Raw genomic sequence first — 221,210 nt, 5'->3', positions numbered from 1 at the left:
TGTTCACGATGGACTCATCTCCACCGTACATATATATATATATATTGAATTATTATTATTAATCAATGAATTTTCTTTTTCCTTTTCTTTTTCTTTAATTTTTTAATTTTTCCAAATTTTTCATTGGTTTGGGGAGTTACATTATTCTCGTGAGGTCCACGAACATGGGAGGAACACAATCATTGGCGGATCACGGGAGGCGACGCTGCTCCCTCGAAAAATCTAGTGTGCACCATGGCCACCCCACACCACCAGATGAATGAATGAATCATTCGAGTCGATGGCCGAGTAATATTCCGAGGAAGATGCCGAGGAGCCACCGCCAAGCATCGTCATCAGAACTACCGGCTAGCAATTTAAGTATTTCGAATTGCCAATTATAAAGAGGGAAATGATAATTTCTTTTTTGGGGAAAAAGTCATTAAAAAAAAATTCAAATTATGTTCGATGTGGTACATTTACCCAGAACTTTTTAAACCTCAAACTTGTACTTATGTGACGTATATGTGACATAGGTACAAGTTCAGAATGTACCTATGTGACGCATTTACTATCCGTCGAGATTCCATTAGATGATCTCCTAACCAAAGTCGTTTTATGTCAATACAATTTGTAGATTTTCAATTGTTCTCATTGACGGTTGATGCCGTAGAAAACAGTTTAGGGTAAATACGTCACGGTGAGCACGGATTTTTGGTGGGTTTTTGCCCTTTTTTTAATATTTAATTAATGTTTTCTCGGGTCAATTTTATGTCCTGCGGTGTGGCTTAACGTTGAAAAAGTTAAAAAATAAAATAATATATATCGAGGGCCTGTCCGGTGTATTTGGCGCTGGCGGCCATGTGGGTCCCATCTGGCCTTTTCAATTTGGCGGCCGTGATTGGTTTTCCGTGTATAAATTTATATTTTTCTCCCCACTTCAAAAGTTTCCTTTTCTTATCCTCCCAAAAAAAACAAAAAAATGTTTCCTTTTCTTTTTCCTTTTTTCTTTTTTTTTTCAGATGGATGCACAAATCTGACCGTTGGAAGTCCACTCTTTGATTGGAGGGCCAATTTCAACGCAAGCAACGCCTACTTTTGTAGCTTTTCTACGTATTTTCCGGTTGGCTTCGGAGGAAATGTTCGAGGCACAAGTTATCCGGAGGTTTCAGTCAAATTTGTGGTACAAACTTGTGATGTTGTAAAAGACAATGCCGACTCTTTTACTGTGGAACTCCCGTGCTTGATGGTTCGATTATTGGGGTATGATTAGATTTCAAGAATGCGATTATAGCTATCCAAGAGGCCTTGAGCATTGTTCTTTCACTTAATTATTGGGGTATGATTAGATTCGACTTCTTAAAAAGTTTATCAACCGCCACATGACGTGGTGCTAATTGCTCCAACGGTCGGACAATATGAACAATATGCTAACCTTTTGATAGCGACCAAATGGGTCGAAGAGGGAGTGAAATCGTCCTCGATTGTCCTTTTCCAAAACATCAATCTTTTGCCCTGTTCAGCAAGGTGTCTCTGAAGGCCAAGAGCCATATATTCTTCAGTCATTTATCATTCATTGGACCGTCCACTAGTTGACGTCCTGGATCGTATCCACCACCATTTGCCATGCATGATCCATCTTAACCAATTCAATTCCAAGTGCTCTTTTCTTAAAGTGGACCACTTATTGTTTATATTCTAGAGGTAGGCCTTTAAGTCTAGCCCAATTTGTTGCTCGGACCCGATACAGAGATAAGCTCGAGGTCAAATCAACTCTCGAAGCTTGCTTGAGCTCTATCGAGTATTGAAATGACCGGTCGAGTTCGATTTGAATAGCAGAGTTGAATATTAGAGCTCGACTTGAACACAACCAATTAATGAAACCCGAGCTTGACTCGAATATAATTAATTAGTTAGACCCAAGCTCAAGCTTGATCTTAATGAACTCTACTGATGTGAATATATATGTACATTTTTGGGATTTTTGTTGCCATTTCTATAACTATTTGATGTTACTGGAAAAATAATAGAAACTTGACTAGGTTCACGGGGCTATTGAACCGAGTAGTCATAAATTCGAGCTCGATTTGCCGAGAGAACTTGAATAGCTAGAGCTCCAGCTCGACTTGAAATTGGACAAGCTGCTTATCTCAAGATATATCGAATCTAGCTAGCTTGACTCAATTTCATCCCTACTCGATCCTCCTTAAATAAATTAGGCACAATGTCATCAAGCTGGCTCGAAATCTAAATAGCTTTGCCTAACCTCGCCTAATCCCGTTAGGCCACGTGGCTCGGGCAGGCTCGTAGCCGCCAGGGCCACGATCATGCCTTGCTTATTTCTCAGACGAAAACTTTTAAAGAGCTATTCGTGTTTCGGAAACATGAATATATCCACTCGAAACATGCTCATTATTTTTAAAAATATATTCTATTTTCATTTTTCAAAATACGTTGATATCTGTCTTTACTAATTTTACCAATCTTGGCTAGTGCCGTCGAGGCACTTGTTAACGAGAGCCTTTTCCGATTACGATAAATGCATATTTAAAAATTATAAATTTGGGCCTTTATTTTTGCATAGTCTAAAGTGGCTTCGAGTGGGCCGCTCCCTCCGGATAGAAAGCCCAAAACCGAGAGATCAGCGCAGAAGGCTCCACGAGGAGCTGCAACGTGGCAGCACGATAGACACAACCCCGATCTGTCCACGTGGAAGGCGCCAAGTTATCGCCTGCTCCCCTGCCCATTCGACACCGACAATATTCTCCAATCGGATCCGTCCGTTTCCCGAGAATCCTCATCGTGCGGTCCTCCGAACAACGGATGTATCCATCGTCCGTGCCCATTCACACACCACATCACGCCTATCCCCCCGAACTGGGATGGCGTTTCGACCAAAAAAAAAAAAAAAAATTCTGGGAAGGCTTGCGAAAAGGTCAGCAATGGCTTCCGCTTCGGCTTCTGGTACTTTGTCGCTGCCGAAGTACATATACGCGAAGACCCATCTTCCGTTGCTTCCCAATTCGAAGTTCGTCGTGTCGCCTTTTCAATCCTTGAGGAAAGCGAGAACGGGGCAGCTCTCTGTTCGCGCCATGGGGTCCTCTGCTTCTTCCCAGAGGCCTGACAACCTTCAAGGTCGGTCCTTTTTTCTCCAGTTTTCCCCGTGAATCCTCCCTTTCTTTCCGGGGTGCCTTCTTTCTTTTTAGTTTTGCAATGGACCCTTTTGTTTTTCCCCACCCGAGAATGCCTCCTCTTTGGATTTTGCTGGGAAAGCCCTGAATTTTGGGATGATGTCGTTGTGGCAGATGAAGTTGGCCCAGTCTCCGTGAGTGATGAAGAGTGGAAGAGACGCCTGACTCCGGAGCAGTACTACGTTGCCCGGCAAAAGGGCACCGAGAGGGCCTTTACTGGGTACGATCGGTTCTTGGGAATGTTGCTTGTTTCTCTTGTGTGTTTCAAGACTATGTATGATTCTTTAAATCCATAGAATCTCCCTGTCTGTCAGGTTTCCCCAGTCCATTTTCTGGTTCGTGGTGCATAGAAATTAGGTGGGTTTTGGGATAAGGCTGTGCTTGTTTTCTTGAGTAGAATACAAGTTTGAGCAATTACCGCGTTTCCAAATTATTTTCTTGCCTGCCGGACACAGAAACTTTGGTTAGAGGGCAAGATAAGAAAGTTTTGCAAGTGCCTTTCTCGGGTTGAGAAATAATAATTTACTGGGAATTTCATATGTTAAAGGATGTACTTGCAAAATACTTAACCAAGTACCGCCCTGCAGTCCTCTTCCAATCGATTCGACAGTTAAACTGTCGTTGCTTGTCACTGCATCTGGCATCTGCTACTAATCTTCCCCTGCCTTTGTTGTTGGCATGGCTCTCTCTCTCTCTCTCCCCATGTGTGTGTGTGTGTGTACATATATATTTTGGCGTGGGTTAGGAACTTTCCTTTTGAGTTGGCCCTAGCTAATGTGCTTTATTATTATGTTTCATTGTGTCTAGTGTGGTGGAACAAATAGGGTTATCTGCTTACCTCTGGTAATTCTCTCTGTTATTCTGGTTTTATGTGCCTTCAGGGAGTATTGGAACACCAAGATCCCAGGAACATATCATTGCATTTGCTGTGACACTCCTCTGTTCGAGTGAGTTGGCTCTTTTTTTCCACCACCATCTCCATTGTCCTCGATAAGTTTCCTTTCTATCCTCCAACTGTCATATGTGATTACTGTTTCTTTCAGATCAAATACAAAGTTTGACAGTGGAACTGGGTGGCCATCATACTATCAGCCCGTAGGGAACAATGTCAAATCAAAATTGGATCTCTCGATCATTTTCATGCCACGCCAGGAAGTCCTGTGTGCTGGTTGCGATGCGCATCTCGGTCACGTCTTTGATGACGGGCCACCTCCCACTGGTCAACGCTATTGCATCAACAGGTAAGCCCATCTTCTCTTGTTGGTTCCCCTTTATGCATTCACTGAAAGCTAGTGCAGCTGACATGTTGAAAATCGCGATTTCTGCAGCGTTTCATTGAAGCTGAAACCAAAGTAGAGGACACACCAAAGTGAGCATCCTGACTTCGCAAGTGACCGTTTTGTGTTGTCAAGGTTTTTCTTTCTATGTAAAGCGTCCTGGTTGACTTCATTGTTTTAAAATCCCCTGTGCTAATTTCCCCTTTTGTTGGTCATAGGTCGCTAAGTGGCAAAACAGCATAATGTTCGAGTTGTGACAGAAGCATATGGAGAACAATTGTTTCTGAAGTTTTCTGTTGTCATGATAGTCTACCTCAAATATGGATGCGCGTTTATGATGGCATTGCAGAGCACTTTCAGTATAGCGTGATCATCCGCTAAACTGTGTTGAAATTTTGTACACTAACTCCTTGTATGATACACAGCTGTAAGACGGACAATGTACTAGTTCATCCTCAATATATTGGGTTTTTTACATGTTCGTACTTGTAAATATTTGAGGATCTTCCAGAGAGAAGGAGAGAGGAAAAACTAGAAAGGCTACATTTCAAATGACTCGATAAAAGAACATAAATGGCTCTATTTTTAGAGCAGGAGAGACAATTGCAAAATCCCATTTTTTTATTTGTGACCACCTACTAACTACCAACTTATATGCACAAATATAATTTGACAATACTACTTGTTGGTATGTTCGATTGTGTGTGTAGACATGTTGGGTTTTTTCACTTGGCTGTCGTTGCAATTACATCTGGTCAGACTACGTCTTCTCTCAAGAGTGACACAATTTGTCCCCGAAAGCAGGATTTGGTCTTCACTTATGCTGAAGAGCAACAGTACCATTTAGTTTTGATTTTAATCAGGACTCTCTCTCTCTCTCTCGCTCACTCTCTCCCTGTAGATAAGAGGAGAGAAAGAGAAGATGTGTAGTTGCTTACAGGCTAGCACTTTCATCCACTAGCACTGGAATTTGACCAACCTCCAATCAAACTTTTGACGGTGATAAACTTGAAGGACAAACACAAGCATCCGCTTCTATGAGATAAAGCTAAGCATTCATTGGTATGTCCAGAAGATGCTATATACTAGGCATAACATGTATATAACCCCCTCAACAGACTATATTATTATTTTAATCCATCAGGATCTATCCTTTTTCATTGAAAAAAGTGATGGATAAAGGTAAGTCTCTGCAGAATCCTCTGCCCTCTCTCTTTCTTTCGATCTCTCGTCTTATGTCAATGTTTGCTTGAGCATATATGATGTATGTCAGCATACCATGTACGAGAAACTAGAGCATTGAATATGTCGATCACCAGCCTACAGATGTATGCAAGGTCGGTCTACTTTTAATATGTTTAATTGAAGTTGCATCCTTTTCATATTTTACAAGTAGGTAATGCTAAGTCGATACAGAATGAACCAAAGTTTTGGGAAGCTTTTACTTCTCACTCATATTGTAAGTAGAGGATTTATGCTTTCCTTTCGTAGCATCCGTGTGTCCCGATAGATACGATAATTCACCGGTGTTGGCAGATTTTATGCTTATTTCAATTCATGATATACAGAATGGATTCTTGTGAGGCTATGTCAGTCAATGAGTCGACTCTTTTGGATGATCAACCACCGTCTCTTGGTCTCAGTCGCTGGAAATGGCGGTTTATTTTTGCACTCAACAATGCTCTCCTTCTCGGTTTATCAGCAGCCGCCATTCTGGGTAAATTCTACTTTGACGAAGGTGGAAAAAGCAACTGTATGACAGCGCTCGTCCAAATTGTTGCCTTCCCCGTCGTCTACCTCTCTCTCTTCCTCTTTCCATCCCCAAAGAACTTTAACCCTGTAACCAGAACTTCCGGCCCTCCCATTTGGTCGGTTATGTCAGTATACATTTTCGTGTAGATAACATGTCATATTCCTTAGGGATTTTACACTTTCCTCTCTCCACCTACTCTCCTCACCGTGCCACACAGCTGGCGTTCAATGATTTATCTTCTTTCTTCGTCAACAGCCAGAAGCTTTCAACTTGATACTCAACTCAGTCGTCCTTCTCAGTATGGGCCCGTTTGATTCGGCTTTTCAAATGCTACTTGGGGGAGTGCAAATACTTTTAGGTGAAAATCATTTGGGGAAATGCAAGTGGTGTTTGGTAAAAAATCATTTGAAAGCCACTTAGGGAAATGCAATTGTGTTTGGTAAATTCCTTTTTACAAATGGGCTTTGGGAGGTTTTTTTTTTTTTTTTTTTTAAAGTACCCTTCGCCGGCTCCGGCAAAGGGCTACGGCCGCCAGCGAGCCAAATCTGGCACCGGCGGCCGTCACCGGAGGAGGCCTGGGTCGTGCGACCTCAGGCCGTCGCCGCCTAGGTTGTGCGACCTCAGGTGACGGCCGCCTGGGGTCGCGCGACCGCCCAGGCGCCGTCGCTGCCTGGGTCGCACGACCTCGGGCGGCGGCACAGGCGGTCGCTCGACCCCAGTGTCGTCGCACAGGCGGTCGCGCTGACCCAGGCCGTCACACTTTGGGGTCGCGCGACCCAGGCCGACGGCGCTGGGCGATCAGCGCGACCCTAGGCGGCGGCGGCACAGGGCGATCGCCCAGACCCCGGGCATCGCCTCCTAGGGTCGCTCGACCCAGGCCGTCGCCACTTGGGGTCGCGCGACCCAGGCCGTCGCCACCTGGGGTCGCGCGACCCAGGTGACGGCGCCTGGGCTGTCGCTCGACCCCAGGTAGCCGTCGCCTGGGTCGGGTGACCTCGCCGGCCGCCCTAGCTGGCCACCCTAGCCGGCCACGTTTTGCTGAAGAATTTTTTTTTTTTTTTTGGAAATAGTCAGCATTTGTGGAATGCCAGCTTTCAGCTTTCCGGACTCGGAAAGCTGAACCAAACGGTTCAGCATTTTGGGAAGGGGCTTTCGAGGCCAAAAGCTCCTTCTCAAAACTGAACCAAACGGGGCCTATATCAGCTTCCCTAATTGCCCTACACGCCGACTCAACAGAATCCAAGGATGTCTCAAAGGAAGCTAGTAGCCGGTTTCATCTTCAATCCTGGTATCGGGGGGCTATATGCTGTTGCTCTCCCTAATGCAGCTTTCATTTGATAGGATAATGACGAGCGACATGTTCTCTGTGGTATTAGATATGTAGGTGTACACATCTCTTGTCCTTACTTGTTTTTGAATGGTGGGATTGTTCGCAATGGCGAGGGAAGTGTTCTGAAGGAGGAAGACATGGAAGGATTAAGAAAGGGAGGTCGATGTGCGCGGTGACTTTAGTTAAGTCTGCTCTAGGTTTGCAGGTCTCTTTTGTTTGAGTTGTGGGCCTAGGTTTTTTGGTATCATCCCTATTTCTCCAATTTCATCAGTATGTTAGTAATGCCGCTTGGTCCGGTCGTTGCTCCATTATTTTACGGCAAGAGCATGGATTGGGTTAAGATAGTGGCCATGTTATTGGCAATATGTGGATGTTGTCATGTGTACCAAAATTGTCATGATGAAGCTAAGCAGGAAATGACTGCTAGTAGTGTTTAGTGTGCTATATCTCGGTTCTCGATTCACTTGCCTGTAGTCCTTTGCTAGATGTTCCTCTTGTAGATACAATCCAATTGCACTCAGTAAGAGAATAGTCGAGCTTAGAAAGTCTGCTCTTCTGGACATAGATGGGAATTAACCATTGGTGGAGTGAATGCACGAGCGTGGCAAATTCTGTGGTTTGTTTAAGTGGTACTGTTTCACGCCATTAGGAAGAAAAGAGAAAAAAAAGGATCAGCATCTCTATGCTATGACATAAGCGTCAAGAATCAGTTTGCCTATGAGCATTTCACTTTCTCGTAGCATCTTACATCAACAGGAAGAATGAGACCACGTATGACGAAACAGTTGCATGCACCGGGTGTCTGTTATGCGAAAATCATTTTGCCCTTGATGATAGTCTCTCTTAATCACGCGCTTGCACCTAGCGAAAAGCTCTTTTTCCCTTCAAAATAGTCTCTCTAAATCACCGACTTGCACGTAGCGAAAAGCTCTAAAACAGACATTTGTCAATGACACAGCAGTGGAAACTGGAAGTGGGCCAACAGTTTCAAACTATCACATGACAACTGAAGCCTATCACATGGCAACTGAGCCAAGAAGACTCAAAAAGTTTGGTGAGAATGAAGACAAGTGAGCCTTCTTAGCTCGCCAACTGTGTGCTACGCGTTGTTTTCACATCCTGTACTTGTCGAATATCCAAACAGAGCATGCCCCATAAATCCTATCCTATCTCCTCCGTTTACGGGTGGAACAGTTGAGAGACCCAATGCTTTCACATGATTCATTCACACTTAGTATTATCTCTACTCTTTTGGGTTTGTTTTCATGACCCAAAAAGAAAAAACTACTAAGGGTGCGAATGACAATCATTCTGTTTCAGAAATCAATTTCTGGCTAGAAATTTCTATTCCATGGATAAGTTTCTAAGCAAAAATATGCATTTGATAACAACACAAAATTTCTGTTTTCGAAACAAAAATCTGTTTGATAATGGCATAAAATTTCTCTCTCGGGCAACTGGCGGGTGGGCGGCAGACGGCGGTGCAGTCAATGCGGAGGATGGCGGCAAGAGCCGGCTGGCGTCGGGCAACTACGGGAAGCAAGCGACAGCTGGTGGCGGGTGGTGGTGAGAGGAGGGCGGTGGGAGGTGGCAGCTGATAGCGGGAGGGGGGCGGGTGGCGGTCCACGGCGGTCGGCGGCGGGGGTGGGTGGTGGCTGGAGGAGTGCGACGGTGGTAGGTGGGTGGCGGCCCACGGTGGTCGGCGGCAGGGGACGACGGCCGGCGGATGGCGAGAGGCGGCGAACAATAGGTGGGCAGCGGCGGGAGGCGGCAGACGACGGGCGGCAGCCCACGGTGGTTGGCGGCGGGGGACGACGGCCGACGGATGGTGGGAGGCGGGCAATGGCGAGAGGAGGGCGGTGGCAGGAGGAGGGCGGCCGGAGGCAGGTGGTGGCCCATGGCGGCCAGTGGACGGTGGAAGGCGGTGGACGGTAGGTGGGCGGCGGCGGGCGATGGGTGAGCGACCGGCTAGTAGCGAGGGCGAGCGATGAGAAGAATTTTTATTTTTTATTTTTGTTTTATAAATAAAAAAATTTCATTTCTGTTCCTAACCTATTTCTAAATTCAAAATTTGTTCTAGAAATAGAAAATGAAATTACGTTACCAAACGAATTTCTGTTCCAAATATGTTCCTAATAACAAAAAAATAAAAAAATAGAAAAACAGAATGATTATCTTTTTAGAGCTCCAAGTGACATGATTCATAAATAGTAAGTTGGTTTTCCCCTGGATGCCAAGTCACTAGCAACCGTATCTCTGTGAAAAGAACAGATTCAATAAATTTCGTATACTCAACACCCCAGTTCAAAAGGAAATCTTTTATCTTTATAGCTCTCCATCGCGAAGATATGGGATGAGGTGGCAAACTGCAACCCACGCGTACCTCGTTAAAGCTGTCTACAAAAAGTGGACAGACAAGAAATATTGTCATGTTATTATGCCTCGCCTCACTCAAGTAATAGTGGCCCCTTGCGTGTCAATATCGTGCATAGTTTCTTGTACGTGGAGGTGTTGTTTTCTTCACCTACCCCTCTGCTTTATGCTCTTCCTAAAACTTTCTTCTCACAAATATAGAGAGAAACTAGTGTTCAAACCAAACCTCAATTACTAAGACACTCCATCTCAATTTGACCGACCAAATGGAGAAGTCTCTGCTCTTAGCATTTTACATCACCATCTGCTCCGTTGCTTTCGTAGCATCGAAGATCGTTATCTCCCTTCTTCTCTACAAACGATGGAGGAGAAAGCACCTGGTTTATGAAAACGGATTGTCGGGTACGTCATTACTTCTCAAGTGCTCGGCGGTTTAGTCTCTTCCTATGGAAGAATGAGGAACACACCGATGTCAATATTGTGCTTCCGGTGACAGGTGGGAAGTTGGTGATGTTCAGGTCGTCGGCGATGCGGTCTCTCACATCGGACTCATTCATGAAGAAGGCTCTGAAGTTGAGCAACAAGGATATCATTGGTTCGGGAGGCTATGGGACGGTTTATAAACTGATGATAAACGACTCCATGGCCTTTGCAGTGAAAAGGCTCAACAAGGGGAGTTCGGAGAGAGACAGGGGATTTGAGAGAGAGCTGGAGGCCATGGGAGATATAAAGCACCGCAACATCGTGACCCTCCATGGATACTGCACCACCCATAGCTACAATCTTCTCATATATGAGTTCATGCCTAACGGAAGTCTTGATGGAGTTCTCCATGGTAAAGATAATATCATTGAAAGCTCCTATGTTGCAGCTGAATTGTTAGCATAAGTTAATATGGGCTACGCAAGTATGTGGCTTGAGTTCAGAAATAGAGTTCTTTATATGATGAGAGATTTCAATATACTGAATCTGACTGTTTTACAGGAAGATCAATGAACAAGACGATATTGGATTGGCCGACGAGGTATAAAATAGCTGTGGGTGCTGCAAGAGGAATCTCCTATCTCCATCATGATTGCATCCCGCACATAATTCACAGGGACATAAAATCGAGTAATATATTGCTGGATCAGAATATGAACGCCCAAGTTTCTGATTTTGGGCTCGCCGCACTGATGGAACCAGATAAGACTCATGTTTCGACATTCGTAGCAGGAACTTTTGGATACCTAGCTCCTGGTATTGGACCATCAAACACTACTTACGACAAAATCCATAGTTCCCTATGTGAGTTTGATACTAGAAAGTTTTATTCACTTTTGTTGTGCAGAATACTTTGATACAGGGAAAGCAACAGCAAAAGGAGATGTCTATAGCTTTGGGGTTGTTCTGCTTGAACTTCTGACTGGGAAAAAGCCTACAGACGAAGCGTTCGTGGAGGAAGGCACCAAGCTTGTGACATGGGTAATTCTGGAGCTAAACTAAGATTTTGACAAATTAAATTTACAGTGATATTTCTAATAAAATTTATGATAAAGATCAGCCTAGAAGCCTTCAATACATCTTAGGGGTATCCTCTGGTAAAAAGTATAAACAAATTTGAGTGACTTTAATCTGATATTCAAGATTAGCGAAAACTATCTACTGTTTAGGCACTCATTCTTGTCTGGTCACAAACAGGTGAAGTCGGTAGTCAAAGAGAAGAGGGAGGAATATGTGCTTGACAGCAGATTGGAAGATTGTCCAGTTGACGAGATTAACAGTGTATTTACTGTCGCATTGATGTGCCTTGAGCCCGAACCGGCTAAAAGGCCTACCATGGCTGAAGTTGTCAAGATGCTCGAGCAAATAAAGTCAGAGAAATCTGCGTAGATCTTTAGACCCTGGTACCATGTATTCTAAGAGAAGCTGTTATCTTTTCTGTTGGGTCCCAAAGACCAGCTCAAATGTAACTCCATTCCTGTCATTGACCAAGAAAGAGCTTTCCTCCATCAAATTCTATAGCATTACGGGAAGAAAGAAGGCCAAGGTCGTTCCACTAATTGCGACCAGAGAGTAATGCTCGGTATACTATATTTACAAAATAAGGTATACCAAACGATATGGAATAATAGATTGGACAACCGAATTAATCTACCATCAGTGCTTTTAACCCACGTCTCTGAACATCCATTCAGATTATGCCACATCACTCAATATACAATATATTGTAAATCATCTATAAAAATAGCATCTCTCAACTCTAAATTGTAGCTCAGCATACTAATCCACTTTTCTAATTCTGAATCACCTGTTCAACTCTGGTAGAAATGTCGAGAACATGGGATAGACCAGATCAATTCAAGGAACAGAACACCAAATGACTAGAACATGAACATTTCAGAATTGCACAAACTGAATCGAATAAGTAAATAATGAATGAATTAATAAGAACTGAAGGGTGGTTGCTTTCTTAAATGTCTCGAGGACAACTCAACTTGTCCAAATGGACTATTCTGTCTTAATCTCGGTGGACACAATTCATCTGATTACGTGATTCATAAAATTGAAACAGAAAAAAGAAGCCATATGCCAGACCTGATGAATAAGCTCTTCTAGAAGCTTGACTAACCCATGGAAACTAGTTGAGGATGGCTGCCAAACCATTAGCAACAGAAGCTTTTAAGGAAGGAGAAACCGATGCATCCCCCAAAAACACATCAAACAGCGCAAAGGTGACGTTCTCTGACTCAATTGTAGCGTCCGCTCCAGATGGCAACCCGTCAGATGAAACAGAAACCTGACATAAAATTCCAATTGCCCGAATTGTCATGTGGAAAGGAAGAAAAGAGTGGCATGTAACCCTCATGCATTAGCATGCAGGAACAATGCCAGAAGAACAAGAAGCTATATAAAGTAGCCTCTATACAGTATAGTGTGCATGTGTATACAAGAATAAGATTGTCAATACAATAGATGGTTGCATATTTTACACTCACTAGCATCTTTGATGAGTCCAACCAAGTCAAAAATATGAAGGTTCCTTTCTTAAGAGAGCGTCCTTGAAAGATGTTGCGGAAGGTGGATAGAGCAGATTGGTCAACAGGAGTGAGTGACTTGATTCTTGGAGAGATAGCATCATCCAAGGCATCCCAGAAAGTTTTTCCATCGACATCTCTGACCAGAACAATCTGTAATGACTTCTCCAGCGGAGCTGCACCAATCAGTGTTAGCAACCACACAAACTACCCTCTTTTCTCTTGCTCACTCAACACATGAATGCTCAGCATGGACTACAACAAAACACTAATTGGAGCTGCTAATTCTGGTGTTACCCTGTAAAATTGAGTTGAACAATGATCTGTCCTCCAGAATGTCAGCTGCTGATTTCCCTTTCCAAGCATTCAGTTTAGAAGAGATTGATGGGTTTACATAGAGTCCTGCAGCGTAGACCTTAACTCCGATTATTGCAAAAACTTTCTCCCTGTATCCTGCAATTATAGCATTGAGTTACCAAGCATTTAGCGAAGATAAAGCATCCTTGAGGAGGTTAAGTCAGAGGAAATGAAGGACGTAATATCATGTATTAAGCAGAGGAGGGACTTGAGATTCTTTCAATCAAGAACCGTAATCATGACCAAAATGAGGGAAAGAAAAGAAGGTAACCTCAAAACTTGATTTGCAAGGGCTGATTTTTTGGGAGAGAATAGCTGTTGAAGATGTCTCCAACAACCATCACACGATACAATATTGAGAAGGTTCCTTCCGAAAGTTCAGTATTGAAAGATATCCCATATTTGCAACATATTGACTTCATTGCAGTTGTAGGTTGAAGTTTACATTGTTCAGACGTGGATGTTTTACGAGAAGAAATTTCTGTTGCATCTCATTGACATACGAAATAGAAGCTATTTTGCACACGAGTTTCGCTCTCCTTATTAAGAAAAATGTACGCGTGCGATTCACTTTTTCTTGAGAACAACTTTTTGTACTAGATCTCATTGTGTGTGTGTGAAAGATATTAAGTTTCTGGTCACAATGGCCAATGCAGCAAGGATTTTACCTGTTCCAACCAAAGATAGAGATGTCAAACACCCCGGTAGTGTCAAAGGCGTCTGGAACTTAACCCCGGTCACCGGTTCTTCCGCATTTGACTCACTCCCTACTGCATGCTCAATAAAAGACAGGAAATCAAGGCAAAGAAAATAAGACAGCACTACATCCGAAAGGGCTCTTTTCATCAGTTTCTTTTAAAAACTGCAACTTTCAGAAGAAAGAAAGAAATTCGTCAAAAATTACATCGACTAACGTGATGGGTCAGAAGTAACGAACAATCAAAGTGACAATATAGACACAATTCGTAAAACCCATATAAAATGAAGCAGAGAAACAGCAGGGGAAAGAATTTCCCCGATAATTTACCCGAAGGTGAAGAAGCAGCAGCAGCTATTGCAGCGAAATTGGTATACGCTCGGCCCAAAGAGAGAGAGAAAGATTGGTGGCGTTTCTTCGGAGACCGACTCTGATTCGGAGTTGAAACTGAATCTCTTCTTCCGAGGAAGATGTTGCTGGGATTGGAATGACTGCAGCGGCCGGAAGGGATGGCTGGTGAAACGCACATTGGTGATGAAAAAGCTCCGACACCTCGCATTGCTTTAGTTTTGGTCCTAAATGGAATTGCAGAATCCGAAGTGGGATTTCAACAGTTTCGTTTTAAGAATGGAAGCGAGGCAGTTTTTGTTGTCTGAAATTTCGGTTCATTCACTCTGCATTCTGCAACTGTTTTCTTGTCTCCTTTCCAATTAAAACTTGGAACACCCCAACCAGATCACGCCGCGTGTACTCACTCTTTTAATCACTTCCGGATTGGGTGTTTGCTTGCGTAATGCATGTCTCCCCTCTCGTAAATTTCAGCTGCTATGAGAGTTCATCGGACAAAGGTGCACTTACTTTTTTTTTTTTTTTGATAATCCGGACTCCCACACCGGCCGCACTACAAGGGTCCGACCGGCCGGGCACCAACCGGCGGAGAGCTAATCTGGCCTCACAAACTAGTCTCCATGTAAGTCAAGAGTATGATAAGGTTACGCGGCAGAGGGGACTCGAACTTGGGACTTGGGACCTGGGACCCCAAATCCTACATCCTTACCAACGCAGCCAACCTCTTGGAGGCAAGGTGCACTTACTTTTAAGTTATGCTAAACACGTAAAACATTAATTTACACATTCGTAGACTAACGATGTACCACCAAGGTGATCGGTCAAATGATATAAGGGTCACCTCTCTTCTACTAGAGCACGAGCGAGGTAGATCTTTGCCTGTGGTTGAGCAACTCTCGACAGCCTTGCCGAGGGTTGCCCAGCTAGGGTTGTGCTGCCCTGCGCCTCATGGTGGCTAAAGAGTAATGCTCTATTTTTTTTCTTTTCATTTTGTAAAATATTACTTTGTATTAAAATTTTAGGCATCCAAACACTACAATAGCCATGTCTCCTGTACAAATAAAGTTGCATCTAAAGAAGGGGGCTAATAAAATGGGGAAAAGTCCAAAAAGGAGCTCGAAGTGAAATTATTTTTTCAAATAAGGATCTGAAGTGGACCTTGTCTCAAATAAGGGTATTATGTGCCCTAATTTTCTCAAATAAGAGCATGAAGTGAATCTTATCTCAAATAATGACCTGAAGTGACCATATCAGTCTCAAATAAGGACATGACCTCACCGGTCAAAATGTATTTTCGTCTTTTACTTTTGAATTTTTTTTTATTTCCTTATTTTCTTTTTTTGTTTTCCTTTTTTTTTTTTAATTTTTTTCTCTCTTCCCTTCACCGGCCATCACTAAGGCTGGTAGAGGTCGCTAGCCTCAGGTAGAGGCCGCCCTTGCTTGGGCTGGCGAGGGTGAGGCCAGCCCAGGCCAGGGTGAGAGTTGCCCTCACTGGACGTCGGCAAGGGCAGCGTCGCGTGAGGTCGACGGAGGTCGCTGGCCAGGCACAGTGAAGGTTGGGAGAGAAAAAGAAAAAAGGAAAAAGAAAAAAGAAAAAGGAAAAGAAAAAAAAAGAAAGTAAAAATAAAACAAAAAATATATGCTTATAATGTTTTTGACTAAAATACCCCTTCTTCGGCGACGGAATAGTCATCGGCCGGCCAAATGCCCTTTTTTGAGACGATTTGGCCACTTCAGGCCCTTATTTGAAATAATATTTACTTCAGGCCCTTATTTGAGAAAATGACTCCACTTCGAGCCTCTTTTTTGAATTTTCCCTAATAAAATGCCATCTTTACCGGTCATTGGCCAGATCGATATATGTGAATAAACAGAAAATGACATGACAACCATTGTCAGTAAAAATGATACTAAATAGATATTTATTATTGGCCATAATCAGATAACGTTTTTAACCAAAAAAATGTTAAACTAAACTAAAAACAAGTAAAATTATTTTACTGTCCGTAGATGAAAGCAAAAATAAAAGTAACCAAACCGGCCTAAGCTAATTTTTGACATAACTCTGCAGATTTCTTTTACAGCACAGGACTGTCCTCTACTTGTCATTGAATCCTTATTCCAGTACGAACAGACACCACTTATGATGCTTTTATCTGCTGTCAAATTAGCAGGGGCAATCGTGAAGGCGGTCAATGGGCTAAATTCACTAGTACTATTCACAAAGCCAACATGTCAAGCCACCACCAGACAAAGCAACTCTATCAGCTGACATTAACCATGGCTACTGTCAAATGGATTACAAAATGCTTCCAAAGGATGCTCCTACTTTTACCTTGATAATCTCATGAACCGTCCCTGTGTCCTATGGCCATCAAGAGTGAAGCACTTTTACAAGAGGGTTAAATTAAAAATTGCATGAATAACTGCAATTGAGCACAAAAATGTTGCGAGATCTAAAAATGCCTCAATGAAACAACTTCAAGGTTGCACAGCTTCAAGTAGCTTCTCGTACACCTGTCTTGCGGACAAGTCTTCCACCTGGAGGAGCATCAATCATAAGCAGATCACGCAACAATCAATTGCTGGAGCAAAACCAAGGAAGGCAGAGTGCAATATATTCTTCAAATTCAAATTAAAGAAGCAAGTAGGCAGGGGCCAAAGCTTAATCCAACATAGACTCTTACACTTCGTTCTTAAATATGTTAACTCCAATTGCTTGACATTACAGAAGGCATTTTCTTGTTGACATCCTTACGAAACAGCCACTAGTAAAGACCACTAGACGAGCTCATCTTACAACACATGGCATGGAACAAATCTGCAAGTGAATTCATCGAACATGCTGAAGAATTCCCATGAGAAGAGAAGCCACCCACATGTCTCATTAGATTCATGTGAACCAATAAAAAGTAATGAAGTTAAGAACTAACGCTAGGGTGACATTTCAAGGAAAACTCAAAAATGAAACAGGTGCTTACAGTAACAATACCAATACTATCCTTGAGTAACTCCTAATTTTAATAACACAATCAGATGGACTTTCTAATGAATTCATCACCAAGCATTGGCTAATGAATCTATACTAACCACGAGGAGCTTCGATTTGTTATTCCATCCCCTCTGCAGTGTCATCTGGCTAAGTCTCAGACCCAACACCTACATACAGATATCAGACATGCATACTTAGTTTGTGACTTAAGCAAGACAAATGGCATTTTCTCAATTGCAAGAACTGGAACATTAAAGTGTTACTTTTGCCATGAACTCCAATAGTTCATTATTAGCTTCTCCCCGGGCTGCGGGTGCAGCTATTGTTACTCGAACATCATCAGCATTCACTCCTGAATTACAAGTGAAGAGAAAAATGGCTGAAGAGGTTAGATGTTTCATTGCACAACTAATAAAATAAAGATCTCAAGCACCGATTGAAGGAGCAAAATAAGATCAAGATTGATAAGAATTACACGGAACCCAAGAAACCAGCGCAGATGACAGAGTCATAAAGTCGTGACTCAAAGGTGCGAATTGCAGATTAAATTCAAGCAAGTAATGAGATATGCGATCGACGTGGAATGTTCAAAAGTAGCTATGTCCCAGAATGGAGTGACATTTTGAGCATTTGGAAAGGTAATCAAAACATTCTCAAAGTGTGGACATCGATTCACTTAAAAGACGCAGTTTGTGCAGTTAGATTACTTGTGATTGCAGAGCGTTGTGCCCCAGCTTCCACTTCTATAGCCACTTGAACAAGACCTCCCTCTAACCGTGATATGCAAGGGGGAACAGGAGCATCCTACAGCAGCAACCAGGACAAAGTAAGGAATCTTCGACATTGACACTTAATTGGGCATCACAATGAAAGATGCCCAAGAGAGTGGAAGAAACAATCAATGCGCCTGCCAGAACTCTAGCTGTTAAATCCAAAGTTTCCTACTTCAATGAAAAATCCACAATCTTACAATACAGCATTATAAAACTGAGCCAGCCAGAAGTACAACATAGGAAATCGCTATCGAAGTTCAATGGTACCTGGGGATTTGTTTCTGCAGCAACAGTACTCAATGCCCCATCTACGATATAAATGAATGAAGCAGTTTCCAGATCTTCCTCAGCTCGGTAACAGACAAACAGGCCGCAACCTATACAATTCATGCGAAATTGCTTCTCCAGCTTACCCTCCCCCCTGGATTAAGATGAAAAAACAGAGAAACCAAGCACTCAGCAGCAACAATGCACCATCAGAGCTCGCTCAGAACTCAGAATTTATTTACCCATGCCTCATTCCAGGCACGACCAACTCGACTCTACGCATAGCTTATTATTAAGGAAAACATAGTCATCCGGCTCTATTAACTTTTAAGAGAGAGAATTGATACGGGGGGCCAAAAAACTTGACAAACATTGGCATAATCATCTAGCACTGCGGAACATATTCAGAACACGCTATCAGAACAAAAAAATGGCGTGAAAAAATAAGCCCTTGAACACCTTTTACTTCAAGATTTCCCCTAGAATAGATGACAGCTTATCACCCGAATCGAACATAATTTAGCAAATGAATTGCTCTCTCGTTTCTCATGTTTTTTCTTTTCCACCAATATGGCCCAAGAGGGTCGTAAGGGAAAGCGTAGATTAGGGGATTCACCGTTTCAAGAGGATTTTGCCAGCCTCGTTGACATTGAGCCGAGCAAGGTGCGTCTTCTTGTCCAACACACATGCCCGGTCGGTCTTCCTCTTCGGCGTTTTCTGCAACTGGGTATCTTTCAAAACGAATGTAAAATTCAGTTCGACGAGAGATTCAAAGCACAGGCAACACCCAATCAAGCACAGAAGATACACACACACACACAAGAGAGAGAGAGAGAGAGAGAGAGAGAGAGAGAGAGAGAGAGAGAGAGAGAGAGAGAGAACCAGTGATGAGGACGTGAGAGCCGCAGTGCTTGCAGTAGTAAACGAAGAGGTCGGAGTCGGGGCCGTCAGGAGCTGCGTCCTCGCTCGAGTACGTGTGCGTCGTCCTCTTCGGCATCTCTCTCTCTCTCTCTCTCGCACCCACCCACCCACAAACGCAGAAGAACCTCCTAAATTCGGTTCTCGGATTTTCAGAAAGCTGCAGCTCGGACTCCAGGTCAAACAACACAATTGCAGCCGATTTGGGTCAATGTCCAATTTACCACTTGATCTGTTGTAATTACCTTCTCTATATATTTTCTCCGTTTACCATGTATTTTGTGCAATCAAATTCCTAACAATTTGTGCACCGTAATAATTTCATAACCTAATGTTCAACTCCATCGCAAATCAATACATATCATTTAAGACGTGACAATAATTTATTACATGAAGCACGTATAAAATATCTTCTCTGAGGGAGAGGAAAGCATAGATCGAGGGCCATGGCATTGAGCCTTGCATAGCGATGGCAAAGGTTAATGAACCCCCTTGTTGGTCACTCGTCACCGCCCCCGGTCAAGCCTATAGCACGAGCGAGGGTCGACCCTTCCCCGTCGAAGACTAGTGCAGATTCTTGTGTCTTAGTGATCTCCATTGACTACTATTGATGGTAGAACCCCTCCTTTCATTGTCAACAATTGTGAATACTATTACTTTTACCGTTAAGTTTACTGAAAATTTTAAAACTTATTATGAAAATACAATTAAGTCCCAGAATTTTAAAAAAAGTGCAATTAAGTTTTAAAACTTATCACAAAAGTACTGTTTTTTTTGGTAAGAAGCACTGTTGAATCATAAGATTTTAAAAAAGTGCAATCAAGTCTTAAAATTTGCCAAGTTAGGACCTATCTGTCGGTGATGATGCCACAACCCTTGCCCTCTTTATCCCTCACCGTGTGGTGGGATTTCAATGAATTCCGAAAGAAAAAATTCTTTAGAATTGTGGTGTCTATCGGATCAAATCAGAAGAAATCTCACTTTGTTGATCAAAAGCTTTTCAAGTTTTTGTGTGCTACGATATTCACATAAGAGATACAATAAAATGCTCGTGATTACGACCGGTCATGATCGGGAATTAATCCGGATCAGGCCCTCAGTTGCGAGACCCCTTAATTCAAATCAAAAGAAGAACCTCTCCTCACTTGCGAAGAAGTAGACGGAGCTGCGCTCCGAACTATGAAAGTTCTGTTCACTTCACCTTACATGAAGGCCCATCAGCCTCAATCTTGTTCTTGTTCTTGTTCTGTAACAGCAATCATCATTGACGGAACAAAGCTTCACTGCTTCGCATGAGTTAGCTCGAGCTCCTAAGCTGTGCTCACTCCCCCCACAACAAACAAACCACCAAAGTTAAAATGGTCCGTTCATCGAGTCCCCGTATTGTAATTCAACTGATGCATTTTGCATCTCCAATCTCATCTGCACCTCTGTAATGCAAGGGAATTAGTGCCTAGTACTAGCTAAATTAATACCTACATATTCCTTCAGTTTCTGGTGGAGCTTTCTTTTTGGAAACTAAAAAAAGAACTTGCCACTTAAATTAAGCTAATTTTAAACATGAATTGATAGATTTCTTTTGCCGTAAGACTAATATTTTATACATCATCCGTTGTTCAACTCTCAGGGGGACCTGCAACGATTGTCAATGGGGGAGGTAATCCACTTAATTTGTAGTACTCAATATTGCCAACTAGCATTAGAGCAGAAAATTCTGAAATATGAGACTGACTTTAAGGAGAAGGCGAGAGAAGATAAATGGTGTATGTTGAAATTGCAGAAAACTTGGGGTGTGGCCAAGCCATCATCAGACCAAGCAACTCTACTGGCCAACATTAACTATGCCTGCTCTCAAGTGGACTGCAAGATCCTCCAAAAGGGATGCCCCTGCTTTTTCCCCGACAATCTCATGAACGATGCCTCCGTCGCCATGAACCTCTATTAGCAATCGCGTGGAAGGAACCACTGGAACAGCGATTCCCAAACTCGGGCCTTGTTGTTGTCTCTGACCCAAGTAAGAAATGAAGTCTTTTTTTTCAATTATTCTTTGGCCTACACTCAAGTATAAAATTTTTTTGGGCAGTGTTTGTTGAGAAAGCTCCCGAATTGTTTTGAAGATTGACAAAACCCTTCATTCTATTTAATGAATCCGATGAAAGTATTTTCAGGTGATAATTGTGAAGAAATGATATTCAGACTTTGGTTATTTGGCTATTGCGTATGAAACACTGAGTATTCACTTTGTAGACATCTCACAAATATGTCCGTAAGGCTTGCTCATAAATTTTTTCTCAAGACGTTTTGAGTCTTCAGACTCCGGATGTAGTCAGACTCACTAAGTACTCAGACTCAAACAATATCATCTGATCGAGAAATCTAATTAGACTCAGAATACAACGCATATATATTGCAACAGCTAGTGATCTGACTCGGATTTCTTTTGTAAAAAGTGTTGATTTATCTTTAATTTTAAAGATTGTTTTGCGACAATCTTACTCAATGCAAGACATCTTTGATTGATTGACAATCATTCAAAAACATAATATTCTTTCCAAGAACGAAGAACTCTACTTATGAAAATCTAGCTTTAGTTTTATGGGTGACTGAATCAATGGGTGATTCTGATCTTGTCACTCAATGGATACTAAATCTTCTTGAAGCATGTCCAACGGGTTGATTGGAGAATGACCTTTGAAGACTGTCCAACAACTAGATTGGAAGTGGAGGAGGATAAGAGGAGATTCTAGTACTGAAGATTAATAGAGAGTCGTGAATCTAGAGTTCCAAAGTTCAAGAGAGCTTCAACCTTATACATTTGTCTTAGTGAGCTTCAAAAGCTGTAATCCTTGAGAGGTGTAAAACGAGTGATTCTGAGAGTGTAAAAGAGTGACTCTGAAATTGTGAGACAAGTGACTCTGAGATAGTGAGACCTATCAAGATTGAGTATTGTTATTCTCTTCTGTAACCTCTAATTGATTTACTAGTGAAATCCAACCAGGAGGCTATCTGTGTGGAGAGTGGACATAGCTTGTCATAAGCCAACCCACTATAACCTCTATGTGCAACTTCTTATTATTATCTTTGACAGCACATTGCACATAAGTGAATCTCATTATAACATAGTTTCTTTTGAGACTCATTCTTTGCGTGATAACAATCTTGACTGTGTTTATTCCGCTTTAATTTGTCAAGTTTGGTTATAATTACCTATTCACCTCCCTCTAGGTGATACTGCTAATTAACACAGTATCTGCGTTTCCTACTTTCTTTTATTGAATGATAGATGATTTGCTCATGGTTGTATACTGTTTTGCAGAGTCTACAGCCATTACATCTAAGTATAGCGTAGCTCGGAGAAATCCTGTTTGTACTGGTAGGAGGATTAGATTTTGGCAGATTAAAAGTCATAGTAGAGAGTGACTGTTATATTCTTGAGACAAGCCTGAGATGTACTCTTGTACTTTAGAATTTCTTTGATTACTGTTACGATACTAATGACATTTTGGGATCCTCTATTATTGCCCCTCATTTGCGGTCAATTTGAATCTGATTCGATTGTTATCTGTTTTGTACCATAAAAGACCCGATTTATAGTTGCAATTCCTTTGTCCTGTTGTTTGATTGGATATCTTGAGTTCTTGGATTGGTTTTGATCGGAAATTGATGCATAAGAAATCCAGCTTGAGTTGGGTAAAATGCTTTTCATCTCTTTTGCACTTATTCTATTGATACATCAAATCACATTTGGTGCATCGTTTCATTATCTCAGTGCAAGTTTTTGTCTAAACTACGTGCTGCCCTGATCTGTAACTTCTTAGTTTGCCTTGTGCAAGATGACCTGAGCACCATATTCTGGCTGGAGGGTGATGACAATCAAAGGGGCATGCGCATAAGATGGAGAGAGCTCGAATGTGAATCGCTGAAGTATCATGGCGAGCGCCATCTTCACCTCAATCATTGCGAAGTTCTGGCCGATGCACATGCGAGGGCCCCATCCGAACGGTAAAAAGGAGACTTGGTTCTTGGTGGCCTTGGACACTCCCTCGGCAAACCTCTCTGGCTTGAACTCCTCGGCATCCTCGCCCCACAGTTCTTTATCATGGTGGATGAGGAGAGTCGGCATCAAGAGCTGGACTCCCGGGGGTATGCTCAGCTTCCCGAGTTTTGTTTCCTCACGAACCGTGCGTGACAACATGGGCACCGGGGGATAGAGCCTCAGGACCTCATTCAAGATCATTGTGACCTGATCGCAACAAATCCGTAAAAGTTGTTACATGGTAGAGATGTATATGTAGGACCATCTACGTAATGGAATTAAATCCACGAAGAGAATGGAAAAGATTGTAAATTTAGTCTGGTAAAAGTGATTTGAGGCTCTTGTCCGAAATATCAGGTTTTTGTCCGGAGGGAAAATCCAAGTTAATCCAAGGGTGCGAATAAAACGCTCCTGTCAATTCATTGTCGTGTTCATCTTCATAGGATTACATTATTTAACCAAAGTTTCATCCACAGATGATCGCCAATGCTCATCCAGTAAGAATAGAATGATTATCATGTCTCATGTGATCCGAAACGCTCGTGAAGAACCCGTAACATTGGACCTATTATTGAGTCCTACTCTCAACAAAAGAGGAAAGAGTATTGAACTTACAATCTTGAGGTGGCTTAACCGGTCAAAGTCAGGTTTTCTGCTTCCAAAGATTTGGAGGACCTCCTCCCTAGCTCGGGCTTGCCAATGCGAGTGCACGCTCAACAAGACCATGGTCCAAACCAGCAAGACCGAAGTGGTCTCTTGTCCAGCGAAGTAGAAAATCTTGCACTCCTCAATCATGTCGTGAAGGCTCATCCGGACATTCTCTCTCATATTTGATTCCAGCAATAGCCCCAGCAGATCATCGCTAGCAGCTTCCCCTGCCCTCATTGCTTTCTCTCTTCTGCCTACGATGTCCATAAGCAGAGCCTGTAGTTCCTTTTCTATGCTCTTCATCCTCCTGTTCATAGTAGTTGGCACAAACCTGCGAAATATTGAATCGAACACTTGTAATATTTCAGAATGTCGTGTTTGTAAGCGAGAAGCTCATTCAGATTCAATTGGCTTATGAATGACGAGAGATTTTACCTCCAGCCGGGGATGTAGACTGATTGAAGAGCTTTATTCGCGAGCAGAGCTTGTTCCTCCTGAAGTTTGAAAATCCTTATGCCTTCTTCATAGTAACTGCCAAATGCTGTCCGAGAGATCACGTCACAGGTCAAATTATGAAGGTCGACCCACACGTCGACCTCACACGATCTGTCTATGGATACCAGTTTCTCCCATCTATCTACCATTTCAGTGCAACTTGAATAAAAAGCGGGCGACATAAGCTGCAAGAACAACAAAGGAATTACGAGAAAAATCCTGAGGCATCAATTTGTGTGGTTCAATTCATTTGAGCATAGTTCTAGGTACCTTCAACTTCTCCATATGGAATGCTGGACTGATAATCTTCCTGTGCCGAGCCCATTTCTCGCCATTGCGGAAAGGGAGTCCACAAAAGAGCAACTTCACCAGGGGACTAAAGTTGGGCTGGCGATAGTCGTATATCCTGGAGAAGATCTCCTTTAGCTGGCCAGGGTTCGTTATGTTCACTCTCGGTGTTGGGCCCAACCACATGAACGAGTCTTTGCCTGCAACGCACTCAGCAAAATAAGATCAAAGTTGCCAAAAGAACTATTTGAATTATACTCTTAGCTATTCTTTAGGAATACATGTAGTTGCCTGTATTAATTAACATAGCGAGGCGAAAAGATGGTTATAATGATAACCGCCAAGTCTTTTCTGTACCAAATGGGAAACGACTATCCCAGAGTCCAGTGCCTGTACATATCAATTATCCAGGGAAAAGTGCCAAAAAAAATCCTAAACCTTTTGCATTAATGCCAATTCAGTCCTAAACCTTTTTTTGGTGCCAATTCAGTCCTAAACCTTTTGCATTGGTGCTAATTTAGTCCTAAACCTTTTTTTGGTGCCAATTAAGTCCTAAACCTTTTAAATTGGTGTCAATTCAGTCCTAAACCTTTTGTTTTTGTGTCAATTTAGTCCTTCCGGCCAATTTAGACCGGAATTTGCCTACGTGGATGCCTGCCGGCCGGCGGCTGGTCACGCGCCGACGTGGACAACTTTAATATTTTTAATATTTTTTTGAATTTTTATTTTTTCCTTTTTTTTTTTTTTTTTTTTCCACTTTTTTTTGGTTGTCTTCCTCCTTCCTCGGCGGTCGCCGGTCCGGCGATCCAGCTCAGGCCGAGGCCGGCGAGCTCGAGCTAGCCGGCACCGGCGAGGACGGCCTTGCCCGGCGAGGGCGAGCTTCGCCTTGGTCGGGCGAGGCTCGAGCCCTCGCCGGAGGCTGCGGCAAGGGCGAGCCTCGCCCGACCATGGCGAGGCCCGACCTCGCCGGAGGCCGCGGCGAGGGCGAGCCTCGCCCGACCAAGGCAAGGCTCGAGCCCTCGCCCGGCCTCTGGCCTCTGGCCGGTCGCCGGACCGGCGACCGGCCAGAGGAAGGAGGAAGACAACCAAAAAAAAAAGTGGAAAAAAAAATAAAAAAAAGGAAAAAAAATAAAAATTCAAAAAAATATTAAAAAAATATTAAAGTTGTCCACGTCGACGCCACGTCGGCGCCGGTGACCGGCCGCCGGTCGGCAGGCGTCCACATAGGCAAATTCCAGTCTAAATTGGCCGGAAGAACTAAATTGGCACAAAAATAAAAGGTTTAGGACTGAATTGGCACCAATTTAAAAGGTTTAGGACTTAATTGGCACCAAAAAAAGGTTTAGGACTAAATTGGCACCAATGCAAAAGGTTTAGGACTGAATTGGCACCAAAAAAAGGTTTAGGACTAAATTGGTACTAATGCAAAAGGTTTAGGACTTTTTTGGCACTTTTCCCCAATTATCCATCGATGTGCATACAAGTATCTTTTTAAATGGCTGAGTGAAAATCCAACTGTGAAATGACATGGTTACTTATGACTTTCATTTAGTGTTCGCATCTGGATGGTGAGGTGTGCCCTGTTGTGTGCGTATCCAAATAATAAGACTTAGAGATATATTACCATTTGGGTCGCCAAAATGCATGATGGGAAGCATGAATTTCCATAAAAGACAGAAATGCCAAGTGTTTTGAAACTCATTAGGGACAATGGCGTCGACCAAAGGATGAAAACAAGCAAACATTAACGAGTAAGAAAATATAAGTGCCACGCACAGAGATACTATGAAGATGTGCATACCATAGGTTTGGAAGGATTGATGCATGAAAGGCAAGAGACGAGGCTTGACGTCGTCGGAGAGGGCAATGGGCTTGGACTTGGCTTCCTTGAGCAACCGCGAGTCCTCCTTGAGGTCTCCGAACAGGAAGGTGTACGGTTTGCCAGAGAGGCCTTGCTGTCGCAGGAGCCTCTCAAGTCTCTTCGGCCTCAGCCACACCCAGTTCACCACCCTCCATGCCAATGTCGTCAGGACGGCCAGAACCGTTGCTAGTGCAATTGACTGGATCGATACGTCCATCGTTTCTCCTTTCTGGGCGTATCTAATCGTCTGTGTGTGTTTGTGTGAGAGAGAAAGGGATACTTCAATGTGTTGATGGTCTGATGATGAGAGTGAGGTGCCTTGTGTTTATATGTACCCACATCCCATGCTTAGCCATGCGTGTGCTGGCCAAAAAGCTTCTCCACCGAAAGGTTGGCCAAGAAGCTCCTTGACCATAGCCCAAAATGGTATAGAATTGAAGAAAAAGATAAGGATACCCAAAATAAAGAGCAGCTTCTTTACCCTGACAACTGTGAAAGAGCAAGGGTAAATATACCCAAAATGAAGAGAAGCTTCTTTACCATTGTTGGCGCTCAAATTTAGCTGATTGGGCCATAAGAAAGAAAGGGTACATCAGGCCTAAGTCTCTACAGTAGATTGGGTAAAGAAGTCGCACAAGGCCCACTATATGGGAGACCGAAAACTCGACACCAATAATTATTCGAGATATCGAGATAAATATAAGAGCAGTTACCACATCCGGTGCTGACAATATCGCGGAATAAAAGGAGCGGTTATTGAGAAGGAAACTAAACAATCCAGAGTCAAGACGAGAACCGCTCAACAACGGTTATTCATCAGCGTTAGCTATAAATAGCTTCCAAGAAATCATTAGAGGGACTTTTTGCCAAATTGACCGTAGAAAACACATCTTTTGCAATCTCGTTTTGTTCAATCATTATCGTTAATTTATCTTTTATTGCATGATTTATCTTTTGTCCCTTTTACTTTTGTTCGCCATTAGCGTATAATTCGTCGCTTCCTTTTCGAAACGACACTAGACCCGGTTACTCACAAAAACCGAAGACCTTCCCCTTTAGTGAAAGATTTTTTGTTCGAGAGCATTCTCGGCGAAACATCTCTTTGGCACGCCTGGTGGGACCATTGTGTTCCGTCTCTAGGAAGTGTCAATGGCGAAGACCAGGAATCATGAAGGTCGTGCTTCCACCGGCGAGGATAACTCATCCCCGCAGCGTGTGGGAGAAAGGCCTGCTCGTTCCGACACATTTGATCAGAATCTTAACCCAACTGTTGATATCAGTGGGGGAGCAAGTTCTAAAGATATTCCTCTGAATCTGATCGAGGAATAAAGGAAAGAATTGGTGCCTAATTCTACGGTGGTGGCCACTATGAGAATGATGTTTGAAGAGCAACAAAATGAACTGACTAATCATATGGCCAATCATCTATCGGGAATTCTCACCCCTCTACTTACTAATTTGGTTGAGGAGTTAGCCTCGAAATTTGGACCAGCAAATGGAGTGCAAGGAAGTCAAGCTGTGCTAGGGATCTCCTCGACAATGGCTCCTGCTCTACCGACTGTTGCTGGTATTTCGGGTCCGACACAACCGGTTCGAATTTTACAGAGGACTGATCCTGTAGGTGATCAGAATTAGATTGGTCTGGAGGACCGTGTAAGTTTGAGTGCATCTATGCGTCCTCTTGGGCGCGCACTTAAGGGTGTTACCGATGCAAACATGATGAGGGTAATTACTGACCCTTTGTCCACATGAATGGACATACAGGGATTCACTCCTCAAACCCAAATCCAGGACGTTGCTCGACAAGCCAGCAGTAGTGGCATACCAATGACCAATCCCATTAATATTGGGACAATTCTAGTGCCAATCCCAGGTTATCAACCCTATAGGCCACAAGCAGCGCTTAGAGATCCGGGGGCTCGATCACCATCGCCCCCTAGGGCGCAAGTAAACCAGAGATTCCAGTTACAAGACCCTCAAAGAGACTAGCGCATGATTGAACAAGCCACTTGTTTAGTGATGCAACGTATGGGTTTGAAAGGAGGCGTACCAAGGCCTGTATACTGCAAGCTTTATCCTGATTGGGTAGATAGTGTCCCGTACCCAAGAGGGTACAAAATTCGTGAGTTTGTTGTTTTTACCGGAGAAGATGACCAGTCCATGGTAGAGCATATTAGCATGTTCACGGCTCAATGCAGAGATGTGAATAATGATGGGAGAATGGAGTTAAGGCTTTTTCCCTTTTCATTATCAAAAACCGCTTTTACTTAGTATACCGGATTGCTTGCCAACTCGGTGCAAACTTGGGAGGACATGGAGAGTAAATTCCATACACTATTCTATTGCCTGGTTTTCGAGGTGACGCTATCGGATCTGGCCACTGTCAAGCAGTATAATAACGAGACGGTAGATCAGTATGTTGCTCGGTTCAAGAAGATGAGGAAGCGATGTTTCTTTTTCTTGCCAGAAAAAGAAGTAGCGGAAATGGCCAAAAACGATCTCAAATTTGCATTAAAGGAACGTCTTGCTGGCCAAAAGTTCACGGATCTATTCTCTTTGACGGCTATGGCTAATCAGTATAAAAATCTGTGGAAAGAGAAAGATAAGAAACTTTTTAAGGATTATAGACAGAATGTCGCGATCTACGATTCCGCGGAAGACCTACAAGAGGAGGTTGATCAAGGAGCAGCCGCAGAGATTACAGTAGCAAAGATGACTTTGGATAAGCCTTATGTTTGTCAAGCTTTGAAACCTGCTAAAGTTAAGGAATCGATCATGATGAGAGCCAAAAATTCTTTCGCAAGAAACAAACAAAGGTAATGAAATCGCATCCAAAATAACGATTTCATTCTGATTTCATTCTAGATCGATTCCTTCCTAACAAACAGGGCCTAGTTCGTGCAATTTGATCTAGCATGATTTAAATGAAACTCAAATGGTATCATCCTTTTTCATCAATGAAATGCACGATTGAGTTGAGGCTTCCTTTCTTGCATAAGTTTCTAGAAGATTTCGTGGACTAGAATTGTCTCTGATCTTCTTTTATCCAAAACTTGGACCTCTTAGCCATCCCTGCTTGTGTCCTTGAGCCACATATACTACTAATGCATAACGAAAAGGCGTAATATTCAATCATATTGTCATAGGCTAACATAATTCAACTCGAATCCCCGCCGATAATAGCAAGATATTCTAATCCACTGCTTTCGACGGCAACTGGATGATGTGAATATTCTTAAGTTCTATTGTCAGCCTTAAGATGCTTCGACTGAGCAAGCAAGATGAATCGATAAATGTATTGAGATATTTCCTGCGTTGATTCTTTCAAGATATTCAGATGAAAAGGGACATATTAATCGTAGGATAGCTTCACAATATTACAAAGGAGCACACAGATATAGTCATTGCAATAGTTGAATACATACTCCAACCAAAAAGACAAGAGAACCTTGGTCTTTATACAAAAGAATGAGGAACAAGAAAGGCACAATAAGGGAATTCAATTTTCGCCGCATGTCATTGCTATTAACAGAGAACCCTCTCATTTCATTACATAAGAGCTATTGATGTTTTTGAAAATTTGTTCGTCTTTTAATAATAATAAAAATTGTTATTTCTAATAAGCAGTTTTGATATTATTTTGAAATGAAAGTAAGTTATTAATGTTATAAAAAGACAAATGTGTTATTTTTTTTAATTGTAGCAAATTGCTATTTCTTTTAAGGGATATATTTTCTAAAAGTCCTAAAACTTGTCACAAAAGTTCAATTGAATCCTAAAACTTGTCACAAAAGTGCAATTGAATCCTAAAACTTGTCACAAAAGTGCAATCAAATCCTAAAACTTATCAAATTTGTTCAATCAAGGCATAAAGTTCACACTGTCAATTTATCTGATGGAAAATGTTGACGTGATATTTTAAAATGATTTTCTCCCTCTTACATTGCATTTTAATATTAATTTTTAATTCAAATATTATTTAAATTATATTAAAAAACTAAAAAAAATCTAAAATTTACTTAAAAACCAAAACTGAAAAAATACTAGAGCTCGTAGGTGGGAGTTGTAGCCAATGCCCATCATTAGATGGGCTGACAACCTCTGCCGACCCTGGGTGAGGGCGGCCGGCCTCGGGCAAGGCCTCACTGCCCCAGGCGAAGGCCAGGCGTCACCTAGATCTGGGTGCCCTCAACTCAGATCTAGCCAATCCTTGCCAGCTCAAGCGAGGATCGGCGATGCCCCTCCCGAGCCTAGCGAGGGTTGTCAGCCCTCGCCTGGGGCTGGCGAGGGTCGACCACCCTTTCCTAGGGCCAGCAACCTCCTCCAGCCCCTCCAACGGTGGGCGGCAACGCCCCACTGGCAAAGCTCCTTCTCTCTTTTTTTCTAGTTTAAAAAAAAAAAATAATTTTTAGCCTTTTTAGTTTTTAAATTTAATTTAAATAAGATTTGAATAAAAAATAATAAAAATGCCACTTAGGAGAAAGAAATTCATTTTAAAATGCCACGTTAGCATTTTCCGTTAGACAAATTGATGGTGTTAAGTTTATGACTTGATTGAATCAATTTGACAAGTTTTTAGACTTGATTACACTTTATGAAAGTTTTAGGACTCATTTGCTCTTTTGCGACAAAATTTTAGGACTTCTAGTAAACATATCCCTTCTTTTAACGATATAGCTTATGAAAGATATAATGGAGTACAAAAACTATTACAAACATAAGTAACCAGCATTTAGACATGACAACCATTGTTAGTGAAAATGAGGGAAAAGTGCCAAAAAAGTCCTAAACCTTTTGCATTAGTGCCAATTTAGTCTTAAACCTTTTTTTGATGTCAATTCAGTCCTAAACCTTTTGCATTGAAGCCAATTTAGTCCTAAACCTTTTTTTGGTGTCAATTAAGTCATAAACCTTTTAAATTGGTGCCAATTCAGTCCTAAACCTTTTGTTTTTGTGCCAATTTAGTCATTCCGGTCAATTTTGACCGGAATTTGCCGACGTGGACGCCTGTCGGCCGGTCACCGGCGCTGACATGGCGCCGACGTGGACAACTTTAATAATATTTTAATATTTTTTGAATTTTTATTTTTTTCCTTTTTTTTTCCACTTTTTTTTTGTCCTCCCCTCCTTCCTCTGGCTGGTCGCCGGTCTGGCAACCGGCCAGAGGCCAGAGGCCGGTGGCCTCGCCTTGGTCGGGCGAGGCTCGAGCCCTCGCCGGAGGCCGCGGCGAGGGCCCGACCATGGCGAGGCTCGCCCTTGCCGCGGCCTCCGGCGAGGGCTCGAGCCTCGCCATGGTCGCGCGAGGCCCGACCAAGGCGAGGCTAGCCTTCGCCGGGCGAGGCTACCGCCCTCGCCAGTGGCCGGCGAGGTCGAGCTCGCCGGCCAGAGGAAGGAGGGGGGGAACAAAAAAAAAGTGGAAAAAAAAGAAAAAAAGGAAAAAAAATAAAAATTCAAAAAATATCAAAATATTATTAAAGTTGTCCATGTCAGTGCCACGTCGGCGCCGGTGACCGGCCGCCGGCCGGCAGGCGTCCACGTCGGCAAATTCCGATCAAAATTGACCGGAAGGACTAAATTGGCACAAAAACAAAAGGTTTAGGACTGAATTGGCACTAATTTAAAATGTTTAGGACTTAATTGGCACCAATGCAAAAGGTTTAAGACTGAATTGGCACCAAAAAAAGGTTTATGACTAAATTGGCACTAATGCAAAAGGTTTAGGACTTTTTTGACACTTTTCCCCTTCAATTTGTTATTCCATGCCCTCTTTATTGTCATCTGGCTAAGTTTGAGTCCCAAGACCTACATACAGATATCAGACATGCATGCTTAGTTTGAGACTTTGAGCAAGACAAATGGTATTTGTTCTCAATTGCAAGAATTCAAACGGTGAGTTCTACTTTTGGCATGAACTCCAATAGTTGATTGTTCGCTTTTCACTTATTGATCGTAGTAGAGCTTTTGAGTTTTTGTGTACTACAATACTTATATAAAGATACAACAAATGCACATAATTATGACTAGTCACGACCGGGGATTGGTCCGGACCATAGAAGCCCGCGCCGCCCCCCACCCCACCCCGCGGCGTATGAGGCGCACGCCAAGATGCACCTTCTTTTCAACACTCACCCAAAAACAAATGGACTCTATCGCTTAATAAATATGAGGACGAGGTTACCACTTGTTTGCTATGGTGGTCTGCACAACTTCCGAGTCAGAGTTTAGAGACTATTATATCAGGAATCTTAAAAGCTAAACCTGTTAAATTCAAACGTTAGAGCAGAATGGGGACAAATGACACAATGTAAAACAAGGAAACTGCAGTGAAGGCGCACTTTTGTCAGAGCTCAAAGCATCCATCTCCATCTACTTTTCTTGGGGTGGGTTCAACCACTCGCGTTTATGTTGAGACATTCGAACTAAGTAAGAGCTTCAACGGTTGCTCCTCTGTTTCTCCTGTCTTTTCCCACAAAAAAGGTTTTGTCTCTCTCCTTTTGAGTCTCTCCCAACGGTTCAGAATGCTAAAGTAGCCGTTGATGAGCCAGCCAGTCTTTTTCCCCTTCACCTTTATTAAAGGCCCACCAACCTTGATTTTGTTCTGGTTCTTGAACGGTAATCACCATTAACAGAACAAAGTAGAGACCCTCTGTGTCTGATGGCTAAAGCTGCCTTCTCCCTCATTTTCCTGCTCTTGTCCGTCGCTTCCGGATCAGGTTTGGCATTCATATCTCTCACTTATCCTTGATTTCTGCTACTGTTAAGTGTTCCTTTCTTTTTATTCTGTTTTGTCTTCCTGGAAGTCCCAATCCCGACCCCACCCATGACCACTAGGCGTGCCTAAACTCCTGGGATCCCAACTTAAAAATGTGAAGGGGGCTTTACCGTTTAGTATCAGTCGCTCAAGCTCCAAAGCTGTGGCTTACTCTCCCTACAACAGCAGACCACCCAAAGTTTAAATGGTCTGTTCATTTTGTCCTCCTAATGTAGTTCAACTGATGCAGTGATGTAGTTTCCGTCTCCAGTCTCATCTGCACTTGTAATTCAAGGGAATTCGTGCCTAGTACTACCTAAATTAATACGTAGACATCACTTCAGTTTCTAGTGTAGCTTTCTGTTATGAAACTAGAAAGAACTTGTCACTGAATTCAGCTAATTTCAAACACGAACTGGCAGATTTGTTTGCCATACAACTAATATTTTCACGTTATTTGTCGTTCATCTCTCAGGGGTACCTGTATCTGATGTCAATGGGCAGGTAATCCACTTCATTTGTAGTGCTCAATATAGCCAACTGCGTTCGAGCAGAAAATTCTGAATTATTAGGCTGACTTTAAGGAGAAGGCAAGAGAAGATAAATGGTGTCTGTTGAAATTGCAGAAAACTTGGTGTGTGGCCAAGCCATCGTCAGACCAAGCAACTCTACTGGCGAACATAAACTATGCCTGCTCTCAGGTGGACTGCAAAATCCTCCAAAAGGGAAGCCCGTGCTTTTACCCCGATGATCTAATGAACCATGCCTCCGTCGCCATGAACCAATATTATCAATCACATGGAAGGAACCACTGGAACTGCGATTTCAGAAGCTCCGGCCTCGTTGTTGTCACTGATCCGAGTAAGAAATGAAGTCTCTTTTCTAATATTCTTTGGCCAATCCTCAAGCATGACAATTCTTTAGCAAGTATTTGCATTTCTCACTTTCTTTTATTGAATGATAGATGATTCGCTCATGGTTGTATATTGTTTCGCAGGCTACAGCAATTGCATCTACGCATAGCGTAACTCGGAAGTCGTATTTGTACTAGTAGGAGGACTAGATTTTCGCAGAAGGAATGTCATAGTAGAGAGTAGCTGTCATATTCTTGAGACGTGTCAGATGTATTCTTGTGCTTCTGGTCATCTTTGATCACTGTTCTGATATTAATGACATTGTAGAGGAGGATGCCTTCTTTCTTTCCCCATACGCATATATCAACTGAATTTGAATATATATATATATATATCAATCGCATGCTTCTTTTTTTTTTTTTTTAATATTACAGAAAATGTATCGATTAAGCATGCACAATTGTCAAGCAAAAACCCACTCAGGAATACGCCGAATATCAAACTTATAAAGCCGTACGCTCTGGTTTTTTGAGAGTCCGACTTAAAAATCATCGAATCGAGATTATACATCGCGCAACTCTCGCAAACATTCTCGACGTGGGGACTTAATTACCGCACGCACGTGTTCAATGGTAGGAAATTAGACTCGATCATCGTTATAATATTTGTTTAATTCTTCGGCCGTTCCATATAGGCTCAATATGACCCAGCCTAGAATTAGATTAAGGTTTCATTTTCACCGGGGCAGCCTCAAGGTTTTACATGTTCATCTCTCATGTTTCAATTGGGAGAAACTGCCCTAAATTCCACATGATTTTTGGCTTTTATTCGTCGCGATGGCGGAAATACTCGGGAATCCTTGATTACTGCCCCCTCCTTTTCTGTCAATATGAATCTGATGCTTCTGACAAATAAAAAAAAGAGAGAAAAAGAATATGAATCTGATGCCATCGTTATCCGTGTTGTGCCATAAAAGACCCCTTTTTATATAAAAAAAGGCCTCTGACCAAAAAAAAAAAAAAGCCATAAAAAACTCCAAACTTTCTCATATTTACCATAAATTATTTTTGGTGATACCAAAAATCCCAAATTACTTATACAAATTTTTTCTGTAACACCAAAAATTCCAAACTTATACCCATGTGACACATTTACTCCAAAATTTTGTAAATCCCAAACTTTTTTCTGTGACACCAAATTTTTGGGATAAATACGTCACACAGATACAAGTTTTGAAGTGTCACAAAAAGAAATTTGGAGTAAATACATCACACTGTACAAATTTGAAGAAATATGTCACATAAGTACAAGTTTGTAGTTAAAAGTTTGGAATAAATGTATCATGGTGGCATAATTTAGAGTTTTTGGTGGCTTTTATTTTTTATTTTTTATATTTGCAATTTCGTCGTCCTGTTGTTTGATTGGATATATCTTGAATTTCTTGGATTGGTTTTTATTAAAATTCGATGCATAGGACAGAGCTAGAGATTCCGAATAATGGGCCGTGAGACGTAAGTCCAAATGGAGCATAAGGCCCATCAAACCAGGCCCGCTAACACGAACCGCTCTCTCTCTTTCCCCCCTTGTCACCTATAAGAACCAGAGTCTGCAGCTAGGGTTTCTCTAATTGCCCTTGAGAGAACGGAGCGATTCTTGAACATGGCGCTCTCGTTCCGTTGCAGGCATACACTGAAAACCCAGAACCCTTCTCGGTCGTGCTTCTGCAAGTAGATCCTTTCCTCTTCTCTTGCCGATCGATTCGAAGGGGCTTACACCATCTCCATCCTCTCTCTGTCTCTCTGTCTCTCTCTCTCTCTCTCTGTCTCTCTCTCTCTCTCTCTCTCTCTTTATCTCGCACTCCCCCCTCAGTTCTTGTGTTTAAAGTTTGCTTTTTTTTAAATAATTCTTCGGCCGATCCAATGGGCACTCTCTTGATCAATCGCGCGAGAGGGCTCTATTTCACCCGGCCTAGATTAAGGTTTGTGAGGTTTCTTCCTCGGGGCAGTCTCAGGGTTTTTGCATGTTCCTCTCTCGTGTTTCAATTCAGGGAAACTGCCCTAAATTCCCCCCCCATCAATTTCGGTTCTCTTCATCGTAGTCGTGTATTACTGCCCCTCTTTTGCTGTCAAGTTGAATCTGATGCGATCGTTATTCGTTCTGTACCGTAAGAGAACCTATTTTGTTGTTGTTGCAGCTTCTTCGCCCTGCCTTTTTTGACTGGTTATCTTGAATATCTTGGATGGGTTTTGATTGGAGATTGTGATGCATTAAAAATCTTGTATTGGGTTGAAGCTTTTGGCCAAAATGCTTTTCATCTGTATGTTTTTTGCACTTATTCTATTGATACATGTATCATTTCCTTGTTTCTGATCTGTGCAAGATGGGCTGAAGACTATACTGGAAAGGAGCAGGACGTTCGATTGTGAATGCCCAATTAACGGAAAGTTTTTGTCTATAAAGGATCGAACGTGCACATCTAGTAAGAATAGAATGAATATCATGTATCGTGTGATAAAGAATTCTTGTGAAGAAATCTTGAGATTGGACCTATTATGAGTCCAACCCTCAACTTGAACTATCAATTTTGAGGTGGCTAAACCTGTCGAAGTTTGCAGCTACTAAAGATTTGGAGGACCTCTTCCTTAGCTCGGGCTTGCCAATCCGAGTGCACGCTCAACAAACTGGTTTTGGTTTGGTTCAGTTTCTAGGAGTGTCGGTCTGGTTTTGGTTTGGTTCCTATAAGTGGAACCGGTGTCCGGCCAGTCCGTCCATTTCCCCGTTCCTTCAAAATATTAGTAAAATTCAAACTAAACTGGTTCCATTTTATAAACACGATTTTGGGTTCTCTAAAAAAAATTAGCAAAGCGTGAACTAAATCGATTCCAGTTTAGAAATAGAAATATGTCTCTTTTTATTATGCTCTCTTTCACTTTGGACAAAGAAGAACAAATTGAGGAACAGAAACATGTCTCTTTAATCACGAGCAAGAGTTGCTCCTTCTTAAGTTCAAAAATCCTTTTGCCTTCTTCGAGGCTTCTGTCATATGCTGTCCAAGATATCGCTCACGGGACAAATTTTGAAGGTTGATCCATGCGTCGACCTCTCTTCTCCAATTTACCATTTCCGTGCAAATTGAATAAAAAGCGGGAAACATAAGCTGCAAGAACAACAGTTCAATGCAAAGATGGGATTAAAAGAAACATCCTGAGGCATCAATCCGTGTGGTTCAAATCATTTGAGCAGAGTCTAGTTTTGGGCACCTTCAACTTCTCTGTAAGGAATGCTGGATTATGAAATCTGCCTGCGTCAAGCCCATTTCTCGCCCTCGTGGAAAGCGAGTCCATCAAGTAGCTACTTCGCCAGGGGATGGAAGGTTGGCTTGCGATAGTTGTATATTTTGGAGAAAGATCTCCTTTGGTTGTTTGGGTTCGACATGTTCACTCTTGGTATCGTGCCGTTTTGGCTCCTGTAGATGCTTTGTTCCCAGCATCACGTCTAGTGGCTTCCCACACGCGGATCACAGCGGTCGGAGTAGCAGAGCGCGGCAGAGTTGCCACACGATGTGCTTTGCTCCGGAGTAAGAGAAGTTCCCTCGACAAACCCATCTCAAGTAGTAATTCATCCTCGCCAACGGTGATGACGGCGCTTTCACTGAGCTCTTCAAAGCAATTGAGTTTGTCCTCCCTAAAATTTCGTTCGACAACTTTTGATTTCATACTTGTAAGGACAAACTTTGCCATAATTTCACATGTCCATTGCCCCAATTTAACTTCATATTGATAATTTTTCTTTGTTAGTTTAAATGTTATTGATGAGATTGAACTCATTTTCTAAATGAGATTCAAACACCATAAAACATTTTTGATCACATATCACCAAATAAGGGAAAATAATTTCCTAGAAAGTAATTTTCTTTATCATGGAGTTTTCCCTCAAACAAACGCACCCTTAATTTGTATTTTTATATGTATAGATAGTTCATATTTACTGTGAAATGAAATTTATGAAAATTAATTTCCTGTGTGTTATTTTATAATTCATTAATTTGTGGGAAAATACTTAACTTTTGTATTTCAAAAATGTTTAAGGTGATATATCTGATGTAGATGGTGATTGATAGAATGATACTTGATTAAATTGTTCAATATGAGTGTTGAGTTCAATGTGAAACTTGTGATTGACAGTAAGACACCTATTTTATTTTTAAGACCCAATTCGATCTTCATAGATTTTTCCAGCTATTTTCTTATAAGCTCATACTCTGGAATCCTCATTATTGCCCCTCTATTGCTGTTCAAATTGAATCTGATGCCATTGTTATTCGTCTTGTACCTGAATTGACCCTCGTTTTTATAGTTGCAATTTCTTTTTCCTGTAGTATGATTAGACATCTCGAATTTCTTGGATTCGTTTTCATTCCAAATTGATGCATGAAAAATCCAGCTTGAGTAGGCCAAAATTATTTTCATCTCTATATTTTGCACTTATTCTTTTGACACATCAAATCACATTTGGTGTATCATCTTTAATACACGTGTTCGTCTACAGTACATGACACCCAGATCTGCGAGTTTTAGTTTGCCCTGTGCAAGATGACCTGAGCACCATGCTGAGGCTGGAGGGTGAAGACAGTGAAAGGAGCATGTGCATAAGATGGAGAGAGCTCGAATGTGAATCGTTGTAGTATCATGGCGAGCGCAATCTTCGCCTCTATCAACGCGAAGTTCTGGCCAATGCATATGCGAGGGCCCACTCCGAATGGGAAGAAGGAGACTTGGTTCTTGGTGGCCCTGGACACACCCTCGGCAAACCTCTCTGGCCTGAAGTCCTGGGCATCCTCACCCCATAGTTCTTTATCATGGTGGACAAAGAGAGGCGACACGAATAGATGGACTCCTGGAGGTATTGTCAGCTTCCCGAGTTTTGTTTCCTTGTGAACCATGCGTTGCAGCCTGATTGCCGGTGGATAGAGCCTCAGGACCTCATTCAAGATCATTGTGACCTGATCGTGACAAATCCGTAAAAGTTGTCATATGGTAGAGATGTGTATGTAGGACCATCTAAGTATGATTAAGATGCCCGAGAAAGACTACATTGAAATCAATATCCACAAAGAGAACGGAAACGATGGTAATTTTCATCCAGTAAAAAGGGATTGAGGTTCTTGTCTTGAGGGGAAACCCAAGTTCAATCCAAGGGCGCCGAGAAAATGCTCCTGTCAATTTATTGTCGTGTTCATCCTCGTAGGATAACATTATTTAACCAAAAGTTTCGTCTACAAAGGATCACAAACGCGCATCTAGTAAGAATAGAATGATTATAATGTGTCATGTGGTAAAAAATGCTCGTGAAGAACTCTTCACATTGGACCTGTTATGAGTCCTACTCTCAACAGAAAAGGAAAAGAGTATTAAACTTACAATCTTGAGGTGGCTTATCCCGTCAAAGTCAGGTTTTCTGCTTCCAAAGACTTGGAGGACCTCCTCCCTGGCTCGGGCTTGCCAATCCGAGTGCACGCTCAACAAGACCATGGTCCAAACCAGCAAGACCGAAGTGGTCTCTTGTCCGGCGAAGTAGAAAAGCTTGCAGTCCTCGATCACGTCGTGAAGGCTCATCCCAACATTCTCTTTCATGTTTGATTCCAGCAACACCCCCAATAGATCATCGCTAGCAGCTTCCCCTGCCCTCATTGCTTTCTCTCTTCTGCGGACAATGTCCATGAGCAGAGACCGCACTTCCTTTCCTATATTCTTCATCCTCCTGTTCACACTAGTCGGCACAAACCTACGAATATACAATCAAATATTTGGACGATTTAGAATGTTATGTTTGTAAGCTAGTAGCTCATTTAGATTCAATTAGCTTATGGATGATGAGAGACTTTACCTCCAGCCGGGGATGTAGATCGATTGAAGGAATTTAATTGCGAGCTGGGCTTGTTCCTTCTGAAGTATGAAAATCCTTTTGCCTTCTTCAAAGCTACTGCCAAATGCCGTCCGAGAGATCACGTCACAGGTCAAATTTTGAAGGTCGACCCACACGTCGACCTCACATGATCTCTCTACTGATACCAACTTCTCCCATCTATCAACCATTCCAGTGCAACTTGAATAAAACGCCGGCAACATAAGCTGCAAGAACAACAGACCGATGCAAAGAAGGAATCAAAAGAAAAATCCCGAGGCATCAATGTGTGTGGCTCAATTCATTTGAGCAGGGTATAGTTTTAGGTACCTTCAACTTCTCCATGTGGAATGCTGGATTGATGATCTTCCTGTGCCGAGCCCATTTCTCGCCCTCGTGGGTCAAGAGTCCATCAGCGATCGACCTCAACAGGGGATGGAAGACTGGCTTGGGATAGTCGTATATCTTGGAGAAGATCTCCTTTATCTGTTCGGGGTTCGTTATATTCACTCTCGGTGTTGGGCCTATCCACATGAACGAGTCTTTGGCTGCAACCCACCCAGCAAAATTAGAGCCACATAGCCTAAAGAACTATATGAATTGTATTATAATTAAGAACCAACGAGTCTTTTCTACACTAGAAATCTTGTTATGGCAACTTGTTTTAATGGTCAACAAAATCTCTTATTAATCTCATTCATGTCCATGTCATTGAATTGCCAAGGGATAAAGACCAGAGACCAGAGATTTCGTGGTGGAAGATCAGAACTCACAAATTCAAATTGAAGAAGTAGAAAATGAATGTAGACTTGAGTGGCAACAATATTAGTGTGATTGGCCAATGCGAGCGTCAGAGTTAGGACAGTCACATAGTCGAGTGTCTGTACATATCAATGATCCATCGATGTCCTTGTAAATACCTTTCTAAGTGGCTAGTGAAAATCTAATTGTTTTTTTTTTGGTCGGAAAAAAAAATCTAAATGTGAAATGACACAGTCATACACGAGTTTTAATTAATGTTCGCTTTTGAATGGCAAGGTATCCCTACTGTGTGCATATCAGAGTAAGTAATTAGAAAGATATATTATTATCTTTGATCACCAAAAGTCAAATAGTTGAGAATTATAAAGTGGAAGAGAGAATTGTGGAATTTCCGTATATTTCAATGTATATATTAATGAAGAATTCGGATTTATTAGATAACTATTCTAAGATAATATCTCAATCAAGACATACACAATAAAAGGAAGGTATCTGTGCAATATACGTAATCTTGAGAGATATGGATAATCAACATAATTATCAAAATATCTTGAACAAAGGAAATTATTCTGGAGAAATCTCTAATTATCTCTAATACCATGAATCTCTAATAAGAAGAACAATAATGTGAAATGTTTGAAAACTCAAGGACGGCATCGAAGAAAACAAGTGAGCGTTAGTGAATAAGAAAATATAAGTGCCACACACAAAGATACTATGAAGATCTGCATACCATATGTCTGGGAGGATTGATGCCAGAAAGGCAAGACACGAGGCTTGATGTCGTCAGAGAGAGCGATGGGCTTGGAGTAGGCTTCCCTGAACAGCCGCGAGTCCTCCTTGAGGTCTCCGAACAGGAAAGTGTAGGGTTTGCCAGAGAAGCCTTGCTGTCTCAAGAGCCTCTCGAGCGTCTTCGGCCTCAGCCACACCCAGTTCAGCACTCTCCATGCCCATGTCGTTAGGACGGTTAGAATCGTCGCTAGTGCAATTGACTGGATCGATACCTCCATCTATCTTGTCTGTATGTGTGTGAGAGAGGCTTCAATATGAAGATGGTTTGATGATGTTGAGTCAGGGCAACTGTGAGTTGTGTTTATATAGACGTAGACCATAGACCGTGACCCAAAGTGGAAGAAAAAGATGAAAGAAAACGTAAGGATGCCTAAAATACAGGTGAGCATGGTCCAAATTGGGCAATTCCAACACCTAACTCAAGGACCGACTTGCATAGTATTGGTCTCCAATTTTTGGGACCTTGGATGACCCTGTTAAGCTTGGGGCCAAGGATTGGACCGACCCTATGGGTTTGGTTCGGTTCGGGGTAAACCCAAGATCAACCGATTCTTTTTTTTTTTGTTTCATTTTTTATATTCCTTGAAATGACAAACGTACTTTTTCAAATTACATATCTATTGACAATGAGATATTGAGCAACCAAACTGTGAACACGGTACAAATCAAACATAAATCTAATAAAAGGCAACAACAGAAATCTAAACTTGCCAAAAACAATCAACCGTAGAAGATGAACATGTGAAATAAAATTAAACAATAAAAAGTTCAAAATACGTAACATAAACCACGAATTATACAACTTCATATCTTGTTCATTCTAAAAAGATCACTTCAACTTCTAAATACCTGAAAATAAAACAAACAATAAACATAATTATTACTTAACAATAGTTTTAAATTGAAATTACTATTAGCACTATTAATAGAACATCTCACTACTTATATTCATTAAACTTCAATGTGTAAATTCTATTTATTGATGGTAATCTCATCGGTAAGGCAATCCATATTTAATAAAAAGAAGTCGTTCATTAGACCAAAAAAGCAAGAGAGGCAACCGAGTTTTTAATTTTTTATTTTAAGTGGCAAAAGAAAGAAGAGTAGTGGCCTAGGGTTTGGATAAGGGATAATGACACAAACAGTCCCTGAACTTTAACTTAATGTGCAATTTGGTCTCTAAACTTTTAATTTGTTCAATGTAATCCTTGAACTTTGGGCTAATGTTCAATGTGATCCTTGAACTTTTATTTTGTTCAATGTCATCCTTGAAATTTTGGTACATGTTCAATATAGTCCCTGAACTTAAATTAATGCAAATGACTGCATTGAATATTTTCATATAATTTAGGGATTGAATTGAACATATACCAAAAGTTCAGGGATGACATTGAACAAATTAAAAGTTCAGGGACCACATTGCATATTGGGTTAAAGTCTAGGGACTACATTGAACAAATTAAAAATTTAGGGACCAAATTGCACATTAAATCAAAGTTCGTGGACTGTTTGTGTCATTTTGCCTTTGGACAAAAGATATACACACACACACACATACCCTAAAGTCCCAAGGCTAGGGACTAACCCGCATAGTATAGGTTTCGGGGATCCCAAGACTATGGACCGGTCTAGTCTCATTGAGAATTGGACCAGGTTTGGCCAAGTTGGGCCGATCCAGGGTTAAACCTTGGACCGATGCTCACCCCTACTATTCACAAACTCAAAACATGAGGATGATACGTATTAAATCGAATATTTATTATTGAAAATGGTGCATTTCATGTGCATCCCACCTGATCTAGCAGAATTAGACATGTTCACTGAATAATTTCAGAAAAATTGTTCTAAAAGTCATAAACCTATTGCACTTTTGCCAATTGAGTTCTTAACTTTTTAATTTTGTCAATTGAGTCCTAAATCTTTTCACTTTTTGTCAATTGAGTCCATCCGACCAATTTTGAATGGAAATCGCTGACGTGAATGCCAAGCATCCTACGTGGTACGGCCGACACTGATGTTGACAATTTATAATAATATTTTAATATTTTTTTTTGAATTTTATTAATTTTTTTTCCTTTTTTCGTTTCTTCTCTTTTCTTTTCTTTTTCCTTTTTCCCTCTGCTGGCCACCGCCGAGCCTCTCCGCAAGCCTCAAGCGAGGGTTGACGGTCGCCCTCGTCTAGGCGAGCGTCGGCCTGGCCTGGCGAGGGTGAGAGAATTTTTGTCTGTCATGATGGTGTAAGAAGCCTATGACAAGTGTTGTATAAAATTCGACACAGTTTTAGCTAAAATTCAATTTTGGAATAGTGTTTAATTATTCATATAACATATTTTACGTGTTTGTTCCCTGTTCACACGTTATATCCATGCATCGAATGCGTCGGTTGAATTTGGTTTTGCAAAAGCATGAAGAGGAGCTTTCAAAGTATTAATTTGTAACTGGTGGATTAGTGAGTGCATCATAAATTACAAGTTATAATTATTCTCATATGAAGTTTTCGGTTAAGGTCGTCCAACCTCTGCGCGTGGGAGAGAGAGAGAGAGAGAGAGAGAGAGACAACGACTATTGACAGTGCCAACGGCAAAAGTAATAATCAAAGATGTGTTGCGGTGCGCCCCTTATAACCATTTTTTAACGAAGGTAAAATTCTTACTCCAAGCTTTTGAAAGAAACTACTAGAAAGTTGAGTCTATTGTACTAAATATTAATTGCCAAAGGCCATTGATTCAATGCACGTTTTCGTCTAGAGTGCATGTCACCCAGATCTGCAACTTTTACTTTGCCTTGTGCAAGATGACCGAGCACCATACTGTGGCTGGAGCGTGAAGAGAGTGAAAGGAGCATGCGCATAAGAAGGAGAGAGCTCGAATGTAAACCACTGAAGTATCATGGTGAGCGCAATCTTCGCCCCTATCAATGTGAAGTTTTGGCCAATGCATATGCGAGGGCCCCATCCAAACGGGAAGAAGGAGACTTGGTTCTTGGTGGCCTTGGACACTCCCTCGGCTAACCTCTCTGGCTTATACTCCTCGGCATCCTCGCCCCACAGTTCTCTATCATGGTGGATGAGGAGGTGTGGAATTGATAGCTGGGCTCCCGGGGGTATGATCAGCTTCCCGAGTTTTGTTTCCTTGTGAAGCTTGCGTTGCACCGTGATTACCGGTGGATATAGCCTCAGTACCTCATTCAAGATCATTGTGACCTGATCGCAACAAATCCGTAAAAGTTGTCATATGGTAGAGATTGGTATGGAGGACAATCTATGTATGATTACGATTGCCAAGAAAGACTACAATGAAATCAGTATCCACGAAGAGAACGGAAAAGATTGTAATTTTCATACAGCCAAAAAGGTTTGAGGCTCTTGTTAGAAAAAATCAGGTTCTTGTCTTGAGGGGAAACCCAAGTTCCTGTCAATTCATTGCAATGATCATCATCCTAGGATGGCATTATTTAACCAAAAGTTTTGTCTATAAAGGATCGCAAAACGCGCATTTAGTAAGAATGGAATGAATATCATGTGTCATGTGATGAAAAATGCTCGTGAAGAATTCTTCATACAGGACCTGTTACGAGTCCTACTTTCAACAATATTGAACTTACAATCTTGAGGTGGCTTAACCTGTCAAAGTCAGGTTTTCTGCTTCCAAAGACTTGGAGGACCTCCTCCCTAGCTCGGGCTTGCCAATCCGAGTGCACGCTCAACAAGACCACGGTCCAAACCAGCAAGACCGAAGTGGTCTCTTGTCCGGCGAAGTAGAAAAGCTTGCACCCCTCGATCACCTCGTGAATGCTCATCCTAACATTCTCTTTCATGTTTGATTCCAGCAACACCCCAATAGATCATCGCTAGCAGCTTCCCCTGCCCTCATTGCTGTCTCTCTTCTGTGGATAATGTCCATGAGCAGAGACCGCACTTCCTTTCCTATATTCTTCATCCTTCTGTTCACACTAGTTGGCACAAACCTACGAATATAGAATCAAATAGGTGGATGATTTAGAATGTTATGTTTGTAAGCTAGTAGCTCCTTTAGATTCAATTAGCTTATGGATGATGAGAGACTTTACCTCCAGCCGGGGACGTAGACCAATTGAAGGAATTTAATTGCGAGCTGGGCTTGTACTTTAAGGGCTTGTTCCTCTTAAAGTACGAAAATCCTTTTGCCTTCTTCAAAGCTACTGCCAAATGCTGTCCGAGAGATCACATCACGGGTCAAATTTTGAAGGTCTACCCACATGACGACCTCACACGGTCTCTCTACCGATACCAGTTTCTCCCATCTATCAACCATTCCGGTGCAACTTGAATGAAACGCAGGCAACATAAGCTGCAAGAATAACAGAACAATGCAAAGATGGAATTAAAAGAAAGATCCTGGGGCATCAATATGTGTGGCTCAATTCATTTGAGCAGAGTTCTAGGTACCTTCAACTTCTCCATGTGGAATGCTGGATTGATTATCTTCCCGTGCCGTGCCCATTTCTCGCCCTCGTGGTTCACGAGTCCATCGGTGAGCAACTTCAACAGGGGATTGGAGGCTGGCTTGCGATAGTCGTTTATCTTGGAGAAGATCTCCTTCAGTTGTTCGGGGTTCATTATGTTCACTCTTGGTGTTGGGCCTATCCACATGAACGAGTCTTTGCCTGCAATGCACCTGGAAAAATAAGACACATTTATATTAATCTTTAGGTTGTAATCAATAACTAACAAGTGATAAATGTCCACAAAAATTTCTTATTCATCTCATTCGCAAATGGCCTCATTTATCAAATAAATTTTTCGCTAAAAGCGGAAACGAAACGTCAAAAACACTCTTGAACAGTCTGGGCTGCTCATGAATAGACTTTAAAATGATTGTGATCAATCTCACATGTTTAAATACCGAAAATTTGATCGTTTGTTCCTACTTCTTACACAAAGATACTTTGAATGATAGTCATTGCTTTTTTGTCCTTGTAAATACCTTTCTAAGTGGCCAGTGAAAATCCAAATGTGAAACGGCTTGGGCATGTACGACTTTTATTTAATGTTCGCTTTTGAATGCTAAGGTATTCCTATCGTGTGCATATAAAAACAACTTGAGATATATTGCTATCGTTTGTCGCTAAAATTCAAAATGGGAAGCATGAATCTCCAATAAAAGGGACAGTGATGTCGAATGTTTGAAAACTCATCGAGGACGGCATCGACCAAAGGAAGAAAACAAGCGAGTGTTAGTGAATTAGAAAATGTAAGTGTCACACACAGATTCCATGAAGATCTGCATACCATAGGTTTGGATCGATTGATGCAAGAAAGGCAAGAGACGAGGCTTGATATCATCGGAGAGGGCGATGGGCTTCGAGTTGGCTTCCCTGAGCAACCGTGAGTTCTCCTTCAGGTCTCCGAACAGGAAGGTGTAAGGTTTGCCAGAGAAGCCTTGCTGTCTGAGGAGCCTCTCGAGCCTCTTCGGCCTCAGCCACACCCAGTTCAACACCCTCCATGCCCATGTCGTTAGGACGGCTAGAACCGTCACAAGTCCAATCGACTGGATCGATACCTCCATCTTTCCTTATTGTGTGCTTATCGATACCTCCATCTTTCTCTTCTTCTTCCTTCTGCGTGGAAACACCCTGAAAGGAAAAGAGAGGAAAAGCTTACTCTTTTTATCCCAAAAGCAGAGTATTGAACAGAGCGCGCACCTCCATTCCCTCCAATGGCGGATCCCTCCCCTTGGAACACACCGAACGGAGAACCTGACGACGACGACGGCTGTCTAAACACGCCATGGATGCCGGATTCTTCTCCAGCATGCACGCTCCAAGTTAAGGCCCCAGCGACTCGTTAGCTGCGACTTGGAGAGCTCCGGCACAGCCGGCAAGTCACCTCGGTTGACCAGTGTGGCGATGAGTTTCAGGATGTTCTCATAGTCGATGCTGAGGATTGACCTTGCCGAGGTGGAGATGGCGAAAACTCTCTTTCGCATAGTTATAGAGACAACAGCAATGAAGGCCTCAATTCGCGAAGACCCAAATTGAGGCAGGACGGTAATGTAGGTCATGGACAGCCAAATCTGGAGAGCCAGCAGCGTCGCCGGCCATGGCGGCTCGTCGTATGTCAACGAAGAGGGCGCCTTCTTCTTCGACTGGCCATGGACGGGCAAGGTTCGCATTGCCGCCTGGCCGAACTTCCAAATCCGGAACCTTGGCCGCCAGCGACAATGCCGGTGTAAGGAGTTGAAGAATGGCAACCATGGAAAATGTTTTCTCCAAAGTGGGAAAAAAATGTGTTTATGAATTATTAAAAAATAATCTCCTAAAGATAATTGCTCGTATAGTTTACAAAAATGAATAAATGAAAAATATATCCATCGTTTACAAGAATGTTTATATATAAATTGTTGTCGATGATGAAAATATTTTTATCCATTAATTATTTTTCTTGAAACAAACGGAAACAAAAACATAAAGATATCTAGAATCCAGAGGAAAGAAAAAGACTATTCACAGACTCAAAATGGGAGGATGATATGTATTATATCGAATATTGATTATTGAAAATGGTGCATTTCATGTGCATCCCACCCAATCCAACGGAATTAGTTCAGGACACGTTCACTGAAAAATTGCTTAAAAGCGATAGAAACTCCTTATTGTTGGCAAGACATGTTTTGGAGAAAGGAAAAACAGATAATTCATAAAGAACTTTTCTCATGTGTCTTTAGCACCACAATTCACGGTACATCTCCTCAATGGCCTCCTCCCTAGGAATGTGTCTGCATTAAATATGATTTAACTCGTGTTCAAAATTAAATTAAATTTTGTTGAAGACTTGAAAGTTATGTTACAGCTAACATTAGTATAACAAATGACAAAAGTAACTGTTGACACCTAAATTTCGACCGACCATTTAATAATAATTTGCATAGAAAATTAGGGATTAAATTTTAACCCCTAAACAAAAATATTAAAATTGCATAGCATATAGTTTAAGTTCATATAGGTTAGTTGCATTCCGCATCGGACCGGCGGTGGCGAGAAAGCTGAAAATTCATCGCGTAAACCGAGCTCGAGCACTCGGCTCACTTAAGGGATTAGGGGCCAAAATTCACAAGTCTAAAAGGCTTTGGTTGTTTTAATTTGAGCTTAAATCAGCCTGAATTAATTTAGCCCATTTGGAATTAAAATAAAATTAAATGATAAAGCCTAAGTCTAAGCCCATTAGGACTAGGAAGTCCGGTCAATTAACCTAGGGTTGCAATATAAATATGTGATTATACCCTTCAATGAAGGGGGCTCTCATAATTCCCAAAAACACAATTCTTGAGAGCACGAGAGACACACGTGAGCGAAAGTAAAGAGCAAGAGAGAGAGTCGGTTGCGCACGGGTGCATCCGCCACGTCCGCGCTGCCCCTCCGCCGTGCCCTGCCCGAGTTACTGCCACTGCTGTTCCGCAGCGCCCAAAGGACTCTGCAGTTTATCCCCGGCGGTGCTGCTCTTCCTCGTTGTCACCTTGAACGCCGTAGGATAACTTCTTGCTCCAACCGGCCACCGTGAGCAACACCAGCGAGCCTTCATCACTGAACCTGCAATTGCAGCGAAGCACCTTCACGCAGCATCAGACCAGTCGCTTCCCCCGCCCAGTTGAAGACTTGTCCAAGTTGAAGGTTGAAACCCGTGAGTCCAAGAGGTTGACTTTGTCGCCTTTTGATTACATCCTGCCAACTTAGGTCAAGAATGTTTAGTCAAAGAAAGTCACAGCCACGTGATCTTGAGTAGAGGAATTCAACCAAACGCAACCAAAAGGACTCTTCCTTTTGCGAGTTTCACTGAAAGTCCAGCGAGCAGCGGTCCTCTTTACTATTCAACTCTCCACCACACGAGTCCCACGGAGTGCCCCGACGCCAGCCGCTCCTCTGGTCGCCGTTCTGTGCCAGGCCAATCCCGACGCCGGCTGTTCCTCTGGTTGCGTTCCGTGCAAGGCCTGCCCCACCACAACGCCGACATCCTCCGAAGTTGCTGCCATCCCCGACGTTCGCCGCCCTCCCGTGGTGAGCTGCTGCTGTTCCGCGACTTCCGAAGACTACTCGTCGCTGCTATCGTCGACCCGCGCAAGCTCGGTCAGTACCGCCGCTGCTGTCCCGCGGGGAGTCGCCGCCGGCCGTCGATCCGTCGGCCACCGTTCGCCGCTCATCGCGATCTGCAATCCCGATCCGCGAGTTCGAATTTGGAAACTATCCGCAAATTAGGTAACAATCTCATCTGATATCGTTTTGAATATTTCATTACATGATATGGGTGATATTGTTATTTATTATGAATTTTTGTTAATCTTTGGGTGTGAATGTGATATCCGCAAATATTTAAAAATCACCCAAAGTTAGGAAACTTTCCTAACTTGATAACGTGTTGGGATGACTATCCGATCTCAACCATGAGATACGATACTCGGTGGCACGGAAAATCTCTATCCTATCCATAACTATTTGGATACGATAATAGATTTTATTTTGTTCCCAAATTCAAACGAATGGCCTTCCATCAATATCCATAACCACATGGATATGATCGTCGGTTCATATCGTTTCCTTAATTCAAAGATAGTAAAACAAATCTTGTGGATTGAGTGGACTGGTTTGGATCGTGGTGATTATCTATCTATTTGATTTATGTCTTTTAAAAAGAAAATTTCAAAAAAAGATTAGTTAGGATTTGAATTGATTTTATTAGAAGATAATGATGCATGTTTAGGATACGTTTAGAATAACTTTTTTTTGAATAAGTCGATAGGATAAATTTTAATTTAAATTAGGAATTAGAGTAATTTATTTCCTAGTTTAATTTAGCTATTATCCTGATCTCGATGGTCCATTTTAGGGTAATTCTTGATTTCAAATTTTAATAAAAATCCAAAAAAAAAAAGAATCACTTTAGGATAGATCAAATCATTTTCTCTAGGATAGATTGCATGTTAATTTGAGTAATTTTTTAATTCCGAATTTCATTTGAAAATACCAAAAATAAATCATTTGTCCGTCATTAGAATTAGGTCACGTCGTCGCATGACATATAGTTTGCATGTTAGGCTGCATTAATTGCGTGCTAATTTTTTCACGTCATTACATATATGTTAGCTTTCATTTAAATAAGTGAAAATCCTAAAAAATATTGAGTGAACTGCTTGTTAATTAGAAACCATATTAGGATTGTTGATGTGATTTTCTAGCTAACAATGCAGATGCTTACGTTGCTTCGAGGTAAGTAATTCTCCCAATCTTGCAATTTATTTAATGTTTTGATTATTGGGTGTTACTTTGGTGGTTTGCGCACCCGCATGATCACCTCACATGCTAGTGACTAAGTTAAAATGGATCCAGACTGCATGCATAAATATTTTTTAAAAGAAAAGGTACCGAAAGGGCGTTAGACTAGATCTAGCGTAACTAAGTCCCCGAGCTTAGAATCTCTGGTTCGTAGGAATAAAATATATCTCCCTATGTTTTATTTAGGTTTCTAATCGATCTACCACAAATAGATTAGTGGCGACTCCAAGCATGAAAACTTTTGCATGTTAAAAACTTAAACCTTAAGTTGCGAATTGATAGGTCTTGGGAGGGCCTGAGTTAAGCTTAGTCCTAATAATCCATTAGCCTGAGAAATTTAGGTCGCGACAGTAACCACTTACTGTTTGTGACATTATTTAATAAGTTAATTTAGTACGTGAGTCTTGTTATCTTTAGCATTAATTGTTACAAAAAAAAAACTGGTGAATTGTGACCATTCCAAATGATGGATGGACTAAGTTTCATGTCAGGAATTACTCTTTTTTCGCATAAAAAGAGACCTAATCTGAAGGCCTTAATAATTTTGGCTAAGCATAATTGAATATAAAGTTGATCATTTTTAAAAAAATGAGTAAAATGCAGTAATTTCACACATCACCTTGAAGCAAGTTGTTTTTCTTTTGTTGTTTTTTTTTTTTTGGGCTGAAAGAGTTGAGAGGCACAACTAACATGGCTACTTCCTCTAAACATGATCATGGGATCCAACACTTATTATGAAATTTTGGGTTTAAGATTACGAACAAAACCGCCGCTTAAGATCACTTGCGAAACGTTGAGTTAATGTAGGCAAGTCCTTTTATGTAACTCCAATGATGCGCAAGTGATCCCAAATCTATCCTTATAAAGCATGACATGACTTACTAATGTGCATGTTTGAACTCGTGATCTTGTGTTTGTGGAACATCACTTTCATGCCATTAAGAACATGACGCAACATCATAGATCTTGCAAGTCGTGAGCGTGTATTTCGTGCATGGTAGTAGAGTCAAATTCCGCCCAAATTTGTTTCGTGCATGCGTACGATCGTTTGTCGAATTTCACGTGTCGTTTCTAATTCGACTTGCATATGAGAAGAAGCGTCGAAATATCCAATGACATGTACATATTCTTTATATTTATGTGATCTTCTTTCGTTTGGACAAGAATTCATTAAAATCTTTTTCGGAAATGGCCGAAAACAGGGAAATGTAGAGGAAAAGCTCTCACGCGTTGAATTTGTCCTGGGGCGGCCAAGAGAGGTCGCTGTGAATGTCTAGGAACATTGACAGGCAGATGTCCCCCCGAAACGTCATCACCATGCACGTTTATTATGTTGTAATCTGATTAGGACAGTGAACTGAACACAAAGAACATAATTCAACATCCTAGATCTTACAAGTCGTGCGCGTGATTGAATGTTGGCAAAAGATTGTTCAGCCCCACGAGCAGAAGAAGCAGGGCGACAACTTATTACCTAATATTTGACTTGGGGAATTAGCATTGAATACTATGACTAGGTAAGCAAGGTAATCTAAATTGCCCTTTTCTTCTCTGAAGAAGACGTCTATGTCCATGTCCTATCTTAGAACAGATGGCATGGAATGAGAGGGGAACGGAATAAAGGAAGCAATGGGTTGAAATAAGGAATGGACTGGAATATGCTTCACAACACTTGGGTATTTGCACGAAAGAATGAGTTGGAAAGAATACGACAGACTTCTTTTTTGTGCTTGGATAATTTTGGAATGAAAAGCAAGGATTTTGTGTAATGTCAAAATGTCCTCTCAAAATGTATAATGCATGAGATAAAAATAGAGGACACATTCGAAATAATGGCATGTAATAATGCCTTTTAACGTTTTGACCGGGAATTAATTGTCGCAAGTTCAAAGAACTCAACTCAACTTAAGTGTTCTTAAGTTCTATCGTCAGTCATTGGTGCTCCGACGGAGCAAGCAAGATGAATTGGTGAATGTATAGAGATGTTTCCTGCATCGATTCTTCCAGTATTTGCATTACTTTCTTTCTTTTATTCGATGATAGATGATTTGCAGTTACAGCAATTACATCTACGCATAGCGTAGATTGGAAGTCGTTTTTGTGCTAGTAGGAGGACTAGTTTTACGCAGAATTAATGTCATAGTAGAGAGGGGCTGTCGTATTCTTAAGATAAGTCTAAGAAGTATTCTTATGATTCAGATCATCATTGATCAGTGTTCTGATATTAATCACATTGGAGAGGAGTATGCCTTTTTTTCCTTCCCCTAAGCAGTAGATTAACCACCTGCTCTAGCCATTACTACTTTCCTCGTACATGAAATGCGAAATCTATCTTGAAATATTATGAAATTGAAATTGAAACCTACCAATTCAACAGTTTGTAAGATATATCAATTGAACTAGAATATATAGCGATTCGCATTTCTTTTTATGTAGAGAATGAGATAACAATCGAGTATGCATGACTAAAGGGCAAATCCACTCGAAAGTACGCCATATTGCCTGACATCAAACTTACAAAATCTTCTGAACTAATTCTATTGGTCCGGCTCCCGCACGACTTGCGCAAACATTCTCGATGTGGCGGACTTAATTACTATACATGTTCAGATGGTAGAAATTAGACTTAATCATAAGTGTGGCGACGGTCGCTCACATAAGCTCGCTCGGACCACCTGAATTATAAAAGCCAGCTAAATACACCACTTTTACGGCCCAATTCCATAAAAAACCCCAAACTTTAACCTTTGTCCCAATTATATCCCAAACTTTTTTTTGTCTCATAAAAAACCCCAAACTTTTACTTTTGTCCCAAATCTACCCCGTTTACTATTCATCCAATTTTTTAATATTATTTTTTCGAATTTTTTTCTTTTTTCTTTTCTTTTCTTTTCTTTTTTCACCTTCAACCTCCGGCCGGCGAGGTCGGCCCCGCCGTTGCTGGGCGTGGCCGAGCCTTGCCGACTCTGGCGAGGCCGAGCTCGCCGGCTGCCGGCGAGGCTCGGCCTCGCCCAACAACGGCGAGGCCGACCTCGCCAGTGCGCATGGCCGAGCCTCGCCAGATTTGGCGAGGCTCGGCCCGCCGGCTGCCGGCGAGGCTCGGCCTCGCCGGTTGCCCGGCGAGGTCGGCCTCGCCCAGCAACGGCGAGGCTTGGCCTGCCGGCACCGGCGAGGCTCGGCCTCGCCCGGCAACGGCGAGGCCGACTCGCCAGTGCCGGCGAGGTCGGCCTCGCCAAGAATGGCGAGGCCGAGCCTCGCCCGGCGATCAGCGGGGGCCGACCTCGCCGGCCCTCGCCTCGGCGGTCATGGACGGCGACCGGCCGGAGGTTGAGGGTGAAAAAAAAAAGAAAAGAAAAGAAAAGAAAAAAAGAAAAAAATTCGAAAAAATAATATTAAAAAATTGGATGAATAGTAAACGGGGTAGATTTGGGACAAAAGTAAAAGTTGGGGATTTTTTATGAGACAAAAAAAAGTTTGGGATATAATTGGGACAAAGGCTAAAGTTTGGGGTTTTTTAGGGAATTGGGCCCCACTTTTACACCCCCCACAAAAAATAGAATAAATAAATAACACACATTTTAGTAGATGGGCCGGGGCGAGAGTTGTTAAACATGGGCCGCGAGAAATAGGTTCAAATGGAGCACAAGCTCATCAAGCTAGGCCCACTTATAGCTTGAATTTGTTGGATTGGTTCTGATTATAATTAGTTCATGCATGAAAAATCCAGCTTGAGCAGGCCAAAATGCTTTTCATGTCTATATTTTGCACTTATTCTATTGATTCATCAAATTAAATGCGTCGTGCAAGATTCCATCACAATCAATCACTGATGATACTAGGTTATTATTACATTAAGGAGAGAAAACAACGACGCATAGACTTGGAAGATGGTGTAGTGTTGCATTATTTCAATGCACATCTTTGTCTACACTACATGTCACCCTGATTTGTAACTTTTTAGTTTGCCTTGTGCAAGATGACCTGAGCACCATACTGTGGCTGGAGGGTGATGACAGTGAAAGGGGCGTGCGCATAAGATGGAGAGAGCTCGAATGTGAATTGCTGAAGTATCATGGCGAGCGCCATCTTCGCCTCAATCATCGCGAAGTTCTGGCCGACACAAATACGAGGGCCCCATCCGAATGGAAAAAAGGAGACTTGGTTTTTGGTGGCCTTGGACACTCCCTCGGCAAACCTCTCTGGCTTGAACTCCTCAGCATCTTCGCCCCACAGTTCTTTATCATGGTGGATGAGGAGAGTCGTCATCGAGAGCTGGACTCCCGGGGGTATGGTCAGCTTCCCCAGTGCTGTTTCCTTTTGAACCTTCCGTGACAGTATGATCACCGGTGGGTATAGTCTCAGCACCTCATTCAAGATCATTGTGACCTGATAATGACAAATCCATAGAAGTTGTCATATGGTAGACAAGCGTATGAAGGAGCATCTACATGATTATGATGCCGAGAAAGATTACTACAATGAAACCAAGGGAAGGTTCTCTGCATCTAACATCAATTTCCACGAAGAGAATGGATAATATTTTAATTTTCATGCAGTAAAAAAGGTTAGAGGTTCTTGTCTGAAAAGTCAGGTTCGTTGTCGTGTCATCTTCCTAGGATGACATTATTTAACCGAAAGTTTCGTCTATAAAGGATCGGAAGCGCACATCATGTTAGAGGAGAATGAATATGTGTCATGTGACAAAAAAATGCTAGTGAAGAACTCTTTACATTGTACCTATTAGAGTGCCACTCTCGAAGGAAGAGAGTATTGAACTTACAATCTTGAGTTGGCTTAACCCGTCATAGTCAGGTTTTCTTCTTCCAAAGGTTTGGAGGACCTCCTCCCTAGCTCGGGCTTGCCAATCTGGGTGCACGCACAACAAGACCATGGTCCATACTAGCAAAACCGAAGTGGTCTCTTGTCCGGCGAAGTAGAAAAGCTTGCACTCCTCAATCACATCCCGAAGGCTCATCCCGACATTCTCCTTCATGTTTGACTCCAGCAAGAGCCCCAGCAGATCATCGGCAGCAGCTTCCCCTGCCCTTATTGCTTTCTCTCTTCTGCGGATGATGTCCATGAGCAGATCTTGCACTTCTTTATCTATGTTCTTCATTTTCCTGTTCATCTTAGTTGGCACAAACCTGCGAAATATTGAATCTAATAGTTGGATTTTTTATAATGTCACGATTGTAAGCTAGAAGCTCAGATATATTCAATTAGTTTTTGGATGATGAGAGATTTACCTCCAGCCCGGGATGTAGACCGATTGAAGGGCTTTAATTGCGAGAAGGGCTTGTTCCTCCTGAAGTTCAAAGATCCTTTTGCCTTCTTCAAAGCTACTGCCAAATGCTGTCCGAGAGATCACGTCACGGGTCAAATTTTGAAGGTCGACCCACGCGTCGACCTCGCACGATCTCTCTACTGATACCATTTTCTCCCATCTATCTACCATTTCAGTGCAACTTGAATAAAAAGCGGGTAACATAAGCTGCAAGAACAACAGACCAATGCAAACAAGGAGTTACAAAGAAAATTCCTGAGGCATCAATGTGTGGGGTTCCATTTATTTGACCATAGTATAGTTTCATGTACCTTCAACTTCTCCATGTGGAATGCCGGAATGATGATCTTCCGGTGCCGAGCCCATTTCTCGCCCTCATGGTTCGCGAGTCCATCCGCGAGCAACTTCACCAGGGGATTGGAGGCTGGCTTGGGATAGTCGTTTATCTTGGAGAAGATCTCCTTCAGTTGTTCGGGATTCGTTATGTTCACTCTCGGTGTTGGGCCCATCCACATGAACGAGTCCTTGCCTGCAATGCATCCAGCAGAATAGGAGGCAAATTGCCAAAAGAACTATTTAGAGTACATCCTCAGCTACTCTCTAGGAATACATGCAGATGCAATTGGGTGATTTAATTTATATTGGGAGGGGAAATGATGGTTATAATAATTACCAACAAGTCTTTTCTACATCAAGAATCATTTCATGACAACAAACGATGAATGTCAACAAAATCTTATTAATCTCATTAACAAATAGAATCATGTGTCAAAATAGAACATTTTACTCATGTTAGTCGTTTGGTCTCCAGACATCGGGCCTTTCTTGCTTACGTTTTCAAAAGAAAAACTTACTAAATTGGCACTTGCATTTTATTTGGAAAAATCAAAAAATAAAATTTTAACGTGATGGTGAAGGATCCCAAATGTTTACAAACCGAAAATTTCATGGTCTGTTCCTACTCCGAGACCCCATCGGCTCGCGACTTCTTACACAAACATAACTTTAATGATAATTTTTGCCTTTTTTGAGGGCAGTGACCACCATCATTCCAATCATTCGGTACGTGTTTCCAGTGATTGATGGATTCATGCCCGTGTCATTGAATTGCCAGTTAATCCAAAAGGACAGAGACCAGAAACTCAGGTCATGAAGACTTGAGCGGGTGGCAGAAATCCATCCAAGGCTCGTTCCTCATTATTATCCACACGAATTTTGGTCCCACTGAATTGTGAATAACTTGGCATCTTGTGCTACTGTATGCATCAACTGTGTATGGGCATGGTTCGAAAAGGGTCTAGTCTCTGCCCTATGACAATGACTTTGACTCCCTCAAAACATGTTTCTATCTTAATTGACATCCATGAATCTTCAACCATGATGACTTGGACGTTTAGGGTGCCGACATGGGCGTAAGTCTTGTCAGTCACATAGTCAGAGCGTCCGTAGATATCAATCATCCATCGATGTGTATTAAATATATTATTAAATGGCCGAGTAAAAGTTTAAATATGAAAGCACGTGGTCATATACGATTTTTGCTTGATGTTCGCTCTTGGATGATATGGTGTTTGAATTGTGTGCATATCAAAATAAGTAATAATTTTTTTTGGTCAAATAAAAATAGGTAATAATTTAAAGGGTTAATACCACCAAAAACCCCAAACTGGTACATGTGTGACAATTTTACCCCGAACTTTTTTTTTTTACTACCAAAAACCTCAAACTGGTAAACATGTGATAATTTTACCCTGAACATACCACAAAAAATCCCAAACTGGTACACATGTGACAATTTTACCCTGAACTAAAATTTTAATATTATTTTTTTATTTTTTCGAATTTTTATTAATTTTTTTGTTTTTTCTTTTCTTTTTTTTTTCTTCGTCTTCAACCTCTGGCCGGTCGCCGGACCGGCGATCGGCCAGAGGCGGAAGCCGGCGAGGGCCGCTCTCGCCAGCGTCGGGCGAGGGTGACCCTTGCCTGAGTCGGGCGAGGGCAGCCCTTGCCGGCGTCGGGCGAGGCCAGCCCTCGCCTAAGCAGGCGAGGACAGCCCTCACCCGACTCAGGTGAGGGTCGCCCTCGACCGCCCAGGCGAGGTCGGCCCTCGCCGGCTTCGGGCGAGAGCTGTCCTTGCTCACCCAAGCGAGGGCGACCTCGCCCGACGCCGGCAAGGGCAGCCCTCGCCTGAGTCGGGCGAGGGCCGACCTCGGGGCGGGCCAGCCCTCGCCCGACGCCGGCGAGGGCGGCCCTCGCCCGTGCCGGCGAGGTCGAGCCTCGCCAGCGGCCGGCGGGGCCGACCTCGCCGGCTTCCGCCTCTGGCCGGTCGCCGGTCCGGCGACCGGCCAGAGGTTGAAGATGAAGAAAAAAAAAAGAAAAAAATAAAAAAATAAAATTAAAAAATTATTAGTTCGGGGTAAAATTATCACAGGTGTACCAATTTGAGATTTTCCGTGGTCAAAAAAATAGTTTAGGGTAAATTTGTTACGGGTTTATCAGTTTGGAGTTAAATTGTTACATGTGTACTAGTTTGGGGTTTTTAGTGGTAAAAAAAAAAGTTTGGAGTAAAATTGTCACAGGTGTACCAGTTTGGGGTTTTTGGTGGTAAAAAAAAAGTTCGGGATAAAATTGTCACACACGTACCAGTTTAGGGTTTTTGGTGGTATTAACCCTAATTTAAAAGACGAGCATATTGCCATCTTTGGTCGCCAAAATTCAAGATGGGAAGCATGAATGGCCAATTATTAGGGCAGTAAATTCATAAGTTGTAAAACTCATCAAAGATGGCATCGACCAAAGGAAGAGAGAAAGCGAGCTTTAATGAAAACAAAGATAAAAGTGCCACACACAGAGCTACTATGAAGGTATCCATACCATAGGTTTGGAAGGATTGATGCAAGAAAGGCAAGAGACGAGGCTTGATGTCGTCGGAGACAGCGATGGGCTTGGACTTGGCTTGCTTGAGCAACCGTGAGTTCTCCTTGAGGTCTCCGAACAAGAAGGTGTAGGGTTTGCCGAAGAGGCCTTGCTGTCTCAGGAGCCTCTCGAGCCTCTTCGGCCTCAGCCACACCCAATTCACCACCTTCCATGCCCATGTCGTCAGGATGGCTAGAACCGCCGCTAGTGCAATTGACTGTATTGATACCTCCATCATTTCTTCTTCTGTGTGTATTTAGTTGTCTGTATGTGGGTGTCAATGTGTGTGTGTGTGTGTGAGAGAGAGAGAGAGAGAGAGAGAGAGAGAGAGAGAGAGAGAGAGAGAGAGAGAGAGAGAGATTTCAATGTGTTGATGGTTTGATAATGTTGGGCAAGGTATCGTTTTTATATAGCCATAGCCCTTCATTGCCGTGTGTTGGCCGAGAAGCTTCTTGACCGTGACCCAAGACAGATAAAAATTGAAAGGAAGAGAGAAGGATGCCCAAAATAAAGAGCAAAGAAAGAACTATTCGTGGACTTAAAACGGGAGGATAAGTGTAGCGTACATACTAAGCCGAATATACATTATTAATAATGATACGTCTCATGTATGTCCCATCAAATCTTGCAATGAATATTCAGTTAAGGAATGTTCACCGAATGGTTTCGCAAAAATGATAGAATCTTTTTTTTGCTCGTAAGACATGTTTTGGAGAAAGGGAAAACCTGGAATTCATTTTCTGCCCATGTTGTAATGAAATTTGAGATACTTGGAGCTAATATATAATTTTGCATTAGTTTGTAATTATCATCAGTTTGCCATCTCCTAACATTCATATGACAATAACTTGAACGGTTCTGAATAAAGCAAGAGGTTTTCCATTCAGTTGTTTTCTAGCTTTTGTTCGCTCTTGGCTGCAACTTAATTTGGCTCGTTCTGGAGACAAAGGCGGAGATAAGGCATGGAGTCATCGCTGTCCTGGTCAGATGAAAATGGTACAAGGAATTGTCATCAACAATTTTACGTGTTTGTTCCTTGTTCACACGTTATATACGTGGGTTTAATTTGGTTTTGCAAGAGCATAGAGAAGTGCTTTTCTTTAAGTGTTTTTTAACATGATATTTACTAGGAATAAATGAACTGGAAGTCCTTAAACTTGACAGAAAAGTGCAATTGAGTCTTAAAACTTGTCACGAAGTGCAATCGAGTCCTAAAACTTTCAAAAAGTGCGATGAATGGAAGAACCACTACAAAAAAAGCCGGGTTTTGCCACGGATTTTGCCACGAAAAATTTGGCAAAATTCGTGACAAAATGAATTTGCGACGAAATTAGCGACGGAAAAAAATTCGTCGCTAATAGGCCGTCGCAAAATTTTGCCACGGAAAATTTCAATTTTCGTGGCTAATTTGCGACGAAAAAAATTCGTGGCTAATTATTCGTGGCTAATTTGCGACGAAATATATTCGTGGCTAATTTGCAACGAACATTATTCGTGGCTAATTTGCCACGAACATTATTCGTGGCACAATTCGTCGCTAATTACTCGTGGCAAACTTCGGCTAAATATTCGTGGCAAAATTCGTCGCTAATTTGCCACGAGATCTATTCGTGGCAAAAGTCGTCGCTATTATTTTTAAAATTTTTTTTTGTTGGTCGCGAAATTGCAACAAAATATTTTCATGACAAAAATCGTTGCTGATTATCCGTGGCAAAATTTATCGCTAATTTGCAACAAACACATTTCGTGGCAAAATTCATGGCTAATTTGCCAAAATTTTTTTTTTTCATTTTTTTGCGACAAATTTATTCGTGGCAAAATTCGTGGGTAATTTGCCACGAACACATTTCGTGGCAAAATTCGTGGCTAATTTACCACCAAATTTTTTTTTCAATTATTTGCGACGAACTTATTCATGGCAAAATTCGTGGGTAATTTGCCACAAACACATTTCGTGGCTAATTTGCCAGCAAATTTTTTTTTTTCAATTATTTGCGACGAACTTATTCGTGGCTAATTTGCCACGAACAAATTTCGTGGCAAAATTCGTGGCTAATTTGCCAACAAAAGTTTTTTTTTTCAATTATTTGCGACGAACTTATTCATGGCTAAAATTCGTGGCTAATTTGCCACGAACAAATTTTGTGGCAAAATTCGGGGCTAATTTGGGACCATATTTTTTTTTGTCGGTTTTTTGCGACGAACTTATTCGTGGCAAAATTCGTGGCTAATTTACAACCAAATTTTTTTTTTGGTCAGTATTTTGCCACGAAAAATTTTGGCTTTTGTGACGGACATTATTTCGAAACGAATTTGGCGATGAATTTTAATGAATAATTTAGCGACGAATGTTGTTTAGGGACGATTTCGATTTGAAATCTAATTAACAGCAATTATAGAGTATATATTTAACATTGATAGAAAATCACAGTCAAGACAAGAACAAATCCCAAAAAGAAAGAAATGGAACAAAGCTCTAAATTAGCCAGTTCGCTCTCTTGTGGCAAACTGTTGATCTTGCCAAGAAGTTCTTTCACGTAGTCTATAGTGTTCTCCAAGAATCGAAGTCCTGTCCATCTGCAGCGCAAACATCACAATATCAAACTCCTAACCCCTGTTAATTTTTTTACATCTATTCAACAGCAGAAGCATAAAGATATAAGTACCTCTTGGAAATTTTTACTAGCAAGGATCATCATCATCATCAGCAATCTCATTATCATCATCATTGTGGCCATCACTTATTGGATTAGTAGGAGGTATAGGAGGAACGTCATCAGCTTCGAGGTTGAGGTGTCGCATGATCGATTGCAAATGTTGTTTCACTCCTCTTATTTCTTCGTCCTTCTGTACAAGTAATTGTTTCAGGTGGTTCAATTCTTGGTCCGTTCGCTGCTCGTGTTGTGCCTTTAAAAAAGCCGCACTGGAGGATGGAGTTGCAGCAGCTGGCCTTCTGTACATCCTTGACAAGGATCCCATCCCAAATATTTGACCTCTTCTCATTCCACCTGATGCCTCCACCCATAATGCCATATTGTCAACCGATGGCTCGGACGCAGCAACACCATCACCATCACCATCGCCATCACCACTAGCAGCAGCCGTGCTCATTACAAGTTCATCATATTTGTCCTACATTAACAATATAGATGAAAATAAAAAAAACTTCATATATATAAATACAAAATATAACCTTACATACCTTAATAGCTTTTACTTGATTGCCAGTCCATGTCTTATCTTTTTTCTGAAATGTGCGTTCAAATGTAGCCATAAATGTCGGTTCCGTCCCCAATTCATCTGCCTACAAAATATAAACATAATTGAGTAATCATTGATTTAACTTACAACATGTTTAAAAGACTTATCATTCTTTTTCTATGCTCCCCGATGTTGATAGAGCCCCCAGCATATGTGACAGACCCTTCACTAAAACTAGAAGCTCGATTCTTCTTATTAATTTTACTGATTTGCTTATGCTTTTCGGTGTCCGAAGTTCTCTTAATTTTCGCCCAATTGTCAGCTGTAATAAAATCCGGCTTTTCTTGACTTCTCTTTGCTTTATTCATCACATTTCGCATGTGATCACTGGCTTTCTTCTTAAAAATTCTTCTAACTTCTTTCTCTTCCGCTTCATCCCACCTGAACTTTCGCTGCAAGCAATCAATAGAAAAATAATTGTACACTCAGTATGCTAAATCGAACTTAGTTTGTGAGGAAATAGAAGGACAAAACTTACCTTGAACTCATTCCACCATAATTCCTTTACTTCTTTTGGAGCCGTGGTCCAACTACTATACTGCCCCATCCAACAGTTATTGATTATTTTATTAAGCCTCCTCACAACATACGTAGCATCCGTGAATCTGCAAACAGGTTATAACGATTTCAACATACGTAGCATCCGTGAAGCATTACGGACAATTCAGTTGACATCCATAATAATTTATATATACTTAAAAAAATGAAGTACGTACGAATCTCCAAATGGGGCTATCATGAATCGATTATCTTCTTCATAATTCGAGTGTTGCGTTGAAGAAGAAGGTGGAATCGAAGGCGATGGAATTGAAGTAAATTCAATTCGCATTTGAGGGTCGGAGGAAGGGCCAATGTGTCCATGTACTGGTTGAGGGTTAGATGAAAGGGCAGGGGAAGCGGAAAGGGACGGGGACGAGGACGAGGAAAGGGAAGGGCCTGGTCTTCTTTGTGAAGCATCACCACGACGCATGTGACCTCCACGTTTATACTAAAAGTTGCAAGGTTAGACAAAAATGTAAAAAATTATGAACATGTATTAGGGACACATAATGACGTATGTCGTGAAGCTTACAATTTTGTTATTGAGAGCAAGAGAGAAACTTGATCCCTGAAAAAAAGCAAGTTGTCTAGAAATGTCTACGAGCTAAATTTCTGGTCCTACAACAGTAAAAATAGCTGAACTCATCTAGCTGGTCAGGGTCATCAAATTTTCTGTTAATTGCTGTAATTCGACTTGTTTTAAAATTTGATTGCATGTTTTGAAAGCCTTAAAACTTAATAAGTTACACTTTCACAACAAATTTTATGATTTATGGTACACATATCCCTTTAAAATGAATATATCAACTTCAACAAGGAAATCAGTAAGTTTTGAACAAGTAATTATAAGGCTTTACCCCGAAGGGAGCCATTCCAGAAATTCTCGATGGCCAAAGCTTCAACCTAGGCCAAAGAAGGTTTGGAAATAGTTTTCAAATCTAGATATAAATAAAATAATAATAAGGCATCACAGTTAGGACAAGTTTTTACTCTTCTCTAACTGCATTCGGAGGATGCATAATGAAAAGGACACCATCTCTGAATTTCAAGACATATAGAAGCCAATTCAGATCAGTAGAAGAACATTCCAATTTACTTTCTAAAGTAGTTCCAAGATATGCAGTGCCACTTGAACTTGTCATGATGTCAAAGTAGAGTGCGTTTACTATTATGAGACATTATGGTGCACATAAAGTATACAATACTTAAACTACTGCTGCTAAAAGATATCAAACACTTAGGATCCCATGCTTTGATACACATTATTGCAAATTATTTCTTATTTTCCTTTTAGCAACAAGAATTAGCCCTTTCAACATGCTCTTGTAACGGACAGCAATGCCTATACTTGAGGTTGTTGAAGCAATATTAGGTATGTGGGATTTGAAGCTCACGGAATGACAACTTACTTGAGGATCACTTATGACATCATTTTCGTTCTTATCAAGTTAATTAAAACGACTCCGAAACGACTCTCGATGGCCAAAGCTTCAACCTAGGCCAAAGAAGGTTTGGAAATAGTTTTCAAACCTAGATATAAATAAAATAATAATAAAACGACTTCGAAACGAAAAAAAAAAAAAGCAAATGTCACGAAAACACTGTTCACCAGAATAGTTTTTTTGCCAAAAAACCCATCTAAACGACTCCGAAATGCCAAAAAATGACTTGCATCACAGCCAAAGGTAGTGATTTCGGATCAGCGGGTCGTTTCCACTTGACCGACCAAATTTCAGCTCATTCCGATCACATTTCACCTCATTCCGACCAAATTTCAAACGAATTTCAACTAAATTTCAACCCAAATCCGACCAAATTTCAGCTCATTCCGACCAAATTTAAACTTAAATCCGACCAAATTTCAACCTAAATCCGAGGAATTTGATTCTGATCGTGGGCGAAACAGAATGGTTCTGTTTTGCCCACAAAACATAATCAAATTCGTGGGCGAAACAGACCCAATCGGTTTCGCCCACGAATAGAACGAAGCATAAGCAGACCCAACACAGAAGCCAACACAGAAGCACAGAAGCAGAAGTAGAACCATTCTGTTTCGCCCACGAAACATAACCAAATTCGTGGGCGAAACAGATTGGGTCTGTTTTTGTTTCGCCCACGAACAGAACCAAATTCGTGGGCGAAACAGACCCAATCTGTTTCGCCCACAAACAGAACGAAGCAGAAGCAGACCCAACACAGAAGCCAACACAGAAGCAGAAGCACAGAAGCGGAAGAAGAAGCACAGAAGCATAAGCAGAAGCAGACCCAAGCAAACAACACAAATAACGCAGACCCAACACAAACATCAGAACAGAAGCAGAAGTAGACGCAAACGCCTAGAAATAACGTCGAAAACCAGACCCAAGCAAATGTACCTCTCGCTTCCCAACAGAAGCAGACCGAACACTCTCGGACACCGCCGAAGAACCCAACAGAAGCAGACCGCGCGCTGGGTGTCCTTGCTTCCCAGCGTCCGCCGCCGAAGAACGCCGAGAATCGCGCCGAAGAATGCCAAAGAACGCCGAAGAACGCCAAAGGTCGCCGAGAATCGTTCGACCGAGAAACAGAGACAGAGAAGAGGGAGAAGACAGAGACAGAGAAGAGGGAGATGTTGAAGAGAAGATTGGTTCGATCGTGAGAAGAGAAGAAACCCTAATTTGTACCCGCACATGAAGACGACGCCGTTTTGTGAATTTCCGCTGAAATTAGCCACGGATTAAAATTCGTGGCTAATATCGTGGCAAATTAGCCACGGAATAAAATTCGTGGCTAATTCCGTCGCAAATTAGCCACGAATTTTATTCCGTGGCTAATTTGCCACGATATTAGCCACGAATTTTTATTTTGTCGCGGCAAATTCGAATCGAAATATAAAATTATCGCGGCAAACCCTAATATTTTTAAAATTCGCGGCAAAATCCGTGGCAAATTTGTCATGGATTTTAGCCACGAATTTTAAAAAAGCCCCCAAAATTCGTTTTTCATGAAATTTGTGGCAAAATCCGTGGCAAATTTGCCACGGATTTTGCCACGAATTTTAAAAAATCCCACATACATGACTAAGTAATTTTTCATGAAATTCGTGGCAAAATCCGTGGCAAATTTGCCGCGAATTTTAAAAAAATGGACGTTGGCATGTGTACGGGCATTTTTTCATGAAATTCGTGGCTAAAATCCGTGGCAAGCCACGAATTTCATAAAATGAATTTTGGGCATTTTTATGAAATTCGTGGCTAAAATCCATGGCAAATTTGCCACGGATTTTAAAAAAATCCCACTCACATGACTACGTAATTTTTCATGAAATTCGTGGCTAAAATCCGTGGCAAATTTGCCACGGATTTTAGCCACTGATTTCATAAAAAATGGACGTCGGCATGTGTATGAGCATTTTTTTTATGAAATTCGTCGCTAAAATCCGTGGTAAATTTGCCACGGATTTTAGCCACGCATTTCATAAAAAATTACTTAGTCATGTTAGTGGGATTTTTTTAAAATCCGTGGCTAAAATCCGTGGCAAATTTGCCACGGATTTTAGTCACGAATTTCATAAAAATGCCCAAAATTCATTTTATGAAATTCGTGGCTAAAATCCATGGCAAATTTGCCACGGATTTTGCCACGGATTTCATAAAAAATGGACGTAGGAATGTGTATGGGCATTTTTTCATGAAATTCATGGCTAAAATCATATGGCAAATTTGCTAACGGATTTTAGCCACGAATTTCATGAAAAATTACGTAGTCATGTGAGTGGGATTTTTTTAAAATCCGTGGCTAAAATCCGTGGCAAATTTGCCACAGATTTCATAAAAAAATTACTTACTCATGTTTGTGGGATTTTTTATGAAATCCGTGGCTAAAATCCGTGGCAAATTTGCCACGGATTTTGCCACGAATTTCATAAAAAATGGACGTAGGCATGTGTATGGGCATTTTTTCATGAAATTCGTGGCTAAAATTCGTGGCAAATTTGCCATGGATTTTAGCCACGAATTTCATTTCTACTATCCCACACACACGTAATTCATTTTTTTTCCCGACAATAACATTTCATTAACAATAATAGCAATAATAATATTCAACAACAATAACAATAATAATAATAACAAATAACAACAACAACAACAACAACAACAACAACAACAACACTAATAATTACGACAACAACAACAATAATAAATATGACAACAACAATAAACTCTTATCATTATAATAATAATAATAATTACGACATAATTAGTAAAAAGTCTAAAAAATCTAAATATTTGTCTTTATCTTGATCTTGATCTTGATCTTGATCTTCTTCTTGAGCATCATCGTCATCATCATCATCATCATCATCCTCATCATCCTTATCATCATTTGTCTCAAAATCAGATTCTGCAACACCTTCTAAATTTGATTCGCGAATTTCAGTTAGATCTACATCTATCATTACTCCACATAGATCTCGTAGAGTAGGAATATTATATTCCTCAGTTTGAACCACGTTACAAACTTCCTCTTGTTGATATGCTGTATCCTTCCAGTGTTCCTCGATTTTTCTTTGTGCTTTGGTTTTACATACAGCCCACCAATCAGCTTTGTCACGTTTCAAACTAGGATATGATGCATAATATACTTGAATTGCTTGTTGTGCCAACACAAATGGTTCATATTTCTTATACCTTTTCTTGTGATTTATTTCAACCAAATTAAACTTCGTATGCACCTTTAATCCTTTGACGGAGTCGAACCACATGCACTTAAATAACACAACCCGCATTAATGGTCCGGGGTACTCTATTTCGATGATTTCATCCAACAAGCCATAAAAATCATCTTTTGAACTAACACAATTGGATGATCGAACACACACACCACTATTCATTGTGGCTTTTCCCATTCCATATTCTTGAGTGTGAAAATTATACCCGTTTATGAAATATGCTGGCCAAGTTCGTATGCTTGACTGTGGACCCCATGACAGATAATATAACAATCCTTGCTCTTCAACTTGATTATGATTACTGTGAACCTAAGATTACACACGCAAAGTCAATAATATATATTTAAATGATGTATAAAATATTAACAACTTGGTTTTGGTTTATAGGCAACTTACATATGTTTTGAACCATGCTGCAAATTGTTCATCGCACAAACGGTCAAACTCATTTGACGGTAGTCCATACATTGAATTTTGAAAAATCCTATTAACAATTTACATTTATATATTAGTAAATATTTGACACGCAATACATATATTTGCAAATATACACTTACTGGAAGTATGGCTCCACTTCTGGATAATTCAGTAAAATATATGTATGGGCTGCTTGTCGTTCTTCGCCTGTTAAGTAACGAAACTTACATGCGCCGCTTGGTCGACCGAGATAATTGAAAATAGAAAACGATTTGCAATTGGGATCGATGGGACCCTCATCATTTCATCCTACTCTCTGCCTCTTGCACTGCACGTGCGGCTCAAAATAGTATGATGTAAATGTTGTCACTTCTTCCACAATATATGCATTACAAATTGAAGCTTCAACACATGCCTTATTCTTTACTTTTTTCTTCAAATGATATAAGAACCTTGATGCAATAGAAAGAAGTTTATCAGAACATAATATATAATAAAGTATTTTGAAATTTATTTTGAAAATTTTTTTACCTCTCAAATAGATACATCCATCGAAATTGGCCAGGACCCGCAATTTTGGCCTCATAAGGCAAGTGAACTAAGAGATGCTCCATTGAATAAAAAAACGATGGAGGAAATATCCTTTCTAAATTGCAAAGAATATTTGGAATGTCTCTCTCCAGTTTCTCCAAGTGTGATGCTTTTAATACTGTTCAGCAAATATCATGAAGGAAATTACTTAACTCTATAATGGTGCCCCATACAAAGTTTGGTAGAAGTTCCTTCAAAACTATTGGAATTACTCTTTCCATAAGTATGTGACAATCATGACTCTTTAATCTTGTCAACTTGCATTTGTTCAAATCAATACATCTCCTGATGTTCGAAGCATATCCATCAGGAAACCGCACAGATTTCAACCATTGACAAACGACTCGTCTCTGCTCCTTATCCAATGTATAAACTGCTTTTGGTTTTGGTCCCCTGCTGCTTGCATCCACATCTAATGTTGGCCGATCACAAATATCTCTCATATCTTTTTTTGCATTCAAGTTGTCTTTTGTTTTTCCCGTGACATCCATCACAGTATTTATGACATTGTCGAAAACATTCTTTTCAATGTGCATGACGTCAAGATTATGATGAATAAGATGGGCCTTCCAATATGGTAGATCCCAAAATATACTGCGTTTAGTCCACTTATGTGTACTTCCGTACGCAATAGTTGTGCCATGAGGGTTTTCAACAACAGTTGAAAAGTCCTGCACTCGCTCCCATATTTGATCACCGGTCAACCTCAATGGTGGAGGAGTTCTTTCAATCCTATTCTTGATGAACTCTTTTTTATTCCTTCTGAATGTATGATTCATCGGCAAAAATTGTCTGTGACAGTCAAAATAGCTGGGCTTCTTGCCATGTCTTAATTTGAATGACTTCGATCTCTCCAAACATATTGGACATCCTAAGATCCCAGTTGTACTCCATCCAGATAACATTCCATATGCTGGAAAGTCATTTATCGTCCAAAGAAGAGCAGCCTTCATTACAAATGTTTGATTAGTAGAAACATCATACGTAACGACACCTTCATTCCATAGCCGTTGTAACTCTTCAATCAATGGTTGCATATAAACATCTATCAACTTTTTTGGATTTTGCGGAGCAGTCACGATCAATGTCAAAAACATATAAGTTGTCTTCATGCACATACCGGGTGGAAGATTGTACGGAGTTAAGATAACTGGCCAACGTGAATAACTTTTCTCTGATTTTCCAAATGGGGCAAATCCATCAGCACAGAGACCTAACCTGATGTTTCGAGGCTCTATCGCAAACTCAGGGTATGTTCTATCAAAATGTTTCCATGCCTCTGCATCTGAAGGATGACACATTAGACCCTCTTCTGTTTCATGATTTGCATGCCAAGTCATGTGTTCAGCAGTGGCTTGAGACGCATAAAGCCTTTGCAATTTGGGGATCAAGGGCAGATAAAACATTTGGTTCAGAGCGCCATTGTTGATAAAGAAGTCTTGAAGCGCCGCGGTTGACGTGAAGACGTTCGTGAGTGCTTGGCGGTGGGTGTTTCCGTGGATTCTCATTCGTGAATTACATCCAAGAAGAATTAGTGTTCAAGCATAAATCTTATGATAAGATTTGTGTATAATTCTTTCGTGAGATTGAGAGATTATTTCATGAGGAATTGTAGGGTTAAACACTACGTGAGTTATTAGGTGTAATTGGGGCTTGGGAAACACTTAGAGTGTTTGAGTGACTCGAGTGTGGTTGTAATCTCCGTTGTATCGCTTGATCTATAGTGGAATTCCGTGCTGCTCTCCCCGTGGACGTAGGTCACTACGACCGAACCACGTAAATCTGGTGTCCGATTTATTTTCTTATTCTGTCAATTTTATTATTCGATCGCTTGGCTTCCACAACAATTGGTATCAGAGCTAGATTTGGCTGAGTTGAAGCGAATCGATGGCGATAGAAGAAGGAAAAGTGAGAATCGACAGATTTGATGGGAAAGATTTTGGTTTTTGGAAGATGCAGATTGAGGATCATCTATATCAGATGAAACTGCACTTGCCCTTGTCTGGGGAGAAGCCAGAGACGATGAAGCAAGCTGATTGGGAATTGCTAGATAGACGAGCTTTGGGTGTTATTCGGTTGACGTTGGCACGTAACGTCGCGTTTAACATCGTGAAAGAGACAACCACTGCGGGTTTGATGAAAGCCCTGTCGGACATGTACGAGAAACCCTCTGCGATTAACAAAGTCTACTTGATGCGATGTCTGTTTAACTTGAAGATGAGCGAAGGTGCGTCAGTTGCTGATCATATTAATGAATTCAATGTGATCGTTAGTCAATTGAGTTCAGTTGATATTGACTTTGAAGATGAGGTACGTGCTTTGATTCTATTATCCTCATTGCCTGATAGTTGGAATACTACTGTTACTGCTGTTAGTAATTCCTCTGGGTCAACAAGTTTGACATTTGATGGTGTTCGAGATTTAATTCTGAGTGAAGACATCCGTAGAAGAGAATCTGGCGAATATGTATCTGCTGCTTTAGTAGGTGAAAATAGAGGAAGAACTGGTACACGTGTTAGCAGAAGTAGTATGAACTCGAATAGACGAAGTCAGTCTAGGACTGGTGGTGTTGTCTGTTGGAGTTGTGGCAAGAGGGGGCATATTAGAAGGGATTGCCTTAAGCTGAAAAACGATAAGGGTAAGGGAATTAGAGTTGATCCTGCGGATGATGTTGCAGCTATAGCTGACAGTAATTCGGATAATGCTGATTTTGTCTTGTCTGTCACTGATAATTCATCGTTTGATGGATGGATTATGGATTCTGGTTGTTCTTTTCACGCTACACCAAACAGGAATTGGTTTATTACTTATCAGTGCACGGATAGTAGTAAAGTGCAGTTGGGGAACAATTATGAATGTGATATTGTAGGTGTTGGTGATGTCAGAATCAGAATGCATGATGGTATTGTGAGGACATTGACTGGAGTGAGGCATGTTCCAGAGTTGAAGAAAAAATCTGATTTCCTTGAGTGCCCTAGATTCAACTGGGTGTCGATATTCTTCAGAATGTGGAGTTCTGAAAGTTCTTCGAGGTGCCTTGGTGATAATGAAAGGAATCAAGCATAGTGGCTTGTATGAGCTTCAAGGTGAGACAGTGACGGAATTTGCTGCGGAGACGTCGGATGCATCGATTCGAGAGTCTGAATTGTGGCATATGCGTTTGGGGCACATTAGCGAGAGAAGCCTGAAGGTTCTAAGTGAAAGAAATTTGCTATGTGGTTATGTGGCTAACGAACTGAATGTATGCAGGTGCTGTGATATAGATCAATGGCAGAAAGTGCAGTTCAGTACGGTTGTCAGAGAAACCACGGAAATTGCAGAATTGATTCACTTAGATGTTCGCAGGTTGTCGAGATTTCCTTCGAGGAAGAGTGTCAGATTTATGTTAACAGTTGTTGATGACTACTCGAGGAAGACTTGGGTGTTTGTGCTAAGGCACAAGTTTGATGCTGTTGTCAGGATCAAGCAGTTGAAAGCTTTGATCGAAAAGGAGACTGGTAAAATGATCAAGCAGGTGCGGACTGATAGTAGTATGGAGTTTTGCTCGGAGCTGTTAAACAAATTCTGCATGAAGGAAGGCATAGTGAGACACCGCACTAGTGTCAATGAACCACAACAGGTTGCAGAGTTGATGAGCAGAACATTACTAGAGATGGCCCATAAAATGCTCTCTAGTGCTGGTATGGCTAGGAGATTTCTAGCGGATGCGCTTAGTACGGCGAGCTACCTGAAGAATAAATCCCCATCAACTGCGATTGAATGTCGGACTCCCGAAGAAGTATGGTCAGGTAACGTTGCTGATTATTCTGTTCTTAGAATATTTGGTTGTCCATGTTATGTTCGAGTTAGTGATGGTAAGCTCGATGGAAGGACAATGAAGTGCATGTTCCTAGGTTATGCACAAGGTGAGCGGGGCTATAAGTTGTGGTGCCCGGAATTAAATTCACCTATTATCAGCAGAGAAGTTACATTTGACGAGTCTCCAGTACTTCTGGCTAGGAGTGTTAATAGCAGTGTTTATACGGATCTGGACGGTGTTCAGCTTGAGGTGGAGTTGTAACCAGAAACTCCTTAGGTAGCGGGTACTAACGAAATAATCGACACGGATGGTGCTTATAGCGAGGTGGAGCCTATTGAGCCAACGGTTGCTGTAACTGCTGAAATTGACAAGGTGCGTATTCGATCTCCTGATAGATATGGATGCAACGATGGTTTTGCTTTATCTGCGATTGAGGAGGTTGTGTCGGAAAATCCTTGTGGAGCGGTTAAAGGTGCATGTGGAGTTGGCATTCTGATGAGGTCCACGGCTATGGCGAAGTTCAAGCGAGGCTTGGACTTGAAAGACGTCTGTGGCGGTTGAGCCCATTGGGGCTGTGAGAGAGTAGTAGCGGAATTCAGATTCTATTGAAGTGATTGTTACTTGGCTCAAACGTCGAGCCAAGGTGGAGATTGTTAAAATATATGTCTCGAGTTTGAGCCCGATAGATGAAACTCAACTTGAGAATAATTGTTATTTGCGGACATCCAAAATCGAGCAAAGCAAAAGAGACGTGAATTTCCGAATTGGAGTTGGAGTCTGCGGCTTCAAATTGGAAAGTCCAAGTGGACTTTGATTTAGACAATGACTCGGTCAATGTGTCAGAAGAAAGAAAGAACATTATTCTTTCCTAATTCTTGTGGAATTCACGGCCAGAAAAAGGAAAGTCCAACATTGGACGTTGTTGACCGAACTTCACGGTTTCTTATTCCGTGTTGAGATGGCCACCGTGCTTCCTTTCCTGAGTATATATATATTGGATCGTGGGATTTGGTTCAGAGCGCCATTGTTGATAAAGAAGTCTTGAAGCGCCGCGGTTGACGTGAAGACGTTCGTGAGTGCTTGGCGGTGGGTGTTTCCGTGGATTCTCGTTCGTGAATTACATCCAAGAAGAATTAGTGTTCAAGCATAAATCTTATGATAAGATTTGTGTATAATTCTTTCGTGAGATTGAGAGATTATTTCGTGAGGAATTTTAGGGTTAAACACTGCGTGAGTTATTGGGTGTAATTTGGGCTTGGGAAACACTTAGAGTGTTTGAGTGACTCGAGTGTGGTTGTAATCTCCGTTGTATCGCTTGATCTATAGTGGAATTCCGTGCTGCTCTCCCCGTGGACGTAGGTCACTACGACCGAACCACGTAAATCTGGTGTCCGATTTATTTTCTTATTCTGTCAATTTTATTGTTCGATCGCTTGGCTTCCGCAACAGACTCGTCTGCGTCTATTTCAAGGTAATACTCTTGAAATTGTCAAATTGCCTTTCTCGTGTTGCATCTCCGCAAATGGCCTCTGGTTAGGAATGTGTCTGTATTGGATATGTCCTAGAGCGTGTTTAAAATGTAGCTGGTCGATGTTATCGAGTGTCCATATGTCTTTTCAAGTTTATTTATATATTTATCTTTCATATAATTAATTAATAAATGGTGAAAAAGTCGGTGCATCATAAGTTCTAAGTTATTCTCGTATGAAGATAGTCCAACCTCAACATGACCTTCGACATCCTCATATCATAGTTTGTCGCTAACCAAGATGCCTCGTCAAAGGTCGTCGTCGACGAAGACGATCTCAGTTGAGCCGCACATGAGAGAGAGAGAGAGAGAGAGAGAGAGAGAGAGTTGAAAACATCCACCACCACGTCCTATTCAAGAACTGAGGGCATGGAACGAGAGAGGAAAATTATCCAAAAAGTCCTAAACCTATTGCACTTTTGCCAATTCAGTCATAAACCTTTTAAGTTTGCCAATTGAGTCATAAACCTTTTCACTTCTTGCCAATTGAATCCATCCAGCCAATTTTGGCCATCCGGAGCTGACGTGGACGCCGGCTGGCGCTGGCCGTCCAGCCAACGATGACGTGGCAATTTTTAATATTTTTTTTGAATTTTTAAATAAATTTTTTATTTTTTTCAATTCTTTTTTCTAGCCTTCTTCCCTCTAGCCGGCAAGGTCGACCTCGCCGGCTTCTGGTGAAGCTCGCCCCCGCCGGCCCTTGGCTGGCTAGGCGAGGTTGAACCTTGCCCGACCTCGCTTTCGCCCGGGGCGCGACGGTGAGGTCGGCCTCACCTTTGCTGGGCGAGGTTCGACCTCGCCCAACTAGGGGTCGGCAAGATCGACCTCGCCGGCCAGAGGGAAGAAGGCTAGAAAAAAAAAGAGGAAAAAAATTTGAAAATTCGAAAAAAAAAATTAAAAATTGCCACGTCAGCGGTGGATAGACAGCCGGTGCCGACCGGCGTCCACGCCAGCTCCAAGCAGCCAAAATTGGCCGGATGGACTCAATTGGCAAGAAGTGAAAATGTTTAGAACTCAATTGGCAAACTTGAAAGGTTTAGGACTGAATTAGTAAAAGTGCAATAGGTTTAGGACTATTTGGACAATTTTCCCGATCGAGAGGGAAATTGAATGAAGGAATGAATGAAACGAAAATAAGGAACCGAATGGAATGGAATATGTATCACGATTCTTGTATTTGTACTAATGAGTAAGTTGGAAAAAAATGCGGGGAGATTCCATAATTTTCTTGTGCTGGGAAAATTTTGGAATGGAAAGTAAGGGTTTTGAAATGTCTAAAATGTCTTTAAAATGGATATCGTAATAATTTTTTAAAATATTTTCCCAAGGAATGAATTGGCATTCCGTAAGGTGGAGCCATGGAGTGAGGATTCCACATCTTTTGGAAGAAACAAACAAAGGAACTGAAATCGCACCTAAAATAACGATTCTATTCCAGATCCATTCCTTTCTACCAAACAAGGCCTAGTTCGTGCAATTCAATCTAGGATGATTTGACTGAAACTAAAACATTATCGCCATTTGTCATCGATGAAATGTATAATTAAGTTGAGGCTTCCTTTCTTGCTTAAATTCCTATAGACTTCATGGACCAAATTTATTTTTTCTTTTACACACAACTCAGACCTCATGGCAATCCTTGCCCATGTCCTTAAGCCGCAGATACTAACACATAGTGATAAGGCGTAATATTCATTCATCTTCCATTGCCGCAAGCTCAAAGAACTCAAACCGAATCCTCGCTAAAATCACCAAGATATTCCAATTCGCTGCTTCCAACCGCAACTGGATGATTTGAGTACTCTTTAAGTTCTATCATCAACCGTAGTTGCGTCGACAAAGTAAGCAAGATGAATTTGTAAATGTGTTAGGACGTTTCCTGCATCATTTTGCTTGCCGACTAAAATGACAGGAGAACTTTATTTTTTGTCAAGAGGTTGAAGAAGAAGGCTCAATGAGAGATCTTGAATTGGCTTTTCTCAGCCCCTCTTTTTTCATGCGAAGATTGGATTGAGTGTGCTTCGGATGTTAGAGCCTGTGATGGCCTCCTCTACAAATATATACATTGGAAGGAAAGCCGCTCTTGTGACATCCCGAAATTTCGCCCAATTGGGATTTATGAAATGACTGAGTTTATTAATGTACTTGTAGTCAGTCTCGCCCGGAACTGATCATTCCTGGGATACTAACCTATAGGGAAAGGCTAATTAGGGATTTAAATTCGTACGACTAGAGAGATTCAATCGTGAGCCGACTTTCGATCAGAAAATCGTCGAGGTGACATTTTGAGCCAACAAGGGCCAATTTTAGGATAGTGAAGGGCCGATACGTCACTGTCACACTAGTGGATCACGGGTGATTCCGTTTGACCACGAAGTGAATTGACGAACGATCCAGAACCTATACCGAACGATCGTGCCCATCGGAACTAGTGATCGATCTTTGCGATTTTATTGACAACCGAGGTCGACACGATCAGAACGAACTTGCACGTGACTTGATTTAGTATCAGTCACGGGTCGATTCTGCAAATTTTCCCGAAAGCCGCCCGTTAGTCTGAGATATGCACAAGTTACATTATATAGAATTCAATTATTAAATTGAGACTAAATTGGGCATCGGAAAATTAGGAAGTCACGACAGAACGTTAGGACGACATTGCGGTTAGAACGTGTAATTTTGGATGTGCCCGAATCCTTCAGAAAAATTCATTTTCGGCAAGAGAATTGGAAAGTGACCATTTTACCCTTGGGAATTTCTAAAGGGCTAGTTTTATGAAGCTTTGCCCTTGGACTTTTTGAGAAATTACAAGATTGTCCTTGGATATTTTGGATAAGATTCGATCTGGGCCGACAATTTCAAGATAAGATCGAATCTGGGCCGTCGGATGAAAAGTAGAGAGAATGGCATTTTGGTCATTTACCAAAATTGGGTCAAAACTTGAAGAAAAAGGCAAGACCTCTCTCTCTCTCTGTCCTCATTCTCTTCCTCCCCTCCTTCGGCCACACCTCCGCCACCGAAGCCACCCTCTCCGGTCTCTCTCTCCCCGTCCCGATCTCTCTCTCTCGCTCTCTCCCACCGTGAGCTTCCCCACCGCCGGACGCCGCCGTGCCGCGCCGCGCCGCACCGCCGTACCGCCCGTCCGCCAAGCTCCGCCATGCCACCGCCATTCTCTCTCTCTCTCTCTCTCTCCCTCTTGGTCTCTCTTGGCCGTGAACTAGTCGAGCCGCCCAAGCCACCGCCGTGAGCCGTCGTGAGCCGATCGTCGCCGCTGTCGATCGCACCCGTTTCACTCTAGCCGCGTGAGTCTAGAGTCAGGTAAGTTCAATCTAAACCTCGTCTAGTTTATCGGGTAAATTTGGACCCGTTTAGACGCGATTTGATAGAAATTAGGGGCTGAACGAGATAACGGGCCGTAGGATTGAATTCGGGAAATTTTGGAGGAATTTTAGAGGCCGAGTGTTGGCTGTGAATGGCTGTTCGAGGTGATGTGGTGTGCTGTTGGGTACGTGGATGGTACTGTTAGGTCCGGCTGGGAATTTTATGAAAGTGCCGTGAAGAGCCGGGAATGAAATATTGTGATTTTAAGTGTGAAAATGACAGATTGATGGCTGTGCTGTGCAGTTCTATGTGTTGTGATGTGCCGATGGACATATGGTTTGTACCGTTAGGTCCGGCTCGGAATTTCGTGAAAGTGTCGTGAAGAGCCGGGAGTGAAATATGGTGATTTTGAGGGCGAAAAAGGTTGATTGATGGCTGTGATGTGTTGTGTTATGTGCTGTGGGGTGTTGTTTGTTGCGTGGTTGGTACCGTTAGGTCCGGCTCGAGATTTCGTGAAAATACCATGAAGGGCCTGAATTGATTTGATAATGTTTGGGTGTAGAAAAATGCCAGTTTGTGTGTTGATCGCGTGTTTGTAATATGACTGTGTGTCGTGATGTATTGGGTGTAATTGTGTGCATGGAATTTAATGCGAATGTGTGTGAGCATGAGAACGAGGTGCGTGGTATGGTAAGAGAAAGTGGGATCGGACTGAGGCATGATAAGCTCGGGTCGCGATCATGTAGGCCAGTCGCATTTGGCTCGGGCTGAGGAAAGAAGTAAGAATGGGATCGGGCCGAGGCATGATAAGCTCGGGTCGCGATCATGTAGGCCTGTCGCATTTGGCGGGGGCTGAGGAAAAAAAGTGAGAATGGGATCGGACCGAGGCGTGTGATGCTCGGGGCGCGATCGTGTGGGCCTGAGGCGTGTTTACGCGGGCAGAGAAAGTGATTGAGCTAGTGGGGCAAGACGAGGAAAGTAAATGAAATTGATGCGATAGTGCGTGATAAATGCGTGTTTTTGGCATGGAAATGTGTGGGGTTTGTGGTGCGCGAAGTGTGAAATGCGTGCGAGTTTGAATGTTGTGATTATGAAGTAACGTGTAAGCTGAATATGCCAAGAGTCCAGGTAAGTGTGATTGCGTGGATAGTGTTTGTTCGTGTTGTTCGTTTGAGGGTCTGAACTTGTCTGGATTACGTGGTAGCCTAGGTAGGGTTTAGGTTGTGGCTTATTGAGAAGTGTCTCATGGTTGTTTCAACCAAACCATTTCAGATCACCCGCCTGAGCAATGAACCAACCGCCACCAGAACATTTTGGTATAGTTATGCTATGCACACTGATAATAACTTTGTGAAGTACCCAATGGATGAGCCAATTGAAGAGCCTGTCGAGGAAGAGCGAGAGGAGATCCCAGGGGAGTCGGGGGACATAGACTACCCGATTGTGATTGGAGCTGAGTTAGAGTTCTCAGTGGAATGGTACAAGTGTGCTAGTAAATGGATGTTGTATATAAATATGGTAATGTAATGTTCTAAATATGAGTTGGCGGTTTGGCGTGTTAGTTTATTCTGGTGTTCTCCAATATTATTGTCCGGGATAATATGAATTGTTTTCGCCGCGAATTTACTCTGATGGAATCTTTGGGTTGGCGACGATTTCCTGGGACATCGCACTGATTCGACCTGAGTAAGGGATGCCGCGCGCCCGATGGGGTTCGGGGCATGACATCACGGTTTAATTGGTATCAGAGCAGGACAGCTCGATTTAAGATGATCAGAGCTTGGAGTGATAAGGAGTGGAGACCCAGGATAGTGATAGCGGGTTGGAGAAACCTTAGTGAGCCATAGATATACCTAGTGCTACACGTATTCCAGACTGTTTGTTGTGATAGTGAATGATTAATTGTAATAATGGTTGGAGAGCAGGTGCGTTTGGACTCGAGGTAAGTGCACGAACCCAATTGATGTGGTTTGGTGCTGTATGATTGATTGCCTGTTAAGTGAATTACTGTGTTAATTCACTACCTAGGGATAGACTGGATCAGTTGGCCTAGGTCCCTAATTCCTGTATGGAATTATATCAGGTAGTAGAGTGGTAGAAAGCTGGAACCATGAGCAGTGAAGGAAGAGGTGTGGGACGAGGCCCAAGAAGGGGCGCAGGAAGAGAAACCAGAGGTCGAGGTCGTGCTCGAGCTAGAGCTGTAGAAGACCTCAGAATGGATGCTAGAGCGATAGAAAATCCAGGAGTTGGTGCTGGGGTTGCTGGGGAACCCAGAGTCGATGTTAGACCTGTAGAAGACCCTAGAATGGAAGCGGTCATGAGGACCCTAGAACAGATTGGTAATATAATAGGATAGCAGACTCAGGAACGAGCTGCTACGATTGCCCAAGCTGCCGAGGCCGCTGCGGCCGCTGTTGCTAATAATAATGGAAATCAAGGGCAGGGGCAAGTGAATATGAATAGACCAATGCACCATCTGGTCGAGCAGTTTATGAAGTTGAAACCACCTAAATTCTTTGGAAAAGGTGATCCTGAGGCTGCACCTCGATGGGTAGAGGAACTTGAAAAGGCTTTTGAGGTGTTAGAGTGTATCGATAACGAGAAAGTAACCCTGGCAGTGTATCAATTACAGGATAACGCGAATGATTGGTGGAAGGCCATCAAAAATAAGATATTTCCAGAGGGTATAGCCCGGACTTGGGCTGCCTTTACTGAAAGTTTTTATGAAAAGTATTTCTCAGCCAGTGCTAGGGAGAGAAAGCTCGTAGAGTTTATGAGACTCCGCCAAGGCCAGATGACAGTAGATCAATATGAGGCGGAATTTGCGAGATTATCTAAGTTTGTGCTGAGAATGGTAGAACATCCCGAGGATAAGGCGCGAAGATTTCAGGATGGATTGAAAGCTAATATTCGTAGCCAGTTGCTACTGGTAAATCTGAGCACGTATGAGGAAATGTTTGATAGGGCCCAAATTCTTGAACGAGATCAAGTGGATAGGGCTGCCGCTTCTGGGTCGAGATTTGTTCAGGGTAGGGACAATCGTAATCTTGGGAAGAGGCCGATGCTGGATAATAGATGTTTTACCCCTTCCGTTAGAAGGAATATTGGGAAACCTGCCCGTTTTCAGAATGGTCCATGTCGGGTATATGGAGAAAGGCATGGAAATGGACAGTGTTCGAGTAGGAATATGGTATGTTACAGATGTGGCGGAATGGGCCATCAAGCAAAGAACTGCTCTAATAATAGACATGCTAGACTGCCAGAATTACCGCCGCCGCCCAGAGTTGGAAATCAGGTTGGGCTGCCTGTACCCCTGAACCAAAATAGGCCGCCGGCCTAAGGACGAGTTTATGCAATGGCCAGAAGGGAAGCAGAGAATGCGCCAGGCGTGGTCACAGGTACGGTTTCTCTCTGTGATCATGCTGCATATGCTTTATTTGATCCGCGGGGGGGCATCGCATTCATTTGTGTCTGATCAATTTGTTAAATTGACTAGTATGGAACCGCGACTGCTTGATGTGATGTTGTGTGTGACTACCCCCTTGAATGATAAGATTCTAGTTTCGTTGGGGTGTCCCGATTGCAAGATTGTAATTGGTGATAGGGAAGAGAGAATTGATTTAGCAGTCCTAGAGATGTATGACTTTGATATGATAGTGGGGATGGATTGGCTAGTTAAGCAGAGGGCAGTGATGGATTGTAGTAATAAGGTGATCCAATTTAATCCTGTTGGACATCCGGAATTCAAAATTGTAGGAAGTTGAGGAGGGACCTCGATTCCTTGAATTCGTCATTGGAAATGACGAAATTGTTGAGCGAAGGGTGTGAAGGATTTTTAGCAGCTGTAGTGGATTCGACGGCTGAGGAGTCGAGGCTAGAAGATATAGCTGTGGTGCGCGATTATCCCGATGTCTTTCCTCAGGAATTGCCGGGATTACCACCAGATCAGGAAGTGGAGTTTGTGATCGAGTTGGCACCTGGGACGGAGCCAATCTCGAAAGCACCTTATAGGATGTCGTTATCAGAATTGAAGGAGTTGAAGGTGCTGATGCAGGAGTTATTGGACAGAGGATTTATCTGTCCAAGTGCGTCTCCATGGGGAGCGTCGATTTTGTTTGTAAGGAAGAAAAATGGATCGCTGAAGTTGTGCATAGATTATCGACAGCTGAATCAGGTGACGATTAAGAATAAGTATCCTCTGCCAAGGATTGATGATTTGTTTGATCAGCTGCAAGGGGCTTCGGTATTCTCTAAGATTGATTTGAGAACAGGATACCACCAGTTGAGGATTAGAAAAAGAGGATATACCGAAAACGGCGTTTAGGACGAGATATGGACATTACAAGTTTACTGTAATGCTGTTTGGATTTACGAATGCCCCTGCTGCGTTTATGGATTTAATGAGCAGAGTGTTCAAGGAATTTTTAGACCAGTTTGTGATAGTCTTTGTAGACGATATATTGGTGTATTCGAAGAGTTCAGAAGAGCATGAATTCCATCTGAGCAAGGTTTTGCAGACCTTGAGAGAGAACGCACTGTATGCTAAATTTAGCAAGTGCGAGTTCTGGCTCAACCGAGTCGCGTTTCTTGGACATGTGATTTCGGGAGATGGAATTTCGGTTGATCCGGCGAAGATTGAGGCCGTAATGGAATGGCTGAGGCTAACGGCAGTAACTGAAGTTCGAAGCTTTTTGGGTTTAGCCGGATATTATAGACGCTTAGTGGAAGGGTTTTCGGCGATAGCAACACCATTGACACGTCTGTTAAAGAAAGAAACGAAGTTTGAGTGGATTGACAAGTGTGAAAGGAGTTTCCAGGAATTAAAGTATAGATTAACGACGGCACCGGTATTAACTATTCCGTCAGGATATGGAGGTTTTGAAATCTATAGTGATGCGTCGTTGAAAGGATTAGGATGTGTGTTGATGCATCATGGGCAAGTAGTAGCTTATGCATCAAGGCAGTTGAGACTACATGAATTGAATTATCCAACGCACGATTTGGAATTGGCAGCAATAGTGTTTGCCCTGAAGATTTGGCGACACTATCGATGCGGAGCTTAAGGAAGAAATTTTATCAGAGGCGCATCGTAGTAGTTATAGTATCCGTCCGGGGAGTACAAAAATGTATCAGAATTTAAGATAGTATTATTGGTGGAATGATATGAAGGTAGACATAGCCAGACATGTGGCTAGATGTCTGTCGTGCCAGCAAGTGAAAGCGCAACACTGTAAACCAGGAGGATTGTTGCGACCTTTGAAAATCCCAGAATGGAAGTGAGAACATATCACAATGGATTTTGTGATGGGATTGCCAAGGAGCCAAAGAGGCCATGATTATATATGGGTGATTGTCGATAGATTGACTAAATCGGCACATTTTCTGGCCGTGCGAAAGGATTTCGCACTAGATCGATATACATAATTGTATGTGCAATAGATTGTTAGATTGCACAGGGTGCTAGTGACTATTACGTCGGACCGTGATCCTAGATTTACTGCCAATTTTTGGAAAAGTCTGCATATGGCATTGGGATCGAAGTTGTAGCTTAGTACTGCTTATCATCCGCAAACGGATGGTCAGTTTGAGAGGACGATTCAGACTCTAGAGGATATGCTACGGGCATGTGTGTTGGATTATCAAGGTAAGTGGGAGGAGCAATTGCCCTTAGTAGTATTTGCATACAGTAATAGTTTTCAGCAGAGTATTGGAATGACACCCTTTGAAGCGCCATATGGCAGGGCATGTAGAATGCCCGTGTGCTGGGACGAAATAGGAGAAAGAAGTATAACCGGACCCAACTTATGTGTTGAATTATGAGGAAATAGAAGTCGATGGCAGGGTATCCTATGTTGAGAGACCGGTAAGAATCGAAGATCGGAAGGATCGAGTTTTGAGGAGCAAGATGATCCCGGTGGTCAAGGTTATTTGGGAGCATCACGGGACAGAAGGCGCGACATGGGAAAGCGAAGAGATGATGCAACGTCAATACCCCCAGCTGATTGAGTAGTAGTAGGATTTGTAAATTTCGAGGATGAAATTTTTGTAAGGAGGGAAGAGTTGTGACATCCCGAAATTTCGCCCAATTGGGATTTATGAAATGACTGAGTTTATTAATGTACTTGTAGTCAGTCTCGCCCGGAACTGATCATTCCTGGGATACTAACCTTTAGGGAAAGGCTAATTAGGGATTTAAATTCGTACGACTAGAGAGATTCGATCGTGAGCCGACTTTCGATCAGAAAATCGTCGAGGTGACATTTTGAGCCAACAAGGGCCAATCTTAGGATAGTGAAGGGCTGATTCGTCACTGTCACACTAGTGGATCACGGGTGATTCCGTTTGACCACGAAGTGAATTGACGAACGATCCAGAACCTATACCGAACGATCGTGCCCATCGGAACTAGTGATCGATCTTCGCGATTTTATTGACAACCGAGGTCGACACGATCAGAACGAACTTGCACGTGACTTGATTTAGTATCAGTCACGGGTCGATTCTACGAATTTTCCCGAAAGCCGCCCGTTAGTCTGAGATATGCACAAGTTACATTATATAGAATTCAATTATTAAATTGAGACTAAATTGGGCATCGGAAAATTAGGAAGTCACGGCAGAACGTTAGGACGACGTTGCGGTTGGAACGTGTAATTTTGGATGTGCCCGAATCCTTCAGAAAAATTCATTTTCGGCAAGAGAATGGGAAAGTGACCATTTTACCCTTGGGAATTTCTAAAGGGCTAGTTTTATGAAGCAAGGGCATTTTTGTGATTTTGCCCCAAAATTTGGAAAAGACACTTTTGCCCTTGGACTTTTTGAGAAATTACAAGATTGTCCTTGGATATTTTGGATAAGATTCGATCTGGGCCGTCAATTTCAAGATAAGATCGAATCTGGGCCGTCGGATGAAAAGTAGAAAGAAGGGCATTTTGGTCATTTACCAAAATTGGGTCAAAACTTGAAGAAAAAGGCAAGACCTCTCTCTCTCTCTCTCTCTCTCTCTCTCTCTCTCTCTCTCTCTCTCCTCATTCTCTTCCTCCCCTCCTTCGGCCACACCTCCCCCACCGAAGCCACCCTCTCCGGCCATCTCTCTCTCCCACCGTGAGCTTCCCCACCGCCGGACGCCGCCCTCACGCCGCCGTGTCGCCGCACCGCCCGTCCGCCGAGCCTCGCCGCGCCACCGCCGTTCTCTCTCTCTCTCTCTCTCCCTCTTGATCTCTCTTGGCCGTGAACTAGTCGAGCCGCCAAAGACACCGCCGTGAGCCGTCGTGAGCCGATCGTCGCCGCCGCCGCAAGATCGCCGTCGATCGCACCCGTTTCACTCTAGCCACGTGAGTCTAGAGTCGGGTAAGTTCAATCTAAACGTCGCCTAGTTTATCGGGTAAATTTGGACCCGTTTAGACGCGGTTTGATAGAAATTAGGGGCTGAACGAGATAACGGGCCATAGGATTGAATTCAGAAAATTTTGGAGGAATTTTAGAGGCCGAGTGTTGGCTGTGAATGGCTGTTCGAGGTGATGTGGTGTGCTGTTGGGTACGTGGATGGTACCGTTAGGTCCGGCTGGGAATTTTACGAAAGTGCCGTGAAGAGCCGGAAATGAAATATTGTGATTTTAAGTGTGAAAATGACAGATTGATGGCTGTGCTGTGCGGTTCTATGTGCTGTGATGTGCCGATGGACATATGGTTTGTACCGTTAGGTCCGGCTCGGAATTTCGTGAAAGTGTCGTGAAGAGCCGGGAGTGAAATATGGTGATTTTGAGGGCGAAAAAGGTTGATTGATGGCTGTGATGTGTTGTGTTATGTGCTGTGGGGTGTTGTTTGTTGCGTGGTTGGTACCGTTAGGTCCGGCTCAAGATTTCGTGAAAATGCCATGAAGGGCCTGAATTGATTTGATAATGTTTGGGCGTAGAAAAATGCCAGTTTGTGTGTTGATCACGTGTTTGTAATATGACTGTGTGTCGTGATGTATTGGGTGTAATTGTGTGCACGGAATTTAATGCGAATGTGTGTGAGCATGAGAACGGGGTGCGTGGTATGGTAAGAGAAAGTGGGATCGGACTGAGGCATGATAAGCTCGGGTCGCGACCATGTAGGCCTGTCACATTTGGTGCGGGCTGAGGAAAGAAAGTGAGAATGGGATCGGGCCGAGGCATGATAAGCTCGGGTCGCGATCATGTAGGCCTGTCGCATTTGGCGCGGGCTAAGGAAAGAAAGTGAGAATGGGATCGGACCGAGGCGTGTGATGCTCGGGACGCGATCGTGTGGGCCTGAGGCGTGTTTACGCGGGCAGAGAAAGTGATTGAGCTAGTGGGGTAAGACGAGTAAAGTAAATGAAATTGATGCGATAGTGCGTGATAAATGCGTGTTTTTGGCATGGAAATGTGTGGGATTTGTGGTGCGCGAAGTGTGAAATGCGTGCGAGTTTGAATGTTGTGATTATGAAGTAACGTGTAGGCTGAATATGCCAAGAGTTCAGGTAAGTGTGATTGCGTGGATAGTATTTGTTCGTGTTGTTCGTTTGAGGGTCTGAACTTGTCTGGATTACGTGGTAGCCTAGGTAGGGTTTAGGTTGTGGCTTATTGAGAAGTGTCTCATGGTTGTTTCAACCAAACCATTTCAGATTACCCGTCTGAGCAATGAACCAACCGCCACCAGAACATTTTGGTATAGTTATGCTATGCACACTGATAATAACTTTGTGGAGTACCCAATGGATGAGCCAGTTGAAGAGCCTACCGAGGAAGAGCGAGAGGAGATCCCAGGGGAGTCGGGGGACATAGACTACCCGATTGAGATTGGAGCTGAGTCAGAGTTCTCAGTGGAAGGGTACAAGTGTGCTAGTAAATGGATGTTGTATATAAATATGGTAATGTAATGTTCTAAATATGAGTTGGCGATTTGGCGTGTTAGTTTATTCTGGTGTTCTCCAATATTATTGTCCGGGATAATATGAATTGTTTTCGCCGCGAATTTACTCTGATGGAATCTTTGGGTCGGCGACGATTTCCTGGGACGTCGCACTGATTCGACCTGAGTAAGGGATGCCGCGCACCCGATGGGGTTCGGGGCATGACAGCTCCTACCCAATAGCAAGGCGAACGGGGAGTACGCAGGCGAACAAGCACAGGAGCTTATAGCAGTTATAGCCGAGGTAACTAGATGGGCCGTGGATGGAAAAGTTAGTGCTTGGTGCAGGCAACGAGATGGAAGTAGAAGCGTTCAAGTGACTGATGGGATGGGAGCTGTCGGTCTACGGGGAAGTCCTTTAAGAATATAGATCATAGGAGCACCCAACTCTGACAAGGCCCTCTTCAGGGACAAGGATTGCTTGCTTATCTTTTTGATTCAATACAAATCCTTTAACCCATTCTTAGGCTGCTTGCAACTACGAGGATTCTGATTGATTTTAACATTTTCTAGGAATAGCCAGTCCCAGAGAACCAAGCCTTCCCGAATCGCATAGCAACACCTGATGAAAAGGGGACGGGGAAAGCTACAGTCCAGATTTTTCCCCGATCACCAGTTGTTACTCCACACCGAGGATTACCGGCGCAGGAAGATTGTGGTGTAGTAACAGCAATCCATTATCACATGAGGCCGCCACGTTGATTGGCAAAAAGAATAGGACATTCCATACAAACCTTGTTCGTTGATATCACAAGGGCTTGAAGAGGAATTGCCCTCTTACTTCCTCCCTCAAGCTTTCCCGAGTTAATCCAATGCTACATCCATTTGCGATTCAATTGATGCTAATTTGGCTATTAATGAACGAAGGTTAGAAAACAATTTGAAGCTAAGACAAGAAGGAACAGGTGGTGGTTCGAGTCTAAAATATTGCTTTGCATAGAATATTTTACACATCGAAGCACTATTTGCTTTAAATAAAAGTTTTTCGACTCAAGTTTCTTTGCCTCGATGCACTATTTTTAAGGCAAAGCATTCAAAAACTCACTCGAAAAAAGTAGGGGGCAATAGCTTTATTTGCTTTGGACCAAGCAGTTGAAGATAGGTCTCTTGCACAAATAAAGCTATTGTGGTCTTTTCATTTCATTTGTGGGGAAATGTGTTTCAGTTTGTGTATCCTCCAGTGTACGTTTTCATCTGACGAAGGGGGCCTATAAAATGCCATCTTTAGTCATTGGCCAGATTAGTATCTGAACAGAAAAAAAATGGGTTTATTATCGCAGCACTAGGAAAAGGCATACCTTATCTTCTACTGGGGATTTTCTGAAAGGAAGATTCGGACACATCCAGCGGCTTGCTGTTACGAAACTAAAAATAACCGGTCACCTAGTTAAGAGGCCATTTGATTACGTTTACACAAACTAAATTTCTGTTTTTATAAGTAAAAAAACAACATTACATAAACTTGGAAAATGGTGTATAATTTCATTATTTCGATGCATGTTTTTGTCTACACTACGTGCTGATAGAATAATATGAAGGTGGAAACACTCGCAACGAAATTGTCAAATGAAATTGAACTTCTGTTTCACAATTTTTCTTTTTCTTTTTCCTTTTTTTCCTAATGAAATGATCACAATACTTGCCTTTATAGAGGCTTATTACATTACTCTTACTCTTAAACAACTCATAAATGTATCTAGCATTTCAAGGAGATACATTCATTGAATTTACAAAACATTGAACTAGACATAGAAACATGAATCTAAACATACAAGAACATTCTAGATGCATGTAGGACATTCAAGAATTTGGATTAATTACTAACACATGTCACCCCGATCTGTAACTTCTAGTTTGCCTTGTGCAAGATGACCTGAACACCATACTGTGGCTGCTGGGTGATGACAGTGAAAGGAGCATGCACATAAGATGGAGAGAGCTCGAATGTGAATTGCTGAAGTATCATGACGAGCACCATCTTTGCCTCCATCATTGCGAAGTTTTGGCCAATGCATATACGAGGGCCCCATCCGAATGGTAAAAAGGAGACTCGGTTTTTGGTGGCCTTGGACACTCCCTCAGCGAACCTCTCTGGCTTGAACTCCTCAGCATCCTGGCCCCACAGTTCTTTATCATGGTGGATGAAGAGAATCGGCACTGAGAGCTGGACTCCAGGGGGTATGGTCAGCTTCCCCAGTTTTGTTTCCTTGTGAACCTTCCGTTGCAGCTCGATCGCCGGCGGGTATAGCCTTAGGACCTCATTCAAGATCATCGTGACCTGATTGTGACAAATTCGCAGAAGAAGTCATATGGTAGAGATGTGTAAGTATGATTATGATGCTAGAGAAAGACTACTACAATGAAATCAATATCCACAAAGAGAATGAAATTGATTGTAATTATCTAGTAAAAATGGTTTGTGACTATTGTCCAAAAAATCAAGTTCTTGTCCTGAGGAGAAATCCAAGTTCTATCCAAGGTGAGAAGAAAACGCTCCTGTCAATTCATTGTCGTGTTCATCTTCATAGGATAGCATTATTTTTAACCAAACGTTCCATCTACAAAGGATAGCAAACGAGCATCTAGTAAGAATAGAATGATTTTAATGTGTCATTTGATAGAAAATGCTCACGAAGAACACTTCAGATTGGACCTATTATGCGTCCCACTCTCAACAAAAGAAGAAAAGAGCATTGAACTTACAATCTTGAGGTGGCCTAAACCATCAAGGCCAGGTTTTCTGCTTCCAAAGATTTGGAGGACCTCCTCCCTAGCTCGGGCTTGCCAATCTGAGTGCACACTCAACAAGAAGATGGTCCAAACCAGCAAGACCGAAGTGGTCTCTTGCCCGGCGATGTAGAAAGTCTTGCACTCCTCGATCACGTCGTGAAGGCTCATCCTGACATTCTCTTTTATGTTTGACTCCAGCAACAGCCCCAGCAGATCATCGCCAGCACCTTCCCCTCCCCTCATTGCTTCCTCTCTTCTGCGGATGATGTCCATGAGCAGAGCCTGCAGTTCCTTTTCTATGTTCTTCATCCTCCTGTTCATATTAGTTGGCACAAACCTGCGAAATATAGAATCAAATAGTTGGATTCTTTAGAATGTCATGATTGTAAGCCATAAGCTCATTTAGATTCAATTATCATATGAATGATGAAAGATTTTACCTCCAGCCCGGGATGTAGAGCGATTGTAAGGCTTTAAGTGCGAGAAGGGCTTGTTCCTCCTGAAGTTCAAAGATCCTTTTGCCTTCTTCAAAGCTACTGCCAAATGCTGTCCGAGAGATCACATCACGGGTCAAATTTTGAAGGTCGACCCATGCATCGACCTCACACGATCTCTCTACTGATACCATTTTCTCCCATCTATCTACCATTTCAGTGCAACTTGAATAAAAAGCGGGTAACATAAGCTGCAAGAACAACAGACCAATGCAAACAAGGAGTTACAAAGAAAATTCCCGAGGCGTCAATGTGTGGGGTTCCATTTATTTGAGCAGAGTATAGTTTCATGTACCTTCAACTTCTCCATGTGGAATGCTGGATTGATGATCTTCCGGTGCCGTTGCCATTTCTCGCCCTCGTGGCTCACGAGTCCATCGGCTAGCAACTTCACTAGGGGATTGGAGGCTTGCTTGGGATAGTCGTTTATCTTGGAGAAGATCTCCTTCAGTTGTTCGGGGTTCGTTATGTTCACTCTCGGTGTTGGGCCCATCCACATGAACGAGTCCTTGCCTGCAATGCATCCAGCAGAATAGGAGGCAAATTGCCAAAAGAACTATTTAGAGTACATCCTCAGCTATTCTCTAGGAATACATGCAGATGCAATTGGGTGATTTAATTTATATTGGGAGGGGAAATGATGGTTATAATAATTACCAACAAGTATTTTCTACATCAAGAATCACTTCATGACAACAAACGATGAATGTCAACAAAATCTTATTAATCTCATTTACAAATAGAATAGTGTGTCAAGCTAGAACATTCTACGAATGTTAGTCTTTTAGTCTCCATACATCGGGCCTTTCTTGCTTACGTTTTCAAAAGAAAAACTTACTAAATTGGCAATTGCATTTTACTTGGAAAAATCAAGAAATAAATTTTTCACGTGATGGTGAAGGATCCCAAATGTTTACAAACCGAAAATTTCATGGTCTGTTCCTACTCCGAGACCCCATCATCTCGCAACTTCTTACACAAACATAACTTAAATGACAATTTTTGCTTTTTTGAGGGCAGTGACCACCATCATTCCAATCATTGGGTACGTGTTTCAAGTGATTGATGGATTCATGCCCGTGTCATTGAAATGCCAGGTAATCCAAAAGGACCGAGACCAGAAACTCAGGCCATGAAGACTTGAGCGGGTGGCAGAAATCCATCCAAGACTCGTTCCTCATTATTATCCACACGAATTTTGGTCCCACTGAATTGTGAATAACTTGGCATCTTGTGCTACCGTATGCATCAACTGTGTATGGGCTTGGTTCGAAATGGGACTAGTCTCTTCCCTATGACAATGACTTTGGGCCTATTTGGTTCGGTTTTGGGGGAATGCTTTTGGCAAAATACAAAGCCCCTTGAGTTAAAAGAGTTTTTAGAAATGTAAGTAGTGTTTGGTAATGTGTATTTTAAAATCACATTTGAAAGTAACTTTGGTCCAAATATCGTTTGGCAAAAACTAATTTTGTAAAGGACTTTTGCTAATATTTAAAAAGAAAAAAAATCAGCAAAGAACTCAGCCACCGCTGGCAAGTCAAAATGGCCGTCGGCCAACCTTTGCTAGTCAGATCTAGTCGCTGGACAACTGCCAACGGCCAGCCTCGCCTGAGGTCACCCTACCTCAGGCGAGGCGGCCTGAGATTGCCTGACCTAGGCGTTGCCTGGGTCGCGCGAGTCCAACCACCGATGCCTGGGAGTTAGCCAACCTCCGGCGATCGCCGCCTGGGGTTGCCCGACCCTGGCGATCGCCGCCTGGGGTCACCGGGATCGAGCGACCCCCAAGCGGCAGTTGCCGGCCTTCAGTTTGGTTCCTCGGGAAGATGAACAGTGTGTATAAACAGTGCACCTTGCATTCTGAAAATGCAATTTGCCAAAGTGCTTCCAGACCTGCTTTGGGCTAAGGGACTTTAGAAGCCTTTGGAAATACAATTGCATTTTCCCAAAGTGCCCCAAAAAAATTACCAAATGCTATTTATATTTGACAAAGAGACTTTAGAGCTTAAATGAGTATTCTAAATAGCAAACCAAACAGGCCCTTTTGACTTCCTCAAAGCATGTTTCTACCTTAATTGACATCCATGAATCTTTAATCATGATGACTTGGACGTTTAGGGTGATCGGCCAGCCGACATGGGCATAAGTCTTGTCAGTCACATAGTCGAGCGTCCGTAGATATCAATCATCCATCGATGTGCATAAAATGTATTATTAAATGGCCGAGTAAAAGTTTAAATATGAAAGCACGTGGTCATATACGATTTTCACTTGATGTTCGCTCTTGGATGATATGATGTTTGAATTGTGTGCATATCAAAATAAGTAATAATTTTCTTTTGGTCGAATAAAAATAAGTAATAATTTAAAAGACGACAATATTGCCATCTTTGGTCGCCAAAATTCAAGATGGGAAGCATGAATGGCCAATTATTAGGGCAGTAAATTTATAAGTTGTAAAACTCATCAAAGATGGCATCGACCAAAGGAAGAGAGAAAGCAAGCTTTAATGAAAACAAAGATAAAAGTGCCACACACAGAGATACTATGAAGGGATGCATACCATAGGTTTGGAAGGATTGATGCAAGAAAGGCAAGAGATGAGGCTTGATGTCGTCGGAGACAGCAATGGGCTTGGACTTGGCTTGCTGGAGCAACCGCGAGTTCTCCTTGAGGTCTCCGAACAGGAAGGTGTAGGGTTTGCCGAAGAGGCCTTGCTGTCTCAGGAGCCTCTCGAGCCTCTTCGGCCTCAGCCACACCCAGTTCACCACCTTCCATGCCCATGTCGTCAGGATGGCCAGAACCGCCGCTAGTGCAATTGACTGTATTGATACCTCCATCATTTCTTCTTCTGTGTGTATCTAGTTGTCTGTATGTGGGTCTCAATGTATGTGAGAGAGAAAGAGAGAGCAAGAGAGAGAGATTTCAATGTGTTGATGGTTTGATAATGTTGGATAAGGTGTCGATCTTATATAGCCATAGCCCATCATAGCCGTGTGTGTTGGCCGAGAAGCTTCTTCACCGTGACCCAAGATATATAAAAATTGAAAGGAAAAGAGAAGGATACCCAAAATAAAGAGCAAAGAAAAAACTATTCGTGGACTTAAAACCGGAGGATAAGTGTAGCGTACGTACTAAGCCGAATATAAATTATTAATAATGATACGTCTCATGTAAGTCCCATTAAATCTTGCAATGAATATTCAGTTAAGGAATGTTCACCGAATGGTTTCGCAAAAACGATAGAATCTTTTTTTTGCTCGTAAGACATGTTTTGGAGAAAGGGAAAACCTAGAATTCACTTTCAAAAAGTGCGATGAATGGAAGAACTTGATCGGACCAATTTGATAATTTTTAGGATTTGTTTGAATTTTTTGAAAGTTTTATGACTCAATTGCAATTTTTAGGATGTAATTGCACTTTTTGAAAATTTGAGCACTCAATTGCACTTTCTCGATAAGTTTTAAAACTTCCAATACACTTATCTCTATTTATTAAATATTCTTAATTAATATTTTCAAAATATTGAAAATAAGTAGCTCTATTACATATTTTCCAAGAAATCCTCGTTTCACATACCATTTTAAGACTGGTTGATGTTTCTCTTTTGTGCAAAAAGGTGCAGTAGGGAGATGATTTTGTTTTCAATTATTGGTCCAAAGGTCTTGCTACTGGAGCAAATTACTAGGCAAGGTGGCATTCCTTCCAAAAGTTCATCTAATTTCATGGTTCTTTCCATATGACTCGTCCGCTTCTATTTCAAGGTAATACTCTTGAAATTGTCAAATTGCCTTTCTCGTGTTGCATCTCCGCAAATGGCCTCTGGTTAGGAATGTGTCTGTATTGGATATGTCCTAGAGCGTGTTTAAAATGTAGCTGGTCGATGTTATCGAGTGTCCATATGTCTTTTCAAGTTTATTTATATATTTATCTTTCATATAATTAATTAATAAATGGTGAAAAAGTCGGTGCATCATAAGTTCTAAGTTATTCTCGTATGAAGATAGTCCAACCTCAACATGACCTTCGACATCCTCATATCATAGTTTGTCGCTATCCAAGATGCCTCGTCAAAGGTCGTCGTCGACGAAGACGATCTCAGTTGAGCCGCACATGAGAGAGAGAGAGAGAGAGAGAGAGAGAGAGAGAGAGAGAGAGAGAGAGAGAGAGAGAGAGAGAGAGAGAGAGAGAGAGAGAGAGTTGATGACAACTGTTTGCTATTGGCGACGGCGAAAGTGATAATTAGATTAAAGGAGTGGTTAAATCTGCACAAAAGAAATAATGAGGGGCCAAAATGTAAAGGCAACAAAAAGAGACTGAATTATGGAATTGTCTTGCATTTAGTCATGAGAGGAATCAAATATGAGCTGCCCTACACCCCTAATCCGCATACACCAAACCATTCATTAACTACAATTTTAGATGGTAAAATTCTTAGCATAAGCTTTTGAAAAAAATTCTACGAGAAATTTGAGTCTAAGTTTCTGTTATATTGCTTTTCTTCTTCATTTTTCCCTTCTTACGTGTACTGGGATGCTAATCGCATGCCAAGTAATTGAAGGCCAAAGGCCACGTAGTCTTATCGAGAGCTTGACATCCAAGTAATTTGATTCCTCTCCTCAGCTCTTCTCAAGTCTCGGTTTCGTCGTTCGGTCTTCGTTTTCGGGTCGTTTGTCGGTGAGCAATGGTGAGAAGAACCTGCCCCGTTTCTCCATCGTGTGTGAGGCTGGTCCGATGAAGAGGGCGGAATTCGCCTCCAAGAGGGCTCACCAGGCTGAGAAGAGGCGCCTTTACAACAAGGCTCGTAAATTTGAGATTAGGACGCGGATGAAGAAGGTATTGGCATTTTGTTTCAGTTAATTTGATTATTGTGAGATGCATTCTGTAATGCAAGCTATCGGCTAGTCACTGGTCTCCGGTGATGTCGTCCAGATGATTTTTGCTGTATGCACTGGAGAAGTGTTCTGGCCGAATGAAGGACGGTGAACGATATGAATTTTCTGATGACAATGTGTTGTGTTCTCTTCGTTCTATTCTCTGTCGTTTCTAACACTTCCTTTCACTTGTCTATATTTTTCTCTCAGAAATTTAGGTGAAGGAATGAATTTTAGCATCATTTTGCAGATCAATTCTCTCACTGACCAACTTTCTTCCAATTGAATGTGTCCGAATAGTTGAATGATTTTCTTCGGAAAAGTTCTATAATGTTGCCGGGCTCGAGACTCCGATAATATTCCGCGCTCTAGGTCGATGGATCTGTGCTAGGGCGCAAGGAGGCACGGGCAAAGAGTCTGGCGTTCGGCCTCGATGGACCCAAGCTCGTCCTGTAGACCCAATTCCATAGAGACCAAGCTCGAGACCAAACATTGAAAATAGTGCACATCTATTTAGAAAAAACATTCCTTTGTAAACGATGGAAAATAGTTTCCTTTTCTTTTTTTAGGTTTAATCCAAATACCAAAAAATATAGTCATTTTCGAGGAAAGTGACTTCCTAAAAAACATTTTCTAAAAATGTCATGTTTTTCGTGAAATGAACGGAGCCTTATATTACAAAGAGAACTACATGAAAGTCTTTTTCTCTTTTCGTGGATTTAGATATAATTTTGGAAGACAGCCTTACCAAAAGTATGTTTTGTGACTTGTAATTAAGGATGTTGGTTGAAACCTTGAAAGTTAGGTTACACCTACCATTGGTATAACAAATTTACATTTTCTTGGTCACCAAAACGTAACGATCTTTTCTGCGTGAATGTTCAATGAAATGTCATATCGCTTAAATGGACACACTAACTTGAATAACCACTTAACATTTGCCATGTAATTTCATAAATCCATTTAGTATATGAATCTTGGTATCTCTAACATTACTCATTCCGCAAAAGTGATCGAAATATGGGTGACCATGCCGAATGATGGATGGACTATATAAAGTCGATGGCTTTAAGACATTGAAAAATGAGAACTTCAGTAATTTCACACATCACCTTGAAGCAACTTGTTTTTCTTCTGCATCATCCTTTAGTTTTAAACGTAACTTAACAATTATCTTGACTGATCATATTGAGTTTTTTTTTCCCGAAAAAGTCGAGAAGCGCAACCAACATAGCAATTTCCTCTAGACATTATCAAGTGATCCGGCACCTGTTACAAAATTTTGGGTTGAAGATAATGAAGATATCGTCGCTCAACATTACTCACGACATATTGATTTGAGGTAGGCGAGTCCTCTTATCGTATAAAGCATGACACATAAAATAGTGAAAAGCATGTTTGAACTCATGATCATGTGCTTGTCGAACATCAGCTCATGTCATTAGGCCATCACCACCGATAGCAGGGACTTTCATCAAGTTATCGTAGATATGCTTTGTGAAATTGAAAAAAAGGGGAATTGCGGTTTATTTTTTTCCTATAAGTTGCAAATTTATTAAAGTTAGCCAGTTGAAAATTCTAAAAAGTCCAGAATAATTTTTTCTTACTTTTCTATCAGAATTTAACATATTATCTATATTTAAAACATCGTGAAAAAATTATATGTGGATTTACACATCAATATAAGATTACTTTTAAAGGTTTGAAGCATTTTACATTATATAAAGTTGAAAAGCATACATTGCAAGATTTGAAAATGGATAAAAGTCGAAAGGTAAAAGTTACTTGAAACAAACTCTTCGACTTCATTGAATTCGAATGTTTATAAATTCTAAATTTCTTTTTATCAGAAATTTATTCTTCGATCATTATCGAGTGCTCAACTTCACAAGCATCTTGACGGGTTTTTAGAAAAAGGTTAATATCACAAAAAAATCTCAAACTGGTATACCTATGATAAATTTACCCAAAATTAATTTTTTGACCACTATAAACCCCAAACTGGTACACCTATAATAGTTTTACCCTCTATTAGTTTCCGTTAAATTTTACAGTCAAATTGCTGAGTCGAATAATACGTGGCAGTTGACGGGTGTACCAGTTTAGGATTTTATACTCTGTTTATATCAGATGTACCACTTTTGTGATTTTTTATAGTATTAATCCAATTTATTGAAAACTAATGGAGAGTAAATTTATCATAAATGTATCAATTTGAGTTTTTTGTGGTAAAAAATTAGTTTATGGCAATTTGTCACAGATATACCAGCTTAAAATTTTTAATTGTCAAAAAATTAATCTGATGTAAATTTATGACAAATATACCGTTTTAAAATTTTTCGTAATATTAACTTTTTAGAATTTTTTTTTTAATTTTGAGATGGCCCATCAAATGAATGTGAAACATGAAATACAGTAATCCCCCAGTCAAACACCACCCCCCAAAACGTCATCATTGAGACAGTCCCCCTCGTCACCCCCACCCCAACCACTAGGCACCCTCCCTCTCCCCCGCTTCTCAAAACGTCATCATTGAGACAGTCCCCCTCGTCACCCCCACCCCAACGTCAGTCCCCCCTCGTTACCCCCACCCCAACCACCACCTACCCCCCTATTCTCAAAAACGTCAATATGACGTTTTTGTATTGTCTGATTAAGACAGTTGAAACGATAAAAGTAGATAAAACGGGCAACCGCATAAATGGCCGACGTAGTTACGTGACACTTTGTTAAAAGTTGTTCGACGGCTACTTATCACCTAATCATTGACTTCCAGAAGAATGCACTTTTGATTAGGATTGAATACTATTACTTCATAAGCAAGAAATTCTAGGTTCCTTGACTCATTTATATCGCATCCGCAGGACAATGACCTGCATGACATTGCCAAAATACTCCCCTATGAATGATGCACCTTAGCACGTCCACAGGGCCATAACTTCATAATTACATTTCACTTAGGTGATATGCAAAAGCAATATTTGAATGTGCAAATTGCCCTTTTCTTATCTCAAGAAAACATCCACGACCACGTCCTATTCTAGAACTGAGGGCATGGAACGAGAAAAGAAAATTATCCAAAAAGTTCTAAATCTATTACACTTTTGTCAATTTAGTCATAAACCCTTCAAATTTGCCAATTGAGTCATAAACTTTTCACTTCTTGCCAATTGAGTCCATTCAGCCAATTTTGACCGTCCGAAGCTGACGTGGCAATTTTAATTTTTTTTTTGAATTTTTTTATATATATTTTTCCTTTTTCTTTCTGGCCATCTTCCCTCTAGCAGGTCCGGCGACCGACCAAAGGTGAGGACTGGCAAGGTCAACCTCGCCAGCCTCTGGTAAAGCTCGCCCCCGCCGGCCACTAGCGAGGGCAAGCCTCGCCGACCCTTGGCTGGGTGAGGTCAAACCTCGTTGTCGCTTGGGTCGTGACGGTGAGGTCGGCCTCACCTTTGCTAGGCGAGGTTCAACCTCGCCGAGCCAGGGGCCGGCGAGGGCAAGGTTCGACCTCGCCCAACCAGGAGTTGGCGAAGGCGAGCTTCGCCAGAGGCCAGTGAGGTCGACCTTGCCAGCCCTCACCTCTGGCCGGTCGCCGGACCAACCAGAGGGAAGAAGGCTAGAAAAAAAAAAGAAAAGGAAAAAAAATTAAAAATTTCGAAAAAAAATATTTTAAAAATATTTAAAATTGCCACGTCAGCGATGGGCAGACGGCCGGTGCCGGCTGGCGTCCACGTCAACTCCGGGCGGCCAAAATTGACCGGATGGACTCAATTGGTAAGAAGTGAAAAGGCTTAGAATTCAATTGGCAAACTTGAAAGGTTTATGACTGAATTGGCAAAAGAACAATAGATTTAGGACTCTTTGGACAATTTTACCGAACGAGAGGGAAATTGAATGAAGGAATGAATGAAATGAAAATAAGGAACCGAATGGAATGGAATATGTATCACGATTCTTGTATTTGTACTAACGAGTAAGTTGGAAAAAAAATATGAGGAGATTCCTTTTCTTGTGCTGGGAAAATTTTGGAATGGAAAGTAAGGGTTTTGAAATGTCTAAAATGTCTTTAAAATGGATATCGTAATAATTTTTTAAAATATTTTCCCAAGGAATGAATTGGCATTCCGTAAGGTGGAGCCATGGAGTGAGGATTCCACATCTTTTGGAAGAAACAAACAAAGGAACTGAAATCGCACCTAAAATAACGATTCTATTCCAGATCCATTCCTTTCTACCAAACAAGGCCTAGTTCGTGCAATTCAATCTAGGATGATTTGGCTGAAACTAAAACATTATCGCCATTTGTCATCGATGAAATGTATAAGTAAGTTGAGGCTTCCTTTCTTGCTTAAATTCCTAGAGACTTCATGGACCAAAATTATTTTTTCTTTTACACACAACTTAGACCTCATGGCAATCCTTGCCCATGTCCTTAAGCCGCAGATACTAACACATAGTGAGAAGGCGTAATATTCAATTATCTTCCATTGTCGCAAGCTCAAAGAACTCAAACCGAATCCCCGCTAAAATCACCAATATATTCCAATCCACTACTTCCACAACAAAAAAACAAGGATTTAGCCACGAAAAATTAGCGACGAAAACTAAATTCGTCACTAATTAGCGACGGAATTTGCCACGAAAAATTTTCCGTGGCTAATATGCGACGAAAAATTTTGCATGGCTAATTTTCGATGGAATTTGCGACGAAAAATTTTCGTGGCTAATTTTCGACGGAATTTGTGATGAAAATTTTTCTTGGCTAATTTTGCGACGGAATTTGTCACGAAAAATTTTCCGTGGCTAATTTGCAACGGCTAAAAAAAATTTGTCGCTAATTTTGCAATGGAATTTGCAACGAATACGGAATTCCTCGCTAAATTTGTGACGGTAAATAACTTTCGTTATGTCCCACCCCATCTCCAATTTCTCTCTCTCTCTCTTGATTCCTCATATCCCACTCGCTATTCTCCCTCCCTCTCCTTCTTTCATTTCTCTCGATAAACCTCTTTGCACTTTCGTTTCTCGGTAAAGCTTTTTCACTGGTAAGTATTGTGACTAATTGGTGACGAATATGCTTCGTCGCAAAACTATTCATAGCTAGATTCAATTTTTTTTTTGTTTTATTGAATTTTTTTTTCTTTTTCTGTTTTTTTCCTAACTTGTTCCCCGGTCGCCGAGCACCGGATCGGCGACCGACGAGAACTCGTTGGCCATGGGCGAGGTCGAGTGGCCTCGCCATGGCCGCTCGATCTCGCCGTCGTCATAGATCTAGGCGATCGCAAGGTCGAGCGGCCATGGTGAGGCCGCTCGACCTCGCCCACATTCGGTCGAGGTTGAGCGGCCTCGCCATGGCCGCCGACCTCGCCATCGCCCGGATCGGCGAGGTCGAGCGGCCATGGTGAGGCCGCTCGACCTCGACCCGATGTGGGCGAGGTCGAGCGGCCTCGGCTGTCGCCACGATCTAGGCGACAGCGAGGTTGAGAGGCCTCGCCATGGCCGCTCGACCTCGCCGTCGCCCAGATCTGTGGCGACGGCGAGGTCGGGCGACCATGGCGAGGCTGCTCGACCTCGCCGGCCTCAGCTGGTCGCCGGACCAGCAACCGGCGAAGAATATAGGAAAAAAAAACAAAAAGAGAAAAAAAAATTCATAAAGAAAATATAAAATTATTAAAAAATAAATCTTAAGTAATTTTTCTTTTTTTTAGGTACGTGTTGATTTGAGGTCTCGCAATCCAAGTGAACGTTGCAATTATCATCAAATTGACCATTACTACAAAGATTGCAGTCAAATACTTGGATAAGTCTTATTGACATGGTAATTTTTTCAATTTCAAAGTAATTGTTTCGTCATAAACAAAATTTTAATTTTTAGAATTTTATGATTTTAATTAAGAATATTAAACAGTAGATATCATATTTTTAATATTTTATTAAATTTTTTTTTATTTTTATACAGACACGATACAAAGAAACAAGGCTTTGATGTATAATAAGAACTTACCTAGACGTCGAGGATTGACCGATGAGTTTCGTACTGGGTTAGAATTATTTTTGGACTTTGTTAGTAGTAAATATGAGTTAATAGATGGAAATAAGTTAAGGTGTCCGGGTAAAAAGTGCAGTGATGGTAAATTTTATGTGTGTGATAAAGTTAGAGAATATCTTTGTAGATTTTTGTTTACTTCGAACTACTATAATTGAACTTGCCATGATGAACCATTTATATCTGATGAAGGATATGGAAGAAGTGACCAATTTTTAGTTAGGGAAGAATGTAGCTATTACGACCAATTGAACCCATACCAGAGGATGGTGATTGATGCAGCTGGTCAGAATTTTGTTTCAGAATCGAACCATGCAAGTACTAGTTTTACTCCTACACTTGAACAAGTGGGTACTATTCATGCATCATAATTAGAAGAGATAGGAGTAATAGGTTTTGATAAGAATGTGTGTAATGGAAATTTTCCATCTAATCAATTTTGGGAAGTGTTGAAAGCAGCAGATGAACCTTTATGGGTAGGTTGTGACAACCACACTAAGTTATCGGCGATATCAAAACTGTTAAATATTAAGGCAGAGCATAATGTGTCCGAGAATTGCTTCAACTCTTTTGTTGAAGTAATGCGGAAAACAATGCCTCCTGATAACATCATGCCAAATGATTTTTACGATATGAAGAAGCTAGTGGATAACTTAGGTCTTTCAGTTGTAACGATTGATGTATGTAGTAGGGGTTGTATGTTATATTGGAGAGATGATGAAAATGCAGAATTTTGCAAATTCTGTAACCAACCTAGGTACAAGATTAACAGAAGGCAGGGTCGTAATCAGAAGCATAGACCATGCAAGCAAATATTTTATCTGTCCTTAATCCCCAGATTGCAAAGGCTTTATGCGTCTCAAGCCACTGTTGAACATATGACTTGGCATGCAAATCATGAAATAGAAGAGGGTCTAATGTGTCATCCTTCAGATGCAGAGGCATGGAAACATTTTGATAGAACATACCCTGAGTTTGCATTAGAGCCTCGAAACATCATGTTAGGTCTATGTGCTGATGGATTTGCCCCATTTGGGAAATCAGGAAAAAGTTATTCATGTTGGCCAGTTATCTTAACTCCGTACAATCTTCCACCCGGTATGTGCATGAAGACACCTTATATGTTTTTGACATTGATCGTGACTGGCCCGCAAAATCCGAAAAAGTTGATAGATGTTTATATGCAACCATTGATTGAAGAGTTACAATGGTTATGGGATGAATGTGTCCTTACATATGATGTTTCTACTGATCAATGGTTTGTAATGAAGACTGCTCTTATTTGGATAATAAATGACTTTCCAGCTTATGGAATGTTATCTGGATGGAGTACAGCTGGGATTTTAGGATGTCCGATACGTTTAGAGCGATCAAAGTCATTCAAATTAAGACAAGGTAAGAAGCCCAGCTATTTCGACTGTCATAGACAATTTTTGCCGATAAATCATACATTCAGAAGGAATAAGAAAGAGTTCATTAATGATAGGATTGAAAGAACACGTCCACCATTGAGGTTGACCGATCATCAAATTTGGGAGCGAGTGCAGGATTTTTTAACTGTTGTTGAAAACCCTCATGGCACAACTATTGCGTACGGAAGTACACATAAGTGGACTAAACGCAGTATATTTTGGGATCTACCATATTGGAAGACTAATCTTATTCATCATAATCTTGACGTCATGCACATAGAAAAGAATGTTTTCGATAATGTCATAAATACTGTGATGGATATCATTGGAAAAACAAAAGACAACTTGAATGCAAGAAAAGATATGAGAGATATTTGTGATCGGCCAACACTAGATGTCGATGTAAGCAGTAGGGGACTAAAACCCAAAGCAGTTTATACATTGGACAAGGAGTAGAGACAGGTCGTTTGTCAATGGTTGAAATATGTGTGGTTTCCTGATGGATATGCTTCAAACATCAGGAGATGTGTTAATTTGAATGAATGCAAGATGACAGGTTTGAAGAGTCATGATTGTCACATATTTATGGAAAGACTAATTCCAATAGCTTTCAAGGAACTTCTACCAAACTTTGTATGGGGCGCCATTATAGAGTTAAGTAATTTCCTTCATGATATTTGCTCAACAGTGTTAAAAGTATCACACATGGAGAAATTAGAGAGAGACATTCCAATTATTCTTTGCAACTTAGAAAGGATATTTCCTCCATCGTTTTTTGATTCAATGGAGCATCTTTTAGTTCACTTGCCTTATGAGGCCAAAGTTGCAGGTCCCGTCCAATTTCGATGGATGTACCCATTTGAGAGGTAAGATATTTTTTAAAATAAATTTCAAATTACTTTATTATATATTATGTTCTGATAAACTTCTTTCTATTACAACTAGATTCTTATATCATTTGAAGAAAAAAGTGAAGAATAAGGCATGTGTTGAAGCTTCAATTTGTAATGCATATATTGTGGAAGAAGTGACAATATTTGCATCATACTATTTTGAGCCGCACGTGCAATGCAAGAGGCGGAGAGCAGGAAGAAATGATGAGGGCCCCATTGATCCCAATTGCAAATCATTCTCTATTTTCAATTATCTTGGTCGACCAAACGGCGCATATAAGGTTTGTTGCTTAACAGGCGAAGAATGGCAGGCAGCCCATACATATATTTTACTCAACTATCCAGAAGTGGAGCCATATTTCGAATAAGTGTACATTGACAAATATATGCATTGTGTGTCAAATATTTGCTAATATATAAATGGTATTTGTTAATAGACTTTTTCAAACTTCAATGCATGGACTACCATCAAATGAGTTTGACCGTTTGTGCGATGAACAATTTGCAGCATGGTTCAAAACAAATGTAAGTTGCCTATGGACGAAAACCAAGTTATTAATACATCACTTATTAAAATATATATTATTGACTTTGCGTGTGTGATCTTAGGTTCACAGTAATCATGATCAAGTTGAAGAGCAAATATTGCTATATCATCTGTCATGGGGTCCAAAGACAAGAGTACGAAGTTGGCCAGCATATTTCATAAACGGGTATAATTTTCACACTCAAGAATATGAAATGGGAAAAGCCACAATAAATAGTGGTGTGTGTGTTCGGTCATCCAATGATGACAGTTCACAAGATGATTTTTATGGCTTGTTGGATGAAATTATAGAGATAGAGTACCATGGACCATTAATGCGGGTTGTGTTATTTAAGTGCATGCGGTTTGACCCCGTCAAAGGAATGAAGGTGTATACGAATTTTAATTTAGTTGAAATAAATCACAAGAAAAAGGTATATGAAATATGAACCATTTGTGTTGGTACAACAAGCAATTCAAGTATATTATGCATCATATCCTAGTTTGAAACGTGACAAAGCTGATTGGTGGGCTGTATGTAAAACCAAAACACGAAGAAAAATCGAGGAACACTGGAAGGATACAGCATATCAACAAGAAGAAGTTTGTAACACGGTTGAAACTGAGGAATATAACATTCCAAATGTACAAGATCCATGTGGAGCAATGATAGATGTGGATCCAACTGAAATTCGCGAATCAAATTTAGAAGGTGTTGCAGAATCTGATTTTGAGATAGAGGATGAAGATGATGATGATGATGCTCATGAAGAAGACGAAGGTGAAGGTGAAGACGAAGGTGAAGACGAAGGTGAAGATGAAGATTATGATTTTTGAGATTTTTTAATAATTACGTGTAATTATTATTATTATTGCGACAAATGTTTATTGTTGTTGTCATAATTATTATTATTGTTGTTGTTGTTGTTGTTATTATTATTATCGTTATTATTATTGTTGTTGTTAATTATTATTTTTGTTGGCTAAATCCGTGGCTAATTAGCCACGAAAATAAAATAAAGTCGAGTCGAAACATTATTTTCATGATCGAAACTTTAGCCACAGATTTATCCACGAAAGAGGAAAATAGTAGGGTAAGTGTGATATCCTAAAAATTCGATCAAATTTGGTGATTTATGAAATGGTGATTTCATCGACGCTCTATTAGTTAATTCTCGCTCTGGCCTGATCACCTAGGGAATACTAACCAAAGGGGAAAGGCTATCGAAGGATTTATTTCTAGCAGCCGTCCGTTAGTTCGAGATAAACTATAGTTGCGATTGATCGATTTCAGCCACGAATTATAATCCGATTTTGCGTGTCGAGTGCTTAAGGATATCACACCCGAACTATAGGACGTCGCTTCATAATTTTTACGAATTGGCCATCGAAAATTATTTGCTAACTTGCCCTTCTAGAAACCTCTTTGTTAGATTAAATCTTGACCGTTGGATGGAACTTGGAGAGCAAGGCTTGATCTTAGCCCTTGATCTTTGCTTGGGCATCAAGAACATATCTCAACCATTGATCTTGATTTAAATTTAAACCATCTTTCTCTCTCTCCTCTCTTTCTCTCTTATTCTCTCCCTCTCCCTCTCTCTTGGCCGAATCACCCCACCACCGCCGTTCACCCACCAGCACCCTCACGCCACCACCCTTGAGCCCCGTGGATCGCCGTGTGCCATTCACCGCTGTTTGCCGCTTGCCGTGTCAAGCAGAGGCCACCACGGACAACTCGTGTCGTTGCCGTCGTCCTCGCGTTGTCGTCGTTTTTAGACGAGTAAGTTAACATCTAATCCCTTGTCTAGGATGTTTAACTTGCGTAGGTTAGTTTAGCTAGTTATTGTTTTAGTATGTTTCAACTTCCAGAATGAGCGTTGGCGAGTCTTGATTGCTAGACTAAGTTGAAATAGATGTTGGATGTTGATTTGAACTCTTGGTGTAGTATTTTCATGGCTGAGAAGTGGTGGATCTCAAAGTTGAAGGCGTTTCTTGGAGTTTTTATCTTGATTTCAGAACTGATTTTACTGTACGTCCCGGGTTTTCCATTTTTATAGAGCCTTTTGTAGTTAGAATCTTGGAAAGTGTTCTTCATCAAATTTGTTCACAAGATCTTGATCTATAACATACTTAAATTTCATATTTTTTTGAGCTCAAATGGGTTACACGAAGGTCCAATTTCTTACCGAATCAGAATTGTTTTATACTGTGGATACCGTGACCTTCGTGCCTTCTCAGATTTTTATAAAAATTTTCAGTTCGATTTCGACCATAATTCCTTCACAAGATTTGGAAAAGAAATCCATTTCTACAACGTATAAAAATTTCAAAGTGTTTTGAAAGGATTTGGTTTGTAAAACGAGTGTTTCTTGTGGTTCAGTTCCCCTGTTCCGGCGGACCAGTTCTGGGTTGTTTCCGAGCCATCAAAAGTGATCTTTATATAAGGATTTTTGGATTGTGTTCTTCATGAAAAAAATTTTTGAAGGTCTTGTTTATAACATATTCGAATTTTATAATTTTTGGAAACCATTTGCTATGCTTTTGAAGTTGATTTCCCAAATCATGCAAATCTGTCCAGTTTTACTAGAATTCCATAATCTGCCGGTCTTTACTTGAAATCTTTGGCTTTTGATTTCCGGCCTAATAGAGACAGTAACCACAATTACCTAGCTTTTCAATAATGTTTTGTCACGCTCCGCACCCTGCGGTGCGCCACATCCCTGCCGTGGTCGAATTTGTGGACGTCCTAGGACGCGTCGCCGACCCAAAACCCAAACAACAGAGAACAATGCACAGCGGAAGTAACAAACACCCGTACAATATAAAATCACATAACCAAGGATAGCAATACAACAACAACAACACTATAAATATACACTTGCATTAACAACAGGAAACATTTACAATATTCATATACAGAATGAACATCAAAAATCAAAAGCGGGTCAACGGCCACTGCGGACAAAAAGGGGTAAGTGGCCCGGGCGGTCAGGGGACTAAAACTAGGTGGGGCTCTGATCAAAAAGGTACTGGCCCGACCTATCTATAGCTAAGACTAAACCTACGGGACCCAGTCCGGGTCGGATCCCGAGGACTCAGAAGAGCTGTCTGACGGCTCGTCCTCGAAGTCCATGGAATCCACCTCGGACTCGGCCTCTGTCGGCTCCTCCTCTAAATCCACCTCCTTAGGCTCGGGGTCCTGCTCCATCGGTCCTGGCTCCTCGTCCGACTCCATCGGCTCCGGATCAAGATCCCAGTCCACTGGCTCCATATCCATCGGGTCAAACTCGTCAACCTCCCAGATAATCGGCCGGCAGCCAGAATTGGAACTCCCCTCTGATGTATACTCGGGGCTCGCCAGGTCTCCATCCTGACACTGGGGGTCTACCTCTCCTAACCCGTTAAACGGGATGTCAAAAGTCCTGAGGGGCCCGAAGGTCCCGGAATAGTCCCTAAAACACTAGGCGACAAACTCGTGAGCCTGGAAATGCTGCACGCCCACGTCGACCCAAACTGTAGTGAAATGCCTAATATAGGTATCCCCGTTCCCTACGGGGCACTCGGTCACGTCCCGGTCTATCCGAGACGGAATCCCAAAACGAATAGGTACCTTAGACATCTTCAAGGCCGAGGGTCTGAAAAGTTTGGTTTTAAACAAAAGTGAAAATAAATCTCAGCGAGTAGACCTCCTAAACCTAAACTAGGTTAACATGCACCTCCTGACAAGCACTAAACAACACGCAATCCAAAATATAAATGACTTAGGCCCTCGGGCCCAAATCCAATACTTAATTGACCCTGTAGGTTAGGCACTTTATATATATAATTGCAATAATGGCACAGAACTCAACCACGGCACTTACACACATATCACTAGCCGCGACGCATGTCATGCATATGCTCGTGCTCATTCTCGTGCTTATGTCTCATCAATGCACTTCCACACACTTGCACTCTTGCACACTTGCAATTTACCAATTCACCAACCAGCGTAAAACGCATCGGGTCTATCACTTTGAGATCGATCTCCGGCCCGCGTAAAACCCATCAGGCTCATGACACAACCCACATAAAACGCATCAGGTTTGTCATCTTCCGGTAGTTCGGGCATCGTCCCGCGTAAAACACATCAGGACGGGTTCAATACCTCGCGTAAAACGCATCAAGGCTTTATGTGATTACACGTACACATACCCTGGTTATTATCTGAACCCCGCGTAAAACGCATCATGGCATTTTAGGTGATCACATGCTCATGCCAATCGTGCACACTCGCATATGCACATGTTATGCCAATGCTCGAGATGCACACTCATGGCCATAACGTTCACACTCGGGCATCCATGAAATTCACAATGAGCATTCAATTTCACAAAACCACTTGTTCAATTCACAACGCAATATGCTCAATTCGATATATCACAAGCCCAACTAATCAAATCATTCAATCCAGCTATGGCACAAACTTGGCACACAAAATCACGAAATTAGCTCATTAAAATTTCACAAGTCCATGACCCCCAAGACTCCCTCGAGTCACGGCCACATAAGTACTCAATATGACATCAAAATACTAACGTCAATTCGCGTTCAATTCAACCTCCTCATCGTCCGTTCACAAAATGCTTGACAATTTACACTAAGGCCATGATTAATCAAATATGGCCCGGATCCAATCTACACCGGATCAGCCATGAACAGTTCACCCTAGGCCACTAATTCACTTCCAAATCACCACATTAGCCCACAAAAATTACCATGGAAACAGCCACCACTTGGTCCACAAATTACACCCGCCTAATCCACATTTTTGCCCGAATCAAGGCTCCCATGATCAGCCACCACACAGCACGTTATGGGTCACTAAACCTCAATTAAATTATCACACTAAGCCACCAAATTAGTCACAAGATCAGCCCTAAACATTCTCTACAAATTAACCCCTAAAATACCCTAAATAACCCCTAAAACTCATCTAGAAATGTACATTAGCCTAACTAGGGTTTATGGTTGTACTCACCAAGTCTTAAGCTCCTAATGAAGACTGGATAGGTGGCAAGGGCGGCTGAGCAGCGGCGGTTCCGCACCGGACCAGTGGCGGCGAGCAGCGGCCCCCTCGGCGGCGCTCGGCGGTGGCGACGGCGATGGCGGTCCAAGGCGGGGGCTGATCACGCGGCTGGGGAAGGGAGAGAGAGAATGGGACGGCTGGATGGTGGTGGTGTTACGCGTGGAACGGCGGCACACGGCAGCGGCACCGGCGAGCGGCGGCGCTCCGGCTTGGCATGGCTTCTCACGGCCAAATGAAAGAGGAAAAAGGAAGAGAAGGAGTTGGCGTGGGAGGAGGGGATGGCCGGCTGGTGAGGGGGAAATAAGGGAGAGAGAGAGACAATGCAAGGCTTAAACATAGATGGACTTAGTGGGTTAGGTGACCAACCTCCCATAATGCCCATCTTGCCCCTAATCCAAAGGTTGAGGTTCATCCAAGCCCAATAATGGAGGGGCAATCTTGCCCATAATATTTTGAATTATTGGGGCTGATTAGACCATAAATTAAACCCCAAAATTCGGAACATTCTAATTAGGCCTAGGGACAAAATCGTAATTTTCCGGCCACGGGTCAAATTTCCAATTTTCGACTCTACCGATCCCAAATATAATTGGCCACATAAAAAATGACGTCGTCCTTGCAAAATAGTTGCGCACGCCCATGAAATTTGACACCGAAGTCCGGACTCAATTCCACGATCGATTTCGTTCAAATGCGATTTTAGCGTTTCTCACTAACAGGCGGCTGTTTTTAGGGGTTACGCGTATCGACCTAGGGTTACTCGAGTCGTGACGATCTCGATCTCCCAGAGAACACGAGGATTTATCACTAGTTCCGGGGGTCGCGATCGTTCGAAATAAGTTCGGGATCGTTTGCCACGCGTACTCTCGGTCGTGCGGAATCACCCGCGGCCCGAGGCCAGACTCGATGCTCCTTACGGGATACCATCTCACTGTAGATCGTTTGATGTTGCCGTATTGGAACGCCGTCTTACTGTAGATTGTTTGACGATGCCGTGCCCAACAGGGTGGGACGATGCCCGGGTAGGTCCGGAAGACTGCCATCTTGTTGTAGATCGCTTGATGTGTAGTGGCCCCGATGGGGCATAATAAATGGAATACGTGTGATGCATAGTGCTTGATTATGGGGTAGAAACTGCTAGGCATGGTATGGGACGTGCCCAAGTGGAATTTGCCTTATAATCGAGCCACACGCGACTGTGATGCATTGATGCATGGGAAATCTCATTGCACGTTCTGGGTATGTGATATGTTTGATGCATCGTTGTGACATGTGACTATCTATGTTATGCATAATATGTGTGCTAAGGCAAGGTAAGGATGCCTGTGGTTGGTTAATGATTTGTGTCCAGTGCATGGTCGCGTGATTAGGAACCCCCAAGGTGAGTTGGCCTTCTAAACGGGGCTTAGGCGTTAACTTATTGAGATTTTTATCTCATTTGTGGTTGTTAAACATTTTTCAGGCTCTTAGCATGTTGATGCACCCAGTATGGTTCGGGGTGCCTGGAAGCTGACTTTTGGTGAAGTAGATTGACCCCAACCTGACATCTTTTTGTAGACTTTTATGGAAATGCCCGAAGTGGGCTTGTAAAAATGTTCCCAGGGGTTAATTAAGTAAATGTTAAAATGGTGTTTTGATTTCAATGTTGTAAACCGTTTTCCTATCTATCCTTGTTTATTGTTATTGTCTGGGTGAATCTTTGTTTAGCTTCTGCATGCGTAATCAAAAGATAAAATGTTGGGTCGACGACGCGTCCTGGGACATCGCATCATAATGACCATTGCAGGATGTTGCGCGCTTGCGGCGTTCGGGGCGTGACAGTAAGTGCCGCGAGGCTTTTTTTTTGGTGAGTAAATCGGTGGCTAATTAGCCACGAAAATAAAGTTTCGACGCAAATACGGACTTTATTTTATTTTCGTGGCTAAATCCATGGCTAATTAGCCACAGATTAAATTCATGGCTAAAGTCGTGGCTAATTAGCCACGAAAATAAAATAAAGTCCGTATTTGCGTCGAAACTTTATTTTCGTGGCTAAATCGGTGGCTAATTAGCCACGAATTTAAGTCGTGGCTAATTAGCCACAGATTTAGCCACGAAAATAAAATAAAGTTCGAAAAGGCGTCGAAACTTTATTGATTATTTATTTATTTTATTTTATTTTATTTTTGGTAATCAAGGTGTCTGGGCCAGCTTGAGCGCATCTCGACTATTCCTCGGGGGAGACTAGCACAGCAACCCACCGCCATGGTCCCCCAATGTCGAAACTTTATTTTTGTAGCTAATTCCGTGGCTAATGAGCCACGAATTTAGCCACGAAATGAATATGTGGCTAATTAGCCACGGATTTAGCTACGAAAATAAAATAAAGTCCAAAAAGGCGTCGAAACTTTATTTTCGTGGCTAAATCAGTGGCTAATTAGCCACGAAATGAATACGTGGCTAATTAGCCACGGATTTAGCCATTAAAATAAAATAAAGTCCGAAAAAGCGTCAAAACTTTATTTTCGTGGCTAAATCGGTGGCTAATTAGCCATGAATTTAGCCACGAAAATAAAATAAAGTCCGAAAATGCGTCGAAACTTTATTTTCATGGCTAATTCCGTGGCTAATGAGCCACGAATTTAGCCACGAAATAAATACGTGGCTAATTAGCCACCGATTTAGCCACGAAATGAATACGTGGCTAATTAGCCACCGATTTAGCCACGAAAATAAAATAAAGTCAGAAAAGGCGTCGAAACTTTGTTTTCGTGGCTAAATACGTGGCTAATTAGTCACGAATTTAATCCGTGGCTAATTAGCCACGGATTTAGCCACGAAAATAAAATAAAGTCCGAAAAAGCGTCGAAACTTTATTTTCGTGGTTAAATCCGTGGCTAATTAGCCACGGATTAGATTCGTGGCTAAATTCGTGGCTAATTAGCCACGGATTTAGCCACGAAAATAAAGTTTCGATGCCTTTTGGACTTTATTTTATTTTCGTGGCTAAATCCGTGGCTAATTAGCCATGTATTCATTTCATGGCTAATTAGCCATGTATTCGTGGCTAATTAGCCACCGATATCGCCACAAAAAAGGAACATAGTAGGGCAAGCGTCGTGAGGCTTTTTTTGTGGCTAAATTCGGGGCTAATTAGCCACGAATTTAATCCGTGGCTAATTAGCCACGGTATTAGCCACATAAATAAAGTTTTGATGCTGCGACTGTGACTGACTTTATTTTATTTTTGTGTCTAAATTCTTGGCTGATGAGCCACGAATTTAGCCACAAATGAAATCCGTGGCAAATATTTCCGCGCAATGCCGCCACAAAAATTCGTTGAAAAAGTCTTTGCGCGCAAAAGATAAAAATAAGAACCGGTTCTTAGAACAAGAGCCACTTTTGAGCAACATCACTCGCTTCCCCTCTTCAGAAACTCTAACAATCATCTTCGTCTTCATCGTCTTCTCTTGCAGTTGTCTATGTAACATTCTCAATTTTAGTCCCTGGGAAATGGCTATGGTTTAAGTTTGGTAGTTTTCCAATTGGAACCAAGTTTTACTCTTGTTTTGGAAAACCTAGTTTCAGATCCTCTGTACCCCTTCGTTTTGTTATTTTTATGGAGACTTTTGTGATCCGAATTTCCAAACACTTTATTATTGAAAGTTGTTCCAAACATCTTGAAGTTTTACATACTTTAATTTCAGAATTTTTGGACTTGATATGAGTAGTACGATGGCTTGATTTTCGGACCGTGTAAAACTGCCCAGAATGGGTATTTCGGTGATGTTCACACTTTATCGATTTTCTACAAGCTTTTCTGGGCCCATTTTGGAAAATTTTCCTTCATAAAAGTTGTTGAGAACTTCTTTTTCTATAACATATATAAATTTGGGAATTTTTTGAGATGATTTGGATTCTGGAAAGAGCTTACTTTGAGAAACAAGAATTCTGTTCCAGTGAACTGTTTTTAGTCTGTCTTTGAGCTACTAAAAATGGTGTTTACAGAAGATTCAGATTTCGTGTTCCACATAAAAAATGTTTGTTAAGGCCTTGTTTATGACATATTCAAATTTGAGAATTTTCGGAGTCCATTTACTATGTTTTCAAGTCCGATTTCGTGAACAGTGCAAAGCTGTCCGGTTTTGTCAGATTTCAAAGATTTATCAATTTCTATATGAGAACGTTGGAATCCCGACTTGATGTCTTTTGGTGATATTTGAGGACATTCCCGCACCGAACCTCGGGTTAAATGAGATTATTATACATGTTTTGTCGTGGAAAACCCTCGGAAATCATGGAATTGATTAAGATGCGAGTTTGCGACTTAAATGTCGATTAGTTGTTATTGTGCAACCCGATGGTGCTGAGTTATTGTGAGCCGAACCGACATTTCTAGTAGGCCAAAATAGGCTCCGCGTTGGTTTTATTGGGAAGAAACTAGAAGATAAGGCTTTGACACAGTCAAAGCTTCTCCTTCAAGTTTCATTTATTAAGGTTCATCATGACATGCATTTATGAACAAAAACTTTGAGGGCCCCTTCATCATGACTTGCATTAATTAGTTGGACTTTGGAGGCACCACCATCATGACATGCATTAATAGCCATAAGACTTTAGGGGAATTTCATCATGTTATTTTGTCCATTGTCCATTAATGCAAAGATTTTCAAAATCAAGTTATTAATGGCATTTCATCATGGCTTTTGACTCTTATTCATTAATGCAAAGATTTTCAAGATCATTTCATTAATAGCCAAGATTTTCAAAATCATTTCATCATGACTTTTGACTCATATTCATTAATGGCTAAGATTTTAAGAAGATTTGGTAATGATGGCCAAATCTAGCTATTAATGAAGGAAGATTTGGTAATGATGGCAAAATCTAGGAAGATTTTGTAATGATGCTATTTTGTCTCTTCTTTGCTTGGGCTATTATAAATAGGGAGAAAGAGAGAGAGAGAGAGAGAGAGAGAGAGAGAGCTCTCACGCCACTTCTTCTCCATTCTCACGCCACTCTCTCCTCATTCTCACGCCACTCTCTCCTCATCCTTACGCCACCACCATCTTGGTTCTTGCTTTCTTGCTTCTTGGTTCATGCCAAAGAGAAAGAGTGGGAGAGGAATAATCACCCGAGATTCGCCAAGATCTGTTTGCTCACGTGTTCAAGCCTGAGAATCGCCGAGACTCCCGTGTTCCTTTCTTGTTCTAGTTTTATTCGTTGAGTAAGTGAATTCCCTAATATCGGGAAAAGATGTTGAGATACGTTATGACACAGTTTGCTTGGACCGTTTCTCGGTCATTTGGTTGGTCGTAGTTGGTTCATTTCCTTGGTTTGATCATGTTTCATGTTTGACATTTGTTTTGGAGATAGAACCGAGCCTTGGTTGGTAAAGTATACATGATATGGCCATGTGTGATGTTCTCTTGTTTGAACTTTATTATTGATCTGTCATCGATGCGGGTGCGGTAAGGGCCGACTTATGTTAACGGCGATCGATATATCCTTACTTGATATTAGTATTTTCACTTGCTGAGTCTCCCCGACTCATCCCCCGTTGTTTCCCTTTTTCAGGTCCGTAGGATGGCATCTCCCCTAGCCCGCGTTGGCAATCCCGTGGAGCAGAGAGCCGAAGTGCTCACCGTGATAGATGTTTGAGAAGACCGTGCCTACCGCCGAATCACGACGCTTGTGATGTTCGATGAGGGCCTCACGGACTTGGTGCCTCATCCGTACGTGGCGTGGTATCACTACGCGAACGGAGAATGTGTTGATCCCTATGTGGGTTCAACGGTGCTTTGGCGGTGCGGGCAGGCCGGCTTCGGGACAAGGCCACGGGTGGGGAGTGAGATGGCCAGGCGGAAGAGATCGGGGTGGATATGAAGAAGCGAGAAGCGAGAAGCCGTAGTTGGTATAGGATAACCCAAGTCAAGTTTTGCCATCCTTAGTTGGCCTGTATGTAATATGTTCGCATGCGTTGTAAACATAAGGTTTGCTCATGATACTTCTTGTCTTATTCCGCTGTGTGTATTGATTGTGATTGTCCCGAGATATGCTTCCGGTTGTGTGTAACGAAAAATAATAATGAATGGGACGTCACGTTTATGACCCCGAGGTAGGGGCATTACAGTCTACCCCCAAAATAACTACCCCAACATCACTCGCTCGGCTCATTCAAGCAATTGCTCTGTTTTTCCCCACTTCTTGTGGCTAGCTGGTGTTCGCTTCGCTACATCACCTCTAGCTGTTGAGGCCTTCGTCACTCCGGCGCGACTGTAGGCAGCTCTTGCTTCTCGTTCGATTTTTTTCGTCTCCTGTGACCCGCCAGCTCTCTCTCGGCTCTTAGTTCACTCTCCCGTCCGCCCGGTGAGTCTCGCACGATCGTATTTTGTCACTCGTCTCCTCACCCGAGCCCGATTAGGGCGGCCCTCGCGTAGATCGACGAGCATCTCTCTCGATCTGCGCGAGGGCCGCCCTAGTTGGGCTCGTGCGAGCGTCACCCTCATGTTCGTGTGCTATTATGCCCTCGTCTTTGCGCTCAAGTTCTTTGTGCTATTCTGGGTTTGGAAGAAGGAGAGCTGCGAATCTTTTCATTGGTAACCACGGATTTTTTTCTCTGTTGTTTCGATTCACTTGCTGTTGAGGTTATTAGTTATGTTCATTGGAATGTCTGTGCATAGGACATATGTTTGATGAAATTCCTCAAAGAAATTTCACTTCGTAGTTAATCAGCAAAAACAAATCCATAATGGAACTAACCTTTGGAACAACATAAGGAGCGAAAGGACCCAAAATAGACTGCACTGCATCACAGTCATAGAATAAGTCCTTAGGACAGTGAAGTTTGTCATCCATGCTTGAAACAACCCGTGGAATACCACATATGCTATTTAGGAATGAAGATTTGAAGGGTATTCTATTCCCATTGTACTTATCGTTAAAGTAACCTACGTTTTTGTCACTGAAGCAATCATCCCACAATTTATCGAAAACCTCTTAAGAGAAATTTACAACCAACACGATTTCCACTTGCTGACAACAAGGACAATAAACGGTCCAAATCAGTGGATTCCCAATCTTCAGCCCAACTCGCCATTCCCTACAAGTCCTCGCAGGGTTCAATGCGTGGAAAAGTTTTGTCATTTTGTTATTTCTCAATTTTTTTAGAAACAGATCACTATTTTGTTTATGATTGATACTAGTTGCCTAATAAGCAAATAAAAATTTTAGAATGAGGACCAATATGTTAGGATTGGTACCTTTTGGCTGCTTGTCTTTCCATGTTGTTTTTAGACTTGTTCACCTCTGAAGATGAACTGTGATACCATCTTCGTTTGACCAACTTTACAACTGGAAAGGGAAAGGTAAATCTAGGAGACTCAAATGTCTGTCCCCTGGAGGTTTTGATGTGCAGCATCGTTCGCAAAATGGGCTATGGTGATGGTTTCAAATTGGTTCCTCAGTACATTAAGTAGCTTATTGATCCACAAGATGCAATACAGCCCCCCTAGAAAAAAAATATATGTTTTCAGCATTCACCGGCCTATTGTTTTAGTGCTGGAGCTTTGCTTTAAACTGGACATATATGTTGTGAATGTGTTCGGAAGGAGGAATCGTTGTTCTCTCTGTAAAATTTAGTTGTGGCAACAAGCTAGTCTCTCTGGTATTGTTGTTTGTTGATCGAAGTTCTCCCTACCTTGCTTTATTTAGAACAGAGGTTTCTATTTTTTGATTGCCAAATATGCTCTCATTTATTTATATCTAGGTTTGAAAATTGAAACCAACAAAAAATAGGCAAGAATATCATGTCATGTAATATGCTCCCCTTTATTTTTCGTGGAATCTGATGTGGTTAAGATTTCAATAGGTTCCTTCGATGCCAGAGCTTGGTATTTATCAGAGGCGATAGCAAGTTTGTTTCATTTTCTCAAGTTTATCTCTTGCTCTCTGAAACAAAATGGCAAGCTTCATGACGTACGTCATTTTGTATCCCTAATACATGTTCATATTTTTTAATATATTTGTCTAACATTCTTACTTGTCAGTATAAACGTGGAGGTCACATGCGTGGTACGGTATCACAAAGAAGACCAGCCCATTCCCCTTCCTCGTCCTCGTCCCCGGCCCTTTCCTCTTCCCCTGCCCTTTCATCTAACCCTCAACCACTACATGTTGATGGACAACATGGACACATTGGCCCATCCTCCAAACCTCAAGAACATATTAGGGGACAACTTGGAGATATGCGAACTGAATTTACTTCAGTTCCATCTCTTTTAGTTCCATCTCCTTCGATTGCATCTCCTTCGGTTCCACCTTCTTCTTCAGTGCAACACTCGAATGATGAAGAAGATAGCCGATTCATGATATGGCCATGTGGAGATTCGTAAGTACTTCATTTTTTAACGTATATGTAAACTATGGATGTCAACTGAATTTTCTATGCTGCAAATTATCCGTATGCTTCATTGTTTCATTGTCCATATTATTATAAGCTATTTGCAGATTCACGGATGCTACCTATGTTGTGAGGGAACTTAATAAAATAGTCAATAACTGTTGGATGGGGCAGTATATTAGTTTCAGCAGCGCTCCAAAATAAGTAAAGAATTTGTGGTGGAATGAGTTCAAGGTAAGTTTTGTCATTCTATTTTCTCACAAACTGAGTTCGGTGTAGCATACTGATGGTCAAGAATGAATTTTGTCACGAATTATTTGGTGCATGGTAATGGATATGTGACCTGTGACCCTCATAATAACTTTCGGTTGTTTTTCTATTGATTGTAGTGGAAGTTCAGGTGGGATGAAATGGAAGAGAATGAAGTTAGAAGAATTTTTAAGAAGAAAGCCGGTGATCACATGCAAAATGTGATGAATAAAGCAAAGAGAAATCAACGAAAGCCGGATTTTATTACAGCTGACAATTGGACGGAAATTACAAGAACTTGGGAACCTGAGAAGCATAAGCAAATAAGTGAACAGAATAAGAAGAATCGAGCTTCTAGTTCTAGTGAAGGGTCTGCCACATATGCCGGGGGCTCTATCAACATCGGGAAGCATAGAAAAAGATTGGTAAGTTTGTTTAAACATGTTGTAAGTTAATTTAATTCAATGATTACTCATTTATGTTTATATTTTGTAGGAAGATGAATTGGGGACGGAACCGACATTTACAGCTACATTTGAACGAACATTCCAGAAAAAAGACAAGACGTGGACTGGCGATCGAGCAAAAGTTATTAAGATATGTAAGGTTATACTTTGGACTTTATGGAAACTATAATGAAAACCATGAATGCTTTTAATACTTATGGTAGTTATATATATGAATTTATTTTATTTTCATTTATATTGTTAATGTAGGAAAAATATGATGAACTTTTAATGAGCACTGCTAGTGATGGTGATGGTGGTGATGGTGTTGCTACGTCTGAACCATCGGTTGACAGTATGGCATTATGGCTAGAGGCATCGGGTGGGATGAAAGGAGGAAAAATATTTGGGAGGGATCCTTGTCAAGGGCATACACAATGAAGGCTGCTGCAACTTCATCCTTCAATGCGGCTGTTTCAAGGAGGACACGACATGAGGAGCAAATGACCGAAGAATTGAGCCAATTGAAAGATTTACTTGTACAAAAGGACGAAGAACTCAAACATTTACTTGTACAGAAGGACGAAGAAATAAGAGGAATGAAACAACAAATGCAATTGATCTTGCGACACCTCAACCTCGATCACGATGAGGTTCCTCATGTACCTCCCACTAATCCAATAGGTGATGGGCACAATGGTGAGCCACACAATGATAATGAGATTGCTGATGATGATGATGATGATGATTTTATTAGCAGTCCTTGCTAGTTCATTCTCTTCGGGGGTAAGCTTATGAGGACCAACTTACAACAATTACTTTCTGTGCACAACTTTCGTACATGTCTGTACAATGCTTGCGAAAAATTGAAAATTTGACAAAAGTCACTGTTCTTTGTTCAGAAAATCATGACAGTTCAACATTGTAGAAATACGTGCCTTATTTGATTTCAAATTTTGATCATATTTGCAGATGGGAGAAGCTGAGTTTCACATGTTGTACAATTGAACTGTGATTCCTTTTATTGCATGTTCTCAAGTGGACATGTTTCAAGTAAAGATGCTAATTTTTAAATGTTTTGAAGAGAATGATCTATCTTTTACATTTCTGAGTGGCCACACAAATTGAGAAATTTGACTTTTGATATGTCATTCTTGTGGATGAGTTATATCCATTGTCAGTAACATAATATCTCAAAGTAAAACATGAGAAGCTTTACATGCTGAATAATCAATTCATAAATTTGATACACTATTATTTGAAGTCAGGTTAGATTAGGGGAGCCTGGATACAAGGAAAGGTATTATGCAGAGAAATTTCATGCGTCAACTTCGGATGAGATAGAGAGTTAAAGAAGGAAACGGTACGTGTTTTTTTGTATCTTGAAGCTTTCAGTTTACTTTATTTAATATCAATATTATTTCTCGTAATTATTTTGATTTTATATTGTCTTGGTAACTTAGAATTTATATGTTTTGAAGTGTTATGTGCTTACTTCGCTTGATTTAATTTCTGTAACATGGATTTAGTTAATTTAGATGGTAGGGCAGTCTTAAGACTCTCAATGTCTTAATAGCATACCTTTACATTTAGATGTTTCCTTCAATTGCAAATCTGTGTGGATGTGGAAGTTCTGTATGAAGTGTTCCTTTTTATGGGGACTTACAACATAGAAGTTCTGGATTTTAATTTTTGCATTGCTGGGACTTATAGTTGTTGGTCTGGCAACGCAGAATGCGGATGCCACCTTACTGGCTGAACAGCTCCCAGATTGGGATCTATGGGAAACCAGCTCCAGAAGATTTCTCTGCAGATTACGAACACTTGAAACGAGTAGTGAGTGGCATGTACATGTCGGGGCTTGGAATTAGTTGGTCCGGCGTGAGAAATGTTATGGACATGAGAGCTGTCTATGGCGGGTATGATATGCTTATATTTTAATCTTCTTTAAGGTAAAATTCAGATGAATGTCTCATGAGAGCTTTCTCCCGCTTCCTTGCAGATTTGCTACTGCACTGAAGGATCTCCAGATGTGGGTGCTGAACATGGTAAATGTTGACTCACGAGATACGCTTCCCACGATTCGTGCGAGTCCTTCAGCACGTACCCTAGAACCTATGATCTGCTGCATGCAGATCATCTCTTCTCCAAGCTTAGGAAGAGGTATGCAACTGGACCCCGTAGTCCCCACACTCTCTCTCTCTCTCTCTCTCTCTCTCGTGGTCCTTCTTAAACTCTACTTGAATTTGTCTGTTGAAGGTGCAAGCTTGCACCGGTAATGGCAGAAGTTGATCGAATCGTGAGACCTGGAGGTAAAATAATAGTCCATGATGAGTCCAATGCAATAGGGGAGATCGAGAACTTACTTAAATCACTGCATTGGGAGGTCCACTTAACATTCTCCAAAGACCGAGAAGGGATTCTCAGTGCACAGAAAGGTGATTGGCGGCCAAGCATATACACAGCTACTTCCTAATTATTAAGGCAAGTGCCCTTGATTTTGTGTTGCAAGAAGCAATAGGTACACTTTTTTAGCTATTGGTGAATATCTTTATTTATGTATCCACATTTCATCAGGTGTCGACAAAAGTGATTGTTCCTGGTGTCTTGCAGAGTACCAAAGCTGCACATTTTATGGTTGTCCCGCATCCTTTCAATGTATTAAATGATGTTCATTAATGCTTAGCTACCTCTATGAATTATAAGATTGGATATCCAATAGCATCATGTGAAACTTTGCAACTTTGCACATATCATTATCTTTTGCAGACTACCATCTACCTCTATGGTTGTCTTGTGTCCTTTGATTATTTTGAATGTATTACATGATGTTCATTAATGCGTACCTACCTCTATGGTCATACAAGATTTGATTGCCCAAATGGTGTTCTATGCTTGAAACATGTATGAACGTCATTGTGGGGTGTAAATTCGGAAAATGTGCTGATTCGGAGGGCTGTTTATGTTGGAACTCCACTATTGTAGATTCTTTTCGGAGCTACAATACCTCCATCATCACGCAGCAATTGATTCAAGCATAGGTCTTAATCAATGTTAAATATATATTTTAGCAATTAATTTTGCTGCTAATTAGATTTAAAATCGAAATCGTCCCTAAACAATATTTGTCGCAAACTTACTAACAAAAAAAAATTTTCTTGGCAAATTAGCGACGAATTTTGCCACAAATAGATTTCGTCGCAATTTAGCGGTAAAAAAAAGTGTCTTGGAAAATTAGCGACGACTTTTGCCATGAATACAGTTTCGTGGCAAATTAGCGACGAGATTTGCCACGAATAATTAGCGACGAATTTTGCCATGAATACAGTTCGTGGCAAAATTAGTGACCAATTTTGCCACGAATACAGTTCGTGGCAAATTAGCGACGAATTTTGCCACGAATAGAGTTCGTGGCAAAATTAGCAATGAATTTTGACACGAATAATTAGCGACGAATTTTGCCACGAATACAGTTCGTGGCAAATAGCGACGAATTTTGCCACGAATAATTAGCGATGATTTTTGCCACGAATAAATTTCATGGCAAATTAGCGACGATTTTTGCCACGAATAATTAGTCATGATTTTTGCCACGAATTCTCTTTCCGTGGCTAATTTAGCGACGAAAATTGCCACGAATTTTTTTTCGTCGCAATTTAGCGACGAAAATTGAAATTTTTTCGTCGCAAAAATTTGCGACCCCGAATTAGCCACGAATTTTTTTTCGTGGTTAATTTTGTCGCAAATTCTTTTAGCCACGAATTTTTCTAAATTTTTCATGGCAAAATTCGTGGCAAAAACCTTATTTTTTTTGTAGTGTTCCAATCACAACTGGATGATTTGAGTACTCTTTAAGTTCTATCATCAACCATAGATGCGTCGACGAAGTAAGCAAGATGAATTTGTAAATGTGTTAAGATGTTTCCTGCATCATGTTGCTCGCCGACTAAAATGACAGGAGAACTTTATTTTTTGTCAAGAGATTGAAGAAGAAGGCTCAATGAGAGATCTTGAATTGGCTTTTCTCAGCCCCTCTTTTTTCATGCGAAGACTGGATTGAGTGTGCTTCGGATGTTAGAGCCTGTGATGGCCTCCTCTACAAATATATACATCGGAAGGAAAGCCGCTCCTACCTAATAGCAAGGCGGATGGGGAGTACGCAGGCGAACAAGCACAGGGGCTTCTAGTAGTTATAGCTGAGGTAACTAGATGAGCCGTGGATGGAAAAGTTAGTGCTGGGTACAAGCAACGAGATGGAAGTAGAAGCGTTCGAGTGACGATGGGATGGGAGATGTCGGTCTACGGGGAAGTCCTTTAAGAATATAGATCACAGGAGCACCCAACTATGACAAGGCCCTCTTCAGGGAAAAGGATTGCTTGCTTATCTTTTTGATTCAATTCAAACCCTTTAACCCTTCTTAGGCTGCTTGCAACTACGAGGATTCTGATTGATTTTAACATTTTCTAGGAATAGCGAGTCCCAGAGAACCAAGCCTTCCCGAATCGCATAGCAACACCTGATGAAAAGGGGACGGGGAAAGCTACAGTCCAGATTTTTCCCCGATCACCAGTTGTTACTCCACACCGAGGATTACCGGCGCAGGAAGATTGTGGTGTAGTAACAGCAATCCATTATCATATGAGGCCGCCACGTTGATTGGCAAAAAGAATAGGACATTCCATACAAACCTTGTTCGTTGATATCACAAGGGCTTGAAGAGGAATTGCCCTCTTACTTCTTCCCTCAAGCTTTCCCGAGTTAATCCAATGCTACATCCATTTGCGATTCAATTGATGCTAATTTGGCTACTAATGAACGAAGGTTAGAAAACAATTTGAAGCTAAGACAAGAAGGAACAGGTGGTGGTTCGAGTCTAAAATATTGCTTTGCATAGAATATTTTACACATCGAAGCACTATTTGCTTTAAATAAAAGCTTTTCGACTCAAGTTTCTTTGCCTCGATGCACTATTTTTAAGGCAAAGCATTCAAAAACTCACTCGAAAAAAGTTGGGGGCAATAGCTTTATTTGCTTTGGACCAAGAAATAAAGCTATTGTTGTCTTTTCATTTCCTTTGTGGGGAAATGTGTTTCAGTTTGTGTATCCTCCAGTGTACGTTTTCATCTGACGAAGGGGGCCTATAAAATGCCATCTTTAGTCATTGGCCAGATTAGTATCTGAATAGAAAAAAATGGGTTTATTATCGCAGCACTAGGGAAAGGCATACCTTATCTTCTACTGGGGATTTTCTGAAAGGAAGATTCGGACACATCCAGCGGCTTGCTGTTATGAAACTAAAAATAACCGGTCACCTAGTTAAGAGGCCATTTGATTACGTTTACACAAACTAAATTTCTGTTTTTATAAGTTAAAAAACAACATTACATAAACTTGGAAAATGGTGTATAATTTCATTATTTCGATGCACGTTTTTGTCTACACTACATGCTGATAGAATAATATGAAGGTGGAAACACTCACAATGAAATTGTCAAATGAAATTGAACTTCTGTTTCACAATTTTTCTTTTTCTTTTTCCTTTTTTTCTAATGAAATGATCACAATACTTGCCTTTATAGAGGCTTATTACATTACTCTTACTCTTAAACAACTCATAAATGTATCTAGCATTTCAAGGAGATACATTCATTGAATTTACAAAACATTGAACTAGACATAGAAACATGAATCTAAACATACAAGAACATTCTAGATGCATGTAGGACATTCAAGAATTTGGATTAATTACTAACACATGTCACCCGATCTGTAACTTCTAGTTTGCCCTTGTGCAAGATGACCTGAACACCATACTGTGGCTGCTGGGTGATGACAGTGAAAGGAGCATGCACATAAGATGGAGAGAGCTCGAATGTGAATTGCTGAAGTATCATGGCGAGCACCATCTTTGCCTCCATCATTGCGAAGTTCTGGCCAATGCATATACGAGGGTCCCATCCGAATGGTAAAAAGGAGACTCGGTTTTTGGTGGCCTTGGACACTCCCTCAGCGAACCTCTCTGGCTTGAACTCCTCAGCATCCTCGCCCCACAGTTCATTATCATGGCGGATGAAGAGAGTCGGCACTGAGAGCTAGACTCCAGGGGGTATGGCAGCTTCCCCAGTTTTGTTTCCTCGTGAACCTTCCGTTGCAGCTCGATCACCGGTGGGTATAGCCTTAGGACCTCATTCAAGATCATCGTGACCTGATTGTGACAAATCCGCAAAAGAAGTCATATGGTAGAGATGTGTAAGTATGATTATGATGTTAAAGAAAGACTACTACAATGAAATCAATATCCACAAAGAGAATGAAATTGATTGTAATTATCTAGTAAAAATGGTTTGTGACTATCGTCCAAAAAATCAAGTTCTTGTCCTGAGGAGAAATCCAAGTTCTATCCAAGGTGAGAAGAAAACGCTCCTGTCAATTCATTGTCGTGTTCATCTTCATAGGATAGCATTATTTTTAACCAAACGTTCCGTCCACAAAGGATAGCAAACGAGCATCTAGTAAGAATAGAATGATTTTAATGTGTCATGTGATAAAAAATGCTCGCGAAGAACGCTTCAGATTGGACCTATTATGTAATATTTGGGTATTAAAAAAAAAAGGTCAAAAGGTCAAAAAGCAGAATAGTGGGAGCTTCAGCTCATTTAAGCCGAGGGCATGCTCGGCCGAGGAAGGGAGAAAGGAAAAGAAACAAAGAGAGGAAAAGAGAAGGAGGAAGAAGAAGAAGAAGAAGAGAAGAAGATTTTGCACCGCGGGACCTTGCCAAGCCGATTTGACTTCATATTGCAACACCCGGTAAGCATTCGCACCCCTCATTCGTCCGATCGGAGAAATTTTCAGATTTAAGGTTTAAATTCTGAAATTTGGCAAATTCAAGCCACGAAGTCCAATTTTTAAGTCATTGAGCTACGTATATATATCAAATTGGTATTTTAAGGTGTCGTGGAGCCGTGGGATTTTACGGATCTTAATTTGGACTTACCGTTTGCCCGAAACGAATTTTTGAAGTTTTCCGCGTTAGGTGAACAGTACACGTCCGGCAACCTTCAAACCATATTTCGTCGGTTTTCGGCTCAATTTTGGGACGGCCAAGCTGGGGCTTTAGTAATACCCTGAACGGGCTTTCTTTTGACTATAAGTTTGCATGGATCGGAGTTCGATGAAGAAAATTATGGCACAATCAAGTTTCGCGTTCAAATTTCGCGTTACGGATAATTTTGAATACCGCTTCGGTTGTGAGTTTTGTTAGCACGCAGGAGTCTTTTCGTTAGCGTTTAAGCTTATTATAGCCGTTTCGTAGTCATCGTAGCATTTTACTTAGTGTTGATGTCAATTCTCGTTTAATTGATAGGATTACAAGATCGTCGGCGAGTTTAGCCACATTGTTTGGTTATGGAGCATTCCCAGGTGGGTGATACTATCTCTTCTTTGATTTTGTAAAACCCATATCTCGAAGAAATTTTGATTCAATATAGATATATATATATATATATATATATATATATATATATATATATATATTGAAATTAAAAGAGTATTCGGTTGCATAAATTAGGATCGAGCATTTACTACTTTTTAGTATTTGAGAATGATTTGAAAATCGTTTTTGAAAATATATTGTGAAAGGATACATGTGTATCGTGTTACGAATTAGTTTTGAAATGATTTAAGAAATGCTCTACGAAACGTATTTCTGACGGATGAGCTGTGGTTGTTTTTTTTTTTTTTTTTTTGGTTGTTCACTCCTCTCTTTTCCTAATCTTTTCAAGTTCTTTGGTTGGTAGCCAATAGAGAGAGAGAGTGATGTCATGGGGATTTTTTTATGGTTTGAGGCTACGTTCTTGGGTTGGAAGGACGGCCGTGTCATCCCCCATCCTAGTAGGTTTCGGGGTGTGATATTATGCGTCCCGCTCTCAACAAAAGAAGAAAAGAGCATTGAACTTACAATCTTGGGGTGGCCTAAACCATCAAGGCCAGGTTTTCTGCTTCCAAAGATTTGGAGGACCTCCTGCCTAGCTCGGGCTTGCCAATCCGAGTGCACGCTCAACAAGACGATGGTCCAAACCAGCAAGACCGAAGTGGTCTCTTGTCCGGCGATGTAGAAAGTCTTGCACTCCTCGATCACGTCGTGAATGCTCATCCCGACATTCTCTTTTATGTTTGACTCCAGCAACAGCCCCAGCAGATCATCGCCAGCACCTTCCCCTGCCCTCATTGCTTTCTCTCTTCTGCAGACGATGTCCATGAGCAGAGCCAGCAGTTCCTTTTCTATGTTCTTCATCCTCCTGTTCATATTAGTCGGCACAAACCTGCGAAATATTGAAACAAATAATTGGATTCTTTAGAATGTCATGATTGTAAGCCATAAGCTCATTTAGATCCAATTATCATATGAATGATGAAAGATTTTACCTCCAGCCCGGGATGTAGACCGATTGAAGGGCTTTAATTGCGAGAAGGGCTTGTTCCTCCTGAAGTTCAAAGATCCTTTTGCCTTCTTCAAAGCTACTGCCAAATGCTGTCAGAGAGATCACGTCACGGGTCAAATTTTGAAGGTCGACCCACGCATCAACCTCGCACGATCTCTCTACTGGTACCATTTTCTCCCATCTATCTACCACTACAAAAAAAGCCGGGTTTTGCCACGAATTTTGCCACGAAAAATTTCGACAAAATTCGTGGCAAAATGAATTTGCGACGGAAAAAAATTCGTCGCTAATAGGCCGTCGCAAAATTTTGCTACGGAAAATTCCAATTTTCGTGGCTAATTTGCGACGAATTTTTTTCGTCGCAAAATTCGTCGCTAATTATTCGTGGCAAAATTCGTGGCTAATTTTGCAACGAAAAATAATTCGTCGCAAAATTCGTCGCTAATTATTTGTGGCAAAATTCGTGGCTAATTTGCCACGAATAATATTCGTGGCAAAAATCCGTCGCTAATTTGCCACGAATAATATTCGTGGCCAATATCCGTCGCTAATTTGCCACGAATATTTTTCGTGGCAAATATCCGTGGCTAATTTGCCACGAATATTATTCGTGACAAGAATCCGTCGGTAATTTGCCACGAGATCTATTCGTGGCAAAAGTCGTCGCTATTATTTTGATTTATTTTTTGGTCGCGAAATTGCGACGAAATATTTTCATGGCAAAAAGTCGTTGCTAATTATCACGTGGCTAATAAAAAAAAAAATTTTCAACGAGTTTATTCGTGGCTAATTTGCCACAAAAAAATTCGTGGCTAAATTCGTGGCTAATTTGCCACTGGAATTATTCGTGGCAAAATTCGTGGCTAAAATTCGTGGCTAATTTGCCCGCAAATTTTTTTTTTTATCAGTATTTTGCCACGAAAAATTTTGACTATTGCGGCCTACATTATTCGAAAACAAATTTGGCGACGAATTTTAATGAATACTTTAGCGACGAATGTTGTTTAGGGACGATTTCGATTTGAAATCTGATTAACATTGATAGAAAATCACAGTCAAGACAAGAACAAACCCCAAAAAGAAAGAAATGAAACAATGTTCTAAATTAGCGAGTTCGCAAACTGTTGTGGCAAACTATTGATCTTGCCAAGAAGTTCTTTCACGTTGTGGCAAACTGTTGCGGCAAACTATTGATTTCCAAGAATCGAAGTCCTGTCCATCTGCAGCGCAAACATCACAATATCAAACTCCTAACCCCTGTTAATTTTTTCACATCTATTCAACAGCAGAAGCACAAAGATATAAGTACCTCTTGGAAATTTAAACTAGCAAGGATCATCATCATCAGCAGCATCAGCATCAGCATGAGCATCAGCATCATCATCATCATCATCATCATCATCATCATCATCATCATCATCATCAGGAATCTCATTATCATCATTATTGTGGCCATCACCTACTGGATTAGTAGGAGGTACAGGAGGACCGTCATCAGCTTCGAGGTTGAGGTGTTGCATGATCAATTGCAAACGTTGGTTCACTCCTTTCATTTCTTCGTCCTTCTGTACAAGTAATTGTTTCATTTCTTCGTCTTTCTGTACAAGTAACTGTTTCATTTCTTCATCCTTCTGTACCAGTAATTGTTTCAAGCGGTTCAATTCTTGGTCCGTTCGCTCCTCGTGTTGTGCCCTTAAAAAAGCCGCACTGGAGGATGAAGTTGCAGCAGCCGGCATTCTGTACATCCTTGACAAGGATCCCATCCCAAATATTTGACCTCTTCTCATTCCACCCGATGCCTCCATCCATAATGCCATACTGTCAACCGATGGCTCGGACGCAGCAGCACCATCACCATCACCATCACCATCACCATCACCATCACCACTAGCAGCAGCCGTGCTCATTACAAGTTCATCATATTTGTCCTACATTAACAATATTAATAAAAATAAAAAAAAACTTCATATATATAAATACAAAATATAACCTTACATACCTTAATAACTTTTGCTCGATTGCCGATCCATGTCTTATCTTTTTTCTGAAAGGTGCGTTCAAATGTAGCCATAAATGTTGGTTCCGTCCCCAATTCATCTGCCTACAAAATATAAACATAAATGAAATGAGTAATTATTGATTTAACTTTACAACATGTTTAAAAGACTTACCATTCTTTTTCTATGCTCCCCGATATTAATAGAGCCCCCAGCATATGTGGCAGACTCTTCACTAGAACTAGAAGCTCGATTCTTCTTATTAATTTCACTGATTTGCTTATGCTTTTCGGTGTCCCAAATTCTTTTGATTTCCGCCCAATTGTCAGCTGTAATAAAATCCGGCTTTTCCTGTCTTCTCTTTGCTCTATTCATCACATTTCGCATGTGATCACCGGCTTTCTTCTTAAAAATTCTTTTAACTTCTTTCTCTTCCGCTTCATCCCACCTGAACTTCCGCTGCAAGCAATCAATAGAAAAATAATTGTACGCTCAGTATGCTAAATCGAACTTAGTTTGTGAGGAAATAAAAGGACAAAACTTACCTTGAACTCATTCCACCACAATTCCTTTACTTCTTTTGGAGCAGTGGTCCAACTACTAAATTGCCCCATCCAATAGTTATCGATTATTTTATTAAGTCTCCTCACAACACGCGTAGAATCCGTGAATCTGCAAACGGGTTATAACTCATTTCAACATACGTAGCATCCGTAAAGCATACAGACAATTCAGTTGACATCCATAATAATTCACATATATTTAAAAAAATGAAATACTTACGAATCTCCAAATGGGGCTATCATGAATCGGGTATCTTCTTCATAATTCGAGTGTTGCGTTGAAGAAGAAGAAGGTGGAACCGAAGGCGATGGAACTGAAGTAAATTCAGTTCGCATTTGAGGGTCGGAGGAAGGGCCAATAAGTCCATGTACTAGTTGAGGGTTAGATAAAAGGGCAGGGGCAGGGGAAGCGGAAAGGGATGGGGATGAGGACGAGGAAGAGGAAAGGCCTGATCTTCTTTGTGAAGCATCATCACGACGCATGTGACTTCCACGTTTATACTAAAAGGTGCAAGGTTAGACAAAAATAAAGAAAATTATGAACATATATTAAGGACTATATTAAGGACACATAATGACGTACGTCGTGAAGCTTACCATTTTGTTATTGAGAGCAAGAGAGATGGCCCCTGAAAAAAAGGAAGCTGTCCGGAAATGTCTACGAGCTAAATTTCTGGTCCTACAACGGTAAAAAAGGAAAAACTCATCTAGCTGGTCAGGGTCATTAAATTTTCAGTTAATTTCTGTAATTTGACTTGTTTTAAAATTTAATTGCATGTTTTGAAAGCCTTAGAACTTAATAAGTTACACTTTCACAACAAATTTTATGATGCAAGTAAATCACTAAGTTCTGTTCAAAATGAATATATCAACTTCAACAAGAAAATCAATAAATTTTTACCTCGAAGGGAGCCACTCCAGAAAACGCAAATGTCACGGAAATAGTTTTACCCCGATGGCCAAAGCTTCAACCTAGGCCAAAAAAGGTTTGGAAATAGTTTTCAAACCTAGATAATGATAAAATGACTCCGAAACGAAAAAAAAAAAAGTGGAAATGTCACGGAAAACACTATTCACCAGAATCATTTTTTGCCAAAAAACCCATCTAAACGACTCCAAAAAGCCAAAAAATGGCTTGCGTCACGGCCATGGGCGGTGAATTTCGATCAGCGGGCCGTTTCCACTTGACCGACCAAATTTCAGCTCATTCCGACAACATTTCACCTTATTTCGACCAAATTTCAAACGAATTTCAACTAAATTTCAACCTAAATCCGACCAAATTTCAACCTAAATATGAGAAATTGATTATGTTTCGTTCTGTTTCGTGGGCGAACGAAACAGATTGGGTCTGTTTCGCCCACGAACAGAATCAAATTCGTGGGCGAAACAGAAACAGAACCATTCTGTTTCGCCCACGAACAGAATCAAATTCGTGGGCGAAACAGAATGGTTCTGTTTCTGTTTCGCCCACGAATTTGATTCTGTTCGTGGGCGAAACAGACCCAATCTGTTTCGCACAGAAGCCAACACAACACCCAATACAGAAGTGCCCACGAAAGCCAACACAGAAGCAGAAGCCGAAGCACAAAAGCGCCCACGAAACTGGTTTGTTTCGCACACGAATAGAACCAAATTCGTGGGCGAAACAGACCCAATCTGTTTCGTCCACGAACAGAACGAAGCAGACCCAACACAGAAGCAGAAGCAGAAGCAGACCCAACACAGAAGCCAGCCAACACAGGCGGACGCGGACCCAACACGAAGCCACCCAACACGAAGCGAAGCCACAGTGGAAGCTTAGCGGAGGCTGACGCGCGCGAAGCGTGCCACGGAGCCAAAAGCATAGAAGCAGAAGCACAGAGCAGAAGCAGACCCAAACGTAGACCTAACACATACATTGAACAGAACCATAAGCAGACGCAAATGCCTAGAAATAACGGCGAAAAGCAGACCCAACATAAGCATACCGAACAGAAGCAGACCGAACACTCTTGGACGCCGCCGAAGAACCCAACAGAAGCAGACCGCGCGTTGGGTGTCCTCGCTTCCCAGCGTCCGTCGCCGAAGAATGCCAAGAATCGCGCCGAAGAACGCCGAAGAACTGCAACAGAGACAGAGAAAGAGGGAGAAGACAGAGACAGACAAGAGACAGAGGTAAGGTGAGAAGATAGGTTCGATCGTGAGAACAGAAAAGAAGAACCCTAATTTGTACCCGCTCATGAAGACGACGCCGTTTGTTGAATTTTCGCTGAAATTAACCACGGATTTAAAATCGTGGCAAATTAGCCACGAATCTTATTTCGTGGCTAATTTGCCAGGGATTTAGCCACGATTTCCAATCCGTGGCTAATTTGCCACGATTTTAGCCACGAATTGTTATTATATCGCGGCAAATTCGAATCGAAATATAAAATTGTCACGGTAATTTTGGGGTCTTTTTCAAATTCGTGGCTAAAATCCGTGGCAAATTTGCCACGGATTTTTGCCACGCATTTCCTGAAAAAGCCTTCAAAAGTTTTTTCATTTTAAAAAAAATCCGTGGCTAAAATCCGTGGCAAATTTGCCACGGATTTTTGCCACGAATTTCCTAAAAAAGAATACAATACAATAGATTTTTTGTTTAATAAAAAAATCCGTGGCAAATTTGCCATGGAATTTAGCCACGAATTTCCTAAGAAAGAATACAATAGAATTTTTTTTAATAAAAAAATCCGTGGCAAATTTGCCACGTATTTTAGCCACGAATTTCCTGAAAAAGCCTTCAGATTTTTTTTTAAAACAAATCCGTGGCAAATTTGCCACGGATTTTTGCCACGCATTTCCTAAAAAAGAATACAATAGAATTTTTTTTTAAACAAAATCCGTGGCTAAAATCCGTGGCAAATTTGCCACGGATTTTTGCTACGAATTTCCTCAAAAAGCTTGCACACGATTTTTTTTTAAAAAAAAATCCGTGGCAAATTTGCCACGGATTTTTGCCACGAATTTCCTAAAAAGGAATACAATAGAATTTTTTTTTAAAAAAAATCCGTGGCTAAAATCCGTGGCAAATTTGCCACGGATTTTAGCCACGAATTTCCTAAAAAAAGAATACAATAGATTTTTTGTTTAATAAAAAAATCCGTGGCTAAATTCCGTGGCAAATTTGCCACGGATTTTTGCCACGAATTTCCTAAACAACCCTACACACTATTTTTTGTTTTAAAATAATCCGTGGCTAAAATCCGTGGCAAATTTGCCACGAATTTCCTCAAAAAGCTTGCACACGATTTTTTTTTAAAAAAAATCCGTGGCTAAAATCCGTGGCAAATTTGCCACGGATTTTAGCCACGAATTTCCTGAAAAAAGAATACAATAGATTTTTTGTTTAATAAAAAAATCCGTGGCTAAATTCCGTGGCAAATTTGCCACGGATTTTTGCCACGGATTTCCTCAAAAAGCCTGCACACGATTTTTTTTTATAAAAAAATCCGTGGCTAAAATCCGTGGCAAATTTGCCACGGATTTTTGCCACGAATTTCCTAAAAAGGAATACAATAGAATTTTTTTTAAAAAAAAATCCGTGGCTAAAATCCGTGGCAAATTTGCACGGATTTTTGCCACGAATTTCCTAAAAAAGAATACAATAGAATTTTTTTTTTAAAAAAATCCGTGGCTAAAATCCGTGGCAAATTTGCCACGGATTTTTGCCACGAATTTCCTAAAAAAGAATACAATAGAATTTTTTTTAAAAAAAAATCCGTGTCTAAAAATCCGTGGCAAATTTGCCACGGATTTTTGCCACGAATTTCCTAAAAAAGAATACAATAGAATTTTTTTTTAAAAAAAATCCGTGGCTAAAATCCGTGGCAAATTTGCCACGGATTTTTGCCACAAATTTCCTAAAAAAGAAAACAATAGAATTTTTTTTAAAAAAAAATCCGTGGCTAAAATCCGTGGCAAATTTGCCACGGATTTTAGCCACGGATTTCCTGAAAAAAGAATACAATAGATTTTTTGTTTAATAAAAAAATCCGTGGCAAATTTGCCACGGATTTTTGCCACGAATTTTTGCCACGAATTTCCTAAAAAAAGCCTAAATCATGCGTACGGCCTTTGTTTACGAAATCCGTGGTAAATTGCCACGGATTTTTGCCACGAATTTCGTAAAATTAATTTTTGGCTTTTCATGAAAAATTACTTAGCCTTGTGAGTGGGATTTTTTCATGAAATTCGTGGCTGAATTTCGTGGCAAATTTTCCACAGATTTTAGCCACGAATTTCATTTCTACTATCCCACACTCGCGTAATTCATTTTTTTTTTCCGGACAATGACGTTTCATTAACAATAATAGCAATAATAATATTCAACAACAATTACAATAATAATAATAATAATAACTACCACAACAACAACAATAACAACAATAACAACAACAACAACAATACTAATAATTACGGCAACAACAACAATAATAAATATGACAATAACAATAAACTTTGTCATAATAATAATAATAATAATAATAATTACGACATAATTAGTAAAAAGTCTCAAAAATCTAAATCTTCGTCTTCACCTTCGTCTTCATCTTGATCTTAATCTTCTTGTTCAGCATCATCGTCATCATCGTCATCATCGTCGTCGTCGTCATCGTCATCATCATCGTCATCGTCATCGTCATCGTCGTCGTCGTCATCATCATCATCATCATCATCATCATCATCATCATCCTCTGTCTGAAAATCAGCTTCTGCAACACCTTCTAAATTTGATTCGCGAATTTCAGTTAGATCTACATCTATCATTGCTCCACATGGATCTCGTAGAGTAGGAATATTATATTCCTCAGTTTGAACCGCATTATAAACTTCCTCTTGTTGATATACTGTATCATTCCAGTGTTCCTCGATTTTTCTTCGTGCTTTAGTTTTACATACAGCCCACCAATCAGTTTTGTCACGTTTCAAACTAGGATATGATGCATAATATACTTGAATTGCTTGTTGTGCCAACACAAATGGTTCATATTTCTTATACCTTTTCTTGTGATTTATTTCAACCAAATTAAACTTCGTATGTACCTTCGTTCCTTTGACGGGGTCGAACCACATGCACTTAAATAACACAACCCGCATTAATGGTCCGGGGTACTCTATCTCGATGATTTCATCCAACAAGCCATAAAAATCATCTTTTGAACTACCACAATTGGATGACCGAATACACACACACCACTATTCATTGTGGCTTTTTCCATTCCATATTCTCGAGTGTGAAAATTGTACCCGTTTATGAAATATGCTGGCCAACTTCGTATGATTGACTGTGGACCCCATGACAGATAATATAGTAATCCTTGCTCTTCAACTTGATCATGATTACTGTGAACTTAAGATTACACACGCAAAGTCAATAATATATATTTAAATGATGTATAAAATATTAATAACTTGGTTTTGGTTTATAGGCAACTTACATATGTTTTGAACCATGCTGCAAATTGTTCATCGCACAAACGGTCGAACTCATTTGGTGATAGTCCATACATTGAATTTTGAAAAATCCTATTAACAATTTACATTTAAATATTAGTAAATATTTAACACGCAATACATATATTTGCAAAAATATACACTTACTGGAAGTATGGCTCCACTTCTGGACAGTTCAGTAAAATATAGGTATGGGCTGCCTGCCGTTCTTCGCCTGTTAAGCAACGAAACTGACATGCGCCGCTTGGTCGACCGAGATAATTGAAAATAGAGAATGATTTGCAATTGGGATCGATGGGACCCTCATCATTTCTTCCTGCTCTCTGCCTCTTGCACTGCACGTGCGGCTCAAAATAGTATGATGCAAATGTTGTCACTTCTTCCACAATATATGCATTACAAATTGAAGCTTCAACACATGCCTTATTCTTCACTTTTTTCTTCAAATGATATAAGAACCTTGTTGCAATAGAAAGAAGTTTATCAGAACATAATATATAATAAAATATTTTGAATTTTATTTTGAAAAAAATTTTACCTCTCAAATGGATACATCCATCGAAATTGGACGGGATCTGCAACTTTAGCCTCATAAGGCAAGTGAACTAGGAGATGCTCCATTGAATCAAAAAACGCTGGAGGGAATATCCTTTCTAAATTGCAAAGAATAATTGGAATGTCTCTCTCCAGTTTCTCCATGTGTGATACTTTTAACACTGTTGAGCAAATATCATGGAGGAAATTACTTAACTCTGTAATGGCGCCCCATACAAAGTTTGGTAGAAGTTCCTTCAAAGCTATTGGAATTAGTCTTTCCATTAATATGTGACAATCATGACTCTTTAATCCTGTCAACTTGCATTCGTTCAAATCAACACATCTCCCGATGTTCGAAGCATATCCATCAGGAAAACGCACAGATTTCAACCATTGACAAACGACTCGTCTCTGCTCCTTATCCAATGTATAAACTGTTTTTGGTTTTGGTCCCCTGCTGCTTGCATCCACATCTAATGTTGGCCGATCACAAATATCTCTCATATCTTTTCTTGCATTCAAGTTGTCTTTTATTTTTCCCGTGACATCCATCACAGTATTTATGACATTGTCGAAAACATTCTTTTCAATGTGCATAACGTCAAGATTATGATGAATAAGATGAGCTTTCCAATATGGTAGATCCCAAAATATACTGCGTTTAGTCCACTTATGTGCACTTTCGTACGCAATAGTTGTGCCATGAGGGTTTTCAACAACAGTTGGAAAGTCCTGCACTCGCTCCCATATTTGATCACCAGTCAACCTCAATGGTGGAGGAGTTCTTTCAATCCTATTCTTGATGAACTCTTTTTTATTCCTTCTGAATGTATGATTCATCGGCAAAAATTGTCTGTGACAGTCAAAATAGCAAGGCTTCTTACCATGTCTTAATCTGAATGACTTCGACATCTCCAAACATATCGGACATCCTAAGATCCCAGCTGTACTCCATCCAGATAACATTCCATAAGCTGGAAAGTCATTTATCGTCCAAAGAAGAGCAGCCTTCATTACAAATGTTTGATTAGTAGAAACATCATACGTAACGACACCTTCATTCCATAGCCGTTGTAACTCTTCAATCAATGATTGCATATAAACATCTATCAACTTTTTCGGATTTTGCGGCCCGGTCACGATCAATGTAAAAAACATATAAGGTGTCTTCATGCACATACCGGGTGGAAGATTGTACGGAGTTAAGATAACTGGCCAACATGAATAACTTTTCCCTGATTTTCCAAATGGGGCAAATCCATCAGCACAGAGACCTAACCTAATATTTCGAGGCTCTATCGCAAATTCAGGGTATGTTCTATCAAAATGTTTCCATGCCTCTGCATCTGAAGGATGACACATTAGACTCTCTTCTGTTTCATGATTTGCATGCCAAGTCATGTGTTCAGCAGTGGCTTGAGACGCATAAAGCCTTTGTAATCTGGGGATTAAGGGCAGATAAAACATTTGCTTGCATGGTCTACACTTCTGATTACGACCTTGCCTCCTGTTCCTGTTAATCTTGTACCTAGGTTGGCTACAGAATTTGCAAGATTCTGCATTTTCATCATCTCTCCAATATAACATACAACCCCTACTACATACATCAATCCTTTCAACTGGAAGACCTAAGTTATCCACTAACTTCTTCATATCGTAAAAATCACTTGGCATTATGTTATCAGGAGGCATTGCTTCTCGCATTACTTCAACAAAAGAGTTAAAGCAATTCTCAGACACATTATGCTCTGCCTTGATATTTAACAATCTTGCTGTCGCTGATAACTGAGTATGATTGTCACAACCTGCCCATAAAGGTTCATCTGCTGCTTTCAACACTTCCCAGAACTGATTAGATGGAAACGTTTCATTACACACATTCTCATCAAAACCTGTTACTCCTATCTCTTCAAATTGTTCAAGTCTTGGAGTAAAACTAGTACTTGCATGGTTTGGATCTGAATTATGATCAGCTGCATCAATCACCATCCTCTGGTATGGGTCAGTTGGTCATAATAGCTACATTCTTCCCTAACTGAAAATTGGTCACTTATTCGATATCCTTCATCAGATATAAATGGTTCACCATGACAAGTCCAATTATAGTAGTTCGGAGTAAACCCAAATCTACAAAGATGTTCTCTAACTGTATCACATACATGAAATTTACCATTACTGCACTTTCTACACGGACACCTTAACTTATTTCCATCCATCAACTCATATTTACTACTAGCAAAGTCCAAAAATAGTTCCAACCCAGTACGAAACTCATCGGTCAATCCTCGACGTCCAGGTAAGTTCTTATTATACATCCAAGCCCTGTCTCTTTGCATTGTTTATATAAAAATAACAAAATCTCGTAAAATATTAATGCCAAAAAATTTTCGATATTAAAACCATAAAATTCTAAAAATTAAAATTTTATTTTTGCCTAAACAATTATTTTGAAATTGAAAAAATTAAAACAATTGACTTACCCAAGTATTTGACTGAAATCTTTGTAGTACAAAGTGCTCAATTTGATGAGAATTGCAACGTTCACTTCATCCGCGAGACTTTCAAACGAATACGTACCTACAAAAAAAAATTGACTTCAGATTTTATTTTTTTATAATAATTTTTTTTCCCCAATTTTTTTTTAATAATTCTTTTTTCGAATTTTTTTCCCAAATTTTTTTTCCTTCATTTTTTTCTCCGGTCGCTGGTCCGGCGACCGGCCGGCGAGTTGGACCTCGCCGGCCATGGCCAGATTTGGACCTCGCGGCGAGGTCTAGCGGCGGCCATGGCCGCTCGACCTCGTCGCCCAGATCTGGGCGGCGAGGTCGAGCTTGGGCCTCGCCATGGCCGCCGCTGAACCTCGCGGCGAGGTCGAGCGGCCATGGCCGCCGCTGGACCTCGCCGCGAGGTCCAGCGCCGGGCCCCATGGCGAGGCCGCTCGGCCTCGCCCAGATCTGGGCGAGGTCCAGCGGCCCCGCCCATGGCCGGCGAGCCTCGCCGGTCGCCGGTTGCCGGACCGGCGACTGGCGACGAAGTCAGAAAAAAAAAAGAGAAAAAAAACTCAATAAAATAACAAAAATTTGAAAATAGTTTTGCCCAAATTAATCACACCACTTACCAGTAGAAAAGGTTCACCGAGATAGATTTTTGCGCGTGCGGAGAGATTTATCGAGAGGAAGGGATAACAGCGAATAGGGAGAGGAAGGGAGAACAGCTAATAGGGATAAGAGGAATTAGCAGAGAGAGAGAAATTGGGTCTACAAGTAGAGGAGAATTAGCGACGAATAACAATTCGTCGCTAATTCCGTCGCAAAATAACCACGAATTTTTTTTCGTGGTAAATTTCGTCGCAAGTTAGCGACGACATTTCTTTTTCGTCGCAAATTAGAAACGGAAAAACATTCGTCGGCAATTTCGTCGCAAATTAGCCACAAATTTTTTTTCGTGGCAAATTCCGTCGCAAATTAGCGACGAATGTTTTTTCGTGGCAAATTCCATCGCAAATTAGCCACGAATTATTTTTCGTGGCAAATTCCGTCGCAAATTAGCCACGAATTTTTTTCGTGGGAAAATCCGTCGCAAATTTTCCACGAATTTTTTTTCGTGGTAAATTTCGTCGCAAATTTGCGACGATTTTTTTTCCGTGGCAGATTCCGTCGCAAATTAGCCACGAATTTTTTTTTGTCGGAAAATTTCGTCGGAAATTTGCGACGAATTATTTTTCGTGGCTAATTTGCGACGGAAAATATATTCGTCGCAAATTGCGTCGCAATTAGCCACGAAAAATAATTCGTCGTAAATTTCCGTGGCTAAACCCTTGTTTTTTTGTAGTGTACCATTTCAGTGCAACTTGAATAAAAAGCGCATAAGCTGCAAGAACAACAGACCAATGCAAACAAGGAGTTACAAAGAAAATTCCTGAGGCATCAATGTGTGGGGTTCCATTTATTTGACCATAGTATAGTTTCATGTACCTTCAACTTCTCCATGTGGAATGCCGGATTAATGATCTTCCGGTGCCGAGCCCATTTCTCGCCCTCGTGGTTTGCGAGTCCATCTGCGAGCAACTTCACCAGGGGATTGGAGGCTGGCTTGGGATAGTCGTTTATCTTGGAGAAGATCTCCTTTAGTTGTTCGGGGTTCGTTATGTTCACTCTCGGTGTTGGGCCTATCCGCATGAACGAGTCTTTGCCTGCAATGCACCCAGCAAAATCAGAGCCAAATTGCCAAATGAATTACAATTTGAGCTGTTTTTTAGGAATGCATGTAATTGTGCGATTTAATTCGTTTCGCAAGGGGAAAAGATGGTTATGATTATTAGGGATAAGTGCACTAGAAGTCTTAAAACTTGTCAGGAAAGTGCAATTGAGTCCTAAAACTTTTAAAAAATGCGATCAAGTCCTAAAACTTATCACGAAAATGCAATCGAGTCCTAAAACTTTCAAAAAGTGCAATCGAGTCCTAAAACTTAACACAAAAGTGCAATCAAGTCCTAAAATTTATCATAAAAGTGCAATCAAGTCCTAAAATTTTCAAAAAGTGCTATCAATGAAAGGATTTGATTGAACCAATTTGACAAGTTTTAGGACTTATTTGCACTTTCGTGACAAGTTTTAGGACTTGTTTGCACTTTTTGAAAGTTTTAGGACTTAATTGCACTTTCCTAACAAGTTTTATGACTTAAATGCACATTATGAAAATTTTAGGACTCAATTGCACTTTCGTGACAAGTTTTAGGACTTTGAATGCACTAATCCCTAATTATTATCAACAAGTCTTTTCTACACCAAAAATCTTTTATGATGATAGTCGATGAATGTCAACAAAATTTTACTAATCTCATTCACAAATGGCCTCATATGTCAAGATAGAACATTCTACACTTGTGACTAGTCTAGACTTTAGGCATTGGGTCTGTTTTCCTTAGGCAAAAGGACACTATTGGTGCCATAACTTGTGTACAGAGATCACTTTGGTGCCATAACTTTTTTTCGGATCACTTTGGTGCCAATTTTTTTGAAAAACGATCACTTTAGTGCCAATGCTGACATGTCCGCTGGAAATCTGACGTGGCTCTTTTTTTATTAATTTCCGATGCTGACATGGCTCACCGGAAATCTGACATGGCTCGCCGGAAATTTGACGTGGCTCTTTTTTTGGCCGGAATTTTGGCCGGAGTCACTAAAGTGATCTTTTTTCTCCGATTTTGGCACCAAAGTGATCCGAAAAAAAGTTATGGCACCAAAGTGATCTCCGTACACAAGTTATGGCACCAATAGTGTCTTTTTGCCGTTTTCCTTATATCTTCAAAGGAAAAGTTTACTTAATTGGCAGGTGCATTTTAAAAAAACAAATAATTGATTATTCACATGATTGTGAAGGATCGCAAGCAAATGTTTATATATCGAAAGTTTCATGGTTTTTTCCTACTCCGAGGCGAGGCCCCAGGGGCTCATACCTTCTTACGCAAACGTAACTTCAATGATAATTGTTGCTTTTTTCATGGGCAGTGACAGCCATCATTCCAATTATGTGGTATCTTTTTCAGTGGTGCAAAGGAACAAAGGCCAAAGACTTCGAGATACAAAGAACAAGCCATGAATGGTGGGACATCAGAAACTCCCTATCGTGTTGACGCAGAGAGAAGCGTAAATTTGGAACAACTCCAAAGAACTCGAAATTTTTATTCTATAATACTGTGTTTTTGATTACAAGACGGACATCTTATATATAGAGATATGACTCCTAATACTAATGGAAATCGAATAATTAAAAAAACTGCCTGAATGGTAATATAGGAAACTGCCTTACTGGTAATATAGGAAACTGCCTAAATGATAATATAGGAAACTGCTTGAATGGTTGTTTTCCCCAAAATCAGAAAAACTGCCGAGATTTCCGGTGATTACGGCGATCACATTGTTCAAGATAATCACAGGCTAACTGTTCTACATCATTCCCTCCCTCTTCGGAAAAACTCGCCCTTGAGTTATGATCAGGATAGAGGGGTGTATCAGAAGCATAATACTCAAATAAGTCTGCCACATTAAATGCAGGGGAAATGTTGAGATCACCAGGAAGTTCAACTACATAGGCATTGTCGTTGATCTTCTTCAGGATGCGGCAAGGACCAATCTTCTTGTGCTTCAGTTTATTATAGGTACCTACAGGAAAACGCTCCTTTCGTAGGAAAACCATTACCTCATCGCCTACCTCAAAAATTTTCGAACGTCGCCATTTGTCAGCATCCTCCTTATACTTTGAATTAGAAGCAGCCAATTGACTAGCCACGGCAGCTTGGACTTCATTAATTCTGGTCGCCAAATTCTCTGCCGCGACACTATAGCCTGGAATCTTGGGCAAGGGAACCAAATCCAGAGTATGCTGTGGTGTACGCCCATAAACAACCTAAAAGGGAGATGTACCGATAGAGCGGTTAACTGAGTTGTTGAAGGCGAACTCAGTAGGAGCAAGATACCGGTCCCACTGCTTAGGCATATCACTGCAGAGGCAGCGAATGATATTCGCCATAGTACGATTCACAACTTCCGTCTGACCATCCGTTTGGGGATGAAAAGACCTACGATACTGTAAATCAGTCCCAAACAAACGCCATAAAGTACTAGGCGCGTTAGTGAGTCCAAATGGCTTGACAAGCCATTCGTACAAACCTGCACTTATCTTGAAGGCCGTTTTCCATTCATCGCCAGGACGGATGCGAACTTGATGGTATCTGCTTCGAAGGTCGATCTTCGTAAAAATCCGTGATCCAGCAAGTCTGTCTAGCATATCATCAAGTCGTGGAATCGGAAACCTATACTTGACAGTAATCCGGTTAATGGCACAACTGTCTACATACATACGCATGGTGCCGTCTTTCTTTGGATTGAGAAGCGCAGGAACTGCACATGGACTTTTGCTTTCATGCAAGAAGCCCTTTCGAAGGAGATCTCCCACCTGCTCCTGTAGAATCTGATTCTCCTTCGGATTCATCCGATAATGCGGCAAATTAGGAAGACTAGCACCTGGAAGAAAATCAATCTCATGCTGGATATTCCTCAAAGGAGGTAATCCGTTAGGTAAATCCTCAGGCATAACATCACTGAATACCTTTAATAAGGGCTTAAGAATATCGGGAACACGAACCACAACTTGCTGGTCGCTCTTGTCCACAATCATATATATCCCTTCACGCTTTCGGATATTCATCATAATCCCTGCATTCTGCTTCTTCACAATCTGAGGGGAATTACTCTTCGGTTTCAAAGTAATTTTAGTCCTTTTCCACACAAAAGAATACGTATTCTCCCTAGCTCGGTGTGTAGCATCAACATCATATTGCCATGGTCGACCCAGTAAAACATGACACGCATCCATCTCCACAACATCACAGACAATAGTATCTTGATATGATTTCCCGATTGAAATAGGCAAACGGCATAATTGGTTTACCTTAAGTTCTGTTCCCTTGTGTATCCACCCGATCGTGTAGGGCGCGGGATGCGGCTCTGTCTTTAGTTGCAAGTGATCCACCAAGGCCTTTGACACTATGTTCTCGCAACTTCCACTGTCAATAATGATATCGCATACTTTGTCGTTGACAGTACAGCGAGCGCGGAAAAGCTGATTCCGCTGGGTATCTTCTGTCTGCGGAGTAAGCAATAGACGACGCACTACACAATTAACTTGCTCGCCCACTTCATCTTCCACTCCCACTTCTTCTTCATTTTCCCAATCTTCCTCATACACATCTTCGTCATGTTCAACGATATTGGCCATTCTATGACGAGGACAATCGCTGGAACGATGGCCCAACTCGTTACACTTGTAACACCTGATCGATTGGGGCTTGGCATATGGATTCTGGATATTCTGATTGGGAGTGCGATTGCTTGCTGCGACTGCTTCCTTAGGCGTCCCACTAGTACCCCCTGGAACTCGGCTCGAATTAGGTGTTTGTTGACTAGAAGAACTTGCAACATCAGGCTGTCTTCCTTTCCCGAATGACCCACGACCCGAATAATTGCTACCACGAGTACTAGGGCTAGTTCTCTCCAATTGCACCTCAATTTTTCGCGCCATATCCTGGGCGTCTTCGACAGAGAACAGTCGATGCAAAGAAACCCGATCCTGGATATTAAGTCGTAAACCATTAATGTACCTAGCAGTTTGTTGTGCCGGACTCATCCAGGTTATTGCAAGCGGAGAGTCGAAGGAACTCTTCCGTATAAGCTTGGACCGATCTATTCGATTGTCGGCAATTCTGGAATTGTGGAAATAACAGTTGCTCATAGTCCGTTGGGAGGAACCTCTTCTTCAACTTCTGTTTTATCTGATCCCATGATCGAATAGGAGCCTTGCCTTGTCGACGTCACGTCAATTGAGTCTGTTCCCACCAAGCTGAAGCGCCACCCTTCAACTTGTACGCCACAAGTTTCACTTGGCGATCCTCGTCAATATCCATAGCGTCGAAGAATTTTTCGACCTCCCAAAGCCAATCAAGGAAATCTTCAATATCCAAATTCTCATTAAAAGTAGGGAGATCTACCTTTAGTTGATACTGCTCAGGATCTCGTCGATATCCTCCCTGACGTCGATTCCCATGAACATGCTCCTCCTGGAATCCCTGTATCGGTGACCACCACGAATCTGCATCTCCTGGAAATCATCGTCTTCGTCTTCCGTATCCTCGACATAGTCTTGACGCCTTTGTCGGGGAATTCCTCCACGCCCCATAGCATCTTCGGGATCACGAACGACAGGAATTCGCTCGGCTGGAAGATTGCCAGGTGCATGGTTTGTGGACAAACGCTGGATGGCATCAAGGATCTCTTGAAACCTCCGATCGGTTTGATCCACGAACTGATTGAACTCAGCCCGCGTAATAGGCTCGTTCTCACGGCCCTCAGCAGCGGGGAGATTGACATTCACGTTATTCACCATCGTCACAGGAGAAACCTGCTCTGATACCAAATGACGCAGAGAGAAGCGTAAATTTGGAACACCTCCAAAGAACTCGAAATTTTTATTCTATAATACTATGTTTCTGATTACAAGACGGACATCTTATATATAGAGATAGGACTCCTAATACTAATGGAAACCGAATAATTAAAGAAACTGCTTGAATGGTAATATAGGAAACTGCCTTACTGGTAATATAGGAAACTGCCTAAATGATAATAGAGGAAACTGCCTTACTGGTAATATAGGAAACTGCCTAAATGATAATATAGGAAACTGCTTGAATGGTTGTTTTCCCCAAAATCAGAAAAACTGCCGAGATTTCCGGTGATTACGGCGATCACATTGTTCAAGATAATCACAGGCTAACTGTTCTACATCATGTGTGCACATCAAGATAAGAAACTATTTAAATGACTTGAGATGTATTAACATCTTTGGTCTTCAAAATTCAAAATGGGGAAGCATGAATTTCCAATAGAAAGGACAGTAAATTCAAATGTTCTGAAACTCCATCTAAGACAGCATCGACCAAAGGACAAAAAAAAGTGAGTGTTAATGAATAAGAAAATATAAGTGCCATACACAGAGATACCATCAAAATGTGCATACCATAGGTTTGAAAGGATTGATGCAAGAAAGGCACGAGACGAGACTTGATGTCGTCCGAGATGAGGATGAACTTGGACTTGGCTTCCTTGAGCGACCGTGAGTTCTCCTTGAGGTCTCCGAACAGGAAGGTGTAGGGTTTGCCAGAGAGGCCTTGCTGTCTCAGGAGCCTCTCGAGTCTCTTCGGCCTCAGCCGATCCCAGTTCACCACCCTCCATGCCCATGTAGTCAGGACGGCCAAAACCGTCTGCTAGTGCAATTGACTGGATTGATACCTCCGTCTTTTCTTCTTCGTGTGTGTATCTACTTGGGTGTATGTGTGTGTGAGAGAGCAAGACTTCAATGTGATGATAGTTTGATAATGTTGGCAAGGGCGATTATGAGGAGTCGTGTTTATATAGCCACAACCCATACAAAGCCATGTGGTGTTGGCCAAGAGGCTTCTTGACCGTGACCCAATTGGAAAAAAAATGAAAGGAAAAGAGAATGATACCCAAAATGAAGAGAAAAGAAAAAACTATTCACAGATTAAAATGTGACAATGAGTATAGCATACGTATTGAATCATATACAAATTATTGAAAATGGTGCATTGCATGTAGATCCCACAAGATCTTGCAGTAGAATATTCATTTTAGGACATGTACAGTGAATAATTCTCAACAGTGATGAATCTCTCTTTTGATGGCAAAACATGTTAAGGAGAGAAAGGAAAAATTTGGGATCCCATTTTGTCCATCGTGATGGTGTAAAAATCCTTTGACAAGTTTTGTAACAAATTCGAAATTCTTGTACCTAATAAATAATTTCGCAATAGTGTTTGATTATCAACAAATTATCGACACCTAACGTATGTATAACGTCGACTTGAATAGTTGTCAATAAAAAAAGAAGTTTTGGTTTTGGTTGTTTTCTAGCGTTTGTTCGCTCTTTGGCTGCAACTTTGGCTTGTTCTGGGGACAAGGGCGAAGATAAGGCATGGAGTCATTGTTGTACTGGCGAATTCCTCGTTCATGCGTTGTCTACGCGCATCGAATACGTTGGTTTAACTTGATTTTGCAAAAGCATAAAGAAGAGCCTTTTCTTTAAGCGCTTTTAGCATCATAATTACTCAACTTCCTTAATTAATATTATCATGCCATTGGAGACAGTTTTTTTATTTATTTATTATTGGTCAAAAGGGATTGCCACGGGAGCAAATCACTAGACAAGGTAAGACTCCTTCCAGAAGCTCACGTCATTTCATGGTTCTTTCGGTAGGATTCATCCAAATTGCCAAATTGCCTTTCTCCTTGTCATTTCAAGGTAACAAATACTCTTTGGAGTTGCCAAATTGCCTTTCTCCATGTTGCATCTCCCAATTTAGCCTCTCACTAGGCATATGTCTGGATTGAATAGGACTTGGATAGTGTTTAATATGTTGCTAATCGATGTTGTCGAGTGCCCATGTCTTTCTAAATTTATTTACATATTTAACTTTCAAAGAATTAATTAATAAATGATGAAAAAGTCAGTGCATAATGAATTGTAAATTATTCTCATATGAAGAACATCTAACCTTGATAGAATATTTAAATATGAAATAACGTTTTCATTTAACGGTTTAAACTTTTAGAACAGTTGGCAGTTATCCCACAAAATCCTACAAATGACCTTGGATCCTAGTTTGTCCCTACTCAGATGCCTCGATGGAGGTTGTCGACGATGAAGACAATCCCAGTTGAGGTCATGCGACCGCCGCGCGGGCAAGAGAGAGAGAGAGAGAGTTCGTGACAACTGTTGATAGTGCTAATGGCTATAGCATTAATGTGATTTGAGGTTAAACTCCTCAATTTTCGTATGGAGTATTGCCATGATAGCTATTCAACCATGGGATATGAATACACAAATCAAAAAAGTTAGAGGGTTAAACAGCAAAGGCAACAGAACTTAGAGAGCTAATCATGGAACTGTTTGCATTTAGTGACAAGAGGATTCAAAGTTGTGCTGCCCCACGCCCCTAATCTACATACACAAAACCATTCATTAAAATTCTTAGCCCAAAAGCTTTTGAAAAAAATTTATCAGAGATTTGAGTCTTAAGTGTTCATTGTTAATCGCTTTTCTTCTCTCTTTTTCCCCTTTGGATACTAATCGCATGCCAAGTAGTTAAAGGTCCAAGAAGAAATCGAGAACTCGACCTCCAAGCAAAGTAATGTCTTCTATCCGAAGCAAGCACATATATTAAAAAGAGAAGTACATAGGAGTTTTTTTCCCTCTTTTATGGATTTAGATTTAATTTTCGTAGCCAGCCTTACTAAAGTAATGAGTTTGTCTGATTATTAGCCGAAGCAATTATCAATTTTGTGACTTGTAATTAAGGTTGTTTGTTAAAATCTTGAAAGTTATGTTATACCTAACATTGGTATAATAAATGACCAACTCCTTGTTACCAAAACGTAACAATCTTTTCCTTATTAATGTTCGATAAAATGTTAGAATGCTTAAATTGATCCAATAAATTAAAAAGTCACTTAATGTTTGCTGCGTAACATAAATCTATTTACTATACGAGTTTTGGTATCTCTACCATTACTCGGTTACGAAAAATGGTGGAATTGTGACCTTTCAAAATTAGCAAGCTTTCTCAAGGTTGTTAACAAAATCCTTTTTTGACATGGCTCACCAAATGGATATAAAACACGAAATGCAGTGAGATCAGCGCTGACGCATGATTTTTGCCTTGTGGCGGGCAAGAGAGGGGTCGCATCGAGTGAGTTATCTAGAACATTGACCGCTGTCCCCCCAAAACGTCATCATGTACGTTTTATGTGCTATCTGATTAAGATCGTGCAACATCATGAATCTACAGCCAGTGCACGCGATGTGGCATAGATTGTTGAGCCCCACCAGAAAAAACGGCGGACGTAGTTAAATGACACTTTGTCAGAAGCGGTTTGACGACACCTTTTCACCTAATGTTTGCCTTCCGGAAGAATGTCTGTTCGATTAGGATTGAATCTCACTACGTGTCAAGCAAGTTATTCTAGAATCCTTGAGTAGTGCAGGACCGTGACCTTCATGGCATTGCTAAAATACACCCCCAAAATTGATGCACACTGGCACATCCCCAAGACCATAACTTGATAGATTAAGGCTCAAGTAGCATATTGTGAAAAGCTTAAAGCCAACAATTAAGATACATAACTCTGTATAAGGGCAGAAAAAATATATTATTCAATCCTATTATTTCAGCTATTATAAAATAATATTTTTTTTGATTTACAGCACATAAAATGATCGAATTTTTCATCGCTTAAATTTCAATTGTACCAAACAAGTTCTGAGTTTTCGGTAATTGAGAAATTCGAGCTCAATGTGGCTCAATGACCCAAAAACTCTTGAGCCGAAGTTTCAATATCTGATAACACATTTTTAAAAGCCCTCGAGTCAAAATTTTGCTTTGAATATGCTCAAAACTCAAGGCAACCCTCTTATTTTGGCTTTGGGATTTTTAAGAAAAGCAACTTTTATAAATTAATAAACTTCATCTCTGATTTACCTGGAAAATTTTCATAATCCTCATTGTTGAATGAGTCAATTTCTTTTTTATTTTGTTTTTTCACGTGTTAGTAGTCTATTGAGAAGTACTCCTATGTTATGGGATTGTTGCTGCACAAGTTAAGTTAGTGGGTTGTGGGTAGTTACCTATTGGTGTAAAGCCTATATAAAGGCTATGGTGTCAGTTTAATAAATACTGAAGTAGATAGCTCCTCTTCTTTCATGTGTGTCTCTCATCCTTATATTTCAACAGTGGTATCAGAGCAAAGTTAGGAGGAAAAGTGTGTGTTTGAGTGTTGTAAAAAGGTGAGAACCAAATGAGAGCTTTTTGCAGCAAGCACTTTCGTTTGCAACAGTACAAAGAGAGTCTTGCAGCAAGCTATTTTTCGTTTGTAGCAGAAGCAGGTTACTTCGTAGTGGTTCTTTTTTTGCAGCAGCAGTAATGGCCTCAGAAACATTTACAACTAGCTATTCCACACTTTGATGGTCACTATGATCATTGGAGCATGCTGATGGAGAATTTTCTCAAGTCCAAGGAGTATTGGGATATTGTTACCTTAGGAGTTGCCGAACCTAAAGAAGGAGCTGTGTTAACTGCAGCACAAAGAGCAGCTTTGGATGCATCAAAATTGAAGGATCTCAAGGCCAAAAACTACATTTTCCAGGCAATTGACAGGTCCATTTTGGAGACAATTCTCTGCAAGGATATCTCCAAGCAAATATGGGACTCCATGAAGAGGAAGTATCAAGGCTCAGCAAGAGCAAAGAGGCAGCAACTTCAAACGCTTTGTTCGGAATTCGAAATGCTACAAATGAAGTCAAGAGAGACAATCACAGATTTCTTCTCCCAGACAATGGCAATTGTCAATAAGATGTAGATTCATGGCGACAAGACGGAGGATGTCACCATCGTTGAAAAGATTCTTCGATCTTTGACACCAAATTTCAACTTTGTTGTCTGTTCCATAGAAGAAGCCAAGGACATTGAAGAACTCTCCATTGATGAGTTGCAAGGATCCTTGTTAGTTCATGAACAAAAACTCCTATAGCAAGAGACGAAACAGCAAGTATTGAAGGCCTCAATTGAAGATCAATCTTTATCAGCAGCAAGGGTGAATAGAGGTAGAGGCAGAGGAAGAGGGAACAACGATCGCAGCAACTTTAGCTTCGATCAAAAGCTTGAAAGCCATTCATATCTTGATCCTCATGGGAGAGGAAGAGGTCGTGGAGGATGACATTCAACTGGTTTTTGGCCAAGGTTAGCAGACAAATCCAGAGTGGAGTGTTTCAAATGCCACAGGTATGGGCATTACAAATTCGAATGTCGAACTAATTTGAATAGACAAAATGTGGAAAGAACTAACTTTGCAGAAAAAGAAGAAGAAGTGTCTCTTTTGATGGTGTGCCATGAGAATGAAGAAACTCAACCAAACATGTGGTATCTCGACACTGGCTGTAGCAACCACATGTGTGGAGGCAAGAAGATGTTTTCCAATCTAGACGAATCGTTCCGCAACACTATGAAGTCTGGAGACAATTCTACTATGTTTGTGATGGGAAAAGGAACGGTGGCAATTCATCCAAAAGGGACTTCGGTACAAACCATCTCAAATGTACTGTATGTCCCTGAATTGAAGAATAATCTGCTAAGTGCTGGTCAACTGCAAGAGAAGGGATATGACATCTCTATCAAAGGTGGGATTTGCATAATCCAAGATGAGAAATTGCGTGTAATTGCCCAAGTCAAAATGACGGACAATCGGATGTTTCCATTGTATCTTCACAACACTGCAAATTCATGTTTCTCTGCAAGATTGAAGGAGAAAGCTTGGCTACGGCATTTTCGCTATGGGTATCTCAATTTCGATGGGCTGCATACACTTTGTGGTAAAAGTACACCACAAGTGCCATAACTTGTGTACGGCGATCACTTTGGTGCCATAACTTTTTTTCGAATCACTTTGGTGACAAGTCGGAGGAAAATAGATCACTTTAGTGACTCCGACCAAAAAGCTGACCTGGCATTTATATTAAAAAAAAAATGGTCTAACTTGTACACGTGGATATTATGTGGCTTTTTTTCGAATTTTTAAATTTTTAGAAAAATAATAATAATTAAAATAATTAAAAAAAAAAAAAGGTTGCAGCAGCGGCGAGGGAGCCCTTGCTGCTGTTGCCGCCAAGCCACCACCGCCGGGAAGGGCCGGCGGTGGTGGGCGCAATGGTCGGCGAGGGTCGCTGGCCCCTGGCCGGGGCCCGATGACCTTGCCTCGCCCGGCGAGGGCCGGATCCGGCGAGGCGAGACCTCGCTGTCGCGACCCAGGCGACGGCGAGGTCGGCTCGCTGCCAGTGGCGAGGCGAGACCTCGCCGTCGCCCGGGTCGCGACGGCGAGGTCCCGCCTCTCCTTCGCCGGGCGAGGCGGGACCTCGCCGCGCGACCCAGGCGACGGCGAGGTCTCGCCGCCGGATCCGGCCTCGCCGACCACTGCCCCACCACCGCCGGCCCTTCCCGGCGGTGGTGGCTTAGGCAGCGGCGGGCGAGGCTCCTCGCCGCCGCCGTGGGCCTTTTTTTTAAAATTTATTTATATAATATAATATAATATAATGTTTTTTTATAAAAAATTACACGTCAGCGGGCTAAATGGCGTCGTTTTTTGTTTTTAATGCTGACTGGACCTCTCCGGCGAGCCGTGTCACCGCCACATCAGATTTCCGACGAGCCACGTCAGCATTGGCATTAAAATGATCGTTTTTCAAAAAAGTTGGCACCAAAGTGATCCAAAAAAAGTTATGGCACTAGAGTGATCGCCGTACACAAGTTATGGCACTTGTGGTGTACTTTTGCCCTACATCAAAAAAGGATGGTGGAGGGTCTTCCTCAAATCTTTGCTCCTTTAGAAATCTGTGAAGATTGTGTTGTTAGCAAGCAACACCATGCTCAATTTCCACAGGGAAAATCATGGAGAGCAAAGAAGCCGCTGGCGTTGGTCCATTCGGATATATGCAGGCCAATATCTCCAATTTCCAATTGCAGGTAAACGATATATCATTACCTTCATTGATGATTTTAGCCGGAAGATTTGGGTGTATTTCTTACAAGAAAAATCTGAAGCTTTTGCAACTTTCAAGAACTTCAAAGCACTTGTTGAAAAAGATGGAGGAAATCAAATAAAGAACCTTCGCACGAATCATGGTGGAGAGTTCAACTCACTTGAGTTTATAGATTTTTGTGTGAATCATAGCATCAAGAGACAACTTACAGCAGCCTATACACCACAACAAAATAGCGTATGTGAGAGGAAGAATCGTACCATTCTTAATATAGTGTGAAGTCTCTTGAAGAGAAGTAGAATACCGAACAGCTTCTGGCCCGAAGCAGTCAATCGGAGCATTCGTATTTTGAACAGAAGTCCCACTCTAGCTGTTCAAAATATGACACCAGAAGAAGCTTGGAGCGGCCAAAGGCCCATAGTAGATCACTTCAGAATTTTTGGGTGTATTGCCTACGCCCATGTTCCAGACCAAGAGAGAAAGAAGTTAGATGACAAAGGAGTCAAATGTGTGTTTCTTGACATTAGTGATCAATCAAAAGCCTATAAGCTTTATGATCCTATAACCAACAAAATCATCATTAGTCGTGATGTGATTTTTGATGAAGAACAAACCTAGCCATGGGGTGAGCAAGGTGTCGATAAGCAAATTCTAATGAATTTTGAAGATGAAGACGAGCTGGTACAGCAACTCACAACAACCCGAATCACCACAGGCAGTGCCCAAAGTACGGCTGTAGGTGCAGAACCTGAAGATCGGCCTCATTGTGTTCGACGGAGGCCTGCATGGATGAGTGACTATGAAGTAACGGGAGTTGATCAATCTAACGATCCACTTACCCATTTTGCTTTGTTTTCAGATTGTGATCCAACAACCTTTGATGAAGCAGTACAAAAAGAAAATAGGAGGATGGCAATGGATGAAGAAATTGCAGCTATTGAGAGGAATAACATTTGGGAGTTGACAAATCTTCCAAAAGGACACAAAACAATCGGGGTCAAGTGGGTGTACAAGATAAAATTAAACAATAATGTCGAAGTTGACAAGTACAAGGTGCGCTTGGTGGCGAAAGCCTACAAGCAAGAATTTGGAGTGGACTACAAAGAAGTGTTTGCAACTGTACCGAGACTGGACACAATCAGATTGGTGATTGCATTAGCAGCACAGAATTCATGGCCTATCTTCCAATTGGATGTGAAGTCAGCATTCTTGCATGGTGACCTCCAAGAAAAGGTATTTGTTGATCAACCTTCTGGTTATGTGAAGCTTAGTGGTGAACATAAAGTTTATAGATTGAAAAGGCACTATATGAGTTAAAACAAGCTCCCTGAGCTTGATATAGTCATATTGATGCCTATTTTTTGAAGGAAGGATTTAGAAAATGTCCATATAAGCATACACTCTTTATTAAAATTGGTGATGGTGGAAAGTTGTTTCTTGTATGCTTATATGTGGATGATCTTATTTTTATTGGGAACGATAGTGCCATGTTTGACAAATTCAAGAAGTCTATGATGGATGAATTTGAAATGACTGATCTTGGATTGATGTATTATTTTCTGGGCATAGAAATGATTCAATCTGCAGCTAGAATCTTTATGTCCCAAAAGAAGTATGTTCAAGAGATTTTGGACAGGTTTCAAATGAAGAATTGCAACCCTATGACTACTCCAACTAAATTTGGATTGAAGCTCTTAAAGGATCCTGTTGGAAGCAAGGTGGATAGCACTCCCTACAAGCAAATTGTTGGAAGCCTAATGTATTTGACGGGGACAAGACCAGACATCATGCATACCGTGAGCCTTATAAGCAAGTATATGGAGCACCCAACAGAGTTACATCTGCAAGCTGCAAAAAGGATTTTTCGCTATTTGCAAGGAACTAAGAATTTTGGGCTGTTTTATAAATGGAGGAAAAGTTAGATTTGTTTGGATTTACAGATAACGATTATACTAGAGATGTCGATGATAGAAGAAGTACTTCAGGGTATGTCTTCATGCTTGGTTTAGGAGCGGTTTCATGGTCTTCAAAGAAGCAATCAATTGTCACTTTATCAACAACTAAAGCAGAATTTGTAGCTGCAACTTTATATGCCTGTCAAGCCATATGGTTACGGAAGATTCTTGGAGAGCTTCAGTTCAAACAGCAAGAAGCAACTGCAATCTATTGTGACAACAACTCAACCATCAAACTCTCCAAAAATCCGGTTCTACATGGGAGGAGCAAGCATATAGATGTGAAGTATCACTTCTTAAGGGATATTACAAAGGATGAAGAAATTGAGCTAGTTTTCTGCATAAGTGAAGATCAAGTGGCTGATATATTCACCAAGCCTCTAAAGCTGCCCACGTTTTAGAAGCTGAGAAAGCTCCTTAGTGTCTACTTGTTGGATATTCCAAATTAAGGGAAGGTCCTTTAAACTAATTGTTTGCAACATCAGTTTAAGGGAGAGAATGTTGAATGAGTTAATTTCCTTTTTATTTTTTTTTCACGTGTTAGTAGTCTGTTGAGTAGTACTCCTATCTTATGGGGTTGTTGCTGCACATGTTAAGTTAGTGGGTTGTGGGTAGTTACCTATTGGTGTACAGCCTATATAAAGGCTATGGTGTCAGTCTAATAAATACTGAAGTAGATAGCTCTTCTTCCTTCGTGTGTGTTTCTCATCCTTATATTTCAACACTCATATCATTATTGTCTTTTTCTTCAACTTGCAGAAAAGTCCATAGGGAGAGAGGGCAGTGGTGGTGGGGTCCCTACCACCACACTGTGGCAAGACCAACCTGGAGTCACCTGACCCCGGCGCCGCCTAGCTAGAGTCTCACGACCCCAAGTGAGCCTCTTGTCGACGGTTACACGAGGTAGATACTGCCGAGGTCGTTGACCAGGCGAGGCTTGCTGGGGCACCCCAGGAGAAGTCTTGTGGGGGTCCCGACCACCTTAGGTGAGTGGCTAGCAGGGGGTACGCGACCCAGCCTCGCCTAGGTCGAGCAACTCATGACAGGCCTCGCTAAGGGTCGCCTAATCCTTGCACCACCTCGCGCGGGGATCACGTTGTCCCCATGCCTAGTGGTGGAAAGAGACTACTTGTCTAATTTTTCAATTTTTCTTTCATACTATTTATGCCGTCTTCACTCAAAAGAAAGCACCATCGAGTTCCCTTGCCCTCTCTCCCTTTCCATATAGTTTCCCTGCCAACTTCAACGGCAAGACATGACGCACCCGTGGGAACATGATAAATAGGTAGTGCTTGGGATGACATATAAGAATTTGTGTACGAGGTAGATGTAGGAATCAAATGGGGTAGACCTGGAAAGAACTTTCAAAGGTGTACGGGGGAAAGTGCCTCACCCACACTCGTGGGAAATCAACTAACATATGCCCTTATTGCTCAGTATTCCTCAGCAGGCGTCCCCTTAGAAGGAAGAGTAGGCAATGAATAGAAGGATTATACCCACTTAAAAGGAGAGTGCCCCCTCTTTTTTCGTGCGAAGACCAGATAGAGTGCACTTCGGATGTTAGAGCTTGTGATGGCCTCCTTTACAAAATATACTCATCAGAAGGAAAGCTGCTCCTACCTAATAGCAAGGCGGACAGAGAGTACGTAGTCGAACAAGCAGGGGCTTATCGCAGTTATAGTTGAACTAACTAGATGGGCCGCTGATAGAAAGTTAATGTTGGGTGCAGGCAACGAGATGGAAGTAGATGCATTCAAGTGACTGATGGGACGGGAGCTGTCGACCTATAGCAAATTCCTTTATAGAGAATATAGATCATAGGAGCACCCAACTATGACAAGTCCCCTTCATGGACAAGGATTCCTTTAAACCCTTCTTATGCTGCTTGCAATTACGAGGATTTTGATTAACTTAACTTTTTTTTGGAATAGCCAGTCCTAGGTCCTAGGGACACTCAATCGTTAACGTGGTTCAGACAACCAGTAGTATAATTCCTTGGAAGTTTACATCCACGGTGGTAAATCCCCAATTCATCTAATTTTTTGGGAGAGGATTCATTATCCTTTAATAGAGAGCAATACAATGGGCTATAGTGATTAATTTGATAACTACAGCTATCTACAACCCAACATGATCTCCTACTATATTGGGATTATGATGATCTTGCATCCTTATTGTTCCAACATTCCCCCTCCAAGTTGGAGCGAAGACGTCCACAGAAGTCAGGTTGGACATCATATTATGAAAAACACCTTTAAAGAGAGCCTTAGTGAATACATTTGCAAGTTGTTCATCACTACGGACATAGAGAGTTTTAATTGTCTTGTCTTGAACCTTCTCTCGAACAAAGTGACAATCGACTTCTATATGTTTCGTCCGTTCATGGAAACGGAATTTGAAGCAATATGGATTGCGGCTTGATTATCACAAAATAACTTCATAGGAGACATAGGGGTTCTAAACCCCAATTCTTGCACAAGCAATTGAAGCCAAACCATTTCACTTGTAGTTGAGGCCATGGCTCTATATTCAGCCTCTGCATTGGATCTTGCCACAACGGTTTGTTTTTTACTTTTCCAAGTCACTAAGTTGCTGCCTACAAAGGTGCAAAAGCCTGTAGTTGATTTTCTGTCTGTAGGACTCCCAGCCCAATCCTCATTGGTGTACCCTACGATACCAGTAAGACCATGTTTCTTCATCAAAATACCCCGACCTGAACTAGACTTTAGGTACCGAAGTATGCGATCCACAAGCGCCATATGTCCTTCAGTAGGAGCATGCATGAATTGGCTTACATAACTGACAGCGTAAGCATTATCTGGACGAGTAATGGTTAAGTAAATTATCTTTCCAACCAACCTTTGAAATCGACCACCATTAGGTAATGGAGTGACGTCGTCTACAAACTTACTATTATACTCCATAGGAGACTCTGCATGAGCAGCTCCAAGTTTCCCAGTCTCTTTTAACAAGTCAAGAGCATATTTCCTTTGAGAGATGAATAATCCTTTACTAGAATAAGCCACCTCTATACCACGAAAATAGCGCAGAGATCCCAAATCCTTGACATCAAACTTCACATTCAAGTGCTGCTTGGGAGCCTCGATTTCATGAAAATTATCACCAGTAATAACTATATCATCCACGTAGACAAGGACAACCATCGTTCCTTTGGCACTTCGCTTCACAAATAAGGAGGAATCCGAATCACACTTTCTGAAACCCACACTTTCAAGAGCGGAACTTAATTTTCCATACCAAGCACGTAGCGACTGTTTGAGGCCATAGATGGCTTTATTAAGCTTGCAAACTGCATTTGGTTGATTTTCTGAAAGATGTCCAGGAGGAATGATCATATAAACTTCTTCTTCTAGTTCACCTTGTAAAAACGCGTTTTTAACATCCATTTGAAAGAGTGGCCAATCACAATTTACTGCTATAGACATCAATACTCTCACCGTGTTCATTTTTGCTGCGGGAGCAAACGTTTCTTTGTAGTCTTCACCATATGTTTGAGTGTAGCCCATAGCAACAAGTCTTGCCTTGTGACGCTCAATGGAACCATCACTCTTGTATTTAATTTTATACACCCACCTGCAACCAACAGAATTCTTTCCTTCAGGTAAGGTGACGATATCCCAAGTACGATTTTTATCGAGTGCTTCTAGCTCTTCTTTCATAGCATCTCGCCACACTTGAGAACTTTTGGCTTTGAGAAAGGTAGCAGGTTCTTTCTGAGCATCGACCGCTGAAAAAAAAAAAGCATGGATGGCAGGCGAAAATTTATCATAGCAAATATAATCTTGTATAGGAAATCGTGCAGAATGATAAGTGGTGAAGTCACAAAGTCTAGTAGATGGTTGTGAAACCCAAATGGTCTTACGAATAGGAGCAAGAGCGACAGAGGCAGGTGTAGTCTCTTCTATATCAACAATTTCATCCACTTGCTCTGGAGCAAGAGCAAGATCACTATTATCACTGATGTGATTAGTTACAATCGGCAAGGGAGCAACTTCAACATCGAATCCACTATTGTCTAAGTCAGTATCACTATTCTCCCCCTGAAGAATGAGAAAAAAACATATGAGTCTCATCGAAGACAACATCAAGGGAGCTAAAAACCTTCTTAGCAGATGGATCAAAACATCTATACCCCTTCTTGACAGAGGAGTAACCAATAAAAACACACTTTCGAGCACAAGGATCAAGTTTTCCCCCGAGAGAGTACACAAAACAAACACTTCCAAATATTTGAAGATGTGAAATATTCACAGGTCGCCCAATAAGCACCTCCATTGGAGACTTGTAGCATAAGATCTTACTAGGGAGACGATTAATCAAGTAACAACTAGTGAGCACCGCATCTGACCAATATGTCTTGAGAAAGTTACCATGTAATAATAGAGCTCTCGTCACTTCAAGTAGGTGACGATTTTTCCGTTCGGCTACCCCATTTTGTTGAGGGGTGCCAATACGGGAGCTTTGATGAACAATTTCCAAAGACTTAAGAAAGGACTCAAAATGATGGTTTGTATATTATGTCCCATTATCAGTTAGGAGAATCTTGATACGCCGACCATGTTGAGTGTGAACCATATTACAAAATTCTTGAAACACTTTCAACACTTCACTCTTAGAGGTCAACAAATAAATCCAAGTGGTACGGGACTTATCATCAATAAAAGTAACATAATATTTAAAACCATCATGAGAGATCACAGGAGCAATACCCCAAATATCGGAATGTACTAATTCAAAGAGTTCTTGTGAAACATGTGTGCTAGTGGGAAAAGCCAGTTTATGCTGCTTCGAATGACGACAAGTTTCACAATGACTCGAATCAAGAGAAAAATCAACATTCAAATTATGCAGCACATTATTTGAGGGGTGTCCCATGCATAAATGTCAGAGTTGTGAAGTAGCCTCCTTATCCATCCTTGCGACCAAAGCCTCACTCGGAAAATCAACCACATAGAGACCTTGTTGTAATCCGCCTTCACCAATCGTCCTCCCTGTGAGTCTATCCTGAACCATTACCTTTTGATGGGAAAAAACAACATTGCAGTCCAATTCTTTAGTAAGTTTACTGACAGATAACAGATTTGAAGATAAAGCTGGCACAAATAACACGTCACAAGCAGCAGAAAATAAATTAATTGTGCCTTGTCCTTCAACCAGAACCTAAGTTCCATTGGCCATAGTAATGGGACCATGAGAACCCTAAGAATTAACACGAAAATCAGATATTCCATAAGAGGTACTGCACATATGATCAGTAGTGCCTAAATCAACAATAAAAGAATTTTTGGAAGACAAAGTCATAAGGGCCAGGGAATTACTAGATTGAGCTAGATTGCTAGAATCTGAAATGGAAGATTTTATGCCACCAGATTGAATAAGATGCTGCAATTGAAGAGCAAATTTACTCAAAGAGGCTTGAAAGTCAGATGTTGAGCCTTGAGTTTGAGCTGCAACCTTGGCATCTCCCCTTTTATCCTTATTAGGCTTAAGATGAGGGTACAGTTTCCAACAAAGATCTTTAGAATGACCATCCTTATCACAGTAATCACAATGAAACTTATTATTGTAACCTTTGCCTTTGCCTTTACCAGAACCAAATCGACCCCTATCAGAACCATAGTGACCACCATTAGTTTTAGCAGCATGGGCAGAACTCTCAACCGAATCTACCCCTTTCTTGGAATCAGAAGTCATCACACGACAACGAGTTTCCTCCCTTTGAACAATAGCACAAACAGTGGAAAAATTAGGAAGAGTAGAACTCATGAGAATTTGCCTCTTAAGGTCTTCATATTCAGGCCTAAGACTGGCTAGAAGTTGAAAAATTTTGTCTTGCTCTTCACGTTGGGCATATATCTCAATAGTCTGAGCTGGTGGTCAATACTGTTGCAATTCATCCCACTTCTTTTTCAGATTACCAAGATATTCAATAAATGTTTGATTAGGTGATTGTTCAATATGAGCAAGCTCCTGTTATAACTCAAAAACACGGGATGCATTATCAACATTGCCATACATATCCTATAAAGAATCCCATAGGGACTTGGCAGTCTCTGAATAAGCAAATATCTCATAGAGTTGGGATTCCATTGAATTAAACAACCAAGACATGACCATATTATCATTTGCCTGCCATTCAGCGAATTTTGCATCTGTAGATGCAGGTGCTCTGATAAAACCATTCACGTAACCCAATTTTGATCTACCCCCAAGAGCTATAGAGACAGCTCTAGACCAAGGCAGATAATTATGCCCATTTAACATAATAATTGTAAGTTTATTGGACATCTCAGAAATAGATTTGCTGTTATCAGCCATAGTGCTAGACAGAAGAAGAGCACAAAGTTCAGCAAACTTATCTTGTACCAATCGAGTCTAATAACATATCGTCCTCTGCGCAAACCAAAGAAACCACCGCAAAAAATAGATCTACAAATAGCAGAACACAACCTATAGGAACCACCAATAGACAAGCGGAAGCATTGACAATGAAGCCAACCTTAGGATCGTGTTTTGCTTTGATACCATGTTTCAATGAAAATCATGTGTAGAATAGAAAGAAAAGAAGAGAAAAAGGGACACTCAATCGTTAATGTGGTTCAGACAACCGAGAGTATAATCCCTTGGAAGCTTACATCCACGGTGGTAAATCCCCAATTCATCTTATTTTTTGGGGGAGGATTCATTATCCTTTAATAGAGAGCAATACAAAGGGCTACAGTGATTAATTTGGTAGCTACAGCTATCGCACAACCTAGCATGATCTCCTACTATATTGGGATTATGATGATCTTGCATCCTTATCCTTCCAATAGGAACCAAGCCCCACGGGTGGGGGGGGGGGGGGGTGTGAAGCTACAGGCTGGATTTTTTCCCTATCACCAATTGTTACTCCACACAAGTATTACCAGCGTAGGAAGATCGGGGTGTAGTAACAGCATTCCATTCTCATACGAGGCCTCAAAGTTTATTGGCAAAAAGAGCAGGACGTTCCATACAAATCTTGTTTGTTGACGTCACAAGGCCTTGAAGAGGAATTGCCCTATTACTTCTTTACTCGAGCTTTCCCGAATTAATCCAATGCTACATCCATGTGTGATTCGATAGGCGCTAATTTGGCTATTAATGAATGAAGGTTAGAAAACAACTTGAAACAAAGACAAGGTGGTAAGGGCAGTGGTTTGAGTCTAAAATGTTGCTTTGTATCGAATATTTAACACATTAAAGCACTTTTTGCTTTTAATAAAAGCTCTTCGACTCAAGTTTCTTTGCCTCAATGCCCTAGTTTAAAGGCAAAGAATTTCAAAACTCACCCAAAAAAAACTAGCGGCAATAGCTCTATTTGCTTTGGACCAAGCAGTTGGAGAAATGTCTCTTGCACAAATAAAGCCGCTGTGGTCTTTTCATTTCATTTGTGGAGAAATATCCTCCAGTGTACGTTTACGTCTGAAGAAGAGGGCTAATAAAATGCCATTTTTACTGGTCATTGGCCAGATCAGTATCACAATAGAAATAAATGGGTTTATTATAGCACTAAGAAAAGGCATGCCTTATCTTCTACTGGGGTTTTTCTGAAAGGAAGATTCAGATACATCTAGCGGCTTGCTGTTATGAAACTAAAAATAACCGGTCACTTAGTTAAGAGGCCATTTGATTACGTTTACAAAAACTAAATTTCTGTTCTCAAAAGTGAAGAAACAACAATGCATAAACTTGGAAAATGGTGTATAATTTCATTATTTCTATGCACTTTTTTGTCTACACAACTCGTCACCCTGATCTGTAACTTTTAATTTGCCTTGCGCAAGATGACCTGAGCACCATACTGTGGCTGGAGGGTGATGACATTGAAAGGAGCATGCGCATAAGATGGAGAGAGCTCAAATGTGAATTTCTGAAGTATCATGGCGAGCGCCATCTTTGCCTCTATCATAGCGAAATTCTGGCCGACACATATACGAGGGCCCCATCCGAATGGGAGAAAGGAGACTTGGTTCTTGGTGGCCTTGGAGACTCCCTCAACGAACCTCTCTGGCTTGAACTCATCAGCATCCTTGCCCCACAGTTCTTTATCATGGTGGATGAGGAGAGTCGGCACTGCGAGCTGGACTCCCCGGGGTATGGTCAGCTTCCCGAGTTTTGTTTCCTTCTCAACCCTCCGTGCCAGCTCCATCACCGGTGGGTATAGCCTCAGGACCTCATTCAAGATCATTGTGACCTTATCGCGACAAATCCATAGAAGCAGTCATATGGCAGAGATGTATATGTAGGAGCATCCATGTATGATTATGATGCCAGAGATTGACTACTACAGTTAAATCAATATCCACGAAGGGAATGAAATAGAGATTAATTTATCCAGTAAAAAGGGTTTGAGGCTATTTTCCGAAAAATCAGGTTCTTGTCTTGAAGGGAAATCCAAGTTCAATCCAAGGATGCGAAGATAACGCTCCTGTCAACTCATTGTCGTGTTCATCTTCATAGGATAACATTATTTTTTAAAAAATGTTTCGTCTACTAAGGATTGCAAATGCGCATCTAGTAATTGTAGAATGATTATTATGTGTCATGTGATAAAAATTGCTCATGAAGAACTCTTCATATTGGACCTATTATGAGTCCCGCTCTCAACAAAAGAGGAAAAGAGCATTGAACTTACAATCTTGAGGTGGCTTAACCCGTCAAGGTCAGGTTTTCTGCTTCCAAATATTTGGAGGACTTCCTCCCTAGCTCGTGCTTGCCAATCCGAGTGCACACTCAGCAAGACCATGGTCCAAACCAGCAAGACCGAAGTGGTCTCTTGTCCGGCGAAGTAGAAAAGCTTGCACTCCTCGATCACGTCGTGAATGCTCATCCCGACATTCTCTTTCATGTTTGACTCCAGCAACAGCCCCAGTAGATCATTGCTAGCACCTACCCCTGCCCTCATTGCTTTCTCTCGTCTGCGAATGATGTTCATGAGTAGAGCCTGCACTTCCTTATCTATGTTCTTCATCCTCCTATTCATTTTAGTTGGCACAAACCTGTGAAACATTGAATCAAATAGTTGGATATTTTAGAATGTCATGATTGTAAGCCAGAAGCTCATTTAGATTCAATTAGCTTATGGATGATGAAAGATTTTACCTCCAGCCGGGGATGTAAACCGATTGAAGGGCTATAAGTGCGAGCCGGGCTTGTTCCTCCTGAAGTTCGAAGATCTTTTTGCCTTCTTCAAAGTTACTGCCAAATGCTGTTCGAGAGATCACGTCACGGGTCAAATTTCGAAGGTCGATCCACGCGTCGATCTCACAGGATCTCTTTACTGATACCAATTTTTCCCATCTACCAACCATTTCAGTGCAACTTGAATAAAATGCAGGCAACATAAGCTGCAAGAACAACAGACCAATGCAAAGAAGGAATTAAAAGAAAAATCCTGAGGCATCAATGTGTGTGGTTCAATTCATTTGACCAGAGTATAGTTTCATGTACCTTCAACTTCTCCATGTGGAATGCTGGATTGATGATCTTTCTGTGCCGTGCCCATTTCTCGCCCTCGTGGCTCGCGAGTCCATCGGCTAGCAACTTCACCAGGGGATTGGAGGCTGGCCTGGGATAGTCGTTTATCTTGGAGAAGATCTCCTTTAATTGTTCGGGGTTCGTTATGCTCACTCTCGGTGTTGTTCCTATCCACTTGAACACGTCATTGCCTGCAATGCAACCAGAAAAATAAGAGCCACATTACCAAATGAAATACATTTGCAGCTGTTTTTTTTTTTTGGAATGCATATAATTGCATGATTTAACTCATGTCGCTAGTGGAAAATTTTTAGCCCGAGACACTATTGGCGTTGATATGGATAATTTTTGTAATTTTTTTTATTTTTCTGAATTTTTCCTTTTTTTCCCTTTTCTTTTCTTTTCTTTTTTCCCTCTGCTAATCTAGAGCCTCGACGGTGGCCAGCAAAGGTCGCCAACCATAGGCGAGGGCCCAAACACCCTCGCCTAGGGCTGGCGAGGGCGTTGCCACAAAAAAAATTTCAGAAAAATTGTAAAAATTATTCATGTCATTGCCAATCATGCCATGTCAGATGTCTGGCATCCACATCAATAATTTATTGACGAAATTGACTAGAAAGACTATATTTATAAATTATCAAAAGGTTTAGAATTAAATTGATCAAATTAAAAATTTTATGATCAAATATGTTTAGTACTTTTTTTGCTAATTATTCCCATAAATCAATGGGTGTTGTGCTCATTGCGATTACTGTGTATGGGATGGGCTCTGCCCTTTGACAATGACTTTGACTTCCTCAAAACATGTTACTTCCATGATTCTTCAATCGGTATGACTTGAATTTATATGCCATGTCATGTCAGTCACATAGTCTAGCGTTTGTACATATCAATCATTCATCGATCCATATTGAAATATCTTTTTTAAATGGCCGGGTAAGAATTTAAATGTTAAACGACATTATCACATGCGAGCTTTATTTAATGTTCGCTTTTGTATGGTAAAATGCCCATATTGTGTGCATATTAAAATACGCAATTATCTAAAAGACTTGAGATGTATTAACATCTTTGGTCGGCAAAATTCAAAGTGCGGAGGCATGAATTTTCAATAGAGAGGGACAGTAAATTCAAATGTCCTAAAACTCCATAAAAACAGCATCGACCAAAGGTCTAAAAACAAGCGAGTGTTAATGAATAAGAAAATACAAGTGCCACACGAATAGATACTATGAAGATGTGCATACCATAGGTTTGGAAGGATTGATGCCAGAAAGGCAAGACACGAGGACTGATGTCGTCGGAGACGGCGATGGGCTTGGACTTGGCTTCCTTGAGCAACCGTGAGTTCTCCTTGAGGTCTCCGAACAGGAAGGTGTAGGGTTTGCCGGAGAGGCCTTGCTGTCTCAGGAGCCTCTCGAGCCTCTTCGGCCTCAGCCACACCCAGTTCACCACCCTCCATGTCCATGTGGTCAGGACGGCCAGAACCGTCGCTAGTGCAATTGATTGTATTGAAACCTCCATATTTTCTTCTTTGTGTGTGTATCTATTTGTCTGTATGTGGGTCTGTGTCTGTGTGTGGGTGAGAGAGAGATATGATGGCTTGATAATGTTGGGCAAGGGCGATTGTGAGGTGTCGTGCTTATATAGACATAGCCCATCCATAGCCATGTGCGTGTTGGCCAAGAAGCTTTTTGACCGCGACCCCAATTGGAAAAAGAAAATGAAAGAAAACGAGAAGGACATCCAAAATAAAGAGAAGAAAAAAGTATTCACTGCTCAAAATTAGAGAATGGGTATAGCATAAATATTATATCAAATACAAAATATTGAAAATGGTGCGTGTTTTGTTCATCGTGATGGTGTAAAAAGCCTTTGACAAGTGTTGTATCAAATTCGAAATACTTGTACCTAATAAATAATTTTTTGCATTAGTGTTTGATTATCGACAGTGTATCATCTCCTAACGTCCATATAACATCGACTTGAACGGTGGTGAATAAATCAAGAGGTTTTGGTTTTGGTTGTTTTATAGCTTTTGTTCGCTCTTTGGCTGCAACTTTGGCATGTTCTGGGGACGGAGGCGAAGATAAAGGCACGGAGTCATTGTTGTACATGCGAGTTCCTTGTTCATGCGTTGTAAACGTGCATCGAATCAGTTGGTTTAACTTGGTTTTGCAAAAGCATAAGGAAGAGCTTTTTTTGAAGCGTTTTTAGCATGATATTTACCGAACTTCGTTAGTTAATATTATCATATTATTGGAAATAAGTTGCTATATTACACATGTTGAAAGAAATTCTCATGCCATTGGAGACGATTCTTTATTTTTTATTATTGATCCAAAGGGATTGCCACGGGAGCAAATCACTAGACAAGGTGCGAGTTCTTCCGGAAGTTCATGTAATTTCATAGTTCTTTCCATACGACTCATCCTCGTCGATTTCAAGGTAATACTCTTTGAAGTTGTCAAATTGCCTTTTTCCACGTTGCATCTCCCCCATATGGCCTCTGACTAGGAATGTCTCCATTGAATATTGACTTAAATCGTGCTTGCCAATCGATGTCGTCGAGTGCCCATATGTCTTTCCGAATTTATCCACATATTTGACTTTCAAAGGATGGATACATATATGGTGAAAAAATCCGTCCATCATAAATTGTAAATTATTCTCATATGGAGATCATCCAACCTCAACATGACCTCGATGACCTCGGATCCTAGTTTGTCGCTACCCAATATGCCTCGTTGAAGGTAAGACAATCTCAGTTGAGGTCGCAATGTACTATTGCCATGATAGCTATTTCACCAAATAAGTTAGAGGGTTAAATTTGCACAAAATAATTAATAAGGGATCGACATGCAAAGGCAACAAAACTTAGAGAATGAATCACGGAATTGTTTGCATTTAGCGACGAGGAGAATCGAAGATGTACTGCCCTACGCCCCTAATCCGCATACACAAAACCATTCATTAACCTTAATTTAGATGGTACAATTCTTAGCCCAAAAGCTTTTGAAAAAATCTACGAGAAATTTGAGTCCAGTTGATCATTATCAATTGCTTTTCTTCTCTCTTTTTTACCCTTTCTGACGTGTGCTCGGATGCTAATCGCATGCCAAGTAATTAAAGGTCAAAGAAGAAATCGAGAACTTGACCTCCAAGCAAATCAATGTCTTCTATCCGAAGCAAGGACATACAATGCAAAAAGAGAACTACATAGGAGTCTTTTTCCCTTTTTTTTGTGGATTTAGATTTAATTTTCGTAGCCAGCATTACCAGAATTATGAGTTTGCATGATTATTAGCCGAAGCGATTATCTATTTCGCGACTCGTAATAAAGTTTGTTTGTTGAAAAATTGAAAATAAGGTTACCGCTACCATTGGTATAATAAATGACAAACTCCCCTATTACCAAAACTAACCATTTTTTTCTTGTTAATATCCAATAAAAAATGTTAGAGTTCTTAAATGGATCCACTAACTTAAATAACCACATATTATTATTATCCATGTAATTTCATACATCTAGCATTACTCGCTACATAAGATGGTCGAATCGTGACCATTGCAGATTATGGATGGACCGAGAGTTTTATGTTGGCCATTTCTCTTTTTTCGCATAAAAAGAGGCATAATACGGATGCCTCAATAATTCTAGATAAGCATTATTCGATATAAAGTCTAGATCTTAAGATATTTAAAAGAGAGAACTTCGATATTTTGACGGATCGCCATGAAGCAAATTGTTTTGCATCGTCCTCTAAATTAGAGATAACTTTTCATATATCATGCCCCAAAAGAGTTGGGAAGCCCAACCATCATGGCTACTTTCTCCGAACATTATTATGGTAGCTATCACAAAATTCTGGGTTGAAGATTACTTAATGATGAGCAACGCTCGAACTCATGATCTTGTGTTTTAGAAACATCGACTCATGCCATTCAGCCATCACCATTGACTGTGAGGACCCTTTATCGAGTTGTCAAACACATGCTTTGAAGAATTGACAAATGGTGCACCGTCCTTTATTTTTCCTTGGAATGTATGAATATATTATAGTTTGTTTTTTGGTAAGGTATGAATATATTATAGCTTGTTTGTTGCAAAGTCTAAAAAAAGTTAACAGTAACTTTTTCTTACCTTTCCGTCAAAATTTAGAATGTAATATAAACAGTTTAAATAATTATGAAAACATGTGAATTTACATATCCACGTAACACAACTTTTAATGTTTTCAACTATTTTATAAGCATAGGTCGTATGATTTGAAAAAACGTAAAAGAAAAACTCCAGATTATTGGACCCCATTACATTCCACTGTTTATAAATTCTAAATTTCTTTTCATCATAAATTTATTCTTCTATCTTATTAACGAGGGTGTTAATAAAAATCTTTTATTTTTTAGATGGCCCGCCAAATGGATATAAAACAGGAAAAAAAAATGCAGTAAGATTACCTCTGACGCATTGAATTTGTCATGTCGTGTGGTGTGGGGCAAGAGAGGTCGCATCGAGTCGACATCTAGAACACTGACAAATGCCCACCCCGCAAAACGTCATCACTTGCGTTTTAAAACAGTCCAGAGAAAAGAAAAGACCAATGCAATATCATACATCTGCAGGAGAGGCGAGCATGGGCTGGCATTTTGGGCAAAAGATGGTTCAGCCCCAACAAGCCAGAAGGGCAGACATCGTTAATGACGCTTTGTGTTAAAAGTGGTTTGACGACAAACTTAACTTAATCACCCAGATGATTGTCTTCCAGAAGAATGTCTTTTGGATTAGCAGTGAATGCTATTGCTTGGTAAGCAAGGTCTTCTGGATTCCTTTGATGGGCAGACAGATTTGACTCATTCTTATTGCAGCCAGGGGACCATGACTCAAACGACATTCCCTCAATACTCCCCTATGAATGATGCACACTTGAACATCCACAGGACCATAACTTCGTGATTAAGTTTCATGTGGCAACAATGTCTAAAAGTGCAAAATTTCCCTTTGTTTTTTCCTCTCAAGAAAACATCCAAGTCCACATCCTATCCTACAACTGGTGGCATGGAACGAGAGGGAAATGAACTAAAGCAAGGAATGGAAGAAAATGAAATAAGGAAAGGAATGAAATACGAATAGCAATTCTTGTATTTGTACGAGAAAATAAGTTGAAAAGAATCCTTGTTTTGTGATAGGATAATTTTGGAATGTAAAATGTCCTTAAAATGGGTAATGTGTGAGAAACAAAAATAAAAGGTACACTTGATACCATTGTATATAATAATTTTCTTAATATTTTGCCAAGGAATGGATTGGCCATATTGGCCATACGGCCCATATCATACCGCAAATGGAGCCATGGAATGGCCATTCTCCTTGTTTGATCGAGGAATGAGCATTCCGCATCTTTTGCAAGAACAAACAAAGGAGATAAATCGCATCTCGCAGTAATGATTCCATTTTGAGTCGATTCTTCATTCAATCTGATCATGGATGATTTGACCAAACTAAAATGTTATCACTAGTCGTTGTTGATGATATGTATAGTTGAGTTAAGGCTTCTGTTCTTGCATAAGTTCCTAAAGATTTGATGAACTAAAATGGTCTCTAATCTTCTTTAATCCACAACTTGGACCTCATGGCAATCCTTGCCCGTGTCCCTAAGTTGAAAATACTAGACGTGATTATAAGATGTAATATTCATTCATCGTTCACTATCACGAGCTCACAGAACTCAACATGAATCCCCACTGAAAAAAAGCAAGATATTTACAATCCGCTGCTTCTATCCTCAACCTAGTCTGCAGATGCTTTGACAGAGTACGCAAGATGAATTGGTAGATGTATTTGAGACATTTCCTGCATCGGTTCTTACAAGATATTCAGATGAAAATGAACATACTGACCATCAGATCTAGCTTCACAACATTACAAAGGAGCATAATAGATATATAGTCACTGCAATAGTTAAATACATACGTCACATGGCTTTGCCAACCAAAAAGACAGGAGAACCGTGTTCTTACACAAAACATTTCTTGAAAACTAGGAATAATCCGAAACACGGACTTCTTGGACCAACACAACCGTGCTGTTTTCCTTGCTCATTTGACAGAAGGAAGGGTTGTGTAACATCCCGAATTTTGACTCGTTACCGGGATCAATAAAGTGTATATTAATTCTCGTTTGATTTTAGTAAGTCTCGCCCGGACTTGATCAATCACGGGATACTAACCCATTGGGAAAGGCTAAATAGGAAACGGTACGTGGACCGGGGACCCGATCGAGAGTTGAGTACCGATTTCGAGAAACGCCGAGGGAATATTTTGGGCCAATATGAGCCGATCTTAGGAAAATGACGGATTCAATGTAATCAATGACGTACGCTCGGACTGCGGGTGATTCCGCACGACCGAAAGTTCGCTTGACGAACGAATCCCGAATTTAATCCGAACGATCGCGACCCCCGGCACTAGTGATAATTCCTCACGTTCTCCCAAAAATCGAGGCCATCACGATTCGGACAACCCTACGTCGATACGCGTAACCCCTAAACAGCCGCCCGTTAGTGAGAGACCCTAAAACTTCAAAACGAGCAAATTTGAACGCGAAATTGGATCCGAGCTTCGATGTCGAAAATTCGAGGGCGTTTGCGAATATTTTGTAAGGCCAATGTCATTTTAGTGTGGCCACATATGTTTGGGGCTAGTACGGCTGAAAATTGGAATTTCGGCAGAAATTGGAAAAATTTATAATTTTGCCCCTGGAGACTACGGCAACCGTTTTTTAGGCCAAATGAGATTATTTTTCGAGGCCGATGCCATTTTGGGGTGGCCACGCATATCTGGAGTGTGTACGATCGAAAAATGGAATTTCGACCCCAGGGTGACAAATTACGGTTTTGCCCTTCAAAACTTTCGGGCTGATTTTCGAGGGCTTAAAGGAGGATTTCTACGAATCCGACGCCATATTATGCTGGCCACGCATATATAGGACTGGTATGGACAAAAATTGGAATTTTGACCCAAGACCGGAAAATTACCAAAATGCCCCTATGCCCTATTTTTTCCTATTCCGAATTTGGACTGATATTTTTTGTGGATTAATTAAAGGAATTATTCAAACATTTAGTCATCCCAATAATTGAGATTTCCTTGTACCAAATTGCCCTCAATTATTTGGGCAAGGAATAATGAGGGCTAAGTAAATAAGGGTAAATTAGGAATATGGAAAAATAAGTCAAAGTTATAATTAGTTGACTCTCTCTTGGCTTGTTCACGAAGCCATTCTGTCTTCTTCCCCTCTCCATTCGACCAGACCACTTCTCCACTTTTTTTTCCTCCTTGCTCGACCGAGAATCACCGCCGGAGGAGGTGCCGCCGCACGCCGCCGCTCGTCCGGCCACCGCAGCACCACCGTCCCGCCACACCGTCCTCACCATCATCACCACCTCATTCTCCCTTTCTTTCCCCTTTCCTTTTCAACCGTACGAGCGCGCCACCGTTGGACCGCGCGCCGTCGCCGGGAAGCCGCGCCAAGCGCCGCCGTGTCGCCCACCGTGCACCACCACCCCCAGCCATCATCCTCAGCCCTTTCGACCTCCCTCACCCTCCTTTCCCGCCATCCTCAGCTGCTATTTCAGTCTAGGCCGAGAGGACCACCGCCGGACACCGCCATCCGCCATCGCCGTCCGTACGTCGCCGGCTTGTCCCCCGGAACGCCGTCGCCAATCTCACCTCGTGTCGGTGATTGGCCGCCCGTTTCCCTCAACTCGAGTCGATTAGGCTAGTATTAATCCCTAAACCCGAACTAGATTAATTTGCAATTTAGGCGGGTAAATTAGGGGTTAATTAGGCTTGATTATTGTCTAATTAAGGTTTAATGTGTGTTGGGTGATTAGGGGGTACCATTGGAACTTAATTGAGTGATTTAGGTGTGGATTAGTGCCCAAAATGTGTGCTGCCCCGGTACTGTTCACACAGAACCCAAAATGCAATATTTGCCTAAGTTGAGGAATAATTGGTTTAATGTTATGGTTGATTGAATTGGACGATCCAATGACTAATTAAGGCTTGATTGAATTAAATTGTTAGTGCCTTAATTGTGAAACTAATGGCTGAGTTTGTTTGGTCGTGACGGGTCCTAAATGGATCGAATTTTGTGACATTAAGTTGTGCATTAAGTGCCAGGTGTAAATGTGCTAAAATGGATTGAATTGGGCGTGCCGACAATGTGTTGAATTGGTCGAATGGTGAATAATCTTACTTGGCACATATTGGCATTAATGATTAACTTGGGTCCCATTTCACGTGATTCCGTTGTTTGTATTTTGATATGGCTGGAATTGCGAGTGCGAAAATGCACGTACCCTATGTGATTTAAATGTGGCCTTCGGGCCGGGCCTACGGGTCGATTTATTACTGAAAATGACCTTCGGGTCGGGCCTTCGGGTCGGTATATTTGTTGGCCTTCGGGTCGGGCCTTCGGGTCGGAATAATTGTTGGCCTTTGGGTCGTGGCCTTCGGGTCGGAATAATTGTTTGATTCATGAAAATGGCAAGCGTGTGCCGAGATCATTATTCGTATGTATGTTCAATAGTTTGCACGTGAATATTGATAACAAATGCCTAACCTGTAGGGCTATGGTATAAACGATTTGAGCCACGGGCCTAGGGCAATTATTTTGATTTGATGGTACATTGTTTTGTGTGTTTAATTTGCCTGACAGGAGATGCATGTTAGCCTAGTTTAGGTTTAGGAGTTATTTACTTGCTGAGATTCATCTCATGGTTGTTGGAAACCGACTTTTCAGATCCCCGGCAGTGAGGATGGCAGAAGCGCCAATCCGTTTTGGGATTCCCTAGTTCATCGAGAAGACTGTGTCTATGCATGTCGTAGCTTTTTGACCAAGCCCCGCCTTAGTCTAGTATCCCCGGGCCACCATCCTTTTTGTCAATGGCCGTTGCTCAGTTTGTCTTCTAGTTGCTTTTCTTGTAATGGATATTGTATAAATTTCTGCAGTAATGTAAAATATTTTTATTCCTGCTAAATTCCAATGCTGTGTTATCCTTGGTTATCTTGTATATTGTACGGGTGTATATATAATATATATATACGTTGCTTCCGCATGTGCATTGGTCTCTGTGCGTTGGATGTTGGGTCGGTGACGTTACCTGGGGACGTCGCACCATTACGACCTTAGGTGAGATGATCACGCTTCGTGGGGTATGGGGCGTGACATCCCCGTTCGAATTGGTATCAGAGCAAGGTCAGCTCGGTCCAATCTGGTTGAAACCTGGAGTGATAAGGAGCGATGACCATGGGTAGCCAGTAGGGTGACCTCGTGTGCTACATGTACCTCCTGACAGTTGTGTTTGATTGAGTGTTTATGGATTTGACCCGTATGATGCAGGTGCGGCAGGACTCGAGGTAAGTGTACAAAATCCCATGGGTGGAATCCTGTGCTGTTGAGCTAGTCCGCATGTTGAGTGCTTGGTTGCTATTGTGTTAGATACCTGCCTAGGACTTAGACCGGTTTAGTTGGTTTAGGTCTCTAATTCCTGAACGGAATTACAGCAGGTAGTTGAGTATCGGAAATTGTAAAGATGAGCAGGAGAAGGGGAAAGGAACCCCAAGGTCAGTCGAGTTCAGGAGGCCAAGAGGCCCGAGACCGTAGACTAGAGGACATTATTCAGAATCTGAACAGGAGAAGGGGAAAGGAACCCCAGGGTCAGTCGAGTTCAGGAGGCCAAGAGGCCCGAGACCGTATATTAGAGGACGTTATTCAGACCCTACACGAGATGGGGAATTTTATGGGTAGGCAGGCTCAAGAAAGGGCCGCTACGATTGCCGAGGCTGATGTGGCTGCAGTTGCTGCTGCTCTTAATGGGAATCAAGCCCAACAAGCTCAAGCTCAACCAGTGGTGGCGAATAGGCAGATGCACCAACTGGTAGAGCAGTTTCTTAAGTTGAAACCGCCCAAGTTTACGAGCCGAGGTGACCTCGAAACCGCCCCGCGTTGGGTGGAAGAGTTGGAAAAGGCATTCGATTTATTGGGATGCACCGAAACCGAGAAGATTACTCTGGCAACATACCAATTGCAGGATAATACAAATGACTGGTGGAAAGCCATCAAAGATAGGGTGTTTCCCGAGGGTGTAGACCAGACCTGGACTGCATTTGTTGAGAGTTTTTATGGACAATACTTTTCAGAGAGTGCTCAGGAGAAGAAAATGGCGGAGTTCACGAGACTTCGTCAGGGATCAATGACGGTAGTCCAGTACGAGGTAGAATTCGCAAGACTGTCGAAGTTTGCCCCAAGAATGGTAGAAAATCCACTAGACAAGGCTCGAAGATTCCGGGATGGTCTGAAACCGGATCTTCGCACTCAGATGCTCCTATTGAACATTCGAGATTACAGAGAATTGTATGAGCGAGCCCAAACAATGAAACGGGATCAGATGGAAAGAGCAGCCGCATCTAGGTCGCGGTTTGCTCAGAACAGGGACGATTGCCGCTTTGGCAAGAAACCGATGACGGGTAATAGGCGATTTGTCCCACCGCCTAGGAGGAACATTGGGAAGCCTAACCAGCAACCGAATAGATTTGGGGCTTGCTTTCGCTGTGGGAGTTTGGATCACCAAATCAAGAACTGTCCCCAACAGCGCTCTTCAGGACCCCCGACGCAACAACCGCCCAGAGTTGGAAATCAAGCCGGGAATCCCCCACCGGCTATCCAAGGAAGGCCGCCTGCACAAGGAAGGGTCTATGCAATGGCGCGCAAAGATGCCGAGGATGCGCCGGGCGTGGTCACAGGTACCATTTCTCTCTGTGATCATGCTACTTATGCGTTATTTGATCCCGGGGCGACCCACTCATTTATTTCAGAGCAGTTCGTTAGATTGGTTGGTATTGAACCAGTATTGCTTGAGAATATGCTCTGTGTGACGACCCCACTGCATGATAGAGTGTTAGTATTGCTGGGGTGTCTTGATTGTAAAATCGTGATTGGGAATAGAGAAGAAAGAATTGATTTGGTTGTATTAGTCATGTATGATTTTGATGTGATCATTGGTATGGATTGGCTGATGAAGCAGAAAGCCGTTATGGATTGCGGCAACAGGATGATCCAATTTAACCCGATTGGACATCCTAGGTTTGAATTCCAGGGAAACCGAGGAGGAACCTCGATCCGTTGGATTTCCTCGCTCGAGGTGACTAAGTTACTTGATGAAGGTTGCGAGGGATATCTAGTGAATGTAGTAGATCTGACAGTGGCGGAGCCTAAGTTGGAAGAAATACCCGTAGTGTGCAATTTCCCCGAGGTTTTTCCTCAGGAATTGCCAGGTTTACCGCCAGAACGGGAAGTGGAATTTGTAATAGAGTTGGCCCCAGGTATGGAGCCAATCTCTAAGGCTCCATATCGGATGTCCTTATCAGAGTTGAAAGAGTTGAAAGTTCAGATGCAGGAATTGTTGGACAAAAGTTTCATTCGTCCTAGTGTGTCTCTGTGGGGAGCACCGGTCCTGTTTGTAAGGAAGAAGGACGGGACATTGAGATTGTGCATTGATTATCAGCAATTGAATCAAGTGATGATTAAGAATAAGTATCCACTGCCAAGGATCGATGACCTATTTGACCAGTTGCAAGGAGCGTCCGTGTTTTCTAAGATTGATTTGCGAACTAGATACCATCAGCTGAGAATCCGAAAGGAGGACATTCCTAAGACCGCTTTTAGGACGCGGTATGGGCACTACGAGTTTATGGTGACGCCCTTCGGATTGACCAATGCTCCTGCAGCTTTCATGGATCTAATGAACAGGGTGTTCAAGGAATTCTTAGACAGGTTCGTCATAGTATTCATTGACGATATACTGGTGTATTCGAAGAGCCCGGAGGAACACGAAGTGCATTTGGCCGAGGTACTACGGACTTTGAGAGAACATGCACTCTTTGCCAAGTTCAGTAAGTGCGAATTTTGGCTAAGTAGAGTGGCATTTCTTGGACACATAGTTTCGGGAGATGGAATTTCTGTAGACCCAACTAAGATTGAGGCAGTAATGAAGTGGCCAAGACCGACCTCAGTGACAGAAATTCGAAGTTTCTTAGGATTGGCTGGTTATTATCGGCGTTTTGTAGAAGGGTTCTCATCGATAGCCATGCCGTTGATGCGATTGCTTAAGAAGGAATCTAAGTTTGAATTGGATGATAAGTGCGAGAAAAGTTTTCAGGAATTGAAGCATAGGCTTACAACTGCCCCGGTATTGACTATTCCATCCGGGCCAGGAGGATTCGAGGTTTATGGTGATGCTTCATTAAGGGGACTTGGTTGTGTGTTAATGCAACACGGAAAAGTAGTCGCGTATGCGTCGCGCCAATTGAGGCCACATGAGATGAATTACCCGACGCACGATTTGGAGCTGGCTGCTATTGTTTTCGTACTCAAAATCTGGAGACACTATTTGTGCGGGGAAAAGTTCTAGATTTATACGGATCACCAAAGCCTCAAATACCTGTTCTCGCAGAAAGAATTGAACATAAGGCAGCGCAAGTGGATGGAATTATTAAAAGACTATGATTGCGATATCATGTACCACCCTGGAAAAGCGAACCGAGTAGCGGATGCGCTAAGTCGCAAGTCGAGTATGGCGCACATGATAATCAAGGAGTGGACATTGCTAGAAAGACTCCGAGACTCAGAATTTAAATTCTAATTAAGCCATGTGTCGAATCTGTTGGCCACATTGAGAATCGAACCGGAGATTCAAACCAAGATTAAGGCATTGCAGTCCACAGATCAGGAGATTCAAAAGATCGTGGGAATGGATGCCGCTACGAGGAAGTTAGATTTTCAAGTGTCTGACGATGGGATTTTGAAATTCAGAGGACGTTGGTGTGTACCCGATGATATCGAGCTTAAGAAAGAAATACTAAGAGAAGCTCATCGTAGCAATTACAGTATCCACCCTGGTAGCACGAAAATGTACCAAAATCTACGGCAACATTATTGGTGGAACGGAATGAAGAAAGATGTGGCCAGGTATGTGGCCAAGTGTTTGACATGCCAACAGATAAAGGCACAACACTGCAAACCTGGAGGACTGTTGCGACCATTAGAAATTCCCGAGTGGAAATGGGAACACATCACCATGGATTTTGTGACTGGATTACCGAGAAGCAAGAGAGGGCACGATTCCATTTGGGTAATAGTGGATCGACTTACGAAGTCGGCGCCCTTTATAGCGGTGCGAAAGGATTTTGAGCTAGAAAAGTACGCAAAGCTGTACGTGAGACAGATTGTCAGACTACATGGAGTACTAGTGACGATCACGTCGGATCGTGACCCGAGGTTTACGGTGAATTTTTGGAAGAGTCTGCAGACGGCCTTGGGAACGAAGGTACAATTCAGTACAACTTACCATCCGCAGACTGATGGTCAGTCGGAAATGACGATCCAGACCCTTGAGGACATGTTGAGAGCTTGCGTGCTGGATTTCCAAGGTAAATGGGAACAGCAGCTGCACTTGGTAGAGTTTGCGTATAACAACAGTTACCAGCAGAGCATCCAGATGGCCCCATTCGAAGCCTTGTATGGCAGAGCATGCAGGACTCCCGTGTGCTGGGACGAAGTAGGTGAGCGGAATATTACTGGCCCAGAGTTAATACAGCAGACAGTGGAAGCTGTTGAAATCATTCGGGAAAGGCTGAAGACAGCACAAAGTCGCCAGAAAAGTTATGCCGATCGGAGACGACGACCTTTGAAATTTCAGGTCGGAGATCACGTATTCCTTAAGGTGTCGCCTATGAAAGGATTATCCCGATTTGGTAAGAAGGGAAAGTTGAGTCTGAGGTTTGTCGGACCGTTCGAGATTCTGGAGAAGATTGGCGATATGGCCTACCGACTTGCCCTACCACCTAACTTGTCCCAGGTACACAACGTCTTCCACGTGTCGATGTTGAGAAAGTACGAGCCAGATCCGACACACGTTCTGAGATATGAAGAAATAGACGTGGACGACAAGGTGTCGTACGTAGAGAGACCAATCAGGATTGAGGACCGAAAGGATTGAGTATTGCGGAATTAAGACGATCCCGATGGTCAAGGTAGTCTGGGAGGATCACGGGACATAAGGCGCTACATGGGAAAGCGAAGAGGCCATGCGACGTCAACATCCCTACATATTCGACGAACAAGTTTAGAGTACAAATTTCGAGGACGAAATTTTTGTAAGACGGGAAGAGTTGTAACATCCCGAATTTTGACCCGTTACCGGGACCAATAAAGTGTATATTAATTCTCGTTTGATTTTAGTAAGTCTCGCCCGGACTTGATCAATCACGGGATACTAATCCGTTGGGAAATGCTAAATAGGAAACAGTACGTAGACCGGGGACCCGATCGAGAGTTGAGTACCGATTTCGAGAAACGCCGAGGGAATATTTTGGGCCAATATGGGCCGATCTTAGGAAAATGACGGATTCAATGTAATCAATGACGTACGCTCGGACTACGGGTGATTCCGCACGACCGAAAGTTCGCTTGACGAACAAATCCCGAATTTAATCCGAACGATCGCGACCCCCGGCACTAGTGATAATTCCTCACGTTCTCCTGAAAATCGAGGCCATCACAATTCGGACAACCCTACGTCGATACGCGTAACCCCTAAACAGCCGCCCGTTAGTGAGAGACCCTAAAACTTCAAAACGAGCAAATTTGAACGCGAAATTGGACCCGAGCTTCGATGTCGAAATTTCGAGGACGTTTGCGAATATTTTGTAAGGCCGATGTCATTTTAGTGTGGCCACATATGTTTGGGGCTAGTACGGCTGAAAATTGGAATTTCGACAGAAATTGAAAAAATTTACAATTTTGCCCCTGGAGACTTCGGCAACCGTTTTTGAGACCAAATGAGATTATTTTTCGAGGCTGATGCCATTTTGGAGTGGCCACGCATATCTGGAGTGTGTACGGTCGAAAAATGGAATTTCAACCCCGGGGTGACAAATTACGGTTTTGGCCCTTCAAAACTTTCGGGCTGATTTTCGAGGGCTTAAAGGAGGATTTCTACGAATCCGACGCTATATTATGCTGGCCACGCATATATAGGACTGGTATGGACAAAAATTGGAATTTTGACCCAAGACCGGAAAATTACCAAAATGCCCCTATGCCCTATTTTTTCCTATTCCGAATTTGGACTGATATTTTTTGTGGATTAATTAAAGGAATTATTCAAACATTTAGTCATCCCAATAATTGAGATTTCCTTGTACCAAATTGCCCTCAATTATTTGGGCAAGGAATAATGAGGGCTAAGTAAATAAGGGTAAATTAGGAATATGGAAAAATAAGTCAAAGTTATAATTAGTTTTGACTCTCTCTTGGTTTGTTCACGAAGCCATTCTGTCTTCTTCCCCTCTCCATTCGACCAGACCACTTCTCCATTTTTTTTCCTCCTTGCTCGGCCGAGAATCACCGCCGAAGGAGGTGCCGCCGCACGCCGCCGCTCGTCCGGCCACCGCAGCACCACCGTCCCGCCACACCGTCCTCACCATCATCACCACCTCATTCTCCCTTTCTTTCCCCTTTCCTTTTCAACCGTACGAGCGCGCCACCGTTAGACCGCCGTGGACCGCGCGCCGTCGCCGGGAAGCCGCGCCAAGCGCCGCCGTGTCGCCCACCGTGCACCACCACCCCCAGCCATCATCCTCAGCCCTTTCGACCTCCCTCACCCTCCTTTCCCGCCATCCTCAGCTGCTATTTCAGTCTAGGCCGAGAGGACCACCGCCGGACACCGCCATCCGCCGTCGCCGTCCGTACGCCGCCGGCTTGTCCCCCGGAACGCCGCCGCCGATCTCACCTCGTGTCGGTGATTGGCCGCCCGTTTCCGTCGACTCGAGTCGATTAGGCGAGTATTAATCACTAAACCCGAACTAGATTAATTTGCAATTTATGCGGGTAAATTAGGGGTTAATTAGGCTTGATTATTGTCTAATTAAGGTTTAATGTGTGTTGGGTGATTAGGGGGTACAATTGGAACTTAATTGAGTGATTTAGGTGTGGATTAGTGCCCAAAATGTGTGCTGCCCTGGTACTGTTCACACAGAACCCAAAATGCAATATTTGCCTAAGTTGAGGAATAATTGGTTTAATGTTATGGTTGATTGAATTGGACGATCCAATGACTAATTAAGGCTTGATTGAATTAAATTGTTAGTGCCTTAATTGTGAAACTAATGGCTGAGTTTGTTTGGTCGTGACGGGTCCTAAATGGATCAAATTTTGTAACATTAAGTTGTGCATTAAGTGCCGGATGTAAATGGGCTAAAATGGATTGAATTGGGCGTGCCGACAATGTGTTGAATTGGTCGAATGGTGAATAATCTTACTTGGCACATATTGGCATTAATGATTAACTTGGGTCCCATTTCACGTGATTCCGTTGTTTGTATTTTGATATGGCTGGAATTGCGAGTGCGAAAATGCACGTACCTTATGTGATTTAATTGTGGCCTTCGGGCCGTGCCTATGGATCGATTTATTACTGAAAATGGCCTTCGGGTCGGGCCTTCGGGTCGGTATATTTGTTGGCCTTCGGGTCGGAATAATTGTTGGCCTTTAGGTCGTGGCCTTTGGGTCGGAATATTTGTTGGCCTTCTGGTCGGAATAATTGTTTGATTCATGAAAATGGCAAGCGTGTGCCGAGATCATTATTCGTATGTGTGTTCAATAGTTTGCACGTGAATATTGATAACAAATGCCTAACCTGCAGGGCTGTGGTATAAATGATTTGAGCCACGAGCCTAGGGCAATTATTTTGATTTGATGGTACATTGTTTTGTGTGTTTAATTTGCCTGACTGGAGGTGCATGTTAGCCTAGTTTAGGTTTAGGGGTTATTTACTTGCTGAGATTCATCTCACGGTTGTTGGAAATCGACTTTTCAGATCCCCGGCAGTGAGGATGGCAGAGGCGCCAATCCGTTTTGGGATTCCTCAGTTCATCGAGAAGACTGTGTCTATGCATGTCGTAGCTTTTTGACCAAGCCCCGCCTTAGTCTAGTATCCCCGGGCCACCATCCTTTTTGTCAATGGCCGTTGCTCAGTTTGTCTTCTAGTTGCTTTTCTTGTAATGGATATTGTATAAATTTCTGCAGTAATGTAAAATGTTTTAATTCCTGCTAAATTCCAGTGATATGTTATCCTTGGTTGTCTTGTATATTGTACGGGTGTATATAATATATATATATACGTTGCTTCTGCATGTGCATTGGTCTCTGTGCGTTGGATGCTGGGTCGGTGACGTTACCTGGGGACGTCGCACCATTACGATCTTAGGTGAGATGCGCGCTTCGTGGGGTACGGGGCGTGACAGGTTGTGATAAATTATGGTCAATAACATGATGGCCCCATTTGTTCATGTAGTCAACAGCTAGATCGCATGAGCTATCCCATTTGCTATGATGTTACCAATCATCAGCTTCTCTCGTGACGCCAAGGACAATTGCAATTGTTGCCAGAATTGCCTGCACATGGATATTTAAGGAATTTTAAATTTTTTTCTGTCGTAAAATGAATTGAACATGTATATATAAGAGAGAGATGTAGAGAAAAGCAGGTCAGGCTCATAAATGAGGTTTAGAGATGTGTAAGATCGTGAAAGATCTAGATGCAGGAATGTGCAGGACGAACTTTTTCCCTACTCAAGAAAAACCATATAGCAAAGCATCTACTTTGCAGTTCCTGAAGTTCCATATCAACGGGGGACATGGATTTCATTTTGGAGGGTAAACTAACAAAGGCATTGTCAGGAATAAGAAGTTATTAGAGGGCCAGACATAGATAAGCTGGAAGACAGTCAAGGCTTCCTCAGTCAAGATGTTACATGGTATATTTGGGACAGAAAGAACCAAATATACAGTTGCACGTGAGCTAAGTTTTTGGACTAGGGAGAGAAGTCAATAATTTATGTGATGGATTACCGAACTGCTCTTTTGGAAGAGGTACTTACTAAGATGAATGACAATATTAATTCTACAGAGTACAGTATTGGCAGACAAGTATACATGCAAGTACGCACACCCGAGTGCATGAGCACGCAACAGAGGGCGGGGGCGTGAACATATGCAATACCTGGAAGAAACAAACAAGCAAATGTAGCTAGCTTTGTGACAGAAGACATAGAGAGACTCACAGCGATTGTACAAGCAATATATCCAGGCTTTTCCCGGTAGTCTATCCTTCCGCAGAGAAGAATAAGTAGGCCAATGTACCAAGGGATGGCACCAAGGAAGAAGCCAATGGTAAACCTTTGACAAAGCAGACATCCCTAATTAGCTGATGATCATAAAAAGATCGAAATTTTCATGAATACAAGCCTCAGATTTCATTAAAGAACCATCATATGGTATTTCTCTGGTCTCAAACTTAAAGGCCAGGTACCAATAAGCATCACAAAAGATAAAGATGTTGAACTCATGAAGCATAAGAATCTGCTACATCCAGTGTGACATCCCGAATTTCGGCCCATTTTTGGGATTTATAAAACGCGTAAATTGTCAGTGTGCTTATAGTAAAATCTCGCCTGGGAACTGATCACTCCCGGTTATCATTTTAAATTAGAGATTTCGCTAGAATCGCACTCGATCAAATTTGGTCGTTATTTGGATCCCGAACTTGACAGTCGATTTCCGGGAGTTTCGGGACAAATAAATTGGACGGTGTCAATATTATGGTAACCAATGTTGAGATTGTCAGGAATGATGGAAAAAGGGGAGTTTTTGACCACGTGCGAATTTGGACTAGTAGACCTCCCCCATTATAATTTGGTCTAATTAATTTAGCCTTTGTCCCTTTTTATGTGCGAGGCTTATTTTGGACCGGTAGACCATTTTCGATTTTTAATTTGGGCCATCGAATTGCAAATAATATTTGAATGTTCAAATATTTTCTTTTATTTCCTCTCTCTCTCCCTCTGACCCCGCGCGCGTCTCCCCCCCCCCTCTGCAGACGTCCCCTCTAACACCCACCCCCACCTACCCTCTCTCTCTCTTCTTTTCTTTTCTTTCTTTCTTTTTCCTTTCTTCCTCTGTTCTTCTTCTTCTTCCTCCTTCTTCGCCCGCGACTGGTTCTGCTCCGTTCTGCCCAGTCGCCGTCCGCCGCTCGGCCGCCCTCCGCCTCCGCCCGACGCTGCTCCGCCAGTCGCCGCCGTCGCGTTGACCACCAGCCGCCGCCCCGACCGTTCCCTTTCTCTCCCTCACGCGCGCGTGACAGCAAGCCGTCGCCGCTGCCCTCCGCCTCAGCCTGGCCGCCGCGTGCCGCGCCGTCGCCGGCCAGCTCGACCGTGCGTCGCGCCGACCGTGGGCCGCCGTCCCCCTCTCCTCAGCCGGCAGCCCTTCCACCCACAACCATCACTCCCCCTCTCTTTCTCTTGTTTGGCCGTGGGGAGCACCTCACCGGAGGAGCCGTCGCCGCCGCCGGTGCCGTCGCCGGGAACCACCACCCCACGCCTCACCAGCCTCACCAGTCCGTCCTCTCTCTCTCCCGACCGCCGCGACCAGCCACCCCTCCGCCTAGGCTCGCGCCGTTCGCCGGAACCGCCGCTGCCGTTACTGTTCCAGCGAGGCGTCGCCGCTGTCCAGCCGCCATTGCCGCGTGTTCGGCTCGGTTTGAAGCTTAGGACACCCGGTGAGTTTGACCCTAAACCCTAATTAGGATTATTTGCATTTCTAGACAAGTTTAGGGGTTAAATTAGGGTAATTTAGGGGTTATTGTGCAAAGGATGGTAGGGGTTGATGTCACGGCTGATTTGGTGAATTATAGTGACCGTTTGATGAGGTTTCGCGGCTATGTAAGTGCCGAGAGATGGCTGGTCAGGTTTGGAATGGAATAGCCCAAGTTTGGGGAAGTTCGAGTCTAGAATGCGGATTCTAGTGCGCGCCTTAATTGGCATTATGGTGGTTGATTAAAATGGTATCTTGGGGAGTCTAATGGGACATTTTGAGGTTATTAAATGGCCCGGCACGATCGATTTAGTGGCTGTCCATATCGGGTTTGAATCGGACAAGGCGCGATCAATTTGGGGGTTAGTTTGTGTAGGCCGAGTAGTAGTTGTTTTTCGTAGTAAATTGGGGAGCCTAATGTGATGAATTGAAAGTGAATTGAGCGCCTAAGACGGACCGTTCATGGCTGGTTTAGTATCGGGAGGATTCGGGCCATAATTGTTTATTCGAGATTTTAGGGTGAACGGCTTAGGAAACAATGATCACCCGAGACGATGCTAAATTAAACGTGACTTGAATGTGATTGTATGATGCCATGTCGCATGTCTAGCGGTACTAAGAATGGAATAGCTTGGCGGGCCTTGGGCTTATTGAATTGAATTGGAGTAAATGTGAGGAATAAGTGCCGGTTTATTTGGGGCAAAAATGGAGTAGATTGTACATGCCGTTAATGCCTTGAAATTGTCAAATTTGTGAATAATTGTGTCTGGCATCTTGGCCTGGGAAATTGACTTTGGATTCTCGGGCATATGAATCGCATATCATGCCTTGCCATTAGCCGAAACTGAGTGCATTGGTATACATGACGGGCCAGTTTATAAACTGTGGCCTTCGGGTCGGGCCTTCGGGTCGGAATAAACTGTGGCCTTCGGGTCGGGCCTTCGGGTCGAGATAAACTGTGGCCTTCGGGTCGGGCCTTCGGGTCGGAATAAACCGTGGCCTTCGGGTCGGGCTTTCGGGTCGAGATAAACTGTGGCCTTCGGGTCGGAATAAACTGTGGCCTTCGAGTCGGGCCTTCAGGTCGGGATAAACTGTGGCCTTCGGGTCGGGCCTTCGGGTCGGGACAAACTGTGGCCTTCGGGTCGGCTTAACTGTTGTTGGCCTCAGGGTCGTGGCCTTCGGGTCGATTTACTCGCATATGTTTTATAATGATATTAAAAGTCTAACCTGCATGGCGGAGTAGTGAATTGGGCTATGGGCCCGGGTAAACTTATATTGATTGTTATACTGGTTCAGTGATTTATGTGTTTTATTTACCCTCTGGAGGTGCACGTTAGCCTAGTTTAGGTTTAGGGAATTACTCACTGAGATTATTCTCATGTGTGTTTAAACCACATTTTCAGACCCCAGCCTTGAGGATGGCAGGCGTACCGAAGTGTTTTGGGAGGAGCCCCGGCTAGTTGTAGTGGCCTTGAACTGCTTTTGATTTTTGAGCATGGGCTGTAGTTGAATATTGTGTCTGGTGCCCAGTATCAACGCAAGTGTAATTATTCATGTTGTTTGCTGAGTGGCTATCCTTGGCCATTTGTTTCAAAACTGTTCGGGCATTGTATTGCTTCCGCGTGTGCTTTAATCTCTGTGTTGGGCGTTGGGTCGGCGACGTGTCCTGGGACGTCGCACTTGTAATGGACCTTGGAGGGATGTTCGCACATCGTAGGATTCGGGGCGTGACATCCAGGCTCAAGAACTGTCATGCAGTCCTTGTAGTCATAGACATTGCTGACTTCATCTTGTTTTGCAATTGACTATGTGCTCACCAAAACATGAAATCCAACCCACGAGTAAAGAAAAGAACTTACAGGAACCATCCAACTCCAATACCACAGCAAGGCATCCGTGATTCTCTTACTGGTCTTCCTTCAGCAACAGCATAACCTGAAAAAAGTTGCTGAGAAATGAAATTCCCCCAAAAAAAGGTTGCAAAGCATACAGAGCGAAGATCATAAATCTTTTTTGATTCATCAGGGCAATCGGTAAAATCATGAATATGGGCGTACTTAGTCCTCATTGTTCCAGTAAGTTATCTATTCAAGAAAGGTGGAAAGAGGACTAAGGAGAAAAGGCTATAGAGACACATTCTCCAATTTTCAAGTCCTACAGAATCTTTTCAAGCTATAGTGAAGTAAACCCAGTTGGTCACTGTATTTACCGGTTAAAATTACTTATCTTCCTCTTTAGCTGTGCAGCTATGATTGTGCTGCTTCTATCTAGATGTAATGCACCAACTGGAAACGCAACAGAACATTCACGACTTCATAATAAGATATCGCATGACCTAGAGCATACTATGATCAGCATAGTAGCAAGGTGAACATATAAGCCGAGCCATATTTATAATGAGTAGACATCATTTTACTCAAGACTCCACTGGGTACACACTTTATCTGACTTAACTCAAACCCCGAGAACCGTGGAACAACACATCAGGCAAAACATATGATTCTCTGTATGAGCATGATTGACCCCTAAAGAAGCCACATTCAAAGCTAGTCAACCAAAATGAGGATAAACGCGCTGGTCCAATTAATTTCACTTAATTTCAACACCTTCATGAACTCCTCTTCCCGCACCCCATACATCCAATGTCTCAAAGATGAGGATGCTAAACCTTTCGCCAAGAAACTAAACCCACTGGATAAACTAAATCAATTAAAACATCATTCCATGCCAAAATGAATCAGCAAAGGCGAACATATTGGCAGTTCATAAAACAAAATCAGAATCCCAAGATTCCTAGAAACATTCCATCATGATCACACAGAAATTCCAATGCACCGCGACCAAATTCCAGGACCAACGAAAATAAGATCCCTGTATCAAACTTTCACCGACACCCCTTTCAAAACTTTACATGCTAAAGTTAACTCTGCTTGCAAGCGATTCTAAAAGGAGCGACTTTGTACCCGGAACGGTGTGATGCCCATGATGGTAATAGTGAGGAGGAGGAGAAGAAATCGAGAACTCGACATCCAAGCAAACTAGTGTCTTCTATCCGAAGCAAGCACATAAATTGCAAAGAGAACTACATAGGAATCTTTTTTTCCTTTTATGTGGATTTAGATTTAATTTTCGTAGCCAGCCTTACCAAAATAATGAGTTTGTCCAATTATTAGCCGAAGCAATTGTCTATTTTGTGACTTGTAATTAAGGTTGTTTGTTGAAAACTTGAAAGTTACGTTACGTTATACATACTGTTGAGTAAATTTCCTAAACAGATTTTGAAGTTGACAAAACTATCCATAATAATCTTGTAAATCTGATATGTACTCTGAAGTATTTTGATCCAGGTGTATATACTCTGGAAGTAGCAACTTTAATACTTCAAGAGAGCTTAACCTTCTGGATACTCAGACTTTACGAGGTTCAGAAGGAAATCTTCAGACTCTACAAGGTTGAGAACAAGAAGTTCAGACTCTACTGAAATATACACTCAGTCTTTTTCTTAAGGTGTCAGAGATCTTCAAACTCTAATTTTGAAGGACTCATTCTAAACTAAAGACCTACGCTGACTTTGTTTCTGAACGAAAAGCAAGAACCAGAAATTCTTCAGACTCAAAATTTTTCAGAACAAAACATAACAGCTAGTGATCTGGCGTGAATTTCACAAAATGAAAGTTTTGATTGACTCAATCTCAGCCTAATTGATTGACAATCAAACTTTATGACAAGTATATACCACAACGGATAAAACTCTACTTATGGAAACCAAGATTATGGTTATATGGGCGATCAGATTCAGTGGGATTCGGATTTTGTCAACCAACGGCTACTCAATCCATTTTATACAAATCTGTCCAAGGTGAAGATTGGAAGATGATCCTCTGAAGACTGTCCAACGGCTAGTTTTGAAGTGGAGGAGTATAAAAGGAGACTAATGAGGAGCAGAAGGGAAAAGAACGAAATCAAGAATCAACAATCCAAAGTCTAAGCTTATTCCAATTCTACTACTTGTCTTTCCTGAGCTAAATACTGAGATTTTGAGAGATACTCTGTAAAAGTGATTGTGTGAAATAGAGAGTTCTATCATTCACCGAGTGATATCACTCAAATCTTATAATTCCTTTGATCACATAGTGGAATCTAGCCAGTACGTTGTCAGCGTGAGAGAGTGGATGTAGGCTTGATCTAAGCCGAACCACTATAATTTCTTTTGTGCAATTCTCTCTATCCCTAATCTCATTATATTGTTTACACTGCATACTAGCACATTCAGAATCTGAACATTATTCAGACTTTACTGATCATTATTTATTTCAACGTTAAATTCATTAAAATCGTTCGAATCACCTATTCACCCCCCCCTCTAGGTGATACCTACTAGCTACAACACATACCATTAGTATAATAAATGACAAACTCCCTGTTACCAAAACATAACAATCTTTTTTCTTATTAATGTTCAACAAAATGTTAGGGTGCTTAAATGGATCCACTAACTTAAAAAGTCACTTATCATTTGCCGTGTAACATAAATCTATTTACTATATGAGTTTTGGTATCTCTACCATTACTCGGTCACAAAACATGGTCGAATTGTGACCATTCAAAATTAACAAGCTTTCTCAAGGGTGTTAACAAAATCCTTTTTTTGAGATGGCTCACCAAATGGATATGAAACATGAAATGGAGTGAGATTAGCGCTGACGCATGATTTTTGTCTTGTGGCGGGCAAGAGAGGGGTCGCATCGAGTGAGTTATCTAGAACATTGACCGCTGTCCCCCCAAACGTCATCATGTACGTTTTATGTGCTATCTGATTAAGATCATGCGACATCATGAATCCACGGCAGTGCACGCGATGGCATTATGGCATAGATTGTTGAGCCCCACCAGCAAAAATGGCGGACGTAGTTAGATGACACTTTTTAAGAAGTGGTTTGACGACACCTTATCACCTAATGTTTGCCTTCCGGAAGAATGTCTGTTCGATTAGGATTGAATCTCATTACATGTCAAGCAAGTTATTCTAGAATCCTTAAGTAGTGCAGGACCGTGACTTTCATGGCATTGCCAAAATACTCCCCCAAAATTGATGCACACTAGCACATCCCCAAGACCATAACTTGATAGATTAAGTCTCAAGTAGCATATTGTGAAAAGCTTGCCAACAATTAATAAACATAACTCTGTATAAGGGAAGAAAAAAGATATCATTCAATCCTATTTTTTCAGCTATTATAAAATGATATTTTATTTTGATTTATAGCACATAAAATGATCGGATTTAATATTCATTACTTAATTTTTAATGGCTTAAATTTCAATTGTACCATATAGATTCTAAGTTTTCAGTAAATTCGAGCTCAATGTGGCTCAATGCCCCAAAAACTCTTAGAGCCGAAGTTTCAATATCTAGTAACACATTTTTAAAAGCCCTTGAGTCAAAATTTTGCTTTGAATATGCTCAAAACTCAAGGCAACCGTCTTATTTTGGGATTGGGATTTTTAAGAAAAGCAACTTTCATAAATTAATAAACTTCATCTCCGGTTTACCTAGAAAATTTTCATAATCCTCATATCATTATTGTCTTTTTCTTCAACTTGCAGAAAAGTCCACAGGGAGAGAGGGCAGTGGTGGCGAGGTCCCAACCACCACACTGGCAAGACCAACCTGGAGTCACCTGACCCCGGCACCGCCGAGCTAGAGTCTTACAACCCCAAGTGAGCCTCTCGTCGATGGTTACACGAGGTAGATACTGCCTAGGTCGCTGACTAGGCGAGCCTTGTCGGGGCACCCCAGGCGAAGTCTTGTGGGGGTGCCGACCACCCCAGGTGAGTGGCTAGTAGGGGGTACGCGACCTAGCCTCACCTAGGTTGAGCAACTCATGACAGGCCTCGCTGAGTGTCGCCCAATCCTTGCGCTACCTCACCGGGGATCACGTTGCCCCCATGCCTGGTGGCGGAAAGAGACTACTTCTCTAATTTTTTCAATTTTTCTTTAATGCCGTCTTCACTCAAAAGAAAGCACCATCGGATTCCCTTGCCCTCTCTCCCTTTCCATATAGTTTCCCTGCCAACTTCAACGGCAAGACATGACGCACCCGTGGGAACATGATATATAGGTAGTGCTTGGGATGACATATAAGAATTTGTGTACCAGGTAGATGTAGGAATCAAATGGGGTAGACCTGGGGAAGCACTTTCAAAGGCGTACGGGGGAAAGCGCCTCACCCTCACTTGCGGGAAATCGACTAACAGATGACCTTATTGCTCAGCATTCCTCAGCAGGCGTCCCCTCAGAAGGAAGAGTAGGCAATGAATAGAAGGATTATACCCACTTAAGAGGAGAGTGCCCCCTCTTTTTTCGTGCAAAGACCAGATTGAGTGCACTTCAGATGTTAGAGCTTGTGATGGCCTCCTCTACAAAATATACTCATCAAAAGGAAAGCTGCTCCTACCTAATAGCAAGGCGGCCAGAGAGTACGTAGCTGAACAAGCGCAGGAGCTTATGGCAATTATAGTTTAACTAACTAGATGGGCCGCGGATAGAAAGTTAGTGTTTAGTGCAGCAACGAGATGGAAGTAGAAGCATTCAAGTGACTAATGGGACGGGAGCTGTCGACCTAAAGCAAAGTCCATTATAGAGAATATAGATCAGAGGAGCACCCAACTATGACAAGCCCCCTTCATGGACAAGGATTCCTTTAAACCCATCTTATGCTGCTTGCAATTGCGAGGATTCTGATTGGCTTAACTTTTTCTTGGAATAGCCACAGTCCTAGGGAACCAAACCGTCCCGGATCACATAGCACCACCCGTTGAAGAGCGGGTGGGGAAAGCTACAGGCCGGATTTTTTCCCTATCACCAATTGTTACTCCACACAAGTATTACCGGTGTAGGAAGAGCAGGGTGTAGTAACAGCATTCCATTCTCATATGAGGCCTCAAAGTTTATTGGCAAAAAGAGCAGGACATTCCATACAAATCTTGTTTGTTGATGTCACAAGGGCTTAAGGAGGAATTGCCCTGTTACTTCTTTACTCGAGCTTTCCCGAATTAATCCAATGCTACATCCATGTGTGATTCGATAGGCACTAATTTGGCTATTAATGAATGAAGGTTAGAAAACAACTTGAAACTAAGACAAGGTGGTAAGGGTAGTGGTTTGAGTCTAAAATGTTGCTTTGTATCGAATATTTAACACATTAAAGCACTTTTTGCTTTTAATAAAAGCTCTTCGACTCAAGTTTCTTTGCCCCAATGCCCTAGTTTAAAGGCAAAGAATTCCAAAACTCACCCAAAAAAACTGCGGCAATAGCTCTATTAGCTTTGGACCAAGCAGTTGGAGAAATGTCTCTTGCACAAATAAAGCCGCTATGGTCTTTTCATCTCATTTGTGGAGAAATATCTTCCGGTGTACGTTTACATATGAAGAAGGGGGCTAATAAAATGCCATTTTTACTGGTCATTGGCCTGATCAGTATCGGAATAGAAATAAATGGGTTTATTATAGCACTAAGAAAAGTGTTATTGCTGATATATTCAGCTAGTTCACACAAACTTCTAGTTTTTACAGAGAGAGATAGAATGAAAAACCTATTACTTCATACTTCCGAAAACTGTCAAGTACAAGCAAAATAGGAACCTTTTAGAACTACACACAAACGTGCAAAAAACTAACTTGTTCCACTTCCTAGAAAATAGCTAACAAACTAACTGCCTAACAAACTAACTTGACTGAATAACAAAGAAAAAAACTGAAAGACAGAACATCAGCAGCAGCACTGAGACGCAGCTCCAACAAACTCCTCCTTGGATCAGTTGCTGCTGCAAACTCCTATTTTCTCTCTTAACAGCTCAAATCTTCCAGCCTGAAGTGGCTTTGTGAACATGTCTGCAAGCTAATCTTCTGATCTATAATAGACCAACTTAACTTCACCACTTTGTTGCACTTCACGCAGAAAGAAGAATTTGACCTTAAAATGCTTGGTTTTGCCATGGAAAACTGGATTTTGTGAAATTGCTAATGCAGCCTGATTGTCCACATAAACTTCAATGCAATCACCAGAATTCAACCACAGATCCTTCATTATCTTTTTCAGCCACAAAGCTTGATTTGCAGCTGCAGTAGCTGCTATAAACTCAGCCTCTGCAGTGGACTGAGCTACAATCTCCTGCTTTTTGGAACACCAGGAGAAACAAGCAGAACCAAGTGTGAAGCAGTACCCAGATGTACTCTTCATGTCATCCACCGAGCCAACCCAGTCACTATCAGAAAAGCCCTGCAACTTAAACTTCTGGCCTTTCCTAAACTTCACACCAAAGAACAATGTTCCTTTAAGGTATCTCAAGACCCTTTTTGCAACAACCAAATGTAACTAACTGGGACTACTCATGAACCTGGATAGAACACTCACAGCAAATAGAATATCTAGTCTAGTTGCTGTAAGATACATGAGACATCCAATCAAGCTTCTTTACATAGAAGCATCTACTGCATCTGTTCCATCATTCTTCTGCAGCTTCTCCTTAGCAGCCATAGGAGTGCTTACACTTCTACAATCTTCCATTTGAAACTTCTTCAGAATTTCCTTCATGTATTTTTTTTGTTTGGCAGATGAAGATCTCATGTGAAGCTTGTTTGATTTCCAAGCCCAGGAAATAAGCCGTCTTTCCCAAGTCTGACATCTCAAAAACTGCAAACAGACCTTTCTTCACCCTCTCTATCAGTTCCACATCATTCCCTGTCACCAACAAATCATCTACACATAGAGTGACAGAATTACAACACTGTGATTCACCCTCTTGACATAAAGAGTGAACTCACTCAAGCTTCTTACAAAGCCAAAATCCTGCAAGTATCTATCTATCTTCCCATACTAAGCTCTTGGAGCTAGCTTCAGTCCATATAGAGCTTTCCTCAATCTGTATACTTTCTCTTCTTGCCCTTTGATACTGAAACCTTCAGGTTGTTCAACAAAAATCTCCTCCTCAAGCTCTCCATTTAGAAATGCAGACTTGACATCTAACTGAAATATAGGCCACCCCTTCTCTGCTGCAACAACTAATAGTAGTCTAATTGTATCAAGTCTTACAATAGGAGCAAAAGTCTCAGAATAGTCTACTCCCCATATCTGAGCATAACCTTTCACAACCCGTCTAGCTTTGTATTTATTGACAGAACCATCAGGATTAAGTTTCGTTCTGACCACCCACTTAACCCCAATCACATTCTTATCAGATGGTCTGTCAACAAGCTCCCATGTGTGGTTTTTTTGAATCATTGCCAACTCCTCTTGCATTGCTGCAATCCACCTCTGATCCTCCTTAGCTTCCACAAAGTTGGCTGGTTCAAGCACTGCCACATTGTTTCTTTCATAAATTTTAGCAAGTGACCTTGCGCTTCTTACTGGCAAATCATCCATAGTATCTTCCAATCCATCCACAACTTCATCAATTTGTACAATTGTTGCAAGTTGTTGTTTTGCAGATTGCTATTGTCCTACATTCTTTTCTTCCATCCAATTCCATTCATCTTCCTCTAGAAAAACAATATCTCTGCTTACAGTCACCTTCCTTGTCATAGGCTGAAAAATCCTGTAAGCCTTTGATTGGAGACCGTACCCAATGAAGACTCCAGGCTCGGCTCTTTGATCCAGCTTGTCCCTCTTAACCAGAGGAACATGACTATAACACAAACACATAAAAACCTTCAAATTCTTCACAGAAGGTCTAACACCATACCAAACTTCAAAAGGTGTTGACCTCTCTAAGGCCTTTGTGGGCAATCTATTCAACAAGAACACTGCAGTATTAGCTGCCTCAGCCTAGAACTTCTTAGGTAACATCTTCTCCTGCATCATACATCTGGCCATCTCCATAATGCTTCTGTTTTTCCTCTTACTGACCCCATTCTGTTGAGGTGAATAGGGAGCAGTGAACTGCTGCACAATGCCTACTTGCTCACAATTTAACTTAAATTTGTGAGCAGTATACTCAGAACTATTATCAGACCTGAGCATTTGGATTTTCTTCCCACTCTGATTCTCAACTAAAGCTTTGGACTTCACAAACACATCAGCAACTTCAGACTGGGCTTGCAGAAAGTAAATCCAACTCTTCCTAGTCATGTCATCTGTGAAAGTAATGAAATACCTGCTACCACTAAGAGATGACTCAGACATAGGTCCACATAAGTCTGTGTGGACTAATTGCAGCTTCTCACATGCTCTCCAGCCTCCTCCTTTGAAAGGAAATCTGGCTTGCTTGCCAAGAAGACAAGTTCTGCACTGTGGAAATTCCTCTTCCCAACTTGGCAAGTCATCTGCCAAGCAATTCCTCTGCATAAACAACATGTTCTTCCTGTGAACATGCCCAAGCCTTTTATGCCATAGCTCTGCATTTTCTTCTTTGCACTTCAAAGCCATTTGTTGCATCTCCTGTGGCTTGAACAGGAAGCACTTGTCCTTCATTGGCATTCTCATCACTTCTTTGCTATCTGCATTATCAATAAGGCATTCCTTCCTTTCAAACTTCACCTTATAGCCCCTCTCAACTAATTAACCAACACTTAAGAGATTCTGGTCAACTTTTGGCATAAAGAGAACATCACTGATCAGCTTCACCTCCTGATTTCCTTCAATAGCCATTGTACCCTTCCCTTGCACTTTGATATACTGTCCATTGCCAATTTTGACTCTGGACCTGACTGACCTGTCTAGTCTCCTAAACAGCTTCAAATTGCCAGTCATATAATTGGTATAGCCCCTATCCACCAGCCATGCATCATTCTCAACAGGAGAACCAGAATAGGAAGCTACAAACAAGTGTTCTTTCTCAGTCTCATTCACTGCTATCTATGCTTCTCCTGCTTGCTGGTGATTGTTCTCTTTGCAGATAGCTTCTATGTGACCAACCTTGTGACATCTTCTGCACTTAGCATCAGGCTTCCTCCAACATCTAAAGGACTGATGATTAGTTCCACCACAGTGTTGACAAGGCTTCTTGTTCTTCTTCCATTTGACAGACCCACTAGAACTTCCTTCTTTTGCTGCAAACTTGGAGTCACCTGCATTTCCTTTGGACTGATTCCATTTCTTCCCTTTGTCTCCATTATTGAACTTCACTTTAGCTTGCAGTGCACCCTCTACAGGCTCTTCTCTTCTCATCAGTCTTCTATGCTCCTGTGCCTGCAGGGCACTTAATAATTTTGCAAGCTTTATGTCAGCTAAGTGTAACAGTCTGAATTTTCGATCCTTTTCCCGGGATTTAGGAAATGAATTTGACCAATGCACTATAGTGAGATCTCACCCGGGACCCGCGCATTCTCGGGATGCTAACCTTAGGGGTAAGGCTATTACGGGATTGAGTTCGCACGACCAAAGAACTCGACCTGGGTTTGATCTTCGACCATATGGATTGACGAGGGAATGTTTTGAGCCAACCGAGACCGGTCTATTTGATTGATCGTGTCCGAAGGGCACTAGTGACAGACCCTCGCAATTATATGACAATCGAGGTCATCCTGGGAAGAGTAAACTTAAACGTGATTTGACTTAGTGTCGGTCACGGGTCGAGAGCGCGTAATTCCAGGGAGCCACCCTTTAGCAAGAGATTAGCTAAAATCGCGATTGTTCAATTTTAGTCATTTCTTAGAATTCGGTCCCGGGAATCGAGAATTTTGAAAGTGACAATTTTGAGCGGCCGATGACGTTTTTGGCTTGGCCAACTTTGGGGCCACCCATTTCTGCAAAAAAATGGATTTCGGTTCGGGACCGGAAAAATTACGGTTTTGCCCCCATGGACACCGATGTTGGATTTTGAGGCCGTTTGAGGTTATTTTTCGAGGCCGATGCCGTTTTTGGGTGGTCATGCATATCTGGAGTGGTTTCGGACGAAAATTGGAATTTTGGCTCGGAAGTGAAAAATAATATTATCTTATCCTCAGGACTTTGCAGTCGATTTTCGGAGGCTTAAGAAGCTATTTTCGTGATTCCGACGCCATATTATGTTGGCCACGCATATTTGGGGTTGATTGGGATAAAAATTGGAATTTCGCCCCGGGACCGGAAAAATGACAATTTTGCCCCTGGGCCCGTTTCAGTTCCGAATTTTGGGAAATTATTTGAGATTATTATTATTGGTTTTTTCAGCTGCATTATTGGGCCTTGGACAATTTTACCCCTCAATTATTGGATTGGGTTAAACCTAGACCGTCGGATCAAGGGTAAAATGGTCAAAGTGCGTAGGATCGCGACACGTGGCACTTGGGGGCTGTCATATTTGACCAGCTGACTCTCTCTCTCTCTCTCTCTCTCTCTCTCTCTCTCTCTCTCTCTCTCTCTCTCTCTCTCTCTCCTCTCATTTCTGACCAGCTCTCTCTCTCTCCTCTCCCACGTTCTCTCCCTCTCCCTCTTGGTTTTTTCTCTCTCGGCAAAGGACGCCGGAGCTCGCCGCCGCCGCACCGAAGCTCGAACGACCGAGCCGCTGCCGCCACGACATCCAGCCTCGCCGTACGTCGCCGTCCGTACGGATCCGTACAGTGTCCGTACGGCCGTTCGTACGTCGGCGTCCGTACGCCGGCGACGCCGCTGCTGCTGCTGCTGCTGTTCTGTTCCGCACCGTTCCAGCTCCGTTCTGTCTCGCTTTTTAGGTAAGTGTTTTCCCCAAATGTCATTTAGGACCTCGGGTATTTCTAGGCCCATTTAGGACTCGATTTAGGCGTTTTAGGGGCTATTTTTGTGGCTATTTCGGGACTGAATCGAGGGCTGGAAATTGGTTTGTCGTGGACTGATTTGGCGATGAAATTTCGAGGTTTAGGAGGCTGAGTTAAGGCTGTGATGTTGCGGATTGATCGGGATGAAATTGGGTGCAGAAAATACTATTTGCTGGCTGTGATATGCCGTGTGATGTGCTGTGAGTGGCTGTTCGATACGCGGTTAGTACCATTAGGACCGGCTCGTAATTTTATGAAAGTGTCGTGAAGAGCCGGGAGTGAGATATGGTGATTTTGAGGGCGAAAAAGACTGATTGATGGCTGTGATGTGTGGTTTTAGGTGCTGTGGGGTGCTGTTTGTCGTGTGGTTGGTACTGTTAGGCCCGGCTCGAGATTTTGTGAAATTACCGTGAAGGGCCTGAACTGATTTGATAACGTTTGGGTGTAGAGAAATGCCAGTTTGTGTGTTGATCGTATGTGTTGTGATATGACTGTGTGGTTGTTGGCTGATTTGGGATTGTGCTTAGGCTGATTGCGGACTGGCCATGTGTCGCGTGTGTGTGGCCGTGAAGTGTGGTGGTGTGGTAGTGCATTCGCGTATTGTATTCGCGTGCCAACAATGTGTGATTGGGTAGCGTGTTCGTGTGACGAGGATGAGAAATTGTGAAATGTGTGTGTGAAATGTGTATGTTTGGCCGTGTGTTTGTTGGTCGTGTGTAAGTGTGGTTTGAGTGGAGCGAGGATATGGAAATGTGGTTTGGTTGGAAAGGTCCGTCCTGAGGCGTGTACGTTACGCGGGACGATGCCGTCCCTGACGAGGTGACGATGCCCGGCCTGACGAGGTGTCGATGCCTGACGTGATCAAAAGACCGTTGGCCTAATGTGTTTTACGCGGGGGTGGTAGAAGGAAAGTGTGTGTAGGATTCCGTCCTGAGGCGTGTACGTTTACGCGGGACGATGCTGTCCCTGACGAGGTGACGATGCCCGGCCCGACGGGGTGACAATGCCTGACGAGGTCAGAAGACCATTGGCCTGATGCGTTTTACGCGGGCGCGGTAGTGGTGGAAGAGTTGAGAATGAGCGGGAATTGGCTTGAGGAGCGAGGTTTGAGAAAGTGACGCATGGTGTGAGTGGTGTGCGAGTGTATTTGTATCGCGTGATGTGATGCTTAATTATGGGGTAAAAACTGCTAGGCACGGTATGGGATGTGCCCAAGTGGGTTTTATCTTATAATTGAGACGCGCGCGTCTGTGATTTATTGCTGTGGTATATTGATTGTGTTATTGTCTAACGTGCAGGAACGTGTATGATGGATTCCAGGTAGGTTCGTGTGTGGTTGGTAGTTTGATTGATCGTTGCATGTTATGCGTGTTTTCGTCTGGCGGTACGTGAGTGCCTACGTGGGGTTTGGGGTTGTACACTTATTGAGATTCGTCTCACGGTTGTATAACTGTCAATTTCAGACCCTCAGCCCTAAACCCAGGAAGTGCGCCTTTTCTTTTTTTGAAAGTCCGGGGAGCTGCTGTTGGTGCCCAGTGGAGCTGCAGGTGAGTTCCAGAGATTCAAGCCAGAAATTCAGAAGCAGAATGAAAGAGGCCGACCCTTAGGTTTTTCCCTAGGGTGTTTTAGCGGTTGTATAACTTGGGTTATCCGATAGTGAAGTTAAGATAACCAAACCCTTGAACTTTTGTTTAAACGGTGATGTTAGTCTGTATTTATGTCTGTAATATGATGTTTGTATATTTGGTGTTGTATGAATATGTGGTTGCTGGATTGTTCTGTTGTTCTACCCCGTTGTCGTCATTATTTGTCCGGGGTTTTGTTATTCGCTTCCGCATGTGGCTCTAATGTCTGGGTTGGGTCGGCGACGTTCCTGGGACGTCGCAACAAATTTAACCGCAGCAGGGGATGTCGCGAGCTCGATGGGGGTTTGGGGCGTGACACTAAGTCTCTTGTATTTTCTAGAGAGGCTATGGTGGCTTCAAACTTCTCTGGAAGAGACACCAGAATCTTCTGAACCAGCCTTTCATCCTTCAAGTCAGTCCCTAAGACTCTGATCTTTTCAGCTATCTCAATTAGCCTATGAAAGTATTCCTTCACTGACTCTGAATCCCTCATTTGCTGTCTCTCAAACTCCCTCAAGAGATTCAGCACCTTCATGCTCCTTACCTTCTCATCTCCCTCGTATTCATCCTTTAAGAAATCCCATATTGCCTTTGCAGAATCACATCTCATGATCCTTGTGAAGATAGGGGGTGAGACAGCAGCATACAGGCAAGACTTTGCCTTGGCCTTCCTTGTGGTTCTCTCTTTATGGTACTTTATCTGATTCAAGGTCGAATTGTTTGGAAGTGGAGCAACCTCATAATCATTCTCCACAGCCTCCCATAGATCATGACCCTCCAAGAATGCTGTCATCTTGACAGCCCAAGCTTGATAATTTTCCCCAGTAAAGACTGGAGTAGCCATTGCAGAGAATCCACTTGATCCTGCCTCCATCAGCTTTTTCTTTGCAGATTGGAAGCAGTCTTCACACTCACTTACCCTCACTTCACAGTCCCTTAAGATCCCACAGAGGCTCTGATACCACTGTTATTGCTAATATATTCAGCTAGTTCACACAAACTTCTAGTTTTTACAAAGAGAGATAGAATGAAAAACCTATTACTTCATACTTCCGAAAACTGTCAAGTACAAGCAAAATAGGAACCTTTTAGAACTACACACAAACATGCAAAAAACTGACTTGTTCCACTTCCTAGAAAATAGCTAACAAACTAACTGCCTGACAAACAAACTTGACTGAATAACAAAGAAAAAAACTAAAAGACAGAACATTAGCAGCAGCACTGAGACACAGCTCCAACAAAAAGGCATGCCTTATCTTCTACTGGGGTTTTTCTAAAAAGAAGATTCAGATACATCCAGCGGCTTCCTGTTATGAAACTAAAAATAACCGGTCACTTAGTTAAGAGGCCATTTGATTCCGTTTACAAACACTAAATTTCTGTTCTCAAAAGTGAAGAAACAAAAATGCATAAACTTGGAAAATGCTGTATAGTTTCATTATTTCTATGCACTTTTTTGTCTACACAACTCGGCACCCTGATCTGTAACTTTTAATTTGCCTTGCGCAAGATCACCTGAGCACCATACTGTGGCTGGAGGGTGATGACATTGAAAGGAGCATGCGCATAAGATGGAGAGAGCTCAAATGCGAATTTCTGAAGTATCATGGTGAGCGCCATCTTTGCCTCTATCATAGCAAAAGTCTGGCCTATGCATATACGAGGGCCCCATCCGAATGGGAGAAAGGAGACTTGGTTCTTGGTGGCCTTGGAGACTCCCTCGGCGAACCTCTCTGGCTTGAACTCATCAGCATCCTCGCCCCACAATTCTTTATCATGGTGGATGAGGAGAGTCGACACTGCCACCTGGACTCCCCGGGGTATGGTCAGCTTCCCGAGTTTTGTTTCCTTGTCAACCCTCCGTGCCAGCTCCATCACCGGTGGGTATAGCCTCAGGACCTCATTCAAGATCATTGTGACCTTATCGCGACAAATCCATAGAAGAAGTCATATGGTAGAGATGTATATGTAGGAGCATCTATGTATGATTATGATGCCAGAGATTAACTACTACAACGAAATCAATATCCACGAAGAGAATGAAATAGAGATTAATTTATCCAGTAAAAAGGGTTTGAGGCTATGGTCCGAAAAATCAGGTTCTTGTCTTGAAGGGAAATCCAAGTTCAATCAAAGGGTGCGAAGATAACGCTCCTGTCAATTCATTGTCGTGTTCATCTTCATAGGATACCATTATTTTTAAAAAAATGTTTCGTCTACTAAGGATTGCAAAAGCGCATCTAGTAATTGTAGAATGATTATCACGTGTAATGTGATAAAAATTGCTCATGAAGAACTCTTCATATTGGACCTATTATGAGTCCCGCTCTCAACAAAAGAGGAAAAGAGCATTGAACTTACAATCTTGAGGTGGCTTAACCCGTCAAGGTCAGGTTTTCTGCTTCCAAAGATTTGGAGGACTTCCTCCCTAGCTCGTGCTTGCCAATCCGAGTGCACACTCAACAAGACCATGGTCCAAACCAGCAAGACCGAAGTGGTCTCTTGTCCGGCGAATTAGACAAGCTTGCATTCCTCGATCACGTCGTGAATGCTCATCCCGATATTCTCTTTCATGTTTGACTCCAGCAACAGCCCCAGGAGATCATTGCTAGCACCTACCCCTGCCTTCATTGCTTTCTCTCGTCTGCGAATGATGTTCATGAGTAGAGCCTGCACTTCCTTATCTATTTTCTTCATCCTCCTATTCATATTAGTTGGCACAAACCTGCGAAACATTGAATCAAATAGTTGGACTTTTTAGAATGCCATGATTGTAAGTCAGAAGCTCATTTAGATTCAATTAGCTAATGGATGATGAAAGATTCTACCTCCAGCCGGGGATGTAAACCGATTGAAGGGCTATAAGTGCGAGCCGGGCTTGTTCCTCCTGAAGTTCGAAGATCTTTTTGCCTTCTTCGAAGCTACTGCCAAATGCCGTTCGAGAGATCACGTCACGGGTCAAATTTTGAAGGTCGACCCACGCGTCAATCTCACAGGATCGGTTTACTGATACCAATTTTTCCCATCTACCAACCATCTCAGTGCAACTTGAATAAAATGCGGGCAACATAAGCTGCAAGAACAACAGAGCAATGCAAAGAAGGAATTAAAAGAAAAATCCCGAGGCATCAATGTGTGTGGTGCAATTCATTTGACCAGACAATAGTTTCATGTACCTTCAACTTCTCCATGTGGAATGCTGGATTGATGATCTTCCGGTGCCGAGCCCATTTGTCGCCCTCATGGTTCACGAGTCCATCCGCGAGCAACTTCACCAGGGGATTGGAGGCTGGCTTGGGATAGTCGTTTATCTTGGAGAAGATCTCCTTCAGTTGTTCGGGGTTCGTTATGTTCACTCTCGGTGTCGGGCCCATCCACATGAACGAGTCCTTGCCTGCAATGCATCCAGAAAATTAAGAGCCACATTACCAAATGAAATACGTTTACAGCTGTTTTTCTTTTTTAATGCATATAATTGCATGATTTAATTCATATCGCTAGTGGAAAATTTTTAGCCCGAGACACTACTGGCGTTGATATGGATAATTTTTGTAATTTTTTTTATTTTTTTGAATTTTTTCCTTTTTCCCCTTTTCTTTTCTTTTCTTTTTCCTTGTTCTTTTTTTTTTATTTCCCTCCGCAATCTAAAGCCTCGACGGTGGCCCGCAAAGGTCGCCGACCATAGGCGAGGGCCCAAACACCTCGCCTAGGGCTGGCGAGGGCATTGCCACAGAAAAAATTTCAGAAAAATTGTAAAAATTATAAAAATTATTCATGTCGGTTCTAGCCATGCCATCTCAGATGTCTGGCATCCACATTAGTAATTTATTGCCAAAATTGACTAAAAAGACTATATTGGTAAATTGTCAAAAGGTTTAAAATTAAATTAATCAAATTAAACGGTTTATGATAGAATATGTTTAGTACTTTTTTTTGTTAATTATTCCCGGAAATCAATGGGTGTGGTGTGCTCATCGCGATTACTGTGTATGGGATGGGCTCTGCCCTTTGACAATGACTTTAACTCCCTCAAAACACGTTACTTCCATGATTCTTCAATCGGTATGACTTGAATTTATATGCCATGTCACGTCAGTCAAATAGTCTAGCGTTTGTACATATCAATCATTCATGGATCTATATTGAAATATCTTTTTAAATGGCCGGGTAAGAATTTAAATGTTAAACGACATTCTCACATGCAAGCTTTATTTAATGTTCGCTTTTTATGGCAAAATGCCCATATTGTGTGCATATTAAAATAAGCAATTATCTAAAAGACTTGAGATGTATTAACATCTTTGGTCGCCAAAATTCAAAGTGGGGAGGCATGAATTTTCAATGGAGAGGGACAGTAAATTCAAATGTCCTAAAACTCCATAAAAACAGCATCGACCAAAAGTCTGAAAACAAGTGAGTGCTAATGAATAAGAAAACACAAGTGCCACACAAATAGATACTATGAAGATGTGCATACCATAGGTTTGGAAGGATTGATGCCAGAAAGGCAAGACACGAGGACTGATGTCGTCGGAGACGGCGATGGGCTTGGAATTGGCTTCCTTGAGCAACCGTGAGTTCTCCTTGAGGTCTCCGAACAGGAAGGTGTAGGGTTTGCAGGAGAGGCCTTGCTGTCTCAGGAGCCTCTCGAGCCTCTTCGGCCTCAGCCACACCCACTTCACCACCCTCCATGTCCACGTGGTCAGGACGGCCAGAACCGTCGCTAGTGCAATTGATTGTATTGAAACCTCCATATTTTCTTCTTTGTGTGCGTATCGATTTGTGTGTATGTGGGTCTGTGTGTCTGTGTTTGAGAGAGAGAGAGAGAGATATGATGGTTCGATAATGTTGGGAGAGGGCGATTGTGAGGTGTCGTGTTTACATAGCCATAGCCCATACACAGCCGCGTGTGTGTTGGCCAAGAAGCTTTTTGACTGGGACCACAAATGGAAAAAGAAAATGAAAGAAAACGAGAAGGGCATCCAAAATAAAGAGAACAAAAGACTATTCACTGCTCAAAATTAGAGAATGAGTATAGCATACATATTTATATCAAATACAGAATATTGAAAATGGTGCGTGTTTTGTGCATCGTGATGGTGTAAAAAGCCTTTGACAAGTGTTGTATCAAATTCGAAATACTTGTACATTGTAACCAATAAATAATTTTTTGCAATAGTGTTTGATTATAAACAGTTCATTATTTTCCAACGTACATATAACATCGACTTGAACGGTTGTCAATAAAGAACGAGGTTTTCGTTTCGGTTGTTTTCTAGCTTTTGTTCGCTCTGTGGCTGCAACTTTGGCTCGTTCTAGGGATGGAAGCGAAGATAAAGGCATGGAGTCATTGTTGTACGTGCGAGTTCCTTGTTCATGCATTGTATATGTGCATTGAATACGTTAAATTAACTTGGTTTTGCAAACGCATAAAGAAGAGCTTTTCTTAAAACGTTTTTAGCATGATATTTACTGAACTTCCTTAGTTAATATTAATATATTATTGGAAATAAGTTATTATATTACACATATTCTAAGAAATCCTCATGCCATTGGAGACAATCTTTTATTTCTGATTATTGGTTAAAAAGGATTGCCATGGAACCGATCACTAGACAAGGTGAGATTCCGGAAGTTCGTGTAATTTCATGGTTCTTTCCATAAGACTCATCCTCGTCGATTTTATCAAATTGCCTTTTTCCACGTTGCATCTCCCCACATGGCCTCTGACTAGGAGTGTGTCTGCATTGAATATTGACTTAAATCGTGTTTAATATGTTACTAATCGATGTGTTTAATATGTTGCTAATCGATGTTGTCGAGTGCCCATATGTCTTTCCAAATTTATCTACAAATATGATTTTCAAAGGATTGATGCATAAATGGTGAAAAAGTCCGTGCATCATAAATTGTAAATATACAAAACTTAGAGAATTAATCATGAAATTGTTTGCATTTAGCGACGAGTGGAATCAAAGATGTACAGCCCTACGCCCCTAATCCACGTACACAAAACAATTCATTAACCTTAATTTAGATGGTAAAATTCTTATCCCAAAAGCTTTTGAAAAATCTACGAGAAATTTGAGTCCAAGTGATCATTAATAATTGCTTTTCTTCTCTCTTTTCTACCCTCCTGACGTGTGCTCGGGTGCTAATCGCATGCCAAGTAATTAAAGGTCAAAGAAGAAATTGAGAACTTGACCTCCGAGCAAGCTAATGTCTTCTATCCGAAGCAAGGTCATACAGTGCAAACAGAAACGCATAGGAGTCTTTTTTCTTTCTTTTTTGTGGATTTAGATTTAATTTTCATAGCCAGCCTTACGAGAATTATGAGTTTGTTTGATTATTAGCCGTAGGCATTATCTATTTTGCAACTTGTAATTAAGTTTTTGTTGAAAAATTGAAATTTAGGTCACACCTACGATTGGTATAATAAATGACAAACTCCCCTATTACCAAAACTAAACATCTTTTTCTTGTTATTGCAAAATAAAATGTTAGAGTCCTTAAACGGATCCACTAACTTAAATGATCACTTATTATTTTCTATATAATTTCATAGATCTATTTAGTGTATGAGTTTTGGTACCTCTAGCATTACTCGCTACATAAAATGGGCGAATTGTGACCATTCCAGATTATGATGGACAGAGGATTATGTTAGTTATTACTCTTTTGTCGTATAAAACGTAGGCCTAATACGAATGCCTCGATAATTCTAGATAAGCATCATTCAATATAAAAAGTCCAGATTTTAAGATATCTAAAAATGAGGACTTCAATATTTTCACGCATTGCCGTGAAGTAAATTGTTTTGCATCATCCTATAAGATTGTTTTGCATCATCCTATAAGATTAGAGATAACTTTCCATATATCATGACCCCAAAAGAGTTGGGAAGCCCAACCATCATGGCTACTTTCTCCGAACCCTACTTTCTCCGAACATTATTATGGCAGCCATCACAAAATTCTGGTTTGAAGATTACTTACTGATGAGCAACGCTTGAACTCATGATCTTGTGTTTTAGAAACATCGACTCGTGCCATTCAGCCATCACCGTTGACTATGAGGACCCTTTATCGAGTTGTCAAACACATGCTTTGTAGAATTGACAAATGGTGCACCGTCGTTTATTTTTCCATGGAATGTATGAATGTATTACAGTTTGCTTGTTGAAAAGTCTAAAAAGTTAAAAGTAACTTTTTCTTACCTTTCCGTCAAAACTTACAGTGTAATATAAAAATTTAAAATAATTGTGAAAAAATTACATGTGAATTTACATATCAACGTAACACAACTTTAAAGTTTTCAATTATTTTATATTATCAAAAAGCGTAAATCGTATAGTTTGAAAAAAGTAAAAGAAAAACTTCAAATTATTCAACCTCATTCCATTGGACTGTTTGTAAATTCTAAATTTCTTTTCATCATTAATTTATTCTTCGATCTTATTAACGAGCGCTCAACTTCACCAGCATTTTCACGGGGTGTTAATAAAAATCTTTTATTTTTGAGATGGCCGGCCAAATGGATCTAAAACAGGAAAAAAAATGCAGTAAGAATACCTCTGACGCATTGAATTTGTCTTGTGGTGTGGGCCAAAGGGGCAAGAGAGGTCGCATCGAGCCGACATCTAGAACACGGACAAATGCCCCACCCCGCAAAACGTCATCACTTACGTTTTAAGACAGTTCAGGGAAAAGAGAAGACCAATGCAACAGCGTAGATCTGCAGGAGAGGAGCGCGCGTGCTGGCATTCTGGGCAAAGGATGGTTCAGCCCCCACAAGCCAGAAAGGGCAGCGTCGTTAATGACGCTTTGTGTTAACAATGGTTTGACGACAAACTTAACTTAATCACCTAGATGTTTGTCTTCCAGAAGAATGTCTTTTGGATTAGCAGTGAATGCTACTGCTTGGTAAGCAAGGTCTTCTGGATTCCTTTGATGCCCAGACAGATTTGACTCATTCTTATTGCAGCCAGGGGACCATGACTCAAACGACATTTCCTCAATACTCCCCTATGAATGATGCACACTTGAACATCCACAGGACCATAACTTCGTGATTAAGTTTCATGTGGCAACAATGTCTAAAAGTGCAAAATTTCCCCTTGTTTTTTCCTCTCAAGAAAACATCCAAGTCCACATCCTATCCTACAACTGGTGGCATGGAACGAGAGGGAAATGAACTAAAGCAAGGAATGGAAGAAAATGAAATGAGGAACGGAATGAAATACGAATCGCAATTCTTGTATTAGTATGAGAAAATAAGTTGAAAAGAATCCTTGTTTTGTGATAGGATAATTTTGGAATGTAAAATGTCCTTAAAATGGGTAATGTGTGAGAAACAAAAATAAAAGGTACACTCGATACCATTGTATATAATAATTTTCTTAATATTTGCCAAGGAATGGATTGGCCATACGGCCCATATCATACCGCAAATGGAGCCATGGAATGGCCATTCTCCTTGTTTGTTGGAGGAATGAGCATTCCGCATCTTTTGCAAGAACAAACAAAGGAGAAAAATCGCATCTTGCAGTAACGATTCCATTTTGAATCGATTCTTCATTCAATCTGATCATGGATGATTTGATCAAACTAAAATGTTATCACTAGTCGTCGTTGATGATATGTATAGTTGAGTTAAGGCTTCTGTTCTTGCATAAGTTCCTAAAGATTTGATGAACTAAAATGGTCTCTAATCTTCTTTAATCCACAACTTGGACCTCATGGCAATCCTTGCCCGTGTCCCTAAGTTGAAAATACTAGACGTGATTATAAGATGTAATATTCATTCATCGTTCACTATCACGAGCTCACAGAACTCAACATGAATCCCCACTGAAAAAAGCAAGATATTTACAATCCACTGCTTCTATCATCAATCTAGTCTGCAGATGCTTTGACAGAGTACGCAAGATGAATTGGTAGATGTATTTGAGACATTTCCTGCATCGGTTCTTACAAGATATTCAGATGAAAATGAACATACTGACAATCAGATTAGCTTCACAATATTACAAAGGAGCATAATAGATATATAGTCACTGCAATAGTTAAATACATACGTCACATGGCTTTCCCAACCAAAAAGACAGGAGAACCGTGTTCTTACACAAAACATTTCTTGAAAACTAGGAATAATCCGAAACACGGACTTCTTGGACCAACACAACCGTACTGTTTTCCTTGTTCATCTGAAAGAAGGAAAGGTTGTGATAAATTATGGTCAATAACATGATGGCCCCATTTGTTCATGTAGTCAACAGCTAGATCGCATGAACTATCCCATTTGCTATGATGTTACCAATCATCAGCTTCTCTCGTGACGCCAAGGACGATTGCAATTGTTGCCAGAATTGCCTGCACATGGATATTTAAGGAATTTTAAATTTTTGTCTGTCGTAAAATGAATTGAACATGTATATATAAGATAGAGATGTAGAGAAAAGCAGGTCAGGCTCATAAATGAGGTTTAGAGATGTGTAAGATCGTGAAAGATCTAGATGCGGGAATGTGCAGGACGAACTTTTTCCCTACTCAAGAAAAACCATATAGCAAAGCATCTACTTTGCAGTTCCTGAAGTTCCATATCAACGGGGGACATGGATTTCATTTTGGAGGGTAAACTAACAAAGGCATTGTCAGGAATAAGAAGTTATTAGAGGGCCAGACAAAGATAAGCTGGAAGACAGTAAAGGCTTCCTCAATTAACATGTTACATGGTATATTTGGGACAGAAAGTGTGACATCCTGAAAAATAGTCCATTTGGGATTTATAAAATACTGAATTTTATGAATGTGCTCGTAGTTAGTTCTCGACCGGAACTGATCATTCCTGGGATGCTAACCATTAGGGAAAGGCTAATCGGGGAGTTAAATTCGTACGACTAAAGAAAATTCGATCGTGGATTGACTTTCGACCACTAAATCGTCGAGGTGATATTTTGAGCCACTGTTGGCCGATCTAAAGATAGTCAGGGGTCAGTTCGCCACTGTCACAGTAGTGGATCGCGGGTGATACCGCTGGACCACGAAATGAATTGACGAACGATCCTGAGCCTATACCAAATGATCGTGCCCCACATAATCCCTGAGGCGTTTAACGCGGGGAACTGAACCCGTCCTGAGGCGTGTAACGCAGGACGATGCCCGGTATTACCGGAAGACTGCCAGCTTGACGTGTGAACTTCTACGCGGGTTGCACAGTAGGTGGTAGATGTTGAGCCTGAGGCGTGTACGTTTACGCGGGCAAGAAACATGGCCTGAGGCATGTACGTTTACGCGGGCCCGGAAGTGTTGTGAAAAGAGGTCGCAGTGTACCTGAGGTGTGTACTGTAACGCGGGTCACTGGCGAGGAATGTGAATGGGATATGATGAGAACGAGGTCGCAGTGTACCTGAGGCGTGTACTGTAACGCGGGTCACTGGCGAGGAATGTGAATGGGATATGATGAGAACGAGGTCGCAGTGTACCTGAGGCGTGTACGTGTACGCGAGTCACTGGCGAGGAATGTGAATGAGACATGATGAGAACGGAATGAGTGCACGACATGAAAATTTGTGCATGCTTGCGATTGTGTTGATGTGCCCGCTATGTGATTATGTGGTGTAGGTGAGTGATTGTGTTTTGTGAAATTGTCTGGAGGTACGTGATAGCCTAGGTGAGGTTTAGGGGTGAACTTGGTGAGAAGTGTTCTCATGATTGTTTCAATCAATATTTTCAGAACTCCGACAGGAACCATGAATCCTCCACCGCAGCCACCAGAGCGTTTTGAGGTACCCGTACACACCGAGTTGGACGTTGCAGAGTTTCCGATGGGCGATAACTTCACCTGGATTAAGCACACTTCCGCAGTATTTGTAGATGTAGTTTGGGGTGTACCTTTATATTTAGTGACTTGTAGTTTTTGGGGTACTTGCATATGTGGTGGCTTTGTAACCGTAAATATTATGATCTAAGTTTGGCAATGGGAAAAGAAATATGTGTATTCTCCCTATTCTCCCCAGTTTTATTTGTCAGGGATTAATTGTTAATATCCGTTGTGGTTGTAAATCTCTAATGGCGATTTGAGGTCGGCGACATTCCTGGGACGTCGCACTAATCGACCAGGTAAGGGTGTCGCGTGCCCGATGGGGTTCGGGGCGTGACATCCCCGTTTGAATTGGTATCAGAGCAAGGATAGCTCGATCTAGACTGGTCGAAGTTTGGAGTGATAAGGAGCAGAAACCCTAGGTAGAATTTAGGGAGACTTAGCGAGTTGTAAGGTGGAATGAGCTACATGTGCCTCCAGATTGTTTGTTGTGATTGATTGAGTGAGAAAATTGTTGTGGTAATTGAATGCAGGTGCGTCTGGACCTGAGATAAGTGTTCAGACTCTTGTGATGGTGGTCTTGTGATTGGTAGCGAGGAATTGTTTGTTTAGTGAATTCTTGTGTTAATTCACTGCCTAGAACTAGATTGATCTAGTTGGCCTAGAGTGCTAATTCCTAAATGGAATTATAGCAGGTAGGAGAGTGGTAGAATTGCGATAATGAGCAGTGAAGGAAGAGGCGTAGGAAGAGTCCCAAGAAGGGACTCTGGAAGGGGAATAAGAGGTCGAGGTCGTGCTCGAGCTAGAGCCGTTGAGGACCTCGGAATGGGTGCTAGAGCAGTAGAGAATCCAGGAGTGGATGTTGGAGCTGCAGTGGACCCTAGAGTAGAAATTAGACCTGCTCAGGACCTAGAATGAAAGTCGTGATGAGGACGTTGGAACGGATCGGAAATCTATTAGAAGAGCAGACTCAGGAAAGAGCTGCTCCGATGGCCCAAGCTGCCGAGACCGCTGAGGCCGCTGCTGCTGTCAATAATAATGAGAATCTGGGGCAAGGGCAAATGAATATGAATAGGCTAATGCATCAACTGGTAGAGCAGTTTATGAAGTTAAAACTGCCTAAGTTTTCTGGGAAAGGTGATCCTGAGACTGCACCTCGATGGGTCGAGGAGCTCGAGAAGGCTTTTGAGGTGCTAGAGTGTATCGATAATGAAAGAGTAACTCTGGCAGTTTACCAGTTGCAGGATAACGCGAACGACTGGTGGAAGGCCACCAAAGATAGAATATTTCTTGAAGGTACAGCTCGGACTTGGGCTGTTTTTACTGAGAAGTTTTATGAAAAATATTTCTCGGCAAATGCTAGGGAAAAGAAGCTAGCAGAGTTTATGAGACTCCGCCAGGGTCAGATGACGGTAGATCAATATGAGGCGGAATTTGCTAGATTATTGAAGTTTGCGCTGAGAATGGTAGAGCACCCCGATGACAAGGCGCGAAGATTTCGGGACGGATTGAGGGCGATATCCGTAGCGCTGTTATTCTTAGTAAATTTGGGAACTTATGAGGAAATGTTTGATAGGGCCCAGATTCTAGAGCGAGATCAGATGGATAGGGCCGTCGCTTCTGGGTCGAGGTTTAACCCAGGTAGGGATAATCGTAATCCTGGGAAGAGGCCGATGATAGATAATAGACATTTCACTCCTTCTGTTAGGAGAAATATTGGGAAGCCGGCCCGGAATCTGAATGGACCGTGTAGGATTTGTGGAGGTCAACACGGGAATGGACCTTGTCCAACCCGGGGTGGAGCGTGTTTTGGATGTGGGGGATTCGGTCATCATATAAGGAATTGCCCCAATCCCAGACAGAATAGGCCGCCTGCGTTGCCGCCACCTCGGAATGGGAATCAGGCTGAAGCGGCTCAAGCAGCAAATCAGAATAGGCCACCGGCACAAGAACGAGTGTATGCCATGGCCAGAAGAGAAGCTGAGAACGCACCAGGGGTTGTCACAGGTACGATTTCTCTGTGCAACCATGCTGCGTATGCTTTATTTGACCCCGAGGCATCACATTCTTTTATATCGAAATAGTTTGTTGAGTTGCTTGGAATAGAACCGCAATTGCTTGATGTTGGGCTATGCGTGACGACTCCTTTAGATGAAAAGATGTTAGTCTTAATGAGGTGTCCAAATTGTAAGATCGTAATTGGGGATAGGGAGGAGAAGATTGATTTAGCAGTTCTAGATATGTACGATTTTGATGTAATCGTGGGTATGGATTGGCTGTCTAAACAGAGAGCCGTAATGGATTGTGGTAGTAGGGTGATCCAATTTAATCCTGTTGGACATCCGGAATTTAAATTTGTGGGAAGTCGAGGAGGACCCTCGATTCCATGGATTTCGTCGCTAGAAATGACGAAGTTGCTGAGTGAAGGTTGTCAAGGGTTTTTAGCGGCAGTAGTTGATTCGACGGCTGAAGAGCCGAGACTTGAAGACATAGCTGTGGTGTGCGAGTACCCCGATGTGTTTCCTCAGGAATTGCCGGGACTGCCACCAGCAAGGGAGGTAGAATTTGTAATCGAATTGGCACTAGGAACTGAGCTAATATCGAAAGCACCTTATAGGATGTCGTTGTCGTAGTTGAAGGAGCTAAAGGTTCAGATGCAAGAGTTGTTAGACAAGGGATTTATCCGTCCGAGTGCGTCTCCATGGGGAGCACCGGTGTTATTTGTTAGAAAGAAAGATGGATCACTGAGGCTGTGTATTGATTATAGTCAGCTGAATCAAGTAACGGTTAAGAATAAATATCCTTTGCCAAGGATTGATGATTTGTTTGATCAGTTGCAAGGGGTTTCGGTGTTCTCTAAAATTGATCTGAGAACAGGATACCATCAGTTGCGAATTAGAAAGGAGGATGTACCGAAGACGGCATTCAGAACGAGGTATGGACATTATGAATTTACAGTAATACCGTTCGGATTGACGAACGCCCCTGCTGCCTTTATGGACCTGATGAATCGAGTGTTCAAAGAATTTTTAGACTAGTTTGTGATCGTTTTTATAGACGATATATTGGTTTACTCGAAGAGCTTAGAGGAGCATGAATTTCATTTGAATCGAGTGTTGCAGACTTTAAGGGAGAACGTGCTATATGCTAAGTTTAGCAAGTGTGAATTTTGGCTCAGTCAAGTAGCGTTTTTGGGACATGTGATCTCGGGGGAAGGAATCTCAGTGGATCCATCGAAAATTGAAGCTGTGATGAAGTGGCTTAGACCAACGACGGTAACAGAAGTTCGGAGTTTTTTGGGTTTAGCGGGGTATTATCGTTGTTTCGTGGAAGGGTTTTCAGCAATAGCAACGCCATTAACGCATTTATTGAAAAAGGAAATAAGGTTTGAGTGGACCGACAAATGTGAAAGAAGTTTTCAGAAATTGAAGCATAGATTGATGACGGCACCAGTGTTGACTATTCCGTCAGGACCCGGAGGATATGAAATATATAGTGATGCATCGTTGAAAGGATTGGGATGTGTGCTCATGCAGCATGGGCGAGTGGTAGCTTATGCGTCAAGGCAGTTAAGACCGCATGCGTTGAACTACCCGACGCATGACTTGGAATTGGCCGCAATTGTGTTCGCCCTGAAGATTTGGCGACACTATTTATGCGGAGAAAAGTTTCAAATTTATACCGATCATCAGAGCCTCAAATATTTGTTTTCTCAAAAGGAGTTAAACATGAGGCAGCGTCGGTGGATGGAGTTATTGAAGGATTACGACTGTGAGATTCTTTATCACCCCGAAAAGGCTAACCGGGTAGCTGATACTTTGAGCCGTAAATCGAGTATAGCATATTTGATGGTTAAGGAGTGGACACTGTTGGAAAAAGTTCGGGACTCGGAGTTCAGATTTGAAGTAAGTCAAGTCTCGAGTTTGCTAGCTACGCTTAGGATTGAACCGGAGATCCAGGCTAAAATCAAGATGTTGCAATCTTCGGATCAGGACATTCAAAGGATTGTAGAGGCGGAGGAGGCTAAGAGGAAACCGGATTTTCAGGTATCCGAAGACGGAATATTGAAATTCCGTGGACGTCTGTGTGTGCCTGATGATGCTGAGCTTAATGAAGAAATCTTGTCGGAAGCACATCGTAGCAGTTACAGTATCCACCTAGGTAGTACTAAGATGTATCGAAATTTGAGACAGTACTATTGGTGGAATGGTATGAAGGCGGACATCGCTAAGCACGTGGCTAAGTGCCTGACATGTCAGCAAGTGAAAGCGCAACATTATAAGCCTGGAAGATTGTTGCGACCATTGGAAATCCCAGAGTGGAAATGGGAACATATAACCATGGACCTTGTGTCGGGATTGCCAAGGAGCCAAAGAGGCCATGACACTATTTGGGTAATCGTCGACGGACTGACTAAGTCGGCACACTTTTTGGCTGTGCGAAAAGATTTCGCATTGGAGCGGTATGCAGAGTTGTATGTGCAGCAGATAATTCGATTGCATTGGGTACCAGTAACGATTACGTTCGATCATGATCCCAGATTTACCGTCAATTTTTGGAAAAGTTTGCAGATGGCTTTAGGATCGAAGCTGTAATTCAGTACAGCTTACCACCCTCAGACGGATAGTCAGTCTGAGAAGACGATTCAGACTCTAGAGGATATGCTCAGGGCGTGTGCGTTGGATTTCCAGGGTAAGTGGGAAGAGCAACTGCCCTTAGTAGAATTTGCATATAATAATAGTTTCCAGCAGAGCATTGGAATGGCGCCTTTTGAAGCACTATATGGTAGGGCTTATAGAACGCCCGTGTGTTGGGATGAAGTGGGAGAAAGGACTATAACTGGGCCAGAGCTAGTCGAGCAGTCTATTGAGGCAGTTAAGATTATTCGTGAAAGGCTGAGGACAGTGCAGAGCCGTCAAAAGAGTTATGCAGACCGAAGGCGAAGACCTTTGGAGTTTCAAGTCGGGGATCATGTTTTTCTTAAAGTATCGCCCATGAGGGGATTATCCAGGTTTGGCAAGAAAGGCAAATTGAGTCCAAGGTACGTGGGACCTTTTGAGATTTTAGAAAAGATTGGAGATTTGGCATATCGTCTTGCACTTCCGCCAAATCTATCGCAAGTGCATAATGTGTTCCACGTATCGATGTTAAGAAAATATGAACCGGATCCGACTCATGTGTTGAATTATGAGGAGATCGAAGTAGATGACAAAGTGTCATATGTAGAGAGGCCAGAAAGGATTGAAGATCAGAAGGAACGGGTTCTAAGGAACAAGACGATCTCGATGGTCAAAGTTATTTGGGAGCACCACGGGACTGAAGGCGCAACTTGGGAAAGTGAAAAGATGATGCAACGTCAATACCCCCACCTGTTTGAGCAGTAGGAGGATTTGTAAATATTGGATGGTGGTGAGATTTGTAAATTTCGAGGACGAAATTTTTATAAGGGGGGAAGAGTTGTGACATCCTAAAAAATAGTCCATTTGGGATTTATAAAATACTGAGTTTTATGAATGTGCTCATAGTTAATTCTCGCCCGGAACTGATAATTCCTGGGATGCTAACCATTAGGGAAAGGCTAATCGGGGAGTTAAATTCGTACGACTAAAGAAAATTCGATCGTGGATTGACTTTCGACCACTAAATCGTCGAGGTGATATTTTGAGCCACTGTTGACCGATCTAAGGATAGTCAGGGGTCAGTTCGCCACTATCACAGTAGTGGATCGCGGGTGATACCGCTGGACCACGAAATGAATTGACAAACGATCCTGAACCTATACCAAACGATCGTGCCCCACGGATCTAGTAATTGATCCTCGCGATTTTATTGACAACCGAAGTCGTGACGGTCTGAATAAATTGCACGTGACTCGATTTAGTGTCAGTCACGGGTCGAATAAGCGAATTTCCCCAACAAGCCACCCGTTAGTTTGAGAAACGCTCGAGTTACGTTTAATAGAATTGAATTATTTAATTCAGCCCAAATCGGACACCGGAAAATTTGGAAGTCACAACGGGAAGTTAGGACGACGTTGCGGATGTAACGTGCAGTTTTTGTTGTGCCCGAATCCTTCATAAAAACTTCATTTTGATGAGAAACGGAGAATCGGACCATTTTACCCTTGAGATTTATCAAAGGGCATGTTTTAAAGGGCAAGGGTATTTTGGTAAATTACCAAAAAATGGTCAAAATTGGATATAAGCCCTTGACCCCCCTTTCTCTCTCTCCTCTCTCTCTTCTTTCCCCCCCCCCCCCTCTCCCCGTGAAATCCCCTCTTTGCCGTGAGCCCCTCCCCCTCCACCATATACTCTCTCTCTCCCCCCCTCTCCCCGTGAAATCCCCTCTTTGCCGAGAGCCCCTCCCCCTCCACCATATACTCTCTCTCTCTCTCTCTCTCTCTCCCGATCACTGCCGCGCCGCTGCTTGGATCGCCGCCGTACCGCGCCGCGCCACCGCCCCGCCGCCTCGCACCCCTCACGCCACCCCCATCCCGCCGTTCTCTCTCTTCCTTTTCGGTCCTCCCTTTGGCCGTGAGCCCCACCGGCCACCGCCCAAGCCGCGCCGTCGTCACCCAAGCCGATCGCCGCCACCCGGGAGCCGTACACCGTCGCCGCCGTTCCCGATTAAGTGCCGCCGCTTTCCGTTCTAGCCGCGATAGTCTAGAACGTGGGTAAGTCGCGCTCTAAACCCAACTTAGGACTTCGGGTATCGACGGGCGATTTTTGGGCGAAATCTGGTAAAAATTAGGTGCGGAATTGCATGAATAGGGAGTGGAAATTTTATGGCGGGCCTTAGGATTTAATTCGGGCAATATTTATTGGAAATTCGAAAATAACAGTGGCTGTGGTCTACTGTTCATGGGGCCGTGATGGGTCGATCGGGACGCAAGTTGGATTTTTAGAACCGAGAATTTATGATGAGAAAGTCCCGTGAAGGACCGGAATCGATTTAGCATCGTTTGGTGGAAGAAAAATAACGATTTCAGTATTAACGGACTAGTGTTTAGCAAATTTTGGGGTTTGTTTCATGGGCAAATTTATCGAGTTCACCTTGGGTAAAATTATGGCTGGAATTATGATGGTTTGGGGGTTATTTAAAGAGTAAATAAGGGCTGCCTACAAGAAGTATACATGCTGGAATTTGTAGTTCGGAATAATGTGCTTATGGCTTGATTGTGGTGTATATGTGTTGGATTGTTATGTGAGGTCGTGGCTGAATTGTGAGGGTCCTTGTGACTGAAATTACTCGCAATTGTGATGGTTATATGTGTGTTTATGAGCTGTGATCATTGGTGTGTTGGTTGAAAAATGTACGTGTCGATTTATGGATTAAACGAAGGAAATTCGGAATTGTTTGTGAAAGGTTGGACTGAATTGATTTAGTTGAAATTTGGGCATGTTTATGTGATATTTGAGCATGTGGGTATGTATGAATTTGAGTGGAGCGATGTGTGTGTGATCACTAAAAACCCTGAGACGTTTAACGTGGGGTCCAGATAAAATATAGTGTGTGGTATGCTCGTTTGATCACATAATCCCTGAGGCGTTTAACGCGGGGAATTGAACCCGTCTTGAGGCGTGTAATGCGAGACGATGCCCGGTATTACCGGAAGACTGCCAGCCTGAGGCGTGAACTTCTACGCGGGTTGCACAGTAGGTGGTAGATGTTGAGCCTGAGGCGTGTACGTTTACGTGGGCAAGAAACATGGCCTGAGGCGTGTACGTTTACGCGGGCCCGGAAGTATTGTGAAAAGAGGTCGCAGTGTATCTGAGGCGTGTACCGTAACGCGGGTCACTAGCGAGGAATGTGAATGGGATATGATGAGAACGAGGTCGCAGTGTACCTGAGGCGTGTACTGTAACGCGGGTAACTGGCGAGGAATGTGAATGGGATATGATGAGAACGAGGTCACAGTGTACCTGAGGCGTATACGTGTACGCGGGTCACTGGCGAGGAATGTGCATGAGACATGATGAGAACGGAATGAGTGCATGACATGAAAATTTGTGCATGCTTGCGATTGTGTTGATGTGCCTGCTATGTGATTATGTGGTGTAGGTGAGTGATTGTGTTTTGTGAAATTGTCTGGAGGTACGTGATAGTCTAGGTGGGGTTTAGGGGTGAACTTGCTGAGAAGTGTTCTCATGGTTGTTTCAACCAATATTTTCAGAACTCCGACAGGAACCATGAATCCTCCACCGCAGCCACCAGAGCTTTTTGGGGTACCCGTACACACCGAGTTGGACGTTGCAGAGTTTCCGATGGGCGATAACTTCACCTGGATTAAGCACACTTCCGCAGTATTTATAGATGTAGTTTGGGGTGTACCTTTATATTTAGTGACTTGTAGTTTGGGGTGTACCTTTATATTTAGTGACCTGTAGTTTTTGGGGTACTTGCATATGTGGTGGCTTTGTAACTGTAAATAATATGGTCTAAGTTTGGCAATGGGAAAAGAAATATGTGTATTCTCCCTATTCTTTCCAGTTTTATTTGTTAGGGATTAATTGTTAGTATCCACTGTGGTTGTAAATCTCTGATGGCGATTTGAGGTCGGCGACATTCCTGGGACGTCGCACTAATCGACCAGGTAAGGGTGTCGCGTGCCCGATGGGGTTCGGGGCGTGACAGAAAGAACCAAATATACAGTTGCACGTGAGCTAAGTTTTTGGACTGGGGAGAGAAGTTAATAATTTATGTGATGGATTACCGAACTGCTCTTTTGGAAGAGGTACTTACTAAGATGAATGACAGTATTAATTCTACAGAGTACAGTATTGGCAGACAAGTATACATGCAAGTACGCACACCCGAGTGCATGAGCACGCAACAGAGGGGGGGGGGGGGGGGGTGAACATATGCACTACCTGGATGAAACAAACAAGCAAATGTAGCTACTTTTCTGACAGAAGAAATAGAGAGACTCACAGCGATTGTACAAGCAATATATCCAAGCTTTTCCCGGTAGTCTATCCTTCTGCAGAGAAGAATAAGTAGGCCAATGTACCAAGGGATGGCAGCAAGGAAGAAGCCAATGATAAACCTTTGACAAAGCAGACATCCCTAATTAGCTGATGATCATAAAAAGATCGAAATTTTCATGAATACAAGCCTCAGATTTCATTAGAGAACCATCACATGGTATTTCTCTGGTCTCAAACTTAAAGGCCAGGTACCAATAAGCATCACAAAAGATAAAGTGTTGAACTCATGAAGCATAAGAATCTGCTACATCCAGGCTCAAGAACTGTCACGCAGTCCTTGTAGTTATTGACATTGCTGACTTCATCATGTTTTGCAATTGGCTATGTGCCCACCAATACATGAAATCCAACCCACGAGTAAAGAACAGAACTTACAGGAACCATCCAACTCCAATACCACAGCAAGGCATCCCTGATTCTCTTACTGGTCTTCCATCAGCAACAGCATAACCTGAAAAAAGTTGCTGAGAAATGGAATTCCCCCAAAAAAAGGTTGCAAAGCATACAGAGCGAAGATCATAAATCATTTTTGATTCATCAGGGCAATCGGTAAAATCATGAATATGGGCATACTTAGTCCTCATTGTTCCAGTAAGTTATCTGTTCAAGAAAGGTGGAAAGAGGACTAAGGAGAAAAGGCTATAGAGACACATTTTCCAATTTTCAAGTCCTACAGAATCTTTTCAAGCTATAGTGAAGTAAACCCAGTTGCTCACAGTATTTACCGGTTAAAATTACTTATCTTCCTCTTTAGCTGTGCAGCTATGATTGTGCTGCTTCTATCTAGATGTAATGCACCAACTGGAAACGCAACTGAACATTCACGACTTCATAATAAGATATCGCATGACCTAGAGCATACTATGATCAGCATAGTAGCAAGGTGATGAACACATAAGCCGAGCCATATTTATAATGAGTAGACATCAGTTTACTCAAGACTCCACTGGGTACCACACTTTATCTGACTTAACTCAAACCCCGAGAACCCTGGAACAACACATCAGGCAAAACATATGATTCTCTGTATGAGCATGATTGACCCCGAAAGAAGCCACATTCAAAGCTAGTCAACCAAAATGAGGACAAACGCGCGGGTCCAATTAATTTCACTTAATTTCAACACCTTCATGAACTCCTCTCCCCACACCCCATACATCCAATGTCTCAAAGATGAGGATGCTAAACCTTTCGCCAAGAAACTAAACCCACTGGATAAACTAAATTCATTAAAACATCATTCCATGCCAGAGTGAATCAGCAAAGGCGAACATATTGGCAGTTCATAAAACAAAATCAGAATCCCAAGATTCCTAGAAACATTCCATCATGATCACACAGAAATTCCAAAGCACCGCGACCAAATTCCAGGACCAACGAAAAAAAGATCCCTGTATCAAACTTTCACCGACACCCCTTTCAAAACTTTACATGCTAAAGTTAACTCTGCTTGCAAGCGATTCTAAAAGGAGCGACTTTGTACCCGGAACACCCATGATGGTAATAGTGAGGAGGAGGAGAAGAAATCGAGAACTCGACATCCAAGCAAACTAGTGTCTTCTATCCGAAGCAAGCACATAAATTGCAAAGAGAACTACATAGGAGTCTTTTTTTCCTTTTTTGTGGATTTAGATTTAATTTTCGTGGCCAGCCTTACCAAAATAATGAGTTTGTCCGATTATTAGCCGAAGCAATTGTCTATTTTGTGGCTCGTAATTAAGGTTGTTTGTTGAAAACTTGAAAGTTACGTTATACATTCCATTGGTATAATAAATGACAAACTCCCTGTTACCAAAACGTAACAATCTTTTTTCTTATTAATGTTCAATAAAATGTTAAGGTGCTTAAATCGATCCACTAACTTAAAAAGTCACTTATCATTTGCCACGTAACGTAAATCTATTTACTATACGAGTTTTGGTATCTCTACCATTACTCGGTTACAAAACATGGTCGAATTGTGACCATTCAAAATTAACAAGCTTTCTCAAGGGTGTTAACAAAATCCTTTTTGGAGATGGCCCACCAAATGGATAGAAAACACGAAATGCGGTGAGATTAGCGCTGACGCATGATTTTTCCTTGTGGTGGGAAAGAGAGGGGTCGCATCGAGTGAGTTATCCAGAACATCGACCGCTGTCCCCCCAAAACGTCATCATGTGCGTTTTATGTGTTATCTGATTAAGATCGTGCGACATCATGAATCTACAGGCAGCGCACGCGATGCCCTTTCGGCATAGATTGTTGAGCCCCACCAGCAAAAATGGCGGACGTAGTTAAATGATACCTTTTAAGAAGTGGTTTGACGACACCTTAGCACCTAATGTTTGACTTCCGGAAGAATGTCTGTTCGATTAGGATTGAATCTCATTACATGTCAAGCAAGTTATTCTAGAATCCTTGAGTAGTGCAGGACCGTGACTTTCATGGCATTGCCAAAATACTCCCCCAAAATTGATGCACACTGGCACATCACCAAGACCATAACTTGATAGATTAAGTCTCAAGTAGCATATTGTGAAAAGCTTAAAGCCAACAATTAATATACATAACTCTGTATAAGGGAAGAAAAAAGATATCATTCAATCCTATTTTTTCAGCTATTATAAAATGATATTTTATTTTGATTTACAGCACATAAAATGATGAAATTTAATATTCATTACTTAAAATTTTCATCACTTAAATTTCAACTGTACCAAACAGTTTCTAAGTTTTCGGTAATTGAGAAATTCGAGCTCAATGTGGCTCAATGCCCCAAAAACTCTTGAGCCGAAGTTTCAATATCTGGTAACACATTTTTGAATGCCTTTGAATCAAAATTTTGCTTTGAATATGCTCAAAACTCAAGGCAACCCTCTTATTTTGGCTTTGCGATTTTTAAGAAAAGCAACTTTCATAAGCTAATAAACTTCATCTCCGCTTTACCTAAAAAATTTTCATAATCCTCATATCATTATTGTCTTTTTCTTCAACTTGCAAAAAAGTCCATAGGGAGAGAGGGCAGTGGTGGCGGGGTCCCTACCACCACACTGTGGCAAGACCAACCTGGAGTCACCTGACCCGAGTGCCACCTAGCTAGAGTCTCACGACCCCAAGTGAGCCTCTCGTCGACGGTTACACGAGGTAGATACTGCCTAGGTCGCTGACTAGGCAAGCCTTGCCGAGGCGCCCCAGGCGAAGTCTTGTGGGTGTCCTGACCACCCCATGCACCACCTCGCCGCGGATCACGTTGCCCCCATGCCTGGTGATGGAAAGAGACTACTTCTCTAATTTTTTCAATTTTTCTTTCAAACTATTTATGCTGTCTTGACTCAAAAGAAAGCACCATCGGGTTCCCTTGCCCTCTCTCCCTTTCCATATAGTTTCCCTGCCAACTTCAACGGCAAGACATGACGCACCCATGGGAACATGATATATATAGGTAGTGCTTGGGATGACATAGAAGAATTTGTGTACCAGGTTGATGTAGGAATCAAATGGGGTAAACCTGGGGAAGCACTTTCAAAGGTGTACGGGGGAAAGCGGGGAAAAGTGCCAAAAAAGTTCTAAACCTTTGTCATTTGTGCCAATTTAGTTCTAAATATTTTTTTTATGCCAATTCAGTCCTAAACCTTTTGCATTTGTGCCAATTTAGTCCTAAACCTTTTTTTGTGATAATTCAGTCTTAAACCTTTTGTATTGGTGCCAATTCAGTCACAAACCTTTTTGTCTTTGTGCCAATTCAGTCCTTTCGGCCAATTTTGGCCGGATTTTGCTGACATGGACGCTGGGCGGTCACCGACACTGACGTGGACAACTTTTAATAATATTTTAATAATTTTTGAATTTTTATTTATTCTTTTATTCTTTTCTTTTCTTTTCTTTTTTCCCTCCCTCCTTCATCCAGCCGATCGCCCGACCGGCGACTAGCCAGTGGCCAGTGGCCGGCGAGGCTCACCCTCACCAGCGACGGCAAAGGCGAGCCTCGCCATGGCTGGGCAAGGCTGGACCTCGCCAGATCTAGCGAGGTCGTGCCTCGCCCAACGGCCGGTGAGGCTCGACCTCGCCAGATCATGCGAAGTCGGGCCTCACCCAGCCATGGCGAGGCTCGTCTTCGCCGTTGCTGGCAAGGGCGAGCCTCGCCGGCCTTTGGCCTCAGGCCGGTCGCCGGTCTGGCGATCGGCTGGAGGAAGGAGGGAGGGAAAAAAGAAAAGAATAAATAAATAAATAAATAATTCAAAATTCAAAAATTATTAAAATATTATTAAAAGTTGTCCACGCCATCGCCGATGATCGGCCGGCTTCCACGTCAGTAAAATCCTGCTAAAATTGATCGAAATGACTGAATTGGCACAAAGACAAAAAGGTTTAGGATTGAATTGGCACCAATGCAAAAAGTTTGGGACTGAATTGGTACAAAAAAATGTTTATGACTAAATTGACATCAATGCAAAAGGTTTAGGACTGAATTGGCACCAAAAAAAGGTTGATGACTAAATTGGCACAAATGCAAAAGATTTAGAACTTTTTTGACACTTTTCCCGAGGAAAGCGCCTCACCCTCACTCGCGGGAAATCGACTAACAGATGCCCTTATTGCTCAGCATTCCTCATTAGGCATCCCTTCCGAAGGAAGAGTAGGCAATGAATAGAAGGATTATACCCACTTAAGAGGAGAGTGCTATGACATACCAGGCACGCCACTTACTAAAAGCGTTCTTAAATCTTTTCACTTATAGCGCAAGCGGAAGACAGAGCACCACCAAATTGAACATTTCTCGTTCAAAGGCCACATCCATAACAAAATACCACATTTTCATTTCCAAACCTTGATATTTGTATACAAAGGTAATTTGGATGACATCCTCTTCAAACACGATAGTAGAATTACACCTGGGAGGTCAAAATGGGGTCCTACTCTCCTAAAGCAGTTACATTCACAACTCAACCCCACTACTTGCCGACACCACCTTCATCACTACTGTCACTATCAGGATAAGGGGTCGGTGGCATGTTCAAAGATCTGTAAAAAATGTATCAACGATAAACAGTGAGCGAAAGCTCGGCAAGGTAAGCTCTATCACGCCATACTAAATAGATAATATCATGCACCTCAACAAGGTCACTCAGATAGACAACTAACCAATCCACAACCAGCCATAACATACAACTCCCTTTTGCACTCAGCCACTAATCACCAGGCAAAGAGGTTTTCAATCAATGAACAGTCATTCACATAAGTTCTCATCGCATACGTTATGTGACCATGATCAGCTTTAATCAAGGACATATGGGGAACCGTGTTACACTCCCAGGCATCCGAGGGAACCCAGTTAATTAT

At 41.8% G+C, this 221,210-nt stretch overlaps 13 protein-coding genes, 6 long non-coding RNA genes and 3 pseudogenes across 25 annotated transcripts; 8 read left to right on the top strand and 14 right to left on the bottom strand.

Annotated features, from left to right (window-relative positions):
* Positions 1-2,873: 2,873 nt before the first annotated feature.
* LOC115681305 (peptide methionine sulfoxide reductase B1, chloroplastic) lies at positions 2,874-4,922 on the top strand. 2 transcript variants are annotated; one of them, XM_056316886.1, is made up of 6 exons: positions 2,874-3,114; positions 3,285-3,444; positions 4,052-4,117; positions 4,214-4,411; positions 4,499-4,539; positions 4,666-4,922. In XM_056316886.1, the coding sequence occupies exons 1-5, from the start codon at positions 2,922-2,924 to the stop codon at positions 4,524-4,526; spliced, it is 645 nt and encodes a 214-aa protein (XP_056172861.1). In that variant the 5' UTR covers positions 2,874-2,921; the 3' UTR covers positions 4,527-4,539; positions 4,666-4,922. The 2 variants fall into 2 exon arrangements, with proteins under 2 accessions (XP_056172861.1, XP_030461080.1); XM_030605220.2 differs by having other exon boundaries at positions 2,878-3,114; positions 3,285-3,390.
* Positions 4,923-9,060: 4,138 nt separating this feature from the next.
* Positions 9,061-9,429, bottom strand: LOC115681168 (extensin-1-like). The gene has a single exon (XM_030605014.2). It carries the CDS (start codon positions 9,427-9,429, stop codon positions 9,061-9,063), a length of 369 nt encoding a protein of 122 aa, XP_030460874.2.
* Positions 9,430-10,009: 580 nt separating this feature from the next.
* Positions 10,010-11,899, top strand: LOC115681292 (receptor-like serine/threonine-protein kinase At1g78530). Its single transcript, XM_030605195.2, has 5 exons — positions 10,010-10,305; positions 10,400-10,738; positions 10,888-11,142; positions 11,234-11,367; positions 11,584-11,899. The coding sequence occupies exons 1-5, from the start codon at positions 10,170-10,172 to the stop codon at positions 11,773-11,775; spliced, it is 1,056 nt and encodes a 351-aa protein (XP_030461055.1). The 5' UTR covers positions 10,010-10,169; the 3' UTR covers positions 11,776-11,899.
* A 427-nt stretch (positions 11,900-12,326) lies between these two features.
* LOC115681293 (fatty-acid-binding protein 3, chloroplastic) lies at positions 12,327-14,720 on the bottom strand. Of its 3 annotated transcripts, none has more exons than XM_030605196.2 (5): positions 14,305-14,705; positions 13,946-14,047; positions 13,218-13,373; positions 12,882-13,096; positions 12,327-12,682 (listed from the first exon to the last, which is right to left on the bottom strand). In XM_030605196.2, the coding sequence occupies exons 1-5, from the start codon at positions 14,531-14,533 to the stop codon at positions 12,524-12,526; spliced, it is 861 nt and encodes a 286-aa protein (XP_030461056.1). In that variant the 5' UTR covers positions 14,534-14,705; the 3' UTR covers positions 12,327-12,523. The 3 variants fall into 3 exon arrangements, with proteins under 3 accessions (XP_030461056.1, XP_030461058.1, XP_030461059.1); XM_030605198.2 differs by having other exon boundaries at positions 13,946-14,044; positions 14,305-14,704; XM_030605199.2 differs by lacking the exon at positions 13,946-14,047 and having other exon boundaries at positions 14,305-14,720.
* Positions 14,721-16,570: 1,850 nt separating this feature from the next.
* On the bottom strand, positions 16,571-19,509 carry LOC115681312 (UPF0235 protein At5g63440). Its single transcript, XM_030605227.2, has 7 exons — positions 19,237-19,509; positions 18,971-19,085; positions 18,355-18,508; positions 18,022-18,118; positions 17,578-17,666; positions 17,413-17,481; positions 16,571-16,863 (listed from the first exon to the last, which is right to left on the bottom strand). The coding sequence occupies exons 1-7, from the start codon at positions 19,349-19,351 to the stop codon at positions 16,804-16,806; spliced, it is 699 nt and encodes a 232-aa protein (XP_030461087.2). The 5' UTR covers positions 19,352-19,509; the 3' UTR covers positions 16,571-16,803.
* Positions 19,510-23,055: 3,546 nt separating this feature from the next.
* Positions 23,056-41,923, bottom strand: LOC115681215 (cytochrome P450 72A397-like). Of its 3 annotated transcripts, none has more exons than XM_056317284.1 (5): positions 41,605-41,923; positions 40,440-40,657; positions 24,392-24,636; positions 23,924-24,287; positions 23,056-23,515 (listed from the first exon to the last, which is right to left on the bottom strand). In XM_056317284.1, the coding sequence occupies exons 1-5, from the start codon at positions 41,879-41,881 to the stop codon at positions 23,087-23,089; spliced, it is 1,533 nt and encodes a 510-aa protein (XP_056173259.1). In that variant the 5' UTR covers positions 41,882-41,923; the 3' UTR covers positions 23,056-23,086. The 3 variants fall into 3 exon arrangements, with proteins under 3 accessions (XP_056173259.1, XP_056173260.1, XP_030460941.1); XM_056317285.1 differs by lacking the exons at positions 40,440-40,657; positions 41,605-41,923 and adding exons at positions 24,722-24,939; positions 26,541-26,884; XM_030605081.2 differs by lacking the exons at positions 23,056-23,515; positions 23,924-24,287; positions 24,392-24,636 and adding exons at positions 38,665-39,207; positions 39,626-39,989; positions 40,092-40,336.
* LOC115681218 (major pollen allergen Ole e 10-like) lies at positions 33,020-34,558 on the top strand. Its single transcript, XM_030605084.2, has 4 exons — positions 33,020-33,313; positions 33,827-33,855; positions 33,978-34,212; positions 34,349-34,558. The coding sequence occupies exons 1-4, from the start codon at positions 33,256-33,258 to the stop codon at positions 34,372-34,374; spliced, it is 348 nt and encodes a 115-aa protein (XP_030460944.1). The 5' UTR covers positions 33,020-33,255; the 3' UTR covers positions 34,375-34,558.
* LOC130139711 (uncharacterized) lies at positions 36,901-38,001 on the top strand. Its single transcript, XR_008817799.1, has 2 exons — positions 36,901-37,578; positions 37,678-38,001. It is a non-coding gene; the product is annotated as an uncharacterized LOC130139711 (long non-coding RNA).
* A 2,382-nt stretch (positions 41,924-44,305) lies between the features above and the next one.
* Positions 44,306-47,229, bottom strand: LOC115681169 (cytochrome P450 72A397-like; annotated as a pseudogene).
* Positions 47,230-54,764: 7,535 nt separating this feature from the next.
* On the bottom strand, positions 54,765-59,524 carry LOC130139706 (cytochrome P450 72A397-like). 2 transcript variants are annotated; one of them, XM_056317282.1, is made up of 5 exons: positions 59,125-59,524; positions 56,562-56,779; positions 56,213-56,457; positions 55,747-56,110; positions 54,765-55,352 (listed from the first exon to the last, which is right to left on the bottom strand). In XM_056317282.1, the coding sequence occupies exons 1-5, from the start codon at positions 59,402-59,404 to the stop codon at positions 54,924-54,926; spliced, it is 1,536 nt and encodes a 511-aa protein (XP_056173257.1). In that variant the 5' UTR covers positions 59,405-59,524; the 3' UTR covers positions 54,765-54,923. The 2 variants fall into 2 exon arrangements, with proteins under 2 accessions (XP_056173257.1, XP_056173258.1); XM_056317283.1 differs by lacking the exon at positions 59,125-59,524 and adding an exon at positions 57,188-57,209.
* Positions 59,525-61,677: 2,153 nt separating this feature from the next.
* On the bottom strand, positions 61,678-128,800 carry LOC130139707 (uncharacterized). The gene is made up of 5 exons (XM_056317286.1): positions 128,585-128,800; positions 128,347-128,473; positions 127,976-128,260; positions 62,369-62,470; positions 61,678-62,298 (listed from the first exon to the last, which is right to left on the bottom strand). The coding sequence occupies exons 1-5, from the start codon at positions 128,698-128,700 to the stop codon at positions 61,849-61,851; spliced, it is 1,080 nt and encodes a 359-aa protein (XP_056173261.1). The 5' UTR covers positions 128,701-128,800; the 3' UTR covers positions 61,678-61,848.
* Positions 67,247-68,235, bottom strand: LOC130139713 (uncharacterized). The gene is made up of 3 exons (XR_008817801.1): positions 68,075-68,235; positions 67,884-67,987; positions 67,247-67,521 (listed from the first exon to the last, which is right to left on the bottom strand). It is a non-coding gene; the product is annotated as an uncharacterized LOC130139713 (long non-coding RNA).
* LOC115662261 (cytochrome P450 72A397-like) lies at positions 87,875-92,415 on the bottom strand. The gene is made up of 5 exons (XM_030584425.2): positions 92,032-92,415; positions 89,767-89,984; positions 89,418-89,662; positions 88,951-89,314; positions 87,875-88,525 (listed from the first exon to the last, which is right to left on the bottom strand). Exons 1-5 carry the CDS (start codon positions 92,309-92,311, stop codon positions 88,097-88,099), a joined length of 1,536 nt encoding a protein of 511 aa, XP_030440285.1. The 5' UTR covers positions 92,312-92,415; the 3' UTR covers positions 87,875-88,096.
* LOC130139712 (uncharacterized) lies at positions 104,828-109,970 on the top strand. Its single transcript, XR_008817800.1, has 2 exons — positions 104,828-104,999; positions 109,750-109,970. It is a non-coding gene; the product is annotated as an uncharacterized LOC130139712 (long non-coding RNA).
* On the top strand, positions 114,405-117,204 carry LOC130139709 (uncharacterized). Its single transcript, XR_008817797.1, has 3 exons — positions 114,405-114,635; positions 116,315-116,655; positions 116,775-117,204. It is a non-coding gene; the product is annotated as an uncharacterized LOC130139709 (long non-coding RNA).
* On the top strand, positions 117,718-119,960 carry LOC130139710 (uncharacterized). The gene is made up of 2 exons (XR_008817798.1): positions 117,718-119,525; positions 119,622-119,960. It is a non-coding gene; the product is annotated as an uncharacterized LOC130139710 (long non-coding RNA).
* Positions 122,860-125,994, bottom strand: LOC115681217 (cytochrome P450 72A397-like). Its single transcript, XM_056317287.1, is given in 4 exon segments — positions 122,860-123,466; positions 123,469-123,568; positions 125,321-125,684; positions 125,788-125,994. Coding segments are annotated over 4 exon segments (1,014 nt in total). The 5' UTR covers positions 125,976-125,994; the 3' UTR covers positions 122,860-123,104.
* Positions 128,801-133,796: 4,996 nt separating the features above from the next.
* On the bottom strand, positions 133,797-134,457 carry LOC130139708 (uncharacterized). Its single transcript, XM_056317288.1, has 3 exons — positions 134,381-134,457; positions 133,990-134,301; positions 133,797-133,914 (listed from the first exon to the last, which is right to left on the bottom strand). The coding sequence occupies exons 1-3, from the start codon at positions 134,395-134,397 to the stop codon at positions 133,812-133,814; spliced, it is 432 nt and encodes a 143-aa protein (XP_056173263.1). The 5' UTR covers positions 134,398-134,457; the 3' UTR covers positions 133,797-133,811.
* Positions 134,458-160,153: 25,696 nt separating this feature from the next.
* LOC115665057 (cytochrome P450 72A15-like) lies at positions 160,154-163,994 on the bottom strand. The gene is made up of 5 exons (XM_056317281.1): positions 163,268-163,994; positions 161,994-162,211; positions 161,646-161,890; positions 161,179-161,542; positions 160,154-160,737 (listed from the first exon to the last, which is right to left on the bottom strand). Exons 1-5 carry the CDS (start codon positions 163,764-163,766, stop codon positions 160,309-160,311), a joined length of 1,755 nt encoding a protein of 584 aa, XP_056173256.1. The 5' UTR covers positions 163,767-163,994; the 3' UTR covers positions 160,154-160,308.
* Positions 163,995-179,396: 15,402 nt separating this feature from the next.
* On the bottom strand, positions 179,397-183,774 carry LOC115665058 (60S ribosomal protein L18a-like protein; annotated as a pseudogene).
* Positions 181,392-183,291, top strand: LOC130139659 (uncharacterized). The gene is made up of 2 exons (XR_008817766.1): positions 181,392-181,702; positions 183,141-183,291. It is a non-coding gene; the product is annotated as an uncharacterized LOC130139659 (long non-coding RNA).
* A 13,326-nt stretch (positions 183,775-197,100) lies between the features above and the next one.
* LOC115681214 (cytochrome P450 72A397-like) lies at positions 197,101-200,926 on the bottom strand (annotated as a pseudogene).
* Between the last annotated feature and the right edge of the window lie 20,284 nt (positions 200,927-221,210).

Source organism: Syzygium oleosum, unplaced genomic scaffold (assembly GCF_021117445.2).
Source record: "Syzygium oleosum isolate NSW1041296 unplaced genomic scaffold, Sole_v2.1 Sole_v2.13, whole genome shotgun sequence".
NCBI lineage: Eukaryota > Viridiplantae > Streptophyta > Magnoliopsida > Myrtales > Myrtaceae > Syzygium > Syzygium oleosum.
The sequence above is the reverse complement of the archived record's forward strand: the minus strand, read 5'-3'. Positions and strand labels throughout refer to the sequence as shown.

What these genes read in the sequence shown, in the direction of transcription:
- LOC115681292 (XM_030605195.2), top strand. Translation starts at nt 10,170, where the DNA reads ATGGAGAAGTCTCTGCTCTTAGCATTTTACATCACCATCTGCTCCGTT. An exon ending in TCTTGATGGAGTTCTCCATG is followed by an intron (nt 10,739 to 10,887) that starts GTAAAGATAATA and finishes ACTGTTTTACAG; the next exon opens with GAAGATCAATGAACAAGACG. An exon ending in GCACCAAGCTTGTGACATGG is followed by an intron (nt 11,368 to 11,583) that starts GTAATTCTGGAG and finishes GGTCACAAACAG; the next exon opens with GTGAAGTCGGTAGTCAAAGA.
- LOC115681168 (XM_030605014.2), bottom strand. Translation starts at nt 9,429, where the DNA reads ATGGGCCACCACCTGCCTCCGGCCGCCCTCCTCCTGCCACCGCCCTCC.
- LOC115681218 (XM_030605084.2), top strand. Translation starts at nt 33,256, where the DNA reads ATGGCTAAAGCTGCCTTCTCCCTCATTTTCCTGCTCTTGTCCGTCGCT. An exon ending in GTCCGTCGCTTCCGGATCAG is followed by an intron (nt 33,314 to 33,826) that starts GTTTGGCATTCA and finishes TTCATCTCTCAG; the next exon opens with GGGTACCTGTATCTGATGTC. An exon ending in TATCTGATGTCAATGGGCAG is followed by an intron (nt 33,856 to 33,977) that starts GTAATCCACTTC and finishes TTGAAATTGCAG; the next exon opens with AAAACTTGGTGTGTGGCCAA.
- LOC130139706 (XM_056317282.1), bottom strand. Translation starts at nt 59,404, where the DNA reads ATGATGGAGGTATCAATACAGTCAATTGCACTAGCGGCGGTTCTAGCC. An exon ending in GTCTACATCCCGGGCTGGAG is followed by an intron (nt 56,111 to 56,212) that starts GTAAATCTCTCA and finishes AATATTTCGCAG; the next exon opens with GTTTGTGCCAACTAAGATGA. An exon ending in GGTTAAGCCAACTCAAGATT is followed by an intron (nt 55,353 to 55,746) that starts GTAAGTTCAATA and finishes TGTCATTATCAG; the next exon opens with GTCACAATGATCTTGAATGA.
- LOC115662261 (XM_030584425.2), bottom strand. Translation starts at nt 92,311, where the DNA reads ATGATGGAGGTATCAATACAGTCAATTGCACTAGCGGCGGTTCTGGCC. An exon ending in TCAATCCTTCCAAACCTATG is followed by an intron (nt 89,985 to 92,031) that starts GTATGCATCCCT and finishes GATGCATTGCAG; the next exon opens with GCAAGGACTCGTTCATGTGG. An exon ending in TCCACATGGAGAAGTTGAAG is followed by an intron (nt 89,663 to 89,766) that starts GTACATGAAACT and finishes TTGTTCTTGCAG; the next exon opens with CTTATGTTACCCGCTTTTTA.
- LOC130139708 (XM_056317288.1), bottom strand. An exon ending in GAAGTGGAGCCATACTTCCA is followed by an intron (nt 133,915 to 133,989) that starts GTAAGTGTATAT and finishes AATTGTTAATAG; the next exon opens with GATTTTTCAAAATTCAATGT.
- LOC115681305 (XM_056316886.1), top strand. Translation starts at nt 2,922, where the DNA reads ATGGCTTCCGCTTCGGCTTCTGGTACTTTGTCGCTGCCGAAGTACATA. An exon ending in CTTGTGTGTTTCAAGACTAT is followed by an intron (nt 3,445 to 4,051) that starts GTATGATTCTTT and finishes ATGTGCCTTCAG; the next exon opens with GGAGTATTGGAACACCAAGA. An exon ending in TGTGACACTCCTCTGTTCGA is followed by an intron (nt 4,118 to 4,213) that starts GTGAGTTGGCTC and finishes TGTTTCTTTCAG; the next exon opens with ATCAAATACAAAGTTTGACA.
- LOC130139707 (XM_056317286.1), bottom strand. Translation starts at nt 128,700, where the DNA reads ATGCGAACTGAATTTACTTCAGTTCCATCGCCTTCGGTTCCACCTTCT. An exon ending in TGTGGTGGAATGAGTTCAAG is followed by an intron (nt 128,261 to 128,346) that starts GTAAGTTTTGTC and finishes GATTGCTTGCAG; the next exon opens with CGGAAGTTCAGGTGGGATGA. An exon ending in GGGAGCATAGAAAAAGAATG is followed by an intron (nt 62,471 to 127,975) that starts GTAAGTCTTTTA and finishes TATATTTTGTAG; the next exon opens with GCAGATGAATTGGGGACGGA.
- LOC115681312 (XM_030605227.2), bottom strand. Translation starts at nt 19,351, where the DNA reads ATGCCGAAGAGGACGACGCACACGTACTCGAGCGAGGACGCAGCTCCT. An exon ending in GGCAAAATCCTCTTGAAACG is followed by an intron (nt 18,509 to 18,970) that starts GTGAATCCCCTA and finishes ATCTTAATCCAG; the next exon opens with GGGGGAGGGTAAGCTGGAGA. An exon ending in TATTGGAGTTCATGGCAAAA is followed by an intron (nt 17,482 to 17,577) that starts GTAACACTTTAA and finishes ATCTGTATGTAG; the next exon opens with GTGTTGGGTCTGAGACTTAG.
- LOC115681293 (XM_030605196.2), bottom strand. Translation starts at nt 14,533, where the DNA reads ATGCGAGGTGTCGGAGCTTTTTCATCACCAATGTGCGTTTCACCAGCC. An exon ending in TCTATCTTTGGTTGGAACAG is followed by an intron (nt 13,374 to 13,945) that starts GTAAAATCCTTG and finishes CTATAATTGCAG; the next exon opens with GATACAGGGAGAAAGTTTTT. An exon ending in GTTCAACTCAATTTTACAGG is followed by an intron (nt 13,097 to 13,217) that starts GTAACACCAGAA and finishes TGATTGGTGCAG; the next exon opens with CTCCGCTGGAGAAGTCATTA.
- LOC115665057 (XM_056317281.1), bottom strand. Translation starts at nt 163,766, where the DNA reads ATGTCCTTCTCGTTTTCTTTCATTTTCTTTTTCCAATTGGGGTCGCGG. An exon ending in TCAATCCTTCCAAACCTATG is followed by an intron (nt 162,212 to 163,267) that starts GTATGCACATCT and finishes GTTGCATTGCAG; the next exon opens with GCAATGACGTGTTCAAGTGG. An exon ending in GTTTACATCCCCGGCTGGAG is followed by an intron (nt 161,543 to 161,645) that starts GTAAAATCTTTC and finishes AATGTTTCACAG; the next exon opens with GTTTGTGCCAACTAAAATGA.
- LOC115681215 (XM_056317284.1), bottom strand. Translation starts at nt 41,881, where the DNA reads ATGGAGGTATCGATCCAGTCAATTGCACTAGCGACGATTCTAACCGTC. An exon ending in TCAATCCTCCCAGACATATG is followed by an intron (nt 40,658 to 41,604) that starts GTATGCAGATCT and finishes GGTGGGTTGCAG; the next exon opens with CCAAAGACTCGTTCATGTGG. An exon ending in TCCACATGGAGAAGTTGAAG is followed by an intron (nt 24,637 to 40,439) that starts GTACCTAAAACT and finishes TTGTTCTTGCAG; the next exon opens with CTTATGTCGCCCGCTTTTTA.